Raw genomic sequence first — 288,358 nt, 5'->3', positions numbered from 1 at the left:
AGCAGTATATGAATGACTAACCTCGTATTGTGGATGGATTATCTCAGTTGTTCTCCTGGCTGAAGTTTGGTCCTTTTACAGCATCCTGCCACGCGATTACATTTGTTCCTGACCACTGAGAACACTCACGTTAACTTTTATCGAGTGGAAAAAAAGTTAGCTTGTTTATATTATGCTAACATAGCTGTGTCGCTAGCGGTCACGTAGCACATCATTATACACCAGCTAGCCAAACTTCAGTAACCCTACAAACGTCACTGCTGTTTAGTTTTCTGTCTTAATTTATGTTGGAAATGATAACAGAGCTGTACGTTTTAATTTGTTTCCAAAAGGACATGCTATATTGTATTTAGATAGAAGCTAGCGAGCTAACTTCCTGCTAACTTCTAACGCCGTTAAATGTCATAAATTCCGTTTTCATGGATGCCTGGATGTTAAACTCAATTGTTACACCTGGTAGAGCAGAACGCTGATCATTTTATTAAAGATGAAAGACTTTAGACAGTTTTTCAACTCTCAGTAATGCCATAGTGATCGTTTGATATATGGACCTACAGCGGAGTTTAGGCCCACACACGGCTAGTGACGTCAGACTTAACGACCGGATTATGTAATTTCTTCTTCGTCTTCTTCTGTTTTACTGGCAGTTGGCAACCCAGTTAATTGGAGCAGGTAGTTGTACTGCCCTCCAGTGGAAGAGAATGCAGTTGTTCTGCCCATTACTAACACCAGTCGCTTAGAGTACTAATCAGGTCCACGGCACACCTGATCATTTCTCACCACATCTGTTAGTTTAATGTGTAGATAAATGCCCTGAGCAAGTGACTAAATACATAATTACAATACTAAATACAATACATAATTAAACAATGTTGGAATAAATGAAATGTAGCATTACACTGACATATTACAGAATACACGTACAACTACTGTGTTAGTGCTTGGTTGGAACTCCGTTTTACCTTCAGAACTACCTTCATTCTTCATTCAGAAAAAGGCTGAAAATATTTCTCAGAGATCCAAATTCATATCACATAGTTTGTCTGCTGCATGTCCATGATGTGAATATCCTGTTCCACCACATCCATAAGGTATTTTATTGGATTGACATCTAGTGACTATTGAGGCCATATAAGTACAGTGACTTGAACCTCACTGTGATAATTATTACATTATATGCTTAAAACAACCATCAAAATATGTTAAAAGGGATATGATCAGCAAAAATATTCTGCCCGTTTTTCTCTGATCTCCGGCATCAATAAGGCATTTTCAAACAATTTTCTGTAAACCCCAGAGATGGTTGTGTAGGAAAATCCTAGTAGAATCAGCAGTTTCTCAAATACTAGCATTCTGATGAATATTGAGTGTCAGCAGGGTGTGTATGTATGAATATATTAAGCTGCTGCTTAATGAAGTATTCAGTTAATTATGTCAGTTTTTTTTTAAATTTTGCCCTTTTTTTGTCATTGTTTGTTTTTGTCTGTTGGCTAGTTTGCTAGTGATTTAGAATTATCAACTGCATAGGAAACATGTATCTGTCAACATCACAGCTAAACGATACTTTTGCATACAGCATTTTGAAGCCTGAAAGTTAGTGTTTTGGACTTTGATTTTTTTGTTTGTTTGTTTATTTGACGTATTTGAACAACAGGGTGAAGTGCTAACTTCTAAGCTAATGCTAGGTAGCTTGGTTAGCAAGCTACATCTATAAAATCTATGGAATGCAACATACAGACATCTAAACTAGACACACCTGCTAGTGTTACTAGTGTTAGTGCTATGTGATTCACTAATAAAATACAATTTATCTTTACCAGAAACTCTTATTGTGTATTTTTAATCCATTTTAAAATAGAGATTCATCAGTTCAGTTATCTCAAGTTCTGACTGACAGCAATACCAGTACCTCGGCTTCTTTATATTTAAATGAACATCCTGTCTAAATGATAAATAGCTTCCTAACTTGATCAAATTAATTGTGACAAATAAACACATTTAATAATAAATAATAATATATTTTTACCCAATTCATATTTATTGGTAAAATAATAATTGGTATATTAAATAACTGCCCCAAGATAGATGCAGTGAAAATTCAAAACTGTGTGGCATCTAATTTATTTTCATTAGTGTCATAAAGGACATAAAGGAGGTGTTTTATGACTCTATAAGGTGAACTGTATCATTCATGCATTAAAATAGGCTAGGTTCCTAGTTTTTCCATAGGTAGGTTTGTTGAAACACTGATAAGCTTAAACATTTACTTCAAACTGTTTTCATAGAGAAAGTAGTTTTAAAGTGTTTTCCCTGTTAGTGTGTCATTTTAGTGTAGACCACAAAATATTAATGCTTTTCATGTTTCTGCATCAGTCTTTTTTGCGCACTGTACATATTTGTGCCTTTTCCCCCAGACACATTACTGACTCAGGAAATGTATTGATTGTGATTACCCAGTCAACAGTGCTTTGATATTTCTGCACACCGTGGTGTCCTGCAGGACTTCTTTGTTTCCTCTGCACAAAGATGTCCTCATCAGCTCCATTGTGTTGTGAGATTATCTTCCAGCAGGTTTCACTTTTTATCCTATCACACAGACAAATCGGTTCCTGAGTTAAGCAACATGTGGGACCTGTGATGCTGAGAGGCAGCTTATGCTTTCTGCTGCTATTCATCATAAAACCTGCACCATCAGTTTTAGGGAACTGTATTCATAATATTAGATAAAAACAGAATACCCCGAAGAAATTGTTCACGGTATCAGCCAGTTTAAAAAGATATTAATCAAGAAACAAAACATTTTTAATTTAGGAAATTTTGGTTTAAGTTATCAAAATTAATATGGTTAATGCATCTAGACAATTTATTCTGTTTAAAGGTGTTGAAGGTGAACATTACATTTAAATTTATTGATGAATGTCTTTCAGTAAATCAACAGTAAGTATGATCATGGCTGAAAATCTTCTCAGCTGCCTTGGTGCTGGTGGTGCTGGTGTCATCCCCAGTTGTTTTATGCCTGGGCCTAGATTGAGTTTTGTTGGTGAGCCTTGATTACAACTGCAGCACTGCTCATTTCACAAATGAACAGCTCAGCAGACGCCACACCCCGTTGTCTTACAGATGACGCGCTACTACTACTCCCGCTGCCAAAAGGTCCCACTGTGTAAAACGGCACCAGCTGCTCTGTAAATCTCCTCTGGATTATTGTGAAATTAAGTCAAAAACACATATTGTATCTGAAAAAGTATCTTAAAGATAAGAATATGGCACAATATGCTATTTTTATATGATATAAATGTAGTGTTCAACATTTCAATCCAGTAGCAGGTCCATTTTTTGGAGTCACACTTATCCAGAAAGTTCAAAATATTGCCTCAGGAGTCCTGTACTTCTCAAGTACAATAGCCATTGGACATGTCACCTGCTGCCTATGTTTATTTGCTTCAGTATAAATGGTATGAACAGTCTGTTATGAGCTCCCTCATCTAATCCACTGCTGGAGTTATTCATACTGCTGTATTGTCACCGTGGATCCAATCTCACCAGGAGTCTGAGCACCAAAAGAGTTGTCATTGTCATGTGTCATTGTCAGCCTGGCTTTACATGCTGTGCATTGGCACATTTCTCAGCAGTAGAAATCCTCCCACCCCCCACTTTCACACAGGGTTACAAGTATAAAAAATACTGCATTTTTTAAAAAAAATATAAAGATAAATCTGATATAGGTTTGACCTTTCAACCTGGTATCAAGGTGGCAAGTGATGCATAGCAAAAGATAAAGAGAGGCTGTTGGAACTGGCTAGTGCTGCGGCACATAAGCATCCTAGCTTAGACCCAGATAGGATGTCTGGGGAATACAGGCCTCCATTTTTGTCATTAGTCTCCTCCCCTGGCACATCCTATTCCTTCGGGGAATTAGCCTGTTGATAAGAAAGCGTCAAACCCGCTGCAATTGATAGAATCCATTTAACCAGCCTTTTGTTTCCGACATTTTTCAGCCGCCATCTGGAAAATGTCATGGCAACCTTATCACAAAAGTCACATGCTGTAGTGTAGACAGTCAGCATCTGACAGATAAAAGGGTGTTGGAAATTATGTGGCCTGTCAGTTCATATATGGTCCAATCAAGCTGTTGCCATTGTGCTGAGTTGGCCCTAACAAGCTATGAGGTCTATGAGTCTCAGCAGGGCTGGGAAGGTTATTGATGTGCTTTGTGTGTGCATTTTCTATGATTTTAGTATTCATTTTTCATGCTGTGTTAGGGTTCTCTTGCAAAACATATGAGTGGTATTTCTCAGGTATGTTAAGCAAGCTAAACCATAGCACAGCCCATGATATCTCTATTTCAAGACACAAGCCTTAAGTCCTCCTTTCAGCAATTGTACTATGCCACAGTGCAGCAGACAAGCAATTAGTCCACAAAAGGCCAGACAATTACGGAGATTGCAGCAAGACTTCAAAGAGACTGGGGCATAAATCCTTAAGGGCACAGTGTGCATCCCGTTACACATCCTCAGTAGTTGGCAGTTTATATTGTCTGCGGTGAGTGCAGAAAAGCAGCTGGAATGTGTCAGTCTGAGTATCCGCTGAGGCTCAGGCAAGATAAAGAGGCAGAATTGTCCTGAAAACACACCAACCAGACAGTTATTTTGGAGGAAGCCTGCCTCCTCTGTGTACTTAGCGTTTGCTTTCCTGCTATGATCCTGCAGTGAAGCCTGTGCCAGGTCAGGCCTCTATTAATGTGGCACTCTGAATATACATTTGCATATGGATAAACTGACTCAACGTAACATTTTATCTGCTGCAATGGGCTGTTGTTTGACCTTCAAGTCAATCATGCAGCCTCTAACATGCTTTTCAGAACCACGTTGTGGTGTTAATATGTAGTGCAAATTTTAAAAAGTTAAAAAGCATTAGGAGGATGTACTTCCTGAGACAACTGGGGAAGTACAGTCTTCCACAGGAGCTGCTGATCCAGTTCTACTCTGCGGTCATTGAGTCTGGTATGGTGCAGCCACTAAATAGGACAGGAGCAGACTGCAGCGGACTGTACGGGCAGCAGAAAGGATCATCGGCGCCCCCCTGCCCTCCATCCAGGATCTGTACCTCTCAAGAACCAGGAAACGGGCAGGGAAAATCATCGCAGACCCCTCACACCCTGGTCACAGACTTTTTGATCTGCTGCCCTCTGGCAGACTGTACAGAAGCCTGCAGACCAGGACCACCCGACATAGGAACAGTTTCTTTCCCCTCGCCATCTCCCTTCTTAACAGTTGACCTGTCACACTGCTCCCACTGCCAGACTGCAACTGCACCTTATGTACATTCTGTAGTATTCATTCTACCTCATTTCGTTTCTGTATTTTATGTATATAAGTTTAGATTAGTTATTTATAGTTGGTTTACACAGCGTTGTGTATGTATGTGTATGTATGTGTAATGTGTATATATAGACACGTGTGTGCGTGTGTGTGTGTGATTTACATTGCTGTGCTTGAGAGCCACCATCTACCGGAACCAAATTCCTTGTATGTGTCTGCACATATACTTGGCCAATAAACACGATTCTGATTCTGATTCTGATTCTGAAAGGTGACAGAACTTAAAGATAATTGTTTTCCTATTGTAAAAACATTCAGTAACATCTTGCATGAAAGTAGGAAGTTGCATGCTGCTTTGTGTTGTTTTTCTCTCACTTTGCGGAAGAATTTTGAGGATCAGAAGACCTGCCAAGCTGCGGTGCTCAGCTTCTTTCCAATTGCTTGATTATACTGTTGTTGATTGAATGAAAAACACTATCATTAGATCAAATTACAATGATTTGTTAAAATTGCACTCTGATATATTTTCGAGTATGTGCTTTGAATCATGCAGTATGAATATGGCGGTTGGTAGGCAAAAACTGGAACTTAATATTTAAGTTGACAGAAATTTTGTAATATTTTGAAATATGAGTAACAGAGCAAATACTATTACTACTCCTTTAAACACTGTATAGATTTTAGAACTGCTTGTTGTTTTTGTCAAGGCGCTTATGAAGCGCTTTGAGGTGACTTTTGTTGTGATTTGGCGCTATATACCGTATTTCCCGGACTACAAAGCGCACCTGAATATTAGCCGCACAAGCTAAAATCAGGGGAAAATCCTGTTTTGTACATACATTAGCCGCACCTGACTAAAAGCCGCAGGTGTTTCAATGTTGACTTATCATATGTAAGAGAATATGCACAAAGGGAATTGTCAGGAAAGAGATGGCTGTTTGGAGACATCACTTTTATTAATATTTTGAAAAACAAGTTATGGGTACATATTTGCACAACTTTTTAGGTATATGTACAAGTAGCAGTAATTACAAGTACGAAACATGTATTGTGCTTCATAAATGAGTAACAAATGTAGTACATAACAATAACCTACAGCACACTAGATTCGGACTACCTTTTAGGCTCAGGTGCAGTGACAAGAAGAAAAGTCAGTCATTCACCACCATCTTCCTGCGCACTAAAACCACCAAAGTCCTCTTCTCCAGTGTCGGATACGAACAGGCTCAGGGTGGCTTCATCATCCACTCTCCGCTTCTCTCCTTCGTTGTCACTTTCAAAACCAAAGAAATCCTCGTTGTCAGTGTCAGAGTCGAACACCCTCAGAAGGGCCGTGGCGGTGTCCTCCTCTTCATCATGCAGCAGTCCAACCCTTCGAAATCCGTTAGTGATCGTGGATGTTTTCACACTTTTCCACGCTGTCAGAATCCACCGGTGGAGTTGGGCATAACTTGCTTTTCGCAAGTTTATCGCCGCTCATCATCCACGCCTCCCTCTGAACGCGTAGCGCTACTTTGAAGTTTGTTTTTTGCGCTACTTCGTACGGCACCACGTTGCCTGGCGGACGGACATGTGACCAACATACCACTCTTGAACCCCGATCCTTCCGCCAGGCAACGTAGTGCCGTACAACAGCGGAACAAACAAAACAAATCCTCTTACGATATGACAAAAATCCTGGACAACCCATAGAAAAGCCGCACCTGACTAAAAGCCGCAGGGTTCAAAGCTTGTGCAAAAAGTAGCGGCTTATAGCCCGACAATTACGGTAAATAAAATTGAATTGAATTGAAAGTTAAAGATGCATCTTCAGACACCTTTATTTGTGTAACCTGTTCCATGGCAGTATTTGGAGTCAAATGCAATTTATTATAGAGTATCTGTATGTGCACACACTCATTAACATTTCTAAAAGCCCCATCTGTGACAGCACTGAGCAGCTCCTTCAGTGGGAGACTGCGGCACCCACGGTGTGGGACGGAGAGATTTCGCAGGTCTTTCCTCCCCACTGCTGTCAGACTCCACAACAAAGACTTTAACTGAACAAACACACACATCCACACATGTGCAATAACACTAAGTGCAATAATCTTTTCTGGCATCGTTGTATTTTTACTCAGTTGTATATAGCATTCGTATTCTATTTTTATCTTATTGTATATTTTTATTCTATTTTATTCTACTGTATATAGTATATTATTTTATTCTATTCTGTACAGCTGTGTACTGTATTTATTCTTATTGTATTCTAATTTTTGCGTCATAACTTTTGCACTGTCCACTTCCTGCTGTGACAAAACAAATTTCCCACGTGTGGGACTAATAAAGGTTATCTTATCTTATCTTATCTTGCCACCATGGCAAGCACGTTTTCAAAAGCATGGCTATAATCATCCATTTTCTGCCACTTGTTAGTGTTAGGGTAGTGGGCGAAGCAGTCTGAGGAGAGAAACCCGAACTTCCCTCACCCTAACCACCTCCTCCAGCTTATCCAGAGGGACACCGAGATGTTCCCAAGCCAGCCGAGAGATAAAATCTCTCCAGTGAGTGCTGGGTCTGCTCCTGGTAGGAGGTATGCCTGGAATACTTCACAGACGAGGCACCCAGGAGGCATTCTAGTCAGATGCCTGAACCATGTCAACTGGCTCCTTTTCTAGTTGGACCTCCTGTTGGCCCACCACCCACAGGAGGGACCATAGGGGTTTGGTACTTAGTAGATCAGGATTTTTAAAAAAAATGTCTACTCCTAACTAGAGATGGCACGATACCACTTTTTTATGTCCGATACCGATATCATAAATTTGGATATCTGCCGATACCGATATGAATCCGATATAGTGTTTTTTAATCAACAAAACTGTTTTTTAAATATCTTGCTGCATTTTGTATAAGTTCATACTCAAGTTTAAAACAACAACTACACTAAAGCTATTCTGTTATACCTGTATGCAAAAAAAAATATTCAGCAATTTCATTTTCATTTCATAGTTCAGCAATACTGATCAATCTAATAAACTTAAACCTACACCATCCTCCCTATTCTGGTATTTTAAAGAGTACTTAGCATAAATATTAAGCAACCTAACTAATAGGGTTCCAACTCCCAGCAACAACAAAAATAAATAAATAAAAAATAGGGAACCACCCCTCACGCTCCACCTCATGATGCTTAATCGACGTAATCAACCTTAATTTGATGCAGTGTGAAAAAAAATGCACAGAAATCAATTATTTTTCAAGAAATATTAAATAGATTCAACATCTTTCTTCAACAAAATTGCAGACTGCACAGATGGTACCTTCCCAAAGGAAAAAGTACTATAGCTTACTAGGGTATATACATTAGACTTAATAGTTACTATATACAGTAATTGACTTCTATTCATTTTACATCAGATTAAAACTTTGGGTGTAAGATTCAGATAATTATTTATTAAAAGCTAGACATTTTAAATGAGAATAAGAAAGAAAAGTATGTCTTTGTGCCCCCTTTTCCCTGTTAATGCCCTATCGGCCCCCCTGGCTAAACTTTGCTAGATCCGCCCCTGCACAGTTACCAGCCGTCAGCTACGTAGAAAAAGATCCTCGAGTAGAAAGTAATAATAAATAAATTCTAACAACAGCTGATCAAGCTTAAACGTGCTGCTTTTGTTCAGCCGCTGGTTTCCTCTTTCTGGTGCGAAGTGGGCCAAAAGCAAACTAGAGAGACAGGGACTCGCGACAGAAAAGCCGATCAGCTGATCATTAAGCAGTTTCATGATTGAAGTAGCAGCAAGAAGAGGCAGTCGCTCCATATATCGCTTGTTAAGCTTAACGCAGGAATGCTTTACAAACATTCAGAGATGGACTTACACACTTGCTGTACTTCTCTCGGGGATAACTTTGTCGGAGATGAAATGCCGGGTTGCTAGCGAAGCTCCAAATGCTATCCAGACCACCGACAGGTCCCGCATGCCACAGCCACTCTATCACGTGATGCATACTGCTCCGACGTGCTAACGTTCTGAGGCGAGTTATGGCGTGTTGCAAGTTTTGTGAGCTGCTTTTGTGATATTTAATGGATCGGATTACATTTTTTATTTTTCTCCGATAACCGATCCAGTAATTTAGGTCAGTATCGGACCGATACCGATACGTAATATCGGATCGGTCCATCTCTACTCCTAACAATATATTTGTAATAAATAGCATATTTACAGACAGACAAATGGTGTGTGAAAATCTGTGATGAGTATAAACTTGGACATTTGGCATGGATGTTGATATTCGTTGATATTCCACTCATCCAACTACTAAATATTGACTTTTTTGTCTTTTAATTATTGGATATGATAGCAGCCCGATTAAAAGTTGTGTTCAGAGACATTGAATAAAGTTGGGAAACTCACGTTGTGGAACACACACGCATGCACGAACGCACACAGGAAAGAAAATTCATGTTCTACAGTACAAATCAATAGATTATAGGTCAAGACTATTTCAGGAACTCCCGTGAGACCAGGTAGTACTCCAGGATGAGTTATAAAAAAAATCCTCCCTAGCAGAGTTTTCATAAATGGGTGAAGCTCTCCATACAGGCCATAACCAGATTTGGAACCAGCCTGTAATCCCCCATCTATGGGAATTGACTCACTTTTTGAGCCAACCTCAAGTGGCCATAAGGGGGAATGGCAATTTTCTGCACTTCTGTATTGGCTTCATGGAGGTTGCTGCTTGGTTTGGACTCATTCATGTTGGTAGTTAGCTTTTATTCATAAAATATGCCTCTTGATCTTTTTAGTCCTTGGACTCATAGAATTGTTTAAAGTTAAATCTGTGTGCAGTTCTGCAGATATTCTTCCATACAAACACTACAATTATTGAAAAAAACAAAAAAAACAAAAACAAAAACAAAGACCCAGAAAAAATGCCATCATGTCTCATATACAGCCTTTTCTGTTAGATTTTGTTCATATAAGATTTTTTTTCAGTTTTCATGTAATAATACATATTGGAAACAGTACTGTAGTAATTTTTATTGGATTTCTTCCATGTTAAGGTATGAAGATGCCTGTGTTGTTAGAATCAGTTAGACATGTATCATGAGATGTAATGTATCCCTAATACTAAGTAAAAATACAGTGTTGTGTGAGGTGTGGAGCCTACCCTGCTGTCATAGGGAGAGAGAGGGTACACTATGGACAGGCCACCAGTCCATCACAGGGCTAATGCACAGAGACAGACAATCATTCACACTTGCATTCACACCTACACTCAATTTAGACTGACCAATTTGCCTAACAAGCATGTCTTTAGACTGTAGGAGGAAAGTACAGTGCCCAGAGAGAACCCACACAAGCAGTCTTCTATCTGTGAAACAGGTAAGGTAAGAAAGTTTGTAGATGCTGAATTTTCCACCAATGGTACCTATTTATGTAAACTGGTGGAAACACACTCTCCATTACTGTTAAGCATGATTGAGCGAATGCAATTATATGAGGTGATAATTACCTACAGCCATGATTGCTGGGAAGGTCATAGTAAGTCAGTACTTTCATTAAACAATTCTAACCAGCTAAATAACACGTGGACATACTCTAAACAGAAGGACACCAGCTGACCAGAAGGCTGAAATCTGGAAACTTCTCATTGTGTAGTGATTAACTACTAAATCACAATGCCGTCAGCTGATTCGGATTATGTATGTGTGCAGTTAGTTGACTAAAAAAAGACATAAAGTATAAAGTAAGACAGATGACAGCTGTGACTGTTGTTTTGAATTGGAACTATGTAAAAAAATTAACTTATCTGAATTCAATTAATTGAACTGCACTCTGTTTTCAGTCCATGGAGATTCTTGCCTGACCTCATTTGTCAAATTTTCTATCATCACAGCAAACAAGTATGGGCTCTCACTCCCACCTCAAACCCATCTGTCACTCCAGCTGACATCACCACAGTCTTTCTGCCATCATACATGCACCAGCCTCACATACTTCTACACAGTGCAACACTCTCAAATCAAGCATTGCATCTATAGTGCTCTTTCTCGGCATGAAGCCATGATGCTGCTCACTGATCATTACCTCTCTCCTTAACCTAGCTTCAACAACTCTTTCCCACAGCTTCATGGTGTGGCTCATCAGCTTTAATCAAAGTCTCTCTGTAGATAACTCAAGTTAAGATGATGAAAAGTTAATGCCAATGTTTGCACACTTGTAGTTTCTCTTCCTATGTTCTGCACCAGCCTCACATTATCTCCTATAACAATGTCTACTTTCTGTTACTACGTTCTGATACTTGCTCTTACAAAGTCCAGTGAAAAATGTTGAATGATATATTGAATTACAGAAGCTGACCTTGGCCTGTCTATCTTTTGAATATAGTTTAACACAAAGCATTTCAGTGATGATGAAAATGTTTTTATCAGCCCAAGTGGCAACAACAATAGTCGTATTAAACAATACGGCTAAAGAATCAGGTAAATAATGAAGGGCAGTAATGCAGTGATTCATAAGCAAAATGTTGTTGTAAACAGCCATTGTTTTCCATTAAAATGTTGAAAATGACAGTTGTTAAATCTGTTTTTCTTTACGGCAGATATCTTTGCTTAAATATTTCTATTTTTTTTAAACTTTTGGATAACAGCATGCACAAATGTTATCAACAAATTAAGGCCCATTTTCTGTCTTTCTTTTGTTCTCTTCTGACTGCTTGATTATCACAGTGGAGTTGTCATGTGAAGGAGCTGCATCCCAGAATGAGAGTATTCAGCACAAAGTATTGTATTAGAAATTACTGCAATTAATTCAGCTCCCTCGGGGCTGAGAACTTGGCAGGAAATGGAGCCACTCTAGAACAGAAATCTCATCCGTCACTCTGTGTAGCCTTATTGTTGACATTTGGGTGGTCCCATTTTTTTGACCTTAGCTTGTATGTAATTTATCATAAAATGTTCCTGCTGATCAGATAAGCTGTCTGTTTTAGCTTTGAAACATATATATCAAATGGCTTTTCTGAAATCACCGGAGCGAAAAATTACAGCTCCAGTTACCTGACAGAGTCCTATCAAGTTTGTGATTAGGTGCCCAACCTGAATGTGAACCAATATCCAGCCGCAATTGTTCTCGCAGCTGCCAGAAGGACCTTGGTTGATGATGATGTGCCTCCTTGAAATCCAGATGAGTCATGTGTGTCACTAATCATCTGCAGCATTTCCATCTTACTCTGAGCTGATTCAAGGGTAAGGGCACCTGGAAAAAAGCCAGCATCGTTTCTATTTTGTTTAAACGGCTTTGCATTTATAATTGTTGACAAAGATTTCTGAGATATATATTTGTGCTTCTAAAAACAGCACAAATCACTTTTCTGCTGCGATAACATCTTTTTCATCACCCTGATACTCCCCTCATTTTGAAACCCTGTACAAAACTGACCAGAGTAGCAGAAAAGGAGAGACTATTTCCCTTGACTTGCTCCTGTTAAAACGAATGGTCTCACATCTGAGCACCATGTTCTGCTTGACTGGGTTTGTCTGCCAGCTTGCTTTTGTCAGGACCCGAAAGAAACCAATAGAGAGAATGAAAGAAATATGGAAGGGGAGACCTGGAGAGCTCACTTGCCACCAAGAAGAGACAAAAGAACGAGCCAGAGGGTTCACAGCAGCTGAATCATTCCTCCTTTCTATTCCCCTCATCTTTCTTTGCTCTCCTTCTCACCTACATGGCAGATGGGCAGTTTCAGAAGTGGGGAAAGTGAACTTGCTGTGTTTTGTTGATCCCCAGGCTCAGTGGACAACAGCTCAAATAAATCAATTTTTTTCAGCAAATGGAGACCAGGCACCCAATCTTTTACTAAAAGGAGGTGTTAGACTTTGTGGGTGGTGCTTTTGTTTTATTTTTTTAAATCAAGCTCTGATTTTCCAGTGTTTTTCCAGTGCTTTCAACACCATCAGGCCGACCCTCCTGGGTGATAAGTTAGCAGCGATGCAGGTGGATGCTTCTCTGGTGTCCTGGATTGTTGATTACCTGACAGGAAGACCACAATATGTACGTCTCCCACAGTGTGTGTCTGACAAGGTGATTAGCAACACAGGGGCACCACAGGGGACTGTCCTCTCCCCCTTCCTCTTCACCCTCTACACCACAGACTTCAGCCACTGCACAGAGACCTGCCATCTTCAGAAGTTTTCTGATGACTCTGCGGTGGTTGGATGCATCAGCAGGGATGATGAGACAGAGTACCGGGCTGTGGTCGACTCCTTTGTCACGTGGTGTGAGCAGAATCATCTGCAGCTCAACGTGGCAAAGACCAAGGAACTGATCGTGGACTTCAGGAAGACCAGGAAACACTTGACCCCTGTTTCAATCCAGGGGGTCAGTGTTGACATTGTGGAGGACTATAAATACCTTGGAGTACACATTGACAATAAACTGGACTGGGCTAAAAACACCACAGCACTTTACAGGAAGGGCCAGAGTCGTCTCTATTTTTTGAGGCGACTGAGGTCCTTCAACATCTGCCAGAAAATGCTGAGGATTTTCTATGAGTCTGTTGTGGCCAGTGCGATCCTCTATGCTGTTGCATGCTGGGGGAGCAGGCTGAGGGTCGCAGATGCCAACAGACTTAATAAACTGGTCCGTAAGGCCAGCAATGTTGTGGGGATGGAGCTGGACTCCCTCAAGGTGGTGTCGGAGAGGCGGATGCTGTCCAAGATAAAGACAATGTTGGATAACACCTCCCACCCACTCCATGACATGTTGGTCAGTCACAGGAGCTCGTTCAGTGAGAGACTGAGATTACCGAAAAGCACCACTGAACGACACAGGAAATCATTCCTGCCTGTGGCCATCTCCCTGTACAACGCATCCACTTAACACACTGTTTGCTGCTACAGCTACACATGTTTCTTTTCCAAATATTTATTTATAAGTGACTTATGTATGTATGTATGTATGTATGTATGTATGTATGTATATATATGTATATATTGTACTATTCTTAGTTAGCGTATTGTCTGTCTTGTCTTAATGTTGGTTTAAAATGGAGCACTGTAACAAAAAATAATTTCCCCCAGGGATCAATAAAGTATTCTGATTCTGATTCTGATTACCACATGTGCAGCCTTTTAAGCAAAGCAAGGTTTCAATTATTTAGTTAGAAAACCATGTATATTAATTTAGCTGAAAGCTGTAGTGTCAACAGAGCATTCTGTGGAGTGGCATAAGGACAACATTAATAATCAGTTGGCTTTGCTCTCAAATAGCTTTCACTGAAAATGAAATGGGAAAAACAACAAAAACCCGTTAAAAATGGTTCATTTGAAAACTGTAGGTGTAAAGCATCATTTGTGAGTCACCATGTGATCAACGAAGCTGGATCTCGTCTGCTGTAAAGTGAATTTAGGGTTCCAGTGCCCAGCCCTTTGCCAAGTCAAGAAGCACGAGTTTAGAGGGGAGAAAAGGTAGAAAATGGGACAATATGAGACACGTATAGAAGAAATTGGATTGGAGATGAGAAAAAAAGAAAAACAGTTCAGTTTTCTGATGATTCCAATTAATTACATTAACTCAAACCTGACCTTAACTAGTCTTTTAATCATTTACTGATGCAAACAGTGAAATAAACACATCTGTGTGCACTTACTGTTTTTCTTTCTTGGTAATCATCATAATATAATTCATGTTTCAAGTTATTTCTATTCAGTTGTCATGACAGACTGGTCAACTCAAGTCTTGATTAGAGGAGACAGGAGGAGATGTAATAAAAGAAGAGAAAGTAAAGTGGAGTTGGGAGTAAAGGACAGTCAGATTTGGGTGGGGAGAGGAGGAGCTAAAGTGAAGGTTTAGAGAATTTGGATGTCTGCCCTGTGGTTGTAATGCTGCCAAATCCTGTCTTGGACCTGGGAGCTGCACACGCAGCTGAGACAACTGTGGGAGGTTCTGGGATGCTGAGATCCATCTCAACTAAAGGCAGAGAAGCATCTGTAACAGTGATGAAGAGGAAGGTTATTATTTTCATCTGGATGGTATTCGAAGTGATGCGTTTTACAAAGCACATGGCTCATTTTTATCAGATTGTATTTTATTTATTTATTTACTAATTCACTTGTGTGGAAACCACAGCTGCAAAATACAGGCAAACTGTTTCCTTTTTTAACTCTGTGCCGTGACAATCACACACTTGACTGCTTTATTGAAGTTTCAGGCAAACATGTATTCACACCTAAATTATTGTCATACAGAGATTAAAGACCCTGAGAAAGTTTCCTTATATAAAGGACAAGGTCATAGACAGTGATGTTTCCTGTATATCACAGTATCATTATACATTTATGGTAAGTCCTTCAGACAAATGAATTTTTTAATTGAATATGCTTGCAGAATGGATGGACTCGGTGGAGGTTTATCAGTTACCATTTCCTCCTCTCTGTGTAATGAGTTTGGGTGATAGAGTGGATTCCAGATCGGCCAATTGAAAAACAGATGTGCAGCCATCAGATTTACTGACTTCAGCTATTCCATCTGCCCAGAAAATGTGATCAGATGTCTCACATGCCTGTAATATACCTTCAGACAAACACAAAAGGCATTGGCGATTAGATTTTATCACTAAACGTCTCACACGACTCTTTAGATATTCCCATTAGCTTCAGAAATATAAAAGTTTGTGCAACTCGAGTTTGGAGATAGTCTTGGGGAAAATGAAGTGAAGTTCACTTTGTGTTTTGTTCTGTTTTATGATGAGGTAAAGTACTTTACAGCGATATGACTCCAATTTCTGCTGATTTATTTTGGGTAGATGATTATAATGAAACACAGAGACCACCTGTCCTCCAGTTACTTTAACAAAATGCCTCTGCTTGTTAGTGAAACATATACACTTGAAAATATGTAAATCTGACTTGTTACATCTTATTTGTCTACAATAAAGCATAATTAAATGAATTCTTCTGGGCTCACTTTATTCACTGTGGGCTTTAAATTATAACAAAGAGTAAAGTTATCATTTAGGTAAAGGTGATTTGAATGCATGCTGAGCACCACAAATTATGTGCTTTCCTGTGAAAACAAAGCATTGATGAGGAAAAGGCATTGTTGTGTAAAATAAAAATAAAAAATATTGCAATTTGTGATCCCTGGAAACTAAAGCAACGTGACATCAAAAATCAATCACACGGCTTTTTAGCACTTACATTACAAGCATAACAACAAATGAAAATTATAACAACTCATTTCCAGGTTTAAATCGTAATTTATTCAGCAAAAAGCTTGACTTACAGCTAATTTTCAGGTTTTTTTCTCAGAGGCTGTGGAAGTGAAAGTTGATTATGGCTATGAACAGTATATGCAATTAGACCACGCATACGCTTGGAGTAATTTGTTTTGATCGGAAGCCCGGTAAGACTTTGAACTGAAAATTGATCTAAAGTAAAAGTTTTATGTTATATACAACTGTTATTTTTAATTATATCGTATTTTTGCATAAATCTTTCCTGCAGAGTTTTGTTTAAATGACTGAAAGTTGTGAGATCAAGTTTTATTCAGTAACATGCTAAATGCATTATATTTTTAATTTCTTGTTTCAGATTAAGGAAAAATCTGCATAATTATGACGTAGCATGGTTTTTGGTGGCAGATGGGCTGGTCTGAGTCTGTTAGAAACTTCTGATCTACTGGGATTTTCTCATGCAACCATCTCTAGGATTTTCAGAGAATGGTCAGAAAAGAGAAACTATTGGCAAGCGAGCAAAAATGCCTTCTCCATGCCAGAGGAGAATGGCCAGCCTGCTTTAAGTCGATAGAAAGTCAGCAGTAATTCAAATGATAACTTCTTACAACCAAGGTATGCAGAAGAGCCTCTCTGAACACGCAGCTTAAAGTAGATGGGCTACAGCAGTGAAAGATCACGCTAGGTGCCACTCCTGTTAACTGAGAACAGGAAACAGAGACTAAAAATTCACATAAGCTCACAAAAAATTGGACAAGAGAACTTTGGAAAAATGTTACCTGGTCTGATGAGTGATCAAAGCTACATGAAAGCATGAATCTAGCAGTGTTCCAGTTATGTAAAGGATACTTTGGTGGCACATTTTGGGCCCCTTTGTACCAATTTACTGTATTATTGTTGAAATGCCACAGCCTATCTCAGTATTATTGCTGACCACATCCATCCGTTTAATACCACAGTGTACCCACTTTCTGATTGAAGCATACTATTTCACAAAGCTCAAACGAGCTCAAACTGGTTTCTTGAACTTGAACGTAAATTCACTGTGTTCGAATCACCTTCACAGTCACAAGATCTCAGTCCATTAGGTGTGGTGGAATGGGAAATTTACATCAAGAATGTGCAGCTGACAAATCTGCAGTAATGCCAAGTGGTACAAAGTCTCTGAGGAATGTTTTCAGCATCTTTTTGAATCTGTTGCATAAAGAATGAAGGAATTTCAGAATGCAAAATCAGGCCCAAAGCAATACTAGTAGTCTGTAATGTAAAGATGCTGGATTTATCAATATCTGTTCATTTTCATCTGGATTCTGTGACAGTTCAATGGTATTGTTGGGTCTGTGTTTCCACAAGCCCCACTAATTCATGAAGAAAACAAGACAGTCGATCGATCAAACACTTGCGCAAGGGAGGCCTGTGTCCACCACGAAAATGACCTCTACCACGACCTCCCTTCCTGCCCTTTTTATTGAGACACAGTTCACACAAAACACGTCAGAACAAAGCCACGCCCACATGGTCCTAAGGCAAGGCATTTGTATGTATATGTGTGAACTTCTGTATTTAAGTAAGATTATGTGTGTGTGTGTGTGTGTGTGTGTGTGTGTGTGTGTGGTCCTGTTGATCAAAGGGTCTCCTCCACACCCTAGATGGTTCACCCTAGATAACACAGTGAAGCCATACAAAGGGGAGGAAGTTTGCCAACATCAAACAAGGTGTTCCTGTGATAAAAACACTACCGCCCCCCTCCCAGAATCTTAAGGATCTGGGGAGGGAAGGACAGAAAGAATTCTTTAAAACTATGTACAAATGGTAAACATAAAAATGACAAACATTTAATATTTCAACTTAACAGGTATAAATACATTTTAGAAGGAATCCAACAGCAAAACAACGACATAACCATGTGACATATTAGACAAATTACAAAGGTGATAAGATAATCAACCAAAATAAATTTTCTCTAGAAAGTGTTCTGTGATTTGTTGTTCGCTAAAATATTTATTTTGTTTAATAATATTTCGTTTTCATTGAGAAGAGGCAGAAAAGGACATTACATCCATCTATATCTATCAGTTGTATCTAATGTTCTGCTAATGTAGTTTTTCTGTTGATTGTAATGTGGTTCAGTCTAACTGCGTTCAACTGGAAAAAGAAGTCCACCATTAAACAGTCCCCAACCTAGGCATGCATATAAAAATAAAACATTAATGTGATTATGGTATATTAGTCTGCATTTCTCAATTTTGGGTGATCCTCATCGTGAATGCAATCTTCAGCTTCTTTCTACTCAGAGAAAAGCGACTACTTCAGTTCATTAGATCCCTGCAGGCATCTGATTGCAGAAAGTAATCTGAAAATGATTGCGTCAAAGCACAAAGCACATTACATTCAGCCATCTATTGCATTTAATTTCATTAAATCAAATTTAAACAATACAAAGCTGTTACAAAATAGCCCCATGCACCTCTATACATTTCAGATGGTTTGTTTAGTATTTGTATGTATTACCCATTACTGTAAATCACGTCCTCCTTTGCAAATGAAAATCATGTTTATTGTGGAAATGTAATATTAATCAACAATATGTTAAATTTTAAGATGTTAATAAACCACGATGTAAAATGCTGTCCAGTACACGGCTTCATCAGATTCTGTTTTTTCTGTTTGTTCGTTCAGCTGTTTCGTAACTTGCTAATCTGCTTCTCTCTGCACATCTGCATCATTCAGACAAACCTTTGATTTCATGAAAGTCTCTAAGCTGTTGTTGTCATACATCACTGTGATTAGCACTGCTGTTTTTAACCTCAGTCATGTGAGCTGTTGTTTTGGATTTTTTTAACATCATTAATCACTACAGCTCTGGATTTATACTGAACTTTACACCTTGTGGCATCATCTACTTGAGCAAAATAGCAGGTTGCAAAACAGGTGGATGAAGGCACATGTAGCACTTTCCAACCACCTGTGCTATTTAGAGAGCCCTCTAATTACGGGCATCAATGTGTGAACATACAGTAGGTTAAAGTAGGTCTAAGCATTTGGCAAAATGACTAATGCTGACATTTTTTTTTTCTTTTACAAGCAATCTCCAGATAGTGTGCCACAGAACAAAAGCCTTCGACAATAGTGCTACTTAAGCTCATCAAATTCATCCTGAACACTTTTTAAAATTATTTGCAATGCAGATATAAATACGCATGAGTCTATGGCCTATTTCTCATCTGATTTAAGAGAACTGCTACCGTTTCTCAAACAGCGTACAAAGAGTGTGTTCATACAGTAACGTTTATAGAGGGTACTTGCTCATGTCTCATTAAAGAGTGCACAGCAACTACCCACTGAGCCTGGTGAGGTCACAATACCAAAAAGTGAATGATATTATAAACATAACAGGAAGTCACTGTATAATTAATCCTCAGTTGCAATGTACGCAAGAAAGGTTTGAAGAATTTGTGTGTGTGTAATACAGCCCTCTCTTCTCATTTGCATACAGTCCAGTATATCTGTTTCTGCAGTTATCTGTTAATGAATGAGGTCGACCATCCTCTGCTGCCTTTTTGCTTCCTCTGAGGTTCATTTTATCTGCAGTCAGATCCAGTTGCACTAACATACAGAGACATGATCAGGCACTGCACTCAGAGCTACAGAAAAAGAAGAAAATGGAGTTCACGCCCAAGTTGTCAAGTGAATTTAGGATTATAATGTACATGGCTCCTCTTTAATTCATAAACCTCAAATTCAATTAATTCAGCAAATACCATTCAGTTAATGTGGTGTAATTTTCTTCCTAACTTATTGATGAGGCTGCAAATGTTCTTATGTGGTTACAGAATTGGCATGATTTTTTTTTTAATGTGATACAAGCGTGATTACCAATTCACTTTTCTTCTGTGACAAGAATTTTGTAAAAAGGAGACACCAGCTTGAAGCGAACGGATTATAGTTGCATCCCTTCCCGAGTCGTTTGGTATTCTCAGGTTGTACATTGTCATGATTTATTCATCTCTCTGGCATTCTTACTGGCCATTCTCATATATGAAAAGGTACCGTATGAAGTACAGATATTAGTGTCCCACTGAGCAAAGGATTCGTTTTTCTCTTTCCTTTTTATCAGGTCAGCAGATTGAATTGTGAGAAAGGTGCTATAACTAACAACAGAAGACCTTCTGATGTTTTCAAAGGCTAAACACAAAGAGAAGTAATACCTGTAATTATTGGTATTATTTCTCTTTATATGGTATGGTTTTCTGGGTTGAGAAGAAATTGATAAATGTCTAAACTTTCTGTTTTCTGTGGTAATATAGTTTGCACTGTCTGTCAAAGACAAAGCTTTTGTGTTTACTTTGCATGAGTAATCTTCCAGAGAACTCGACGGGTAACTCAGCATTACTCCATTTGATTGGCACATCTTACAAAAAAAAATTAAACCCCAATCAGGACAAGCACAATATCTTTTTTGTCTTTAACAAAACATTTCAGCTACATGACTCTGTTCTGTCTTATGAAACAATGAAAGATATAAAAAGCCATTTGACTTCCACAGATGCTGAAATGTAACTTGTTCTTACAAATCTTAAGCTAGAGCAAACCTTCCCAAAGTGTGGGGCCCGCCCCCTAGGGGGGGCGCAGAGCCATTGCAGGGGGGGCGCGGCAGGAAAAGGGAAAAAACAAAACAACGCCTGGCCACTGCTAGCACGGGGCGCCCACACAAACGCAAAGCAGGAGATGAAGCATCTCTGAATATGTTCCCAAACCAACTTCATTCTAAGCCAAAGACTAGAAAATATGGTGAAGCAAATCTTCCCTTTGGCTTCACCTGCACAAGTGCCGAGGTAGGTCTCCCCGCAGAATTGGTTTTCCCTTCGTCGGGAGCAGCGCTGGGCTGTTTAAATCACGGACAAACAGTATCCCACATTCTTGATTTTTAGTTCACAAACACGTGTTTTCTTGTAAAATAAAGGGGGGCCCAGCAAGGCTGGACTGGGACAAAAAATCGGCCCGGGCATTTTGACTAGAGACCGGCCCACCAGGATAAAGATTGAAAATGTGACGTCATTCAGGGGTAAAACTGCAAAGGATTCTGGGAACTTGTGGCAAGAGGTACTAGCGCACGCAGGCGTTCAATTGAACTCCGTTACACAGCGATAAAAAGAAACCCAAAAAATGACAAGAAGCTGTTGTATTATTAACTGCAATAGCCGGTCGCATGACAGCCACGGGAAGCCGACGGGTAAAGAGATCGTTTTTTTTAATCGGATTACGTCGTTGAAGAGAAATTTTTAAGCCATGTTTCCGAAGTAAGAGCCGACGGATGGTCTGGATATACCAAATATAACGTCCCAGAACACTCCAGCTCACAGGTTAGTCTTCTCCAAGCATTTCCACAGAGGTCAGTCTTCTGTTGTAGTTAATACGTAATTTTTCTTAACATAATTGGTGATATAGGTTACAAGCAAGTCTGGCGCTGAACATAAATTGTCGCGCTATGCTCCTTTGTTTATTGTGCATAAATAGTGAATTGTCCTGACACAATATTGCGTTTTGCTTCTGTTATTATGGTACATTGACAAAAACATATACTTTTATTCACAGGATAAAACAGTTGCTTTGTATCACTAATTGTCCAGTGCGATTACAACATACAATATTATTGTCACTGCTACATTTCTGTGATGCTACCAGAAATTATTTCCACTGCTAATTAATTACCGTTGAGCTCAAAGGTCCTATTAATAAACGGTTAACGAATGTGTATTTATGACGACGATTTGTGAGACTGGTAAACTTACCTTTGTTCGTACGATGGTCTTTCGTTCTACATGGTGCATTTCAAGGTCCTGTACCCATCCGTCGGTAAACTGTACCTGGGCTTGTTGCAGTGACCTGAAGTTACTAAACTTCACGAGTGTATGCACTCACTCCAAGAACCGTGTAATTATAAATCTGCGCGTGGTGAAAGTTGGGCAGCACGCTAACGTCTTTGGTCCACTCTGTGTGCTCATAAGGGTCTGACCCTTTCACTCCTTTGATTTTTTCCACGTATCTTTTCTTTGTCTTTTCGTCGAGTCTGTCTTTGTACGGACCGGCATTGTTCTCCTTTTGTTTTGTACATTCCTTTTTTGTGCGGCAAAGAAAAAACAAGAAGGCATTGTAACCGGAGAATGAATGTTTTGCGGTGCTGTAAATGCTTGCATTTGATGCGGTACTTGGATTGTTTTGCCACGAGTTCCCGGCATGCAATGCGCGAAAATCACGTGATTGCTAAACAAGGGGGGGGGGGGGGGGGGTGCATCCGGCCTCCTCGGCTGTAATTGGTCCAGCCCAGAGTTGATCATGACCAATTGGCCAATCCAACACCTTTCATTATATATACCCTTCCTAAAAAAAAAATATCCATCGGCCCATAAAAACAAAAACTCGCCAGCGGCCCACCGGGCAAATGCCCGGTATGCCCGATGGCCAGTCCAGCTATGGGGCCCAGCAAAAAAAGTTTGGGAACCACTGACTTGCAGCCTGTCCAGGTGTTCATCCCCATTCTCACCCTATGACAGTTAGGATAGGCTCCAGCTACTTCACAACCCTGAAGTGGATGGATGGATGCATGCATCTTGGTCTACAGTGAGATAGATGAAATAATGTTATATTCCAGTTAACTAGCTGAAAAGATGCCCTTGCTTTAGTCAAGATATACTAGAACAGTATCCGACTTACCATACATCTTCTCACCTAAAATAAGAGGCGTCTTCTTTACCTCCATGGTTTCTAATCAACATCTGCTGGACTTATATATTTGAAAACTCAGATATTCATTTGATTATATATTCAACATGTATATCATCCAATTTACATGGAAATAACCCTATTTTAGCCTGAGAGTCTACCATGCTTCTGCAGTGAGCATCACTTTTTTAAGTCTTTTCTTTTCATTCTCCTCCTAACTGATCCTTACAAATGACTGCTTCTCCGCGAGTCTGGTTCTACTGGAGCTCTGCTCCAGTTAAAAGGGATTTCTTCCTCCCCACCTTTTCCAAGTTAGATTTCCGGTAGTTCCTTTGATATTGTAGGGTCATTACCTTACAAAAATCTTACCTTCTTAAGTGTTTTGAGATGGCTGTTGTTGTTAACCAGTACTATGTGAAATCCGAATGTCAGCAATGTAATACATCATCCGTCACAATTCATGATCCATAATAATTCAGAGGTTTATGTTGCTGTAAAAAACAAACATTACCTTTACTTTGAGCATGCTTTCAGTGAAGATCCATTAGGTCATTGTGTCCAAGTTTCACTAAAAACTTCTCAATACTCTACGAGGAGTAACGGTTCTTGTAAAAATAGAAATACAATCTTTTTGGCCAATTCCCAGTTCTTGATCACCTCTTCCAGAAGGGGGACTGCTGTTCTAAACATGTGTGTCTCTGTTCTTTCATCATGGATCTCAAATTTCCACTGAGAACAAACAAGGTCAAGCTGACCCACCTTTCATGTTGAGGATCTTTACTGGTGATATCAACTGGGGTTCTGACCAAATCACCGAAGCTCCAAACACCAGAAATACTTTTTGCAGTCTTCGAGAGGCTGACATTTTACCTGTTTATATGAACTGTTAAGGTTCAAAATATTGGGGATGGAGACAAGAGAAAAAACCACAATAACAACACTGGTCCGGCCGGGTTGAGTCAAACGATGATTTAATGATCACACACGTGGGAGATGGACACTGATGCAGACAGCCTCAAAATCTCAAAATGGTGGAGCATTGCTCAAACTTTTATAGCCTCTGGTGCCTCCACCTTATCATAAAAAGCCTAAACATTCACATGCTCTCTCTCACACAGCGCCTGAGCTACGACCTTGGCTCCCTGTTTATCTGCTCCTGCTGAAATGGGGCAGAAAACTCCAGCACACTCTGTTCTCTTCTACTCAGACAAATTAGACAATAACCTTCTGCGAACAGTATTTCTTATAACTCAGCAATATAATGCATCATAAAACAATATCATTCATTCACAACAAGTCAGCAATTTAATGTAATGCAAATCAGTTTAACTAATGCAATAGTTATCAGCTTCTTCTAATTCAGGAGAATAATGCAAACTAAAACTACATAATAATTCACAATCTTTGATTAGGGGTATAACATGGCATAAAATAATATCATAATTTTACAGAACCTTTAGCATCAGTCTTCTATACCTTTATGTCAGTAACTAATGAATTAGGACTTAAGAAACCAATCATTAAGCATTTTTTTCAAATAAGTAACGTTAGCTTGGTTAGTTTGATCGCAAGAAGCATGGTTATAATTTGTAGTGAGAACAGCTAGAAACAAGGAGTCTGAGTTATCTACCTTTGGTATTTTCCCCCCTGTTTTTTCGGACAATCTTGAACTTTTTTCCAGCTGCTTTATCTGTCTCCAGGCTTAACTCAGGGACAAATGTCATACAATTCATGTCCGTTACACTGTGTGACAAGTAAAGATATGCAGTGTTTGCATGCAAATTCCCTGACACAGCGAATGGCTGAAATTGGCTGAGGAAATAGAAAGAGCCAACATAGCAGCAGAATCTCATGCCTCAGTACACTGTAAGGTGTCAAGAGAGTTGGCAAAGCCCTGCTTTACATTCAAGGCTGAGGAGGGCCGTTCCAACCAAAGGTTATACACTTCATATTAGTTGAATGAAGTGAACAAGTCTAGATGAATGCCAAGAAAAAATTGGTGCCAAGACATGTTCTTTTTGTTTTTGTTTATTTCATCACATACTGGCAGGAGTTTTGCCGCCGTCTGGTATCGATTCATCTGTGTCTTCATATGCTGGAGGGAAGGAACGACTTCACTTCAGTTAGATTATTTGAATGATTATGACAAATTATCAATACTAAGACATTTTTTCTTGTATCTCTAACTAAGTGATTTCCTTACTTTATAAAATCCTTCCTTTTTAAGATATTTTGAAATGAAATTTCAAGATTTGCACTTTGGATTTAGATGCTTCACAGAGAATTCAGTGTCTTTATGTAGTCTAGAAAAACTTTTACATTCATTATATCCCTTAATAACTCATATAGATTGTGATAATTGGAGTGGGTGTAAAATTGATTCAGTTGTAGCATGTCAGTGTCCTCTATTTGTGAAGTGATGAGAAAAAAATATTGGAAATTAGGAAAACAGAAAGTCTACTAAATGAAATAAGATTATTGTATAAATTAGGTGGGTTGAATTAGGAGGCACTGATTGAGTTTTCACAGAATGACCTAAACTGCTGAAATGTGTTGTTTTTAAGATAAATAGACAAACAGGAAAAAAAAACCCAAAAAAACTAACCAAGATAGTTACTCACATATTATCCCTTTCTATTTATTGTTACTGTCAAACAGCTACAGCAATAAAAGTGTTTACACTTGTGGTGTAGCAGCTGTAGTAAAATCACAGAATGATGTACCCATTATTAAAACTCATCCATCTTATTATTTACTATATTTTGGCTCCCTCAAACTAATTGTTTGCATGAATCAAGCTCTCTATTCAAACGTAACTAGTTTACTATGACACAGTTAAGTGTCTCACAGGTTTGTGAAATAAAATATCTACTGTGAGGACCGAGGAAAGGTGATTGAAGCAAGTTTTTACAGTGCAGACCCAAAACGAATACATCTGACTTGATACAGCTTTCAGACTGTAATTTCTTCTGTTGTCACTGTTTCTTTCTATGGGAAAATGATATCTGATATACTTCAGAAGATCTTTCAAGGAATGGAGCCTGAAATATAACTTTAATTTAGCCAGATCTCTTTATATCCCCTCATTAATCCATGTCTGTGCTCTGCAATGTCCAATAAAGGCTTCTAGTGCTCAAGCAAAGAGTAATATGTGACTGTTGAGGCTTTATCTTTCTTTTTGGAGAACATATGGAAGAAAACTGAATGCGCATACTGCAGGATTTGTTTTTTATTGTATATAGTCTTTAATTCTGGAATGGGAAGCTTTCCTTGCTTTTGGTCTTCCTCTCATTATCTCTGTAAATGGGCACTCTGTGTGATAATTAAATGCAGTAGAAAAATGCAAATGAATGGGACAAACAGAGCTACAAGTCTTGGTAGCTCCCAGTGGACAAGCCAAGCCAAGAAGTGATTCAGAGGCAACAAAGGAAACAGCCCTCATTGTGATAGCAGAGGAGCATTTAATTTTTTTAGTCAGTGGAACATAATGAATTGGTTCACTTTGTTTTATACAGTGTGAGCCTTTGACATTCATGCTCTTGTTAAAAACAAAACAGACCATGCTGTTCTGCTGACAGAACACATCTGTGAATGTGACTACATGATTTAAAAAATGGCGTACATTTTAGTTTCTCAAGTGTAAATCTGTGTTGGTTTTTAATCTGACTGATTTTTAGTATCCATTGCACACTTTGCGCAGTAGGTATTATTTTTTCATATTTCGCTAACGAGCAAAGTCAAAGTAATAAAACATAAATACAGACACATCAGTGTGCATGCAAATAATAGAAATCCATCACAGTAAATATTTTTAGCTTTAGCTGGGCCTCCCTGGTGTTTGCATTTTCCCAAAAAATTCATTTAGACAGCTCAGCATGTGGAGTATGAGATGGACAGATTTTGACAGATGACTCCCATCAAGCAGACATGTCGGTTAAAGTAAGTTAGAAATGACACAGCTCATCTTCATCAAAGATCAACTGTCTACTTTGCTTTGTAAGGGTGAGACGGGGTGACATCCTACTCATCTGTTGAAGAAATTAATCATGCCATTTCTATTACTGATAATACCTTAACAAAAATAATCATGCTTTGTATGATTATTTTTGGTACTGTTCTAGTCATAAAAAAAAATCCATGGTGATGAAGAGCATTTAACCAGTAGGCTACTACCTTCTTTGATCAAGAAAAAACATGGGGTCCTCTGGTGTCAGCAGCTCCTTTCAGTTTGAGTATGCTACGATCACACTGGCTGGAAATCATCGGAAAACCAAAATTATTCTATGTGCAGTGATTTTGGCGTCTTTGATCAGGTGACCGGGTCAGCGACCACTTTTCAGAGCAACGATAGTGCTTGAAGACCGCAATAAAATGGCAACATGATAGAGATGGTCTATGATTCTGTCAACTCTGATAAATTGGAGAAAACCTCAAATATGTGCTGTCTACATGCACAATAATTCAGTCCAGGCAGAACGTTATCAATGTGAAACAAAATTTCAGAAATTCCTCCCCAACCAGTGATGGAGTTGCTGCAGAACAGTGATTCAACTACAAATTAACACAGGATCTCAACAAGCTAACTTTTATATATAAATATAACAAGCATGCAACTGGTTGGTAACCACTTAAGTTCTTTCTTGCAAAGAAATGCATCGTAGATGTGTTGCACTCATCGGCACAGACTTATACTGATTGGCTGATCAACCAGTGCAATCAATCTGTGTGTTTCTAAACTACCTGGCACTTATTTGCAAGCCTTCACCAATCTGTCTGACAGTGACAGCAGTCAGTCAAAGTCAGACTGTGACTGTAGTGACAGGCTGTACAGTTGCCTTGTGACTGACAATGGTTGGCCAGAACTTGGTGTGCTGCACCAGTCACTTCAAGGTTGGTAAAATTCAGCCAATGCAATGCAAACCTTTACATCTACTTTATATCTAAAGGCCACCAGACAAACTGTGGATTATCTGAAATTGCGTTACAAGTAATGCATTACTGTAATCGGATTACTTTTTTCAAGTAATGAGTAAAGTAAGGGATTACTGTTGCAAAAAAGGTAATTAGATTACTGTTACTTTCCCATAAGCACGCTGCGTTACTGCATTACTAAAACTTCTTTTTGCGAGTGTGTCTCACGACAATGACGTAAGTGAGTGCGACATTCATGGCAACAGCTGTGTGCAGATCAACTATCGAGTGCAGGAGAGCATATGACCGTGCAGCGTTTAAAGCGTGGAAGTACTGACCTTACTTTGAGTTTGATTCCGTAAAAAGTGACAAAAACATTAGTGTCCGCTGTTCACTGCGTGAGAAGAAACCTTCTTTTCACAGCGAAAAAAAACCCCCTTAACTTCTGAGTAAGCACCGAGTACGCTGCCTGTCTTTCCTCTGGTGACAGGAACGGCAGGGTTTTAAAGCGTGGGTCGAGAGCTGATGCTGTGTAGAGGGTGTTCCTCTCAACTGTGCTGGCATATCTCTTCTTAAGATCTTGACTGATACTTTGCTTGATGTTTCTGACCAGTGCTGTGTCACCAATGTTGTCTTGGGTGTCATGCAACAGATGCGCTACGAGAGACAGAGTAGGATTCTTTTCCTCAGACATCACAGTAGTCGCGACTTGCATTGACTCAAGGCCCGGACAATTTCTTGAGTGTTCCCAGTATCTGTCTCATTTAGAGTAAAGATATCTGTGCTACTCTTTTTGACTTCGGGAGACAGCAGCGCCGCACAAATTGCAGGTTGTTGTTCAAGGAAATGCTGGAGCATGTCATAAGCACTGTTCCATCTCGTGCAGACATCAGTCTTAAGCTTGTGAGTTGGGAGCTGTAATATTTTCTGTTTTTGCTCCAGAGCGTGGTTTGCCACTGTGCTTCTATTGAAAAACCCAGTTATGCGCCGCACTCTTCCCAAGACTTTGGCTATTGCAGGCAGGTTTAAGGCTCATTGTGATGCCAGATTGAGCGTATGGGCGAAACACTTCACATGCAGGTATCCCGCTAGCTGAGTGGCAATTGTCATATTAGAAGCATTGTCGGTAACAACCACCAGATTTTTGTCGGTAATCCCCCATTCCCGTGCTGGATTTTGCAGGCAATGTTCGCTCCGGTGTGACTTTCATGTAATGTTCGAGTTTGGAGAACGTAAGACAGCAGTCACCAGTCCGCTGTGAGATAATGAGCTCACATATGAATCCACAGCCCGTGAGGTCCATGCGTTGCAAGTTAATGCAACCCTTTCTGCTGTGCTCAAACTTTCCTCAACTTTACGTTTCACGTCTATGTAGAGATTGGGTACGGCTGCGTCAGCGAAAAAACGTTGTGATGGTATCATATACTTGGGTTCCAGCATCTTGAGCATGTAAGAAAAGCCCTCGTTTTCCACAATGTTGTAAGGACACAGGTCTTTGCAGATGAAGTACATGATAGATTGTGTTATTTTCTTAGCTCGCTCTGAATTGGAAGATAGCTTTGCTAAGCTAAGAGTGTCCAGCGTTGGTTGATTTTTCAGTTGCTTTTTCAGTGCTAGCTTTGCCATCCTCGGTTAATGCTATTTTTGGATGGTGCCGTGCAGTCATTGCTTTTTCACTTCCCTGTAAAACAAAATCATTAATTACATTCCATTAGAGATGTCTATTGGCCTGTCTTATGGCTGCAGTTGGAAACTTATGTATGACTGGTGCTGAACCAAAATGTAAATTAATGGACTGGAAAATCAAAACAATGAGCTGAAAGCTTTTAAAACTGTAGTACGTCACTCTTTATATATATATGTGTGTGTGTGTGTGTGTGTGTGTGTGTGTGTGTGTGTGTGTGTGTGTGTTTGTATTGCATGTGTATTAATGGAATTCAAACAATAAAAATCCTTTTTTTTTACTGTCTCATGCATGTCTTTACATATTGTGAAGAGAAATACATGTAATCATGTACTCACCTTTCTTTGTATTGATCTGTAAAACCACTCACATAAAACATTGCAGCTTTTTAGTATAGCTCTATAAAATCGCCAAGACCTTTAAAATAATTTCCTCAAGTCTGGTCAGAACTGAAGGACTTTGCAGTAATAAATAAGCAATAAAAGTACTTCTGTGTTCAATATATTCCCAAGAAAAACTTTAAATTCCCAATTGAGGTAACTGCAGTGGGGGGCAGGCAGGCTGCTGAGAAATGCTGCTAGTGTTGGTTGGCTCTATATTATTTTGGGAAATATAAGCCTGCTTGCTCCATTGCATTTGAATTGCCTTCAACTCACCTGCACATGGCATTCTCCTGGTGGGAATAACTGTTTATACTTGTGCCATATGTGTGTGCTTTTTTTCCTCAAGTCCTAACAAAAACAAATATATATTGAGCACTAAAAAAGTCATGCTGTTCTCTTTCTAGTATAGGAACTATAACATTGGTCAAGGGGTGTGAGAGAAAGAAGATTAAAACCTTGTTACAGTGTCAAACACCAGTGATAGATCTGACAGCTTTGGGGCAGGTAATGTAATTCAGATGTCCCCACAGATTCGAATGCCAAAGACACTCAGTTTCACCACTTTAGCATGCAGTGGATTGTTACTCTCTTTGCACTGCCAGGACTTTACTTCAGCTTAGAAGTGTTAAAAAAAGAAAATCAAATCATCAAGATCGCAATATCTAAAGCTGAGATGTGTGAGCCAAATAAAGCTCAACACACATAGAATTTTAAACACTATTTCAACATTTTGCATAGGTGGGAACCATTGTTACAGCCATTTATTATGGCTAAATAATACATTCATTTGCAGAGAGAAGCAGTTTTTTATTTTAGAGAGGACAATAAGAAATTTACATTTAGCACTTTAGTCACATATATTGCCAATGATCTGTTGCTCTCAGTTTCTGCTCTTCTAGAAGAACAACTGTTTTCTTTAATAATTAATTATACTTGTATCACTTTGTTGCATATTAGAGAGTATATGGTGGAGACACATAACCATAAGAATAGAACAGCAAACAGCATAGGCCTTTTATAAGGTGAAAGTACTACAACAGTAGTAACTCACCCTTAATAGCTCTAAATAAATATGGTTGGAGTCTTCTAAAAATACAAATATTAACAGTGTGTCGTTTTTTTTTCAAAGTTTAAGTCTGTGTTTCCTTTTTTTAAGTTATCTAAACAATTTATTCGCTCTTGATAAAACGTTAGGCATATTAACATAAGGTCAGGAGATTGCTGTGGGGCTAAGACTGACTTGAATGATGCTGAATTTTCTGAAATCATTAATAAAATACCTACAGTATAAAGTCTGGTCCCTTTATGAATAATTCCAACATTGACTGTAATAAAAAAAGGGGGGCAAACTCAAAGTGAGTGTACTATTTTTCTAAGCATCAAAAATTCACATAATTGGACTCTTCTTTAGTTTCAGAGTCTGATCTGTTTTGTCAAGTTCATTGTTTTAGCAGTCCAGAGGGCAAAATGGTGCCCTCCCACCTGAGTTTTTTTTTTTGTTGTTTAGTTTTTTTAAAACCAGGTTTGTTAAGCTGAAATATTTTACAGCTGTTCAAATGCACTGATGACTAGCTGCTACAAAAGTAGCTTGTATACTACTGCATAGGACCGCACAAGCACATTGGCCAAATGGGAAACATCGCCCACTGGCTCAATCTAACCAAAATATTAGTCATGTTACTACTGCCCCGAAGCACTTACAGTAACCCTGAATCTAATGATCCACAGGTCAATGTTAGATAGCTAGCCCTTTGGCTAATTAGCATTCACCTTTGCTTTGACAATGAAGAATTTCTTACCTTTCACCAGCCAAACTGCAGCACTATTGATCCATTCAGATATAGCTGTCTGCAGCTTTTGTTGTTTCAGCCAGGCAGCAATAAAATAGAGGTGGAAGGTTTCTCCATAATTTCTTTGTAATACCTCACCAAAGTAGAGTTCAACAAGGGCTCTTTTAAGTGGTCTGAACACGGTTGCAGCTGCAATGTGTAATTCACAAGTGGTGGATCAAACTTGCATTTTGGTTATGATGTTATTATTTATCTGCTTTTGAGAGGTGATTAAAATATTCGTGGCGTGAATCAGATGGAGATTTGACAGGTGTGTGCTGCAGTTCGTGGGGGAAGGAAACTAAGCAAGGGTGCCCAGTACTCCCTCTCCCCAGTCACCTCTTCTAGCTTATACAGAGGAACACCAGAGTGTTCGCAGACTATCCAAAAGATATACTGTGATCTCTCCAGCCTATGCTGGGTCTGCCCCAGGCGCCCTTCCTGGTGTGACATGCCCAAAACACTTCGCCCAGGAGGCACCCTTACGAAATGCCCAAATGACCTTAGTTGGCTCTTTTCAGATAGCGATTCCAAGTGGGTGGATTCAAGGTTAAAATTTTGCCAACTTTGAGATGGATGATTGAAGCATCTGTCAATGGAAGTGACGGATAATACTAATTGACATATGAGAGGATGTTAAATGGGTCAATTAATCAGTTATCTGTCCTTTATGTAGACCAACAATCAGCACTAAAGTAATGCGCACAGAGTGAATAACTTTTTGGCCATTTAGTTTTTATTACACATCCTCCAACAGCTTGACTAATTCATAGTCAAGCTGGTAGAGGATAATTCATCTGTGCAAGAAATTTCAGAAGCTGTGTGTAGCTTCCACAACTGGGCAGCTTTCAATCAAATGAACCAGGTAAAATATTTTCAAGCCAGTAATCCATCGTTTGATTCCTCCTCACTCAGTGGTATTCACAGAGAGCTGATGGTATCATTCCTGCTCTTCTGTCAGTATGTGGTCCTTTCTGGTTTCAAATATATTTTTCTCTGACAGCTGACACTTAATGTCTCACACTCTTTTTGTATTTAATTATATCATATGGTGTTAAATGCTATTAACTTAATTGCTTGTTCCTTTAACATTGTTTACACACTATATTAATATTTGTAGTGTAGTGTCAGCCAATGTGTAGCAACAGCTGCTGCTGTAACCATCAGATATAGTAAACAAGTCAAGGGAAGACTGGGGGGAGGAGGGGATTCTTTAACTAATGGATTGAATTCATCTGTTTTTGAAAAGTGGGGAGACTTTTAAAGAAATAACTGAAAATCACAGTGGGGTGCAAGCTCAGGTCTAGGCTAATTAGAGCTAACCCACCACTGTCTCTGCCACAAATAGTCTGCTGGTCATATACAACTGCCAAGAGACGTATTCACTGTGTCTATATGAAATCAAATGAGTGACTTCACTCAAAGTATATACTATGAACAATGTATTAGACCACACCTTTTAATCTTTGAATTCATGTATTTTCATGCTTTACACCATGCTTTCATCCTTTTCATTGTGCTTCTTGATAAAAGGCTTGGCCCATGACAACCTATTCCATGAAGCTGTCTACACACTGTTCTTGAATTAGTCCAAAGGCCACATGAAGTTTTTAGATCTACATCAGCATCCTCTGACCCCACTCTGTGATTTCACGTGACCTATCACTTCATGACTGAGTTGCCGTCATTCCCAGTTGCTTCTACCTTCTGAGTAATCCTGGCAACAAAAAGAACAACAAACAAATGAGCAGATATGCCAAACAAATCACATAAAATCACAAAAGCTAATTTATTGGCTGTTCAGGAGCTTTTCATCACTTCACATCATTCTTCCTTTGCTCATCATGTTTTGCAGCATGTTAAATTGCAGATGGTAAGATTGATGTTTTGTTTTCTTTTTTCTTCTCAAGTGCACTTGGGAATTTTCATAAAATGTCTTTTTTTTCCATTACAGACTTTTGTAAAAGTGGACTTATCTGCTGTGACTTCACCTACTGGTTTGTTAACTACTATTTTGAAGCCTCAAATGTGTCATTTTAGCCATCACCGCCATTGCTTTTTTGAAGTCAGAAGTGTCCATATTTGAAAATTAGCCTGTTTTGTTGAGAGATACTTGGAACCTGACTGGGGAAACATACCTCTCTTGGAGACCTAAAATCTACTTAGTAATGTAGATACTGTTTAAAGCCCCAAAGGCACATTTAGCTGAATGACTTAATGACAGAAATCATAATTCAAACATTTCATGATTTCTGTCATTATTGTTACAATCTATAAACATGTTCAAAAAATCATTCGAATAAAAGGTCAACATTAGTACAATGCATTCCTATATGCCAAAAGCTCAGACTTTGGAAGCTCTGTTTTAGACAGTTTTTTCAATCCTTTGTTCTCCATGACATTATTGAGACCAGTTATCTCAAAAATGGTCATCTCAGACATACAGCTGCACACCAAAATGCAGTCCAGACCTCTTGTTTGGCAGCTAAATTAAAATTTTCATAAACGAAGGGGCAAGGGAGCTAAAATAATTTGCTTTAGAAAGAGGGTGAATGGAAGTGTTGCACCAAGGCCAAATAAGCACTATTTTGAATGTTCTATGGGCTTAGCAGAAGTTGATAAAATAATTTCACTCCAAGGTCTATTTTTCTATCTGCCTGACTCTTTTCTGTACTTTTTTCACTTCTTCTTTATCTGGCTTCCTTCATTCTTCTGCTTCTTCTGTCCCTTCTTCACAGCTGTCAAGAATGAACAAGAAGTCCTTGAGGTGCTGAAAATTTCAAAGTTTACTTTTGCACAACTGCACAGAGTCCAATGGCTGATTATGCTGTGTGCCTGAAACCTTCACAGCATTGACAGATTTGACATCTAGTCTATTTGTTATGGCCATTTTAAAGAGTGAGAATAAACCTTGAACCACAGCCCCTTTTTTCTGCAGTACACAATCACTGCAAAGAAGACTAACAGCTTTGAATGACGTCTACAGTAAATTTCCAATTCTGTGCCACCAGGTCATCCCTAATAGGAAGGCTGCCATGTTACGTGTTGACAGTCTTTGTTTACTTAAACAGGACAGTAGGGTGATATTCTGATAAAGATAACAAACCTACGGTCTTTTTTATCAGTAGCTGAAGGCTGATGCAAAGTTCACCATCAGTGTGTTTGTCTTGTTCAGCTAAGTGAAACGGAGAGCCTTGAAAGGAAGTCTTGGGAAAGCAGAAATGTTATCATTTAAACAGGACTAATGACAGAGGGAAAATGTAATCAAAGACTACACTTCGCATGGGTGAGTTCTAATTGTACTGTCTTTGTCTCAGCCTTGATGATAAGTAAACCAAGGTAGAACAATTAAAAATACTCATAGTTCATGTTTGAGATTCTACTTGTATCCCAGAGGTACAGAACTGTGCAAAAGTATTGACGTCTTTATATTTTGCTTCCATCAAGCCAGATTTTGTGGTAATCTTTGAAAGTAGTCGTGTACATTAATTCTCCAGGCCAAGTCTTATAAAATTTGTGACACTGCCTGCTTTTTCACTTATTTTCTGTCCTTGTACCTGACCATTTTCAAATGAATTTTTAATTTCTTTATTTGTTAAGCCACGTAAACATGTAACTCTAACCTATGAATCACTCAAGCACAAAACTCTAGAAATGAACGATGTTGTCTACCCATAACAGACAACTAATAATCAGCAAATAATTAATTTTAAATTGTATCTTAAGGTAGTAGCAACCTGTGGCAAAACCACATAATTTCTTCCTGTTTCTTCAGGTGAATCATCAAAAATGCCAAAGATGGCACAGTTTCATGGGCATAGATGATTTCTAAAAATCAGTTAGCCAAAAGCTTGGCATATCTTGGAATGGTGTGCAGCATGCCCTTAAAAAAATTGAGGAAAATGGACAAATTGACAAATTCAGATATTTATTAGTATCTGAAATTCATGTTCTTAAGTACAAGAAAAAAATCCAGCAGACCTGACACAGAACCTAAGAGATCCATCTGAAACCTTAAGTTGTGCCATTTACTATTTGCCTCATCAGAAATGGTCTTAGTGGAAAGGAGAAGCATGGAGAAAAGGCTGAAGTAGGTCAGATTACATGAGAACTGTGCTGATAATAAGTGGTGAATCTAAAGTTCTGGTAAAATCTTTGTACAACAGCAGTCATTTGTATAACATGATGGAGGCTCTGTTATGGTTTGGAGCTGCATTTCAGCCGATGGTCTTGGGTCAAGGCTATCAAAATTGATGGAATTATGAACACAAAAACTGCAGTGAGATTTAGTTTCACCATGAAATACCATCTTTATGACATGCAGACCGATGATGTGAAACGATGCTAAAGATACATTGAGATGGAGGCACATGATTCGCTCTGTTGACCACTAAAGGAAGCCGCAAAAGAAGAAAAACACAATACCACCTGGAAAGTGTCTGATATACAAAGGCCTCAGTTTTTCAGCATGGCATGTTAAAAGCATACCTGGAACAAAAAAAACCACACAATACAATACTATCAGTCATGAATTGGCCTCCTCAGAGGCCAGACCTCTGCATTATTGAAGCAGTGTGGGGTCATCTTCACAGAGAATGGAACAAAAGGTAGCCAACATCCAAAGAAGAGCTTTGGGATGTCCTTAAAGAAGCCTGGAGAAATATTCCTGAACCCTACTTAAAGAAATACCAAGAAAGTTTGCCTCAGAAAATTCAGGCTATGTTGAAGATGTAGGTGGTCATACCAAATATAGATTTTCAAGCTTTTTGAATTGTAGAAATTGTTTGTGCCTTAAAAACTGTATTTCCATTTATGTCTGCAAATGTTTCAAGAAATTTCTGCACCTATTTCCCCTTTTCTTTGGAAAGTGTAAAGTAATGAGGGGTGGCTCAAAACTTTTGCACAGTACTTTATTTCAGTATTGTGATTTGCTAAATGTAATTAAATCAGGCAAGGATGAAATGCATCTCAGAGCAGACACAAGTTGAGTGTCGCACTAAAAATGTTTTTTTTTTTTTAGCTTAATGTGTCAGTGTGATAGACAAAGTTATTTATCATTTCTCCAGCAAGTGACATGCATTAAAAGGTCAGCGCCATACACATGTGTGTGTGTTTGATTGTGTGTGAGGTGACAAAATGAATTCAGTTTGAATTTCTGTGACAAATGGCAGCACATGCAGCTGCAGAGGGCAGAATGTGGCAGGCCTTTTGCCAGTTTATGACTTCCTGCTTTAGTTACACAATTATAGTGTCAGGCTAGAATTTTCCTATTTTGTTAATATTGGTGTGTCATCCATAATATGGGTATTATTTCATCAGCTGTCACTAGTAGGAAGGATGTAAATGGCGGCAACGGGGGCTCCATTCCAGATCTTAGTAATTCTGAAGGTTGAGAGTAAGACTTCAGTCATTTAGTTTGTGTATGCACATTCCCTTCATGATATGTTTGAAATATGAAAATTGTATTTAGTATGGCCATGACGTCTGTGCTTGAACCTTGTAGAACAATTAAATAGAGCAAAAAAGATCTCCAGAGACGGGCTGTGTTGTTGTCTGTCAGTAACAAGAATCTATAGCCAAGGAGCCTCAACATCACCATGCTAAAGTCATGACAGTGCTAAATGTTGTCAGTTTTGCAGGGTTTTTTTTTTTTCGTAAACAGATGATGGTCCATCATCTTCTTCTTATCCTTATCAGGGTATAGGGCAAGAGGTGGGGTACACCCTGGACAGATCGCCAGATGCAGGGTTAACACAGAGAAACAGACAACCCTTCGCACTTACATTCATACCTATGGGTGGAATTCTGTGGGTGAAAGCCGGTGTGCATGGAAAGAACCTGCAAAGAGCACTCCATACAGAAAAACACAAGGAAAGTGGTGGAATCAAACGCAGGACCTTCTTGTTGTTAGGCAACAGTGCTGCCCAACTGATAATGGTGCTGCATGAAAAGTTAAGGTATCATCTAAGTGACTAGACTTCACACTCTGGAAATTTTACAGACATTACAAACCCGTTCTGATCTGTCCTGTGGTGAAACTGGTGAATTAACAGACAGCCAGAGTAGCTTTGTTTAAGAACAGTGGGCAATGTTTTAGCTCAGTGGGATGTGCTCGCTGGCACTCAGGAGGTGGAGCGCAGGGTCAGCGTTGGGAACACCCAGTGCATCCAACTGTGTGTGGTGTGTGTGTGCAGAATGAATGTGAGTATGTTTGAATACGTGAACGTAGTCTGTAATTTAAAGGTCCTTTTAGTACTTGTTAAAACCAGAAAAGCACTATTAATGTTCACCATTTAACTTTTTTATCCAAATCAGTCTTAGCTGTATTTACCAGTGTAATCAAAGGACACCTGTAATTAGCTCAGCATGTTACAACCTTGTTTTTGCATTCTTATGTTCAGTATTGTTCTTTTTCCATATTTCCATAACAGAAAAATAAGAAATGATCCTACCTTGTTTCAGAGGCTTGCATATCCATTATAAAGCAAACTGTTCCTTTGCGGTCTGCCACCATAGCTCAGTTAGTAGAGCATGAAACCAACGAACTGTACAAGGGCAGAGACTTTACCCGCCCCCTTCTCTTTTCCTGCCTTCCTGTCCAATCATCAACAGTTATTTCTAATAAAGACAAAAATGAATGAAAAAGGAATGAGGGGAGGGGTGGGGTGGGTGAGGGGATACGGCCACTGAAAATGGTTCCAACCATAGGCTGTATATTCCAACAAGTGAAGTCCCCTCCTGCTGACCACAAAAAAGAATACAGGTTTAAGCCACTTATGAGCTGGCTTCAATTTATAAACCTGGAAGCTACGTCCATCTTTGCGTCTGCTGTGTCAGATCAAAGTGCCTCAGAGAAAAGCTTCCTGTAGGTGACACTGTTGTCAGGTCAAGGGCTGCATCGTTCCAAGGACTCGGCCGTGAAGAACACCATCTCACTTTGATGAGAACAATATTTTAGCTAAATATATATTCTGGATAAATTAAAGCATTATCAAGTTGTCTGTGGTTTCCTTTATTTGTCCTTCCCCCTGTCCTGTCCTGCAGGATAAACATCAGTGATTCACCACAAATTTATTTTTGTGATTCTCTATATGCAGCTGTTTTGTTTTGTGTTAGAGATACCTCTGCAAATACAAGAAACAAATATCTAGAAATTGTTTTAAATGATTCCACCAGTCCCTCAACTACAGAGAACAGATATCTGTTCTCCCCCTGTTCTCCTCTTCATCTCTAAGCTGCTGCTGGCTCCTCTTCCTAACACTGCCGAAATTGTCCAGGGGTGAAATGCCTCTGTCCCTTCACCTCTCAGCTCTCACCGGTGGGTTTCTCAGTCTCTCCTGACTCTACTCACAGAAGGAAAACAACCATGGCGATTAACAACAAAAGCTGAAAACTTTATCAAGTCTCTGTTAACAATCGGATGAAAACACAATTTGCTCTTAGAATCACCTGTATATATTTTTTATATTTTAATCATAATAATGGATTGCATTTATATAGCGCTTTTCGAGACCCTCAAAGCGCTTTACAATTCCACTATTCATTCATTCTCACATTCACACACTGGTGGAGGCTACAGTTGTAGCCACAGCTGCCCTGGGGCAGACTGACAGAAGCGAGTCTGCCATCGGCCCCTCTGGCCATCACCAGTAGGTGGTAGGTGAAGTGTCTTGCCCAAGGACACAACGACCAAGACAGACAGAGCTGGGGATCGAACCAGCAACCTTCCGGTTACAAGATGAGCTTCCCAACCCCCGGAAACACGGTCACCCCTCAATCAGAGACAAATTAGAGACAAAAATAAAATTAAAAAGGGGAAACGGAACATATAATCCTGCGGAAATGTTGGGCTTTACAACAAAGGCGACAGGCCCAGATTGTATGATATAAACATGCCAAAAATTGTGCATTTACTGCATGTCTTATTATTAGTTGCTCTATACAGCAGTGTTTCCCAACCACATAGATGTGCCGTGAGAAATGATCAGGTGTGCCGTGGAAGATTATCTGGTTCCACCTGATTAGTACTGTAAGTGACCGGCATGGCTGAACATTTACACTCTCTTCCACTAGAGAGCAGTACAACTACCTGCTCTAATTAAATGGGTTGCCAACTGCCAGTAAAACAGAAGAAGACAAGATGACATTACATAACAGTCATCTTTGGTGATGTACCCGTGATTTTTCCAACCTGAAATATGTGCCGTGGCTCCTAAAGGTCGAGAAACACTGCTATACAGGATGAGAGCTCATGTAAATATGACTTTAGCACATGATGGTTAAGTCAGTCTGTTTCCTTATCGCAGTTCATGGATCAAATGTTTGGCCCAGTAAACATACTTAGTTTAAAAAGTGAACTGTCTGCTTGTTTGTTTGTTTGTTTTTGCTAAAACGTTTAAGACAAACCGGCCCAACTTTGACAGAAAACTAAACTAAATAGCCAACCAGCCAAAGTATGTTAAGTGGCGATATCACTAATGTCACATAACTTGGCTGAAAGTTAGGTAAATTTAACTTCAATTTTCTTCCTTATGCTAATATTTGTTCCATTGGATATTTGAGATAGATAAAACTCAGTGCTTACTTTTAAAAGTTCATTTCTGGACCGCTTCACTTCAACCATCCACCATTTTTTCCAAAAAACTTCTTCAAGCTTAGGATTGGCAATGAATCCTGGAATAGGGTGGGTGTGAGGTAACTTCACGTGTGTGTGCCATTCCTCAATCCTCTCTTTTCAGTAATGAAGTAAACTTTCATTTTGCATTGATACCCATTACCTTTTAAAGGGCACAAAATGCACCACAAAGACACCCACAAACAAAAAAATCAAGTAAAAAAAAATAAGCAGAAACATTAATAGGTAGAGTGGCCATTTATGTTGTGAAGATACTTTTACTCACATTAAAGTTACCTGGATCACTAGAGTTTAAATATCAAAACACAAAGCACTGATGAGAACCTGCATGAGCTGCGAAACCCCAAATAGCCACAGTGGATATTAATATGTTAGCGTGTTGACCCAGAAGCATATGGCTGTATTTTTTTTTTTTTATGTAATTAAAATATAAACTGCCTTTGTGAGGTCAAAAGAAGCATCTCTTACTCTTAATCTTCTTATGAGTTTGATTCTAATTAACAAAGACAGAAACTGATTCTTCTAGAGGCACAAATTACCTGCTGCTCTGCTGTCAACATCTGCATCACGTAAAATCATGTAAAAGCCAGGATTAGTGCTCTGTGAGTAACATCCAGGTAAAATTAGACCATAACAAGTGAACCCGCAAAGGTTTCAGCTAACACGTCTGCCTTCAGTATACAAAGTGTCTCATTAACAACTCTGAGTAAACATCTGATCCAGAAAACCTCCATTCGCCAAAGTTGCTAGCATCATTTCAGCAAATTAAAAGTTATTTATAGTGTTTACTTTCATGATTTATGAAACCTGTATTTGTTAAAACTTGTTGTATAACTAAAAACAAGAAAAAAAAAACCAGATTCATGTGACACTTGTACATTGCTACATTCCTGAAAAATATCTCCCCTCTTGCAGCTCTGTCTTTTCCCCAGTAATGGTGATATATTCCTGTTGGCCAGCTGCCCAGAATATGAAGATGTTTACACCCAATTATGCCATTTCAAAACAAAGCCACACCGACTGAGACTTTTTATGCTTGTAATGACTACTATTATTTTGGCTTATCATCCTCAACAGGTTAAGAAGGACTAACTTGTCCCAAAGTGAAGGGACACATCTTAATTTCTGTACAGGCTCTATATAAATAATAGAAGTGGACAGACAGTAGTGGGTGTGGTGTTATAAGGAATATAGCAATGTGGCTAATCCTAGGCCAGAGAAATAAACCTGTTTTAATTTTCTTTCAAAGACTTACTTGGAGTTGCACATCCTAAAAATATGTATAAACATGATAACGAGCAATACAATGCACTTGTCACCGCTTCTATGCTAAAAATACTCCTATCAGTTCATAGGTGTCACTGTTAATTAAGTGGAAACAGAAGAAAAACTCAACTGCAAAGTGAGATTTCTGACATTTTTCTCCAACAATTTGCTGTAATAATGTGTGAAGTGTGAGTTTATAAATAACAACAGAAAGGCAGAAAATCTGTTTTTTTCCTTGTAGTTTTACTGAAGTAACTTTAAATTCATGAGCCAGATTGCAGTGAAGGTCCTCCTTCAGTTCTGTAGTCTAGCTCTTCAGTTGAGAGGTTTGCATTATGGAGGAGTCCCTCTTGGCCTAAAAACCACAGGACGACTTCTTCTTTCTGTGCACTCAGATTTTCTCTCTGAACAGCTGGCTTTTTGGCTAAGAGCTGTCGAGCTGGCAAGAGCTGGATGATGTTTCCTCCTGGCAGTGATAGAGCTGCTCTCTAGAATTATTTCCCCCCGTGCAGGATGCGTCTCGCTGTGTTTAGCAACCCAGGAGACGGGCATCACATCTGGTCCTGCACTCAACAGCGACAGGCAGTGAGAGCTAAATTCTCCTAATGACGGCTGGCTGGCCAACGGCCTGATCCACCAGGGCCTGGGTGTAAAGCTGGCATCCTGCTCTAGTAGAGAGAGAAATCCAAATATGGGGACCTATATGATTTGTGAAACATTGAACACATTTGGGGGGGTTCACTGGGTGCCTGAATGGAAATGAGAAAGGTTTGAGACTGAACCTGCTGCTGCATGTTTAGCTCTGCTAGTTTTCTCCAAGGTCACACTCTGTGGTCTGAAAGCTGTTGTGTCCAGATGGACGGTAGGTCAGCTACATGATGGATACTATATGTTCATATTGATTGATACAAGACAGCAGGGATTTAACTCAGGGCTGGTTCATACACTACAAGTATCTGCAAGGTTTTTAAGTGGAATAAAACTTAGAAATCAATGATTGTGTTGTTGCTGGATGTTCTAGTTTCTCTTTGGTCAAAGTTGTAGTAAATAATCATGCCTGCTGCATTAGCGTTCTCCACAGGGCGTAAATCTGTGTCTGACAATGTTGGAAACTGGTCATTTCATTGGTTAATTTTCTGTGAACACTGAAATCACAATTATAATAGCTCATAAACCTCCTAAGTCTCATCTCTGGTTCAAGCTCTGTTGTTGTTACTACTTCTTCAGTGACAGAAGTGATAAAGGCAGAAATACAGAGATAGAATGTAATGAAGTACAAATATTTTGTTACTGTACTTGAGTATTTATTTTTAACACATATCTGTACTTTCTACTGATTACATCAAACTGGTTTGAGCCTGAAAAGCAACACATAAAAGGCAATCCTAATGGTGTATCAATCACCAAAGATTATCATATCCAAAGACATGAAAGAGGTAATATAATTTATGCATTATTTATAGTGTCATAGGGGTTACAGTGGGCCGTTTTTTCATTGGTTTGTTTTGTTAATTTGTGATAAGTTGTGGTAGCGGCATTTCAGCTTTACAGAAGAGAAGAGAGCATAAAGGGAGTAACTTTTTTTAGTATCAGGAAATTTCAAATGCACTGTTTCTATCAGCTCATCAAATATCAGCAATATTAGTAAGTAGTGCATTTGATAAACTGGAAATTTAAAACTTATGCATAAGTCATCATTTGTTAAATAAGATATTGAATCTGTATACACTGCAAAGTTATGTTTTAGTTTTCTTCATATCATAAAATGTCCTACAAAACAACCTGAGGTATACTTACTTTGTGTTATTTAATGGCTGCATGAAAATGCTCATTTTTGTGAACGGGTTAGTTTGGCAGACTGTGTTGGATTTAATGTTGGACTGGTGCACAGTGGTGCTCATGGCCAGAGTTGGGTTACATTAAGGGTAACAGGAATGAAAATGAATTTAAGCTGATGATTCTGAGATTCAGTCATTTAATTCCACCTTCATACAAGCTTTATATCGTCTTAAAATGTGACGGTATACTACATAAACAGTATACTGTCATTGTAGAGGATGAACATCAGCCAAGAAAACTCATGAAACATCTGCTTACATCTTGTTGAATTCAGTTGTGTGTACTCCATAAAGAGCAGTAAACCTGCAGGTCAGCTGATCATAGCTTGTACACAAAGAAAATCCACTGGCGCTCACAACAGAACTGATTATTTGAAGGCAGACTCTAATAATAAAACAGAGAAAACCCCAACAATCATATGACCCCTTATGAGCAAGTGGTTGGCAACAGTGGGAAGGAAAAACTCAGTTTTAACAGGAAGAAACCTCCAGCAGAACCAGGCTTAGGGAGCAGCAGCCATCTTTTGTCTTCAAAAGAGTTTACTTTCTTACTTTGAGTACATTTCAGAGCCTGTACGTTTTCACTTTTACGTGAGTAAAGAAATTTAATCAATACTTCAACTTTTACTAGAGAATTTTTAGATAGTATATTATATCTACTGTATAGGCATATATCCTAAATATTTAAACCAAAATCCGTATCCGTATATTATCACATCTCACTTAGGAGTAAAAAGATACCTCTAAGCTGGACAGAAAATCAAATTTGATTTATATTTTGATGTATATATTAACATCACCGATATTAAAATATAGACAATTCTGATAAGATTATTTTTCTTTTAGCATTCCTCAGCCCTAAATCTTAAGCGCCATTTCAATTAATGTCCTCAAAAAATGTTTTCGTTTCCTTAAATTAGGGAATAATTAAAGACAGCAGCAATGACAATAAGTGTATATTTTCCAAAAACTGATAAGAAACCAAAAATTAACTTAATGTGTTTATCATTTGTAATAAATATCTGTTTTTCCTTTTTTTTTACTCTCACATTATCTTGTTTGCAATAACAGTAATTTAAAAAAAGAAAGATTAGATAATAAAAAAAATGATGATTAGCCTTACCAGCAATATCCTCTGCTGCTGAATGAAGAAAGAGTTGCCATCTGGGAAACTTAGATTTTCTGTTGAGGAAGTTCAAACATCAAAGACTTTGCCTAAAAACATCCAAACAAATACACCCAAAGAGATTGTTAGCAGTGTACCAACATATAGACAGTTAACACATATCAACCTCATTTCCTACAAACATCTCAGCTGGATATCACTGAGAGTGTTATAAAACTGCTGTAGTCAGAAGTCTGCTGTCATGAGATACAGAAGCACAATGAGCGCCTTGAATATACTCCAGAGTTTGCTTGCAGTAATGTGATGGTCATTTCATGCCTTTTTGGGGCTCACAGATACACACTCCTTTATCACTGTGAAGAGTTTGAAGAAATTTGTTTGGAGAAGTGCAGGGGCTGACTTGCTCTGTATGACAGTTCCGTTCAAAGATTCCTTGTTAAAAGAAGTTGGGACTGATCTTTTGAAACAGGAAATAACAGGCTTTTAATCTCCTTAAATGTCTGTGAGCCCGTCTGATGTACAGAAACAGTATGGAGACGAACATCCGACTCAGAATAGATTTTGGTAATCAAAGTTGCTTCTTCATGAGCACTGAAACAGAGTTTTACTTTTAAAAAACATAGTTGTGTGCGAGAGAGAGAGACCCAATACAATATCATCATTATACTCAGCTCACAAAGTGATATCATTGCAGCTTTAAACATTTTGCAATCTTCCAAGTGGTAAACTGAACAAAACTGAGTATGTCTAAGATATTTTTTTAGTCTTTTTGCTACAAATGGAACGACTGACCAACCCTGTGAATAAAACCCGTCAACAATATTGCATCCACATGATAAAATGACTGAGCCTTACACAGGAGTATCGTATCTTGTATCTTGTTTACTGAACCTTCTTTTCAATACATATTCAGAAAATCAGCGTCCGTTTCACTGCCTCCTACAGGACACTCTCTTCTTCCACTTTCTTACAAACATTAATGTGACACAGAGCCGATACTGCCTCTCCTGGCATTACCATTGTAACAACACACTCATTCTATCTGTTTCTTTCAGATGAATAACAGGAACTTAGGATGTATGTATCTATGAATAATAACTATTATGCATACCCATATATTTATATGAACAACTAAGTTCTTGCGATACCACAGTAGATTACTTTACTATTAAAGTATTTTGAATGTGGGACAGCAGTCGCCAGTTTTCTGTGATATAATGAGCTCTTTTGGTCTAATAATAACGTGATAGTGAAAATGTTGAAAAGTTGATGCAACCCTTTGTGCTGTACTCAAACTTTCCTCAATTATTCTTTCCTTCTACAGTATGCAGAGAGAAATCTTTAAAGGTGATAGATTTGCTGAAGTGTGATGTAGTTTTTCCATGATCAGCGTTTCTAGTGTTGGTGAGCTTTTCATTTGAGTAGACTTAATGTTAGCTTAATCGTCCTCAGCTGATGTTAATTGGAATTATGACCCATGAGATGAGCTTTCATATTGGTTGTATTCTCAGAATATTTTCCTTTTATACAACATTTGCAAATCCCTTGTGTCATATTCATTTCCTTTGTCTTATCCATCGTAAAATAAATAAATCCCAAATAAGTCCATATAAGTGATTTAAACAAAGACAGTGCTTTTTGTTCTCCAATCCCTCCATGTTTGTTTTAGCCACTTCCTCCCGATACTGACTGTTATCTCTGCTATTTTACTGGAACCTGTTCCTCTATTATTCATCCTCCACCCCGGTCGGCTCAAATGACTGCACAGTTGTGGAAACATGTGGCATGCTAGCTTTAACTAGTGCACTTGATGATCCCGTTTTTGTCTTTGCCTGTTTATCCTTCTTTTGTACATTACCAGCTAACCTCACCGCATCTGACACATTTTATCAATCTAATAATAATAATGGATTGGATTTATATAGCGCTTTTCAAGGCACCCAAAGCGCTTTACAATGCCACTATTCATTCACTCACTGGTGGAGGCAAGCTACGGTTGTAGCCACAGCTGCCCTGGGGCAGACTGACAGAAGCGAGACTGCCATATCGCGCCATCGGCCCCTCTAGCCAACACCAGTAGGCAAGTAGGGTAAAGTGTCTTGCCCAAGGACACAACGACCAGGACAGAGAGCCCGGGGATCGAACCGGCGACCTTCCGGTTACAGATACGCTTGTAATTGTAGTAAGCTAACAAACAAAAACAAAGAAACAAAAACCTAAACAGTAACAGCTGTCTCCACCCCTCTGTCAGCCTTGGTGCTGGTTTAATACCTTGTTTTCAACATGGATCCATTTTAGTGACTAGATAATAACCTTTTTTGATGGTTGAAGACTTTCAGTTGGGGAAATATTGGATCAGAGTAAACAATTCTAGATGATTTATTATCATTATGTAACACATGACTGAACAACAAAATTGTAGATGCAGTCCCTTTATGCAACTCAAAAACAACAAAAAATGAAGAAATTATTTAGTAATTTTAAAAAAATCTGTTTTTCATGTTAAGTGCGGAGGTTTCATTGTCTTACAGCCTGAGGAAAGAACCTGCTGTGAAGTCTTGTGGGATGACAGCAGATACGTCTGCTTGTCAGACAGCAGCAGGGTGAACAGGGGTGTTGCTTTTTTATTTTTTTTTTTGTTTTTTTCATGTGCTTTAGGCCCTGACACCTCACTGGTATCTCAGAAGCTTGGTACAACATTGGTGCTGGTGATATTCTGGGAGATTCTGATCACCAGCTGCAGAGTCTTCTCCTGGGGTGTATATGTCCATTATCAATTGATATTTTCAGTCCGAATACAGTGTAGTAGAAGTTAACAAGAACTGAAGTTTTAAGCCTGTTGCATTAATGTTTTGGCCTCCTTTTATTTTATTTATTTGTTTATTTACTATGTTTGAGAAATGATTAGTAAACCAACCATCTATAAAACCATCTATAAACTGACAAATACAGGTACCTGCTACATGGCAGCAGCAACCGCTAAAGGCAAGCTAAGTCTAAGCTTAGTTATGGCACCTCTGGTCAGTTTTTTGGGTTCTGATCATTTACTGATAATGCAAATGCACAAAAGGACCAGCCAATTACTCCCAGTATATATGGCTGCAGCACACAGACACATGCTATCTGCTAATTAGTGCAAGAAATAGGCTCTAAAACATTGTTTTAATGGCTGATGCTTTGTGTTTTAACATCAGGGATTGAATCCCTTGGAGCCAGCCTCAAGTGGTCATTAGTGGAACTGCAATTTGATGTGTCAGTGACCGCTAGGCTTTCTTTACTATGGTGGAGATGTTTGATGATCATGAAAAGTATCAAAGACAAAGAATCTGATTAAGCATACACCATACAACACCAATGGGAAAATCTCTCTCTCTTTTTTTTACTACTTTATATCAGAAGGTTTCAGTTTTATTTTATGGTTGAGGTGATGCAGTTAGAATAAGCTAGGAGAAACCTACCATGCTCGTTCATTTGAGAGCTAGCAGTACTCATATTTTACTCAGCAATATGACAAATATGTGTCAGAAAAGATGCAGAAACTGTTGAGGAATCCTGAGTTTGACTTTGGAGCCTTTTGCTGCTAGTTTTTCTTTTTGGGTCAACCTTGAGGAGCCCTCCCTCTGCTGCCTTTTCACAGCACACTGAACAGCAAAAGGACAGACAAGGTGCATGTTAAGTGAAGGTGGTGGCTCCTGTCATAGTCGACCTGGGTGCTATCAGGACGGGATCAGTCGTCTGTGTCTGGATGACAGAACTGCCTGCGTCTCCATCACTGCAGTGTCCACAGGCGTCTTTCGGCCTCGGTGTCATGACAGCCAGCTCAGCATGACAATAGGACAACTAAAGGGGACAAGCGTCTGCTGTCAGCAGTTAAAACCAAATCCTGGGCTCCTGCCATCAACATATGTCCAAAATCTGAACTATTAAAACTTCACCTCGACGCTGATATAAATTTACTTAAACAATGTTGAAATGCTTATACAAATATTCAACATCTCCTGTCAAAATTAGACATTTGGCAAAGATTTAGGAAATGACCTTTAAAAAGTTTTGCTATTTGCAGACTGGTGTGCAGATCCTCGAACTCCCCCGAAGGACTGCTGAACATTGGCTTAAGAAGCAAAACCCCTAAAACTCCCATCTGTTAAAAAGAAACGAGATGTCCTGATGATTACAAGAATCAGAATCAGAATACTTTAATAATTCATAAGGAAATTATGTACGAGGAGACAATATTTGGTTAATTTCCTAAGGAATATTATGGACTATTAAAAGGGAATATTAACAAAGCAGTTTTGCTAAATGTTGCAAACTGGCATAACATAAACATGTTGACCTGAAAAAGTGCTGATTTCGAACCACTCCAGAGATTTGATTGTTGCTGCTTCTCCAGTGTGGATTCTAGAAATTTGTATTTTGTAGACTGAACAACCATTTTTTAGCAATAAAAAAAATTATAATAATTTGTTTGCCTTACTTTAATCAGTCAGCAAATTACAAACTAAGCATTGACCATGATGGCCAACCATTCTGTAGGCCCGGCCTGTGTGACTTGGGTGGAAGTGTTTTATAGTGGAAATAGTGGATGTTAGTTCATTGGGTTCTGCAACATCTCTGACCACACTGTGATCATCACATCATATAAGAAAACATGCAGGCACATTTCTTATTTCTAACAGAGACCACAAAAAATGATATAACCCAATAGATCCTCACAATCATCACTTGCACCTTAAATCCATGTCGCAGAACTCCAGGTTTATTTTTCTGCTGGGAAGACAGCAGGGAGCCAGTGTTTGCTCAGCTAGTAAATAGACACACAGGACATGTGATGAGTGAAAGACCAGTTTTTTATAAACTTAGCCCAAATACACATCCATCCACCCATCCAAATCTGTTGTACAGTGTTTGCGCTATTTGTATGGATTTGTTGGACTGCACATATTTTGTGTTTGGTCAAAGTGCTACATTCATCCAGTTGTTTAGTGTGTACATTGTGTGATCACTAAAGTTAAGCATTAGTTTGAAGCACTAAGTGGAAATCTTATCAGCATAAACTTTGTGTTCAGTTTAAAATAAAAGCACACAAACTTGGTAGACTCTTATTGTACCTCTGTCACTATTCAAAGCTATCCTCCCAGCCTTAAGAATTTTTTTCTGCTCATTTTCTGCAACCCCACAGAAGAGAAATGTGTAATTTATTCAAAGTCCATGTTTGCTATAGTAATTAAATTCCTTCGTATGTTTACATTTTGTTTATTTCACCACTGTGACTAGTTCATTTAGCATTTTGGGAAGGCTTCTTTGTCTGAGAGAAAATCCATTTTCTAGCTCCTACCATTCACCGCCACACACAAGTACGCTGATTATTCCGGAGGCACAGAGCGGGAGCGCGGGCAGGAGAATGCAGGATGAGGACCTACAACTGACACAAGGTGCAAGCACCACCAGTGGCCTCAATCAGTCACGAGGTGCCTCAGCACGAATGGAGCAGAGAGGTTGTTGTGCTGGCAGCCCCCAGCAGCATGATTAAGGAGCCAGCGGTGTGATTACGCTGCTCGCCTTATGAATGGAGTAATAGAGGGAGGCATAGTCTGGTGCTAAATTCTCCTGATGGAGGTGAGACATGAGTATGCGGTGGGGAGGAGTCCGAGGCCCTCCCATGTGACCGAGAGAAGATAAAAGACTGACAATAGATAATTAAGGAACTGCCAGGACCTCTTTTCTATTCACATGGCTGTATTATTAAAGGGGATTCAGTCAGGAAGAATATTAATATAAACTACAGCCCGTGTGACTCAGATGAATATAAATTGGGGCCGGTGTATGGAGGAATGCATTAGGGAGTGTTTATCAGGAGCACAGTGGAGCACGGTGATCATGAGAATGGGCTCCACACTTTGCCAATGAAGCTGTGTCGAGCTCCGGTGAATTAACAAACGCATGTCATCAGCAACAAAGGTGCTTTTGAGCAGTTTGCATGTTCACATATTTAAATCGCTGCTGCAGAAAAAAGTCACACAGCTGCAGTTTTTTTGCATATTAGTCTTCGTTCATTCAAGCTTCATCACTTTCAATGATTCAAAAAAAGAAAGAAAAAGAGTTTAAATCCCCTGTTGAAGAAAATGTATTTTTCAAGCTACATAGTACTAAAGAACATTAGGCAGAAAAGCATTTCATTCGTTAAGCATCAGTATAATCAGTTCATCACAGAGTAAATATATTTCAGGCAGTGAAAAGGTGAGACTTTTCTGTGTCGTAGTTGTGGTTGAATTTGGTAAGTTTTTCATATCTGTGGACAAAAAAGGCTTATCTGCTGTAGGGGTTGTTGAGATGGAAGTACCTCTCCACATGGATTTCACAGATAAGTATTCAACCTTGTGCAATTTGGAGGATCCTTTTATCCAAAACACCCGACTGAACCTGCAGCTGTATACATTTTAAAGATGAATAAGCCCTGAGAGAAAAATATGACAGTGCCAGAAAACATTACCTGTGCTGAAACATGAATATACTGGCTATAATATATATTTTTTCTTCCATAACACATATCAGTGGGAAGGAAATTTCAATGATGAACCACTGAAAAAGTCAAGGATATGACTTTAATATAGAAAAAAAATCAGAAAAAAACAAAATTCTTAAAGTTTTCTTCATCTTCCTTTGAAGATAATGACAAGTTCCAAATTAGAGTTTAGATTTGCACCCAAAAACTTCAGTTTTTCCCCCTTCATTAATCAAATGGTTGTATCCCTCCAGATATGTCCCTTACAATCTCCTAAAGGCCAAGATGACTTCTTGAAACGAGCCAGTTTGTCCATCCAACAGTCCAAACATCAAAAAATAAATGTAATCTTTGTTTGATAGATTTCTCAGTGTTTTCAAAAATTATAACCCAAGTTTCCCTTTGCAGGAAAATCCTGCAGATTACCCAGGCAGTTTTGCCGATGTGGTGGTGTTAAAAAAAAAAAAATCAGGAAAAGCCTTTCATTCTTATAAATTAGAACACCATAATTTGCATAAGAATAGTTTGCCTCATCAGCGTTGATGGAGATTCACTCTGTTCTCAGGGACTTCTCAGTTTCATTTTCATTAAATGTCTTCTGCCTGCAGCACACTTTAAATGGCAGTATTTTTACCTTCACAGGTAGGTGATTCCCAAATGAAAAGCTGGCAAAACGTGACTTTATATGATTTTATAGATTAAGTTATAAAATCACCTGATACAAAATGAGCTCTAACTGGATCAACTTAAGTATGTAGTAAACACAAATACGAAGTTTTCAATAATACGTGATTTTGTAAAAAATACTAAAATGAATTTTAATGCCATTTTGAACAATTTTGAACATACTTACCCTCTATTAATCCATTGTTATTTGCTTATCTAAAGTCAGGTAATGGTGGCAATAGGCTAAGTGGGTTTTTCCAAATGTCCTTCTCCCTAGTCATACTTTCCAGTTACTCCTGGGGGATCCTGGGGCGCTTAAAGACCAGACGAGATATATAATCTCTCCAGTGGGTTCTAGGTCCAGGGTCTCCTCTGAGTTCAGCGTGCATGGAAAACCTCCAAAGGAAATTGTCCAGAAGGCATCCTAAGCAGACGCAGAAGTACCTCAATGAACATAGGTGAGGGTTGGGGTGCAGATTGACTCGTAAAATGAAAACTTTCCTTTGAGCTCCGCTCTCTTCTTACCACGATAGTCTGGTACGATGGCCACATTGCTGCTGAAGCCTCATCAATCCACTAGTCCAAATCACAGCCCACCTGCTCATCACTTGTTAACAAGATAATTGAAGTCCCCTGCTTGAAGTAATAATAATAATGGATTGCATTTATATAGCGCTTTTCGGGGCCCTCAAAGCGCTTTACAATTCCACTATTCATTCACTCTCACATTCACACACTGGTGGAGGCAAGCTACAGTTGTAGCCACAGCTGCCCTGGGGCAGACTGCCAGAAGCGAGGCTGCCATATCGCGCCATCGGCCCCTCACCAGTAGGTAGTAGGTGAAGTGTCTTGCCCAAGGACACAACAACCGAGACTGTCCGAGCCGGGGCTCGAACCGGCAACCTTCCAGTTACAAGACAAACACCCAACTCTTGAGCCACGATCGCCCAGCAGAGAACCATGGCCTCAGGCACTTGGAGGCAGTGACTTTCTTGTACAAATATTTTTTTTAAGCAAACGAGTACTTGAAAAGCAAATATTGGTGCTATATCACTAAAATACACAAAGAATATACTTTCTTTACCTTCAGTTAGTCAAATACATTTCACATTTTACCTGAGAGCTAAGATCCAGTCACACAGAGACCTGTTGGCAACCACTGCTCACTAGAAGACAGGGGTTGCAATTGCAATTCTTTCTAGCTGTAAGTGTCACATTCACTTGCAGTATTCATGAAAGATGCTAACTTGTCTGCAAAGACTGTTCGCTTTCATAGTAAAAGTCATGCATTTTCAATTGTTTTGGGGGGTTTCCCCCTCCGATTCTGGTTTGGGTCGCACTTTTTCAAGTTTCACTACTTCTCAGTAAGCAGCAGGCGAGTGTTTGCAGATAAATCGTTGTCTTCCATGCACACTATGGGCAACTGCGGTAATCTGTTAGTGACCAAAGCAATCACAAGGAGGTTTTTGGTGCAGGACGCTCTTGGTGACTGATTTCAGCTGACACAGCCAGTAACCTCCAGCAATCATTCACGAACCATGGGGGAATACACATTGTTTCCCAGCAGGCTTAGGGAAGCTGATTGGTCTCTGTGTGGCTGAGGCCTGCAATAACAAAAATACACACACATTTTTGCATGAAACTAAAAAGTCTTAATTTATGTATTTTTTTTCTGCTTCTTACAGTTATCTTAAGCATTCTTTGCTGCAAGATGAATGCACCCAAAGGGAAAACAGACTTGTGACCTTGTTCTTGTTGCAGAATAAATAACGGTCAGCTTGGCTCCTAAAGGAGCCTTTATTCCATAGCTGTAAAGCGGCCTCTATAGAAGGTCACTTTAACAACAAAAAGACACAACGATACACTTGGTTCATGATATATTTTTTATTGTTGGGTAAAATGACAAGCGTGTTTTCTCTATATAAATAACAATCACATGAAAGAACATACGAGACATGGCTATAGGGAAGTGGAATCAGTGTTTGTGATCACAATGTGCTGCTTGGGAACAGGATGTCCATAATGATAGCTGTGTGTTTTGTTTTTCATTCTTAAAAAGGAGTGTGCTGATTTTCTGAAATGAACAGAACCTGGCAGAATCTGTACACTGATGAGAAACGAATGGAGTCACAGCCAGCCGCTATGTACAGGACATTAACAGAGAGAAAGGTCAGAGGTCGTCATCAGCAGAGTCGGGGTTTAAAACAGGAAAATTTAAATCAAAGTATATACGCTTTAACTGGAAAGACAGAATGACTATATATAATCTGTACACATCAAAAGTTCATACTAAATTTGAGATACAGTTGCCCATTGTGATTCAGAGTCATAGAGTGCTAGGGTGAAAATGCATAGAAATGTGTCCAGCTAGGAAACGGTTTCATTGACTACTGCAGTAGCATCTAGAAAGAGCTGCTTCTCATGCTCAAAGACCCTCTACACGGCACAACCACATCTACCCCAGTCCCCAGTGTGCTAGTTCATCATTACTTCACATTAAAACATTCACTTGAAACATGCTGTCAAACAGAGCAGACTACGCATGTGCTCCACATTCAGCTACACTCTAAGATGCTTTTCTTTTATTTGGTCCAGGGATATTAAAATTATGACAGAATTTTCTTCACACACGAGTGCTCTATTGACTCTTAGCTAAGGAACATTTTTGAAATATTTTAAATTTCACAATGTGTAAAGCTGGCAATATTTACCTAACATCACCACTGACTTTCATTTTTCTGCTTTAGACTATAAATGAAAAGAAGAGGAAAAAAAAACCTATATCATTCAAAACCTTCCAAAGCTGGTTATAATTTCGGATCAAAGGTTACAGAGCACACAACCATAATGAACCACTCAGTCTCCACTTCAAACAGGATGGGATCACAGCAAGGGCGCGTTTTAATTAGACAGATTTGGCTGCATTCGATGGACGAGAGCTGTAGATTTGTGAGGAACCACTCACACTCACCATGAATGAAGGGGTCAAAGAAAGAGGTATTAGTCTGCAGTCACACTGGGAATAATTATGCTAATTCCTCTGATGGAGGGGAATTTTCCTTGAAGGCACAGGAAAAAAGTTGGGAATGGGAAAATTGAAATTATAAGATTTAATCTGGGTGTATACAATATATATGTATATATGCGTTTCTGCCGATTCACTTTAGTTTGTTTTTGTTAAGAGATTATCTACAGCATTCCCACACACTGAATACAACCGAATAATAATGCAAAGTTGCACATATTTATGATTTCATACCAATTTTCCTGAAAAAAATGTTACTAGCAAGCAACTTTGATGTAGAGGCAAACCCCCAGGTGAAAAGAAAACAAACAAACTTGGCTTCAAGACAATATCAATCAATTATGCCCTCACATATTTGTTCTTTTTTTTAGCATTTTTTATTTTATTTTATTTTTTTCATTTTCGGATGACAGTCCCTCATCCGTGTGATGAAGTCAATTTGGTTTCTGAATCTGTGGTTTTCATTATCGGACTCCCACAAAACTAAAGAATCTGCAACAGAATTCAGTGCATTAGTACCTTTGAAAGGAAAAAGCTCACTGGGTCTCATCGTCATGACCTAAGATTCTCCCACCCACACCACCACGTTGCCTTTGAGGACATCGGTGATCTCACAGTTGAGCTTGTTGAGCCGTCCATCCAGGATGAAGAGGGACTCTCTGGACGGTGTCATGAGGTACTGTCCGAACAGTCCGCTGCCCGCCATGATCCTGTTCTTGCTGCTCCACGGCCACTCAAAGGACTTGGTCGGCTCCTTCAAGCTCTTGATCATCTTGACTTTGCCGGTGCTCAGCTCCACAAACAGAGCGTCAGTTTGACGGCCGGAGCTGCCGAAAACGTTATACTGGTGGACTTCGGTGAAGGAGCGCTGGAAGGCCAGATCAGATAGGTGCAAGTTGGTGTGGATATCGAAGGGTTCCTGGATTTGCCCTCGCTCTGAGATCGTCTGGATTCTCATCAAGCCATCACTGTCATCGACAGTGACCAAGTAGTGGCCGTCTGGAGACACATAGGGAGTGCCAGTGATGTCACGGTTTTGTCCAATTACGCTGTCTGTCACGCTGTCTAAGATGAGCTGAGGCTGCGTGGCACCGGTAGAGTCTGGCCTGCAGTTAACAAAGTAATAGCCACCCAGATGGGTGTAGGCTACAGACTTGGGGATGCAGCTGTACTCCCATAAACTGATGTTTTTCACATATGAAGTCGTCTCCAGGTCAATCTTGTGTAGGACAGGCTCATTTCGATGAAGGATGAGGCCAAATCTGCAGAGAATTTAAAGAGAAAAACAAAGAAAAGATTTAATCAATATCACATTTTTCTTCTGAAATCCAAATTAAGAATCAAGAAACTGCCAACCCAGTTGACTGGTTGAGCACTTTGTACAAAAGTAGGGTCAGAACATATCCAAAATATTTTGGTTTACCTGAGCATGACTTTAGCGATACATTTTTCTCATTTAAGACTGTCCAAGCAGTAATGCACAACTGCCCAAATCTGCAGTTTGTTTAATAAACTCTTGAGGCTTCCTTCGAGATCAAATGAATCCCCACAGACCCCCGTGTTAAAACAAAACACAAACGTAAAAGCAAGTTTAAATGTTGTATATTATTTCTATATACAGTTTCTGATGCATAAACTGCAAATAATGCACAATGTATTCCCTATAATCCCCATCCAGCAAACATCTCGGCTATCTGACAAAATGCCGCAACTCAGCACGTCCACACATTGCTGAGAATGAGATTTAGCGAGTCAGCAGGTGAAATTTGCCTCCTTAGTGATGCTGCAAATTTTTAGCCTTTATGGATTGTAATTGGTCAATGCTTTCCTTTAAACCAAGTGGAGTGAGTACCTGGAGAAAACTCATTCAAACACAGGCAGAATATGCAAACTCCACAAAAAAAAGCTCAGCTGTCAGTCAATCCAAATCTAGGACCTTTTCACTGTAGGGCATGAGTGCTAGCCACTGCAACACTGTGTTGCTCTGCTAAGATTAGAAGACCATCAGGTACCATTGTAGTTCTGACCGCCGGTGGCATTTCTCCCATGACCTGCTTGGAACCAATGGGGGGGGGGGGTAAAGTAAATACATTTTGGGTTTAACTTGGTTTTCATTTGAAAACCAGTTGTAAAAGGGATTTCAATGGAAACTCATCCCCATATAAATAAACATACAGTCTCCTCAGTCTGGTTGTGCTGACAAATTTGACCAAAATTACACAAAAACAGTACATTAGAACTTTGAGGGGGTTTTTAAACACCTTTTCCTTGGATTGCTGCATGACTTTTTTGAATTTTGTTTCACAGACTTGAAGAGCTTCTGACTTTGCTAATCCAGAGTTTTACCTTTAACTCTAGCACTCATACTATTAGATAAAATATCTCAACAACTGCTGATGAAATTTGAAGTATATAGTCATCGCACCCCATGTTAATTATAATAATCTTGATGATTCTTAGTTTTTCCATCCTAGACCATCATCAAATTGCATTTTTAATTTTTTGTTTTATGACCAACTACATCATCCTATCAGCTGCAGCTGTGTTTAGTTCTACACTCTTTATAATTTGTGCTCTAATACAGACTGACTAGCAATTAGTGCTTGTAAGCTGAATTTGAGGGGCAAAATCATACGTTTCTAGGCTGTCTTCTCGAGCTTCCCGGCCTTTTTGGATGATTAATGCAGAAGGACATCTTGTTAGTTCAAAGCTCAAGTCATTTGCTTTGAACAGTCATGCACTGTATTTGAAAATGTTCTGTAATTTTTGCTTTTTTTTAAAGAAATCTGACAGTAAAATGCCCCCTAGAAGCTTAACCTGCAGGTGCAAAAAAAATCTTAAATCGACCAGCACAATGCAGATGATAAGGCAAGGTCAACCTGAAATAAGAAATTGATTTTTTTTACTAGGTAATTATGAAGATTGTTGGACTGTCATAATTTTAAATAAATTTTCAGGAGCAAAACTTTAACATATCTGAGAGGTCCATTTAAAACACTAAAACGGCCATCTTCTGCCCTCTGGCAATCTTCATATTGGCTGTCTAAAATCATCTACACTTTCCCCTTTAATAGAATCATAGCAGTGTTATATGTGGGCAACAATCAGTGAAAATGCTACTCATTAGAAAAACCCAAAGAACCTCCTAATGGCACATTACACTTTAACAGCTGAACAGTTGGAATATGCGGACAGGCCTCAATTAAATGCGAATACCAGGTGATTGATGCTGACAGGCGCTTCAATCTTGCCGTCATTCATCATCTTTTATGCCGTTTGAACACCACACTGTCTGTACCTGTGAACAGAAAATGGCTGTTTGAAAGCCACACAGCACATTATCATCACTGTGAAGGGAATCATTGATCCAGAGATCATTGTGTCCACTGGGGCCAGGCAGGAGATTGCACAGGGTCACAGAAACAACTAAAGCAGAGTTTTTGGTTTGTAACATGTGAGCATAAACTGATAACAACTATTTCTCACGTGTGCGAGGCTGGCTTTACTCCTTAATTAGTTATATTTCACTTATTATGTGATCAGCATTTAGTTTTGGGTTGTTTTTTTTACTTAAAAATTTCCTGCCGTTGGTTTGGAGCTGCTAACGATCGATGGCTTTTGGCATCTTAAATAGTCTTTAATTAGCTTGTCTTATTATTAATGGAGCAGTTTTTCATATTTTGTTGCCAAGTCTAGACTGTGCTACAAAACAGTTGTCTGCATTTAGCACAAAAATTGTGGAGCAGACCATTTATTTTCATTCATTTTCACAACTAAAAATCCTTTTTTTTTCCAATTTAATCAGGAAGACAGCAGATTTAATTGTTCCTTTTGTAACTCAGTGTTACTGTAAGAACTTGCAATATGAATTATTTGACCATTTTCTGTTCTGCACTCCACCCCCTTCATACAGTTAAAGAGCTACTCTCTACTCATTGTCATTTAATAAAAATACAAAAATCTATTATTATGATTTAGCCAAGTCTAAGACTGAAAGGAAACTGAGGACCACCACTGAAAAACAACTAGTTTAATCCCTGTAAGGGGAACCAAGGATTTCAGAATAAGTAAAGCAAAGACAAAGGAAACAGGTCAGAGTAGGCAGGTTGCTGCAGGGAAACGGTAAGAGACTTGGACAATCTAATCCAAATTAATTACCTGGACTGGACTTTTATTTAAGGTTAGAGTCTAACACTGGACCAGTTCACTCATCCTACCAAGTTGTTATTGCTCAGATATGTGAATGTGTTACTTCCATAAGAAGCAAGCAGTGATATCAGCAGCCTTTCAGAATTTCTCTCTTAATCATTAGTTAGGCTAGCAGAGTCAATGCTAGCCTAACTAATGATTATATACAATAAACTTTTATTTGGAGTTGACATCAAACTGAAATGAACCACACTTTGCTGTTTTTTCCTGGCTCCGAACTGGTCTATACTGGTGGCTGTGTGCGCAAACCTTCTTCACTTTGTCATTATGAGGTATTTGTAGAATTTTAAGGGTGAAAAATGAATTGAATCCTAAGATTCAATAAGAAACAACCACTGTAATACGACAAATTGTGGAATGAGCGAAGCGTTGTGAATACTGCACTGTATCCTAACAAGAAGCTCTAGCATCTCTCTCAGTAAGTGCTTGTGAATACAGCCAAATTCTCAGAACAGCCAAGAATTAAAATGCCCATTCAAATGAATTAATCAGACAAAGTTTTCATTATACAATCAGGACTTATGAGTAATTTAGACTGTAAAATTTGTTGGCAGTATACACTGGTTAACTTTCATAAGTTGTATTCGATTCACTGGAGTCTTACAAAGATTTATGATCATTCAATCAATTCTGTGAAACCACCAAAGCGGTTTTATGTCAATTAAAAAGCCCTCCGTCACTAAACATGTTGGTTCTTGATTCTACTATAGTGTCCCTCACCTATATTAAAAAATAAGCTCTGAAGAAAGATGGGGGAATCTAGAAGAAAATCATCAGAAAAATGTATTGTGCAGTTTAAATCTGAAAAACCATTTTCACCCACTGGCAGGCAGAGCTGGTGATTTACAGACCAATAATACAACTCTGCCTATCAAACAACACTGAAATTGTTTTGCCATGGATTATTATCAATATTGTGGCTGATCAATGACTAGTGCACAAATGCTGTGAAATATTGGTAACATGCTTGGAAGCAAAAGGTCGATGCGATGAAACAAATACTTTTCTCAATGGTTTGACTTTTTTTTCATGTATGAAAAATTGATAATCAGACATTGTTTGGCCTTGCTGTGATGTGAACACAGCTGGGGTGCTTCACTGGCAGACCCGGATTGCTCTGTGCCAAACTGACAGCTGCTGTTTGTCGTTTGTACCAATGACTAATGCATAAAAGATTTCCCCCAATTCTGCACAAGATGGCTATGTTCAACTAGCTGCTTTGCATGCTAACTCATCTCTGTGTCAGTGTTTTCACTTTAGAAATGGCTGAGTCTAAACACTTAACCCCAGAGTAATGTTTGCTATGCAGTTCAGTAAAAGATCCTCAGGGTAAAGCTCGTGAGCAGCGACAATGGATGCTGAACAGTAAAATATATCTAAAGCACAGCAATTCTTGTTCACCCATCCTCTAGCACAAAAAGAAACATCAAACCAACATCTCGCTCGACTTGTTTTGCCAAAAGGGAGTCTGTGCAATGATTAGAAATTTGTGGAGAAAAAAAAAAAAAGAAGTGTGGGTAGCTTGAGCTGCAGGGTGCTATAGATGTGGGCATAAATAAGAAACAACCACTTTTTTTCTTTCCTTTTGCTGACATGTAAATTTGCTTGGCTACAAGTCGATGGCTGTAATGAATGACAGCCCCTGGAAGTTCCTGTTTGCTTTATAGTAGCTGCCGAGGGAATCCCCAGTCATTAAACAATCCCTGGAAGTTGCTGAATATATGTTGGCCGTTCGCACACTGCTCATGTTGCTTAATCGACTAATCGATGCTGTGTTCCTGCCAGCAGATAAATACCTGTGTGAGTACCAGATATATAAAGAAAAATCACAGCCACGGGGTAGCAGTTAATTCCAACTTCTCTATTATCTGCAATAAAACAGTTGTCCAAATAAAAAATGTGTATAGATCCAAAGCTTTGTCCTGCTTCACATGTTGTCACACATTCTCCAGAAGAGTACTCGGCTTCAGCCTCAGGTACTGTCCGATTTTAGCCATATGAAAAACATTCATAATAGTTGCACCTCCAAAGAGAAAGCTTATTTTTAATTATGAGTAGCTGTTAAAGAGAGCACTTTTCACACAACATTGTGGGGGAAAAAAAGAAAGAAAACATGGTCACACTTTCCTGCAATCTTCCCTGCAGGTCTCAGTGGATCTAATTACAGCTGTGCCAGCAACCCCACCCACACTCCCACCACACAGACACACGCCGGACTGCGTGCTCCTCCTCGGCAGGAGACCGTTAACTTCCTGAAATCCTCCAGACCTCCTGCTTGTTCCTGGCCTCTCCGTGACATTAGCCAAGCGTTTGGGAAAAGCTTTTCTCTATCCGCGTTAAGCCTGGGTGTGACAGCTGCTCGTGACATGTGAAAACCGAAGCAGCGTTTCGATGCACTCTGCACTCAGCAGGTCTATGCTTTGTTGTTGATGAACTAAAGCGATAAAGAGCAGGTGAGGTGCCAAACTGCCCCCCCACTCTCTGACTTTGTTGGGTTGTTTTTTTTTATTTGATCTCGGTGAGAACAAAGAAAATACTAATGACTCCTGTAAGTAGTGGCATTTGATGATAATACTAATTGCTGATTCATTCTTAAAACCACTCTTTAACCGTTTGACACAAAGAGTTTGGGGATATCTTTATCAGTGTAAGAGGCAGCTGCATTTAATTGTTGTTATTCTGTTTTGGTCATGATGTTTCTGAAAGGAAAATTTCAACAGCTATAAACGGCATAGCTTATTTAATTGTTTTTAAAGTTAATGCACATTATGTGGACATCCTGTACAGAACTGGAAATAAACCTAAGCCTCAGGTATTGCTGCTGATTTATCAGGTAATCACCATTTACTGGTAATGTCTAGCACCAAGCTCGGAAATTTGTTACATTATTTCCTTAAAAGAAAAAGAAAAGAGTCCGAACGGTTGAAAGGTCTATTTCAATCAAATTAGTAAAGGTAGGGCCTAGCAGGCAGCCGTCAGCTGTAGCCACTTTCCTTTGTCCCATCTGTCAGTCAAAACCTCTATACCCCTAACAGGGAGTGGGTGTTTACTATTCATAAAGGCCACAATCTTTTAGTTTTTTTGTATCCGGTTACAAAAATGCTTCCTTCAGAGATGGACTCACTTTTGGAGCCAAAGTGGCCATTAAAGAAACAAATCCTCTTTGATGTTCATTTTCAGCTCCTTATTTTTGCTGCACGATTATTTGCTTACATGTCATTTTTAATATTCACCTTAATGTTGTGACCAAGTGACGAAAATCATAATAAACTCCTAAACTTAACTAACCACTGAGTAAAAAAGCAACGCTCTAAATGGGAGATTAACTGCAACCTGCCTTAGCATCTTCTATCCTAGACCTCCACCTCGCCCTTGTGTCTCCTTTATTTGAATTTGATACACAATACTTCTTAGAGTCTAATACTGCAGGAGCCCCTGCATCAGGGCACCGATGCCTAAACACCTTTGACATGTTTAAGTCTGTCACCCCAGCGACTTCTGACCAAGAGCAGTATTTGATGGCTTGGAATGTGAACCAGTTGGATGGGCTGAGCTTCTGCCTCCCAGACACTTTAAAGTAGGCATGAAGATGCCTTACAGCTTAACATGCCCTGAGGGGTAGATTCAGAATCTATTATGATGTATTATTAAATCTACAGAATTATAAAATTATAAAAAATGAATCGGATTATAAATTTACCAGTGTGCCTATCTCGCTAGTCACTTGCATTTGTCAGTCCTCTTATTTTTTGAGCATTTGAAAAGCACTGCGTACAAGATCTACCAGAGCTACTGTGTAATATTTACAGTCTTTGCACAGGAACCTGCACAGGAACACAGCCGACAAATACTTGATTTTAAACAACCTAGCAACATTTAAGATAAAATAATAATTGATGAAATTAATTCAGTATTTGCAACTGTACTGAAATCTGGTAACTGTTCAAAAAGTTTTCAAGAAGAATGCAGATCATTTTCTGCCACTTGCTGTTTATTACTGAAAACTGAATATTTTTGGTAATCTGTTGGTTGGAAAAATTAAGATTAAGATTATTTAGTTTTTCTTTGTTTTTGGAAGTTTTTATGACCGAGTGATTTGATTAAAAAAAAATCAGTAACTTTGGCCTTTTTCTTCGTGGCCAAACCAGAGTTTAAACAGTCAAAGGATATTTAACAGTTGTAAGGATTCTGCGACTTTCAGCAAGTGTCCTTTGAGATACTGCCAAGAAATGTAAAGCAAAGAGTACACTGACATATTTAAAATTTCTAATACTTATAATATGCTTATATTATTTATTGTTTTCTGCAACTCTTTTGTGATTTTTTATGCTGGTTCTTGTTAGTCTTTTGAATTTATTTAAAAAATAAGGAATTGTATAATCAGTTTCAGGGTGCCCAGTTCAGTTTCATCAGATAACTGTGTGGCCTTGATCCAAAAACCCACTCAAGTAGCGCAAAACAATGCTCATTCAAATTATTGTATTGAGTCTTGAAGAGATTTTAAGTAAAGTGAATTAAATGCCAAAGGGGTGAACCTAATTTGCAAATCAATTTACATTAGGAATGTTGCTGGATCATGCTGGATGTACCTGATGTGGTTAATGATGAGGCTGGAGGCGGGAATGAAGAAATCGTCCACTCTGTCGAAGCGCCTGCCGACCGGTTGTGTGTGAACGGTGTGGTGGGAGACTCTTCCGCTGGCCTGATTGATCACCTGGTGAAGACCAACAGAGAAGCAGGTGGGTGTTTAAAATGAGCTTGATGAATACACTCAGTGCTGCTGGTTTCTCCTCATTAAAGTCTTTAAATCATACTTACTTGGAGCTAACAATGAACCGAAAGGGACTAATATCAGAAAGCTGCAAAGGTTTCCAGCATTTTTTAACAGATAAAACTCTTCAGCCTCTCCTCGTGCTGTTGAGTAGCTGGAGCTTCTCAGTAGGAGGTGATGTGTGCTATATTCCTTGGTGTCTAAATAATCATCATGCATGCATGGAAGCGTGTAGACATGTGGTTGTGTGTAGGCAGGGTTTGCTTTGATTGTACCACAATGCTGAAGGCAAATTGCCACAGACCAAATCCCTGCATTACAAATCTCTGTGCTCCTGATGACAAACTAGAATTTCCAATGAAACCGCTCAATTTGACTCAAAGGAAACAATTAAAAAACACACTCATTAAATATTTGTTCCATTTATAGCAAAGGCCTCAAAATTGAACATATACAAAGAGTATTTATAAGGTGCAATCAATAAGTGTAGTGAATTCCAGAATTTAAAGAAAGAAAGAAACAGCAGATTTAGTTAATACTATAATAGCGCGAGTGCTATTTTCAGTGTGTTCCCCAGAGGTCCTGTTTTACCACTTGAAGTATGCAATATGTGCTACACTGGCTCAGCAACCCTTCATCTTGAGTATCATGTTAAAAATTATTACATGAAATTTGGGTCATTTTGATGTTGACCCAACAAGTTAATGTTTGCTGTTCGCAGAGACACAAGTGGTCAGAACAGGATATCTAAAGAGCAGTGTGAATGAGATGGACCAATCCTGATGTGCAATAAAAGCACCATCTTTTGATATATATATTTTAATTTAACTTTTTAATGATACAACACTCTACCTTTGTGGTCAGAAGTTTATGTGCCTGGATTTATGTGTAGTGGTTCAGAACCAAAAACTACTACAGCCTTAATGCCTGCTGCACTCAAAGTGCATTTAATTAACTTAAAATATACTCTAAGGGAGAAGCAATGAAAGTAAAGGTGGGATGCAGATGGAAATTAGCCCAAGGCTATAATCTGGCACTTGTTAAAATTTGTTAAAATGTTCATTAATATGTATTGCCCCTCTTTCTAAAAAATAAATAAATAAATAAAAATAAAATCTTTTTTTCAACTGTCAAATAATGCACAGCTGAAGTCACTGAATTTGTTGTAGGGAGAAAAGATCTGTTTGTTTGTTTTTATCACCTGTAGCTTTCTGGATTGGCTTTGTTGGTAATGTTATGCTAATAGTTATTCCTTATTGCTGATTTTACAGCTTACACATGCCTATCTTCACACAGGGTATTTAATATAATCAGCAGGAAGATATTAAGTTCCTCTATCAGCTCTTTTTATTTATAGAATCCTGAAAGGGTTCGTTGAGTAATAGAAAATTAATGACCAGATAATTTGGCACTGTTGGTAAAGGAAAAATGAGCAGCCTTGGACTCTGGGACAACATGATTGGTATTTTTCACAATTTTCTGACAGTTGGTGAACATAATACATTTTAAAGCATGTGAACTATCCAAACTTTGCCTTGATAGTCTGCATCTCTGTGCTTGTTTATATAACTCACTGCTTTCAACCGTTTTACAAGGATGAAAATGGACAAGGACTGCAGAGGAGAGAAAAACATTGAAATATAATTAACTAGTGAACCACGGACACACCTGCAGGGTAGGAAAGTTCTTCTCCATGTCTCCCCAGCTGAGCAGCCACACCTGGTCATGAGATTTGTCATAGTGGAGCTTCACTGGATACGGGTCAGTGCTGACCGTCTGAAAGAGAACACACAACCGATCAAAAACCAAATTGAGCCCAAAGACAGCAGGGCCAGGGTATAATACCGCAAGGCAAACTAGACTTGTGTTTGAAGAGATCCCTCTTTGATGTGCAATGGTAATGCTTTTGAAAGGTTTTCCTGCAGACTAATGCACCGCGGGTTGACAGGTCCAAGTCTTCTTTTAACAAGGTAGATTGGAGGTGTGCTTTTTATGTATAAGGTGTGTTTGGTGTTGAGCTGCATTTCAAATCAAGTGGTGACAGACACAATTTCTTTACCACACTGAAGTAATTGCTTTCAGTCTTTATCCGTTCTTTGACACACAGCGGCAATATTCCCAACCAGAACAATAGATGAGCCGTATGTGACAGAAAAGCGCTCCTCATGCATTATGTCCACCTGAGTGCAGAGAGACACCCGGCTCAAAGGGAATACGGAAATCTCAGGGGAAGCGAGAGCATGCAGTAGCTTTACTCCTCACAACAGCAAGAAAAAGCAATCATCTTTTTAAAAAGAATTATTGCAACCCTGTATTCCCACAACCCCCTTTGACTGCAGCTTTCCTTCTATAATATTTGTTTTGCCACAAAATCCTAATGGTATTGTTTACCTTGGCAAAATATATACTGTATTACTGAGAGAGTAAACCTCTCCTAAGAGAGTTATTGCAAATAAGATGAGAATATCTGTTGAATCCTAACTAATCTCCGAGCATGTAGTCATCAGAGAAAACAGGTGTTCGCGTTGTTCTTTTCCTCTCGACTGACAACTTCTTTCTGGCTGAGGAAGATTATAAAGATCCTCAGCCAATATGCTCTAGTAACTTCTACAGATCTGTCAGAGATGAAGCGCGGAGAACATTGCAGCTACTTGCACACAAGTATCCGCATGCACTCTGCAATTCATTAGTTATAATGCACAAAATACAGCTTGCTCATTAAAAACTGTTAACTAACAATTTAATTGGTTGCAAATTTCAAAACGCAAATCGCTTGTTATTGTTGCTTTCGGCATGTCAATCATATTAATAATCCAATGAGAACACGAAAATCTGGGAAACCAGAACTTGCGTGTATCTTACCATTCGAGACGAGTGACGGGTTCAGGTGGGTAATTAACAACTGGTAATATAATGCAATGAAGCTAAACCTCCAGGCGACTGAATAATGAGCTTGTGACAGACTCTGGGACACCAACCTGTTTACTGGCAGGTCCCTGAGAGGCTGGCAAGCTGTAAACAGCTATCACGGTGTCAGGAACATCTGCAGGCATCTGAACAGCCCGGAATTAGTCTGACACACCCAAAAAACCCACTGACACTGATGATTCAACTCCACCACTCACTGTTATTTCCTGAGGAAGCCTTGCATTAAAAAAAATCCACCAGGAAAAGAGACGGGTGCAGCAAGGAGTGTTAAAGGGGCGGCTTCCTCACACCATCTGTGAGGAAGATGGCAGGATTTGCCATTTTAAAGCACTTCTGAAGGGTTGCCAGGCGACAGTATCCTTGAAGAGGTGGGTCTCAGGGTCACTCGGTCATCACGTTGACGCTAAGGTTAACTGTGGGTCTTGACGGTTGCAGTTTGTATGAAATGGGTCAGGTCAGGGATTAGCAGTCAAACAAAAGCTGATCTTAAAGCTGAAAAAGCAGCACTTTAGCGGTTCAAGTGGAACAAGCAAGTAAGAAACAAAACAGACTTCATCAAGTAGAAAAATTCAACACATGCAGACAAAGCCCTGCACTCTGCTGTTGACACTGACGTTGCTTATCAGAATGATTTTATAATCTCTCTGTAGTGGTGACAGTAGTGGCTGGGAACCCCTGGTCAAAATTACTGCTACTGTGAATAGTTGTGTGTAAGTAGATAATAAACTGATGTCTAAAAAGACAAATATGAAACATTACTTTGAATATTTTAAGCAAGATTAGAGCACTTTCTGTTTTATATAATTTTGGTGCAAAATAAAAGTTTGGGCACCCCAGAAGATTTGACCTCTCACATAAGTTTTGCCAAGGTTTCCAACCTTGATTACAGTTGCTTGTTAGGCCTATTTTCGTATTAGGTCAGAATTATGGAAAGGCCTGGGGATGCACATTTCACATCTTAATAAACACTCAGACTCCTAAAACCTTGTCCCAACAACTAGCAGCTGCCTACTACTCTAAAGAACAGAGAATAATTGATGCCCACAAAGCTTGACTACAAGAAAATAGCTTTTTTTTAAGTAGAAGCTTTCTTACTTTGTAATGGAATTAAGACATGGTAAACAGAAAGTAGAGGTCAGGTTGAAAGAGCTGCTTGAATAATTGCTAGAAAACCAAATAAAAATAGTTTTTTCTTAAATAGACATTTGGAGTAGGTCTCCACGATTTCATAGAAATAACCTTAATGGAATCAGAAGTTTGGCATCCAAACAAACCAGATGAATGGCAGACTGCTTTTTAAAGATGTCGGCGATATCTTTCCTCAGCAAAGCCAGCAACTCGACCTTGAGCGCCTCAATATCAGGATTAGCTTGAGATGTGGGGGGCTTTGCAGGAGACGACGGCTCACTCGAGGGTGTGGTCGCGGTTTGCAAACCAGGCCTCAGATGTGTTTGAATAGTACTGCGGGTTTTAACATTTTTTGCTGCCATTTTACGCCGGCCCGAGTAAAACTTCTCAACAAGACAATCCACAAACCGAAACAGGACTGGAAATATGCCCAAAAAGCGCAAATAAATAACAATTTAATCGCGTCCTACTCCATCAAAGCTCAACCGGAAGTCCGAATGGCAGACTGCTACACTGAACAACGATATATTTGGAGCAAAAAAGTGCAGATTTTCATGAAAAGAACTCTCAAACTGCAGCACCATTTGTAGCACCATTTTAGATTGACCATGCTTTGGGTTCTTGTTGCAGGAAAATGACCTTAAACGCACCTCAAATTCCACAATGTGCAACCTCAAGAAATGCAAGCTAAATGTTTTATTATGGCTTTCAGATTGGGGACTGGGAACAGTACATCAATGTAAGCTTGTGGATAAATCTACTGTACATGCAAAAAAATCTCTGAGTATTTAGTAAACAGAATAGAACAAGTAGCAGTGATGATGTTTCACGCTGTTTTCAAGCAAGATAACAAATCATCCTCCCTGAAATATTAAAGAAACGTGTCTTCTTCTTTAACGTTTTCTTTTTTTTTGTGCCAGATGGGCACGATCATCTCTAGATTTTACAGAGGATGATCAGAAAAAGAGAAAAATACCAGGGAGAGGCAGTTTATAGCCAAAAATGTTTTGTTGGTGTCAGACATTGGGGAAGAAGACTGCTTCAGACAGCTTCAAGCTAATAGGAAGGCAACATTGACTCAAATAACTAGCTGTTCTGTATGCAGAACAGTATCTCTGAATGTGAAACATGTTGAACCTTGAAGCCGATGGGCTACAGTGGCAGGTGTCACTAATGCTGGCTGCTATAAACATGAACCTGAGGCTACGTTTTATGCAGGCTGAAAACCAAAGGTTGTCAAACCTGATACAGCACAGTATCAGACACAATGTACGTAATACAATGTCCATTACTACAGTTTGTTACTACACTAATTTATGTGCATTTAGTTAATGAATCAGAAAATGTATTTTTATGCTTGGTGGTGTTTTACTCAGATTAATAGACCATAAACTGGAAAATTATTTAGTCTACTGGTGTTTATTACCCAGAATACTAGGTTGAAGGAAGTGTGGGATAACAAAGAAAGCTGATAACCACCATTCTGATACCTTTCACTAATGATCTGTTTTGTTGAGCCAGATGACATAAAGAAAGCCTGGCAATATTGAATTTACATTGGACTACACTCCTCATACATCGTCACACCACAGCGCTCACTTATTTGTATTAATGCTCTACTAAATAGTTACTTAAGTACAATATTCCAACACCTCTGATACAAGCGTTTCCCAAATAACAGGATACAGGTCATTTTTAGTTTAGGCCCAAAGCATTCATATATTTGAACTTCATGAAGGAGGATGATGTATGGAACTGGAAAAAAAAACATGTGTGTCCTTCATTCAGCAAAATCAATCACAGAAAATACCCATATGGAGCAATGATGTATTGAAGGTTTTTGTGAAATATGTTGCGTTCAATCAACATGGGGACACCGAGCAACCTTGAAGTTTTTTGGCACAGATGGAGTCAATTACTGTAAACAACAACTTTTCACTTTTACAAAGATACAAACAGGAAAGATTATTCAATCTTTTTTTTTCTTGACCTGTGTTATCGTCAGACCCTCTCTCTGTGTTTCTGGCAAAACTGACGAGAACTTGTTTTTTCCAGTTTAGCCCGACAATTACCTGGACGGCCTTCTGAGACTGGATGTCAACTATGAGCACTCGATCCAAGGTTGGCTGTGTCACATAAATAAACTTGTCCTTGATGTTGACCGCTGATGTCCACACACACCTCTGAACCGCCTCTCCTGGTGAGGTGGGGCACACTTCCTCCTGCAAAAACAAAGGCGCGCACACACACAGACACACACACACAGACACACACACACAGACACACACCGACAGTGAGCATATTGTTTTTCATATTACAGGGAAATACGTCTCATTAAAAAACAATTACCTTCACCTCGTCATTTTTCTGTGTTGTTTACTACCTGCAGTCTTATCACCTATGCTGATGTGAGTCGTGCTATCTTGGCAACTTGGATAAATGAGCTTTACGTGGTCCAGCGAAATCTCTGTAATCGCTCCCACTTGTCCGCACATATTCTTCAACACAAAGCCCGCGGACAGTCTACGGCTGTTCAGCTTCCACTCCTGGCAGCTCTCGCCATCCTGGCTAACGGGCAACTCAACCAGCCTTATGGCTCAGGAGATTTCCACCTCTCACCCCCTTCCCTAGTCATCCAATCCTCCAGGCAGTGACCAGTCGTCCATTTCAGACTCTGTGGGACAATTTTGGGAGCTGCAAGGATGACTCCGGCATGTCGGGATGAACTCTTTCTCTCATATTTACAACCACAGAGGCAGCCCATGACAGGTCCCTTTTCACTGGCCAAAATTTCTTGGTTCGAGGGGCATTCTTTAATGTATGAACTTGACTCAACTTTATATTAAGAATGATGGGGAAAAACAGAGAGGAGGGATCTAAACTCTACTGCCGACCTCCCCAGTGATGTCGCCCATGTCTTCTCTGTAGGTTAATTTGCAAACAAAAACATCCAGCTAAGAGGTCATTTCAAGAAGCTAAATCACTAAATCAATGACACTGCTTTGAATTTTCTGGCTTGAAAGAGCCAGAAAGACAAGGATTTCAATTCTCTGTGACTACATTGTCCAGGTGCAGCGCCATCTATTGCTGTTTATTCCAAAACAGGTTGGAGGAGTCAGTTTTAAAAGTCAGAAATCCTTCCACTTTGTGAAGTAATCGTTGAGTCATTGTTATTGAACCCTGCGACACCCCTGCAGACCTACGCTGTGGTCATTTTGTTGCTAGGGGGGCTGCCAATATCCAACTTATTGCACCTTTAAGAAGTGAGAAATCGAACATCTGATGCCCAGCCGAGGGTGTGAATGGAGGCGGCTGTAATCCTCTCTGTATATGTGTGTTGCATATGTCAGTATATATGTGGGTGCAATCGATGTATGCAATTTATGTTGTAACTGACAGGTTTTAAAGACTGCAAACATTTGCTGTACTTCTTTATGATGGAAATGACTACAGTGTGATACAAAACAATATATATCTTTTCATCAAATACTGCAGTAGGACATTATGCTGCAGTGAATTCACACTGCGGTGTTGTATTTCTTTAAAAGATATTAAAAAAATACTAGTGTGAAGTTATATTTAGAGGATTTTTACTCTCTACACTTGTGAATGTGGATGATGACATTTAAAGAGCTGCTGTGAGAAATGTGAGGCATCTGATATTCTCCAGCTAAGCCGCCGGATGATTTGTAGAGCTAGTACATTTGTGACACATAAGTCGTCTGTGGGGAGGGAAAGTGCCGAAAACAGTGAAGCAGCAACATCCAAAAGTGTCAAAAAGAGAAACTTTGTGGTAAAGTCACGGCACAATCATGTCTAATCTCTTGAGGTGTTCCTCCAAGCTCTCAATCCAAACTTCTGTAGTCTTATAGTATGACGTGATGCAACTTTCACAATATTTTTTTTTAACATGTACTCATAACTTAGTTGGACCTAAAGCCTTTAGAGAATTCTCCAAGCAAATTTTTTCAAAAAGCTACAGGTGAGTTCCAGCTAGTACTACCCTAAAGTGTTTTGTTTTTTTCCTTTTGAACTAGCATGCTAATTATCACCCTTGAGAGTAAACAAGGTCCTCTTGGAATACATAAGACTTAGAAAACACTTCTGTTAAAATTAGAGAAATATGGAGAGAGTGTTCAAGCTGTTGACTGAGTCCCGTCAGTTTTCTAAAATAAATGTGGCGTTTCTAAAATTCCAATTACTATATTTTATTTACCCTTTGACTGTTTTATGATTAAAATTGTCATTACAAATGTGAGGTTTATATACATACAAAATGCATTTACATAAGTTAAGCATTTGGGTTCTCTATGCTCCTTCTACTCTGGAAACACCAACAGCTACTCTTCCACTCGTTGTTCAGTCCTCATGGTCACACCACACCCTCCTGGTCCAGTTCTATTACTCGGTTCTGTTACTCGGTCATCACGAGTAGGAATGAGTAAGGTGGAGTAGGAAAATAGTGGCGCAGTCTACTGCGTGGATATGGAAATTATTTGTATTGTACAAAAGACCGAGAGCATGATGGTAAAGTGCAAACTGCATCCATCTGAGCGCATCCATCCGTGTTTCTTTGATTTAACCTTTACCAACACCCAAAAATGTGGAACATTTAGTACGCATTTGAATTTTTCCTGCCTTTTTCTGTCTTAAATACTGTAACTCACTTATGGTGTGCATCCCACACTCAGCAATAGGCCATCTTTAACTGCTCTCGAATGCAGCAGCTAGGCTGCTAACAAAAACTAGCTATATTTTTGCCTTTACAAGCTTTCAGTTCCAGTGAAATTCAGAATTCATTTGAAATTTTTATTAAATAAAGCCCTACATGGCCCAAGTTCCATCTTATACAGGGACATGTGCTGAGACATTACTGTGGCAGTTGGCCTCTCCGATAATCTGTACACACTCTTTTAACTGTTCCATGCTCTTATTTTAAAACCAGAGGGGATCATTTTGAGGTTGTAGCTCCTACATATTGGAACAGGCTAAATCTGTCGTTTGTTTTAAACAAGTGCAGAGAAAACGTTTTCTGCAGTCATTAGTTTTTAACCTTTTGTCCTTTTTCATAACTATTCTTCTTCTAATGTGCAGGGGAAAATCTAAGGCTGTATCTTTAACTCACATTTGTATATTTAGACATGTATAACTATCTTTAATTTGTGGTCTTCACCAAACTGTGAAGCACTTTGTATGTTTTAAAAGGTGCTATAAAAAATAAGCTATTGTTATTGTTTACAGTAAACATTAAGACAACCACCGCACTTAACATAACCTTGTAGCATATGTAATAAAAAACAAAACAAAACTCATAACACATCTGATTGTCCTTTGTTCCACAGGAAACCAAATAAAGATGCTTCCTGAAGCAGAATTGGACGTTATTGTGTTTTCTTCCATACGACATGTATCGCAGTTGAGCAGTCTATCTGGTGGATTTGGATAATGGATTGGCTGTGCATAAGCAATCAATCCTCTGTGATGGAGAAAACGTGAGCACTGTGCTGGGAAACGGCCTCATGTGTTCACACCGCAATCCACCAAGACAAGAGTGGAGTGCTGCAGTGATTGATATCCTAATACAAACACCTCTCAGAGGAACGCTTGGCTGATTGTTGCGCGTTCATGGCATCGCTTTATGTATAACAGCCGTCCAATCAGTGCAGAGCTCCTGGATGAAAGGCAGCTCAGAGGAAAGCTGCTATTCGAGAACACGTGTAAATCTAACAGGTATCTATCAGCTGGGTGCTCTGAATGTTTTGCTGCTTGAAAGCTTCAGTGATAAACGGTGTCTCAGTAGGGGAGGCTTGGTGTAAACAGTCCACTGCCATCTGAAACTCACTCTGACTGCATGAGTTATGTTAGTGAATTAACACCATGGCTCAGTGGGTACCCTACGTGTCTAGTGGACATTGTTTTCTTCAACTGTCCATCCATTTGTCCATTTCTTACCACTTATCAGGATCCAGGTCGTAGGGCAGCAGTCCAAACACAGATGCTTAGACCAGTCACTGCTTCTAGCTCTTCTGGGGGGTAACTGAGACATTCCCAGGCCAAACAAGAGATGCATCTCTCCAGCTTTCTTGGGTATTCCCCTTGATCCCCACTTTGGTGATATGCCCAAAACACCTTACCTTGAAGGCATCTTAATTAGATGCCCTTTTCGGAGAAGCGGAGGCTTTACTCAAGAATGGCTCAACTCCTCACCCTCTGTTATGCCCAGACACCCTTTAAAAGAAGCCAATTTCTTGAATCTGCAACATTGATTTACTTTTTTCTGTCACTGAAGGTTGTAGACACAAGTGAAGCTAGGAACCCAGACTGACCAATAAATCGACAGCCTCATCTTCAAACTCAGCTCCTCAGATCAGTACTGCATCCACATCAGTACACTGCACCAGGCCTGCCTGTCAATCTCTTGCTTTACTCTTCCCCCATTAGTTATCTGACAGAAGGAAAAATAATGACATATTTATTTGAACAATGTTATAAAAATGACTGTTTGAGCCTGTTGTTTTTACAGGTTTACAGAACATGTTTGTTTTTCTTACTTCAGTGAAAACGGCTCTAATGAAATTATCTGGTAAATGGGGAGGAGATGATGGAGCGCATCATCTCATGGGTAAATTGGCTGCATGTCTCTACCTGTTAGCCCTGCCCCCATCACCCTAGCTGTTGGGATGGATTTTTCCACCATGGACGACTCTTCTTGTCTAGTCTGATCTTGATTCTCTTTGGGGTTTCTCTGAAACATGTTCAAATTAATCTATATTACAATGGCAAGCTTTAGGTCCATTCATTTGAAAATCAGGAGAAAAAGAAGAGCATTGCTGACATAAGATAATTACACTATCATTTATCAAGTGTGTGAGAAAATGCAGATCTACATTTAAATCATATTTGGAATCACTCATATCAATATTGGACAGTTTAGTGACTATCAACTGTTGAGCGTTCGGCAGCTTAGCTGACTCTGAACCTCAGATAAATCCAACTGCTCACAGAAGCTGTCACTCCGTTGGATAGCATGGCACTTGATGTGTAGGATATAAATAGTGAATAACACATTACATCTTTTTCAGAGACATTAACAAACACTCCTGTCTGTTCACAGGACTCCACTGTAAAACACTAAGATGCAAACACTGACATTTTTGATCTATGCAAGCCAAGGGCTTACAAGACTATTCAACCACCTCTTCTCTGCTTCCAATTCATTAAATTAACTGGTCATTGACAAGATCTTCCAAAGTTAAAATAAAACATTTCACAGTGTTGCGAATTCCTGGCAGGCACAAATCATAACAGTCTTTGGACTTTAGGAAAAGAAATGGGTTTTGCGGAGAGGCATGAATTCATATTAAATAATGTCATTAAAATTATTGCAATTAAACTTGACGTATACTAGGTTAGGTGCTATTAATTTTCAACATTGGAGATCTGACACTTATACAAAGGAAGAGGAAAATACCCTGTTAAATACACCATAGAGGTCTCCTTTTATGCTGCATGTCGGCAGAGAAAGCACAATAGGGCTCACACAAGTGTTTTTCTTTTTTTTACACTTTATACTTTTGGATACATTAACAGTGTTTCTAACCAGAAACCCACTGTTGGTTCAGGTCTTCTGTAAAAATGTTTTAAAAATTATTACAATTTACAGTATTCTACACACTGCTTTAGAAATGCATTATAAACTATAATCTGTTTTAACAGCAAGGCCCAAAACTGACACTAGATATTCATTGAGAACTATTTCACTGCTCTTTGAAGACGGCAACCTTCTCCAGTCTCCCACCTTGTGGCTACATATAGCTATGGTCGACTTCTGATATGCTAGCCTTGCCTGGTTGAGTTAGACGTCTTTACACATCTTGCTGTTTTACTGGTGGCTTACGAAACACCTCTGGCAGCATTACTACCACCTTCTGACTGGACTTGGGCTTTACGTACATTTTTAATGATGGAATATAAAAAAAAGTCACTGAATCGTAAATGTTTTCTGACGACTCACCTGCAGAGCCAGCAGCTTCTCACTGGGTTTAATATGCCGTTGGATCTCACATGCAACCGGCTGAATGACTTTGATCCCGTCTTCATAGAACACATAGAACATGTTGCCAATGCCGAGACCTGCGAGAGAGTAACAACAGCGCCGTTATATACGTGAAAAAGCTTATGAGACTGCACAGTATGAACATTTGGAACGGAAATAAGCATATAACATTGTTATCTACTCTCGAAGCATCAAATCACTTAATCCTTCTCATCACAGTTCAGTAACCCTATTACAGAAATTCAATTAACTCAGTTTAATGAATGCTATAGTGGAGCAGAAGCAGTCTAGACGTACCTTCTTCCCGCCACAAAATGTTTGCCACTGCAAGGAAGGAAAAAGAGGGAAGCACAGATGAAAATAAATGCAAGAATCAATAGTGTCCCTTTGTGAGAACTAACACCCAAATACTGACTCCTGTTGAGGCAAAGAGGAAAGTAGACCACATGAAAGTTTTATGGAAGCTGTCTGTCTGACACCAAGTGCAACAAACAATCGATGGAGCCCTCTGCTTGGAAATAATTTGATTCCAAACACTGGAAAATGGAGTGCAGGCAACAACAAGTACTGTAAAACAGCTTATGATTTTTGGATGCTGCAATCTTACGAAGAGAGAGGAGAAAAAACTTTAGACCTCAGATCATCATCTATCAATATGAGCGTTATGGGTAAGCTGCCTTAGACACCCATGAGTAGTCCACAGGTTTCAGGCTCAGATGATTATCATAAGTCATTAGGAAGGATTAATGTGCTGCTTCTTCAGTGGCATGAAACCTGTTTTGGCTGCTATAACAGGTAATTTCTCATTAAATTCACTTAGAAGTGACTAATGACATGAAATGTGGGATGAAAGCCACATAACACCCTGAATGTTCACTGGCGACCTAAGACACAGACTGACAGTGGGCTTTCAAAGCAGCCGCTGGATACTCTGAGAGAAAAGATGACATCATAAGACTAAATAGTGAGAAGAAAATCTAGAGCTATTATATACTTTCCATGTAAAGATAAGAGCAAATTCTTCCACTCAATCATTCTCATCCCCCAACCCGCCACCACCACCACCACTATCATCTCACACTGGCTTTTAACTGTGACCTTCTCTCATTGTTCATGTGTCCCCCAGTCTTCTCTCTGCTTCCATTCCATCTTCCATTTTCATGCATTTTCAGTCTACAAACCAATCTCCAGGCCAATTCACATCTGATTCTAATCTCGCCTCTAGTGCAGTGCTCATTCCCGCAGCCTCTTGCTCAGGTGGACGGATGCAGAGAAAGAAAAGAGAGCTGAGACAAAGCCAACCAGACACCACTGTGCTGTTAGTCAGCCTTAATCTTTCAAAAGTGCTTTGTCAAGTCTTTCCTGTGCACTCTTGCATACCTTTTAGCTCATTAAAAGTTCCACAAAAGGAGCGGGGTGTATAGCGTGGTCTGGAGGATCGAGGAAGGAAGGAAGGCAAGGACAAAACAAAAAGGAAAACAATACAATTTATTTGAGATCTGCCAAAAATGGAAAATGGAAAAGAGGAGCTGAGATGAGATCTTGTGTGCCCCGGTCTTTTCCAATAGTCCACAGTATTGATGCTATTCATCACTTGGCAGAAACACTGTGGCTGTTCTGCGCATACAAGGAGCCCATACATCAACTTCATCATCCATATAACAAAACAAGCTGGCTGCCACTGTAGGCAGTGAGTTCACTCTTTCTGGCCGTAATAACTATGTTTCCACTGGGCTACAAACATCGGGGACGCCACGCTCACCAGCCAGTCTGGCCTCCGCAGTTCCTAGCCGTCAGCAAGGTTACATAAATTCAATTTGTTTACAAGAGCACGCTGCTGCGACAGTGGGCCAAACAGCCCGTGGTGTTCACCACAGTGGCATGGCAGAAGACAGTATAATACAGCTAAAGTAATTGGGTCACAGTAGATGCAAATGTATAATGAAATTCAGGATGACTGCCTTAGGTGTTCAGCTTTTTATTGCTCTTTCCAGGTATTCTTTACGAAGTTTCTTGGAAAAACTGACCCAAGACTTATGCTTTAATTATAAGCTCTACACACATACACCTTCTCAACAGTTTGGAAGTACAAATCCTGCTCGCTGCTCTAGCATTATGTATTCAGAAAGTGAAAAAATAATGCTCGAGAAAACAGGCAGAAATATCATTCTTCCTCTTCTTTCTTTCATCATCTACACTGATACAAAAGTCTTTTGAGAACACTGATAGCATGCAGAGCAGGTACCCCACAAATCTGTGTAAAGCCAAAAAGATTTTTGCATGTGCCTGCCAACTCCCACTTGCAGTACATTGAGGCCTGGATCAAGATGTCTTAGGACTCTCTCCTTTGGCTCTTAGCCAAGCCCTGTAAACCTGGATATCAGCAGAAATTTGTCTTTAATGAACAGTGTCTAATACTACTTTTCAAATGCTCCTTAAAAAAAAAATGAATAGGTAAATGCATGTTCCTTTTACCTACAACCCCAAAATGTTCTCTTTTTAGAATTTTCTCTGTGCTGATTTTTAGAATTAGGTAGTTGATCAATTTTCTTGTAGGTGTTTTCAAGAAAGACTATTTTCTTAATTTGCTCTACACTATGAGTGACGCTGCCTACAAGTGAAGAATACAGTACTTTCAGCATGAATGTCTGTGAAGCTTCTCTGTCATCCAGGTCATCGTAGACGTTGAAGACGTTGAAGACGTTTCACCTCTCATCCAAGAAGCTTCTTCAGTTCAGAACTGAAGCTTCTTCTTGTATGAGAGGTGAAACGTCTTCAAGCAACTTGAAGAAGTCCAGACACTTTTCTTTCCAAGCTCCTTAGACTTTCAGCATGAATAAAAAACATCGGTTTTGCCACACGAGATATCTGGATTTTTGCCTAAATGTCTCTGATTTAAAGTGAAAAAAGCTCAGGAATTTACCTGAAACTTCGTTTAGAAGTCAATTATAAATCTAGGGAGGGAGTTCAGGAGGTAGAGCAAGTCATTTACTAATCAGAAGATTGGTGGTTTGATCCTTCGCCGTGCCAGTATGCATGCCAAATGTCCTTGGGTAAAATACTAAAACCAAGTTTCCATCTATTGGATTATTGACTGTTATTGTCTCATACTGCTGCAGTTTAAGTGAAAAAAAAAGAAAAACTCACAAAACTGCACACCATTACTGAGAACTGAGTAATTTCCAAAACGAATGCAACAACGTATGCCAAATATGTAACAATAAAGAAGAAAGTGTTCATCCACAACAAGGTGCTCATGGTAGTGACAGCCCAAAAGTATGTAAATATACACATAATATACAATATTAAATTGGATGGGATGTAATCCCAGATTTTTTTCCTTTACTTTCAAAGCACCAAAGAGTGAGTGCCATTTAGTTTCATTAAATAAAAGAGAAGGCAGATACCGCTGCAACTGGCAGCTCACACCATAGCTATCTGACTTTAGAGTGAACTGTCCCTTTAACCCTCAGTTTATCAGACAACGCTCTGGGCGCAGGGTGGGAATCAAAAAACAGTTTGAGTTGAGACCCGCTTCCAAACTGTCCAATCTATCTTGACTGTATGCCCCCAACTGCTTCTATCATCACTCGCACATTTTTCTGACAGATGAACATGTCAAACTGATGGAAGTGGAGCTTTGACACATGAGTCACACTGAGGCTTTTTTTCCCCCATACTCTGGTTCTAAATTGTGCTCAGACAAATAATTTAAAATTTTATGCTTATGCCGATCCCTACAGAAAACTAGTTAAATGCTTTTAAGTCAGCTTTCAGTATATACACGTTGGTCTTTCTACTGAGAGGTCTGACATCATTACCAATGTGCAGGCCCTTTAACACAATGAGAAGTACAGAGTATAATTTTTAGGGGGCAATTTTCATATCATGAGCCGTATGCTTTACAAAGAAAAGCCACAGCAGAAATCTTTATCCAGTTCTAGGAAATGAGAATTATAAAGCAATGCACCTTTGTGAGTCAAAGGTCAGAGAAAATGTCATGAAGCTGTAGCTCTCAGATGGTAAGCAGAGTATCTTTTTCCTGCGTGTTTTGCAAAATGTAAAAATGATGGTTGATACGGCTGAAGAAAAGTCATGAAGGGTCATTTTAAGCGCCAAGATATTTCATGTCTTATTTAAAGTGGCTATCAACTGATGGTGGCTCAGCCTCTCTGGCGTTAAAGTGAATACTGATGAAACAATATCATTTTCAGAGCCTTGTGCTTCTCACTTGGCTTCTTCTCTCTGCACTACAAACACTTATGAGTCACCTAGTGATCAAGTCCGACTTCATACAGAGAATGTCTTTTAGCTTTTATATTTAACCCATCCATTCTTCAGTCACGAAATTCTTTAGATTTCCTAACAGCTTTTTTTTTTCTTCTTCCCCCGTTGCTTTTAGCAGCTCTGTGCTTCAACAGCAAGTTCCCAGCAGTACTATTTAAAGTCAGGTAGAGCGAGGAAGCTTTCAAAATAACAGGTCTGACAGCACTTGAATTAGAGCTGGGAGCCCGTGGACGACCGAAGGCTGTATCATCTCTTTAGGATGAAAAGTATTCAAAAGACTTAATCCCTGAGAGTTTTCAGAAAGGAGAAAAAAAAAAAAACGAGTTACTGGAAAGCACTTCAAACATCCAAACTTGAAAAATAAAACTTGTTTTAACTGATTGTGCTTCATCACAAACACGGGCTGCTATGGGAGACATACACGGATGAATATCCGCTGTAGCAGTGCAGCCAATGTGATCCGTCTATAATTATGAACAAAAAAAACCCTTGTGGGTTCTTATTTTTATTACATCACTAAATGAATCATGCTCTATCACATTTATAATACTTTGCAAAGTCATGGCAACTAAATCCATTCAACCTTTCAGCCAGTTTAGTTCTACAAACCAGGTTTAATGTAATCACTATAATCATTCAAGTGTAAATAGATTTTAAGTGGTGTTCGTGTTGTGTCCTCTGCTGTTCATGATTTGTACTGATTATGATCATTATCCTCATGATTAGTATTATTACATTAGCATTCAAAAAAATCATCACAAATATTCATAAGCTGTCATGTTGTTGCTGGGGCTTAAAGGTGTTAAAACTTTCCACTGGATTTACGTTATTCATTTCGGAAAGCCTTCACCGTGAAACTCAGTCGACAGGCAGTAGGCTGCTGACACTGCAGATAGCGTCACTGCCTGGTTAGAGTTCCTTGTTGCTGACAGCGTGTCCAACGCTGTGTGAAAGCCTGCTGTGATGGGGAGGGACGCTACTGATGGAAACATGGACGCTAGTTTGGCTCGAGCTGATCTTCTGTGTTCAGAGGATATGAAGCAGACAGCACGGCGAACAGCATAGCATTAAAACAGCTTTGTGAAGACTTCGGTGTGCAGCGGTGGTTCTCATCTGTGTGGCGCCGAGGCCCAGGAGATTGCAGGGCTTTGTTCCAACCAATCACTTGAGCAGCAGATTTCACTGATTAGATCTTCCCCTTCATCTGAAACTGTAAAATCAAGCAGTGGCGTGTTTGATTGGAACAAAAGCTTACAAACTGCAAGATATGATAAAATGGCCAAGAAAACGTGACAGAATAAAAACAGCAAGGTGTGCAGACAAGTGTTGAGGGAGGAAAAAAGTGGCATAGAAGAGGACATAACATGGAGCAAAGACAACAGTCTAACATAATTATCGGTTTAATAACATTAAAAAAAAGTTATGGGGTTATTAAGAAATGCACATGACCAATGATCTCAGTTTTGAATTTACTTTGGACATGTCATAATTTTTTTTTTCATGAAGTTTTGCAGTGATAAATGTTTACCTACAGGTAGATATCAGCTGTGGGGCTGTAAAAATGTCTAGTGTTCTTTTCATGGTGTATATCTGAAAGTTTAAGTTACTTTAAACAAGAATTTGTTGGAGGACCACACTGAGATCTAACATGGACGATCCTAAGACCTCATCACTCGATGGCTTAGATACAGACATCAGATGAGGACCAGCAGTAAGTGACTGTGCGAGAAGTTTTAATGGTCTATTGTTGGTCACATACCTCTCTGCTTATCTTGCAGATCAGCAGGTATCTGTAGTTATTAGTCTGTTTACTTGCACAAAATTTAAATAGCCTCTATGCCAACTGTGGTTCGCACCAACACAACATTACTATTGAGGTGGAACAGGAAAGGTTGCCTGATTATTTCTGCGTATTAAAAAGCTGATAAGCATCACAAATTGCTCTATTATGTCTGACATTAATGATTCAATCTAGATACTTAGCTGGTTGAAAAACACACTACACTAGTGGGATGAAGAACACAAGAATAAAGGGAGCTGTGGGTGTCACTTTGCAAAAAATTAACAAAATGCATTAAAATTTCTCATTCTGGAATACAAGTGCTCTAAGCAATAAACCTCAGCATAGCATCAACCTCAGAATCACATCACACCTCCTACAGTTGCACACAGTGAGTCACTATCTTTATTTTCACACATGTACAAAATTAGGAAAATTAGGTTGTGATAATTTCCACATGTGGGACATACTACAAAAAAGGCTCTGTGTGGTTTAGATGAGGACACTGTTACAATAGAGTTTAAAGGAAGAAAAACATGTGACGCCCACTCACTAGTGGTGAATGTGCAGAACAATTAGATGCTCTGTTAAAACATCGAGACAGCCTGATATTACACTGACTTTGTAGCAGGGAGCTGGCAGGTTAAACACTGGCTCAGTGTTCAGTCTCACTGTGTTACCTGCACCTCCGCTGGTTGAGCCCTAGAAAAATTCATGGCTGCAGTGCTTATGTGGAAATGGCTCAAGATACCCAACTGCCAATTGAAGAAATAAGCACAAAATGTCACCAGTGCGAAATAAACATGAAAACAGAGCCCTAAAAATCTCAAGACTGGAGAATATCCAGACTGATTCAGACTGAAGACAGTCTGAATTTCTCCAAAACAATTTGTCTGTACCCTACAGGTGAAATAACTGTACCTTGTCTGCAGCTTTGCCACAAAATAATGGTTTTAGGACTCAATAGGTGAATCATATCTGAGTGGAGATGTTTCGCAGCGGAAATGCTTAACTCACTTTTCAGCCCACTCGAATTTCAAGACTCTCTGTTCCTGCTGGAGTATTTAAAGGTCATACATTAATTAATGAACCTTTACAGTGAGTCACGAAGCAACGAGTACAGAGGAAAGAATATAAAGCAGAGAAAATATAGTAATAATAAATAGATACTGGAATTGTGAGTCAAAACCAGAGTAAAGAGAAAAATGGGGATGTACCTGACCTGCCAGAACATTAAAAGCCATCTTTCTCTTGAGCTGCCAAAACAGCTATGACCCTTTCAGGACCTCTGTGGGTGTCATGCACTATCTGGTACCATGGTACTTGCACCAGATCTTTTGGGTCCTGTGAATGTGGGAAATGGGACTGGCTAATGTCAGATGATTAGATGTTTTTACAGTTTAGTGAGGTGCTGCTGGGGAGGCTAATATCTGTGAGTAGTACGAGTCAAAGTTACATGAATGCCAGGAGCCGATGTTTTCCCAGCAGAACACTGCACTGTTATGAAACCATCAATGTTATTCACCTCATCTGCTCTTAACCATGCCACAAACAGCCATAGTATTAAAACATGTGGCTTTAATGGGTTACCAGGGTGATATATATATATATATAAAGTATCAAAAACGTAAATGTAATTATTGTGCTAACAGAGAGACAAGTGAAAAATGCATGTTGCAATTAAACACTAAACATATCTGACAAAATACGTTATCCTGTAAGTGAGTTTAAAAATATTGTAACAGTAACAAACTTACTTGTAACTTTAATAAATTATATAAAATGAAAGATTCAGATACAAAAATATTTAATGGAGATTTTAAAAATTCCATCCACCTGTTAAACAGCTGCTTCTTTCTTTGCATTAAAAAAAACTTGAATGCTTCCTTTAGTTTCTTGTTTTTCTTAAATAGTCACATATTTTAGAGGGAGGCTATACACTAAGCACAGCCACCACAAAGTAAGACAGAAAAAAGGAAAGTCGGCACAAAAGGAAACAATTGTCTTGTTATAGTAAGCAAATATTTTCACTTGGCAAGGCAATGTAAGGTGACTCATTTATTAACGGTAAAACAGCTGAAAGTTGCCACTTTAAAAGGGTCAAGGCTACAGAAGACAACTACTACCACCACGCTGTGTTCTATATGTTAATTATCTTTCTAATTAAAACTCGTCAAAAATAGTAGAACTTTAGCTGCATCAAACCATAGCTGCTGAGCAGAGCAGCTACCTTGATTAACAACGTATACAAAAGCTATTCATGCACAGAAAACAGCACACCAAAACCAAACCTCTGTTCAACATTCCCACCACACTATCCAATAGTTCAGTCACTGGAGCCAAGTGGATACTTTGTGATATTTTCTTGAGAAAGCCAAGATCATGTTTCCCATTTTATTTTACTTTTCAATTTCATATTAATGAAGATATGACATGAATCGTCCAGTTTTGCTCCCAAAAATTCCTGGATCCAGATCGTGAATCACTCCAAAATCCACCTGCAAACCTTTAAGTAATTTCGCTAACAAATACACAGAGACACTGAATTAATCACATATACCCCTTGGTGGGCATAAAAATAAAGTTAATATGTGGCTTGCTTTAGACGATAACGATATGATCGGCCCTTGAAACGGTGCAAGGCAGATTTTCTCACAAGATTATTTCTAGTAATAACTGCATAATTAAAAGTTCTTTATTTGGTCCACGAGTGCACTTCAATGAAGGTAAAGAAGCAGTAACTCGGGCCACTAGATTCACTGTAGAGTATTGTAAGTCCCTGATATGAGGTATGAAGTGCAGCATAATGTGGAGACATAACAAAGTGGAGAGACCAAAGCAACAAACACTCGCTTTGAGTCTCGCAGATCCTCTGACACTGCAGAAATAATTGGCACATTGTGAAGGGCAGATATTTATGCCAGTTTAGCGGCAGACTGTCAGAGATGGATGGCGCTCTGCCTGCTGGTGACAGCTTCTGTTAAAGAGATCTCAGAATAGTGACTGCTCAGGTTTTCCCAAACAACAAAGTGCTTGGATAAATCTGAGAGAAAAACAATTCAGTGCTGCGCCTGTGAAGAGAAGGTTTTGACCTCCAAGCTCCTCTGGTGGATTCATCTAAAAAAGATCACTCATGCCTTGCTCATCAAATCATGTTTTTCAATTCATCTCCTGCTACCGTATTCAGCCCTTTGACAACTGCCTTAGTTAGTTATTCAGCTCTCCTCTCTCTTTTATTGAAGTGTTTGAATGAGAAGCCCAAGGCGGGTCATAAACAATGATTCCACAGAAAGAGATCATTACTTTCCACAAAAGTAATGTGGAAGGTTTCTAAAACATTTCCAAGTGTAATCTCAACGTGTCATTTAAATCTCTGTCTGTTTCAGATCAATGCTGGTAGATCAAGGGTAGTCTGCTGCCACAACATGCCCACAAGCATCTCATCCTGTGTAGGATCAGAGTATTGAGCTTTTGCTTGAAAGCGTCCTTGATTCTGGCACTTGAGGCAAATGTCGTCTGTTTTAATAATGTGCATATGTTGTCCCTGAGCATAAACACAATTAAGTCAGTACTTATGAGCATCGAAAAGTTAGAAAACCAGAAGTACTACAATTATATGTGAAAAAGTATTTTTATTTAGGGGTGTTTAAGTATTGTATGTAAATGATTCACAGTGTTTGCAGTTGGTTGTCCAATTTTTGATTAGTGAAAAATATGAATTATTACACACATATAGCAGGTGTTCCAAAACTTTTAATGCACATCTTCAGCTAACACAGCCCAGCTGTTATTAAATTCAGAGTCGGCGCCAGAGCCTAAAAATATGCTTTAAAAGGGTGAAAGGCTCGTCTTACTTTATTGTTTCATTTACAAAAAAAAAAAAATAAATCTGCAATCACATAATTCTATAAGTCACAAAACAGAGACTTTAAATTAACAACACAGTGGGAAATTTGGATATTCCCAAAGTCCACACATGAATAAATAGCCCCACTACACAATGTGACAGTTGGCGTTGCAGGATCTCCATTTGTTTAGCACTTTTCAAGTGAAATCATCCTTCCAAGCTAGCAGTACAAGCTAATGGATGAGCTCTTTTTAGTAACGATGAAACATGAGCGAGTAGTTTCTGAAGTCTGACTTGCATTCTTAAGGATATCCTCTCCAAAATCATCAGGGCAGAAGTAAATCTCCATCAGTAGGATCAGTGTCCTTACTCAGAGCAGTTAACTGTATCACTGCAGAAACACTAAGTTACTATGAACTGGATAATTAACTTGTTTCTGCAATGCGATCTTCCATTACCAAACAAATATGACTGAATGTCCTGCTCAAGACAGCACAAACTGATCTGGATCCAGAGACACCATTTATACACGGTATGGAGGGAATTTTCTATCTTGGCTTTGGCTTCCAGTATACTGTTTCATGCTTGTGTAGAATCACCGGTGAAGTTTTCCTCCCCATATCAAGAAGGCACTCAAAGTTCTTAACACTGCCTTCGGGTCTGGAATGTCTTCACCACGAAGCGGTCAGTGAATCTGTCTCTTACCTGCCAATGTCATTCTCTTTGTACAGTGAACTCTGATAACAGAGCAGTTAAAAGAGCCAACAATGAGTACATTTTATTAGAAATGACCATACTTCAAAGGTTATAGTTGTAATTCATTTGATAAATACATCAAAAAATGAAACAAACTACTTGCTTTTACTGTATTCAGACTACTTGTGCTTACTGACGTGTATGTCACCTCTGAAAACATATAATAAAGTCTACTTAAAATGAGAATAATTTGTGGCCTTTAAGAAATCCTCATCCTCGGTCTGTAAAAAAGTTGAGTTGTAAGTTTACTTTGTATATTTATGGATAGGCATTATTTTAAATGGCTTTAGGGAATTGAGAATGACTAAACCTGTATGCAAATTTAAATCACAGTAAGAATTAGGATTGGTTTTGTACAGAATACTTCTTCAGTAGTTATAAAATTTCCCTTTATATTTATCCCCATAGTGTCTCCCTGAAACTATCTTATGAAACCAGATGCTGTTTTTTGGATAGGTAATAACTGCCAATGACTTTAGAGAGCCTCTCTGGCCCAACATGATATCACATGGAGCTAATCTAGATTCACACTCCAAATGTACTACAGCATGTGGGTTTAAATGAGGAAAAAACTGAAAAGACTGTGATTTATGTGGCATAAGTGGGTGGCACAGATGGTCATTAATCATAACTTTATCTAAACAGTCTAAAATTACTTATTATTACAAACAGCTGCTGCAATTGAAAAGTAGTGAAAAGTTTGTGGCAGGTTTTTTTTGCTAATAGAGAGACTGGCAGGCTGCTGATGAAGATCAAGGTGGAGAATAAGCTCAGACTCAGAAGACAATGTGACAGACCAAAAGATCTTTGAGACAAAAAGATAAAAGGGGTGAACAGGTAAAGTCTAACCAACTTGTCTAATTGCCAGTGTCTCTGCTGGCTGGAAATGAAGGGGAAAGAATCAAACTGTGTTGCCTAAGGTGGAAAGTTCCATGCTTAAGAAGAAAAGGGTGACCATGCTCTTGTAAAACGGAGACAGAGATTAAATACTGGATGGCTGAGAAGGACACCGTCAAATGAAAAATTTAAAGTTTCCACCAAACTCTACATGGAGAAACTAAGCAGACCCTTGCTGCTTCTATAGGAATTAAGAGACTGATGCTGCTACTGATTTACTGATCATCAGTAACTGTGACCACCTATATAAAACTACAAGTTTTGGTACTTTGTTGGACTGGAGCATTCAGTTGTGTTTTAAAGGTCAGAGGAAGCAATCCTTAAAAAAATAGGCATTTTAAATTTAAAGTTAATGACAAAACAATTAGAAAAAGATTCTTCTCTGTAAAAAGAAAGTGGCAGGTTGGAAAAGTAGCATCTGAACAAACTCATAATTTCTGAAACAATGTCCTTTAGACGGACAAGACCAAAGTAGAGATATCCGGCCACACACCAACACCATAGCAACACTTTCATATCAACTGTCAACATGGTTGTGGTGGAAGTATGATGATTTGAGCCAAAGGACCCTGCAGATGTGAACTAGTCTGCATACCAAAGTATTCTGTTATTCAAAAGGGATACCCGTCTGTCTGACAAAACAGGAACTATTTTCTGGGAACTATTTCTGACAGCTGTCAAGCAGTCCCTTAGCTGCATCAATTAATAATAGAGAATTAATAGTGTATCAAAGTACTATATGCTTACATTCTAATCTAATAGCTACACAAATGTAAAATAGTATCAACCTGTATGGGTTAATAGACAAATATATGCTAAATAACTTCAACCTGAAGCCTGTCAACTGAGCACGTAAGCATGAAGTGGGACTGAGAACTGCACACGTACCGCCGTTTACACACACATTAGAAGTAAAATAGACAACCCTGCATGCTCCAAGCATGAATCCTGGGATTATCTGTTTGCACTAATCATTATAAATCAATGATGATATTTTTTAAATAACAGCTGCTTGACAAACATTTCAATATTTACTCAGACAATTTCTCAGGTAAAACCAGGTGCAGTGTACAACGACACTAGCTAAACCTGATTAAATTTGTTGTGTTAAAGTACAAGTACATTGTAGATTACAATACACATGAGCATCTTAGACTCCTCGGTGTCTGTGTTCTGGCCTTAAACACTGATGTATTGACAACAGCTGGTAGCTTTCCTCTGAAATATCACCCGTGGCAGCCTCTGATTGGAGAGCCCAATAGGAATATCTGTCCATCTGCAGAGGCTAATCAAATACCAAGATAATGCAAATGACAACAGGGGGTCAAAACTCAAACCTGCAACCCCCTCACAGATTTAATGAGTTTTGTGTTTGTCTCACCTTTTTACACAGCTGCACAGACACAAACAAGTCTGAACTTATACTAGTCAGCCTTTCTCCTCTATGCTCAGATATTAAATTATCTGAACACAGGGACGAATTCATTTATTATTTCTTAACAGGCTGCACGTGAAACATTAAATATAATAGTTTTTTTTCTGTTTTACGTGCATATATCTTACATTTGTTGTATCAGTGTATTCTCTTTTCTTGAGTTAGTTAATTTCAGTATGCGGCTGTTTTAAAAACACATTTTAAATCTGTTTAATTAGTCAACACCTTACACGCCTTTTCCCTCAAGCCAGGAAAACCTTTAGATGGAGTGGAAACAGCTTAATAGTTTACTTTGTTTTCCACAAACACACAGTTGTCAGCTGTAAAGCACCGTGTGATGGATCTGCGTTAAAAGCACTTTAGGAATAAATCTGACTTGACATGACCTCGTGTGACCATTAAACTAATTACACTTGTAAAGCTAAAGAATCCAATACCTCTTTGTCTTTCCCTTATACCAGACTACTTGTGTTTTCTCTGTGAAGAAGACAGCGTTTTATCTACAGTGTAAATTGATGAATGATGTCTGGTTTTGATTGGTCTGCTGTATTAAGTTATGAATGGAGGAATTACCAAGATCATAGTTTATTATTGTTTCATGCATAATTCTCATGATCAGCGCGTATATATTGTCCAGTTTGCACATGCCTGTATTGTTAACCTCTTGGATCTATCCCTGAATAATGCATGAAGGTTAGTTTCCATAATTGTCACTTTTCACACAGAAGGAAATTATCAGCTTCAGATGTATTTCCACTAGTATGCAATTTAGGCGAGGGAGCTCTCTTTATAGTTTCCATATGAAGCAACAAAGAGCATCTCCTTGCTACCAGTAAATCTACCGGACTATTAACTCCACTATTCTTACACTATTCTTTTGACTGTCAGATTTAAAATTGATTCATATCTGATCCTGCTGCATAAGACAGTTGCCCACTGTGCCCACTGGTCAGGTAAGGAAAAAAAAAAAGATGTGTCCTATCGCGATGTTTGTCCCTATGCAAAAAGAACCATCAAAAGCTGTTGTTGCTAAGAAAGCTGAGGTGATGTTTTAGTGTCGAACAGTCTGTATTTAATTATTTTTATTTAATGTTTTTTATATTAATTGAGTTGATTTAATTTTTTTGCAAAGATTTGTTGGCTTGACAACCTCAGCACGACTAACAAAAAAGCGGCTGGAATAAACTGTTAAACCATTAGTCATGTGAATGTGCCAGTGTTCATCACATTAGGGCCACTCAGAGAGCTTGCTGGTATTTTTATATTTGACATCATTTGTCCCCACAGTAGTGTTCTCACAGATATTAAGGTAAAACTACTACACACACACACACTTTTAAGAACTGGTGGATTTTTAGGGTTTTTACAGCTCATTGCAGCTTTTATAATGATGATATTTAACCTTTGTTTCATAAGCATTGTTGCTTAACAATTTATGGTGTGCTGACTACAATGTAAATACAACCAATAAAGTCTATCCCATAAAACTAACTTGGCCATAAATGTAAAATAACTTAAACAAAAGGTACAAATGATATTAAAGGGGAGTTATATCAGAGTTGACGCCAATTAGACACATTTTTCAGCTTCTGAAATATCAACTCTTTGATATCCAAGATTTCAAAGCAACATTAGACAACTTTCACATCTCTGCAGACACTAAATCACCTGTGATCAAAACTGGAGCTACAACTGTCCAAAAGAGAAAAAAAAAAGAAGCACAAAGATAATAATTTAATATAGTATGGCAATCAGTCTGGAAAATAATGGCTGCATATACTCCATAAAGCACACCATGGTGACAAAGGGAAGAGAAGCTATCAAGATGAATTTAACTAACAGGATTATGATAGGCTGTTAAAGACAAAAGGGTTGAAAAAAATCCAGTTTTACAGGTGATCTTTGAAGTTTTTGTAAGATAGTTACTTTATTTTAATGATCCTATAGTTTGCATGCATGAGGGATTTTTCTGACTTGACATGTTTCAACTGTTCTAATTACATCTGTAAGGCTGAATACCTACTATCAAGTGTTTTCTATACATTCAAAGTAATTCTGTCTTACAGTGTACATTTGTAGAATTGCCACCCCAGGATTGTATGCCTCTGTCAACTGAAGGCAAAGTTTACATCCTACCATTCCTGCGTTTTGGTGTTGAATAATAGCAAGAAAAGTATTTTTTCAGAAGTTCCTGAGAGATCACATTCAGAAGAACAGAAAGGACTTACAGTAAGCTCAGTCTTTAAACTTGAAAATCAACTCAGTTCATCCTTCAGTTGCAAGTTTCTCAATATCCGGCCTGCAGGCATGTGACAACACTTTGTAACTTCCCATATGGAAAAGATATATATAAATCTTATAAAGTTTGTATCTGTCTTGTGTGAAACTTGTATGAAAAGCATACAAGAATGAAAACAGATATAAGATCCCTTGAAAAATTATATAATGAAACTTGTATGTTTTGGATACTTACTAAAACAATATATGAAAGTAATGAGAAAGTGGCCACTTTCATGAGTAAATCATATAAGTTTTTACTATTTCTTTTCCATATGAGTTGTAACAAGACCAAGACAAAAAGCACAAGGAACAAGTAGATCCATAGGTTCAAGTTCCATTTTTTTTCTTGCAGTCTGTGGTGTCAATAAAATAATATTTGCAGGACAATGGGATGGATGGATAATTGCCAATGAGGGAAAATGCTACCTGCTGCCATACTGGATGCTAGTGCAAAGGAATAAAAACCTATTAAAACAAATGAATGACTCCCTCCATTGTAATGGCTGTATAGACCCTACATAATAGGCGGACATAAAACAAGAGGTTACTCTGAAGCCTCAGCTTGGCGTTTTCCCCATTTCCATCATTTTGTTTTCATACCAGACATGACAAGCAGGGAGTAGACCTGCCTGAGAATTCGAGAGATTTGCAGCACTTAGAATGCCATAATAGGACCATGACTGACAAAATAAGCATCATGTTAGATTTAATAACACTTGTAAATAGCCACCGAGCCCATAAACCTATTAGGAAAGTGTTTCCTGACGTCAGAATAGAAAAGGTAACAAATAGCTGAGTTCCAGCAAAACTTTACAGGTAAAAGCCACCAGTCTAAACTAGACAAGTTTTACAAACAGAAAGAGCATCTTCTTTTTAATATATTTAAAAAAAAAAAATCTTCTCTAGTTGTAAAAACAGGTTTGGTTATATAGAAGTGACACTTAGCAAAGATGCAGGTTTAAGGCTATTCTTTGTGGTCTTTGACTAAATAAATAGACCATTAATATGCTGAAATCACTGATATCAATAGAATGACATTTGTGTATTTGCCACACCTTAAGTGCCAATGAAAATTGACAATCATGCATTTTAAAGTTCCCTTGTGAATTTTAATTGGGTGTCCCCTTATGTGTGAAATGGATGTGTATTTGTTTTAGAAATAGAGGTTTGTGTTTGTGGAATGAAGGCTTTGTGAGCTGACACCTCACATTAGCCTCAGGCTCATAGAGGCAGCCAGTTCAGGAAAAATAGACAGTCAGCTTCTATTTGCTCACTTAACTGGTATCTAAATAAAGGGGACAATCTCATGGGAAAAGCAGAACAGGTCAAGAATGCAGTCTTCAGATATCCAAGACAGACAACAGCATGTTTAGTAAAGTCTGTCTTTTCCTGTCTTTCTCTTTCATAATGTAGTAGTGCAACCTTGTCTGCCTGTCAGCTGACATCCCTTTGAACTCACTCCAAAAGGGTCTGCTATATCTAACTCATAGCACCATTTTGCCCGCGGTAGAGCTTCAAAGGCTTCAAAGCATAGGAGTGACTTCTGACCTCACCAAGTATGATCCTCTGATGCGTGACAGGCGGGGCGGAGGAAGTGTCGTACTGTAGGGATCGCATCTAAACGCACCGGGTCTGGCAGGTGACGGTGTGGGACAGTTTGTGCGTGATGTGTGACCGGATTGCAAAGTTGAAGCGTGTGTTGTTTGGGAACTCTAATTACCCACAGGAAAATACAACACACTAACAACTGGTCATAGACCCCAAAGACAGATTTTGACATTTCTAAGAAGGTCAACGTTAATTAGAGTGTGTGATTCCATTCACGAAGAGGAATTAGAAGAGTTTGTTTAGACTGCAAAAGCTTCCAAATACGAATACGATGATTATCAGTGTCCTCAAGTTACATGCTGACAGTTGACAGTTACCTTATCAATTAATAAAGGTATTAAAACAAAAAACCTGGTGATGTGGATAATGGTTTTAGATGTTTTCCCCTCATCAAATGTCAGGATCAAAAATTATGTTTTACATTTACATAATTGCAAATGTAATGTATTTGGTTTACGTAGTGTTTTATAGAACAAAGATTTATTTTAAGATTTTCCCTTATGCTTGTGATTATAGAATAAACAGCAACTAATTTATTCATAAATACATTACAGCTGCACTTATTACTTTCATAACCGATTAATCTACCATTTCTTCTAAGATTAATCAACTATTTATTATGCAAATGTCTCAAAATGATGAAAAATGACTACACCCGAGGTGAAATTTATCTCTTCAGAAAAAAGTGCAAGTAGAAAAGGCATGTTTGTCACTTCTGGAACTAATAATTAATCAGTTAATTAAATTATTCTTGTCAGCACTAATAGAAATTATGATTGGTTTGAACCCTAGTGTATCAAGGCAGACGCAGATGCAATATGAGGAACAAAAATGGCATGATAGTGGATGAAAGGGTAAAAGAACAACTCTCCCTGCTTTCAAGCCAAGAGACAGAGAGTAAAGATAGTATCACCATTACTCCTCTTCCTTCATCGCAGCATCACAGGATATAAACTATTAAGAGCTGACAGGATAAATTATTAAGGGCTCCATTTGCATGGCTCCATTTTCCCCCTGAATAAAAAAGAAAAAGAAAAAAGCAGACACTGACATCATGACTTATACATACAAGTTTTGCGCGCAGAGTCCTCAACAAAGAGCGAAGAGATGTCCTCGTCCACGCCGGCCTCATTTTTGGCGATGCAGGTATAGGCGCCGGTGTCCTCAAAGTGTACGTTGCTGATGTGAACCTCGCTTCCATTAGCTGCGAGGGACAACAGAACAGGAGGGAAAGACAAAAATAAAAAGACAATTTTCCTTCAGGAAAGAGATAAAAGGTGACTTCAATGTTACCATCCTCTGCTACCATTATATAACAGTTATGTGTTTGGAAGAAGGGTGAAAGGTTTGTTTCGGGGAGATTTCAAAAAGGTGGGAGTTCAAAGTTAGAATGTGGCACATGCTGTGTTTCTGTGAGATCTGGGACAGTTTTCCGCTCTGTAGTTTTTGAAAGCAACTTGAGGGGAAAAGCAATCTTCACTATTTATTCTGAGAATCAAGTGACACTTGATAACTTTACTTCTGAGCGTTTGATATAGAATTTGGACAAAAGACTTTGACGTTGTGCATCTTTTGGTGACATCAATCTAACAATGCCTCCGGTTCAAACAAACAGCTTTACAGTAAAATTAGTCACAAGAACCAACCAAGCAGCCACTGAACTAACAGGACAAATGTGTGAGAATATCAGAAAAACATGTGATCATCTATGTCACCCAGTCCTCTTTGATACATGAAGTGATGGCAACCATGGTCAGATATTAGCATAAAAAGTGTGAGAGTGGTGGTAAAAACAATTACAGAAAAAGTAAATACACAGGTGCACTTGCAGTAAACTCATTACTCCTGTTTACCTTGCAGAGTGAGCTGTTTGGACAGCTTGGTTGTGATGTCCATGCCATTCTTGAGCCAGGACAGCTGGGGGCTGGGGATGCCCTCTGCATGGCAGCGGAGGCTGGCAGTGACACCCGGCTCCCTGGCTTGGCTCTCTGGATAAACTCGGATGACAGGAGGAACTGAAAGATGGTGTAAGAGAAAAGAGACAGACAGCATACAGAAATGAATTAATGCTTCTGCATCCCTTACTGCTGTTTACATTAGAATCAGTTGAGGAGCTGAATAACCTTATTGAACAAGACGTTTTCAAGAAGACAACAAGTTCTGAACTTATGGCTCAGAATTAGCATAAACTATCAATAGGATTGAGTGCATTTGCAGCATTACCGAATGCCTTTAGATAAGGTTAATGTGCTCCACAAAGCCAAACAAATCAGATAAATAAGGGAGGGAACCTCTGTTCACTTGGTAGCTATTGATTTTCTGTAACCTCCTTTCAGGAAGGAGATGAGGGGATAAAAGAAGAGAAAACAAAATGTGTACAGAAATAAAAAATAAATAAATAAAAAAAGGTAAAAGCTAAATGTCGCTCTCTTCTGCAAACTGTTCCAAAAGCTGACTTGGCACATTTCTGCACACAGTGCTACTGTCATGCTGCCGTTTCACTTGTTTACCCTACCCTGAAGCAAAGACAAACAAAAATATCTCTCCGACATATTGTACTTCCAAGAACCATAAATTAACATAAATGTATAAAACACACAAATATATTAATAATATGCATTTATGCATTGGCTGAGAATTATGTCACAAATTTTGCTCTACACCCGGGGGCCAACTTGTTAGAGCCCTGCTCCACAAAACATGGAAAATATCAGAAGAATGAATTTGAATAATCCTTTATAGACGGAAGACTTCTCTGAATAGCATAACAATGATAAATCCTTTCAGAGGCATAGCAGTATGTCTGAGGAGACTCTTTCACTGGAATGGTGACTCAAACTTGGACAGTGACAATGAACTGTTTACAGAGCATCCATAAAAATACAGCATGATTCATTCCACAACAGCCTGTCACATATAAGGATGACAACCTGGCAGCAGTTAAAGTAGAGACATCAAATCTCTCCATCTTGCCATCTTGTTTTGAGTGATCCTTTTTGAGCCTCTGTGGCCCAAATCAGCACCTCCTTTTTTCCCCTCTCTTTTCTGAAACAGACTTCAGAGATGTGAGCGGAGGATGGAAGCAAGACTCTTGGCAGAAGCAGAGAAGGCAGACGTGCTGTAGAGACCATTTCCTGTGGGCACTGGGTTAGAGGAAGTCTTTACTCAGCCAGGTGAGTGAAAGGACTGAAGATTACTGCCATGGCCATCTGGTAACCACAGCACTCCCGGGCTTTGGAGCTCCCGTCAACCCAACTGCCAACACACTGTCCACAGTGGGCCACAAAGGTTCTTATGGCACTCAGGTTACCTTACCAATCACAGCCACACAGACACACCACTTATGCCAATGCCTCTTAGCAGTTACAATGCTGATTGCATAGAACTCTGGGAGACAATTATTTTGTACAATCATTTGAATAAAGTTTATTACTCAGGCTTAATATCCTCACAGATGCGCACACAATCCCCCAAAAGATCTGTTTCTTTCTTTTGTGTGTGTGTGTGTGTGTGTGTGTGAGAGAGAAAGAGTTGGGGTGGGGTGAAGAGCATAAGTTTTACAATCCTCCTTGCTTATCTGTTTTTGTGCCATATGCTTACTGTAAATCACTCTGTGAGTGCCTTGTTTGGTGAAACAACTTTTTTACTCGGTAAATACAAGCTGTTTAAAAAGGAAGCTCAAATCTACACCTGTGTCCTTATATCAATCATCCTGAATACACCAACCATAAAAATCATTTTTTAAATATCACATTTTATGTGACTTTTATGTCAATTAGCACGTTACGATTGGAGTCTCACTACTACACCTCTAAAAAGCATAACAATCATATGTGATTCATATTTGGTCAGTGCTCTGGTTTATCTGACCGACGTAGGACAGTTTTCCAATTTCATTGTACTACTATACTATGTATGACTGTGCAATGACAATAAAGAGTTATCTTATCTTATCTTATCTCTTTTTGCAGCCATAAACTGTTCCTATAACTCCTGCTACATTCCAATTGCACCCTGAAAGTCCTGTTCTGACCATGTGCAGTTTTACCATGAACCTCAAAACTTGAACAAAGCACAAACATGTAAAATAGTCAGATGTCTATTCATATTAATGTACAGAATTCACCTGCTTGCTGCTACTACTGCACATTCACCCAGTGTATATACTATATGTATGTATATATATATATATATATATATATATATATATATATATATAGATAATGTTCTTCCTCTACACCCCCCCCCCAATTTTTGCACATGTCGAGGAGCGTGTCAGGCTACATTTCACTGTGTGTTATACTTGTATAACTATGCATGTGACAAATAAAGAACCTTGAACTTGAACATCAGATTTTGTATGAAACTGACCCCATTTTTAAAATCGTCCGTGGAGACGAGTCAGCTGCAGAAAGCGTGACCATGAACATGGTTGTTATTTGTTTTCAATGTTCACAGGGCTGTTCAACGTAACTATGTACCCCACAATCAAACAGTCAATGGCAAGCTCTACGGTAATGTCCAGAAGTGCAGGAAAACAAGCTTAACTGTGACACAAACCATCATCTCAATGTGGAGCTACACCTGCAACATGTGCATGTGATGCACCTGGCAAGGAGCAAGAACGAGATATCCAACAAGCAATCCAAACAGCAGAGAGTTTGTTTTTATATATATATATATATTTATTAGGGGTGCAACGATACTTGTATCGATATTGAACCTTTCGATACAGTGCTTTCGGTTCAGTACGCATATGTATCGAACAATACAAAATTTTTAATTTATTTTATCAACTTTTCTTCTGACGATGCTGTCTGTGTTGAGAGTTCAGTGGATCTGCGTTCAACTACTCCGCCTAGGCTGCACTGTCGAGCGCAGATCCACTGAGCGCAGTGCAAGCTAGCAAGACAGAAGCTAAGCTCGTTGCAACATGGCAAATTGAACCTCCCCCACCCTCATTCAGATCTGGCCTTTGGAACTATTTTGGTCTTCATGTGAAGTATGATCCTGAAGGTAAGCGCGTCATGGACAAAAGTAAAACAGTATGTCGGATGCAATGCTCAATTACATGGTGGGAACTATTGCGTTAGCGCAGTTAGCTCGTTAACGTGTTGACGCCGTCCAGCCCCATCCACGGGGCGATCCGCGGTAGCTCGTTAACGGAGATTTGCCGTGTTGTGGCGTTAACGTCATTTCAGGTTAACGCTGACAGCACTAGTGGGAACACAATGAATATGACTGCATATTTACTCCGACATCATCCTAGTGCAAAGACAAGCAGACAAAAACAACAAGCACACATGCTACAAACTTTACCCGAGTCATTTAGACCAGCGGCCCCCAACCCCCGATGTTTAATATGCTGCTGAGAATATAGCCCAGAAGAAGCGTATAGTATAGCTTTTATTTTGGAAAGAGACATTTCTGTAATAAACTCTCTTTTCCAAAGATGAGTGATTTCTCGATCAGATAGATTTATTATTTTATCCCTTTGTTGTTTCAGCAACATTAAATTTAAAAACTGTACGTTTGAGTTCAAATGTATATTTATAATCCCATCTAGCATCAATGTAGAATTTAAGAGTCCAGCTTTGTAATACTTTGTAAAGTGTGTACAAACACACCTGCAGTGAGATTATAATTGACATTTTGAAATACCAAGTCATGTCTGGCATCATATTAGGTTTCAGAAGTTTGCAACCTTTATCTTTCTGAGTTATAATACTTCAGGTGGCATTTATTAAAATTCTTTTGATAAATTAATAAATAATTTTAAAATAATCATATGAAGGGGGAATGCATTGCATAGCTAATACATCAAGCACACGAGAAGGATCTAATTAACCAGGTTTCTTTATGTACAGTGCTAATGTCATTGTCATATCATTGTCATTGCGAGTGTAAATTTAATCACTGTGAAGTATGAAATGATGATTTGAATAAATAGAATGGATTTTAGTATTGGAAAATGCAAATGAAGCCACTGTATTTCCTCACAGTGCTCTTGCTGTGTTTCTGACTGTTAACCTGAATTCATTGTAGTTAAATTATAAGATGTTAAATTTCTTTATAGATTTTTCTACTGGTGCATATTAGACTGAGTGGCGGGATGTATTTTTTGTGTGGAGGTGTTAAAGAAAGAGGGTCGTGACAAAAATGGCATGTTCCTGGCCCACAACAACAACCCATTAATCAACAGCTGTATAGCGCAAGCATGGATCAGCCAGGTTCCCCTGAGTATCCCATCATTAAAAACCTCTCAGGCAGTCTGACAAAGCTGTGTTAATTAGTGTGTTGGAATTAAAAGAAGAAAAAAAGGATCATCAAGGCTTTTAAAAACCTAAGAAAATAACAGCTAACAGGGCTGTGGAAGGGGGCAGGTATGGATGTCTGAGGCAGGAGTTGCTCTGTGACATCCCGAGGTCACAGAAAGATGGACGACTAGATAGAAAAGCAGCTTACTATGACACAGAGTGCTTTTTATAAGTGGAGGACTTGTCACCTACAGAATCCCAAGTAGACATTAAGACTAGGCCATGGTGGTCTGGAGCCATGTCAGTTAAAGCCTTTGCCTCCAGCATTGGTAGGTTCTCGAGGAAAAAGCAATGATAGATAGATACCATTCTCATCCTCCCATCTGCGACTACTGCAGAGAAATGCAAGGGTCTAAAATGAAAGGATAAAGTGTGTTGAGACCTCTGGAGCCATGAAAGGCACAAGTCCAAACCCTGGCAACAAAAATGAAAAGTAAGAGAGGGGTGAAGAATAAAATGTGTAAATGCCTGTGAATCACAAGGTCTACCAGCATAAATTTGAAAATGACTGAGGTTTCACAGACTCCCACTCATGCCAGGTTTGGGGAAGTGGATCCCACACCTCTGATTTGAAGGCATTAACGCTCAATTTCTTTTACTCATAGTGCAATAATATCACTTAGTTTCAAGCGTAAGCTCTTTAAAGTACATCATAGAAGTACAAATGCAAATGTATTCTAAATGCTGCTTGCTTGATGATGCTCTCTACTGGCCCAGACCCAACAGGATGTTTCTTGTTAATTACATTTGCAAAAGTTGGGGACTTGAAGAAAATTACATTAGGCACTTAGTGGTATTTTACTGATAGCTGAAAGTAGTGCTAAAGACTGTGAAGGAAAAAGGAAAAAAAAATACAGTAATGTAGCTCCATCAGCTGCTTCACAAAGGTTTAGTGATGGTTTAATAAACAAATCCACACGTTAATACTGTAATTTATGCTTTTGGAAAATTAACCAATACTATCATTATTTCTGTCTCAGCTGGTATAAAATATATATGCTTAAACAGGTCAATAAAGCTGCTATAAGACTACTCAAACCAATAAAGATGTAATTTACAATCTCCATATAGTTTAATTTTATAGTCTCTGATAGACAGACATTTATTAGATTTACAGCATAACAATACCTTTATAAGCCTTAATACACCCTGAGATGTCCAGCAGAGATATTTTTTGAAATTCAAAGGTGGAGGCTTTGAGCCTTTAGAGGCCAGGCGCTCCAACTCAGGAACGAGCTGTCTGAGGAGATCAGACACAGTCGCTCTTTGTCTTATTTTAGGTTTTAAGTTTTGAGTCATCAAAGTGTGTCATATGTTTTATCTCTTTTTTGATACAATAAAGCTTTAACTCCACTTTTTTTCAACTTTACAACTATTATTCCTTTATCATTATCATCATCTTTAAGAATTAAAATAGGATTATAAATAAATTTGCATTAAAAAATACTAGCAAAACTCGTTTTTGCTATTTTAATGTGATTTCAAAGATACCAAATATGATGTGATCACATTTTTTTAGTCTTCACTCTCAGTCTGAAACAGCTGTTGAAAAGTGGCAGCCAGGTTGTGATCAGGGTGGTCTTTTGCTAAGGCCAATACAGTATATAGAAATATCTTCTGATACTATTGAGACTGATGGAAAGTGGATAGGATGAGATTGCGCTCACATCTCATCCAATTTTTGAGTAAATTGCTTGTGTGATTTCAGAAGGTGGAACTGGTTGGCACTTTCAGCTGGAGGTCTCTGAACTACGATCTAATCATAGCTGGTAACAACACTACTGGAGTCCAGTAGGTTACAGTCAAAGCATACTTTCAGCATGTACAGGTGCTATTACACAGTAAGTAAGAGTGGGACTAATCAGTGCTGTGAATGGGTATACAGTGGCTTGTGCAGGCAGACCAGCAGTTCCATGTGAGTGGGTCCTCTGTTGGTTTCATGGACCTAGTTCAACTAAACATCTGCGATGGGAAGGAATCACTGCCTGCCAAAATCTTTGTAACCTAGCCTAGTTTTTCCAACTTTTTTATTCATGAAGGTGCTCAGCACAACATAAATACATAATTAACTATGTAAGAGCAGGTTGAGGTTACGTAAGGCTGAAAATTCCCCCCATGCATGAATTGTTAAGATTTGTATCCAAATTATTTTGGGATATTTTACTTGAGAACGTTGATACACTGTCTTCCAGTTTTCCTTATATTATTCCAATATGCATTTGTGAACATATGATGCAAAATGTTTCATTGTGCTATATCTAAAAATTCCCAAATCCTGAGCTGGATCAACTGCATCTGGGCTGCAGATGTTTAGGTTTTGTCTTTTCGAAAAGTCATCGTTTAAAAAGAGATTTAGTGTTTATTCTTGGTCGTGGAAACCTTGACTTTGTGGCAATGGTTTCAAATTCCAAACAGCTTCTAAAGGATGTTTGCAATAAAATTACACGTGCTGTAGTGCAGTACTTAAATAACATTTGAAAACACTGCATACTGTGACTTTGCAGCGTTGTGTCAGATTTCTAATACCAAAGTTTCTGAGGATATATCAGTATGAATAAGTATTAATAAAAATGGGATTTCTACCTGTCATAAGTCATATTTAGCAATGGGGGATATCAGCTCTCACCTCTTCTTTAGACCAGAAAAGCTATTCAAATAGCAGAGCAGTGCATTTCCTCTTGCAAATTACACTTTCAAATATACAGCTTATGCATCAAGACTGCAAAAATCTGACTGCTGTCTATCATTTACAGCCTACAGTTGTTACTCTGAGCTAAAAAGCAGGTGTGCGGGGCTAAAACCTGCGTAGGAGGTGCCAAGTTCTATCAATGTTGCCATAATTCCCAGTGGCTGCCCACAGAGCCCAATAAAGGTCACTGCTTAGTTAAAGGCCTATTATTTGAGAAAAAGCTCATGTCAGTGAATTCCCCATGTGACTGTACGAATGTGGGGGAGAAAGCCCATCCTGCCCTACGGTCACTGGTAGCGTTCGATAAGTCCACCAAGTTATTTAATTCCCACCTGAGGTAGAATGAATTAATTAAAATGTGGTGAGCCAACCGTGCACATCTATAGAAAAAAAGAGGGAAAGCTTTGTGCGGTGTTGGATAAGAGCAAATTGAAATGTTGAATTGTGGCACTGCAATAACTGAAAGTCATACTTAATGTATGTAATTAAGTTCAAAACAAATGTAGCTAATATTATCGGGAGAATTGGGATAATTGTTAGTTTAGGAGAAGCACTGTTTGCTACGAATAGCAATTAACTACAAAGTGTGTTTGTGCATGTGTGTATGTGTGTGTGGGTTTGTATGAGTTTAATGGGTGAAACTTTTAAACTAATATAATCATTTAAAGTAAAGTATTACAGCGCATTCCTTTACAGTTTAATAAGTGCCCAGGGGACTATTTTTGCATGTTGTACCCAGTTTTCTCCCAGTGTTACCATTCCAGCAAAACACCAAAGATACCTGAAAAGAGGAGTTCCCCTGATAAAAAGAGTAGAGGCATGAGAGCATATGTAGCTTCGAGCTTTTGGCTTTAAAATTGTCGTCAGGAATAATTGGATGTGCTTACAAAGCAACAGGCAATGATACCAGGTGTGCCATCTGATTGCTCAATTCCATCAATTAGGCTCTGTGTCCACACACATTGGATTTTGCATCGGACCCATTTTTTTAGAGCACTTCTACACACTTGAGTGTTTATTCTTTTCTGGTTACAAAACATTCACGTCTTGAGTATGGCCATGTTCCTAAAAAACACACTTTTCAACTCAGAGTGCCAAGAGTGCAGTGAGCTGTGCACTGGAAATGCTGAGCTTCCAAGGATTTGTACGGAACAGAAAAATAAATGCTGCCGATGCAAAAGATCGTTATGGTGACAATGTTACGTCTATTGTACTTATTATTTAAATGAATAGTTAAAACAGTGTTACAGTATCAATATCTTCTCTAGTGCAACAATTAATATTTGTTGACCGCCATCATTTCAATCTGGAGGACAAGATGAAGAAATTTATTCAGTAGGACTCAGAATCATTCTTGTGGAGCGTAAACAAAATTTCTGCTTAAGAAAGTCTCACTATACATTTGCTATATACTAGTAATGGTTAAAATGTCTCTTTTTTGTTTAAATTATGCGTGTAGAGTGATTTTCTCTCTTTCTTTAAAAAAAGAAAGAGAATATCAGAGTTGTATTTTGTTTTAAATGTAGTTTTAAATGAAATTAACACAACTTATTTGATGTTGAGAGCACTGGGTGTTTCTGAAGACACAACTTCCTGTTTGTTAGCTGTTACTTTCTGACACCTTTGTTTGTTGCCAATGATTATGTCAGCTGAAAGCCTGACAATATGCTTTGACAGTATAGCTACTCTGATAGAGTGATATTTAATGACACAAAATGTAACTTAAAGACTTTTGACAAAGCCTGCCTTCTCTCACAGTAAATCCAGCTCTTTCACCAGAGTCCCCAAAACAACAGAAAGTGTACACTCATCCTTTCGAAAATCCCTCTCTCACACAGTCCATCAATGCATATGCACGTACTTGATTCCTGCGTGCAAATCACCATTTTCTTTGCCCAGACATTCGTGAAAACGAAAAGAGCGAGGCAAGCAGGGGGATTTTTCCACTCAAAACTCAATTCAGACAAGATGTGAGAAAAGTTGCATTCTGATGTGTTTCTGAGAGTGTCAGGAGAGCCACTGCCAGGAGAATGCGACACAGCAGGGCTGACAGCTCCATCATAAAGCTCCCCAGCCAGTCGTCAATCACTCAGCAAGGCTCCCGTCGGCCATGGCGCTGCAGAAGGTGAGCAGGCGTGCAGAGACACACATACACAAACAAGCGTGGAGCACACAAACACCATGGCAGGAGACCACTTCACCATCACACGACTGGGAGATTTCCAACTAAGCCTGGCAGTCTTGGTACAGAACTTCAGTCAAATTGAACTTGTGGCTCATGCTATTAAATACACACAGACACACACACTCTTAATAGCACACATGAGCCTCTGTACATCTCCCTATGACACCGACTCATACACCACCTTGAAATACTGTCCACACACATCCACAGCCACACACCAGGACAAATATGCACACCACGATGAAAGCTTTCTCTCTCGGTTGTGATTACCCTTTCACCTGCATGCCTCCCATCGATATGTGGAAGTAATCATGCTCAGAAAACAGTTTGGTCCAGAGCCTGAATCCAGTGCACTATGTGAAAAATCACAAAGCGATTGAAAAAGTCCTTTCCAAGGGTAAAACAAAAGTAAGACTGCTAGGAGTGTTATTAAAAAAAAGATCTGGAATGGAAATTAAGTATAATGGATCTCTAAGGAATACCACGATGCTGTGTTTATATGCTTTTTCTTTTCTGTCTCAAAAACAGTAATGAGTGTACGTGTGCACAGGGGCTGGGCTACTTTTTTCTCATTCATTGTGTGTTTTCTATCTGATTCATTATTTACAACAAGGAATTTAAATAATACAATTTAAATGAGGGGAATTTGGTCCACAGGGCACCTGCTGAACATAACAATAGAAAGCAAAAACAAAGAAACTAAAAAAGAACAGATGTTTTGGGTTGTCTTTTTTTCTGTGGAAAGATACAACTAGAATTATAATAGTTGTAATAGTTCGTTGATTATAAATTCAGTTCTAGTAAAATGCAAATAGCTGATATGAATGACACCTGTTTTGCTATTTTATTTCTGTAATTTGTACCAGAAGCTTTTATTTTGAAACAAAAAATACTTAAAAGAAGCACTGAACAGTCATGTCTCAGCCCAAGATACTTAAAATTAGGCTCGTGGGAAATTTTAAACAGCCTTGGACCAGCTTGTTCCAGCCATCATTATCATAGATTTAGTGTTCAGAAATGTCACAGATAACTAAATGTGTAAGTTTATAACTTAACTTGTTCAGCGTGTGCATTTTTTCTGTACAGCTCTCATATGCTGTCTCACTAAGTTCACTAAAAGTTTGAGGTATGGCAACATCCATACATCCAGTGTCAGCTAAGAAACAAGCATATTTAAACTGTATATGGCTCAAAGTTATTGAATGCACCATAACAGTCTTACGCCTTTAAAAAGATGTCCACATATCAATTTGTTATATTACAGTAGCTATTTCCTTTTTGATTAAAGGTCTATGGTTTATGTGTTTAATGTCCACAATAAAAACATCCGTGTAATTATATAGATTTAAGAACTATGACTAAATGTCCAACATGTATAGTTCTTGGCCAAATTATTGCAGGAAAGACAAAAGACTCACACAACACGTGTATACACGAAATAGCTCATTTTTCCTAACTACACTCTCTCTCTGATATTTTGTGCATCTGGTTACTTGTGATGACAGCAGTTTCCTATGAACATCACCTAATGCTGTGTCACTATACTGTGCATACGATGACACTCTGAAGACTGCTGGGATCATAACAGCAGTAAGATAACTGGACCCAGCACCCTTTCCACAGAGGGGTTTTTCTGCAGAGCATGGACAATGGAGGAGTCATAAGTATCCCCCTCGCAGGACGAAGGCCTGAAGTGAGGTGATGGGGGTTGGTAGAGGCCATAAAACTAGAGTGCCGAAGAGGTCTGCAGCTTTGGAGATAACTGAGACCCAAACAACAAAACCAACTGGTATGTTTGAATGCTTATTCTACATTCTCTGGTCCTATGGACAATGATGGAAACAACTGGAAGGGACATTTATGACGCCCTGAAGAACTTAAACCACTCTGCAGAGAGACATGTGATTTGCACGCCCGGAGGAAGCACCACCAAGCTGGGATGTTTTTGAAAATGTTACTTTCTTATTTTAACTATTAGGTTTGTAGCTTGAACCTATTCGCTGGAACGTTGAAGACAATATAATTACACAGCAAGCAAGACACGAAGTAGGCAAAGTTCTTCATGTTTCTCGTGCACGGGAGAGAACCGGACAAACACCGTTCCTTCGCTTGACCCCAGTTGCTCTCGTCCGCTCCCCTGTAACACTGCTCTTTTATTGAGGTTACATGAATATGCATAAGTTCATTAACATACGACGTCTACATACAAACAAAGAGTACCTTGCCTGTGTGTGTGTGTGTGTGTGTGTGTGTGTTGGGGGGGGGGGGGTCCAGAGTGTGACCCCATAAATGACTTCCCTAAACCTGCTGGTCTGGAAGTCCAGCAGTTCATCTAAACAAAAGGCACTTAGCCTAAAACAGATATAGATACGTTTATCCTACCATAAAACAATAAGACAAGGTACAACCTCTTCCCATGCTCCCAGGATGTAGGTGTGCACACAAAGTTTGCAGACTATTAAGGATCAAACCTCTACCAATCTAAAACTAATTATAAAACTCTAAGCATATATAAGTAGATATTTCTAAGCATAAATGACAATCAACAATACAAAACCTAACAACTTGTATCCATTTGGCAGAACCATAACTTCTACAAGTAAACCCCCCCCTAAAACACCCAACCAGACACTCCAAATCTACACGTCTGTACACTCTTTCTGAACTGCTCTTCAGCACCTACGCACAGCAACACTCAGACCCTTTTCTCTCATCAAAATCCAGCAGTGTGTGGGCAACCCACTGGTTCTCTAGGAAAAACTCCAACACAGCAGCATTCAGCTAGGGGCTTGTAAGTATTCACACATCGAAAGAGCAACAGCGGAAAAACAGACAGTCCAGTTTCAGTCAAGGTTTATGCTTCCTGAGCTTCTACATAGGTAAGCTCCACCTCTAGCTCTATTTCTCAGAAATATGACTTCTTTCAGGCCCCGAGGGGCTATTTTGGAGCAAGGGATTAGCGCACCAAGATTCACACCACACCTACCACCTATAGCTAAACTCAGGGTTCATAACAAGACCCCATGGGTATATGTTAGGTTCAGCAGGTCTCTGAATCCCCATTAGTGCGCCCTCCCTTTCGTACCATACACCCTACCACGAGCTCTTAACCCCCAACAACATGACTTCCAGGGGTCACAGGGCACATAAACAACAATGTTAGATGGTATCATCAATTCATTCTTGGATAAAAGTAAAAACCATTCATACACAAAATGCACATGCCAACTTTTGACAAAAGATACTACCTTTCACATTTAACACTACATAGGTTTTGAAATTATTTTTTTTCCAGAATGAAAGCAGCTTTGTAGAGAGGGAAACAAAATGTATTTTTCCAGGAGGAAAATTGGTTGGTGTATTTGACGATTCAACCAAGACTTTCATTAATTTACCCCAAACAACAATTTGTTTTCTGCTTAAGTGCCTGGGAGAGTGGGCAAACTTTGCAGCCACAGTATAAATGAGATTCAGCTCTATTGATTCATGTGGGTAAAGTGGGGTCACCGCAAAACAGAAAGAAAGGAAGACAAAAAAAAGGGCCTGCAACAGAGTTCCAACAACAAATAATCACGACAAAATAAACACCTCGAGGATAATAGTGTACACTGAAGATAGCATTGCAGTATCTTCGTTAAGATGGGGTGAACAATAGGAGGCAGCTAGCTGTCAATAAAAGCATGCAGACAATAGATGAGATGCTTGTATAAAATCCATGAGGGACATTTTGATGAGTCAGTTTGTGTGGGTAAAAAGGGATCAAAACCAAAACGTCTTAATGATCTTCCACACTTTGCACTCAGCTTACAATATAGAAACCTCTCTGCTCTCAGACGTCTGGGAAATCAAAAAGTTCCCCTAAATGTGCGTCCAGTCTAAATTTCATTAGTTGCTCAGAATAAAACTCTAAATGTATATCTTGCCATTCTCTTGCGGCCCCAAGAGTGATGGACAGCATTCTGAATCCACTTCTCCAGGATTACCCTATTTCAGCTGTTTTTTAATTGAGTTTTAGAAAAGCTCAGTAGCCATGGCAGGATGATAGCAGGTCCTCTGAGGCTTCACCTAGACTAAGCATGTGAAACTCATAGTCTTCAGTAAAAAGGTCATGTGGAAGTTAGAGTATTAATTACAACCAAAAGTCACCAGCCTCACGAGGGTCCCCATTTTCCATATACACAATACTGGGTTTATTAGGGCCTGTGTTTCTTTGCAATTAACCTCAAAGTAATCTTTTAGAAGAATGATAATGAGCCGAGTGTCTGTCAAAAGTAATGAAGATCTTGAGCTTTCCACACTGACACATTGTGATTTTTTTTTTAATACATTCAGCTCATTAGGAGCAGTATGGAAGAAAAGTGTCTCATTCACACAAACTTGCCCTCTTCACCTTTGTCCTCTCTTTACTGCTCCCGTGTCAGTCTTTGCACTGTTATTCCCTGTACTGACTATCCCAAACCAATTAGTAAAAAGTAGATAATATACTGAACTGGTACTATTTCTAAATGAAAGTGAGGTCACATTGACTAGTGCACAAATAAAAGGAGAATACTCTGAAAAGGGTGGCAGTGCACAAAATAATAAAAAATAAATCTGTGAGAATGAAACGATCAGTTAGCCAAGCATGGCCCTACAGCCATTCCACTGGACCTGAACATGTAAATCCTCCACCGAGGTGGGGCAATCTATCAAGAGTAACGCTGCAGAGAGATATGTAGTGGAGCTCAGGACTCTACATAATGACACCTGCTGGACTGAACAATGATTTTATTGTAAAATGCTTTCTCTGAACAAGTTTAACCCTCTCGAGGCAGGCGTTGCCGATTTGCAACAGTTAAAAACTAACAACCTGATTACCCCACATACATATTTTATGAGTTTTTTTTACTCAGAAGTACCACTGCAGGACTTGGTTGTGCATTAGCAACAAAAAGTTTAATTTGAGCCCGAGAGGGTTAAAAACATAGCAACAGAGCGTACATAACAGAGCCTTGACCATCAGTAACTGTCATTAGAATTATACCACCTCGCTTCATTTTATCATTGTCACGATTCAAGAAGGCTGCTCTGTCTTTACTCATTTGTGTGGAATCCTGGGTACTGGGGCTTCTAGTCTGTTCTTTACTCAACTTCCACTTTCCCACACTGCCAAAATTAATTCCGTCATCACTCTGGTCCAGTTGTTTTTTTGTTTTTTGTTTTGTTTTTTTTTGGGGGGGGGGGGGTTGCCTGCCTTCTGTGAACCAATCAGCACTTTCTTTTATTTGCACCTGCAGCAATATGCAGCTGCTCTGACTTTGCATACAATATGCACCATCCTGGGTGGATCGTACTCAGTTAACATAGAAGTAGTCTGGTTTTGCATTCTCTGCCACTCGGGAGACTAATCAGCTGATGCGGATTTTTCTTCACAATCAATTGCTAATTTTCACATTCAAAAAGCTACACTTCTATTCTATTACATAATAATAATTTTTCTATCAGGATACTACGTGACACCTGCCAACATTTAGTACATAAATGACATGACCTTCATTTTCTTTAATTTATGATGAAGGCCACTTATTTGAAACATTAGCATGCTTATCAAAATCATGAGAATTCCTTGAAGGAATAAAAATGTGTCAACTTTTCCTTAAATTTTATGTACTACTTTTCTTGTTGACACAATATTTAAAAAACGTGACTTTAGTTTAGCACCATCAAAAAGCCAATACTATCATCACTACAGGGTTTCCCTGAATATGAAATATGGCTTTTATTTCGCTTTAAGTGGGGGTTAATTTACTCGAGCCCAAACACTTTTTTTCTGTATGAAATGACCAAAAGTTGCAGAAAAATACATAAACATTGAAAGACAGGAAACATAGACTCTTTGCCTTAAATATACTTGAACCAGTTGTGCTTAGGTGTACAGTCACCCCCAAAGGCCCATTGTGAGCCAAGAAAAGCCTTGTATGAGGAACACACCTGTTTCAAAGATTTATTTTTGAGAACAGACTTATAAGTCTAGCAGAGGCAGATAGAGATCTCACTAGAGTATAAACTGGATTTTAGCATTCAGTCTTTTGGACTTTTATTTGAGTGAAATGACAAAAGAAATTACAAATACACAATAACTGATTTGCATGGCCACTCGTGGCTGCAGGAAGAAGCTATAAATGCAACAGACATCTAATGAACTCATTACTGGATAAGGCAGACTTGTTTGCAAACAGTTGCTTATTTACTCATGTTAGGCATTACACCAAGAAGTAAGAAGTAAGAATGTCTTAGAATTGTAATTCTGATCAATAGTTAAATATTAATTCCAGCACTGTTTGCTGGACTGACTTCTCCTCTGGGAAGTGTCTGAATCTTTAGCTGTTCAATGCCGCCACCAGGTAGTTGCTGTTTGCTTTTTAGTCCTGAGCATATAGTGCAAACCAACTTTTAGAGAAATCGCTCAGGCTGCTAAACAATAAGATAAAAAGCTAGCTCTTTCAGTCTGCCACAGTTTTTTCCTATCAATTGGTATTAGTGTGACTACATCTTAAGACTACGTTTTACTTTTGGGATAATGCACTCATGCGGTATGAAAAACATCTGCCTTATGTTATCCTGCCATTAATTACGGAGCAAAAAGTTTTGAGATATTATAAATTTATAGAACCAGCTAAGAAAAAAAGCCCCACCACAGCAGAACCTGGCATGCAGTTTTAAGCAGTAGGTATGGTGACAACTATTCCTGAGTGCAGCATGATATTTTACCACTTACCCATTTACTTACAGTCTCCATTAATAAAGAGTGCCCTACACAATGATTGTCTTGAAGTGATTTTGCAGAGGGACATTTTTCTAAAGGATGACTGTTCCAGGAAGAAATACTTAGAAAAAAAAGACAATTTTCTCAGAAATGAATTTCTACTTTTCTACTCTTTAGAGGCTGTTTTAAAAGCCCATTATTGGCTCTAAATGCACCGCTACAGTCAAGTCCACAAGTCCATTTTTGGACAATGATTTTTGTAATTTTGATTTGTACAACACTGCAGTGGATTTTAACTCAAACAATGAACATGTGATTGAATAAGAGACTTTCAGTTTTAATTCAAGTTATTAAAAAAATTATTCCTCTAGGAATTATACTTATTTTTACACATAGCCTCCCATTTTCAGGGGCTCAAAAATAGTTAGACAACTGACTGACAATCAGATTCCTAGCCAGGTACAACCTGTTCCCTTGTTATTTCATTACAAATTAATCTCTCAACATAAAGAAATGTTGATGCAAGAAAAACGCCTTCACAAAATCGAATCAAGTCAAGAACACACTCAGGGAGGTGTATCATTGTCAAGGCCTTCATGAATGCAATTGCAGAGGGTTTACCAAGAGGTGCAAACCACTGGTTACACTCAACAAAAAGGCCAGATTAGAACAGCTCATGATCTAACCTACCCCTAAACCCAAACCCAAACCCTAACCTTCCCCAGCATAATAGAGGTAGTATTATGGCATAGCTTAATGCCATATGTCATGGCTGCAACTGGAACTGGATCACTAGTGTTTATTGATGATGCGACTGGTGACAGAAAAAGGATGATTAATTCTCAAGTGTGCAGGGCTCTTTGCTTAGATTCAGCCGAAAGCTGCAAAACTGATTAGACGGCACTTGACTGTGCAAATGAATAACGACCCAAAGCATACTGGAAAAGGAACCCAGGAGTTTTTCAAGGCAAATTCCCCTTGAGTTTGAGCTGAGAGTCTGCACTTGAATCACATCTCTGTTCTTTGATTTAAAACCCACGGTGGTCGTGTACAGAGAAAAAAAAACAAGACAAAAAACCCCCAAAAAACACAAAAATGTTTGACTGTTCAAATACTTATGGTCATGACTTTTTAAGAGCAATATAAACAAAGACTGGATACAACCACATATGTGACAAGGGACTGTGGGGACAAATACAAAGATTATAATGACCATTGTGAGATCATAACAAAACTCTAAATGTTAACAGTAAATGTAAATTTGCCTTAAACCTGGCAAGAATGTGTTTTTTCCACTTTGTTACTATTATTTACCAAATATCGATTTTCAGATGAAATCTTAGCATTAAACAGGGCTATTGTTTTACAAATAGTGTGACAAATGTATGTGTAAGCCTCTTACCGTTCACTTGAAGAGTGTGGGTCTGAAACAGTTTTTCATATCCATCAGCATAACAGGTGTAGTTGCCCATGTGGGTAGTGGTGACCTTGGTGAAGTACAGTGAACCGTCATCCCCAAAATCCTGCCACACATAGAAGGAAAATAAATAAATAACAGCTTTTATCACTTACAGAAAGCTACCAGAAGCAGCAGGTTTGGCTTTAGGCATTGAGAGCTTGAAATGAATCGTGTCAGTTGAAATGCAACAAGCCTGTGGCGTGCAGATGAGAATCGTTTATAGAACAGGAAATTAAAACTACCACATGACAACCAAAAAGGCACATTGCTGAGCTAATGGCCATCAATCTAAGTCAAAAGTTGAAGCCATTTTGTCCCACAGAACACAGTTAAGAAGAATTGTTTTCAGTTTTTCCAATCAGTGGAAGAAATCTGATGGAAAGGAGCTGAGGTGACAGATGATTACTGTAGAAATTACACATCCATCCATCGGTGGTGCGGCTATATCAGATGTCGTAGGGTAAGAAGTACACCCTGAACAGGTTATTCACGTTCACATCTACAGTCAATTTAGAATCACAAATTAACCTAACCTCGTGCATATCTGTGGACTGTGGGAGCTAGAGTACCTCCCACTGATAAACGCAATTTCCACACAGAGTGGATTCAAACCCACAAAAATTACAGTGTTTCACAAACAAAAAAACAATGAAATATTAAAAATAACAAAAGACACTCATTTGAAATGTAACTGACCTTGAAAAAGGCAAAACATTGACACTTTGTGTCCATGCATGTTCCACAAATACACAAAGCAATGCTCATGTGGTTTATTTCAAGCGAAACAAAACCAAAACCAATCTATGAAAGCCAACTGAAACATGATTAATTCATGCTGTGTTGTGGTTATTAAGCCAGAGAACAGGAAAAGAAAATGGTGCCGGACATGGAAGCAAAGCAGGCAGAGGAATAAATTGTTCAAGCTGCAGCACAGAAAGAAGCCCCCAAAGCTAATGAGCCCGTTGATGGTGTGCTGGCAAAGAGTGAATGTCTGCCCTCTTGGTAAGATCACACTGCAATAAAAAGTCATCTTCACAAGTTACTATAATACATTTTGGTACTACGTTGAGCCCTGGAGTAATATAATAATCTACTCCTAAAAATTAATTAAAGAGGTGCTCTTTTTCTGCATTGGATTCGTATAAAGTAATAAAAAGACTTCTTCTGCTTGAAAGAAAAGTAAAAGTGTTTTTCTCGTTTTTACAACCCTAAAGGAGAAAGAAATTTAATAGTTTACTTTTGACGTAAACATGCTAATAATGCTAATGCACAGGAAGTTACCTGGGATATTATGGTTGACTATTATTTATTTATTTCCTATTTATTGACTCATTCATTAGTATTAGTGTAACTATTTATTGTGTTTGGCAATTTCACTCTTGAATTCCAAGTTGTTGACACAGTTTTTTAAGGTAGTAACTATTAAAAAGAAGACATTAATATTTAGAATCTGCTTCTATATTTGAGAGGAAAAAATAAACGTACATTGAATTATATAACAACACTCCTTTAAGCGTATCATCTAAATCAAGCGAATACATTATAAATCTTCTGGGACTACTTAAATAAGTGCTTGTTCTTACAATAACACTGTGTTGCACAGTGGCTTTTCAGAAATGAGCGTGCTGCGGCACTTTGCCTTCATTAGAGTTTTCACCATTGCCATCTAACTTGATGAGGGCCAAATGCCAAAACGTGTTCACTTCTGATTGCTGCTACGCTTAAAAAAATCATTCAGATATCTTTTAGCAGTGTGAACATTTGCTCTTAAGGATATCCTTGATTCTGCTTCAGTGCTTCTGGTTTATTATACCTGTACACAGCATTGTCAAGACTCAGCCTTAATTACAACCCTCTATCAGAAGAGTTCATAAGAAGAAATGTACCTTTTCTCATTAAATAGCTTTTAACATTTTGATCACATCTCTGCCAGCTTTACATCTTGACATTCAGCTTACCCTTAAATGTCTGCAGATGAGCGAGGACAGGCAGTCCTCGTGTTTACAGGCAAACTGCGTGTTTATCGGTTCGTCCCGGTGTGCTCCGATCTAACGTACAAGCTTGGTAACGGGTCGGGCTGAGTGAAGCATCAGAGCTCCACAATATGAGGGGAAATCGATGGTGCGTTTTGGCCCCTTGGGCTCAGAGCATATTGTGTCACCTTCTTAAATGAAAAATGAATGGGGGGAGAAATGAAACTCACAGGGGTGGAACGAGCCACGGCGGAGGCTGTCGACAAGATTCCTCCACCTCACCTCACCACCCTAACCTCAGCTATCAGCAGCACCCAGCTCTGTGCACACGAAACAGGCAAGGGTAGGACTACTCGTAGGGAAAGGAGACAAGGGCAGGCAGAGGTGGCTTTACAAATAGGCCATAGTCCTCAAGAAACTATAATTAATAAAGCTGTCACTGCCCAGTCACCTCTGAAAGAACATTGAAGAGCCACCTCATTGAATAGCTAACCTGTGGTATGATGAGGCATTTCAGACAATGGCCTTTGAAGACGTTTCTAGCTCAGCCTCGTGAAACTTTGTTAGAAGAACACGACATTTTGAGTAAAAATACCCTCCAGTGTAAACAAAGACGGAAATGTTTTGCAATCCAGCTAAAAATAGGCTGTTCGCCATTAAAATGTCAGTTCAATTTTATACAAAGAACCATTTTATTACTTACCTCTTTGTATTTCTATCCATGCAAATATTTTCATTTTTATGTGCCTATGTTTATAAGATTTCAGCTGTTGTAATTACTCCTGCGCCCCAGCACAATGGAGGTGAATGGTACTAATCTGTTGAGCTAACAAAACTGACATTTAAAAAAGGTGCATCTTTTCCTAGAAACACTTTTTTGTTTCAACTCCTCCTTATATAAAGTTTTGTATTTTGATTGTTTTTATGTTTGTAGGTGACTTATCTATGAATGCTTCATTGCAGATTCACTGCTTCGAATTGCCTTTTGAGAGGAAAGGAAAATGTTGGAAATGGATTGACTTAATCCACAGAGCTCACTCTCTAACTTAAGAAGACAGTTCCTGGAGAGAAATACAGCTGCTGAAGTTAATTTGTTTTGATGTTGCACCCATTGCAAACAAAATTCAAGTCACCTCTATCATAGCGGGAAAAGCTGTAAATGTCAGAGAGACATATTTCTAAATGTGACATAAAATACCTATCTGCACGGCTGACCACTACCAGGTATTTATTGGAATATATTACCCTTTAAAATAGCAATAAGGTGAAAGTATAATAGGCATGTAAAATTTGCTTTCCAACCTTACTTATGCTAATAATCCTAGTATCTTCTACTAGCTTAACACCTTTATTTAGGCAAGGTTACTTCTTTAGATTTAACTGTCCCATAAAAGTTTGCATGACAGTTCATGTGTAATATTTTCAGACTTTTTTGTCCCATCCCTGAGCTGACAGACATGATTTGTTGTCAGCACTTTACAGCTTTGTGGGCTTTTTTTGAGATGAAATAACAGAAAACGTGAATTGATGTCAGTTTGGTGAAACCAAAAACCAAAAACACCGTACCTGAGACGGGATCTGCTGGAAGAAAAACAGAAGTCAAAGATTTAGAGGTTCATTTCTAATCAAAGCATTTATGAAAGAGATGGATTCCAAACCAAAAAAGGGAAGCAAATAATAAAGTACCAACGTTTTCTTAGCCACTTATCCAAATGGGGTCTATAGCCTACTACCAGCTGTCAAGGGGTGGAAGTTAGGTCACCAGTCACAGAGTAACAGACAGAGAAAAATGGCTAATTTAAAATCACCAATTAACCTAACAAGCATTCCTTTGCACTGTGTGAGAAAACCGGTGCAAATCGAAGAACCCCACACATTGACAGGGAGAATATATACACACAACCAGGAGATTTGTCTTGGCACGTGCTCAGTAATTTAGGTACATTTCATCTCTTATCCATGAGACTTTTTCAGTCTCAGCTGATTGCAGGTTTCCCCAGTCTTATAAACAGTACAACTGCATAATGATCAAAATTATCATCATTATGTATCAATGAGCCACAAGCTCGGTTTCCTGATCATTGACATGCAAATTGTCATGAGCATTAATCAGTGGCCATGAGCATTACTCACAGAGAACTGGAGAATGGCTGAAATCACAGACTGCTTGAACTCTGAGATGGTCATTCCTTTTTACATAAATATCCGCTCAAACCAGAATTCCTTCCTCATCCTTTCATTTAAAGAGTGATGATTGATTGCAACCACTTAGCAGTGGTTACTTGGTTTCCTCAGTGCTTTTGGCACTAGTAAGTAGTAATCCTGCTGTGAACCTGATGCTTGCTTGAGGTGGACCATTTCTTGTGCATTGCATTTCGGGTTTGAAAGCCACAGAGACACAAAGTTTTAAAAAATATGCATCTCAACTCTTCCAACACTCGTGACATATATGAGATCAACAATGCTTTTCACTTGGGCAGCGAGTGTCCTCCTTTTCTCTTGGATCTCGTAACTCATCGTTATGCAGTGGTGGTAGTTTTGATCGTTATGCAACTGTACTGTTGATAAGCCTGGGGAAACCTGCAATCAGCTGAGACTGAAGAAGTCACTTGGATGAGTGATGAAACATTTGTACCACTGAAAATGTTGCATCCAAATAAATTCGATCAACTTTCTGGAAATCGGGAGTTATTAACCTGCCCTAGTGCTAACTCTTGCATCATCAAGGCTTAGTAAAAAATGATAAATGCACTTGTCTCAAATATGAACATTTGCAGTTTTTGCAATTTGTTTCTTGTTTTATAGTGTTTAACTGTGGCATCACTTTAGGAGATATCAGCTATTCTCTCAGCAAACTGTCTGTTGAATGCACACTGACATGGCAGCAAGTCACCCAGTACAGACAGTACAGAATATGAGCTAAGCTTCCAGACCATATGATTGCTTTGCTAAATTACATGTTTTTGTAGCTATTTTAAAACAGGACACTGAGTTTCAGTTATTTCATGTATTATCTGAAATGTGTTATCACAAAACTTGATTGAATCATCTGTTAGAAACAGCACAGGAGTTGCATTCAATTTAAAAAAAAAACAGCTGCTTAAGAATTATATCAGATAAATACCGACTTCAATGCATGTGATCAGAAAGGAGAATAAGAAACATTCTGATAAGCTTGTGCTGTTTCCTGTGTTTCATCTTCTCCTATTGAAGCTTTAATGTCTGTCTTCAAAACATGTCTATTTTTAAACATATGCATGTTTTTTATGATTCAGATCAAAGATTTTGGTCCTAATGAGATATGTTTCTATTGTGAAAGCACTAATTTAAGTAGGACGTACTACTCTGAAAGCTGCTGAGAAATACTGTATACAAATCCCTTCTAAATACTCCTTTAAATAGATGGATTTTCAAACTTTTGAAAAATTACAAAAATGTCATCATCTGAACTTTTGCCAAAACCAAAGAGTCATCATCCCCAAAAGCAAATACGAAGGTACACGCACAAACTCTTGCACAGAGACATGCACAGTACACAACTGTGTCTTTGGCTTGGCCACTCAGGGAGGATTGAAATACTGACAGCCTTGGATGATGATGCAATAGCCAGCAACTGTCAACTTCACGGAATTACAGTAAGCTGCTTTGTCAGAATTCAGAGAGGCTCTATTGAACTCCAGGATACAAGCGCCCCGCTGGGATTAATGTGCAATTCACTAAGTCTGAGGGAAAAAAAATCTAAAATAACAACGTTCTAAAATTGGGAGGGCCTGCGAGATTACACAGCATAAATCTCCCATGTGTACTCACAGGAATATAACTCCAATTAAGGCTGGCATCAGATGCTCACAAATATTAACAGACAGCAATTATACAGAAATTGTCTGCAAGGCAATTTGGGAAAGGGCTTGTGGATGCCAAATGCAGGCAAAATCCATTCTCCTCTCTGGAAAGAACAACAATGATTGACTGGATGTCTGAGGGCCAAAAATAAATCTGGAATGAGCTGCGCCTGTTCCACTGGTAGTTCCTCTTGATGCTGCGTGGCTTTCACACAGTATTCTGTTAAAAAGCAAGAGGCTGTTAGCATTCATGCTGATTGTCTTGCTGACACTGTTTAGTGTAAGTGAAGAGGTAATCTGAGCAACAGCAGAGGTTGTAAACTTGGGCGTTTTTAGGTACCAACAAAAAAAATCTAATCTGACAATCGCATACCCCGAGGATCAGACTAGATCAAGTTCTCTCAGTATGAAGTGCCAGATTAGTCCCTGTAGTTGTCCAACTCAGTTTCACTTCATGAAGCTGCACTGGCATCAACCCAACAGGCTGTGTGCACCATAGAGCGAGAGGCATAGCGAGTATAATTTATGTGTCAACATTTACCACAAGTACTATGAAGCCCTGGGGGTACCAAAGTGGGTTAGGGTTAATTAAAATGCAAACTGTTAGCTGAAGCCTTCTTTCAACTCCGCTTTCTCCATGATGTGCAACTCAAACCTTGAGTTCTGTGGACGGACATCAAATTTTGATGCTTTCTCTAAGAGTAAGACGTTTGCAAACCACAAAAGGCAGAACTCTGATTACCAGCACAGCCTGTTCTCCTCCCTGCTCTCACAATAATGGGAAAAAAATGTATGAGTAGAAAAGGTGGAGAGATTTTTTTTTCATCTAAGTTCTGATGTAAAATCATAGCAATGCCCAACAGTTTTAAAATAGGTCATTTTTATTCCTTCGTCTATATGCTGTCATTTTTCCAAGCTATTGATGAACTCCAGAGAAAGCATTTCTTCATAATGAACCTCATTCAGTAGCAGAAGCTTTCATCCCTGAGCTGACATTTGAATTGAAACTACACCTGGGCAAGATCTGATACTGGTCACTGTGGAAACGGATGACAGTGCATGAAAAGCAGACAAAGACCACCTCTCGTTGAGATGCTGAACTCTGCCGTGTCTTCAGGCAAAATAAGAAGATGAAACAAAAAATGGTTTTGTTGAATCTTGCAAAACAAAAAACAAAGCAGTAAAACAGTTCTTGAAAAAGACATATGAAAAAGATCAAAGTCCAGGTTGACCTTACAAAAACTTGCATTTCACTTTTTTTCACTTCCATAAATCCTCTCAAGCGTTCTTGAGAAAAAAATCTGACTTACGTATGGGGTTGGCACAAGTTTCTATAATAGTTGCACATCACCTCCATCCAGCACCAGCACACTAGTTTAAAGCCAGTTGATGGTGCCAAGGATGACTGGCGACAGCTGGGCGCCTCTTACTCATTTTAAGGGTCATCAAGATTTAATGGTACATTAGTGGCTTCGCTGGGTTTCCCTTTATCTTCTTCGACAGTGTTGACTTAATTATGCACAGCAGTATCACACTCATCTTGGTCAGCCCAGACACATGGAGAGGAAAAGGGTAAAGCAAAGGAGCTGCCTCTGTACCTCTCTGTGTATCTCGCTACGTTAAGTATCCGTGCTCCTTTTGATGTGGATGAAAGTGACACAGAGGGCTGTCTGGGGCCGTGCATACAGATTAAAACGCCGACACATACGCACACGCAGTCTTTCACCAAGTTGTAAAAGTAGGTCCTTCCTCTAGGGCTGAACCCCTTCGGTATCCCCCTTCATCTTTTGTCTTTGTCTGAAATCCCAGCCCCTCCCAGCAGTCTCTAAACACAGACACCAGGAACACAAACTGACATTCCGGATTACTGTCAGGCCTACAATACAAAGCCAGTGCCAACAGTCAAATAAAATGCGCTGACAATCTGAGCCACTGCCAAAAGAATAAAGCTGAAATATGATGAGAAGAAAATATAGGAGGGATTTTTTTTGTGTAATTTTTTTTCCAAAAGGAAAAAAAAAGTGACAGCCCTGCAAAAACTGCAAATTGGTGAGACTTGCTGCTGTGAAAATGCAATAATTAGAACTATTCAAAGTTCTATGCACATCTAACTAGATTGCATCTATTTAGAAACAATAAATTAAAGGCAGTTTTGACAGGTAGCTCTTACATTGATGTCTTCCAGATTCAAGGAGTTCAGATACTGATGGTTTCTCTTCCACAATATAGGAGGTCTCCGTTCACCTGTGATGGCGCAAGTCAACACAGCACTCTGGCCCACGGTTACTGTTGTCACGCTGACTTTCTGGTCCTCTGGAAGGGTGAGCAGGTACGCATCTGTTGATGAGATAAACAGAAAAGTTTGAGTGACTGTCTTTGGCTCAATTTATGATTTTTGAAACATTTAACCTTCTGAGTAAAAGTAGCCTCTCTAAACTATGAACATGAAGGCTAACAGTAAAAAATATGATTCAACTCAGTCATCCTATATTTTTTCTGCATTGAGTACTCACGGGCTTTTCATTCTTCTAATGGCTCACAATTTACCCACTGAGATGTTTCAAAATTCATGGATTTCTCACATCTTTCTTGAAGCATAAAAACGAAGCATAAAAATAAGACACACAATACAAGCATGTCTCAATTAGTTGCTACCGTGCTATAGCGGGAGACACTTCTTTTTTTAAATATGCACCGAGGCAGCACAATTATTGCATTTTGCACAGTAATGAGAGGGAATTAAGTTTAACGTTCTGTAAACACTTTGCATAATTTATGTGAAGATACTTTAATGGAAGTTCTGCTTTATCAGCCTCTCTGCAGAGTCTGTGTCCACCACTATGTATTTCTTTTTTTAGCTAAAAGAACAAACCTGACACTCTTGGGAGGCACCAGTACTACTCGTCGGCTGACTACTAAAATCTCAACTGAAGCGTGGTGCTTTGTAACTTAAAGCTGGAATATTTTTAACATGCTCAGTGTTCTAAGAGTTTAAAACATCTCCATGCTGTTGTAAAAGCCCAGGAGTACACACTTTCTGATGAAAGTAACATTGAAATCAAAAAAGAAAAAGGAAAAGAAAAAAATTCTCTATGTTCACAAAGGTTCCCCACAGAAACACAACCCCTCACCTCAACCAGAGTTAGTTTTTTGCTCGCTTCAGTATTTCTGCAGTACACCAAAGTGTTTAAAACCTCATTCTGATGATGATGAGACCAACACAGAGAGAATACTGCACGTAAGTCAGATCGGGTAGCTTGGCGAGAGGTCACCATGGCTGAAGTTGTTTAATGCCTTGGTGCGTCCAGTATTTTGAAGAGACAACAAGTACAATTTACAGTCCAACTTTGCTGATATTATGTAATGTGGCCTGTGAAAGAATGCCTTTTAATCTTTCTCTTGGGTAATGAGCAATGGAGCAAAAGGAAACAGAGACTCAATTTGTTCTGCTCCTAAGGGCATGAAATACAAAACCTAATGAAAGAGCAGGTCCAACAGTGTTCACTTGCCACAGCCCAGAGAATGAGGATGAGAACACCTTCAATTACAGCATGACTCCTGTGGCCCTTTTACCAATGTCTGCTGATTGCTTTTTTTAACCTTCTCACTCATTTGCTGTGTTTGGTCCACTTGTTGTGTCTTTGAACTGTGAACTTGGCTAGCGTGTTAGATCCAAGCTAATCACACTGAGACCGCGTGAAAACTCATACTTCTTTTCAGTGGGAAGCTTTGAGTTAAGACTTCTAATCTCACATTTGGCCCAATGAAACCCTGTTTAAGCCCAGGCAAATCACTGCTAGGATTACATCAAAATTAGAGGATTAATGAGAGCCCTTTCTTCTGAGTGAAGAATAACTAAGTTTAAATGATTATACTGTTAGTGAAGTGTTGAACAAACTCTGCTGTAATTTATAAGGCTGCAGTTTCTTCTAGAAATTTTTTTCTTATTCAACTGCTGAAAAAGCGATTAAAAAAAACACTGACTACCACTATAGCTCATTGGAGTGAGTCAGTGACCCATATACCATTAGGCTATTGCATTAGTCTGTGCTTGAATAGATGCATTGGATAGATGAAAGAACAAAGACTCCTTAGCTACATCAGGAAGATGACCTATGTGCTTAGAGAATAACTCAGATAGCAAAAACCCAATAAATAAGAGCAAGAAAATGAACCATTATGGAAGGATGGATTTCTGCACGGCATGTACCACCAGCAGATGGAAGAAGTGGCTGATATCGTAAAATCCTATCAATGGCTGGACAAAACTGGGCTGAAAGACAGCACAGAGGCCCTAATGATGCCAGTACAGGAATGAGCTCTCAACGCAAGATCAATAGAGGCTAGGGTCCACCACAGCAGCCAAGACCCGAAGTGAAGGCTGTGCAAAGATGCCCCTGACACAATTCAGCACATAACAGCAAGATGCTCAAAGTCTATATATAACCAGAACACCATAAACAAGTGGCTGGCATAGTATACGGGAACATCTGTGCGGAGCATGGCCTGGAAATTCCTCGCACAAAATGGGATACACCCCATAGGGTGGTTGTGAATGACCAAGCTAAGAGCTGGTGGGCCTTCCAGATAAAGGTAAATAAACTGGTGATGGCTAACCAACCGGTAGTGGTGGACAAACAGGAGGCCATAGTGATACATGTAGCTATAATACCCAGCTGACATGGTCAGCTAAATCTGTCATAACAACTTCAGGAAGATGGAACTCGCAAACCTAGAGGTATACCAAGGGCTGAGAGAGGAGATAGTAAAGATGTAGAAGATAAAGGCAACAGTAGTTGCTATCTATCTTCAGTAGATAAACTTGAAGGATAAACTTTAGATTTCTTAATAGTTTTTTATTTTGTTATATTCCTATGTGTGTCAGCACGACAATCCCCTAGGAGATGAAAATTAAAGTGTTTCCTTCTTAATAACAAATGATCTTGAACACAAATATTGAAGTTGAAAAGAAAAGAAAACATTCAAACTAAAACCTAAAAAGCAAACATATTTGCTCATTAGTCAGTCTCTTTTGTTGGTTAATGATAAAATGTCATGTGATGCCCAGCACAGACAGTATTTTTTCGACGGAAATAAATAATAAACCTGCCACTTGTTTTGATTTAGAAAAAGCATGGTGTAAATGATATATGAAAAGCAATAACCAGCTTCATAAACGATTGGAACATCTCCCCTGTGGACACCGTAATATGACAGTCATTTGATGGAACACATTTGATTAATTAAGAACTGCTTCAATGTAATAAAGACATGACAACAGTTGTCAGCGGGGGTGATATGAGAGCTGTCATGGATGGAAATAAATAATAATGACTGAAGGGAAATGGAAAAACATTTAGGAGCAAAAACTAGTTTTATAACAGCTCATTAGACATGTTTTTTATGCAGTGTTGATGTACACGGACAACTTCAGGTCAACAAGGGAAACACTGTTTCAGGGCTTACAGATGCACTGCTCTCTTTAGCTCACCTCTTGAGTATTTTTTCATGTTTCAGCAAAGTGGATCCACTGCCACAGGTAGCATATAACGTCTGCTAACATAACAATTTATGTCGCCCCCTTTATTTTAGGATATAAGACAAAGTTGTAAGGACCCTAAGTATGGCGCAGGGTTGGTAGACAGTAAAGATTGTGTAGGAAGGCCAAAAAAACTGTTTCCATTGTGATGTTTGCAGGCACACAACGACCCAGTGGCACTGGTCGTGTTTGCCATATACTCTCTCTCAAGAGCCTGAGGACATTACAGCAGAACTCATAGTGCACAACCCTGTAAATAAGTGCTACTGATGCAACTGTTGACCTATTGCACCCTCATTGTGTTTTCTTAAGAACACTGCAGGCTATATCAATGAAAACTGAAGCAGCAGCTCCAGCTCGTGTCACTCGCCTTAAATACTTAGAAGTTGTCAAAATGGAAGAATTGCTTCTGCTTTTAAAGCTATTAGTATCTAAGAGACAAGGTGACATTTTGCCAGGTTCACCAATTATTACTTTTCAGATGTTCCACAAGAGGTTTTTTTGGGGGTGTGTGTGTCACTGTTTTTGCTTAAGAATCACACAATTTGTCCACTGGTTTTTTACCTTCCGTCATAAATTTCTTTCAAATGCTTGGCAGGCAAATTTAAGATGACTATATATGCTTAAAACAGACATTTATCAGTTCAAACATTTGATTTGTACTCTTTGTACTACTACCATTAATAATTTAAGAGATCCATCCATTCGCTTCCGCTTATCCTTTTCAGGGTCGCGGGGGGCGCTGGAGCCTATCCCAGCTGTCATAGGGCGAGAGGCAGGGTACACCCTGGACAGGTCGCCAGTCTGTCGCAGGGCTAACACACAGGGACAGACAACCATTCACACTCACATTCACACCTAGTGACAATTTGGATTAATCAATTAACCTATCCCCACAAGCTGCATGTCTTTGGACGGTGGGAGGAAGCCGGAGTACCCGGAGAGAACCCACGCAAACACGGGGAGAACATGCAAACTCCGCACAGAAAGACCCCGGCCTGATGTTGGAATTGAACTCAGGACCTTCTTGCTGTGCGGCAACAGTGCTAACCACCGTGCCACCGTGCTGCCCAATTTAAGAGATCATTGCATTCTATTTTTATTGACAATTTGGTAAGTCTGGTTTACGTTTATCCTTCCTGTAATAAATGGTTATTTATTTTACTTCAACTTTGTTTCAATCAAAGTTCATGAGAAAATAATGGGCTGAGTCTGAGTGTACTTTTACCAAATTCACGTTACATTAACTATAGTCATAGCAACCCAAAATGAAGCAATCAAGGTGTCAGGTAAAATTAACAATGTCCAGAAGAAAACATAATTGGGAAAGTAAGAAGAAAAACAAAGCAAGGAAAACAAAACACAATAACATGACCCTCATGCAGAAAGCAAAGATTTAAGGAAAGTGGATCCTCAGTCACTCGTGGCCACATACCTCCTCCTACCCTGACACTGATAACAATATAGCCAGCAGATCAAGGAGCTACTTGGTGCTCTACATGGTGCTGAGGTGGTGGTGGGTGGATACACTGACAAAAATCTCCTTTAATAATGTCCTCCCTAACCATTCAATTATAGCACCCTTGTATCGTAATGCTTTTGGAATACGCTGCAAGCAACAAACTCGATTTGCTGCTGATCCCCAGGGGGATAGAAATCTGTGAAGGTATAGGGAGAATTTTAAGAAGAAAGTGGGCAGGCAGACAGACAGGCAAGCTTTAGCTATTGGGTGGAGCAAGGGTGGGATGGAAGGGAAGGGATCCGACCCGAATGAGAAAATCCTCAGAGAAAGGGGAGTCTGGGCGGCCAGAGCCAGCTGAAAGCCTTCAGCGTGCAGGAGCTCCTGTGTTAAAGATTTATCAGTGGAGGAAGTGGCACCGGCTCCTCTTTTTGGTCTGATTTGAGGCCTGAGGGACTCAGCCCCCAGAGAAGGATCAACCTTCACCGTTCGACCTGTAATTAGTGATTAACGGTAAGGTCCAGACTTTTGATTTACTCTCCTCTGCTCTCAGAAGGGGATGTTGGTCAGTGGCACGGCACAAGGTAAATCACCTATTGCACTGGAGGCAACAAGCTTGTCAGGGAAAATAGGCTCTGCCTAGAGGACGCTGCAAAGGACCAGCTGCATGAAGACAAATTGCACCAAGGTTGCTTAGCCAACCCTCTTACTCCATCCTCTATCATGCTCTGTCGCCCTCTTTTTCAAATACATGCTCACTCGAGTTGTCTTTCTTCACCGAGTCTTTCATTCCTTTCTAACTTACTCTCTCGCTCAATCCTAATGACATTCAATATTACCAAAGCTGAACGTCTGTGTAGCCCCAATTGCTTTTGAGTTTGACATTTTGAAGAGGAGATAAAAGTATTTTTCCCTGATGCTCAGTATTCATAGATCATATGCATAGACTCAAAGGTAAAAAACACCCCCCCAAAAAACAGAATACACATTCATCTGAATGCTCTCTGATCTTGGATGGTTGACTTGATTTGTGCAAACTTTCTCCCAAAGCAAGAAGAATCGAGTCTCTGCTTCTGTGTTTTTGATATAGCGCATGAATGACTCTGTGGACTTGGATGTTTGGCAGAAACAGAAAATAGTTTGACTGGTGAAACATTCCCATGTCCTTTGTTTTCCCAAAGAAGATTTGTAGTTTTGCTTTTCATGTTGAACTGCTGTGGCTTATTGCGCTACTTAAAGAAAATAAATCGTTCCCTGTATAATAAGAAACAAAACACTAATCAGGTGACTTTTTATGCATTTATTAAGAGAAACCCACATTGCTGACAGGGAAACATTGCGCCTTTCCTTCATTCCTTACTTGGTAATGCAGAAACAACCTAGCTGTGAAGACCAAAAAGCAGTTTTTGACATCACTGGGAAAACTTGGTGAGAGAGTACAAATGAAAGGTTTAACATAACCATAATTGTTGTTCAGGGGAGAAAAAGATGTAGTCGGAAGAAATTTACAGCTTACAAGATTACCTACAAGAAGTTGACTGCATGTTATAAAAACCAATTATTCCAAAACAATCTTACGTAAGCTCAAAAAAGGCTGAGCTTACACAGAATATTTATATTATGACACTATGAAGCATTTTTTTACAGTTCTCTCACCAAACTGCCATAGATAGATTGGCGACCTGTCCCGAGAGTACGTTAAAACAGCTGGGATAGAGACTGCGACCCTGAATTGGATAAGTGGAAGAGAATGGATGGATGGATGGATGGATGTGAAGTAATAATGGCTCTCTTATTTCAGTATATTCTTTATATTAATAAGTATGTGTACACAGTAGCAGTGTCTTCTTATTCCACCAGAGCTGCTTTTCATTACTGTGTCTTATGCGATGCCTTGCTTTTTCCAAAATTGCTTTTCATTGTGTTTTGTCCTTAATTCTTTATGCAAAATGGGGAAATTATTTAATAATTTTTCAAAGAATGAATAAGCAGACAGGAAAATATAAACAGATGCAGACATGGGACTTGTTAACTCATCATCACGTACTTGTAATTAAGATCTTCTGAGCAGATCTTTTGAGCTTAGACGTTGATAACTGTAATCAATATTGTCAGAGGCAGCTGTACTTAACGTTTGCACAGGTGAATTCTGCAAAATAAATAATAAATTTGGGTTTGTTTACATGGAAAACACTGCAGCTCAACTTCAGGTCAAAGAACAACGAGCTGCCTTTTATGATGAATCTGTGCTTGTAAGAGATGATTATATAATGCACAGCTATAGGGGCGGCGTCTCAGCATCTCGTGTCACCTTTCACCATCTTGTGAAGGAGGATAAATAACTGTGCTTTTGCAGCTTGCTAAAACCATCTTAAATATGCAAAAAAAATTACAGGTATTAGGTAAAAGGTGAGAATATTATTATTATCACCTTCAACCCTCCTCCCACGAACATTCTAAACATCAGGATGGCTTTAAAACAGTCACAAATGGCCTTTGTGAGTGCATTACCTCTGGCTGATCAGCCTCTAGTCTGTTTCCAAGCTGCTGGTAGAGATCCTGAGGGACGGCCTGCATTAGTATGCTACAGAGTTTAAGAGGATGTCTAATTGGACTAATTTTATCACAGCTACCTTGTGGAAAACAAGTAATGAAAAAAATCCTCCATCTTCCTGCTATAAGTAAATCACACGGCACTTAAGCTACAGCATAAGAGAGGCTATATTTCAATGACTTCTTATTTCTTAAATATAAAAGCCACTAGGCCACTAATGCTGCTGACTCCAGTATGTGCTGATGCACTTTACTGACAAACATCAGGCACCAGTTTGTGTGTTAAAGGGGCAGTATACACTTCCACCCAACTGTCTTGGTTTCTGCTAGTTTTTCAGCAACATTACAGCCAGGCCTACACCTTCAAATAGATGACAGGAGATGTTAAATGCTGAGAGAAGCAAATGAATGCAGCAACCCGTTTATGCTGAAACATTCCTGACAGCCAGAAAAGCAAGTTGAACCTTTCTCACTCAGAGAGCTGTAGAACTTATTGTAAGAAATTTCTCCTCACTGGGAATTTAAACCTGACCCATCAGTGGCACATGAACAGTAGTGAAGAGTTAATTCATTGAAACCCCACTGTTTCCAACCTCGTTGTGCACAGGACTAGCTGCCATGGAGAAACATGTTTCACAAGTAAACTTACTGAGTACCTTGTGCCCACTGAATCAGCATAGTGAAACTGCAAAGCTCATACTGAAATTGGTAATGTATTGGGGTGGCAGGGGGGGCTGGTCTCGCTTGTCCCCCCACAGTGTTGGTTTGCAGGGTGATGAGTCATGTCAATGGGAGCGCATACATAGACAAATTATACCACACTATCCATCCATCCATTCGCTTCCGCTTATCCTTTTCAGGGTCGCGGGAGGCGCTGGAGCCTATCCCAGCTGTCATAGGGCGAGAGGCGGGGTACACCCTGGACAGGTCGCCAGTCTGTCGCAGGGCCAACACACAGGGACAGACAACCATTCGCACTCACATTCACTCGCACATTCACACCTAGTGGTAATTTGGATTATCCAATTAACCTATCCCCACAAGTTGCATGTCTTTGGACGGTGGGAGGAAGCCGGAGTACCCGGAGGGAACCCACGCAAACACGGGGAGAACATGCAAACTCCACACAGAAAGATCCCAGCCTGATGGTGGAATTGAACTCAGGACCTTCTTGCTGTGCGGCAACAGTGCTAACCACCGTGCCACCGTGCTGCCTTATACCACACTAATGGACTAAAAAGTACTTTACTCGAGGATTACTTCAAATTTAAAAAGTACATCAACTTCTTCTTTTAATAAATTCTGGAGATATAGCAGAAACATGTTTGAAAATGAGCCACAAGTTATGAAACCATTTTAGCACTTGAATGAAATACTCAGCAGGGGTTTTGACAAGCAACAGTCAGACTATCCATTAACTCTCACTCTACCATGGGTGCTGACTAACAGCAAACTTGACTTAATGGAAGCAGCTTTTCCTAGAAGAGGCCTGGCTGATGGTTTGGATGTCTAATTATAATCTTCAGAGAAGTAAAGGGTGTAAGTCAACTAATTTTCAAGCCTGGCAAAGTCTGTATTACACCACGCGTGGGATAACACATGATTAGAGGTGGACTAGGTTAAAAAGAAAAAGAATGTGAATAAAAACAATTATAATAAAAAAGAAACAAGAAAAGATAATTAATAAAAACCAAAAGGAAATCACAACTGTACAGCCAGAATTGTTATGCTCCTCCAAATCAATTTTAAAAAGGCTAATAAGTTTGAGCATTCACTCTAGCAGCTAATTGGAAATGGTTTCTCAAGTGAATCTAGTATTTGCTCAAACTTAGGTTAACTTTAATTGATTTATATTTTTTAAATTCACTGACAATATTTGGTTGGCAACATACAGCAAAGAAAAAAAAAGGAACATGGCATTGGGTCAAAAAAATAAAGGTATTACACAAGCAATGTTTCGTTATAACAATTAAGTGAGCGGCTTCACTGAAACACTCGTCCTTGTCACAACTATTTTTTTTAAACCAAGAAGTCCACTCTGCAATTTCCCTTTAGGTAACAAGCTTTTGGAATGCCACCAACACAACAACCAGCTTAGTTGGGTAAAGAGTTGGGTAAGGAGTAATACATGACTCAGTTAAAAAAAAAAACAAGATTATTTTTTAAATGACACTCATCTTATTAAGGATTCAAAAATAACTACACATAACAGATATTACGGAAGGCTATTCATGTTTTATGTGTCTAAAATAACAAAAATATGAGCCGATATATTTTTAAGTCACTAATTTTCTGCCTTAAAAATCTGATGTGGGTTGGACTCTACTAATGAAAGAAACACTCATCTCGATGTTTCAAACAGATAAATAAAATCCTTCTCCTCCCGCACAAAGCTTTGAATAATCAGGCCCCATCTTATCTAGACCTATTGATACTATATGACCGATATAGAGAATGTGCCTTTCACCTACTTGTGGTTCCTTTTAAAGTAGAAAGGGAGGCAGAGCTTTTAGCTTTCAGGTCCCTCTTCTGTGGAAACCGCTTTCAGTTTGGATTCAGGAGATAGACACACTCTATACTTTCAGGATTAGGTTTAAAACTTAACTCTTTGATAAATCATATAGCTAGGGCTGGATCAGGTGACCCTAAATCCTGCCTTAGGTATGCTGGAATAGACCTAGGCAGCCAGGTGCTTCCCATGATGCACTGTATATAAAGTACCTTTTGATTTGTTGTAATGTGATGCTATGTCGATAAAATTTAACTGAATTGAAAATTAGATTTCAGAAAAAAATATATAACATTATGTAATTACATCTTTTATAATGTCTACGGCTGGCAAAATATTACAGTATGTGAATGACCACGGCAGACCCGGTGACATATTTATGCTTTGCAGCACACTTTATTTCAAAAACGGTTGCTGTACATCCACACACTGAGCTGCAGCTCTCCCACTGCCAGCTCAACATAACAACAACCACTATAACAGGACCCGGTGCAATACTTAAGTCGGCGAGGCATGATTGCAGATGCCGTGCAGGTGCGTACGCCTTCCCTGCACGGCACTGCAGGCCACGCCCCGCCATATAGTACCACAGCATTATCTTAGAACACAACTGGATATTGCACTAATATAACAAAACGCACTCATAGCTTACTTCAGGTGTGTTAACATGTGTCTGGATTATTCTTGCACTCGAAAAATGTATTGTTAATTTTGACCATCCCCCAAAGCACAATAACCAGGCTTGGATTCTTTTTTTAATGTTTTTATAATATAAAACGCTTTTGTTTAACAAGTGGACAGAAATAGGCTTTTGTTAAAGTAACACAGATTTATTGCCTTAACTACATACTGATCAATCGTGCTAAAATGCAGTCAGCTGCCCAAGGCTCATTTTGAACCAGGAAAAATCATGCTGTAGGTAGTTGGATATGGTGGATAACCCCTACATGAATACACATCATGTGTTTTGATGCAGACAGTAGAAATTCTTTCTGTGTGAGGATCACAAGAGTAATATATGATAGCTCACGTTACAGTCCATCTTAGCTTCCCACCAATCCCTCAGGAGGCCAGCGGGCACTCCAAGGCTTTTTAGTCTCAGCAGAAATCAAAGAGGTGGTTATATTGGATATGTGTTCTGTCAGCAGGTGTCATGGTTCAGATCAATATGTTGATAACCAAGGAGACTGGAGTATGTCATTACTATGAATCAGTCAAATATTGTATATTCTATTAACTACATACTGCATCCCACATTCTTTAAATAAACCACCTATTTCTATCATGCTAACAGGATGTTTCTTTTCCAAATATTTATTTATAAGCGACTTATGTATGTATGTATGTATATATATGTATATATTGTACTATTCTTAGTTAGCGTATTGTCTGTCTTGTCTTAATGTTGGTTTAAAATGGAGCACTGTAACAAAAAATAATTTCCCCCAGGGATCAATAAAGTATTCTGATTCTGATTCTGATTCTGATAACCCAAAGTAGGGCAAATACAGTTTACAGTTGAAATGTAAGAAAGGGACTCAAATCTGTATAATGTCTATGGACCTGAGAGGGGGGTTTGTTAGAGATAGATTTTCAAACTAAAGTTTGCCTCAGGCTGCATTCATCCAGAGAGATCTTTCCAAATACTTTCAAATTCATTTTCACTGTTGTCTGCCAAGCAGTATGCCTCAAGATTGCATTCAGTAGGTGTTCCCAAACTAATAACATTTAAAGTGTGCGGTGCACAGGCAAAGCACATTGTGATTGTACAGCCAACTTCAAAGAGCTTAAAAAGCTCACTAACACAAGGATTCAGTCTCTGTGTGAATTGCACGCATCAGCTTTCAAAAGCCCTCAATCTAAAAGCACCCGACTTGGCTAATCTTAAACCACCCTTTAGACACTGTCCATTCTTTCAGCTTGTGGATTTGGTTCCTGAATTTAAATACAACAAAAGTTTATTTGCAAGTGCGCAAAAGAGTGTAAAAAGTCTACAGTAGTACTTTTTTCTATGTGCCTTTTGAATTGGCGTAGCACCTTCTGCTGTCCTCAGTTGCTTACTGAGGTTTTTTCTTTCTGGTAGTTGTTTAATTTGAGTAAAGCAAAGAAAGAGATGGATTTCCACAATACGGGGAATATTTATCTTCTGCTATTCCACAGAGGAAAGTATCAGACTTAGCATTAAAGCAGAAAGTATCCTACTAACTACATATATAGTAGCAAGCGTGATACATTTGCCACATGTGCAGGCAGCAGCGTCTTCTTTTAAAAATAAAATAATTCAAGTGCTGCTACTGTATACTGACTAAACATGGCATAAAATTTGCACTTTACAACAAATGCCATAGTGCAGGTATAACTACTGTATGTACTGTATTATAGATTTTGTTACAACACATTGATCTGTACATATGGTTTTTGACAATAAAGATGACTTTGACTTGACATTCGTATTTAGTGAGACATGTATATTTACCATAGTTGAGTTTATTTTCATGTTGTATTGCTATAAGATTCCTTATATATTTTGCTCTACTCTAATATGACAGATGTTACTGTATATATCATTTTGCACATGTAAAAGAGCACTGCCAATGCTAAACAGTCTTCTTCTCTCAAAGGAAACATTGCTGCTGGACTAAAACAGCTCATTTGTAGTTCAGGTCTTTTTCTGTCTCCATCACTATGTGAATGAAACTATTTGCTGCAGTTGCAGCATTTTAAAACAATCAAAAAGTTGAGTTTTTTTGTAATGCCAAAATGAATCAGAGCAGACTGGGCTTTTTGGAAGACAGATATTAAAGAAACAGACTCTAAAACTGAGTGCTGCAGATAAAGGATGGCAAGATGTGGTACAGTATGTAAAAGATAACTAACATAGTTTAAGCATGTAAAACTTTTCTATGAGACCCCAAAATAAAATCAAGGTGCCTGGTAATGAGCATGATGCGGGTGCTTCAGTGTCTGTGCAATGTATTTTGTCACTCGTGCGCCAAAAGTTAATGACACTTTGTGATAGATGACACCTTATCTATTTACCCATGATGCACTGAGCCATCATTCACCAAATTATTCAACGATGACATGGTACTCACTATCAGCAGCATGGCAGACATTCATATCTGTAACATCATCTAATTAAAAGACATCACTTCTGCCAGACAGTTTCCTTACTGCTAGCTGAAGCAAATTGATTCTCAACCCCCTTCCAGTGTATGCAAAGCAGGAATGAATAATGCATGGACATTAGAATCTTATCTTCTGTCCTGACAAACAATGTTGCAATACTTTGAATATTCCATAAAGGTGTGCAAAGGGTCCTTATTAGCGCAGCAGTCAGACAGGTGTCGTTTTCATGGAGAGTCATTCTGCCTTTACTGCTGTTCATTTCCAAGCCACACCATAGTTCTGGATACACTGAGCCAACGGATTTACTTTATGATCGTGCTCAGTTTACGATAGCGCTTAAGGTATTTGCATAAATATTATGTTGGCAATGAAGTGAGAAACTATAACTTTACAGTGTAGTTTTACCCCAAGCTCTGTGACCAGGCTCTATCAGGCTACAACCTACAAGTCACTGAAATAAATGTTAAGTGCTCTGACTCAGATTTATACTGGAGATGCCTGTTATTGCAGCATTATCAGCAGCTGCGCACCAGCCCACTCAGATTAAAAAAAGAAGAAGAAAAGAATTAAGTATGTTTCATTATATAGCTGCTTTCTACCTGTGCACAGACAGAACACTATCAGCAGTAATAAAATAGATTAGCCATGCTCAGTAAAACTGATTGATTTGTGTTTTTAGTAAGTTCAATATACTATAAAAAATAATGCTTTTCCAATTAGCGTTTATGTTGCATGATTGTGAGCATCAGGGCAAAATACAGTATGCAGCCTGGTGATCTACCTGAAATATATATTTTGGGGAGTCTGGGTTGTCTTCCCAGTTGAATGAACAGGTATCCCCCTCGTCTCAAGACACAGTATAATGGACATGTCCCACGTTTTGTTTTTCAAAAGTCAACAAGACTTTTTTTTTTTTTTTTTTACCTCAAATCTGGATTTTATTAAATGGTGAAAAAGGGTGACTACTGTCACCATGACAATCTTCTACCAATCAAAGCAATTGCAAGGAGCTTTTCAGAGCTAACTCTCCAGTTACACCGGTGTAACTGGCAAGTTAGCAATCAAACCTAACTCCAGCAATCACTTGCCAACCAGTCTGGTTTTACACATTTTTCTCTCTGGTGTGAAAAGAGAGATTCTGTTTTTCTGTGAGGTTGTTTAAATATCTTACTTGTTCAGTTTGAGATGAATTTTATTTAAATATACACTTATTTATACTTATATGTTGATCTCCCCAGTTTTACTGACGCTGACTGAAAGCTAGAAGGCCACGCAACATCACCTTGAAATTACTTAGCAAACTAACAAAGTCACATTTAAGCTTAAAGAAAAAAATCTGCTGTAGTAGATCACATGTTACTTGGTTTTACATTGCAAAAAAGATGGATGTAGGTTTTCAGGTTTGAAAAGTAAAGCGCAAATGGAAGTGACTTAAAAGACTCGCAAAAAGACCAGTTGTATAAAGATCAACGTGAAAATGACCCTTGGCTCCCTTGCTCTGTGAACTCTGTAAAAAATGAGAAAGGAGAATGTCCTCATTTACCAACCACTTGATATTCACAAGTCATTACCCAATAAGCGTAAGGTTCCATAGCCAGATCCATCCTTCACTTGTCAGATCCAGCTCCAAAAGATCAAAATACCAATGTCTGATGTCACGTTTGCTACATCTATCTTTTATACTGCCTATGGTTTTAAACCTTTACTCCCTAAACACCAACTAGGAGTAGCACTTGAAGCTCTTTTCTGAATTGAGCGGTTTTTGTCATGTTTCAGGCCTGCTTACAGAACAAAACGATGGGTTTGCATCAAATGTTTGTGATTAAATATTTTAATACTAGCTCCCCTTATTGATTCCTCCATAGTTAGAAAGATGTATTTCTATAAAATTAACTACTTCGCTGCTTCTCAACTTGAAGGAATGGCAGTGGATTGGGGTGTTGGCTTTCTGGTCAGTATCTAGAAGAAAGACACTTTATACTACACTAGAGTTACTATCACCTCTCTCTACTGACTATATGATAGATAAGTACATTTACATAGAAATTAGGAGAACTAAATTCTTCAGTCACGCTGTTAAGTCTCTAGAGATGTTGGTCTTTTTATCATCATTTCTTTCTGAGCTGTGGGCCTATCTTGAAAGGATGGAAGTATTTAGGAGAGAGAAACAGGTTTGGACATGAATAGAGTGAAGAAGCACAAGCTGAGTACTACCATGACCTCCAGGTATGTAATGCACGTCAGTAAACCAAGTATTCAATATTGAGTGTTCGGTGAAGAGAGTTGAATTCCTTTGAGCAATCTGATACTGCCCACATGGGATGGAATAAAAAAACAAAAATCTTTTTTGCTTTATATGTATTTCTATCTCACACTGAGATATACACAGGAAAATGAGTATGTTACATGAGAACTTTTACCACTGAAAGTATTGTGGATTTATTTCTGTTTGTTTTCTATATTAATATACTCAGAAATCCTGAGTTGTTGACAAAGACACATTACTTCAGCTGTGCTAAGCATATTGTTTATTGATTGCCTCTGTAACTATTAACATCAATATAGAAGCAATTTCCAGTAAAGCGTCTTAAAAAATAGCTTATCCAAAGATTAATTCTGCACTTGGATAATTACCCGCTGTCGCTAAATAGTAACATAAAGTGGCACGCAAGGATACAAAAAATGAAAAAGTCTAAAAGAGGAGTAAGGCAGGTTGAAAGAAACTCCATCACAGAGTTTATTTACTCACATTAAATATCCTATTTCCTTGTGAGCAGTTAAGTTGGAAACTTGAGAAAAAAAAGAATCCTCTGAAACCTAAAAAAGGAAGAGAGAGCAACTCAACTCTTCAAAGAATGGGGTTCTGTGTTTCTGTGACTTGCCAGAAGGGGTTTCTCTCCCACACATTCATGTATGATGTGGAATCCAGCAGACTAGATGAGACTCTTGCACTTTGTCATTTGCTCCTGTGACTTTTTTTCTTGGTCTCCTCTAGGAAATGCTTCAAATACAAAGGGCTGATAAGATGAAGGTTGATTATGAATTCTCTCCCTCTGCTAAATGTGTCAAGCCAGCCAAATGTCAGAAGATATTCTGTCAGAGGATATTGAGCTGACTGAAAATGTCAGACAGGGAGGAACCGTGAATAGGAAGGAAACAAGACAGAAACTGGTGCACATGTGTTAGTGTGACTCAGATATCACACAGCACCTGTTGTCTTTATGCTGCCTAATGATGGAGATTTGGATTGAACTACTGTTTCTAAGAAGTTGTGACCTGCTTTCTTTTGAACCATTTCCACTTTGAACTCCTTCAATAGTACAACACAGTTGGCAACAATCTGCAGGTCTCAGTGAGTAAACTTTGGCAAGACATCACATATTTCTCGAGGTTTACCACAATCCTAACTTTGTAATGGCCAAAAGAACAGAAACAGGCTGTCAGTTCAAATGTTAATAACAAGTTAGGTCCTTCTCAGATTTCAAAGAAAAACTCAAAGCCTAATTAACTGCATACATGAAACTGTTCAAAAAGAGTTATAAAAAATATGATCTTCTCGAACTATAAAGAAAAGGAAAATATTTAAATTAAGTGAATGTCTCCATTTAAAAAACAAACAAACAAAAAAAAAAAAACTCATGATGTGATATTATAGTATATCGGAAATCTGTTCACTATTTTTATTACAAATTATATCAGTAAGGAAGCTGACTAAATATTAACTGATAATTTATGGCAAAGGGGTGGGATTAAATAAGTGTTTACTTCTTCCCACTCCCTTTCAACATGTAAATTAATCAGAACATTTTTTTTGTATGTAATTTGTATAGCATTTTTTCTTTCTTATTTTCTTTTCTAAATGTACTTGTATATTGTTCACATGTTGAAATAAATTACTGTTACGACCCGGCTCAAAAGCCGCAACATAAAAAAAGGAGATGAATAACAGAGTGTGGGTGAGAAGAGGTTTCATCCTAAAATGGAAAACCAGGTTGGCTAAAATGGCTGGTGCCACCAAGGCAAAGACTAGTGCACTGCCGGAATGCTTGCCTCAGGTATGCTTTTATCCACACCTGACTAGGTGTGGCCAATTAGCACCAGCTGAAAACACTGAGACGATTAGAAGCTGCAGAGGGACGTAACACCTCCTCCCTTAAAAGGGTTCCTCTAGGACCCTTAAATTTATTAAAAGCCCCTCTGAAGCCTTCAGTTCCTTGACCCACAAACCTGGAATAAAAGTTAAAGCTAACAGAAGCACAGTGTTCACGTTATAGTTGGCATCTCTAAGCATGGATGGGCATGAGGATTTGAAGTTGCCACACTGAACAGACAAAAAGTAACATGTGACCAACACAAAGGAGCACAACAGTCAAACCCAAAATGATTACCTGATCTGCTACAACACAAAACCAAAAGTAGCAACAAATAATCACAACCAAGTGATCTGTTGTCTCCACCACACAGACAGTCACATACAAGTGGCCCTATACCACAACAAGTTACTTTAATCCAAAAAGTTCAGTAAATCAAGCACACCAGAGACCAACCGCAAACTGGAGAGCTATGGCCACACAATGACCACATCAAGGGTGGCTCAGCACCCCACAGTGTTATTGCCATCACCTGGCCAACAACACTCACAAGTGATCCAACAAAATAGCCATATTCCCCACAACACTAAAAGGTCACATCACAAAACACTCGCCTCACAAGGATCTCATTAGCATCCATCAACACTGACATATGCACACACATGGCGTACACACAATGCCAACTTAAAAACAGCCTACCTGCCTCAGCTACAGACCATGATCATGAATGGTCTCAAACCTCCTACCGAGTTTGGTGCCACTGATTTTCTATGTGCAACTCCCAGCCTAAAACACTAAAAACAACAAAACCCTTACTTTTCCTACCCTAGTCTTCAGTGGTGTACCAGGCTCGAGGCAACTTTAAACGCGAACTCGAGAGCAGGCAGCAGACCAGAGATACAGTCTCCTACCAAACTCTGAAGCGTACCCCCACCCAGGATAGCCACCAAACACAATAAACTAAAACAATAAAGCAAAACAACAAACAAGTGCTTCGATGGAAGGGCAGCACAGCCACCCAGCTGAAACACACTTACTAAAGGGAGTTTGCACAATTACAGTGACCACCATCACTCACCCACTTAAAAGCAAAACAAACTGACATTCAGTCTCCACTAAAATGTCCAAATATCCCGGACGAGCCCCCACTTATGTTACGACCCGGCTCAAAAGCCGCAACATAAAAAAAGGAGATGAATAACAGAGTGTGGGTGAGAAGAGGTTTCATCCTAAAATGGAAAACCAGGTTGGCTAAAATGGCTGGTGCCACCAAGGCAAAGACTAGTGCACTGCCGGAAAGCTTGCCTCAGGTATGCTTTTATCCACACCTGACTAGGTGTGGCCAATTAGCACCAGCTGAAAACACTGAGACGATTAGAAGCTGCAGAGGGACGTAACAATTACCAATCAATCATATTTCTTTTATGAAGACCAAAGGTTTTACACACGTTAAAAAAAATTGCTTATGTCCCAGGAAAACCAGAACCATCACAGGTGACCCCGTGCGCCCCGTTCACCACCTTTTTGACCCGTTGCCCTCTGGTCAATCAGGTCCCTCACCTCCAGACTCGTAAACAGGTTCTTCCCCTTGGCCATGCAGACTTTCAATAAACACTATCCCTGACAACCCACCCCTGCCCACCCACCTCAATAATCTAAGCCATGGTCTGAGAACCCTCATCACTCAGACCCCTCACACTAGAGCTGGGCGATAGAACGATAACGATATGTATCACGATAAAACTTTTACTCGATAGAGAAATTAAGCTATCGCGATAGACCTCGCCGCTCCTGTCCTCTTAAAAAAAAAAAAAAAAAAGGTCAGCCAATCCAAATCAAGTAGCGCAGAGCCGAACCAATCACAGCTGCAGCGTCACGTCGCGTGACTTGTTACGTACAGCACAAGTGCCAAGCCGCACGTGTGTTTGTTTGGGAAGCAGCCAGCGGGTAATGGAGCCAGCGCGTAATGGAGGAAATGAGTGTGCCGACTAGAAAAATCAACCGAGCGTGACCGAAGAGAAAACAGATGATGGTTCCAATGCCGGAGAGATTGTCGAACGGAAGAGCCATAGAAGTTCCATAGTGTGAAGGTATTTCGGCTATTTCAAGTCTGACAAAAAACAGAGTAGCGTGCACTGTAAATGTGCCGAAAGCAAGTCTGGAAATACAATAAACTGGTGCATGCGTCACACTGTGCGCCACGTTATTGTTTCGGTGAAATGAATTTCTACAATACTGTTACTGTTAATTCTACTCTCTGCAGTGTTTAAATGCTTACATATACACACAGTTACTGTCCCTCCACACATACGACTCGGTTCTGCTTCTATGCCCCAGCTTTGTTTACTTTTTCCCACCGAGGCTTCTAGACTTCTGATTGGCCAACATTTCTGCACGGTTAGGAATCTAGCGCCACCTGCTGCTTTGGCATGTTCATAGCAGCGTTTTCCTTCATTTCTGCCTTTATGTGTGGACGGGATTATTTTTTAAAACGAAAACGGAAAATCTCCGTTTTCAAAAATACCCGTGTACGTGTGGACGTAGCCTCAGTGTCTGACTGGAAGCGCTAATTCATCATTCGGCTTTTGTCAGACTAAAGTAACTGTTAAAACTGTTTGAAAAGCTCAGCTATACAACAAGGAGAGATTGAGAATTTCCTTTTAGTTCTCAGTTTATTTGATATTGACAAAAGTTAGTCAATTTTGTCTGTTCTTCTGTAAAACAAACTAAGATTTATTTTTAGAATTAATATTTTGTTTCTAAGTGGAATTGACAATTTAGTCTGTTTCGTTTGTTCTATTTTGAAACTTAAACGCTTTAGCAGCTGCCTTTTGTGTAGTTTGCAATATTTGCCTTTATTTATCTGAAAAAGTCTCATGTTCCTTAAGTACATCTACCCTGTTGAACTTATTATGGGAAATAAATATTTAAATAAAAACAAGCTGCTGATTATTTCACATTTTACTTGTGAGCAACGGCACAAGTATAGTTATTTGGCTTATATCGTGATAGATATCGTTATCGCCTGAAATGAAAAAAACATATCGTGATATGAAAAAATCTCATATCGCCCAGCTCTACCTCACACACAGACTCTATTCAGACTACGTTTTTGCTTTGCACTCATTGTTCTCTAATGTGTGCCTTTCTCCTATTTTTGTATATATTTCTTTTGTTTTGTATACACCCCTCTTGATTGTATATATTTCTCCTATTTGCCATTTATTCCTGCTGTCTACTATTTATTTTTTATTCCAGCACAGTTGTATGTGTACTTGTTGTAAGTGTGCAAGGACAAATAAAGGGCTATTCTATACTTTTATGCTATTAAAAGGAGAATAAAGAAGAAATGAGCATCAGTATCAATGAAATATGAGTATACACATTAATTATGTCGTGGCATCTGAGAGATTTTTTTTTCCAGGGTTTCAAGTTACTCTCTGTTTTCTCATAATACTCATAATTACTGCACTACTTTCCAAATCAATTAACTAACAACTGGGTAAAAAGAACGCCATTGTAAACATTGTCGTAATGTTTACACACTAGGACAATATGAACCATCAACTTTAAAATATAGTTTTTTTTTAAAGACAAGAGCTATTATTTAGTATTGACTAAAACTGCAAATTTAAAAATAAATTTCTGTCACATCTGATATATATTTTACTGAACAATGTAAACAGACGATGGGAGTAACAAAACTGTATCCTCACCAAAGGCTGTGTAGAACTCCTCTTTTGTAAGGTGCTCATCATCGTTCACGTCGTTGTACTTCAGCAAGTCAAACAATGTGCATTCAGAGATGTCCTTGGATAGACCTTCTTGCTTGATGACCTTCAATGAGAATACATCAATCGTTGGTTAAAGAAGGTTAAGAGCATTTTTTTTTAATTCTGTTTGTGTGTGTCTGTTGGTTTTTTTCAGTACTGTTCCAGAAATTATAATAAAACAAAACCTCTATGCAATTAATGTTGCCACTAAACAAATCAGCCAGATGTTGACTAATAACATTTTTCTTTTCCACCAAAGGATTTGATGTCTCTTAAAGTAAACCACAGCAGTGATGGCACTGCTTATTCAGTCTACAGTGAGTAATCAGCACAGTTAAACCTACACAGAGAAGTGTAGGTTTAACACATATCTGTGTAGGTTTAAACTTGCTTTCTGCTCTAAGCCCACCAGACATGTATATCCTAATAAGCTGAACACAGTAGAGGGACAGATGTCCAGTTGCCTTTAAGTCCATTTTAAGTGGGATGAGGCAAACAAAGGCTAATATGGATTGTCTGTGTAGGTTCTCAATCATCCAGGTCATGGTAATTTAAGAAGCTTGGAAAGAAAAGCGACTGGACCTCTTTAAGTGTCTTAAAGACGTTTCATCCGAGAAGCTTCTTCAGTTCTAAGACCAAATGGTGGAGAGTCCCAGGTATTTAAACCCTAGTGCGAGTTGTCCCTTAAGATGGTTGTTGACCCGCTATTGATCATGTGCCTCATCACATGAGCCAAGGACATCAGCAGAGGTCCGGGTGAAACATTGCGAGACCTTGTCTCACCCTATCATGTGACCTACTGAGATCAAGTGATGCAAGATGTGAGTAGGTGGTAAGATCATTATAGATCTTTTGTCCACTGATGCAAAAAAAATTTGTTTACCCCAGGTTTAAATCTAAGAAACAATAGGTGTTGCTTGGATTACACATGTCATTACAAAATGAAAATTTGAGTACCATATATCTAATTGCCAAGAAAACGGTTTCACTAAAACTGGAATGCACTGGCTGAAATGCAAAGTCGAAACCATCGGGTACTATCTCAGGTCAATTAAGTTTTTTACGTTAACCTTATTTGCATCTACTCTTTGACAAGTTGTGTGGCTAGCATTGTCACCTCACAGTAACAAGATGATGGGTTTGAATCCACCTCTGTGCTGGAATGATGACGTGACCAGCGTGTAATTATGCGCAAAAAAGGAAGTAATGGCCCAGATATCAACTATATTCTCCAATTCTCCACTCACTATACCGAAGCCCAAACATAGGATTGTTAAGGCCAATATTGATATTTTGGTGATTTTAAAATTTTGCGCATTTTAAAATTTTGCTAGCATTTCTTATACATAGTTATTTATTTAGTGATTTACACTGGCCAAATCTGCTTAGATCATGTAGTTTTTATGCTTGCTGTGTTTCAAACATGTGTGTTGCCAAAAGCCAAGTTGCAAAGTGCCCTCTGCTGGAAAAACTACGCAATGTCAGGCCATTTCCCCCATCTTGTTTACTCAGACAAAGCCAGTTAACAATTGAAAGTTTAAATTTGAAAAACAAATACAATGGTTTTAGTATTTGTAGAACCGTACAGTCACAAAACTACAAAATAGTAGACAGTTTTGTTAATCATTGGCTTTTCAGATTAATATTTAAAAGTTCTACAGTTCCTTCAGGTAAAGTGTCAGTCTATGAAGGCTGTGGTCATGTTCGGTAACATTTGCATTGTAGCCAAACTGAAAGTCAATGAAGTTCTGTCACAACAGTGGATGAACAGGTCCAAAATACTGCAGTTTTTGTCATCATCCTGATAAAAACATGATCCTATTCCACACCTTCTGCATGGCCCTGGCAGTAAAACATCCATCATACTAGATCAGCTGTCAAAATGCTGATCACAAGGGACGGCTTTATACATCATGCATTGTCCATCGGATCAGTGCACTTCCCTTTCCCAGATGACTTGCCCAAAATTTAAGAGTTACCTGTGATGCTATGTGAGCTACACCTAACTTTAATTTGAATGTTGAATCACTGAAAAAAAAGAATTCAATGTACAAATTTTCTATTTTAATTCTTTTCATTCTTGGGCTTAGAAATTTTTTTTAAAAAGAAGATGATTTTAACTCAAAAACAGTCTTTACTCATTGCTCCTTTCTTTGCTTGCTTTTTGGTCTTTTCATCACCTGGAGTGATGTGGCATTTAAGAGACTTTTATGCGTTGGAATTGCAGGCTTTGATGCATAAACTCCATTTCTGTTTCTACAGTGTTTTTCCAGTGACTCCTCTGGAGAAAAAGAGAACAACAAAGCAGTAACATATCCTGCACATGTTCAGTGGACCATGTGAGCTAAATGATCTGAGGCAAATCATCAATAGGTTAACCAGATATATGTGTATTGAGATTGCAGCTTCTGCCTGTTTTAAATTGAACCTTAATTTACAAAGCCAATGGAACATTGGCTGGTTACCCAGACAGAACATATGTCTTACAATTAGCAGTTACACTGAGTTTTCTTTTTTTTTTTTTTTTACTTACACGGAACCTATTCTTGCAATACAGACATTATGTACCATAACTATACGGTTCCTGCTAGAAAGGTTGTTCAGCTGGGATGCTTAAGTTAACCCCCTGTTGCGCCTCCAGGCTTGCAATACACTGGTGGAAACCTTGCTGTATGTGAACATTTTCCAGCATTCCAGACGTGCTTTCATCTCCTTCACTCTCGACTCTGCTCTTCCCTCATAACCATAACAATTTACACATCATCTCCCTTACAATTTCAAAAGTTTTAAAGTTGCATCTGTCTCCTCTTTATCCACCTTTACTATTTTTTTACACAAACAAAATAAGATTCTGTGTTATTCATGTGAAAAGAGGGTAGTTGTAAACCCTGCATGCATTAATCTGCAAAGAAAAAACAAAAAGAAAACCTTTTGTATTGTCAAGAGGATGAATTAGGTACTGCAGTACAAAACAATACTGCAGGACTCATACTAGGATGTGTGACTTATGAAGCAAGATCTTCAGTGACTGTGCTATGAATGTTTCAAAAGATTTGCAAATTCGTTATATCTATTTTTTGTATCTATTTTAGCCCCCCAAAATCCCAAAATAGGGATCAGAAGTCACCTGTTCGCACTCCTCTTAATTTGAATTCAGCTCTTTTAGAAATATTTGCAGACCTGATAACAACTCAGACTAGACTTCTGCAGAGATTTAAAATCAGAATCAGAATCAGAATACTTTATTGATCCCTGGGGGAAATTATTTTTTGTTACAGTGCTCCATTTTAAACCAACATTAAGACAAGACAGACAATACGCTAACTAAGAATAGTACAATATATACATATATATACATACATACATACATACATAAGTCACTTATAAATAAATATTTGGAAAAGAAACATGTGTAGCTGTAGCAGCAAACAGTGTGTTAAGTGGATGCGTTGTACAGGGAGATGGCCACAGGCAGGAATGATTTCCTGTGTCGTTCAGTGGTGCTTTTCGGTAATCTCAGTCTCTCACTGAACGAGCTCCTGTGACTGACCAACATGTCATGGAGTGGGTGGGAGGTGTTATCCAACATTGTCTTTATCTTGGACAGCATCCGCCTCTCCGACACCACCTTGAGGGAGTCCAGCTCCATCCCCACAACATTGCTGGCCTTACGGATCAGTTTATTAAGTCTGTTGGCATCTGCGACCCTCAGCCTGCTCCCCCAGCATGCAACAGCATAGAGGATCGCACTGGCCACCACAGACTCATAGAAAATCCTCAGCATTTTCTGGCAGATGTTGAAGGACCTCAGTCGCCTCAAAAAATAGAGACGACTCTGGCCCTTCCTGTAAAGTGCTGTGGTGTTTTTAGCCCAGTCCAGTTTATTGTCAATGTGTACTCCAAGGTATTTATAGTATAGTAAAAGTATAGTATAGTAAAAGAGCAATTTTCCATTAGTTAGAACCTTGAGATTTGTACTATATTTAAAAGTTTATAGATGCAAGTTGAAAAAAAAAACTTACATAATGTTTCTTCTTACAGCAAATTCTACAGCATCTTTTATCATGCTTTTTGTAGACAATAAACGGTATATCAGGATCAACACTGGACAAGAAGCAGTGTTTTATTTTTATTTTTTCTAGTAAAAGATAAATCTTCAAATATTATGTTTGGTACAGTGATAGATACGATGAATGCATGAAGAAAAAATATGTTTTGATTTGCCATTTTAAAAGGGCACTAAAAGGGCAGGAACAATTGCTCACTGTGTCACTTCATGTGCACACTCTAGCACATTGAGTAAGTCCAAGTGAGGGATTTCTGTCCTAGAATTTCAAATGAGATCAGAGAATGCTCCAATTATAAAGGGTGCTTTAGGCCATGGGGGTGGCAGCCATAATTTTGTAATTTTAAACTGATGAAAAATGTGTGAATTGCTTATGTAGTTCTTTTTGAAGGTTTGTTCAGGCCAAATTTGATTTGCATTAATCTCTTCTTTCAAAATTATAATTTCTTAATAAGATAGAACTCAGTGCCAGCTCAAGCAGATGAGGTTAAGAAAACATGCACGGCCCTGCCAGTACAAGTTAAGAGAGCCATAACCTTACTGTGTAACTTACATCATTTAAGTTGAGTTATGAATTACTCTGAAAAAAAATTCTGATCAATAAAGCAGAGAATCCATTTGAAAACAAATTATTAATTTGGTATAGGAGCCATGATGGTGAAGCGCTATTAACCCATGAGAGCCTTTGTTTGTTAACTGACTGATTAGATGGAGAAACCTATTTCGAAGCGATATTTGTCCTGCTGTCATTGTGTAGTTATTCTGATGTGAATTAAATTAATCAGAAACATTTTTATGCCTGTAAAGTAAACATGTAAATAGTCTTCACTTACTACAGGCAAACAAAGATACAGTTTGGACTGTTGCATTGATGGATTTTTTTGGACAATATTTTCTCCAAGGTAAATAACAAAACAAATGAAAAAAAGTTTCTTGGTTAACTACTGCATGCATACCCCAAAGTCAGGTAGGCTCATGAAAAAAAGCATATCTGTATGAACAAAAAAATAATAAATTCAGTTGAAACCCCCATAAGGGCCACCTGCAATTCACTGATATTTCAATTTCTGCCCTTCCCAAAAGTGCTCCCTTCTCTCCATTTTCCTGTGAATGAGGTTTATGTGGCTGGCTCTGCATGAAATATGCCAAATTTCCCATATATGTAAACAACAAAAATGGGAGGAGGGCTAAAAACAGACTTGGAGGAATCCCTGAAAACAGTTCCTCCATTTGGACGTATATTATTAGCCTGCATGATTCAAAACACCTGGTGGGGGTGGGGGTATCAACTCTGCAGAGGAAAAGATTACATCTCATTTACAAACAGGGTTAAAAACCAGGCCAAAGTAATATTCAATAGGTTGAAAGGGCATATTCAAATTAACACTTGGGGTATATTGGCAATGTTTTTCCATAAAACCCAGTCCAACACGGTCTAAGGAGCTTGGAAGGAAAAGTGTCTCTTTAAGTTGCTTGAAGATGTTTCACCTATCAACGAGAAGCTTCTTCAGCTCTAAGGTCAAATGGTAGAGAGTCCCAGATTGAAGTCCTAGGGGAGCGTCCCCCAAGAGGGTCATGAACCCCCTGGGGGGATGACTGAGAACCTTCACAGACATACCAGTCCAACATAGTTTGTTGACTATGTATTTTATTCACCGAGCATTGATTTCTCTCAAGCTGGCAAGGAGTACCATTTAATGTTAAAACATGTAAAAATATGTAAATAATATGAAAATATCACTATTTTGTGGCCATATGCCATAAACCTCCTGTGCTAAAATATTGATCTAATGAGTCAGAGGAAAGGGCACTGACAAAGCTTACCAAGGTGACCTCTGTACACGCAGGATTTCCTACTGGATCAGCAGGAAGATAACAGAAGAAAAGAAACTGATATGATGGTTTTGAAAACCACTGCGGGTTGCTTACCCCTTCAATTATTCAAATAAGCTCTATATTAACTCAATCCCGGGGTACTGGGAGACTTTATTTGATATGCACAGAATATCTTCCTTCCTTACGGCAGCCACAAAAAGGTCTTTTTTACAACATCCCTCTTGGTAGTGCTGGTCAAAGGCTGTAGCCTCCCTTAAGCTTCATGGCTCCTTTGACCCACATTGCTTTTCAAAAGATTTACCTTGAGCGATGCACAACAGCTACCAGAGGGAAGGGTAAAAGGAGTAAAACGGACACAATTCTGGCACACATGAAAGAGGACAGTTTAAACACCTGAGCGCACAGATGGTTTGTTCACTTTTTATCCCCCTTTGATGAGATATTTAAATGAAATGGCTCTCAAGTTTTGACAGACATGACAGATACTGTGAAGTCTCTTGAAATGGGAAGCAAATATTTTTATTCTGTACTTAAATGATGCTTTAAAAAATACCTTAAGACCAGTGTTAGCTTGTGAGTCGAGGTTAAGCAGTATGTTACCTTCATGCCAAACACACACTAATACCACATTCATTTTTGAAAGGGGGAATATGTAGTGGCATAGTCAAGCTCATTTTTACTCCCATATTCTTACCTGTGAGAGCTCGCTGGCATCTATTTGACCGTTATTGTCTGTATCAAAGCGTTTGAACATGACATCAACCAGTTGCTTCTTGGCCACCATGCTGTCCTTGTGTTTCCCATGGCTGGCAGGCCCCATGTATCGTTTCTCATGCAAATCCAGAATCTTGTTTTTCAGCCGTCGGTAGTCGCTCAGTCTACAGTTATCATCTGGGGGGGAAAAAGAAAAGGCAAACTGGTTGGATGATGGAGAGTTTATTTATTTATTTGTAGTAAAAAATGCAATAAGAGCTAAGGGGAAAGTACATGTTTATTTTATCCGATAACATGTTTCATAAATATCTAAATTATTCCCAAGTGCAGAACAAAGCACAATTAAAAACATTGAACTTATTATTTGTAACAATGGATGTAGTGTTTTCACATTTTTAGCCAATTAGTATCCAAGCAAAGTAGAATCCCCCTGAAGATTCACATTATTAAACATTAGCTCTTGTTTATATTCAGCAAAACCCAAATCTGTACAGGTCTCTGACTGTCTTCCTCATAATAACAAACGCTAAAGATTGTTTTCCCGAGGGGAGCACAAAGTGTGACAGACACGCTGCCTTCACTGCCTCAAACTAAGAAAGCGGGAGCCTCTTCAACACAAAGAAACTGATGAACAAATCCATCACACAGGTGTCAAACACTAACCCTGACAGCAACAGAAAACACGTTGGTTTTGTATTTACAATCCACCATCAAAGGCTCCAGATCAAAGACGTAAACTACATGAAAGATTCAGCAGAGTAGAGTGGAGCCAAAGAGAAAAATAAGGACTAAAACTAGAGGTTGACACATGTCAAATCAGCTTCTCCTTGCTAAATCTGGAAGTCTCTCTCTACTAATAACAGTTATATTAGCTGATGTCAACAAGCACATGGGAAAAACGTTGCTGTTCACTGGGAAGTCTTTTAAGTCTCTGGAGAGGACGCTGACATCTATACCACATCTTACTGCGTGATCAACATGGGACAAGTATGGAATAATAGCTTCGTTGCAGAATCTCATGTGAGACAAATGATCTTTGTTGGGGATGATCAAGCAGGAATGATTTAGTGAGTCTGGTAATGAGAATTTCACACAGTAGAACTGGGTTCTCACCGAAAGCTGATGACTAGCTAAGTAGAATCAGAGTGACCCCAGAAACCAATGACATGTCATTATGAGATACCTGGGATCTCATTTTTGTACTGTAAATGTCTTCAAGCATTCCTTTATAGAAACAAATTGAGCAATCAGTGAGCATTTAAATGAGATGATTGATGTAATCCCGACGCTCGCCATCATTTGGATATGACAGCCTTGAAGAAGTTCTCCTTAAACTCTGCCAGGGAAATAAACTGGCTTTCACCGAAACTATCATTTTCATCTCAGTTCTCTGTAACCTTGTAAAGTCCCCAAGGCGTAAAAACTCTATTCTTCGCATTCATATAATGTTTATTATTATCATGAAGAAAGTATAAAAATTAAGTATAAAAATATGGTAGCGTAAAGATTCAGTGTAAACAACAATGTACAACCGACACTTAACTTATTAGAAATGATTTACTGAGATTTGCAGTTTTCTGTGATAGCTGTTATTCTCTTGGTGGAAAAAGTGAAGAAATACCTTTATCTATGAATGAAAAGAGAAAAGCAAATAACAAGAAACACGACAAATATAGATTCTTCCATACAAGCTTGTTAGATAAGATTTTCTCTTTAATACAGATGTCAATATCATGGACAACAGGTGCTATTTGGATACTAGCGCTCTCCTTTTCAAATTTAAAAACTGCCACATTCTCTGCGCTGCAATGAAAAGGAAAAGTTAACGCCATTAGTGTCTGATCATTGCTATTCCATGCAGGGCAGAAGGGTTCAAGTGAATGTTTGATGAGTGTAAAACTGATGCGAATCGCATGCGATGACCTTTACAGTTACCAACTCCAACCACGAATGTTTACTGTGGGAGATATTGGATCAACATATTGAAGATCATGCTCTCTGCTGTAGTTATGAATATTAAAAAAACTGAAAAACAAGGTTTATATTTTGTAGGAACAGTTTGGTCCCAAGACGCATAAAAAAACACATCTACCGTAGATGCTTGTGGACATATTTCACTTTAAAGATTTTTTTCCCTGTAATCTATGTGTTGTGTTTTAAGACGGTCTCTTTTGTTTTGTTTATCCAAAGACATTGTCAGCAGTGTAATTCTACTCCTATAAATGCTTTATTTTCTGATGACCTCGTGTACCAAAATTAGGAAATCATAACCTAGCCAGGTGGAGAAAATTAGGTAAGAGAAAGAAGCACTGGAACATTGTCTCTCAGTGATGGTCTGGCTTCTATAACTATCAAACTGAGGTGTTGACAGATGTTTGAGCTGCACACTCAGTCAGAAGCACTCTGTAACTAGCAGGGTGTGAACAAAAACAGTGGTGGCTGCTAAGGACTTTCTAGCAGCCGCAGCAGGTAACAAAACAACAGGAAGCTCTTTTCAATGACAAAATTTGCTTTGGCTGTCAAAATAGTGATAATGGCTGGTGAATTCTAGGGAATCAAAAAAGTAACTTGCCCTCCAAAGTGTACCAACTGCAGAATGCTGCACCTCTTGGAGCGGGTTCTGCTTTAACAAGCATCAGTGGCAGAGAAGCTGCCCTGGTCACAGATGGCTGGTAAAATGAATAAAAGATAAATGGCTGCTGGCATACCCTCGGCTAAGGTCAGCTACATAAAAGAAGCATGAACTATCACATGCATGCAGGTCCACACGTGGATGTAAATGAAACTACTTATAGACAAACTGCTACCCAAAAACATGCATTTAAACACTCCAACATATCCAAACAGTACTTGTCTACACAGGGGAGTTTAAGCAATAATTTGGCAATGGCGACTATAATCTGTCAAATTAACTATGCCAACATGCCTTAGTCAAAACAGTACTTCAGGGAACAAGTAAAAACTCAGCAAAAAGCTGTTGTGTTATTCAGTCCAATCCACTTTGTCAAACTAAGATCTACTGAATGCTGAAAGAATAACTCTCCGTTTCGTGAAATCCAAAGTTTCCTGTAAATATGGAAATGTCTCAGGCACAGAAGTGGTTTTTGAGCTCAAAGGGATGCATCAATGGGGTCTGCTTTTCCTGTGCAATTGCTGGGGTTATCCTAAAAAAAAAAAGAAAAGAAAAGAAAAGAAAAGAAAAAAAAGAAAAGAAAAGAAAAAAAAACATTTCCCATTAAAACTTTGATCATTAAATTGATCATCACTAACTGATGAGTTCTCAGTTCCAACATTGTCTTGTTAATTGAATCATCTGCCTTTTTTCAGTCTTACTGTAGACAAAGACACAGGAAATCAGGATGGGTTATAAAACTGTGCAAACCTCGTCTGGACTCAAAATTACTTGTAATGGAAGAACAAGGGAAGAACAGAGGTGCTTGCTTTGTTTTGTTTTGGGTTTTTTTTGTTTTGTTTTTGATGGAGGATCATGTTAGATATCAGTAAAAGGCTTAAAATGGAGTTCTACTGTTCCATCAACATTACAATCTTATTTACAGTAATGATAATGATGTTAAATAATCCTTTAACCTTATCCTTTTATTTTTAAATAATTTGGTGGTAGGAGAGCAGGCTGCTTCAGTAGGAAGTTTAAGACCCTGACCATAACAGCAAGCATGCCTCCAATGACTTCCATGCCTTGGGAGACCAACACGGTAGCCACAGGGTAACTGACAGAGAGCCAACAGTCAACTGATACCGATTACTGTGAAAGTGGAGAGGCTGCAAGACTCAGAGAAATCCAGGGACAAGGACAGCTGCAGGCAACTAATAATCCTTCAACAGGTTCAACTATGAAACCCCGAGAGCTTCCTCTAGATTGATCTTACTGACCGAAGATTCTCTTTTGGTCATCTTGTGTGCGGCTGTAAACAGTGAGTCTGAGCATTTATAGCAGGGCAAATGGGTGTGCTTGATTTATAACACAACACTGTCAGCAGGCAAAGCAATGGGCAAAAAGGCAGAGTACATTCTGGACAAATACATAGTCAATAACAACACACAGAGAAAGGCAGCCATATACTCTCAGATTCACACCTTCGCCTATTTAGAATCACCAGTTAACCTAACATGCATATCTCTGGACTGTGGGAGGCAGCCAGAGCCCACGCAGGTACAGGGAGAACATGCAAATTCCACTAAATGGTCCATCTAGCTGTTACACAAGTATAGCTACTCGTGTGCATGGATAAGATGACACAAACAAAGGGACAAGGTTCAAGCAAAAGCTTAATGTGGTGTGCAAGCTTCCTGCCAGTTCAGAGTTATTCCAGCTGGTGCTGGTAATGGTCAAGTGACCTGTGCCAACAAAAAGAGCAAAGAAACAGCAAATATAAAAGAGGTAAACAACAGAGTATTGTACAATAGCTTCAAGACGAAGACCTCGAGGACACAGAGAGAGCAATTCTTGCAATAGTATCACATTAACCGAAGTTACGTTTGTTTACTAGGCGACTCACACCAAGGCCTTTAAACGATTGAGCCTTACCTACTGAATAGCAATGGCATCTTAAATGCTAAGTGTTAAAGATGAGCTGGAATGTAGTTTCATCTGTTCTTCTTATCTGTTTTATGTAAGTGGTATCGATGGACATTTTGCATTTGTGCAGCAAAAGTGATGGATGGTGATGAATAGTGATCTAACAACAAAATCTTTATGTCTAACCGCTTTATGCAGCCGACAGCTTTTTCTACATTTAGTGACATTCACAAACAAACTGAACAGCCAGTTACAGCCTTAGAAAGAACATCTAAAATTTAAACTAATGTTTGACACTGGGTTCTCCACGTGTTTGTTTTGATTTTAGTGCTTTATAATTTCATCTTCCCTTGTCCCCAGTGCAAGCTTAACTGTACCTTTCATTCACAGTCTCCTTATTAAGAACACACCCTGAAAACAACATATGATTAGTAAATAATATATTCAGGGACATGGAAAAGTGTTGTAATACAAAACTAAATATTATCCATGGATGGAATACATGACATTTTTCATGGACAGAGTTGCAGAGAAAGCAACAATTTAGTGAGAGTGACAAAAAAATTTAGCTTTTCACAGTGACTATTCATCTGTGTGCAATTGGTTAATAAGTGGCTTTTAGTCAAAATGTAGGCCATCCAGGTATTCATGGAAGCCAGTGTTAATTTTTGATAATTTGGCAATACCACGTGAAGGAAGACGCCCTTTTACTGTTTGCTGTTGACTCAATGACCCGGAGATTAGTGTATCCAAAGAACAACAACAAAACCCTACATTCAAACCATACAAAAGTGCCATTCTCATGGGTATAACAGCATGCAAGCACAGGGAAATGGTGGTACACTCTGTGGTGAGCAAATGTAATGAAGCATGAAGGCTAAAAGCAAAAAAAGTAGTTTCTGTTTTAAAGAACTTTTCCACATACAGATGACGTCAGTGTAGAAAACTTAAATATTGTACAGGTGAAAAACGTCTGCTTTCTAAGCACCTGAGAGGCACACTACTGTGCACAAGAAATTAAGAGTCTCAAACGTGTATTGTGCCAAACAGCATGGAGAAGCAGCTGCTGCATTAGCAACCAATATAAGTCCAGCTGGCACTAATGAAAAGTTACTTTTCGAGCTGAAAATACACACTAATCCTTTGCCGAACATGCAGTAGACTCAGAGAAAGAAAACAGAAATTCTACATGCTCTCCACAGAGACCGTAAAAGTGACTGAACCCCCCTCGCTACCTCAACCTGCCCCTTTAAAAGCCCTACTGTTTTATTTATAAAAAGAAAAAGGCGGCTCAGCGGAATAGCTAGAGTCAACTCCACTGAAACTGTCCCATCTTTGCCCGACTAAGCCTGCCCCCCACCAACCATCTCTTGCAGCTTTTCCATCTCCGTCTCCAGGGCCCTGGGTACTGCCGCTGCTCACAATACATCAAGACAGCACAGCATGACAACTGGGCTAACCAAATCAGAGGTCACTGATTGCAATCTTTAAGAGCAACTGGAGGTGTCAGTGCCGCAACACCTGACTGAATCTGAAATGGATATCTGGGCAGTAGAGCTGCAACCCCTCAAAGCTGCTCTGGCCAGGTCGATATGAATGCAAAACACTCACAGCAGACCTCAGGCACAGAGAAGAGACTCCTGCTAATATCTCGGAGTTCAAAATAAAAGATTTCAGTCACACTGAGGCTTTTTGCATCCATACTGAAAAGTAAAGAAATACAAAACTGAAGTTCATTCCTGCCCTTGGAAACAGCAAGTTGAAACACAGTCACACCGTAAGGTCCTTTTGTTAGATATTCTTGATCTTTTAATCACACTCCATGATCTTTATTAGCAGATTGAGTTTACCCAGCTGTCATGGAGCTGCTTTTCTTTTGTCACATGTGCCTATATGATTTGCTGCTCACATTGTGTACTGAAATTTTGTTTTCATGCTGTACTAAAAACCAATTCCATCTGTGGTCACATGGCAATTAAAGTAAAGAACAAATCTGGAAACAAGCCAGTCCAATTTCTACAGGGAATGGGTCTCTAAATTGTTAGACTTATGTCAAAGTGGCTGCTAGAGTTGATGAACAGATTTCTTGTGTTTGGCCCGATGGCTGAATGTTTTACAGTATCTAATAACATCTGTACAAAGAACAGGATTGATCTATTGAATTATCCTTTGGAGATAATGATTGGTTTGTTGTTTAATTATTAAAACCAGAAGCTAGTGAGAAAAAACCCACAAGCTTTCTGTTGAAGTCAATTATAGGAGCATTTTCTTATCAGTCACCTCTATTGATATTTTATTAAGTTCAGGCAATTAAAATAACGTAACAAATAACAAAAGGAAAACCGGAAAAAGTCTTGGTAAAAGACATGATATGTATTTGTTCAAATACATATCATGTAAAATTTGTTTCAAACCATTCACAGTCATCTGAAAACTAATGATTACTGATATATTTGTCAGCTACACACACACACACACACCATTTGGTTGGGATTAATAGACTACATATAAAATATGGAAGTAGGTTCTGGGTATGCAATGTAAAGTCAGTCCACAAGTACCATAAACCTGTTTTCTTGCTAATGGCCAGGGGCAGAGTGCTCAGTTTGTAAAACAAACTGCTAGTTGTACAGAAGAATATAGAAAAATAGCCCTTGGCTGCTTTGCTCTGTGACCTCAGTAAAGGCTTCTCTTATGGCTTAATAGGGTAAGTAGAATTTTGTAAATTATGGCTACGATTACAGTCATAAAGGACGATTATCACAGTCATTTGCTAATGAGCATGAAGTGTTCTGCAGTTTCTGGGCCACACACACACCCTTCGAAAGCTGAGATTCAAAGCACCGAGATTTTTGATAGCAAAAACACTCACCCTGAGGATGAGCATTTTTGCTGATATGACTTCATAACCCATGGGTGCCATCCCATTTTTGTACTGTCTACATGCTTAAAGACATAAAAGAAACAACCAAGTAATTGTGTTTATAGCTAATATATCAGTATATTAAAACAGTCACCAAAGGTGAACTCTGATGTCTTATATACCAAAAACCCACACTAGCCTCCTCCATGAGATGTTTTGCAAAAAATAAAAATAACAAAATGATAATAAAAATAATAAATAAGTAATTCCAACTCTGTCTTTACCAAATAACAATTGTGTATTTTTCATATAGAGGACAACTTCTATACAAAAGTTTCTTTGGAAACCTCACTTTGTTTCTTTACCACTTAGTAACTTTCTGAGCCTTTAGTAACAGCACAAGACAGATCCCCCCCTTTCATTCAGTCTCTGTCACTACTGTTTCCTCCCCAGATGCAGGTGTAATCCTCTCCTTCCAATCTTTCATCAAGACTGCTGCTCTTCCTCACGTCTTAATCTTTGATGTATTACCACCCCACCCCTCCTCTCTTACCTTGAATGGAATCATTATCATCTAGGAGACTTTACTCAAACATTACTCCATCCACCCAACTTAGCCTTACTGCTTTCCTTTTTTTTCACTCGACTGACAGAATCCCCAGGAGGTGTTCAGAGCTTCAATTCCCCTATTAAAAAAAAGCCCAACTTCTGTGCCACCTGCTACTATATACTCCAGTACACCCACACCTGAACACTCTGACTTTACTGGCCTTTTGTTCTAGCACTGCTGGATCCTGGCCATGATGGCTTTGTGGCATGTTCTGATGGATTATCTTAATTATTAATTTCAGTGAATGTGAAACATGTGACTCATCTTGACTCCTGCATTGTATAAAGCATTACAGGTTGGAGCGCCAATTTAATTAATCCAATACATGTATAAGTGAGAGACTGTAAATGGAAACTGGTCAAAAATGAATAAAGAATAAGTATAATTTAAATACTTTGAAATTGTTGGTTATTGTAGGTCTTTTTTTGTTGGAGGGGGGAGGGGGGGGGGGGGGGGGGGCAAAAGAACAGGCCTTTCTTTTCCCAAAAGAAATGTAGGTTGGCTTAGACTAATCTTCCAGACTGAGATGAAGCTAGACTGAAATACAAGACAAAGAAAAGAACGAGAAGAGAAGGAGATTGTGAGAACAGGAAGGCTTTGTTTTCCTCTCAAATATGATCCCAGAAGGCTTGATTACACAGAGCTTACTCCTTCAGTGGCAGGTCTTGTTGATGACATGATAGAAGGCAGTGACCCAGGGGCCAAGACATCAAATCAACACTGCTGCAGGTCTATATTTGGTCTACTGCAGACAGGCTGAGGAATATCATTTCTTCACAGTTGGGCCACAGTTTGATCAGCGAGCTTGAACAAGAATAGAAATATTTCTCAGATGTATAGCTGATGCATAAATGATGTCAATACCTGAGTTAATAATGTTAGACTGAAACCCAGTGGTGGAAGCAAAGAAATAAGGAGTAACCTCAGTAACATTTACAGTTTTAAATAGTCAGAAAGGCTTTTGGTGTTGCGAGGTTAACTATGTAGCCCCAAGTCAAGATGGATTTGGAATAGATGGGTAGATGTGTGCTGGTGTGAAAAGCCTTCTATTTGCTTCTATTTACCCTTTAGGCATGCTGACCTTACTTCAGTGGCTTTCTGCTTCAGAAAAAAGTGATCCCTGTGAGTGTCAACTACTCCAATCAGAGTTATCATATTATCAGATGAAGATGATAAATCCTTACATAACACAAACTATGACATTAAAATGCAACACTGTTGCAAATAAGGTGACTGCACCACATTAAATAATCTAGTCTAAAGGTATAGAGCTGTAAACACTAAACATTACTATCCCATAGCATAATAAAGAAGATGTGGACATTCCATTAATTTGTAGTAAGATCAAGTGAAATTATTTTGTTGACTGGGCAGGTATTTTTGGTCTGTGTTGTAGTACTGTAGCTGCGATTCCAGCAGTTTAAAGGAAACCTAGCAGCACATTATAATTTATCCGCTTCACCCGATGAATACATGCACATTCCTGTTACAATGTGATGCACTGTTTGTGCTTCATTCAGTTGTTTAAGATACGTCTTAACAACTTGCACATATCAAATATATCATCCCAGCAAATCATCTATATTGCACTTAAAACATGCTGCAACAAAAAAAACTAAATAAAAAAACAGTGAAAACATGGTGCTTCCATGCTGAACACAAGAGAGTTTTGATGTACTTAAGAGTACACCCTCTGTGTTGTCGTGCAGTATCCTAGTAGGTGGGGTTAATTAGTACAACTGGGAGGACCTGGCCAGTGTCCCTGGAGGACTTAACAGGTGTCTGTATCAGCTCTTTCTCCATCGACCCAGGACCATGTTTTTGATTTGGTTGACTACAGCCAGATTATTTTAGGTTTTACACTACACAACATCACAGACTTAACATTCATTCATCTAAATACTGACACACTGACAATGACTGACACACCTCACAAAGTTAATTATGTTTTTTTTTGGGGTTTTTTTGGTTAATAAATTGTGGTTCAAGTTGTGCATCTCCCATTACTTGCATGGCTCATAACTCATCGACCCTCCAACACTGTTTTCAGTATTTTTCCTAATTGTACTGTCATGAATGTTTACACTTAACATGCTAACTGAGGACTGCAGAGTCTGAGATGTAGCTCTCAGAGTTTCTGCTTTTTCTCTGAGCATTGCACGGTCTGACCTTGGGGTGAATCTGCTGGGATTCGGACCTGTGATGGCATGCCACACATGGTAAGCTCCACACCTCACCACCCGTTGATTCACTTTAGTTTAATTTACAGTCACTACTTTAAAATATTCTATTTATTGTTCAATATCGTTTCTTTATTAAATGTATTCATTTTTCCATCACACCTTCCAATGTTTATATGGCGTGCACACATATTAACCTTGCAAGGTCAAAGTTCTGTTTTATGTTATATTAATACAGCTTTCTTTGTTTGAGTTACCTGGGTGTTGGTGTCTCCTCCTGTCTGGCAAAAGGTGTGGCAAAGGGCTGGGAGACCTGAAGTACTGCTGACAGCCTAATTGGATTGCACCACATGCTTCATTGCCTGGGGGGTGTTTCATGTTTGTTTAAATGTTTTGTATTAGTTGGTTATATGGCAGCCATCTTGTTTTCCCCGTGTGTGTCATTTGGTTTAGCTAAACCAGTATTTAAGTCCCCCTGTGTGTCATTTCAGCAGGTCAGTTTACCATATGTTTGTTTGAGGTTTTGTTAATTATTATCTTGAGTTTAGTCTATTGAGTTGACCTCTTTTATTGGTCTGCCTGTTTAAGTTTTGGCTTTGTTAAATATATTTTCATATTTTTGGGTCAATAAAACCTGTTTTTTGAATTAAAACCACCTGTGTCCTTTATGCTTTACTGCTTGGTCCCTGACAGGACCCCTGGGATGACTGCAGCATTGTGTTAACATAGACCTAACTGATCCAGCCAAGAAAACTACCAAAACATCTCTCTTACATAGAGATGGTGACACTTGCTGATTATCAATTAATAAATGCATTTCATTAACAGCACCTGGTTGGTATTTACCCTGTTAATTCCTATGGAAGTAGTAAGGTTGTACTTGTTTTTCTTATTTATTTGGTTGATTATCTTGTTTGTTGGTTTGCTTCTTTTTGTGTTCTGTTGTGTTTTTACAGGACTGTATAAGATCTCTTTAAAAGCTTTCTTTTTCACATGACTGTCATTTTAAATGCATATGTTAGGACAGTGATGAATCCAATCCATCATCAAACAACTTTTGGCCTCCACAGGATATGTCACAGGGTGCAGCCAACACTGTTCCCAGTGTATTGGTGCTCACTGCTACTCTACTGCCAAGTTCCGTCTTACTCTGAACTTGGACTAGCAGGATGAAACACTACAGGCTAGGCACGAGTACATTGCAGTACTTTGACTAAGAGTCTAAGTCATTATACAGTGGGGCAAAAAAGTATTTAGTCAGCCACCGATTGTGCAAGTTCCCCCACCTAAAATGATGACAGAGGTCAGTAATTTGCACCAGAGGTACACTTCAACTGTGAGAGACAGAATGTGAAAAAAAAAATCCATGAATCCACATGGTAGGATTTGTAAAGAATTTATTCGTAAATCAGGGTGGAAAATAAGTATTTGGTCAATAACAAAAATACAACTCAATACTTTGTAACATAACCTTTGTTGGCAATAACAGAGGTCAAACGTTTACTATAGGTCTTTACCAGGTTTGCACACACAGTAGCTGGTATTTTGGCCCATTCCTCCATGCAGATCTTCTCGAGAGCAGTGATGTTTTGGGGCTGTCGCCGAGCAACACGGACTTTCAACTCCCGCCACAGATTTTCTATGGGGTTGAGGTCTGGAGACTGGCTAGGCCACTCCAGGACTTTCAAATGCTTCTTACGGAGCCACTCCTTTGTTGCCCGGGCGGTGTGTTTTGGATCATTGTCATGTTGGAAGACCCAGCCTCGTTTCATCTTCAAAGTTCTCACTGATGGAAGGAGGTTTTGGCTCAAAATCTCACGATACATGGCCCCATTCATTCTGTCCTTAACACGGATCAGTCGTCCTGTCCCCTTGGCAGAAAAACAGCCCCATAGCATGATGTTTCCACCCCCATGCTTCACAGTAGGTATGGTGTTCTTGGGATGCTACTCAGTATTCTTCTTCCTCCAAACACGACGAGTTGAGTTTATACCAAAAAGTTCTACTTTGGTTTCATCTGACCACATGACATTCTCCCAATCCTCTGCTGTATCATCCATGCGCTCTCTGGCAAACTTCAGACGGGCCTGGACATGCACTGGCTTCAGCAGCGGAACACGTCTGGCACTGCGGGATTTGATTCCCTGCCGTTGTAGTGTGTTACTGATGGTGACCTTTGTTACTTTGGTCCCAGCTCTCTGCAGGTCATTCACCAGGTCCCCCCGTGTGGTTCTGGGATCTTTGCTCACCGTTCTCATGATCATTTTGACCCCACGGGATGAGATCTTGCGTGGAGCCCCAGATCGAGGGAGCTTATCAGTGGTCTTGTATGTCTTCCATTTTCTGATGATTGCTCCCACAGTTGATTTTTTCACACCAAGCTGCTTGCCTATTGTAGATTCACTCTTCCCAGTCTGGTGCAGGTCTACAATACTTTTCCTGGTGTCCTTCGAAAGCTCTTTGGTCTTGGCCATGGCGGAGTTTGGAGTCTGACTGTTTGAGGCTGTGGACAGGTGTCTTTTATACAGATGATGAGTTCAAACAGGTGCCATTCATACAGGTAACGAGTGGGGGACAGAAAAGCTTCTTACAGAAGACGTTACAGGTCTGTGAGAGCCAGAGATTTTCCTTGTTTGAGGTGACCAAATACTTATTTTCCACCCTGATTTACGAATAAATTCTTTACAAATCCTACCATGTGAATTCATGGATTTTTTTTCACATTCTGTCTCTCACAGTTGAAGTGTACCTCTGGTGCAAATTACTGACCTCTGTCATCATTTTAAGTGGGGGAACTTGCACAATCGGTGGCTGACTAAATACTTTTTTGCCCCACTGTATTATAATCACTTCATTTAATTTAATTAAAAATATCTTAAGGTCAGTTATGACCTTGTATCTATTATGCCCAAGCATGAATCTGTCTTTGGTTAGCATCACTCAAATGTAATTAACTATAGTCTAAAACTCTTGAAAAAGTCCAGAAGCTGACCTCAATTTCAGATACTTTTTCGTTGTTTTCATTGTATGTAAAGCACATACCTAGAAACTCAATTTCTGACATCTAGAGACTAATGGCATTTACATTCCACCCAGCAAGAGACTTTGCACAAAGAAAATGTTTGGTTCTTTAACTCAGCATATCAGTGTTTACCTCAACCAATGAGTTTATTTTACTCTCCAGTGCAGCTCAGCCTCTGAGAAATGTTTGTGTTGCATGAATAAACTCTAGTCTGCCAGAAGTCTGCTTTGTGGTCTGAAGACATACAGTACTCTTTTCAGCTTTATGTACTGGCTTGTATTATAGTGCCGACATTAACACACACACACACACACACACACACACACACACACACACACACACACACACACACACACACACACACACACACACACACACAAACAAACAAACAAACAAACAATCTCTTACTCCTACACAGATTGTAAAGCAGCTTCTTATACTGACCTGCGGCCAACACTGATCACAATGTCTATAGATTCCTGTTTTTCATTGCACTGTGGGGTCAGCATTAGGTTAAAGGACTCTATTATCATCTATCTAGCCACTCAGCTCATAGCTGGGAACCATAAAGAGTTGAATTCCTATAGATCTGCTGCGCTGAGATACAGCGCTTTCTGTAGCCTTTATTGATCGGCTCATAAAACATTCAGTATGGATGGAAACAAGACGATTTTGTCACAACTATTCCAGCACCAACACAGATTATTTCTGAGTGAGTTATGACATCAAATGTTGTCTGATTATTTTCCATTGCACACCAGCTAAATACTAAGTAGCATTTAATAACAATAAATATTTGTGTGTTCCAACTACAGGGGGATCACACTCCTCAGCCTCCCTGGGAAAGTCTATGCCAGGGTGCTGGAAAGGAGAGTTCGTCCGTTAGTCGAACCTCGGATACAGGAGGAACAATGCGGTTTTCGTCCTGGTCGCGGAACACTGGACCAGCTCTTTATCCTCTCGAGGATACTTGAGGGTGCATGGGAGTTTGCCCAACCAGTCTACATGTGTTTTGTGGACTTGGAGAAGGCATTCGACCGTGTCCCTCGGGGTGTCCTGTGGGAGGTGTTGCGGGAGTATGGGGTGTCTGCCCCAATGTTAAGGGCCATTCAATCCCTATACAACCATTGTAAGAGCTTGGTTCGCATTGCCGGCAATAAGTCGGACTCGTTCCCGGTGGGTGATGGGCTCCGCCAGGGCTGCCCTTTGTCTCCGGTTCTGTTCATAATTTTTATGGACAGGATTTCTAGGCGCAGCCAAGTGGCAGAGGGCTTTCGCTTTGGTGGCCTCAGAATCTCATCTCTGATATTTGCGGATGATGTGGTTCTGTTGGCTTCATCGGGTGAGGGCCTCCAGCTCGCACTGGAATGGTTCACAGCCGAGTGTGAAGCAGCGGGAATGAGGATCAGCACCTCCAAATCTGAGGCCACGGTCCTCAGCCGGAAAAAGGTGGAGTGCCCACTCCGGGTCGGGGATGAGTTCCTGCCACAAGTGGAGGAGTTCAAGTATCTCGGGGTCTTGTTCGCGAGTGATGGGAGAAGGGAGCCGGAGATCGATAGACGGATTGGGGCTGCAGCTGCAGTAATGCGGACGCTGCACCGGTCCGTCATGGTGAAGAGGGATCTGAGTGTAAAAGCGAAGCTCTCAATTTACCGGTTGATCTACATCCCTACCCTCACCCATGGCCACGAGCTGTGGGTAGTGACCGAAAGAACAAGATTGCGGATACAAGCGGCAGAAATGAGCTTCCTCCGAAGGGTGGCTGGCCTCTCCCTTAGAGATAGGGAGAGAAGTTCGGCCATCCGGGAGGGGCTCAGAGTAGAGCAGCTGCTCCTCCACATCGAAAGGAGCCAGCTGAGGTGGTTCGGGCATCTGACAAGGATGCCCCCTGGGCGCCTCCTGGGTGAGGTGTTCCAGGCATGTTGGAGAGATTATATCTCTCGGCTGGCCTGGGAACGCCTTGGTGTTCCCCCGGATAAGCTGGAGGAGGTGGCTGGGGAGAGGGAGGTCTGGGCCTCTTTGCTTAGGCTGCTGCCCCCGCGACCCGGCCTTGGATAAAGCGGATGAAGATGGATGGATGGATGGATGGATGGATGGATAATGTATTCGATTTTATCTGTGGCATGGGGCACATGTATATGAGGGCCAGCATGCTTTCTTACAATAATCATAAAATATTACTTACATAGGACACTTCCCCCCCACACAGACACACACACAAAACATATTAAGGATTGTACATTAACAAAAAACTGTTGTACACACACACACACACACACACATGTGAAGACAGAGAGAGAGTATGCATAGTATGCAAACAGCTACCAAAACGGCATCATAATTCGTTATACAATTAGAACAGGGCAAATCAACAATTAACAATGACTAATTAATATTAAAATCTGTAATATAATGTATTGTTTGGAGTTTAGTCTGTTGCTGTTGCTATTTTTACCATTTCTTCTTGGAGCAACTGTAACTCACATAATTTCCTTAGGGATTAATAAAGTATTCTGAATCTGATTGTTTCAGGATGACCTGCCATTATCCAATGACACATCTGCTTACCTGTGTCTATTGCTTGTTTCTCCTCCTCTTCTTTTCTCTTTTTTCTAAACTGAGCACCTGATGGCTTTGAACTTTTCTTGTCCATCTTCCATTGGTTTTAATTTTGCACTCCAGTATGAACACAAATCCCCCATATCGAGGATCACCACAACATAATCTAACAGACCTAAACCTTAGTTCACAGATTCACTTTGTCTAGGGTTTATTTCAGGGATTTCACACAACCCAAGGTTCAAATCATGAATACATAATGGGCTCGGATTTATAACATTATAAATGAAATGTGCTCTATTTGGAAGCAGCAGGTCTCCCTCCCCTTTCGACGGGCTTTGTTTGAGACTTTAAATCATCAAACTGTAAATTTTAAATTTTAAATTGTTATTGATCCCTTTACCCCGAGTCCTAAAGTGTATATTTATTTTCTTACGCTTCTTATATATATTGTTTGTTTACTTGCACTGCTGTAACTAGAGCCTCGTCGTCTTGTCTCTTTATATACTGCACTGTATGTAGCGGACAATAAAGTTTACTTTGACTTCAGCAGCAAGCAGGCGCACCAAGGGCTCTCGCGCTCACTTTCCGTGCACAGAATTTCGAAAAAACATCAGTGCAAGTTATAAGTCTGTATTATAATGTCTGGTGTTTTCGTGTTTGTTGGTTTGTTTTTATTTTGTTTTATTTTGCGAGTTGATTATTATTAGATGCTGCTCCAGCCAGGCAGAGAATCCCCCGCCGCCACACCCTCTCCTCCCCGTGTCAGAAGCAGCAGGAGGGCGCCCTTACTCCCAGCAAATGGGCGATAGAAAACCGATCGGTGCCTGTGCCATTCCCTGGCTGACGTCGGGGCAGCATGAGTACAAGTTTTTTGAGTACATTTGTTTTTTCGCCAATGCCCGTGATGCCGCCCCCCACCACGATGCCGCCCCGGGCAACCACCCGTGTCGCCCGTATCTAAAACCGCTACAGACTGTACTCGATTGCAATGGAAAACGTCCAAAACCGAGTTGAGTCAAGCCGCCTTGAGTGGAGCTGAGTAGGTACTAGTGGAAAAGAATTATTATTCGTACTTACTGACCTTATATTAAATTTGTAAGGAGACGCCTACAACGAAAGTATGTTTTTATATTCATTTTCCACTCTCAGACCATTAAATGCTAACTGACTTATGCAGATCTAAATATTCCTTTAATGTAATAATAATAACCCAGAAGATACTCCTGAAGCTTAGTAGAGCTTTAATTTTGATAAATCTGTTAAGTTACACAGTCACAACTTGTCCATGTGTCTTGTCCTGCCTTACTGACCAAAGTGCTTAAAGCATAGGCTCATTCATACATCACTTTTAATACTAATACTGTACAGTGCTTTTGCAGTTAAATACACTCATTCCACTCATTTTTCTGCAGCAGCTGTGTCTCTTTCAGTCTGATTATTTGTTTAACCCTTTCATGTTTTTCTGAAAAGATAACATTATAGTTTTATCTTCCTGTGTAAAATCAGCTGCTCTGCTGTAGACTTATATCATCTTTGTGACTGAGCGAATGCTGCCAAACACCACCCCCTTTATGTAAATGTGCTTAAAGCTAGATTGACAAACCCTGTGTTAACCTTTCCACATACTGATATTAGGGTGCTTAAAGCCACATAACAAAAAGATAACTTGTTTTGTAGTACAAAACCCAGCCTTCCGCCTATCGCAGTTTCTGGATAGAGTGGCCATCTAACTCACATTGGATTCCCTAAGGAGATCAAGGATTTTCTGTCTGACTGCAAGATGAAAAACTCTGAAAAGAGGCAGCTAAACTGGCTAGCTCGAAGGCAAACACAGCACAGGAAGGACTGGTGGTAACTTATTAGCAGCAACTTTCAAAATACTACCCAGGATATTGTTGTCCTGTAACGTAAATACATCAGACTCTGAAGTAAGACTAAAACCGGTCTCCAAATATTACTTAGGCAGCTCTTAATATACCTGAGCAGTCAGTCTAAATAAAGTCTACATGTGGAAAACACCAGAATTTCAAATTTTAAAAATGATTTGTTTATTACACTATCCTATTGCAATTACAGTATACACTATCCCATAATAACTGTTTGGATCACTCTGTTTTGGTTATGCTAGTGAAAAAACAAGTCCTTACATTCGCATCACTTAGCAATTCTCTATTTCCTCTCTTCCTTTATAAAAAAGTAGCTTGTTCACTTTATACTGTCCAGCAGCTGAAAATCCAACACATTTGTCATGTCACTGGGTCACATGTTTTTCACTAAATATAGAATGAGGTCAATGCTTTGATATTAGAAAACACCCACAATGCTGTAACCCAGTCAACCTCCCCCCCACACTCCTCTTCTTCTGTACATCTCTGTATCTATGACTTACTCACAAACGCTGCTTCAAGCAATGTTGGCAGCTATTGTTCACTTTCATTTCAGCAAATTTTACAAAGGTCTGATATCCAGGAAGGACAAAGTAGGTGGAAACAAAAGAGGAATAAAATGCAGAGAGCAATAAAAAGAAAACTTTTCAGGATAATGGCTCATGCAGGAAAATGGCTTTTAACCAATACTTTAATGGAAAGCCATGTTGCGCAGACTGCAAAAATGGTTTTGGAACCCATTCACTTCAAGTAAACAAACCTGCAACGGGATTCAATTGGCCAATTGAATCCCGACTGAATCATCAACAGTCTGCAGAGCTTTTAAGGGGTTATTTAAGCTTGTGTTGTCATTGGAATATTTTAGAGGACAAGGGGGGGGGGGGGTAGAATGAAATTTAAATTAAAAACAAATGGAAACCAACAAAAAAGCTTAAAAGTTTATATTTATATTATAAAAGGATATTAATAAATTAATAAAACCTATAGTCCAAACTGTATCTCTTGAAAATGCACAATCTAGTAAACTGTTACTGAAAAACTCATAACCTCACTAAATTACAAATGTATAGCCCTTGTGTTTTCCCTGGTTAACTCAATTCTACTATTTATAGGTAGCTAAACTTATCTCTGAAAGTCCTCCTGTAAACATTAATGAAATTATTCTGCACTGACAACCTCTTATTCTGCACTACAGGGGAGAGTAACATCAAACATGTTTAATTGGCTAATTTGTCACATGATTGTTTGGGATCTGTGGCCTAGTCCTCAGCACACGCCTTTGATGGAATAATTGGCCATTTTGGGCACATAATGACATGCAAATGACTATAAGTTCCTTTGAAGCTGGCCAAGCTAGAAATAAAGCCATCGATCAAAGACACCAGTTTCTTGTCTTGAGGTTCACAAACCTGCAGTGGTGTGTGTGCTGTGTACAGGGGAGCCAACTGTACCAAAAATGGCACTAAACAGTGCTAATTAGTGCAGCATCTAAATAGATGTGCCGCTTCTGTAGGTTTCTATACGGCTGAAAAGTACCATGAAAAGAGAGATATAGTTTCATATTCTTCTCCGTTAGCAGGGGGTACTATAATTAAAACATTTTTTTCCAAAGGCTCATGGTTTGATATCAAAGACAAACTTGTCCTTCAAATCAATGCTGCACAATGTTTCCATCTAATATTTATAAATTGCTTGTTCTTTTGACTGTGGTGATGTTTCATCAGAAAGTACATTATATACTTTCCATTTTCACTCTAATAGTTAATAATTAATGAAAAAAGAAAACATATTTCCACCAACACCATGTTCTTTGTCTTCTATGCTCAGTTTCTTCCCAAGATCCTTGTTACTGTTCAATTTAAAATTCCAGCCTACACAGACATTGCTCTCAGACTAAGACCTTTTGGAGTGGCCTAAGACTTTTTACTTATAGAGTATGATTTTATTTTCTGTTAAAACTATAATAGACTACATGTTCTGCTTTTCTTAAATATGTTTTAGCTTTTTTCTCCCAGACCTGTCTGCAAAGAAGCACTATAAACAAACACACTGCAGCAAATCAGAATTGTCTATAGCATTGCTTTTTTTATACAGTCCATAGCAGATGGTGCTAATTGTTTGTATAAATAGGGTAAATCAAGCCTCAGGTGTCTAGACTGTGTGCCGCAGGAGAACACACACACAGAGGAGAAAAAATAAATAAATAGGAAGAAATACCACTCATAAATGAACACTGTATAAATTAGAAGTCTCTTTGTGGGGTAAATTCTCAAAGGCTTTTCCTTTCTGTGTCACTAAAATAGTACCCGTATAAATCATTATTTATAGATCAAGCATTAATCCAAATTAGAATTCATTTAATAACATGACATTCATGCCAACAAAATGCAAACACCTACTGTAAGTTTATTATGTTATTCACCAACACATGGCACCCTATCAGAGTTTTTCCTGGCTCAGAGTGAGCCTTTGGAGGAGGCTGACCATGCAAGTAACTACACATGCAGTAAAGGCACCAAGTATGTGCTTTTGTAGCTGACATAAATGGAGTTTGTATTATTATTCGAATACACAGTCAAAAGAAAGACAATTATGTTTAAATAAATCTTAAGGAAACTGTTTAAAAATATAATTTTAGAACAGTGCTGTTTCTTTGGATTTTATGCTGAGAAAAACTATGACTATGTATATAGCCACGACTGCAGTGAATACATATAACGAGGAATTTATTTGATCAGTGTTATATAAACACATGAAATATAGTGATGCATAGAAAAAGTACAGTGTGCATCACAGCTTCCAGCCATTGTTACATAATATATAATTTAATAGTCTAAGTAAAGTAAGTAGCTTATAACAAAGTAAGCTCGGTGTGATTCAATTACTGTGTTTATTGTTTGAGCTAGATTGGCTGTTAAGTTTCCAGACTAAAAACTCTGAAAGTCCATGCAGGTGTTATTGCTCTGTCATCAAATCAACACACTCTGCAAGTGGAAATGTTCTAATAAAGAGGAAAACAAAGTGCCTACATACAAAATAAAAGAAAAAAACAGATAAACACAATACAAGGACACTGAAAACCACAGATAAAGACAGGGAGTGTGTTTGCCCTATAAAATCAAAATCACATCACAGAAACTACTGCCAGTAAAGCCTATCATGTTTACTGGATTCAAGGGCACGCTGTCAGCTATGGATCAAATTAAAATATGAGATGACATCACTAATGTCCAGTGTACTACACAGCTCTCCATCACAGTGCTGTGTTATAATCATCATCATCATCATGGCTACGCTGCAGATCATTGCTTTACGGTTGATGGAGCCTTTACATAACCAAAGGGAGGAAGAGTAAAGTGACAGATTGCTGTGCAGAAACAACCCAGAGGAAAACAGATCAAGCAAATTATTAAAGAATTTCATTAAAGCTCCCCAAGTTTCTTTCATGTTCATCTATTTTTGTGTTTGGGAACTTACAAATCATCCCTTTCATTCTACAAAAATGCAATTTTACTATCATGAACCACATGCACCAAACTGTAAAACTGCAGGAAGAAAATGTATTCTTATGTTAACATGAGAAGTTTACTGTACATAGTACAAACTCTACAGGCTCCTGCCTTACTGGGCTGGGTACAAAAGTACTCCTGATATGAAATGTAAGGACACAGCAATGTAAGGCATGTGACTTTGCTTAAAGTACTGACTTAATAACAGTGTAAAAATGAATGTGTTAATGAATCATTCTTATTTAAAAATGTACTTATTATTATTTAAATAACATCAGTACACAGACATAGCACTGTGTTCTGCAGATGCAGAGTTTCTCTTCTCTCTTTCACCACGTACACCCTTCCGTACATGGACAGTCCAGAACAGACAAGAGACAGGTGACATTAATCAAGCTGACGATAACTCATAATTTTACCTAAAGTAAATAATGAGCTTTCAGCCTAGCATAGCAAAAGAGCCCAACAGTGAAAGCATAGTCACAAGTTGCTGTTTCCCATTAAATCACAATTAATTCACAGACTATTGAAAAAGAAAAAAAATCACAAACCAACAGCATTTCTGGGTGAAGTGAGCATGAAATGACTCCAGACTGTGGAGCATTTGTTGTTAAGTTCCTCCATGCTGTTTAGCTTTCCTTCTAGCAAAATATGTGAGTCTAGCATTGCACTAAAGTAGGATAACATAGCAGTATTAAATTGAATTGATACGACTTTCAAGGCCCCGCGATTGGCCGATTCTCACTGACACCTAGTCCAGGATATTTCGTCTGTATTGGACTGGTATCTCCTTTAAGTATCAGATTAACAGATCCTTTAATTAGGGGCTAAAGTGGAACATTTTTTTGCATTTAGATGAAGGGCTCATGACTTTCAGTTGCCCTTGGGGACACAGGCCTTCAACATGAGTGATTTGATCAGCTCAGGAAGCTGCTGTTGGACTGTTGATACAGCTTGTAGTGAAACCTACTTATGGCAGGAGCTGCCATCCCACCCAGCTAAATTAGCTGCTAAGTCTTAGGGTTCAATGTTTTATCACTTTGACAGGAGTCAGGGCTGTGTATAAACAAACTAAACTTGCAGCCTATAAAACTAGATCACTTCTCTTGACATGGAAGAACAGCTTTAGGTCCTGTAGCCTTCGGTAAATATTGACTGCCTTCGCCATCTCCAGTCACTCCATGCTCTTGTCTTCCCATCTTTCAGCCTTAACTGTACAAAATAACACCACAGATATTATGCCACTCAGTCCAAGACTGCAGATTTCAGTGATTGACAATGCCAGTAAAACAAATACAAGTTGATGCATTTTGCCAAACCGTACAAGGTAAGTGTTCAATATACAACCGGCGCCTTCACTCATAAAACAATACGTTTGCAGATTCCAATGTATTCTTGTTGAGGATGTTTGATTTACATTGAGGTAACATTTCTCCCTCAGCCCACTGTTTTTTAATTCTCTGCATCCAATTATTTAACATTTTTTCTACACTCCATCTTCAGTGGATCCTTCCCAACAAGTGCAGGAGAAAAGCTGTTCCTGCTAACCACAACAGAGTAATGAAACTATTGTACTCTAAATTTGCCCAATCAGTTTTCAGCAAATGGGCTAGTGCTAATCCCTACAGCTATATCATACAGCCACGCTTTTTTTCTACTGAATCTGTTTTCATTCAGTTATAATAAGGAAGGTCAGCGCTGCCATGTATTCAGTGATATGACTATCATTAGCAGATCACTGTGTCAGAGAAAAAGGCTGGGAAAAAATCAATAAAAAAGCTACATCTCTGTTTTGCTGTAATGCCTGAACTCTGATTTAGGATGACTATGTTCTGCTCTCCAAGTTGTCCAATAACAAAATTTTGTGCAGTGTCAATTTAGGGAAGTATGAATGGGCATTATCACGGCTCCAGACAGCAGACTTTCTCAGTGTCTCCTTTTAAAAGGTGGCAAAGTCATAGAGGCTACATTTATTCCTGTGGTAGAAAGTAATTTCAGTGCATTCTTTCAAGCATATTGCCTTCAACCTGGCCTTGTATTTCTCCATTCTCTGCATAATGTCAAACATTAATTCTCTTACTGACCATTTAAGAAGAAAAAGCCAGCTGCCACTGGTCTCATGCAAGGTGTGGATTGTTATGTCTCAGGATATGTTGCTCTCTTAGCTTCTTTATCTTTCAGATAATGACTTGTTTGCCCTTAATCTATATTTCTTTGACTGTGATAAGGTTTTTGTCATAAATATCCATTTTCAGTGTAAAAACTGCAGAGAAACTGTGTGACGGCACATAGACGTGTCATTTATTGTGTCAATTTACACACACAGAGGCCTTGTGGATGTGTATGTGTATATCTGTGTGTCTGTCTTCCTCTTTTTAGTGACTAAAAAGACAAATGTGATCCTGCATTGACTGATTTAATACACATCAGTTAAGCACATAATCGGGATAGATTGAACTTGAACATTAATCTCCTCTGCCCTGAGTATTGCAGAATACAACATACTGTCTCATCTATATGTCAAATATAGAATAATATGACAGAAAACTTTGAAAAGAGTATTTTTAAACATCTCAAAACTACATCCCTATGATAATTAAGTATTCCAGTGTTTTATTAAACGGAATATTCTTCTTTTGTTTTTTTGTGACTGACTTGAATGAGTCCGTCTTATTCCGAAAACAACCTTTAATCAACAAAGCATATCAAGATGTGGACAGACTAACTTTAGAGTTGACTGGCACCAAGACCCTGCAGCTGACAATGGTTTGGACGTCCTTGCGAACTTAATGATTCACAGGTCTAGATTTTAATGAGCAGCTTGTTCTTTGGCACTGCTGCCGATGACAGTGCCAGGTCCTGTAGAGAGGTCGCAGCATTAATGGCGCCACAGAGTCATTAAAAGAAAGCAAGAACACACAGGAGGTTCTGAAACCCTGTACACAAGCTGATCTCACTGGAGTGACTCTCCAGTGGGAAAGGCGCAGACACATCATTAAGGTAGGATGTCTCTAGAGGCCGGAAGCTATGATGCTTCATGAGCATGTTTTTCTTGGTGGAGCCCGCGGGAGTTGTCCACAAAGAGTTTGTTGTACTACGAATGCCAGGGAAGCAGCTAATAACAGAAGCACTTTACTTCTACAAGCCCTACTTTTATAGACATAACCTAATTACAGATGTTCACCATAGTTCTGCTGCCTTACATGATATTGCTGCAAAGGACAATATGTACCATTGCTCTACAATATTAAGAGTTGATTTAATGTCCTTAACAATTTAGGTTTGGGGGGGGGGGGGGGGGGGGGGATATTTGTTATTCACTGGAGTTTAAAAGCGAAAACTCTTTCTCACCTTTTGTTATAAGCCAAGCTATGCATGGATGCAAAAATACAAGGGACACCTAAAATCTTTTTGATGATCCAAATGGTGTGCTGCTCCTAATCACTCTTCTTTTTTCCTTACAAAGAAGCAGTAGATAAATTAGACCCAGTGGCAGCCAGTTTTCTCTGCTTGCACGTTCCAAGCAAGTCAGTAACATCTTCATTATCAGTGCCACGTATCAGTAACATCATACATTTCTCATCCATGCAACATTCCCCTATCCTAGTCTGTTTCTTTAAGACTGTCAATCACTGCAGGTGCCAAGTCATGTGATTTTGACATCACTTTTGGGGGGCAGCCTCATTCCCATTTTTTCATATACTGAAGCACAAATTATGCTAACGTAAACTTACAAACAGAGCCTAAGTGTAACTATTACAGTCCTGCATTAAATAAAATAGTAATAATAATAAAATATGATAGGATGAGTCTACTTTGGCACTCAGCAGGGCAGGAGAACAGAGTGGACATGGGAAAAAGACAGTCTTTGAGTGTCGTATCAAATTTGGCAAATGATTAATATCAAAATGCTTTTAAGGCTACACGAAACAAATATTTTTCAGACTGAATTACAAATCATTCTCATAAGCCAAGAATTTGCTTCAGAGACAAAAATTCTATCATCAGTCCCCTTACCCCAAATCTTCTTACTATCATGTATGCCTTCTGCTCTGACACATACAGTGTGCCCCTTATATATTTTATAGTTAAGATTACTCAGATCTAATTGGTTTAATTAATCTGAGCCCGTCTACCTTTCACGTTTTACTAACTGGTGACAAATATGTGCATATCACAAATCAGTCCCTCTGGGTGCTTCAAGAAGCTATTTTGTTTAACTGGGTCATGGATTTTTACAATCAGAATTTCCCATCTTTTAACAGATTTAGCGCAACGATATTTTAAACATGCAGCATTATGTCCATGTGTGTATGTATAACAATGTAGGTGCTAGAGATCAGTCAAATTTTAACCAATCTATGCACTGTATTGTCTGAAGTCTGAAGTCATGGTGTTTCAAAGTGGTCTCAAATTATACCGCAGCATGGAATCTGCTATTTCATGGCTTTTTAATGATGTTTTACGCATTGCTGATACTTTTTACTCCATTCTTGTATTGCTTGATCTCACTGCTATTGGCTGCAGACTCCCATCTCAGCACTTTTAATTCTTATTCTCATTTTTATTTTCATGTCTATTTAAGCTTAATTTATAACAGTATTTATAACAGTATGTTTGCACTGAAGCACCGCAGCAATTTCCTAATGTTGTAAACCCGCTCAACATTTGGCAATAAAACCCTTTCTTATTCTGATTCTGATTCTATGTTTTTAATCTGTGGACTATGAGACTGGGTATTATTGTCCATGGCCATGACCTAAATTGGTTCAACTTTCATGGAAGTCTTGTCCGACTAATGATCCTGCTTTCAGCCACTGGTTACTTCCCTTTTAAAACAGCCTCTCTGACATGGTAAATTCAGGCCTAATTCTTCTAATTCTGTTTTTATTATGTATGCCACCTCTTGGGTCTTCATTCAGAAAATATAACACAGCCTATTACTTGGTGATATACCAAATATTGAAACCTGAAACTGAAACTTGTGTGTAAAACCTTGAAGCTGACATTTTAGTCATTTTTAGACAGTTTCACTTCTGCCCGTATAAGAAGTCTCTAAAACCGTAAATCGTAAATCCTATTTAGAGAGCCTATGTTATATTAATCGTTTGGTAAAATTAAAGTTACACAAGAAATATCTGTTATAATTACTATATTACAGCAAGTTGCTTCAAAATTCAAGATTATCAGCAGAATAAAAACAATAATCACCAATCACAATACCATGGTAAGGCGATATAATAAAACAATATTAAACATCTAGAATATATTTCAATTAAAATATTTTGACACTAATTCTAGCATGAGAAGGAGTTGTGAAATTATAATGTATATCTTGTTCATTAACAAATACTGGAAAATTGTAACTCTGAAACATGGTCATGTATTTGTTCGGTTTATTTTTGTTTTGTTTTTTAATCCAGTAACCTTGAAAAAAACGCTGGACTGAACCACATGATCTTGCACATGATCACAGGAATGGAGAATTCATTTATATTCTGAGCCTATGGCAATAATTCTAACTCTATCAAATCACAGAGAAAAAATGTGTCTTCTTCCAAAATGCTCAAACCAATATGTTATGCAACTGCCAGAAGTCTCCAGCACACCATTTCACTTCATACAGGTATGATGTCAAGTAATAACATCAGTTCATCCCCAAAGCTGAAACACAGACAGGATCAAAGAGTAAAACTTCATCCATCTTGCAGCATGCAACAGCAAAGTAAGTGATGCAATGCAACAATACAGTTAGTAGTAAATAAAAAATTAAGAAGGACTGGTGCAGGAATTTTACTGGAAGCTGAATGTCTAAAGTTTTTCCTCAATGTATGATCTCCCACATAATTGGATGCACTTAATGCACTGTAACCACTTGCTTGATGTGGCGCAACCGTAGCCTTAATTGTCTCCACTTGTGGCAATTGCTCGCTGCAGAGATTGCTCGTCTTCATGCCCACATTGCCCTCCACAGATTGGACAGGCTTTTGTGCACCACTTAATTTTCAATCAGATTCGATCCTGGTTAAGTTGCCGTGCAGTGTGAGAGGAAAATGGGGGTCATGTGTTCTCCCCGGTGCTAACGAGAAGCTTCAGTCAACACATGGCTGTCATTTTTTATCCTGTCTTTCATAATAGATAAAAGGCTCAGCAAATGTTTGGCTGACAAGCCCTGTCCATTTCCAACATAGATCCATCCAGCTAGGACCAGAACCAAGAGTGACTCAACTTTTTATGCATATGGATGTCAGTTCAAAAGCAATCATTTTCATGGCTCTATGTTAAAGCTGGCCTAGAGGGCTAATTGTCTGTCTGTCAAATTAAAATGAAGCAAAATCTCTTCAGTGATCAAGAGATCCTGGGCTTGTCTGCTGATGATATGTGGTCTCATTAAGACATCACAATGACATTTAAATAACTGTACAGTTTAACAGCATCTATTAATAAATCAAGGCACCATGGCATCATGGGTAACGCTGATGAACATATTCAGATCAGCATTTAGATTTTTTTTTAATTCTCAACTATCATATACCATATACAGTACTCAAGGGAAAACTGAATATATAAGTAAGCGCTATATAAATGCAATCCATTATAATTATTATTATAAGTAATATAGATAGTTAGACTAACAAATGTGTGTTGGTATGTGATTGGCAGATGACTGTTTGACAGTCATCATTTTATCAGCATCTGTATAGCCAACAGAAACAAAAATATGAACCAATTTGTCCCAGCCAACAAAGCGTTAGTAGCTCTTGCATGTCATGACAGTTATAGCATTGTGTTTCGAAGTAAACAACCAATTGTCACCTAATACAGCAAGATTAATATGTTGAACAGTATACCGCACCTTATGCTGTATAAGATAAACCTTCTGTGTATTAATTCAATATTCAACAGTAATTCAATATAGCATATCTGAATAATACCTATGATTCGCATCCAAAGAAGGACAAGGGCAGCATCAGTTTTAAAAAAGCCTTTAGAAAAATATGCGCCAAACATGTTCATCATAAACCACCTCCTCAAATTCAACACTAAGATCCTAGCAGCATGAACCCAGTAAACTTAGTTTCAATTCATTGTTTATTGATCAAATATTGGAACTGTGAACTACTTACCTTGATTTTTTTCCTTTTCACTTTAGAATGACAGATTATGCTTGAAAGTGTTAACCAAGAAGCATGAAGGGAGTGCATATCTTTGCCAATATCTATAGTTAGTCATTATTCCTTGTCTATTCAGATTTATAATCAGATTTTTTCTAAATGACTTTCTATATACTGCTTATGGTAAAAAACAAACCGAATAGAGGAAAAATGTATATTGTTTCCGAGCACGGCAGGTTTATTAGCATTAGTCCCTCCAATTTTGTAAGAATTCTTTGGTTTAAACAGCTTTCTTCATTAGAGAAAAGAAGAAAAAGAAGCTTTTCACAAATGGCTTAGCTATCTTCCAAATCTAAATGAAAGCTTTATTGTATATAATAAGGTAACTTTAACTCTTTAGTCTAACATTAGATTTGTCAGATCTTCAGTCTTACATTGTGCACAATCAATAATGTCATGGGATAAGGGACTTGATTTTCCTTAGCCAAGCAATAAATATCAGCCTGAATTTATGCAATTTCAAAAAAAGAAGTACAATGTGCACCTTACTACAGTTTGCAGCACAGTGGTGCAAGTGATGCTTAAAAACTTAATTACCAATTCTAAATTTGCAATGCTGTGGTAAATAAAATGCCATATACACCAGTCCAATTCCATTCCCCAATTAACTGTTCAGTAACAATATCTGGGGATGTTTTGTTTTGTTTTTTTAAGTAAGAACTGGCCATTTAAATCATCCCTGTGACAGAGCACAACTTGACCCTCTACTAATGAAAGCTTTAATACAGCTTTAATCTCACTCATGGTTCTGATTGGTTAATTGTTAGTCAACCGACAAGTTGATGACTGTTCTTTTTTAGAAACTGCTGTTTTATGTCACAGCACCAAAAGAAACAGTCCACAGTCTCAAAGGTCTGGACCCAAGCAAGCGCTTTAGAGGCAGCTAATGCTGAAAGAAGGGAGGAAAAGTCATTATTATGCTATGATAATGAGTATATATCTTCCTGTTGCTACATAAATTGGACCCATTACCTGGAGGACAAATAATCAAGTAACATATTTAACATGCCATTGAGGGCACATTCTGCTTTACCCACTAATAATCCCTGGATCATAATTACATCTAGATCTGGCTGTAAGCCCTATTACATTTGCTCAATTATTCCTTTCCTCTCGCTGCTATGCTGCCTTTTGTACTTGCAACAAAGAACAAATTCCCTGAAGCTGTCTAACATTTAAGCAATCGCTTTGTTTTCCAATGTAAAGTTTAAAATCACAAACAATTTTTAAAAATATAATTTATGGTTTAATTTCTAAATATTTTAAAGTGCAGAGGAGAAAAATAATACTGTGATTACTAATCGCTCCAACAGGCTCCTGTGTCCTCTCCCTAGAGCTTTTATCCGATGAGAAATTGATTACATATCAGTCACAGCAGAAAGAAAAACTATCCGGACTGAACAAAGGATGCAATGTTTAAAAAAAAGAAGGAAAAAAAGAGCCTTTGTTTCCCCCCCTTCTTTTGGCTCTTGTTGATCTGATATTGATCACCTGACACTGGTCAAATATCCCACTCTGCATTCCGAACAGATGCTGATGAGTGGGGAGGGGATAGCCTGACAGGACAGGGCACATGTGGCAAGCTAGTTAGGACAGTCACTCACAGGAGGATCATTGATCTAGATGCCGTTTTGTGTTTTTAGGATAAAATGCATGCTCAAGTGTTAACACTGCCTTACCTGCATTGCTTTTTTGCTCCCTTAACGTATTCCAAGTCATGAGGCTGCAGTTTTAAGATGGTTTGTATGCCGGCTCTTGTATTGTAAAGGGAATTGATGTAAATGCTTGTTTTCCTACCTACACTTAGGCTTTGTTCATCTTTAAATTGAACATTTCAGTAGTGGAAGAAGGCATACTTGGGTAAGGAGGATGTGCTGTTTGTTTTTGTTTTGGTTTATTTTGGTTTTACATCCCGAGAATGTTGTCCTCAAAACTCTCTGTAAGGAGGACCGCAGAGAGTTTCATGTGCGACACTATATAGATCCAAGCACCATTCCTAGTCTCTTGTGAAGTTACTTTTCAAAGTTAACAAGTATGTGGAGAAACCCTGTCAAATCAATGCAGATGCAGTCTCTCATGAATATTATGCATATGCTGTATGTGAGGATTTTTCATCAATCCCCTTTGACCTGAAAGGAAAAGGTGCAGAGTGTCAGGAGCTTTTACTTCAGTGATGTCTAGCATTGTGAAGGGAGAAGAGCCTGTTTCCGGGGACTAAGAATAATTGGTATGTTTATACAATCAATGGTAGAATGCAGTCAGCCTTCTCTGGGGAAATATGAACACAACAGCACTACCACCTGCTCCTACCTCTAAAGTGTGCTTTGCAAACCAGAGAGAGCTATATGACTGGTTTCAGGTAGCGTCCTCTTTGTTAAGCTCCTTTCACTATGCGGTATTAATACGGTAGTGTAAATGTAAATAAAATGTCATGGATGTCTGCATGTTCAGTAATGTGTTAATTTTGATTTGGTTATTCAGGCAGATTTTTTTTAACATCATCTGCTTGAATTTTGACATGACATATCTAAATGTGAAGCAAAGCATGCATCTTTTTCACAACCATAACTGTTCTGCTGATATCTTGCTAATTACTATGCTGCTTTTGATGTTTGCTTGTATAAAACTCCCACATGAATTCAACAACATCATTATTTTCTCTATGACAAGATGAAAATGCAGATGCCATACTGGATAACTGCTTTACTGTGTAAATTTTTACCTACACCAACCATGGCTCGTTAAACAGGCTCTGACTCACAGTCAATTTTTGTGAGAAAGAACATATTAATGACAACAACAAATTTCTATATGTTGTAATACCCCATAAAATCATCAGTTGAAATCTATGTGGAAATTTCCACTCCGGATCTGGGATGAGAGAGCTGAGTGTAAAAGCGAAGCTCTCAATGAGCTGTGGGTCGTGACCGAAAGAATGAGATCATGAATACAAGCGGCGGAAATGGGTTTCCTCCAAAGGGTGGCTGGCCTCTCCCTTAGAGATAGGGTGAGAGGTTCAGCCATCCGGGAGGGGCTCAGAGTAAAGCCGCTGTTCCTCCACATCGAAAGGAGCCAGCTGAGGTGGTTCGGGCATCTGACAAGGATGCCCCCTGGGCGTCTCCTGGGCGAGGTTTTCTGGGCATGTCCCACCGGGAGGAGACCCAGCACACGCTGGACAGATTATATCTCTCGGCTGGCCTGGGAACACCTTGGTGTTCTGCCGGATAAGCTGGAGGAGATGGCTGGGGAGAGGGAGGTCTGGGCTTTACTGCTTGGGCTGCTGCCCCCGCGACCCGGCCCCGAATAAGCGGAAGAAAATGGATGGATGGAATTTCACAACAGCAAAGATAGAGACAAAATGTAAAGTTTTTCTAGACGTTTCCTACACATGCAATTTTTATCGCCAGGTAACCACCATATTTAAGCACTGCCTTTAAAAAAACATTGCCCAAATAACCTCTCAGAAGTATTACCAAGATGACTGTCAAGTGAACAGATTTGCTTAAAGAAGATTTGCTCAAATCAGGACTTTTTACTGATGTAAAACATTGTTACAATAAGCAGTGGGTGTATCCAAAGGTATTTCTAATGGCAACTTAAATATGTTAAATCCTGCAAGTGACGGGGCCATTTTGACTTCATATACTGTTCATTACTAAAGGTACAAGGTGGACTAGATAACACATCTGTCATGAGAAATATGTCACAAAGCTTCTTACCTTTGTAGAAGCACTCTTCACTGTGCATGATGGTAATCCTGTGTCCTCTGATGCACGAGGTTCGGTGGAGCTCACAATGGTTCTGGTAGAGTTTCCCATCTGAACCGCACACCGGCTTGTAGTGTGGTTTGCAGTGATCCAAGCACTTGCACTCCCCTTGGTCGGTCTCATGATTGACCACACAATGGCGTCCCAAGCCACAGTACTTGTGTTCACATGGACCCGGATAGCTGTTGTGCCCCATAAAGCCTAGAAAACACACAATGGGGCGTAGAGCATTACACTTCTGTCTGACTTTAACTCGTGATCTAAACAGGTTCCTGCCAGACACAAATCGAAAGCCTGGATTTAGGCTCCTGTCAAGGGCTGGATCTAATTCAGGCTTTTTCCCTGTCCCCTAGCCCCTCGGGGAATTCCCATCAATACAGGAAGGTGTTCTTCTCAACTCAAAGTGTCAGTGAGATCCATAAATTATGCAAGTCAAGTTCACTGTAAACCATTCACAGTAGGAAAAAGCAAAGAAATACATTTCTTTTTTTAAATTCATATTTACACCCATGTGTCCTGAAAACCTCCCACTGAGTGGACTGATGAAAGAAAATGATTAACTAGACAAGCATATTTACAATAACAATCAATCAGTCAATCAATCAATCAGTTAACTTTAGTAGTTCAAAGAATCCACCCTTATGGTGAATGGATCCAGCAGCTCTTTTATTCCACTTCTCTGCTTTGAGGTTTCAAATATTTTATAAGCCTAGGAATGTGACAAGAAAACAGTGCAGTTCTATAAATTTGGGATTCACCGTCTTTGCTTCACTAATGAATATTTTCATTGTCGTCAATACAAGCTACAGAATTTCTATGGTCTTTTGATGGTTTCTATGATCTTGGTCTACTACCTAGGCTAAACCTTTTTCAGCGTGGCCTATCTAAGTTAACATCTAACACTGGCAAAAGTGCAAGAGCTACCTGAAAAAGATCAATATCCTTTACACAAACTCGTTTCAAATTTTTGATTTAAGGTTATCATAATGGGAAATTTTCCCTGTGTGCTCCCTTCTTAGGCAAAACTCAACATACATGTGCACAGAGGTTCAAGAGAGAATGTAACTATAACTGTGCAAAAGAACAGGAACAGGAACAATGAGAGTCATTCACAGTATAGTATAGTATAATATGTGACACGGTATTATTATTTCATTTCTAAATATCATTTTGTTCTGTAGAACAAAACCATGGTAACCATGAGAACATCTTTTAAAAACCTGGTGTTTCATCTCAATCGTAGCGATTATTTCCTACAAGATATAGACTAGTGATAATGTCATAATTAATCAATATATAAACTTTTCCAGTATTATTTTTGTTGGTATTCATTATATTTTTCTAACCATTTGGATCTTTTAAAATAAATTATGAACTGTTTAAGAAAAGTCCCTAAATGAATTAACAGCTCCCTACCAATTAAGTTGACAAACAAGGTTAGAAACAAGGTCAGTATACTTAAAACTAAACTAAACTTAAATGGTAAAAAAAACCCAAAGAAAACTCGATTTTAAGAAAAAAGCACTGATACATTGTTGTGTTCCTAAAATGAACTAAAATGCAGACAAACTCTTGTTAGCTTTAGGTTTTGTCAGTTTGATCAAATGTGGCAACAGAACAAGGATGAGGAGGCTTTGGTCCAGATGTTTACTGGCACTTGACATGTTTACAGGACAGGTTTTTGTACTGTGAAAGCCATTACAGATGAGCATGTCAATGGCTGCATAAGAGGTGAGTCTGAAAATTATTTTTATGCACAAAATACAAGCATGACTTTTACAAGTCCAGTACGTTAAGGCATCAGTGTTTGTCTGAACGTAAAACATTTTGCCATGCCAAACACTAACCATATCATAATAAATTGAAAGCTTAAACTAAACGAACTAAAACTAAATATTTCAAACAATAAATATTAAATGGACCCACTCTTGAAACTAACAAATTAAAAATGGATGGAAAGAAAAAATTTGAAATTAAATATGAATAAAAACTCATGAAAAATACAAAACTCTAATAACTTTGATTGGAAACCACAAGGAGAGGGTTTGTTTACAAGGTCAATGTGCCCCTCAGTGTACATGTGCAGTACCTCCACCTTGCTGCAAGTGGGAACTGAATGACCAGAAGAGATGGAGCAGCTTGTATTTTGCAGTAACCAATGTATTTTCAAATAAAGTGACCCTTAAAATAGCAAGGGCTACAATGTCATTCAGTATTCATTGAATTCTAGGGTTAAGGAATTGAGGATTTAAAATGAAAAAATAACCAAAAACCGTATGTGTGAAAGGTGTCCTTGAGTAACAGATTTATTTCTGGAAGACTATAAGGTTGCAGTTCTGCAACAAACCCTGATCTCTGACCACTGTGTGGAGGAGGGGAAAAAAGGAGGAAAAGACGTAATAAGAGAGCCAAACATCACAGCTTATATGGTGATTCAGCAGCAAACATAAATAAAATCATGAAGCTGTGTGATTTGTGAGGATGACTTCATTTACAAGGGGTTTTATGAGTGCAAGATTAGTGTGATTTTCTCTGTGGTCTGCCTTTTCAACCAGTATGAACACTAACACGACTTGACAGGCCACAGATCAGTCCGTACAGTAACCCATGAACCATATCAAATATATTGGCTTTCTAATAGCAGCCTGCCCGCTCTTACATTGCCCTTTGGAATAGTCCACAAGAGGCGGAGGGGTATGTTGAGCGCAGAAGGAAAAAAAAATGAAAAAAATAACCTCAATCATACCTCTCAAGGCTGCACCCTGATGAACGTAAGGGAAGTCAGGCAATGACTACACGGAAAATGATTATAGCTTTGTCCACTACCTACTCCAATAGAGAAAAGGTCACTGTATTTATAGGCCTTAGTGTACCCTTATTTAAAAACTACCAAAGTAATAACACTACCCTGCAAATATAGTTCAACCTTTTTCTTTCACATGACAAAAGGGACATCATAAAGGCTGTAATAAAATATAAAATAAAAAAAACAAAATAAATAAAAAGAACACATACATATTTAAACACACACACACCTTCATACAGACCACCAACTGGTGTTAATGAATGAAAGCCCACCATGGCAAACAGCCTTATGGAGGAGTGTCATGAATTCTGTTTTAATGAACACAATCGCAACATGCCTTGTGCATATTAAAGAGGTGGAACTGGCTTTATGACTATGAAAACACACAAACACACACAATACAGAAGAGCCAATAGCGATACAGTTGTTTGATTGATGTACTTCCCTATCGAGGCCCTTACACTATAAGAGACTATGTGTCACAACAAGCTGTATCTTCCTTTTTTGTAGTTATTTATTTTCTATTTTCTCCAGCTTTATCAGAGAGCTGGAGAAATTCCTCAAATATTCAACATGAAATTAAATGGAAATTATTCTCATAACAGATGACATTTTTTAAAAATGTTTTATGTGATCGATAGAAACATTTTTCAATTCTGAGAATCTGCTCTTGTTCTGGGTTTTTAATCATAGTTTTTAAAACTACATCTAATTTTCATTTGAGACAATTTTGTTTTTTGGCTCAGTCCTACTCAAATACAAATAAGACAGTAATCTCACTGCAACTCATAGGAAACCCCACAAAAAGAATTTGCGGATGCAAAAAAAATTTCGCATTCAATGACCAAGTAGTTGCAGCGACCAACTCTTCCCCCAGATATTGAGACTGCAAGGTGATTGCACAGGTCGCTGCTGCAAAAGCAGGAGGCAACCTAAAAATTGCAGTTGAGCTAAAACTGATTGTGATCACTTAAAGTCTGATGAAAGTCTCCAAACAATTCCATCAAATTGATAAATGCGGACAGATGGCAGAATGCCAACATGCTGCAATCGATTTACGTCATTCTGCACCAATGAGTCCAACTTGACTTCACTAGTTGTCAACTGGTTGTACTCTGGTTTAATTGCTATATAAAAGCAAGGTTGTTGATCATCAATGTGATACTTTTATTAAATTCCCTAACAACTACGTTGCTATTTATGGAGATTTTTTTTCTGTTTCAGATCTATGAGGTTTTGGCTAGACTCTGAATCTATGTAGTTAATGAGAATTTCTGGATGCAGACAGTACAACAGGACCCCAATCATACACAGATGACTGATTACACCTTATTGTCATTATATCACCACCTATCATCAAAGTAACTTTTAATATGGCAACTCATGGCAAGTTGTCACAGACTCTGATGCCCATCTTCATAGCAACCATTTCTAAAAGGACAAGATCGTAAGTTCATTGCACAGAGTCATTATAATATTGGCCATGCAATGGTCTCCGGTTACTGTTTTGTGACTATAGCATTTGATAAAGTTTAAGTGGCTTACAACCAGCTGAAATGACTTAGCTGTGAAGCAGATTGGGGTTTCAGAAAAGATAAAACAGCATCCAAAGCATTTCTTTGCTGCCGAGAAAGACACTCACCCCCCTTACATACACTCTCTTCTGTATTGGGAATAATGAGAATGCATGATAGCTATCAAGAACAACGCAAAGAAAACAAAAATGTTGGTGTTTAGCAATACTACAGTCTTTACCACTTTAGTTCCAGTTCATGTTTAAGAGTAGATTTTAGTACATACCTATACTCGAACTGACTTCTAACCCATATTTAGCTATCAACTCTATTAATCTTCCAAAGCATTATTAAAAAAGTAGATTAAATATTAAAATAAGAGCTACATTTTGTCTACTTTGCCTGAGAATTATCGTAACAACTAGGCTTCTACTGGTAATGTTCACATAATGTAATTTCCTCTCCGACCACTGTCACTGCAGAGCACCGAATATCTAAAAAATATATAATGTCAATGCATTTTTGTTTTCCTTCCCATTATCCACTCCTAAAGCAAGATTATTTCTTACATAGCTATTTCGGCAAGTTGCCAGTGAACATACTGCATTAGGCATTTCATTTACTCAGAACCATATTACCCAATGCAAATTAGCTGCACACGATCACAACTCGTAGATCACAAAGTTTCACTTAATTTCCTCCACATAAGGATGCCCAACTTAACTGGAAAACTGTCATGTAAAATAGAAAAATAACAAAATAAGGTGTAAGCAGACCAGCATGCACAGATTTTACTCACGCTGCACACAAGCTGTTCACTACCAACCAATAAATATTGACTACAGAGAGGTGCTTCACTGCATTAATTACAATCTATGACATATTTAGCTTTGAGCGGGACAGTATAGTGCTCGATTCATTCACAGAGAAACCAAGATCAACACCATCTATTCACAGACAACCGCAGCAGATGGTTATAGAAATGCATTAAAGAAATAGCTTTGCTTCTGAGACCGGATCCATTACATTCTTTGTCGTTAGCATCACTTTATTCTTCCATTTATTAAAAACAACTTTTACTTTTGTAAAGTCTCCTTCTACAGAGATGGATATGAGCAGAAATCACAATAGTTTCAGGCTTTTGTTTTTATGATAATAGTTTGTATAATTATATGTATTTAAAGACAATGAGTCTAGAGATGTTTAAAAAAACATACTGCATAATTTCAAAACTTCCTAGAACATCAGAAGAATCAGCTGAAAGACTTCTACAGTTTCACTTTTGAGGCTTTCAATCAGAAGCCTTCATGAATATCTGCCTTCAGTTTTAGCAGTCACACGTCAGGGTAAACAAAATGACTTAAAGTGGTGCGCCTCATTCATATCCCAAACAATCCCCCCACACATAGCCCGCATTATGCTCTATCCGTCACAGAGGATTTAGACGGGATACAAGTGTGTACACTGTGACCTGATTGGAGCCAGTCAATTTGCTAGTTTATTAATTCCCCGCGGTGCACTGGCGTAATGATTATTCAGTGAATTTGCGTCGCACAGCGAGGCATCCTCCGTCACCAGCAGGGCCAGCGAAGGACAGAGTCATCTGTTATCAGTATGCACATCCAACTGTCTGGCCATCAGCTGACAACAGAGACAAATGAGGGATCGTACACAGCAATTCCTTTATTGATGACCTATTGTTTTTCAAAATGTGGACAGAAATCCATGATGCCAAATCTTCAATGGGACCCTTAGGGTAGAAATGTAACTTGTCTTGTATACACCCACTGAGATTATAGATCATGTTCTACCAGTGGCTGAATACAATCTGTTTACTTGAAATATAATGCATGAGTTTCGCTCTGTGAAACTTCATTGCAGCTGATGCTTCTTTTCAGAGCAGCCAGTCAATTTGTTTCTCCTCTGCTTATTGTTTTATCACGGAGTAGTACAATATTTTTATTGTAACGTGCTATGACATGAACTGTCATTTGTAAACACACCACAACTTCTGCTACAATACCTCAGCTTAGGTGGTATTCTTTTATTTCCATGCATCTACTACACTAAAAACAAGAAGAAAACAAGAGAAACTGAAAAAATCTGACCTAATGACAACAGACTCCCACACCATGCAAGTTTTGTTAAAGGACTCAATAACACTTTGAGACACTGTGGATACTGACATATGGGTGGACTTAATAGTCATGATATGTGAGTGGTGATAGCAGACTGTAAATTATATAAAAGTCACATGCTAATAAAAGTTTTTAGCAACAATTTTTGAGTTTGAAAGAGTCGTTCCTGTCAGCTGGCTCACCGGAATTTCCTTTTTTTTTTTAAACTGCAGTTAGAATGAGGCTGGATAGCAGAGAAATTAATATTTGTGAAGTCAACACAGCCAAGGCTGACTAAGCAAAACCAGTGAGCACAAATTCTTTAGCAGAAAGTAGAACAAAAAGGCCAAAGTCAGCAGGTCAGAACCCAGAAATTGTCATTAACATACTCCCCAACAGAGATCATTTTTGCATAGTTTCGAGAACTGAAAGTATATTTATGCAGACTGCAACAAAACAGTGCAGCAACATGAGGTTTATAAGAAAAAGCAAAGGGATCTTAGACGCCCTATATCAAGTAGCTTCCTTTGATGATCAGGTCAAACACGCTGGGAAACAATGCCTTTGTGAGATTTATAATATTTGTTAGCTGTCTTCATCATAAAGAAAGCAAGGTACAAAGAATTTTAGGAAAAATGTAAAACTAAAACACTGGGGGGGGGGTTTGCAAAATTTGTGATCGCCAAAGTTTTTTTCAACCCACGTTCTTGATCTAAAACATCTGACTCAGCTAAGCCTTATAATTAATCCATCTTTGTTCTCCACTAAAGGAGACCCATTATCCTCACTTTCAGTTCCATCTTTTTCATTGTTGCTTTCTACTTAAGCAGCTTTTCATGAGCCACAGCTCAACATAATTCCTATTTATCTTACATTGAGGCTTTAATGCAGCCCTCAAGTTTATCTTCTGTTTGAAACAAACCATTTAGCTCTTTTTGCACTCCATTTAAACTAGCTTTTGTCTGATTGGTTACCCATTATCAACAGACGGTTTGAAAATCATGTGGGTGGGGCTTCTGTGTTCACAGCCAGAGGTTAGAGTTACTAACACACACTCTGAACTGGCGATTATTAAAAAACAAACAAAAACCCTTTGGTAACATTTTTGGGTCAAAAGTTTACATTAGTTTACAAAAAGTTTCCAAACACTTAAATTTTTTCTTTGAATTGTTCTTTTGCCTGAACAGCAAAATCTTTAATGACTTTTATAAACAGGAATTGAGTGCACAATTTTACTTTATTTTGGATTTTCTCCAATCTACTTCAAAATCAGTTTTGATGAGTTTGGCTTCATTGACTTGTTAGTGAACCCAACTGTGTTCAAGTGTCAACAGTCTAGCCATTAATTTGAGTGAAGCTGAAGAATTTAGAAATAGTCCTCCTTCGTCACTGCATCAACTTTGGACAATTTCCCAGGACCACTGGGAGTAAAACAGCCCTGGATCATGTTACATCATCATGACTGACAGTGGTTTAAAAGCCTCACCTCCTCGAAACATCTGTCTGTTTTTGGGTTATTCCTGAACATCCAAACCAATTTCCTCTCATTTCAGAGTAACACCTTGGGACCTTGGCAGAGTGGTTAATCGTTCACAGCCAAATAACATATATTTAACCTCTTAAGCACCCACGCACCCACGCACCCACTTCTGCTACAACTCTGAATTATGCCATATTCAGAAGTTTGCAGATGACACGGCCATCATGGGGTGTATCTGGGATGATCAGGAAGAGGAGTACAGAAGTCTGGTGAGGAACTTTGTCGCATGGAGTCACACAAACCACCTGCAACTCAACACCTCAAAGACTAAGGAACTGGTTGTGGACTTCGGGAGGTCCAGAGAAGGTCCACTGCCGGTTCAGATAGAGGGGGAGGAGGTGGAGGTGGTCAACAAGTACAAGTACCTCGGGCTGTGGGTGGACAATAAACTGGACTGGTCATGCAACACAGAGCACCTGTATAAAAAAGCCCAAAGCCGACTGTACTTCCTCAGGAGGCTGAGGTCTTTTAACATCTGCAGGAAGCTCCTGAGGATGTTTTACCAGTCGGTGGTTGCTGGAGTACTTTTCTATGCTGTGGTGTGCTGGGGGAGCAGCACAGCAAAGAAGGACTCATCCAGGCTGGAGAAACTGATCAGGAGGGCTAGCTCTGTGGTCGGCATGAAGCTGGACACTCTGGTGACAGTGGCAGAGAAAAGGACACTAAAGAAACTGATGGACATTATGGACAATGCTGGGCATCCTCTGCACACGGCCATAAACAATCAGAAGAGTCTGTTCAGTGACAGGTTGCTTCTCCCCAAGACAAGAACTAACAGACTTAAAAACTCCTTTGTCCCACACGCCATCAGACTGTTTAACTCCTCTCTGGAGGGGAGAGGGAGGGGAAACAGGAGGACAAAGGAGGGGGGAACAACTAAGCTGCAGTGCCTCTGCACCTCACTGTACAATACCTTGTGCAATACTTGGACATTGTAATTGACTGAACTACTGTTTGCATCACAGACTGAAAGGACCCTGACTCTGACAGAAAGGACCCTGAAAGGAGTCTGACTGTTTAAAATGACAAGCTTTAATGTCACCTTGGAAATTACTTAACAGTTCACCAGCTGTATGCTTGCTATATGCTGAAAGAATGGCACTGACAACAGCTGTTTATGCAAAACTGCAGCTGAATATTGAAGTAATCAAAAATGTAAAAAAATGAAAAATGAAATAAAAAAATCCCTGATTCAACATTTACCTTTAAAATCTTTCCAGGAGCTAAATAAACTTTTGTTCTTAACCTTGTTTGATAGAGTTCTGTGTTTTGAAATCTCAGTGTGGCGAATGGCTTAAGATGCAAAGACAATTAGTCAGAATTATCTCATTAAAAACCAAATGAAAATATGCCCTGTGCAGGTAAAACATTAACCTTTAGTCAGAGCGTGTAAGCAACACCAAGGTCCTGACAGATGTGACTCCAGTGTGCAGTATTTGAAGGGCATCATCCCTCCATGCATGCATAACGAGGTGAACACTGTGTAAAGGGATAACAGACGTACTTGGACATGGCCAACATAATCAGATTGTCTTTGCAGATGGATCAAAGCATTGCTATGGCACCAAAAGACAAGCTTTAAAACCACAAAAAACCCAATAGTGTTATGGAAATTGTCTTCCCCAAAGTGTAACAACCTGCACTCTTTGTAAAGCCATTCAAGCTTCTGATAACTCTGGTCCTGATGCTGACTCAAACAAACAAACAAAAAACACACACACAGACATCCATTTAAGCAATATCATTTTGAAGCATATTTTTTCCTTGGACAGGCATCTCCGTACCTCTTTTTTTTTTTTTTTTTTGCGAATGCTTTCTATTCTCTTTGTAAACTCAAACTGTTGCTGTAGTACCTGTATCTGATGTTTTCCATTACAACAGCTCCGAGTCCTGAGGGAGAGAGCGAAGCGTGGTAAACAACAGTCAGGCGCTAAGCTCACACAGTGCAGAGTTTAGCTGGCCCACAAGGCCCATGAATAAGAAAAAGGAGATGCAAATTGGAATAAACAACAACTACAACAATCTTAAAACTTTACTTGCGCATAAACAACGTCACAGTCCCTCACACCAACTGACACTTCGTGCAAATAAGTTATCTGAAATCTCAGACGGTGAGCAAGTTCTTAAGTGGAGCGCTGCGAATACTGGAAGGCACAAGCGTGCACATTAGCAGCGGCAGCAGCAAAGTGTATTTTTAGCCAACCTGTTGTCATGCAAAGAAAAGGTGTAACATATTCACGGTTAAACATCTGACATCATCCAGTCTGCCATTACCTGCCGTTTTTTCTCAAACAATGGTTGCATGTAAGTCTGACCATTAGCAGCGTCTCAGGAACAGCAATTTCCTGAATGTCACCAATTTGTTGACAATGCATTATTTGTGACATATTTATGGAGAAGGACATTTAATGGCACTAAGCATGATTTATTTTCAGCCATCCTGAGCCGGAGGCATGCATAGTCTTGGAGATTTCATTTTAAAACAACTGGTGAATAATTTTCACCTAAAGACAGGAACCTTAACCAATAGAAAGAATTTTGAATCTTATAATGGATTGACTCCAGATAAATTCATTTCAGGCTCAATTTCCGATGTGTTTGTTAAGCTCGCAAACTTGTCTCTTTATTCAAAAATGAATCTTCTGCTTGGAAAAGGTGTTAAGTCTGGTCACGGCGACCCCCTTCACATTCAGTGCTAAATGATTTACTAAAGCAGCATGGTGGTGCAGTGGTTAGCACTGTTGCCTCACAACAAGGTCCTGAGTTCGACTTTGTCATCTGAGGATTCTGCATGTTCTCCTTGTGTTTGTGTGGGCTCTCTCTAGGTACTCCAGCTTCTCTCTCAGTCCAGTGACATGGACACCTGGGTTGGCTGGAAGACTGTTTACTTAGCCTGGCAGGGTGAAGGACACTGTCTCAGCTGAACTATGGACACGCACACTGATACTGATACTGATAAGCACTCACTGACGCATCACCCTCCCTACCCCGGATCCAACGCCACCTCCAACGCTTACCTCCCCTCTGATGTGGACATCGGGTCAGCTGAAGGCGCAGTCGAAGATTGCAGCGGTCCCAGATCAGATGTACACACTGGAACACTTTCCCATGTTGCTTGTCTGTGTTTATGGTGTGTTGACAACTGTGCATTATCCTTTTGTGTTACACATTTCGATGTTTTTTTTCCTCGCTACCTAGCCTGACCTGTCTCCCCAATGTGATGTTTGTGTATTGTATGTACGATCGGCAAGGTCTGTCATCTCGGTTGTGGGCAAAAGACCTGCAACTGACAAATAAAGGCAATTTCATCTCTCATCATCTCTCATTTGGTTAAATGGTGACTGCCCATAGGTGTAAATGTGAATGATAGTCTTTCAATCTGTGTTAGCCCCGCAGATTGGTGACCTGTCCAGGGTGTAACCTTCCCCTTGGTAGCTGGAATAGACTCCAGTGCTCCCGTGACCCTGACAAGGATGAGTAGATGAGAATGGATCGATGGATTATCTCCACATTTCATAAGTGAACAAACATCAGTTTAAAAGGTAAAAAGAACAGGCTGGTTACACTGGCAGTCTGGGCTTCTGACAACAGTTTGTTCCAGAACAATGGACTCCAGAAGGTCCACGAGAACAGACCATAACTCATTATATATCAAGAGGGTCTCCAGTTTAAACTTCCTCAGTGTCCAACTGTCAGAGGACCTGTCCTGCAATAGACACACCTATGCTCTCAGTGGCCAGGAGTTAGCTTCGTGAGGAAGCTAAGGAAGGCTGGGTAAATAAAAATTCCCAGTACTATAAAACACATGCAGCGCAAAAAGATGCACTCCATAAGAAAATAAAGCTTGAATTATATTTTCTCCCTTCTATATTTAGCTACTTAAGGGTTTACTTAAAATACACACTATATCAATATGTTTAAAATCAGCTCTTGCAGATAATGAACAGCTTATACAGCTCAAAATTGATATGAATGTAAATGTGCATAATTATCAATTTTTCACCAGAACACTGTCAATTTAGAAAGCTCCTGGGTTTTGAAATATCAGAATCAGATTTAAAGTTGTTCTCTTGTTTTTTGTCTTCCTTCTTCCACAAACTACAAATTTGTCTAGGTGTATAGAGACAGATGCATTAACTACACTGGAAGTACATTTGGCATGGTTTCCCATTCGTTTACAAATTGTTTTCTGGTGATAAAAGGTGTCAAAAAGGCAGGCTGTTACAGCATTGTTATCTTCGGCTTTACACATGGCACGTCAAAGACTTGTTTCTGTCAGCCCCAAAGGTAACGACCTGCTCAAAGACCTATATCCATCAGCGTCGTTAAGGTGTTGTGTTATCACTTGCTGAAATGCACTTCTTCCCCTACCAAATGCTAATTGCAACATTGTGACAACACTTTTACTCCTGGTGGCATAAACAACTCTTGAACTATTTATGAGTATCTATTTGAGGTATAAGAGCTTTTTCAAGCCTTTTAAGCAGAGCAACACACTATGTTTAAAACATTGATGACTTCCCTTCCACCTCGATGACTTCATTCCACAGCCCTTTCACTAAAATACAAAGACAAAGTCTTGGGGAAAGAAAAAAAAAACATTGTCACTTCTTATGTTTCCCTTTTTATCATTTTACTCACTGTGTGACTGCAGGTCAACATATAACTCTGTTTCATACTGTTACATGGTTGGACTATATATTCCTAAATTTAATTTCCCATGTTCTGTTTGATAAATTCAATCTAGTCTGACTCAACAAGGAACGGAGGACAAATCCTTAAAATCATTTATAAAGGGGAAAGCCTATTCCATTTTAATAAAAGCTGAGCTCTGCAACCTGCTGATCTGAAACCCTGCCAACCTCTGCATCTCTAAGTGTCGTATAAAAAATATATATATAACAGTTATGTTCAAGAGAAAGCGTTTGCATTCACATTTTCGACATTTAACTCTTATACGAGACAACCGAACAGTGAAATCCAATTTCCTCTTTAACAGTAAAAGCAGCCAGAGTAGAAAGTGCAAGGGTCAAAGCCACTACGTGCTGACAAGAATAACTGCAAAATACGCTCTAGTGTACCTTGAATTATCACATACTATGAAAACTTGTTAGATACAGAAATTCTGCAGGGGGGAAAAAGCATTACGTCTAAACAAGACAGGGACATTTTCAGTTCAGGTAAAAGGACGGAGATACAGACGGGGGTGTTTACTACTCAACATCTATCTTGTCGCCCTCTACAAACACAACTGACAGCACATGAATAGACTGTGCTTCGTGTTTATGAAATCTAAAAGAGCACCGAAGTCAACTCACGTTCAACTTATTCATAAAATGCTGTCTGACATATTCATCACAAACCACTATGCAGAGTACAAAGGACATAGTGTAAATACAAATTAAAACTATATGACTAAACTTCACATGAAATATTCCCCAGCTTGTCAACAGTGTACAAAGGTATACATCACAGCTGCTCAGCAGAGGCTAATCAAAGAATCCCCACCCCTACAATAGATTTTTTAAAAAGACTTTCACTGCTTTGAAGGAATGTAAATTAATCAAACCACACTATCAAAAGGAAAACAGACTCTTTATGAATGAAAACATCAAATCTCCTTTTTCCCCCCGGCATGGTTTTTAGTTAATACAGAAAAAAACTTGCACTGTTTATGTAGAAATTACACCAATTCATTTTGAGATTCAACACTTATAATAATTGCAAATGTTGTTCAAATATAGGGACAAATATTGTTTTATGAAAATTATGCTATTGTGCAAGATGTGCACATATTTTGTGTATAACATATCCAGTATTATCCGCAAGTATTTGGACAAATTACTCTGTCTCTGCAAACCACCACTGTGGATTTTAAAAAACTAACAGCAGTAGACTTTCAGCTTGAATCCAATCAGTTTAGCAAAATTATCGCATTAACTGTTTCAGAATCATATATTTTAGATCAGCAAATCTTCTACAAAACCTCTTTACTGACTTGCAAGGTTTCCTTGTGGATCTCTGGTCTCTTTTTCCTCAATTTTTATCCACCTTTATAGTTACTGAATGCAGCAACAGAGAGAACCAACAGACCTCCATGCTAATTGACTAGCTGCGATTACACAGCCTTTATCGAGAACCAAGACCTTTGTGATAGGTGGGTACTCTTACCAGCGGGAAATTTCAAAAATATCTGGAAAAAAATGGTCTGTTTGTTATTCCTTGTTCTTGTGCTGTTGTTGGTTATTTAGTTTAGCATGCAGAAAAGTCCTAATTCGCTATACACACAAAAGAAATCTTTGGATTGACATGTACTGGGTGTGAAAAACAATGCTTTTAATGCTGCTTATGTGACCACTGAATATTTTATCATGTTTCTCCTTTTTCATGGTAACCTCTGTTTTCACTCCCTTCCTGTCAACACCGAAGTAAGTGCTTCTGGCTTTTCGGTGGACCAGAGGCAAGCACGTTTGCATAGGCTGCATACCCAAAATCACTCTTTACAGCCAAATAGCTACACAAACACAGAGAGACACAAATGCAACCGGCATTTGGCAGGAGACTGAAAAGATTCGGCATGAGCCCCCGCATCCTCAGGACCTTCTATCACTGTGCCATTGAGAGCATCCTCACTGGATGCATCACCACCTGGTATGGCAACAGCACCGCCTACAACTGCAAAGCTCTCCAGCGAGTAGTGCGGTGCTCTGAACGGATAATTGGAGGTGAGCTTCCCTCCCTCCAAGACATCTACAGGAAGCGGTGCCTGAGGAAAGCGGGGAGGATCATCAAGGACTCCAGTCACCCCAGCCATAAACTGTTCAGACTGCTTCCATCAGGAAGGAGGTTCTGCAGCATCCGGTCCCGTACCAGCAGACTGAGAGACAGCTTTTTCCATCAGGCCATCAGACTGCTGAACACGTCATAGACACCTCAGCTTCACTACTGGAACTTCAACATTATGCACTCCACACTGTATATAAATGCCACTTGTTTTGCACATATTCAACTCTGTATATTTTATATATTTTATTATTATTATTTTTTATTTTATTTTATTTTTTTTTATTTTTTTTTTTTACTATTTAATTTGTAAAAATGTGTACACACACACACACACACACACACACACACACACACACACACACACGTAGGAAAATATTTAGTATACACATCCAGAAATGCATACACTATTATATATTGTACATATATTTATTAGTTTCAGGTTGGCCATTCTTGTATTTTGCTCGTTTGTGTTGTTGTGTTTGCACATCTCTGTTGCTTGTGGGGCTCGCACACAAGAATTTCACTCGCATGTGCTATGCCAGTGTGCCTGCACATGTGATGTGACAATAAAAGTGATTTGATTTGATTTGATGCAGCAACCCCAGTTCCACTTATGATGATGATGCACACTTAAAAGAATAAAAAAAAGAAAGAAAAGATAGATAGCCTAGATAGCCATCACTCTAATGTGCACCTGTTTTTATTCAGTGACCATACTCATTACATTTTCATTTTAGGATGTATACCTTCATCAATGTTATGCAAGTTGTGCTGTGAATGTGAAATGTGTGAAATGTGAAAAAGACCAAAAGAAAAAGCATTCAATTTCAGGGACAACACTAAGAGAAGTGTGTTACTTTTAGGCACTTATAGTATCTGTATGTGTGCTGGTTCCTGGCTGAGTGCACGTGTAAGAGTGGATGAGAGCACCTGGTAACCACTTGGCAACTTTCCGTCCCATTTCATCCCCTGGCCTAATGACTGAACGTGGGCCAGACTCCTCTCTCAGTCTGTCCACATCAGGATGCAGCACTGAGAGCGTTTCCACCAACAACCCCATTTATCAGAGATTGCCGCCTAATTGTAAGCACCCTGCGCTACTCCCATTACTACTTCACATTACAGTGGGCTGGATGGTGGGCAAACAAAAAGACAAGCAGCTTTCCTTTTCAGACCTCATTTCTCTCTCCCTCTTCCTCTCTCTCTCATGAACTTTGTATGGCTGATTCTGCATTACTATATCTCTGGGTGAAATATTGACATACAAAGATAAAAACTGTTTAAGTAAATTCAGTCCAATGTAAAATGTTCTTGCTCAAAGCATTACACGCACTCCTGACATTTAAGGTAATATTTTAGAGGAGAGAGATTAACACGTCTCTCTCATACAAAAAGAGATACAAAAAGAAATGTTTCTGTTTATATTGACTGTAATACAAACCTGACTCTTACTACTTGCACCAAATAATTTTGACATATTTTGTGAAGAAACTATCAAACCGAAAAGGCAAACTCTTCAAAATCAAGAAACAGCTTTCTATGCTGAACAATAAAACAGGAGTAAGAGTTCTTCTTTCCCAAAGCTGGATATTTCCAGCTTACTGTATGTACTACCATTCACCGAAGACCAGCGACCAGGGGGACTGAGTTGTATTTATTAGACCTAACTGTTAAGCTGAGTCTTCAGAATAGAATTTAGTTGATGTACCAACCAGAAGTAATCCTAGTCTAAACTAAAACAGGCTTTGTAATGTTAATGCATATGACTATGGCTGTTTTCTACCCCTGTCTAGCTCTGCCTTGCTAATTTATTTTGGATTTGCGGCAACAACTCACGATCAAAGGAAAGGAAAATGCAATTTCACAGACTCTGAAATAATAATAAAAGCATACAAAAAAAAATCAAGAGTTAAAACATTACTGCATGAGCACACCAATTGCCAACTATTGCACTTCAGTAACAAATACTAGGAACCACTGTAAGGAAAATATGGAAAGAGCACCTGATAAAGACAAAAACTTGTTTTTTTTAGTTTGTTTGTTTTTAATACAACGAAGCAGCAGGCATGCTCACTGCAAATCACTATACAGACTGATGACTTCATGTATTTTTAAAAATTCATCTGCTTTTTTACCAACCATCTGATGAGTTGTTGTCCAGCACAAACTCTGATGACAACTCCCTTAGAAGTTAAAACAGAAAAAGAAGGCCTTTCATTGCTTGCTTCTATTCTTAACTATTCTCTTCTGCTTATCTTAAAATCCATATATGACACAGTAGTAATATAAGCTGTAGAGAAACAGCAAAGACTTTGACTTTACATCAACTCTTAAAAAGCCCCAAGATTATGGCCATTTCTAGCAGACAGTTGGTCACTGTAACAAACGCTACAGCTTTCTAGTAGGTACCTCTCCTATTTACCATCTTTACCATCTTCTGGTATGCTATAAAAACAAAACTCACTGGATTTGAGTGAATTTGCATGCACTGTAATAAGGTGCAACAAGTCAGTTTGTGAAATTTCTAGAATCAGAAGAAAAACAAATGTGGGTGTTTTTGTCAAATAAACTGCAGCTAAATCGAACTAAAATCATACAAGTCCAGTGTACTCTCACTCACATCAACTTCTTATCTCAATCTGCATGTGATGAAATTAGCAGAGAAAGACAAAATAACACCTGAAAGCTAATTTGGGAACCGAGTGTGTTAGAAGACCTTAGCTGTTTAACACAAGCACACTGTTGCATATAAAGACTGCCTGTCACTGCTCTGAGATTATGTTGAGTACAATGGAACAAAGCTGGGTGAGAACTTAAAAAAAAAAACAATAAAAAAAAAAAAAGTTATACCTAAATGGGTCAAGTATATATATTTTTTTACATGTTTGGGCACTGTTGCAGTTATGCCATTCACATAAAAGGAACATTAAAGTTAATCTAGGCTGAAAGCCGGAACCGACCTTCAGGATAATATCTCTTCCTATGATTACTGTGTTGACCTTCAGATGGAAAAAGAAGCACCGCTATTGCCAAGCCTTCATCATTATCCGCTGTAAGTAGCATGGGTTCATGCAGATCACTAAGAATTATTGATGAATCTCAATTAGATTCGTCTCACTCCATTTAATTCTACATATTCAGGATATGGTTTGCCAAAAATTATGGGTATCAACATCCAGGGAGTCATTTATACACTCAAGATGACTTTTGATGGTAATATTGTTGATCTTGCTAAGTGTGCAGCACGTTATGCTTCCTTTGGCAGCAGCACTGATGATCGCCATGACACCCATCACTCTTTTTTTTTACCCTGTGTCTGTTATTATTTTCAAATAAGCAGTTTAACGTTCTTTGAAAGTTCATTTAGCAATTCAAAGACCAGAAAATAAATTACATGCCATAACAGTATACTAGGATATGGCTCATAAATGCTATTCTTATGGCCTAGAACAGCCAATGTGTTTTCATGGGTAGTAGCTCATTAGACGTCTGTACCTCAGCAGGAAACATTTGAGTGGTTCACACTATGCTGAGTCCTGCTGGTTTACATCTTAGTCATCTAATTAGGAACTAACTTACACCTGGAACGCCAGGTGAGCGCAATTAACAAGCATGTAAGGATGAAATACCAGGGTGCTGTAGAAAGCCATTTTAAAATCAAGCTAATTTCGGATATGTTTTTTCTCCCCATGACAAAATCGACCTTTCTCATATCACACAAGTAATGTGTTTGTTCCATTTAAGATGTTCCAGTATGCTAAGCAATTTGATATGTGTAGCACAAGACAAATGCGCTTTCACAGAAAAAAAACGACACAAAACAATTAAGAAACTTTAAGAAACCTCAACTTTTACCAGATTGTTTATTCTGAGTGTGCAGCATTTAAAGATAAATCATTTGAATTAAACAAGATACCAACATAAAATAGCACTAATTTAAAGTTAAATGCAATTTACCAAAGGGCTGGACTGAAAGAAGAGGGGGAAAACTGATACTAATCTGAACTCTGTTGGCAAGACTGTATAACGGTCTACAGGTTGCAGTAGTGTAAGCTGAGTAAACACACTGTAGTTTCTAGTTTGCTCATTTGTCCCTGGCAGGAAACAAAGTGAGACTGCTCTCTGAAGATATTAGAATAGTAGTACGTTAACACAAAAAGTATACAAGTACCAGCAAGCAAACTGAGTTTATGACTTCTTACTAATGTGGATGTCTGTACCTATTGCATCACATTATTTTGAAATAAGCAGTTTTAAATTAAGAGTACATTAAACTTCTTGAAAGATGGACAATCATGAAACGTTTTGAATGCTGTGGTTTGTCTTTGTTTTTTTCACCAGTTTGTTGTTTGAGGGTTTTTTTTTGGTTAGTTTTTTATTTTGTCTTTTGTTTTTTTACATGTAGGTCTAAAATAAATGGTCAGTTTTAGTGTTGTTGCTTTTGCCCACAAAAATACAACTTATCAAATGAAACAAAACAATATTGTTAAATTATTAAATTTGCTTTAGTGTGTTTTTTTTAAAATCTTGGATTGTGTGTGTGTTGGTTTAACAGTGTTGGTAAGCCCACCCTCTAAATGCTTGTGCTATAGCTTGTTTGATGCTCTTTAGCCTTTTCTGCCATCTTTGTTGTCAAGGGTCAGGACAGCAAAATTAATGTGACAAAAAAATGCAGCTTCCCCATTAATTTCACTGACATGTCTACACTGGGGTAGCAGGAGTCCTGACCCCAAGGAGGCACAGGAGGCCAGACATGCCTAGAAAAATCATTCAATATAACTTCAGCAGCCCTGGCCAATCAAACAAAACAATGACCCCATCTGATGTTAAGCACTCTGCGGCATACAAAATACTTTGACTGGTTTATAATAGGATAATCAAGTCAAATGCCACCATAACTTTACATAGTCTTTAAAAAGTCCTGCTTAATAGAAACAACTGTACAGTGATAAGCCTTCAAATGACCATATTACAGTTATTTTGTATTACACGTAATGCCAGAGGTGATGTAACTAAAGATTAGAAGGACAGGGATAATTGTTACTCAGCTGCTAAACACTATTCCTCAGAGTATTTAATACAGACTGTATACAACAGAACAACATACCCATTATGACATTACCCATTGTTTGGAAACTTGTATTTGAAGCCTTGATTTTAGTATTTTTGCCATTTCCGTCACGATATTCTGAAGCCATTGTGAGGATAAAATTATCAGCTAACAACACTAGAAAGCTAAGTAAGGTAGCATCACAAAGACACAAAGTTATATTAATAAAACAAAAGTTTCAGTCGCCAAATCTTAAGCACAGACTTCAGGGCCAGGCTGTTAGTACAATTAGCCAAACAGCAATCCATTATATTTGTCAGTTAACTGAATTAAAATCTTCAAAAAGGCCAAGAGGTCCAAATTAGTGACTTAAATTGGCAGAGGTAAAGTCGTACAGTCAACTAGGAGTGCAATTGTTGGCATCCACCTGGCACTGAAGGCAGTCATTTATTATTTTATTTGTTTTTAATGCAGTCGTTGTCATGACAGGGAAAATTTGTTGTAACGATCAGAAATAGCTGGGACTCTACAGGAACTGACTTAGGCGGCCATTAGATGAACCGCAGTGTTTGGCTTTGTGTTATACAAATTTTAAAAAGGATTCCTTATTCAGGATATCAGGCCTCAGCTTGTTAAGACTATAAACACAGGCTCATTAGCTACGTCACTGGTTCTATAACAGGATATTGTACATGGAAAACCCATTTCAGACACCCTTAAAGTTGTTTTTTTATAGTAGGATGATGAGCCTAAAAAAAAGAACTGAATAAAAGATCTCCACTTGTAATATCATGCATTTTTTTGATGAGTGTTTCACCTGTGCCTTTAAGGTCATATTGCTATCAGACAGTCTATGAGCTATATTGAAGGATCTGGGCATCAATTTAAAACAGAGCATGAAGACCTCCAGTGCAAACACAGTCTAACGCTTTCTGAAGTGCAACGTGACCAAGCAAGGTACAGCTGGCTTTTTCCCCTGAGAAGGTGAAAGTGTTGTACCATACAGTATTTAGGGCAGACACGAGTGTCCTCTAATGGCTTAGTGGGTCAAGGAGCATAAGTGGCCTGTAAATCTAGCCACAAGGTCCTGCGGGGATTCAAAAGGCAAATCCTATAGGGCCTGTTTTCTGTTTTTTTAAACCCAGCCACTCATCTAAGACTGACTGGGGTGCTCATAAGCAGATGGTGCAGTGTAGTCCCATAGCATCTCTTTAAAACTGCTTCCTTCCCTGCCCAGGAAAAGACAGCACTTCATGAATCTACAATAACTTGATTAAGACTTACTGTATGAAAGCCATTACAAATTCAATTGTGGCAAAACAGTGACGCTAGATGGAACAACAGGGAGTCTTCCAATAATTCTGTCTGAGAAAGGTGCAGAGGAACGCAGCATTCACCTCTCCTCAGTACAGCTGTGACGAGTTATTAAAAGTGCAACCCAGTCCCAGGGGGTGGTGTGTAATTTTAGAATTAATATACAATTTAGAGCTTGGTGTTTGCAGCTTTTGAATTATTCAAATGTACTGCTATGGGCTCGGGTTTGGTAGGAGTAAGCAGTAGGCAGTTGCCATGCATACAAATGAATAAATTACGCGAGACGACATAGATTAGAAGAACATAAACATTTGTGCCAGGAAACAAAACAAGATGTTTGCTCTTGTGCAGAGTTCAAATCTGAAAGGCTGTAACATACTAATAGGAATAGTCCACGTCTGTAAGGAAATCTTTCATCAGCAGCCAAATTCGCACGTCAGCACTTCACCTGTTCACTCAACAAAAATACATAAATCAACACATTTTCTGCAGGTATAAGATTTGACTCATCTGCTAAACTTCAATGGTATTACATGATTGGTTTTTTATTGTTTGATTTTTGTGTTTATATACATCAAGTAAGTAGCAATAACTATACAAAGTAAAGCACAAAAGTGTGGTTGTTTATATTGGACTCTGGTGACTACTCGTGTAAAATTAATATGAATAACAGAAAAGCACCGGAGAGATATTCATGATATACATTCATAGATATTCATAGTTGCTTTAAAATGCATTTATAATTAACCGGTGGGCCTGGGTTTGATTCAACTGAACTCCAAAGCTTTCCTCACAGAACAAGGCTATGGTGCCAAGTGAGAATACAGGTTCTAAACCTAGGATGTGCTCACTATAACTAGATCAATACTGACCTGTATTTTGTTTTGTGTGTTTGAGCACATGTAACGGAGTGTTCAACACAGCTGAAGGGGTGTTGATTGTGTCCGTCTGTCAGTCATCCATCTATCCATTTTCTTCTACTTATCTGGTGGGCCAGGTTGCATGGGCAATAACCTAAGCAGAGAAACCTAGACCTCCCTCTCCCCAGCCAACTCCCCGAGCTCACCTGTGGGAACACAGAGATGTTCCCGAACCAGTCGAGTGATATGTGTCCTGTGTCTACCCCAGGGCCTAATCCCTGTATGACATGACCAGAACTCCCGCAGGAGGTACCCAGGAGGCATCCTTGTCAGTTGCCCTAACCATCTCAGCTGGGTCCTTTCAAAATGGAGAAGCAACTCCACTCTACACTGACGCTCTCCCGAATGACTGAATCGAAGGAAGTGACAAGCCTCCAATCAGAGAAAGTTCATTTCTCCTGCTTGAATCCACAATCTTTCTTCAATCACTACCCAAAGCTCATGACCACAGGTAAGGGTAAGGATGTGGATCGAGAATCTGTACAGGGCTAAAAAATGTAATAAATATTTGATGTTGTGACCATTTCGCCAGCCTATACGACAGTAAACATGAAACTACAAATTGTAACCCTAAACTTATTAGGAAACGCTAAGTGAGAATTACAGTCGGGGCAGAGCATAAACAAGTAAATTAATAAATAACAACACATAACCAATTTCAGGAAAATCCATTTATGTTTTTGTGCCAGAAGGGAGGGAGGGAAAAAATTGGCTAACATAACAGAATATTAGGTTTTTATATCACCAAATATTTGTATTAGTTTTAAAACTCCTTTATTAGTCATGCTGTAAATTTAATCTTAGAGGTTCTCATTCCCATTCTGATGAGCACTCTGTTCACCATGTGGGGCAACTTGAGTTAAGCAACTTTCCCAAGGACACTTTGGGATGTGTTAGGTGGCAAATCTCGAGAAACAAAAATACCCCAATGCAAAACATTATTCCCCTCTCTCTGACCAAGCTTTTTAATATCGGAATCATACATCTTAATATGAAAGAAAATCAATTGTTGGCTAAATAAAACAAGGTTCTCTGAACACCAGCAAGTTTATTTTACTGTGTCTTGTTTATACACTACACCAGCAAAAGTCATTAATCTTAATAGTGCTGCTACCAATGACATTTCTTACATGTAATGAGAATGGGAAGACAATCTTAAAAAGCTCAATCACATTTTTCATATGACTAAATCAGCCCATTTATTTTGTAAAATTGCATTTCACCAGCAGCCCAAGGTCTTCCTGTAGTATGCATAACAAGCTCGCTTAGTGTGGTATGTGCTCGTTCTGGGACTCCAATTACCGAGCATCCTGGAATACGTTTGGCATTTGTCTCTTCCTTGCTGACATTCAGTTCGAGTTTATAAGGCGCTTCATTCATTCCATCTATGATTTTTTTGTTTTGCTTTGGCATCCACAGTAAATGCAGGAATGTAATTTTCATCCATCCATTTCACAAACTGCTCATCTTGTTCAGGGCTGGACAGGTCGCCAGTATATCACAGGGTAAAAAAATATAACAGTCTCAGACAAGAGAACACATTCAAGTATGTATGAACATGGAAAAAGACAGAGAGAATTTCTCAATAAACCACACAACAAAACTAGTTGTGAAACTGAGGGGGAAAGCATTTTAAAATAGGATTCTTGCACCTTTATAATTCTTCTTAAAATCAAAAAATGAGAATTCATATTGAACAATGATGAGATTGTATAATACATTTTGGACATTTTATAAAATATCAGTTTATATCAGTAACGTAGTAGTTACTGATATAAACTATGAGAGAAAAGCTGTTCATCAGTGCAATAATATCTACAGCAATATTTGACAATTTCTTTATCGCACATGACAGTAAAGTCTTGTATTTTGGACTGTTGCTCAGACAAACCAAGGATTTTGAAGACACTTTTACCACTTTGATCTGTGCTTTAACTATTTGCACTATTTAGAGCTTCTACTGGTATACCTACACCAAACTGTTCGGTTTTTAAGATAAAAGCTACAACTGCAAAAAAAGTCAAATTCAACTTCTGGATCTGTATTTTTTTGTATTCTTATGATTATATTCAACATATTTTCTATACATTACAATTTGTCAGATTTACTGTGCATTACCATGACTTTATGTATTAGAACAACATCAATCAGTACAACACATTAAAGAGTCACAATTAAAAAGCATGGGGTTTTTCCTGTTATAACCATGTTTGTGGATAATATTAGACTTTGTTGTTGTATTTCAGTGGATCTGTAGAAAACCCAGAGATAAACAGTGGCATCTTTAAAATACTCTACTCTAGCATATTTATTTTCTGTGAGGGTAAAGCTGAATAATAAACACACTTTTTCATCTGTTTTAGTATACAGGAAGAGTCGGTGTGGCTTCTGTTAATTAAAGTAAGAAATATCAAGTTATATTTGTGAAGGAAACATTAATTAGGTAAGTGCCCTGCTCCAGATGTCTGCCCTGTAACTACATCTTAAAACTAATAAATGTATGTGATTGCTGGTTACCTCAAAGTTGACCAAGTGACATGAAACCACAACAGCTTTATAAACTAAATTTGGTGGGGGGGACTTTTATTCTGATCTTGACTTGCTAGATGTCTATTCAATCCGTTAATTTTGACGTAGCTTCTAAAACTGGGCCTTTTAATGCTAAATCAACCTCAGTTTCACAATAACGAGAAGGCTCCAATGTACATGGTGATACTTGAATAATTTATGATTTTCCCTACAGTTTGCTTGCCTTCTCGTTATCGCGGCTGGAAATGAGTTTGCTGAAAACTGGCCAAAGTGAGAGCTCCCCTCTCGGCTTACAGAACATGGTGCATTAAAGTGAATCACAGCAGACAGCTGGGGCCGCCCTTTATGGTAATGCACCCTCTACAATTACTGCTTCGACCTTCCCTGGCAAGGAAAAATGGGGAGATGTCCATTTAGCGCCCCTTTCAAACACTTAGTGGCAGGCATGTTGGGCAGCAGGACCACCTTTTGCCTGACATTGACTCTTGTTTAGAGGAGAAAGAGAAGACATTAGAAAGGTGACGGGTTGACAGATGAGATGTATCTGTCAACCAGCAAGAAGAGCATGGTGCATTAATGCATCACCACTGTCCAGATCCACAGAGGTAGTTGAAGCTGGTTGGAGATAATAGTGCCAAGTACTGCTGCAACTATCAGTTTTTTCCTACCATTTTATAGAAACCCAGTTCCAAAAAAGGTTGGGACACGGTGGAAAATGTACGTAAAAACAGAATGCAATATGTACAGGTTGCACCTCCATCCCATCAGAGATGCAGGTTTTTTAAGTTAGCACTGATAACAACCTGGATGGTTCCTCTCCTCGTTGGTCTTGAGAATGCAACATGCATGTTTTTCCAAAGAGAATTTCAAATTTCGATTTGTCTGACCAAGAGAAAAGTTTTGCAAATGAACAGAGCCACACATTAAACTCAAATGAACATTATCGATGCAATAACTGGTTAATATACTGTGTGTGTGTCCTGAGTACATTTTTAAAAAATTACATTTAAAGTTAAGGTTATCCAACTTTTTTTAGGTTGCTGGACCTTCACGGCACAAATTTTTTTGTTAAAGCTGAGAACGACTGCATTTGGTGTTAAAGATAAATGGCTTATTGAAAACTCTGCGCTGCATTTTTAACTTGTTCACACGGCTCCTTGTTATGGAAATATAATTCAATCACTTTCATGGACTGAGCATATCAAGAGTAACATATCTCATTGCACAAAAACACCCAGCTGAAAGTAAAGTATGAGAAAACCTCCCATTATAGACGCTGAAGGGTATAACCATTTAGTGCTCACTTAATCTGCTTTCAAGCATGCAATGCAGCACTGAACTTTTATAGATATTACTCAGCTGAGCTGTATGTAACATGTCTGATTCAAACAGTCATCTTAGCTACCCGTTGATCTGCATTCCCTTCCTTGTATTTACTACTCACCACACCACCACTTCCCTAAACCCTTCCTGACTATATACATTTGTGGACTATCCTTTTTATGTGCTACATGTGTGAAAAGGTACCCTCAGACCTAATTCTCCTGGCATTGCAGGAGGTTAAATGAGTGAAAAATGTCTATAGTATAATGTGAAAAAACCCTCTATATACTGGTGAAAAAAAACTATTTTGAGCAGATACAAAACATGTTGGCGGAGGGTCTGCAAAATGTCTCCAAACAAAAACTTGAAAACATGTTTTCATGCAGCTGACGAAGTTTAGGTTGAGGTCTACTTTTTTTTTCAACATTTGTACAAGCTTAGTCACAATTCATAGTATTACAATTAGACACAGGCATTTCAAGCAAAAAAATACCAACCAGATTTCTTGCACACAGACCTGATAACTTCAGTTTTTGAAGGAATCCAAACAGAACTTTTTAATTGCTGTTGTCTTTGGATTTTCGTCTTTCCTGTTTGCGTTCAGAACGACGACTTTTATCAGTTTGGTGTCTGATGATAGTTTTGTTATTTAATGGCTGCTGGCTACTGTATATTTTAGTTTAGTAACATAAAATATTCATTTAGGGTTTAAATATATCTTGATAAGTGAAAAGTCAAGCTTTGTACAAGAATGTGACCATTGCATGAAATCTTTTTGGTGTAGGAGATAAAATTTTAGAAAGAGGAGATGAGAGAGTGTTATGCTCCCAGTAGGTTTCTTATTGTGGTGTTTTTGATCAAATGTGCTCTTTTTTTGTCTTTTAGTTTAAAAAAAAGGCTACATAAATATTTTATACTACAAAAAAGCAAAAGTGCTTCACTTAGGCTGTAGCTTCAACAACCCCTCCCCTTGTACACAACATGTTGACATACAGGAAGGAAGGAGGAAGAAGGAGGAATCAAAGGCAGAAACTCACCTTTTATTCTCAGGTTCTCTGGAACGCCATCCTGTTGGAAAAGCAAAAAAGAAAACAGAGATAAGATCTATGAGATCAAAACCTACAACATTAAGGTAAATGAGTGCAGTTACATGTCCTTGTATTAGATGAATGACATTCTGCAGTCCATTCAGTATATTAACATTCTTCTGAAAAATGGTGTTTCACATCTCAATCATCACACAAAGCCTAAGGACTTCATTCTGAATGCAAGAACTCTGAATGTCTGAATGTTAAATAATATTGCATAAACAACCCAAACAACAGTGTACCTTTACACGGCAATTTGACTCACTTACACGGATAACAGACAAACCTTAAGCTCTGAGATTTTATTTACTTACATATTATTTAATACATATTATTGACTTCTTCTTGCTTTTAGTCATTAGATATGTTTCTTTAGCTTCTGATATCTATTTACATCTATTTAGATCATTGTATCCAAGTGTTTTAACTTTCTTTTTTGAACAAGTTAACCAAATTAGTAGTCCAGATGCTTCTTCAATTGACAAATAAATGTATAAATGTAGTGTAACAGAAAAAAATATGCAGTAAAAAAAAAAGAAAAAGAAAAAACATATTACAAATATACCAAAGAGCAAACAACTAGGACCTTCTGAGTAGCCGCGCTTTAACAGATTTGCATGCTTATTGAGCATAGTTGTAGAAAATGCTGCTATCAGGACTACTATTCTAAGTAACTGCTCTCCAGAAACCATGAATGCGAAAGAAAGAGGCATAAATATTTGATTTCTCTACAGTGAAATCTGCATAGCTCATCCTTCTCGTTCTTGTACAGAAAAATCAGATTCTCTTTCTAGCAGCTCGAGCTGGGTGGCGTTATGAGGAAGATGCATTATGCAACGGGTCTACAGTCAATAATGAACTGTGGTCCCTGAATGCATGAAGAAAACAGCAGTTTACCCATTTTCTCAGTTTGCACAGAAATCGACCTACTGTGCATTTTCTTCCTAATGCGCTATTGATTACCTGTCAATTAAAAAACAGGATATTATGCACTTAATGTGTTTTAAAGATATATGGGTAAGCATATCCAAGAGATGTGACTTTAAATATCAATTCTGACTGAAGGAGTAGCACAGCTTATCTTGCTTCCTGGGTACCATGTGTATACATTTGACATTGTCATATTTTTATTTAGACTATACTGGGTCTGTACATACTGAGCCCTGCTGTTAATGAAATCCCTACCCCACACAAAAGAACATCCATATGATTGATAATCTAATAAATATTGATATAGTGATTTATTGTAAACAATATCTAAAAGAGGTTAACTGATTTTTATTAAAAAATAATAAACACATAATACAAAAGAGTGTGAAAAACAATTACATTTTCTTAGTTCTTAATTATAATGACAAAATATTAATGTATAAATATCAATCGGAACACATAACACATGTAACTGTACCAGTAATTACCAAAAATTAGTAACTTAGTGTTTAGTGGTTACTATTAACTGCACAGTTTCTTTACCATGTTTATTACAAAGCACTAGCAGTGGGTCCAAGTTTGATTTTACCCTGGTATGTTTCCAGAATTTGCAATCCATGCATTCCTAATGACAATGGTCTTCAAGACATACCACAAATGTCAGCCTTCTCTTTGTGAAAGTTGAGGATGAATACATAACTCTGACAGTCCCCAATGTGGCTATGACATTATATGGAAAATCCATCACGTGGTTTCTTCGATGCGCAGGCACATCACCCAGCAATCACTAAAGCTCAAGTTAAACATTGTGATGTGGTAACAGCTTTCTCTGCTCATCATCTTTCTGGATGTTTCAGGAAACACTGCTGACCATCAGATACAAATCAGAGAAAACACCTGTGGCTCTCTGACATTCTTTGTATAACCCTCCCACCAAACAGACACACACATACACACACACTAGAGGAGCTGACATTTAGAATTGCACTACAGTTAGGGAAGATATCAAATAGGGCTTATTTGCATATAGCAGACAATGTTCACACTTCATTCGTTTGAAGAGAGTGATTTCTCCTGAGCCACTGGCAGGCCTGTCTCTTCTGCCCCGAGACTCCGGGGACAGTGAAGCACCCAGCTGTACAACTTGTGCTTCATCTGCTCCTGTCACAGCTAGCTGGCTGACCGCCTACATCTATCTCTCTTTCTCCCCTTTTTGTGTTTCTCACTGTCTCTCAACCATCCTCACTCCACCAGCAACACCTCCCCCTTGTCTTTTCTTTCTCCCGCTTCAGATCTCACAAACCTCACTTCTCCAGACCACCAACTTCCAAATACACTCCATCTGGAAACATATGACAACAAATTGCAACATACCAGTATGACAAGTGACCAGAATACGGTACGCAGTACTATTCCTTATGAGCACGACTGGTTTATTTGTTTGACCAATAGAGAAGAGTGACAAAACAACAGAGCTGAATCCAATTTTTGCCAGGGCTGATGTAAGGTCATCCAACAACAATGTACACAGGTGAACAAAAACAGACATGTGCATATTCCAGTAGATTATTTTAAATTCCATGAATTGAGAGTCATTCTTTTTCCTTAATATGCTGTAATGTAATGCACAGATCCAGCACCTGTACCTTGCTAGAATTATGCACAGTATCTGTATCTGCAACAGCATGCCCAGACAAATAAATACTTAAATTTCTAACAAATGCTTCACACGGTCAAGAAGTTCAAGAAAACAAATGTGTAATTTTGCCTCTTTGCATCATAACACCGTTGCTGTCTTTTCATGGTTTATCCGTTTATAATTGTCTGTGGGTAGCTGTGTTCAAACTGTTTCTGACAAAGGATGGTGAGGCCAGTAGTTGTATTGCTAAGACTCATCATGTTGACAAGTAACAACTATTAATAAATAAACCAAAAGAACAGGGAAAATAACCATGTAGCAGAAAGACTTTGAAAACCACAGGTCAACACATTGTTATTGTTCTAGTAGACTGGCTCCGTACAGCATCTCTGCCTTTTCGGCCCCTGCGGAGACGATACAAAAGCTGGTTACCTCAGTTTCGGGCTGGCTGCCATTTGAAAGCAGACAGCTCATCAAGATGAGTGACAAGGGTTGGGGCTCAAACTGACCAGCTGAGGAGGAGAGGGAGGAGGAGGAAGACGAAGGGGGAAATAATACTGACAGAAGTCACGTTTAGGCCAAATGTTGCCTGTTGCAGCTTTAACTGACGCTACTGTACAACAAGCTGTTTCTTGTGAATTTTGCTGTTCAATCTTGTTGTTCCTCCCATTCCCCGTCTCTTTATCTCAATCTAATTTGCCCACCACCCCCACTCCCTCTCTCCCTCTCTCTCTCGCTCTGCTTATCCCCTGTTAATCTAGATTTGCCATGTGGCCAAGCCAGTGCAGGATGGATGGGGCTTTGCACACACAGTTGTCCTTGCTTCCATTTTGTTTGTCCTGACATAACAGCTTGATGTCAAAGCGACAAAAACTCACAGAAATTGCTGTAGTCCCTCATGCTGAGCAAGCCTGGCACTTCTACGTGATTTTCACAAATTGCACACTGAGCCCTCCATCATTCTTACAATTAAACTCTTCATGTAAGACCTTGGCTGAAAGATCTCAAAGTATCAGGAGATTAAGAGTAGCAACAACCACCACTTTAAATGGCGTATGCAATAAAACCCATAATAACTACAGGCAGGGATCCGTGTCCTATACCTGACCCCATGTAAAGGATTTCACAGTGAATTTCTGAAACAATGCCATGGGAATTACACATGGGAGTAGAACACATGACCAGCTGTTTATGACCACGTGGTGACTGAACTCTTTGTGAGGAAAGCTTATAAGGTTGTGTCCGATCACGTTACCCAAGCCAAATGCTGTCCTTCGAAGCACAGGAAAAGACATCGCATTAACCTTCCCAGCTTGAAGCAAAGCACAGTTCGCTATTTTCCATCCCTATATTTCACTGCTAGAGCTTTAGTTTTTTTTTTTTAAATGAGGCACATTAGAGAATATGAAATTGTTATTTTATCTCATTGACTTTATCATCTACTTTTAAACTGTACTTTTATTTTGAGCCGACTATGTTTTTCAACTTGATATTACTTCTCCACAATAATTCACTTTGAAACAACTGTTAACACAGCTCGCTCAGCTTTATTGACAAGAGCATGACCCGAGTCTCTCTGCAGTCCAGACAAGAGCTGAGAAATTCTCTAAGCAACAAAAAGGCCAATGACATAATTTGAAAAAGGGCTTACTTTTGGCTTTTTTTCCACCAAAGGGCTGTAAATTTCCACAGTCTCATTTGACAGGCAGATAGATGAGTGCAGTTTACCTCTGTCCTCTCGCAAGACGAATTGTAATGGTATGCAGATGCTGTAATGACATTCCTCTGAGATGTAATCACAGCGCCTGGCACATTAATTTCACTGGAGTGGAAAAGCACATATATCATTTTTGTGGCTTCTCGTCAGATTTCCGCTACATGTGGGTATACATTACCTTAATTATTAAAGTCACTGCAGTTCCAAACCACACTAGCGAAAAGAGACAAAGTCTAAACCAGTTAGTTTCAATAAGAGATAATGTACTGCTGAATACAATAAAGAAAAAAGCACCATGCGGCTTCAAAATGTACTGGTGGTTAGATTAAAAGTACTTAAAGAAAATATGTCTGCCTTATTCACATGGTGCTGCAAAACATTGGAAAGTACACTCTCTTCAGTACAAGAGAGAGTAATGGGAAAGTAGAAATACTGGACTGTGTTGCAGTGGAGAGATTAAAGAGACACTACAAGTGAAAAGGGTCATATTCATTACAACTAGATATCACTGAAACACTTGCATTTTATTACTTACATTAACATTTCTTAATATTTAAAGGAAGTGTTTACCACTGATTTATTATCTGCTTAAGACATGTGTAACTCTTTTTTTTTTTTAGCCAAAACTAGGAAAGAAACAAATTTCCAACAAGGCAAAGAAATTTGTTGTTTGCATATTGTTTTATCAGAATTAATGGAAGTGCTGAGGTAGAGCTAGATCACTATGTACATAGATTAATTCTTACTGCAGTGCTCTGGGTTGCTCTCCACCATGAGCCCTTTGCTGGCGTCATTCCTTCTTCCCTTTCCTTCCTGTCTCTCTCCTTTATTATCCAATGTTGTCAAAAAAAAAACAAAAACAGCCCAGTAGCACTGTTGGATTGAACTCCAGCAGATTAAATGCATCTTAACAGAGTGTATTTTTGTTTCCTCCACTCAAACTGAAAAATTATATTTTTAAAATGAAACAGCATCAAGCCATTCCCAAGGTAAGATGAGGTAACTCTGGATTATTCACAGGCCCGGATAGAAGTAAGCTCCACTTTTGGATTTTACATTCGCTGCAAAAAGAGGAATGGATTAGACAATATTTTTTATTTTTTTCATTTTATTCCAAATGTAACTAGTGCATAAAATAAGCATCTTATCAAGCCCTCAAAAGTAAATCTTATAGATTTAGGCGCCTGGAAGCCACTCTGCCTACTTGTTGATATTTTTGTTCTTAACAATGAGTCTGGGAATTCAGTTCAAAAATCACCAGCTATCCCTGAAATCCTTCCTTCCCAAGTGTAAATACAAGCTAAAGCAAATGACATTACATCTGCTTTCCTGGAAACTAGTTCTTCTTGCTCTGCCTCATCCTCGGATATGTAGGATATGGAAAGATACAAATCATATAACTCGCTAGAGAGGTACGTTTTTTGGGGGGATTTTTTTTAAAGTTGCCAGGTCGTGTTAGATGGAATCCATCCCTGTCCATGCAGAGGTGGATGATGGATCATTTGCTGCGCCTCCCTTTGGTATAAAGCACTGCAGTCTGGCAGAAGTGCCATCTCTGCAGTTTATTGGCACCATATTACAAGATGTTTGGGTATTGAAGTTTAAATCGCTTCACTTTCTTAAAATACTCAATTTTCAGATTAGATGTTGCTAGAAAGAATCACAAGTCCCAAATAGCTGATATGTGTAGTCTACATGTTTAGAAAGCATCGCTGTGAAAAAATGTTCTTCAAAGGTCAAAGTGATTTTGACCATTGTGTCGATTCAACAGCTTTGCATCGCTTCCAGCTCCCCACTCAACTATGATACAGCGCAATGACGTTCCTACCATCTGTTCACTCTGACTCCCGCTCTTTCTAACTACCTCTCACCCTACCCGCCCTTTAGTACCACTGTCTTTGCCATTCATTCCACACAGACGTGATTGTAACAGACCGACATAAACAAACATGAAATGTAGCCGGGAGACGAGAGATTTTCTTAAAGTAAAACAAAAAATACCCACAAAGGAAAACAACTTTTTTCTCCTATTGTTGTCACTGCTAATTCTTATCATGGACTGGACTGAAAGAAGTGTTTACTAGCAAACATAATTGCAAAAAGGGGGCTTAGGGGAAATGAGTACTGAAGGACCACAATCTGACTAATGCCTCTTGACAAAACAATTTGTTTTCCTCAACTCTCCATCTGCCAAAACAGTCAATTTCTTTCCTAGTCTGGTTCTAATTGATCCATGCCTGCTGTGTTTTGTAACTGGATCAGACGAGAAAAAATGAGCATGCTACTTATTTTAGAAACTTTTTAAAAAAATATCTTGTTCCTTAAGATGTAGCAAGAAATTAATAAAAGCGGCGGAATTTGCTTTTGGGGCCTGCCCTCTATTACTAAGTCAATAAGCGTTCAATTACATCTTTTACTTAAAACACTCAGCTAAAATGCCATGCCAGCATCTTCTTTCAAAGCTCGTCTTCATCTTTGCTCATCTGTTCCTCACATTAATCTGATGTTGTTTTTGAAATGACAGTCTTCTGGCTCAGAGGGAGGGATAATGATTCATCAAGTGGGCAGAAAAACAACAACCGCAGGAGAGTCATATGATGTAGGAAGACGGTGCCGGTGTAATGAGCTTCATACTTGGCCAAAGCACACAGACCTGTTACGGACAGCATGAAAAAACAGAAAGGCAATCAATACCTTGTGTCGAAATCTCACGACTGGTCGATAGGGCGGTGACCCAAATCCCTCCTTGCTGGGTCTCCCGTTGGTGCCAAGCGCAGCGAGCCCCAACAGCAAAATCGCAGCAGACCACCATCTGGTCGTCTTCATTGGTCTTTTCCTGTCAAAAACCAAACAAGAATGGTGAATGCGTACTCTCCTCCAACACTCTGCAGGTTCAATACTGGTTGGCCAAGACAATACATCAAGCCCACAATAATTAGTGAAGACAATGAGAACCGCAAAACTGTCGCTGATTTAAACTAAAGCTATCAATACGTGGCCCACACTCGGCAGGGAGATTAGATCTCCTTTCAAATCAATTACGGGGAAATAGACGTCATGAAAAAATCAAGATAAAGAAGACAAAGAGCCAATATATTAAGGCAATTAAAGTGAGGGCTTTGGATTAATTAGGCTGAGTGTCTAAGTCAAGCAACTGTGATGAAGTGGAGAGATTACATCTTAAAACAGATTCCTCACAGTTTTGCACAGATGCAGCCTGGAAATTTTTTTTTTTAAAAAGTGAGAATATTCACTTTTCACCTCCAATTCGACTGCATTTTCAATTATTCATTGGACTGTGTAAAAACAAGTTTGACCTTTGCATGACATGAATTAAACAAAATCACACTTGTGGAGGAAAGGAGGGGGGGAAAAGAAAAAACAAGCCCTGTGGAAATGTCTGTGTCAGTGAAACGGATAGGTTCGAGCAAGTAGCAAGGCACAGGACATCCCCAGAGAAGACGATACGTTAACCACTCCTCTTATACCGCCTTACACGCCTTACACGCTAAACAACTGTTATGTTGAAACCTGCAGTGCATTTGTTCCTTCATATTTTTATCCCTCATCTTTATCTGCATTTACACCCTCGGGTTTTTTTATGCACCTCACTGCAAAGATCTCCTCCATCAGAAGCACTTTATAAATAAATCTGACAAGACTTGACTTGTTTTTTTTCACAGTCAAACACTGAGCTGCACTTTCTAAGACATCCAAAACCATTCTCCAGTGAAGGGAGATGAGTGACAGCAGGATGGTGACCCCGCTTCCTTGTTCTTTGGGGCTGACACTAAGTCAGACAACAATGGTGCTGCTGTGGCAGCTCTGTGGGTCCACGCGCTTTTCACTGGAGGTCAGCAGGTTGCACCAGCAGAGCAGTGTGTCACTGTGATGTGCCGGACAGAGAGGAGATACTGAAACTTTCTTTTTGTGACTTTACATGTCTTCAAAAGCCTTCCTCTGTTGCCTGATGCCTGCAGGATTTCTGCTTTGAAATTACTTCCTTTTATTTCAAACCTACTTTTTTTTTGTCATGTGGAGGAGATATAAAGAACTTGGTCTTTTGGTGGAAAACACATTTAATTAAAAATATTTTCAACAGCTGTGTTGTATACTGTAATTCTCTGGCAGATTTTTCAGACTTTTTGTTTCATTGGCCTTTAGAAGAAAAAAAGATCAATGTTCTTTATCGAACTCTGAAACAGCCTTGAATCCTCCTACACAAATTACACCCATCGCCAGCGCCCCTACTAACCAATCCAGTTCTTTTCAAGGTTTGATATACACCTGCCCCCCACCCCACTCCCACCCCAAACAGAGACTTGTCTAACTACAAACAAAAAACTTCTAGACAACATATTCGTATAATCCTGTATGTTAAAGCCTTGGTCTTTAGTGTGGCTACCTTGTGAACAAAGCTTAAGCCTCTGTAAATGAAATGTCGTGCCAGGTCTTCTACCTCAGTGTGTGTCAGTGCAGTAGTGAGGGACAGACATTCAAAGTGCCTCGATAATCGAGTAGGAGGTTTTGTTCGGAACAATGAGTCTAGAAATTCAAAAGATCTATGAACCTGAAAAATAATTGTTAAAATGTTGGTAATGATCAACAGCCTTACTAACCCCCTGCGGACATATTATGGTCCTTTTATGCTATAGGGCATTAATAGTCGCACTCACTTTTTTAATGCGATCATATTCATATTCATTCTCTGTGCGTCGTAACTCTCCAGATCCAGGTAGGAACCCTGCCTGCAGCAGCTGCTGCTCCACTTCTCCGCTAACACAGTCTTTATGCCACACTAGGTGGATTACCATATTTGCTAGCACAATCAATCATCTTCTTTCCGGTATCCCAGTGTTAAATGGGTTATTAATGGACCAGCTTTTGCACAGTGCTGTGTCAGAGACAAAAACATATGCACAGTTTTAAGAAGTTTAACTGCACCATACAGCACAGTTCCTCAGAGACATTAAACTCATTATGATCAGTCACAACTGCGGCATAAGCAAGCACCTTTCCAGTCCTCCTTCTAGTGAATAATCAGTAATCTTTCTTGGAGCTCCAGACAGTTTTAAAACTGTGTTGTCCTATAATTCATTAAAATAACCAGATTTTCTTTTAAAGCCGCTATCACTACAATGAGTGCGTTGATTTGACCATTCACACACAAACAATAACAGCAGCTGAGCTATTAAACAAGTGGGGGAGCACATGTGTCCTTTTTTAAATTAATTTCAAAATAATGCAATTATAAGAACAATATATTCAGCTTCCAGTTCAGTTCAGCCTCCAGTGAGTACCAGACGAATGGGGTACACATCCATGCATTCATCCATCCAACCTGCAGTTGGCAATGTCCTTTTAATCCGTTCAGCTTTGGTGAGCTCGACATAGTGGCACACGAAGGGGTTCTCAACCTGCTGTGGGTTCTGCTTAGATTGGCCCTTCAAACTGCAGCAGCTCTCCAGAACAGAATAAGGACTACCACCATCAGTTCCACTCCAAACAGTAGTTGGAGCTTGCTCAAAGGAGGCATCTGAATAATACTGACCGACCTGGCCAACGAGCCAGGTGGTAAGAAAACCTTGAGCTTGAGAGAAAAGGGGGATTGTCCACATACAAATAGATCGCAGACTCTGTAATTCTTTGGGGAAAATGAAAAATAAATTATGCAGCCTTTAATATACCTGGCCTGAGGGGAAAGAGTAACTAAGTATTCAGTATCTTACCCACGAATGGACAGGAGGACCAGAGAGGAAAATATTATAACTCAAAGACGTTCAGTGTGCTAAAATTAAAAAAGCAGAACTTCCAAAACAGCCATAAGGTTGAACAAACTAACCCCTTAGAGAAATGAAAAAAGGATATTGAATAATGGTTGCAGAGGGATGACTGGAACCTCAATTTAATAAGCGGAAGATGGATGGATGGATGGATGAAGACAATGCCCTCAATGCAGGAAAATGGCTACTCCCTGCCTATATGCCTATAAGCCCTGCTCAACAAATGAGCCTTGAAGAAAGGAAAGTTCAAAGAAATTTTGAAGTATAAATCATTAATATCAGTTTAAAGATAAAATTACTAAAAACCTATTATATTCTTTATAATAAACTGATGAATTTCATTAATTTTCACTGTGCAATTTATATGTGCCTAAATTTTTCAGCTTACTCAACAATACATTAATGTGGGTTGGTCTTGGTTCAAAATGGGCCTCTGGGTGTAACGCTGCACATAAAAATGATTGTCTGGATGTAGCTCGAGGTAAAGCATCTTTATCACCTCACCTCACAGTTTCTGCATTTTCTTCTTAAAAACAAAACAAAAATCTGATTTAAGTTGGAGTAAATTAAATCTAAATTTTTCTAAATGGCAGGCATAATTTTTTTTTTGATGGAGGGCTAAAACATCTTTGGTATGTACCAATATGTTTTATGTGAAAAAAAAAAACCCAATTAAGAATAAATTAAGAATTTTAGCTCATTTTCAAAAATAAAAAAAATAAACAAATCTCAAAATATGGCAATGAAAATTTAGCAAAATCCCCCAAATATCCCAGGCACAGCAGGGCTGATCTACAACTGTAAGTCTTAGTATGTGAGGGAAAACATGCAATCTTGAGTAAATGCTGCACGTCTTATTTATTTCTCTTGAAAGCACAAGAGACAAAAACAGTCTCAATTCTTTTTCCCAGGATGCCCGAGAGGCTGCCATCATAACTTCGGCATGTGGTTTTAAATCCCCTAGAGCACACCTAAGCTTTGGCATTGACTTTGAAATGAAGTCTACCTATCTCCCACTATGTACACAATGAATCATGCCCTGCCAAGCTCACAGACACTTTCCATCTCATTCAGTAGATTTCTGCCATTCATGCACTGGGCAAGTTACCATAAGCGCCCATACAGCTCACCTTACAGATACTTGGCTCTATGTATGCATCACACTGACTGCACCACACTGGGCACTGGCTAGATTTTAATAATGCACATTTTGAAATTTACTGTCAACTGTCATGCATGTGTGGTAACCCATAACTCTGGAAAATAGGAATATATTATTAAAGCGTGCCATACATTTTCCTGACATTATGCATGGTTTCCCCCAAAAGACCTTTACTCAAAAACTCTCCCCATTATTATGAGTAATCTTGGACCAATTCTGACTTATTGCTGATAAGTCTTCAATTTACAGCTTTCTAATTACTGTCAGCTTGTCTCCAGTATAATTAAAGAAAGCCCTTGAGAAATGCAAAACTCTCAATATAGCTGAACATCTACTGTTACCATCCCCAACTTTCTTCTCTCACTGTTTTTAGTCAGACAGCGAAATATAAGCTGCAGTATAGCTCGTGTTACAAAACAAACAAAGAACACAAAGAACAACATAATGCAAAAGTTAAGAGTCTTTCAGTCTTTTGCAAAAGGGCACCAAACCCTGTAGCAGATTGTTTAAAATACTTTTGCACCAAAAGTCACAGCCAACGCTTCCTTCTAACATCTGTTTTGCCCTGCTAATTACAATTTCTTTTTCAATGTTTCTCAGAGCTGCTAAGATTTCTCTAAACCCACATAAAATAAGGTCTGGACCAGAATAACAACATAATGAAATACTGTACACTTGGAGACGTTTTAGGCTCAAATCTCTGAACCAACAACCACGGACAATTTCATCTTTCATCCCTCAATGTAGATCTCCACTTTATCTTTTCAAGCTGTTGTAGCATCTCCCTCTGTATGAGCTGGGATTTGCTGAGCTCTTGTACTGATATATCAGCGAAGTGGCTATAAAGATTGACCCGATATGTCTTTAACCCCATGTGCCTGGTTACAAAATTCAAGAGGTGGATGACAAGTTGAAACTACACCGAAGTGTGGTGCGTGCCAGTTCTGAAGTCACTTTTGGTTCACACAACTGTTCACTAGGGCAACAACAGAGAGAATAGCCAAGGCTTTAACCAGCCTTTACTTTAAAGACATTTTCCAGTCCTATTCTCCTCAAGGCCAAAGTCCTGATTTTATAAAAAATAACTCTGATAAAAACCCCGTTCACTCTGCTTAAAGTCTTGGCTGTTCTATGACGTTACCTTTATTCACATGTAAAAAGACCACTCAGAAAGAAAGTTGCAAATAACATCAGACTAAAGCTCCTTGTTAGCAGACATACTGATGGTAACTTTAACTTTGTATTCAAACTGCCAACTTTCTAGGCAGAGGAGACAGAAGTTAAAACAGACTGTTGCACACAGAGAAAGATAGGATATCATGTAGAGATACACATTTAAAAAATGCTTGTTTTTATCATTAAAGCACACAAGCCTTTTCTGTTAACGCCCACAAATAAAGTCAATGCAAAGGGCCACTTCACCAGATGCTAGAAAGCCCTCCATGTTCAGAAAACAAACTGAACTTGGTTGATAAGGAGGACTCACCAATTTTAATTTTTAAATACTATTGTACAGCTGTTTATTATTCCCCCATAACTTCTGTTTACTACCGACAATAATTCTTTTTTTTTTTTTGGTTAATGCTTTGTTTAGGGGTGGGTGTGACAAGGTAATAGCATCATAAACAGTTTAAGTGAAATCGCGGGGTGTGGGTTGCATTTTATTTGAATAATAGTCACAGATGCAATTCAAAGTAATAAGCAATAAAGTAACAAAAAACAAAGATTACATAAATGTCGGTAATAAATACACATTTGTTTTGATGAAAAATCCTATTCTGCTCTCTTCTCCTCCGGCTTAGTTTCCAAGCCTTCAGATTTATCTGTTCGCTCCTTGTTGGAAACCTGACATTCACAGGGAACCACAGTCTTAAAGCAGCAGCTGGATTCAGTGAATAGCACACAAACCTGAACTCCAGGATGTTTAATAACTTTTGGTTTCTGTTAAGAATGTGCACATGCTGTGAGCATTTTTGACATGACATGCTTTAAGGCTGTGGATTTTCAATTCATTGGTTTTCCTTTGCCATTTGAAACTTACAGCATGCATGGTTCTGAACCTTTCAACTCCCCTCAGTTACCCGTGAGCTCTCCAAGTGGGAAACAGTAACCCCCTGTTGCACTGCACAGCTCCCAATTGTGAGTGGAGCAAACATCTATGAATAAGGAACAGGGCGATGCTGAAAGAAACATGCATGCTAAGTCAATGGACCGTGGCCAAACAACCACTGAAACACTCCATGAGACTGCTTCAAGGTCAATGTGATGGCTGCTTTTCTCACATTGCATATAAAGACAGGGGGGCAACTCTTCCTGACATTTCAACACTAAATATAAAGATATTTTTAACAGAAGGAGACTTGATAATTCAACATTTTTTCATGGGCGCTAATCAATCAGGAAGACGTTAAAGAAAGAAAATGTTTAAGAAGTTGTTAAGCTTCATGGCGGCAACATCTTTGAAGTGCTAGATATCCAATTTACAAAATACAGCTTAAATCGCACTCTTGGTTTATTTTTACCATTTTGCTGCCACAGAACAAAATGATGACAGACACAAGTGGAAGAAACAACAGAAAAGGGTGTGAGCATGCCTGGCAGATAAAAAAAAAATCTAAATCTGTTGCTGTTATATCAATATTTAAATACCATTTTTTGCAAAACGTGTTTGAAACCTGCCAAGTTTTAAAATTATGATTGAAGTTTTTCATCTTTCTTTCTGTGGCAGATACATTTTGACAGCTATGTCTTTTCTTCTATCCAAGAAGGAAAAAAAAAACACTTTTTTGGACTCTTATTTTTCTACTTCGCTGGGCATGCGTGGGGTTTTTTTTGTTTTTTTTTGCTTTATATCAAAGTCATTAAATCATGAAAATTTTAACCACAGGATTCAATAAAATCCTAGCTAAAGCTCAAATGCTTAAAAAAGTCAAAAGTGCTTTTGAATTTTCATGATCACATTTTGATTTATTTAAATGACTTGAATGCAACGTGTCACATCCACTGAAAACAGGAAAAAACACTCCACCACAAAATCCACACTAATATGTTAAAACACAGACTACGAGTGTGCCAGCAGACAGAAAGACACTAATGGGCCACATCATAAAATCAATCTAATCTGAAACAGTTGCCACCTGAATCAACTCAGAATCAACTTTTTGTTTTTGTATAGTAATGAGTATATTTGATGTAGCCATGCAACATTTCTTTAATACTATGAATATTTACCATGCCTTTGAAGTACAAAGCATTGAGTTGATATTTGCCAGTTTTTAATTCAGGTAATTTTGAGGCCTTGTAACTTCAAGTAAACAGGGATAGTTACATGAAAACCACATCGGTTAAAAACTGCAACCAAATGAATTTTAAACTCCAAGTGTCATAATTTCAAGCCGAAACAACATTTTTGTTCAGCATAACTTTTACTGTAACTGCCTTCAACATTAATGCCATAGGAGAGAAAAAACATGGGTACCCTGGATGTTTTATCTCTTTTCTCATCATTCACTTGAGAAAATTTCAGAAAGTGAATTTTGGGTGAACTATTCAAGGTTCATATCAATTTATTTTTCAACTCTGAAAATTCCAGAGTATCGCCTGTACTGAATATCTAAAGGTTCAAAGATGCTAGAAAAAGAAAGCACCTGCTCCACATGTATCCAATAGCAAGCAGAAGTCTTGAGCCACCCCTCATTTCTTTATAATTTGCTAGGAAAATGGAAAACAGGTGTAGCAATTTATTGAAACATGTGCAAACAGTCAGGCAAATAGAGTATAAAGCAAAAAACATGGTTTCTTGTAACTAACTGGAAAGCCAATATTTGGTATGACTACCTTTATTCTCCAACACAGCCTGAACTTTCTTAGGCAAACTTGACTGACAGTGTTCCCCTGTGAGTTTTTCTATCCAGGTACGCTTTTGCTGTATGGCAGTGTGTTTAGTAACATTGTCTTGCTGAAAAATTAAAATCCTGCCAATCAGATGCTTTCCAGAACGTACTGGATAGTGGGTCATTGAGCCCATTTCTGATGAGGCTTTGGTGAACAGTAAATTGATCAACTTAAGTGCCAGACACATCTCTCAGCTCCTGTTTCAGGTCTTTGATGTTTTCCTATTTCTTAAGGACATGACGTTCAGATACTGTTCATCTGCTGTACACAGAACGACTGGAAAGCCTAAAATAACTTTCATCCTCCAGTTATTCCAAATTTTCTAAGCACAGACTCCACATCATGCAAAGATATGTCTGTTTTTTGGCTACCGGTAATATCTCTGAAATTACAAGAAAGGCACGCTCCTTGGAAGTAAAATATGCGAAATTGAGGTGTGGTTCAAAAATCAAGACTGTACTATATGCTCGCACAGAACTATCTTAAACATTAAGTAATTATTTATTTTTTTCGTTAAATTACAATCAACAGTAACATCTTTTAAGAAACACCAAATGCATTTAAGTTTAATACGTTTGAGTTGGTTACGTGTTAAGGCATTGCACAATTTCCACATATGTGGACCTCTACAGGCAGACCACAAGCTGTGTTTGCTGCACCGCTCTCACCATTAAGCATTTCAATAGAGGCAAGCTCGCCAAATCTACAAACACCTTGTACATGGGAAATGTAATGTTAAAGTTAATGCTTTGCCAAGTAATGCGAAGTATATAAGCTCAGTTCAACTTAAGTGTCCTCGGGCTGTTTTTATCAATGATAAGAACTCCGAGAGAATTAGTCTTGCACTCACAGACAGTAAGGACAAGTAGGTGAACTTCTGGGGACATGTGAAGACAGTTCACCGTCACGTTGACGCTTGCTAACAACCGCAGCGCAGTTACACCGACGTGGTTTTAATGTTATTGTGCTGTCACAGCTCAATGCTGCCTCTGCTGGTGGGAAGCAGATTAACAGCGGGCGTGGTGGGCATCGCTTCTTCTCAGAGCCCCATACTGACTGAGCCGAAGGGGCAAACATTCCACATTTATATTCAAATATGACACACATAGAGCTGAATTAATTTAAACTGTTTTAATTAGAAATGACAAGGCAGGTACTGTATGTGGCCCCATATATATGTAGACTATACTACTAGAATATGCCTGAAGAAAAATTAGGGAAATATAAATATTCACAGACACCAATTACAAATAAATGTATGGTCTTATTCATGAATATGGATTAACTCTAATTATTTTTTGTTCTATTTTTACCTGTGTATTTATCTGAAATTTTATTACCACTGCAGTACAGACCTGCCTTACTGAATTAAGACTGACTAAGAGACGGATTAGGATTAAAATAATATTTAGTATTTGTAAATAAGTTGTAAAAACCATCATTATACATGACTACTGAGACGGTCACCTCTCTGCATGATTTCAGTCATCTGATGTTAAAATATTCAGAACAAAGGACAGATGTTTAGCCATCAGCCAAATGCTGTAACATGCTGTAGTTAATAATGAAACAAGTTTTTTTTTCCCCATATTTAAGCAGATCTCAAACATTTGCCTTAAAGATTTCCTGAAATAATGTTTCCCTTTCATTGATTTCAATGAGGTGGTTTTCCTTTTGGAATATCAGGGGTCACACCAAACACTTTTAGAGTTTATAATGTGTCCACAGGTTTATAGTTTATGTTATGCTAATTTATTTTGTCTTTTTTTGTTTTGTTTTGAGGCTGTTTTCAATTGTACAGAATTCAAATGTGCTGTACTGGCTAGAAAAGAAGAGATTGATGAGAAATGCTTCCTTCCTTGTTAAGTACTGCTACAGTATGTAGTGAAACGTGAAATATGGATGACTGAAATTCACAGCACTCGATTCTTTTCTTGTTATATGTGAAGGCTGCATTGGCTGGCGGGCCACACTTTCAGAGGACTGGCTCTAAGTGAACAAGCTGACCAAATGGCAGCAAAATGCCCCCCACAGCAAAGCACAGTTACCGGATCCCCTTTCTATAGACTTCTAAAACTCTGTTATTTTAAATTGACAGGATAGCCCAAAGTTATATCCCAAGGTCAACAAACATCTTTTTAACTGGGGCAGCATATTGAGTGGAAAACTGGACATTTCTCAACCCCCATTCTTTTTTTTATAGTTAATTTGTAGCGTCTCCTTTCTTCTCCACACAGATAACATGTTATATAACAAGAATAATTCACAGTAAAAACACCTCAAGAGGAGAAGTTTGGCTTATTTAGTAATTTCAGGTCAAATTAAGGTCTCATGTCATTGAGTTTCATTACAAACTGTACATTTTATTCAATATCTTTAACTTTTCTCTGTGTAAAAATGCAAAGCAGATCTTTTTTTTTTAAATTTTATGTGTGTATTGTCTGCAGGGTCCTGCTCATATATTACACTCCCTAAATGATCCTATAAATGTGAAAAACAAATGCAAACAAATGTTCTCAATATGCTTGCATTGGAATAAGCACATACATCACCACTGCTTATATTGGCTTATTTTAATTTGGCTAAGAATTATTGTTGATGTAATAGAATTTTCTCATTGGGGTTTCATATTTTGGCTTTCAGGATATAAAATGCTGCATATTATAGACAAAAACACCAAAAAACGTTTTAGACTAGATGAGTAGACTTGCCAAAACATATTGATATTTTAAGCTCCTGAGGTGCATGTTCACAGGAAAATCATTATCTTCAGCAGGGCAATTTCTAGTCAAAATAAAACCCACCTATACAGAGGAGAAATTGGATGGCAGCAGAGGTACTTGCGCCTGATTCAGCTTGCAGCTGATTGCATACTGTATACTGGGACTTGGATGCTCCCACTTTGCTTGGCAAACCAAGGATTTCCTCCAGAGACTTGTTTGAAATTATTCAGATTGTCAGTGAGGTCACTGGAGTGTAACTTTAGTCAGCAGATAAACGGATTTTCTATCCCCCACACTACTAGACCACCAGCTCCCCTCTTCCACCATATGCTTCAGCTGACACATCCTTGACCCCTGTGAGCAGATCTCTTTAAGCACGCTCAGCAGTATTGCTATGTACAGTTCAGTTTAAGTGGAGCACTACAGTTTGTCTCTGAGATATCTGGAGAACGCTGGAGCATCTGTTGTGTGTTTGCTGCCCAAGCACATTGCCGAAGCATGTCTTATGTGGCAGAATTATCGTGCCACTTCTCATATACTCTATGCTCATACTCATACATTCCCAACACCACTGTCTACTGATAAAGGACTCCTTCAAGTTCAAAGCACGTCCAAAACCACAGGCAACACTCTTTGCCCAAGGGTAGTGCTTCTGTTTATTCCTTGTTCTTCCCTTACAAATACTGAAAATGCTCTGCCAATCTCTCAGATAGAGGACTTCCTACAACAAAGGAACAGAGGACTCATTCTGAATGTCATACATGCCTAAATGGGTATCTCATATGGTATTCATGCTATGCCCCTGCATGGTGTCTGTATGAATCTTTTTTTTTTTAAATTTCTTACATCTTTTGACTGCTTTGTTATTGTTTTGGTGCATCAAGAAAATGTTAGCCGCCTCTGTAGTCCATGCATTTATCATGTGCATGAAAATGAAACAGTTGGGGTTTGAAAGGGACATGCTGAAAATGTTTTGCATAGGGCAAAAACAAGCTTTTCACTTAGGTTTTCTAATGGTTATACGGGGGTATACTTGCCTAGAGGTTAGAGGAGCTGGCTGGTGAATATAAGTTTATATCCTGAGACGAACTTAAAGAAATGGGATTTTGAAGAAACAGGACAAAAATCTCCCCTCCAGAAAATATTGTTGAGATCCACCCCGGGCAATGTACTCAGTCCCAGCCAGGTATCTACTGTGAAACTACAAACTGGTCAGCAGAATCAACAAGAGAGTAATTTCCCTCTGTAAAAAGATGAAAATATTACATTTGACCTTTATTTTATTGGGAAAGGTTGAGATTTGTGCCTTCATATTAAGGTTTTTATTTCACAAGTCTCATATTTCCCAGCATAGGCTTGCATGCTATAACCTGAGCATGTATAGTATACTGGCTCCAAATCATAAATTAAAACTAAGATATGTGTCAATGGCAAAGCGTCGGGATTTGATTTTATATGAATCTTTCAAAAATGATAACATTGCCGAAAGCTTTAAACAATCCTCAGGTCACTTCCAGCAGTGATCCCAGGACTCTGTTCACTTCCAGCCAGTGCAAATCAAAGCCTTTAATTACCACACTGATAAGAGGCTTGCGCTGGAGTTTCATTTATGGAGCGGATAAATGTGGGATTGTTTATAATTAATTTCCAGAACAGTTGCCAACCTTTTCAGTGTATTTCCTGAAATTTCCACCGAGTCCACACTAGACAAATTTCCACTTTCTTTGCAAAACATAAGTGTTATCAGCCCCCTATGAATTAGAAGTCCACAGTCATGCGCTAACTTCTATTTATTATCATTTCATGCACAGGATTCAGTCTTCAAGGGTGCTTTCATTATGCATACCAAGACAGCAAGACAGTGCCTAGTGTTTGTTTGTTTTGTTCATTTGTTGTCAAATATTGCTAATTAAACGTTGACAGAATAAAGCCAATTCATGCATGGTCATCACCGTGAACATCACCATGCACATCGAGTTTGATTCATTTTCACTCAATTTTGACATCAACAGATGTTAAGATTTCCTCAACGCTAGTTTTAGGATTTTGATTTAGAAGCAGAGCTTCTTTTATTATTATTTTATTTTCATTATTATCATTAATATTTACTATTCGTTTTTAGAAAAGTGCTATGGAAAACTAAAGAAGGCAACTGAGCCTACAGGTGTAGATTTCACTGGGTACACAGGAGGAATATCTTCCTCAATGGCTACAGCACATATAACAAAAATATGGCAAAAGCAGCAACATTAGGAAATAAAAAACATAATGACATTTATCAGTGAGGCAAAAGTTAAAGGAGGAAGCTGAGAGCGCTGTGTGAGTTTGTAGTGTAGTTTGCCAAAATTGCTTGTTCTTGTTGTTGCAAATCAGCCTTAATAACATAGCTGACATGTACGTGATTCCTCAATAATCATCCCAAAACACAGACATGTGTGACATAATTGGAGTTTCGAACATCAGTGTAAATGTTGCTGGACTACAGGTGGCACATGCACATTAAAGCAAGTAGAAGCCTGATATCAAACAGAATACTCTGATGTTTGAAATCAGACAAACACAAAGGAGGACAGAAGAACAAATTATGTCTGTACGTGTGTTGACATAGAGAGGATAATAATATCAGAAAAAACAGTTATTACCAATGGGATAATGTCACCCTCATTTTCGTTAAGTCGGGGTACTAGACAAGGTTCACCTTTATCACCTCTCATTTTTGCTCTGTTTTTGGAGCCTTTAGCCATAGCTTTACGTGAATGTAAGAAAATTAGAGGGGTGGATTTGGGTCAAGAAGAACATAAAACTTTTTTGTATGCAGATGATATTTTACTGATTTCAACTAACCCAGAACAGGCCGTTCCTGCAATTTCCTCAATTATTGATTCTTTCTCTGTAATCTCTGGATACACTATAAATTGGTCTAAGTCTGAAGCTATGCCTATTTCTAAATTGTGTCCGCCTGTTATGAGGAGTTCATGGCATTTCAAGTGGATGCCCGAGGGTCTGACTTATTTGGGGATTAAATTGACCCCTGGTTTAGACAACTTAATGAAAGTAAATATTTCCCCAGTGATTCAAAACATCCGTTCGCTGTTGCAGAATTGGGTTAAAATAAATCTGTCCCTTTTGGGCAGAATTAATTTGGTGAAGATGATTATTGCCCCTAAACTTCAGTACTTTCTTCACATGTTACCGATAGCAGTCCCACATAATTTGCTAAAGCTTTATAATACATGTGTAGAGGGTTTTGTGTGGGCAGGTAAAAAGCCATTGTTCAATCGGTCTAAATTATATGCTGCTAAAGAGAGTGGTGGGTTGGCATTGTCTAAGATGGTCTGGTATCATTATGCTTTCTCCCTCTCTCAGTTAGTTAAGATACATAATTCCTCTACTGATAAGCCATCATGGGTTGGGATTGAGGAAAGTCTTGTGGCCCCTTCGTCTTTAGAGGCCTTCCTTACTCAGAAGGGAAGGCCAGTACCGTTTAAAGATCCAGTACTGTCTTTCATGCAAGAGACCTGGCTTAGAGCTCACCAATATACCAACAGCAGCCCTTATCTCACCGCTAGAGCCTCTATTTGGTATAATAAGAAAGTATTAATAGGTAAGAAACCGGTCTGGTGGGAGGCCTGGGCTAGGACAGGTATTAATCAGATGGGGGACCTATTTGGGCAGACTGGTATGAAATCGTTTGCAGAAATCAGACGAGAATTCAATTTGGATCCAAGGGAAATTTGGAGGTTTTTTCAAATAAGACATTGTATTAAAGCCATTTTGAAAAATAATCTAGACCCTCCATCTAGTGTTCAGAAGATGTTTGCAACCCCTGACAATAACAGAATCAGGGCATCTAAATTTTATGGGAGCTTCAGAGAGGCACACGCTCCCAGTTTGGGGGGACTGAGGCGGTGTTGGGAGAAAGATCTGGGTATCCAGATCTCAGAGGACAGTTGGAAGATGCTGATCTCATCATGGTATGTCTGCTCACCTGAAACACAGTCTCAACTTATCCAGTACAAGTTGCTTCACAGAAACTATTGGACACCCAGTAAATTAGTCAGGTTGAAGCTCGCAGATAAGGACATTTGTTGGAAATGTCAGCAGGAAGTCGGGACTCTAGTTCATATGTTGTATACATGTCGGAAAAATGATTATTTGTGGGATGGGATCATCAACTTGGTGAATGATATTTTTAAACTTAATCTTTCTAAATCTCCAGCTATATGCGTCCTGGGCCTACTACCTGACGATAACATTCTCTCAAAAAAACAGAGATTGTGGATGCGTCTGGCTTTTATAACTGGTTGCAGGGTAATTCTTAGGCATTGGAAGTCATCCAGCCCCTGTTCTTTCAAGGAATGGACCGAACAAATGTCTAGGATGGCATCATATGAACGGGTTATGTATAGAATGAAGGGAAGAGAAGATATTTTTGAGCAGGTCTGGGGTCCCTTTTTGCGGTACATTGACAATGTCTCTTAGACATTATGATAAATGGTCTCTTAGAGGGATATTTCATGTGTCATTGGTATTTTGGTTGTTGTTTTTTTTTTTTTTTTTTTTTTTTTTTTTTTTTTTTTTTTTTTTTTTTTTGCACCAGGGGGTTTTACCCTTATTCGTTTTTGTTTTTGCTGATGTTCTCCAGGAGGCGGTGTATTATTTTGTTTCTCCTGGGTTTTATTTATTTTATTTATTTATTTATTTATGTAATTTTTTTTTTTTTTTTTTTTTTTTTTTTTTTTTTTTTTTTTGGTGTGTTGTTTGTTTGCTTGTCTTAGTTTGTTTGTTTGTTTAGAAATGGACAGAGAACTGACAGTATGATTATTGCAGTTGTATATTTATTTATTAATGTTTCTGTCCATCCAAAAATATTAATAAAAAAAAAAAAAAAAAAAAATATCAGAAAAAACAAGCATAATTGAGCATAATTGTTTGAGAGCAATACAGAATGCCAGAGAACCTTATTGTAACGTATTCTGGTATATTTTGAATTGTTAGTAAGCTTTTCGTTGTTTTTTCCTTTGAAGACATTTTCACTACTAACTAAGGTTGAAAGGGTAGAAAAAATCCGCTAGTGTGGGAAATTATGTGTCTGAAGGTCAAAATGTCCTTGGGGAGGACCCCCCCCCCCCCAGAACACAGCATAATGCAGCATGAAAACCCATGCTCTTTATTGGATCTATATTAAGCTGGAATCGTTTTTCCAAACTACTTTTTCCAGCATTAAAGACCTAAAATTCCACTTTTTTTGGTTATTTTACATCTTTAGTCCTTGTAGTTGCTCACAGTCTTTTATCGCTGTGCAGTTAAACATAACTGCAGTGCTGATCTGCTTGCACAGTCTTTTGGCAGGAACCTGGAGAGCTACATAATCACAGTTGTAGAAATTTGGCACTGCAATGCCGGAGATCACTTGTCTTTTAAAATTTCTGGCCCATGCTGTTGCCTTTTTTTTATCTTTGACTTTCTCTTGATGAAGTTTTAGTTTTTGTACTTTTGTGCTCTTTTATCTATAAAGTCATGGTGAGATTTGCTGTTCATGATAACTGCTCTGCTTCTCTTTTTACTGCAAGCTGTTATAGCACCTGGAAACATAAGAGATAAGATAAGATAAGATAAGATAGAACTTTATTAATCCCTCGGGTGGGTTCCTCTGGGAAATTCGACTTCCAAAAAAAGCACAGCAACGACCGAAGTTACAGTTACAGAACTGTTATATATATATATATATATATAAAAAAACACCCAGCACGCCCCTGCGGGCGGTTTATCCTTCAAGCTCGGGTCCTCTACCAGAGGCCTGGGAGCTTGAGGGTCCTGCGCAGTATCTTAGCTGTTCCCAGGACTGCGCTCTTCTGGACAGAGATCTCCGATGTTATTCCCGGGATCTGCTGGAGCCACTCGCCTAGCTTGGGAGTCACCGCACCTAGTGCTCCGATTACCACGGGGACCACCGTTACCTTCACCCTCCACATCCTCTCGAGCTCTTCTCTGAGCCCTTGGTATTTCTCCAGCTTCTCGTGTTCCTTCTTCCTGATATTGCTGTCATTCGGAACCGCTACATCGATCACTACGGCCGTCTTCTTCTGTTTGTCTACCACCACTATGTCCGGTTGGTTAGCCACCACCATTTTGTCCGTCTGTATCTGGAAGTCCCACAGGATCTTAGCTCGGTCATTCTCCACCACCCTTGGGGGCATCTCCCATTTTGACCTCGGGACTTCCAGGTTATACTCAGCACAGATGTTCCTGTACACTATGCCGGCCACTTGGTTATGGCGTTCCATGTATGCCTTGCCTGCTAGCATCTTGCACCCTGCTGTTATGTGCTGGATTGTCTCTGGGGCATCTTTACACAGCCTGCACCTGGGGTCTTGCCTGGTGTGATAGACCCCAGCCTCTATGGATCTTGTGCTCAGAGCTTGTTCTTGTGCTGCCATGATTAGTGCCTCTGTGCTGTCTTTCAGTCCAGCTTTGTCCAGCCACTGGTAGGATTTCTGGATATCAGCCACCTCCTCTATCTGCCGGTGGTACATACCGTGCAGGGGCCTGTCCTTCCATGATGGTTCCTCGTCTCCCTCCTCTTTCTTGGGTTTCTGCTGCCTGAGGTATTCACTGAGCACTCGGTCAGTTGGGGCCATCTTCCCAATGTATTCTTGGATGTTCCTTGTCTCATCCTGGACTATATATACATATATATATATATATATATATATATATATATATATATATATATATATATATATATATATACACACACACACACATATATAAATACAGAGACAAATATAAATAAAATATACAAAGGGGTTAAATAGAATAAATAGGAATAAAAAATAAAAATACAAGTGAATTGCACATTTCAAGTATTGAGTCTATTGCACTGTTGACTATTTACAAAAAGTATTGCACAAGGTATTGTACAGTGAGGTGCAGAGGCACTACAGCTTAGTTGTTCCCCCCTCCTTTGTCCTCCTGTTTCCCCTCCCTCTCCCCTCCAGAGAGGAGTTAAACAGTCTGATGGCGTGTGGGACAAAGGAGTTTTTAAGTCTGTTAGTTCTTGTCTTGGGGAGAAGCAACCTGTCACTGAACAGACTCTTCTGATTGTTTATGGCCGTGTGCAGAGGATGCCCAGCATTGTCCATAATGTCCATCAGTTTCTTTAATGTCCTTTTCTCTGCCACTGTCACCAGAGTGTCCAGCTTCATGCCGACCACAGAGCTAGCCCTCCTGATCAGTTTCTCCAGCCTGGATGAGTCCCTCTTAAAGCATACTTCCTGTGAGCATTTTTTATACTTGAAGAAAAGTACTAAAACAAACAGATGTTTATAAAATCAAATATGAATATGAATGGAATATCTTTTCGAATCAGCCTTCTGTGATATTAATAAGCAGCACTGTGTTAAGGAGGATCCTGTCCAAGAGTAAGGAAAGTTTCTTGAAGTTGGTCCTTCCTGCAGAAATGTTGATGCCTCTAAGGTAATACTTAGAAGGTAGAACTGGCCACATGCAAGTCTAGGGTTACAAGCTGTGTATCATACTCAGTGCTCAAAAACCACTGAGCACAGGTGAGGCAAATTATTATTCCATTGTGCTGTCTCATGCTCTAAGGGGACTATTTACAAGTGTGTATATATATAAAAAAATAATATAAAATATCTGAATAATAATATCTGGAAAAGATTCCTTAAATATATATATTATTGATTTGACAACCCATCCATGCTGTCTTGTCTCAGAAGGATGTGGCAACAAGAACCCTCTTGTCATTTATCCAGAATTAGGTGGTTAGATGCCACCTCCTGACAAAACCATCATTGTGTAATCACTGGCCATTCATCTCAAATGACATGGTGACAGATGTGTTGGTGAGAGGATATGCAGCGTCTTTTTGCTATGAGAGCACTTCCTCTGCAGATTCCCAGCTGTGCTGGCAGCTGTATCTGCTGACAGCTAACATGGATTCTGGTTTGTGTGCAGCCTCTAATTTCCCTGTGATCTCCATATTTGGAAGATAATTTTGTATTCAATATATTTAACTCATGTTTCTACACAGAGCCGGTCATGCGTGACCTTTCGTTATGCTGATGTCACTAACACTTTTTTGACTGACTGAGACTTAAAGAGTGAAAAATATGTGTCGGTGGCACCTGAGGAGTTGTAATAAGGTCCTCTGGGCTTTCTTTGTGTTTAAATTCAGGAAGAAAGAGCATTTTATGACAGATTAACTAACCCAAGCTCACCTTTAAGCCACCTCTTTGACAGCAGCCTACTGTTTAAACGGGTAAAATGCCATTGGACTTCATTAACTGTATGGTGGTTTTTGCTATTCACAGCATGATAATGAGAAGAAATACTAGCCACAATGTGAGAAAATAGTTGAAAAGGGCTCTTTTTAAAAAAAAGAAAAGCATGCCTCTGCTTTATTTCTTTCATTTTATCTAAGGAGCAATTTTCAGAAAGGGGGGATTTCTTTGTGGAGCTTAAATTGAGTCCTACTAGTTGAGCCAAATCTAAAAAAGGCTGAGGCCCAAACCTGGCACAGCCTTAATAATCATCCCTCAGATATTCTGGATCACGTCCAAATAGGAGGCAATTTAGCTGCCGTAATCACCATGATATATTAAATATGACCAGTTATGCTAATGGACTAATTCATTAAGCTAATTAATGCAATAATTTGTGTACATTTCATGTTAGTGTTATTGTCATTTTATAATTTGTAGGTGTTAATATCAGCTCTGTAGGCAGTGAAGAATTGAACAAATTTGACAAAAATGCAGTTTTCTATATTAATATGCAAATGTATGCAGTTATGCACTCAAAAATTAATCACATCACTCACTGATCTGCAGTTTGAATATAAGGTATGACAAACAGAAACCATGTGCATGATTACGCACCATGTGTTGGCAGGAGGTCAAAATACCCTGACAGTGAAGAAATGCAGGATGGAGTAGAGGATGGGTCAGCTTACTCAACAATTAATTAACATCACCTAGAGGATCTTTACAAAAAGCTTTCATCTTCACACATTTGGCTCGGTTGTGTGCATCAGCCTGTTATAACCTTTTTTTGCAAGAAAGGAAAATCTTTTATAAAAGGACATCCAAGCCCATTTCAAACAACTGTAACATTTAAATATGAAGCAGAAGACAGATATTTATTTGTTAAATCTCCATATACAATATACGCTACAAATCTTTTTCTTGATTTTGGAGTTAAGTGTCATGGATAGAATATCATCAGCACAGCCTTCTCTCTTGATTTGCAAAACACTCAGCTCTTACCCACAACTAAAGTAAAAGTCTTCCATTTTGACTGTCCATGCTTAAGACATCCAGTGGCCTCTACTACATTGTTACGCAGCCTCCCACCTGGAAGGGGTCTAATACGACCACTACCAAACAGCATGGTGCTAACAACCAACAAGATGTGCTTAAAACAATATGTTGAATGCCCTTTAAATGTAGTTAGCATTGTCACCTCACAGCAAGATGGTCCTGGGTTCGAATGTTGCTGTAGAGAGGTGGAGTGGTCTTCCAGTGCATGCATGGGTGTTCTTTTGGTAGCCTACTTTGGCTTCCCTCCACAGTCCAAGGACATGGATATTAGGCTAATTAGTGATTCTTAACTGACATGAATATAAATGTGAATTGCTGCTTATCTTTCTGTGCACCCTCACAGGACTGGCAACCTGTCCAGGGTGTATCCTGCATGGATAACTTGTTAAGTAAATGGATGGATAATAGGGAAAACAAATCAATAATATAAGGCAAGTTGTAGCATGTAAGCCACTGAATGTGGTGTAGCATTATTGTTTTTAATAGATAGGAACCACAACATAACCTGTACACTGTAGAAAATTGATCATACATCATCAACACTGTGTGCAGTGGTTGCAAAGGTGATTACACCTTTAGGCATTTGCTGTGGTACTATCCTTGAGTTAAGCACCTTTAAATGGATATTACTGAAAAACTGTCATGTTTTCTCAATAGAGATATCAAACCTTGACCAGAGACATATAGTAGATATGAAAATGTCACTGATCCAAACATGGATTTATCACTGATATTTTTCTTTTATCAACTAAAAGGATAATTTTAATGAACTGCAAATAACATAAACACATTCTTTCAGTATGAATAACTGGCAAAATGACTTCATGGACTTGTAATCAAAGGAACAGGCAATTGCAATTCTGCAGGATGAAGAGGAGTAGGAAGAGTTTATTGGACCGTGGAACTTTATTAAATCTTGTTTGGGGTTTTTTTTTTTGTTTGTTTTGTAGATATCATATCAGTGTTGGTCAAGTTACTTGAAAAAAGTAATCAGTAACTAATTACTGATTACTTCCCCAAAAAAGTAATCCCGTTACTTTACTGATTACTTATTTTCAAAAGTAATTAATTACTTAGTTACTTAGTTACTTTTTAAAAACACGATTTACAACCTGAAGAGGTGATAAAGCGATAGATCTTTCAGCCCAATTCTACTTTTTCTACATAATCCATCATATAAAATGTAATCAAATGGAAAAGTATCTTTTTTTAAACTTGTTTTATCAGTTTTAATCTTTTAACTTTATGCATCAAGCAAAAATTTAATGATATGCAACATTCTCTGACTTGAATAAATTAGTTTAACATTTAAACCTATTTTCTACACATTCCAGCACATAAAATAAAATATTTTTTGTGTTTACACTCACTCTTTCAAATAGATGCAAGTAAAACACAGCAGAAAATAAATAAAGTCAAAGACTCAGCGGTCCTGTTGCTCTATTTTCACCTGTAAAGCAGGACTACGGTAGGCGGAGGTTTACCCTGGTGCAGGTGTGCCGCGGTCAGTTGAAGAATCCACGAGTTTCTCTGTGAATTTCTCATTACGTCGTTGCGCACTCGGTGCTTGCTTGGAAGTTTAGGGGTTTTTTCGCTGTAAAAAGAAGTTTTCTTCCCACGCACGATGGACACTAATGTTTTTGTCACTTTTTATGGAATCAAACTCAAAGTAAGGTCAGTACTTCCACGCTTTAAACGCTCCACGCTCATACTCTCTCCCACAATCGATATGTGATCCATTGTTGATCTGCACACAGCTGTTGTCACTAATGGCGCACTCGCTTACGTCACTGTCGTGAGACATTCTCGCAAAAAATCACGGTTTTAGTAACGCAGTAACACAGCTTTCCTACGGGAAAGTAACGGTAATCTAATTACCGTTTTTGCAATAGTAATCCCTTACTTTACTCGTTACTTGAAAAAAGTAATCAGATTACAGTAACGCGCCCATCTCTGTATCATATTGTTGAGTCTGTTTTATATTCCACTCTCATTCCTCATTTTTTTTTCTGTTATTGTAAAGGCTGTCTATTTTTTTACTAATACAAATCTTCCAGTTAAATATGTTCAACCACAAAAAAGGAAAGAAAAACAGAAAAAGACAAAACAAGATAAAGCAAAAAACACTACAGAGTATGACTGACTGAGTGACATAGTGAACTTAACTCCCATTTTGTGCTCGCTGGGCTGATGGTGAGTAGTAGATAAAAACTGCTTACTCAGGGCAGCTCTCAGGTGTGACTGTGTGTTATGAAGCATGCTGCTGATTTCATGCTCAGCTCAACCTAGCTTCAAGAAGTCTACTACCAGCCTCTGACTATATATACTTGATAGAATAATTATCGAACTGGCAAACAATGTTTACGTTTTGAGCACTTAACTGCTAATAATTCCAGATAGCATGACTTGTGAATGGAACGCGGGGTTGAAAAAGCACTCAGCCACCACTACGGCAGTCATGATGGTGCCAAATAGAAATTAAACTCCCAACCTACAATTAAAACTGACAGTTGAAATCTCCCGAACAGCTAGCTGAGTGCAGCTGAGATTGTTTTGTCAAGTGCTGCTTTCAAGGTCAACAAGTGATTTTGAATCTAAACTCTTGAGTCAATGTGGAAAAGAATTCCCTACAGAATAAAAAAAAAAAAAATTAAACATAACATCAGTCATGACACCTGATGAAGATTTGGTCACATGATCAAAAGCTCTGTGCTCTTGTAGCTTTTGCTAATCAGCAGTCCCCCCACCCCCCCCACCCCCAAATTAACTGACTAACAATCCAGAAAAAATATGCTACTCTTAGTTGCTACAGAGAATTTTAGCAATTTAATCTAAAAACAACTTTTCTGTTATATGATTTGGTAATTTCCAGCAGCAGCTGCACTCACTGCTTAGGGCCAAACAAGAGGCTGACAAATTTAGGCGGTGAACATGGTTTCTCTTTTCACACGGTAATATCGAGTGAATAGAGAAACCATGACATCAAAAGTTGCCCTTTTTTCACATGTACAGTAGCACGCAGCAGAGGAGAATGCTCTTCACATGTTTTCTCTACTGAAAATACTTTGGTTTAGGTGATGGCTCTGCCTGTATGAAGCATGCAGGAGGCCGTGACATCCACCCACTAACTGTGAATTTATTTTACACTTGTTCTGTTCTTACATACGCGCAATCAAAAAATTGCACAAGGGAGCCGGCAGGTTAAAGGTCATTTCAATCTGACTATTTGCATTTTCACATGTGCGACTGTTAGGTTTAGAAAAGCACATGTGTGAGAATAGCTACCCCTTGTTGCTTCTTGTATACATATGAATTATTCACTAACACATTAGGTATAGCAGCCCAAGTATATGATAATAACATTTCAATTTGTTACAGTGCCCTTGGGTGAACAAAAATGAATAAATGCAAGATTAAATGCATTAAACTGCAGCACAAAAAGACTTCAAAGAGACTTGTATCATCATTCAAAACCCCTCCATCAATCAAATCTCAGTCGCTACATTTACAAGCCTCTGAGTTCGCTGCCAAACTAAGTTCAAAGCGGCTTCAAAGAAGAAACTTCCCGTCTACAGCCTTCCTTCTCAACTCCGTAGGAAGCCACTGGTCCGATATCCCCGACTCATTAGACAGGGCAATGACTCCAAATGCCAAGCAGATAACAGGAGTGTGTTCCTGTGCCACCGGATGACAGATAAAGACGGAGATGGATCCTTGTGTAAATTTGTTGGCTGCATGTTGTGATGACATAATTCATCACCCACCATCCATTTTATGAGGCTGTTATCCATTTCATTCAGATATTATCCATACACATAAACTGTGATAACACTGTGCTTTGAACTTACGCTGGCGTATTGTGTCTTCTCACTAAATCCTCCAAGCACCACACGTTTACCACGGATGGAGGAATGTCAGAAATGCTTGCGGGCTATGCTTACATTGAGCTGTGTGCAAGCGATGAGATGAGTTGATTCCTCTGCAGACCTGCGTGTGAATGCATTTCCACGCCCAAATCTCTTATTAATATTAAACTTATACTCATCATTTCACTGTCACTGTCATACAAGCAATTCATATTTTGCATGTTTGGAGTATTTAGCGAATGTGAGAACATGTGAGCCAGAGAGGATGGAGATAGAGGATGAGAAAAAGTTATTTTTCTGCCCTGGTAGTGACTGCAGAGCCTGAGAGCTAAATCACTTTCAAAGTTAATCTGCTATAAATCCTGGCAGGCAGTCCAAATCTGGGCAGAGAAACTTTTGAAATCAAATGTGGAATTTCAATGATCCTCACACTCAGAAAGTAGGTACTTCAAGAGAAAATTCAAGAGAAACATAGCAGGTAGATTCCCTCCTTGAGAACACTGGCATCTCATTTGACTCTGCTTATGAGTCTTACTTTGCATTAGGCGTATGAAAAGAGTCCTGTTGGAATCACAGAGAAGCCAAATGTGTGATATTGGTACATAGGAGAACAGATTTACAGCAGTTAAAACATTAAGTTGTGAGGGTAAGTAGAGTTCAGCTGGTCAATCACTGGAACGCTAATGAGCCTCTCATGTGCTTCTTACTTGGCTGCCTGCTTTGTTCTCTGCAGGACTGTAAATGTTTTGTGTGGGCTGTGGGCTTCCAGTGATCGCTGAGACTGACTGAGTGATCCTGCAGGCACTCAAACTGTTTTTTTTCCTTTCCTCAAACAGGGTGTGCAATTTTGCTGTCCAGATAGAGACACAAAGATTTTTCATAGATATAAAATACAGTACAAATGTATGGGAAACACTTCAATTTTCCTCTCGCTTATTCCAAAAACAGAAAACACTGGACACAAATGAACTAAGCTCACTCAATATTTTCTAAAATGTATTGTTGGGTGTTTTCACATTAAAACAAAAAACAAAAACAAGCAAACAAAAAATTGCAACTATTTTCCTCAGAAAAATGTATTATTATAAAACAGTGTTATCAGAAAGGTTGGTGGGACTGTGCAAGTAGTTCCACTAACATCCTCAGTATAAAAAGTAGTTGAGTAATTGCAGAGTAACTTGTCTAATTTCTTTAACTTAAATATTAACAATCCCATGAGTCCTTGCTCTCTCCACGTTCATATTGCCAACAGGCACTCAGGGATAAAAAGTGAAGTCATTGAGAAAGAGTTAAATACTGCATTTCTTCTAATGGCCACTTGAGGCAGTCTCTCAAAAATGTCAAACTTTACACACACACACAACCCCGTTCAGCTATCATAGTGAGGACCTTCATTGACATAATGCTTTCCCTAGCCCCTTACCCTAACCAAAAATGAATGCCTAACCCTAAACCTAAACATAACCCTGATACTAAAACCACATTTTGAGCCTCAAAAATGACTTCAAATTTGTGAGGACCGGGTTTGTGTGTCCTCACAAGTGACTGTTGGTTCTCACAAGTACAGTAGAATGCAGATTTCGGTCCTCACAAAGATAGCTAGACAGGAACACACACACACACACAGACATACACACACACATAAAAAAAAAAACCTGAATATATAGCTTCACAAATCGGTGGTGGACATCAAAGGCTACGTCCATCATTTATATATAGTTTAATTTAATATGTTTCATTAATCATAAATTAATCAAACAGAATTAAAGGCAAGAAGAACAACCTCAGTGCAATTTGCATTTACATTGCTGTCTGCCTATGCAAGCAGTTTATAGCTGTCTAACCTGATCTAACCAGATACTAGGGAGGCATTTATGATACAGACCTGGGAGTTTGGCAAAAAGTAAATAAATGTAATTCCCTAAATATCAAATAGTCCTCATTTATATTTCTTGTAATAGTAAATATTTTAATGTTTATGACTTCATCTGAAGTAGGCAAACGTTATCTGTTGATGAAGAAGAATCAAAGCCCCCTCTACTTTATAGGGAAGAAACTAAAAAACAAAACTTTTTAAATTTCTGTCAGGGCTCTGTGTGCAGGCGGATGGAGAGGAGGATCCAAATGCGAGACTTGGACACTGAATACAACTCAAAACCTCAGCTTTATTGCTGGCATGAAGACAAAACATGAAGTGAACACTGAATACTGAGAACAGAAACACACAGGCATAATCTGATGGTACGACGCAACAATGAGCAAGGACAAACACAGGGCTAAAATACACAGGGACGTAATCAGGGAATGGAAAACAGGAGGGAGAAATTAGACTAACGAGACAGGGGAGCAGTAAAACTGAACACACTGACAACAGACAGAAACATGAACCTTCAAAGTAAAACAGGAAACACGACACACTTTCCTAGGACACTGACTTGACGGAGTGAGACAGACTAGACACTGAACTAAACCGGCGATAATAACAAAATACAACCCGAACCTTAATCATAATGCAGAAACATACCAGAATAACTGATTCATCATAAAAACCAACAAAGCACCAGAGAAACATAAATAAACCAAACATAACAACTCAAAATACTGGGTCAAACTGACCCAGAACCGTGACAGTAGCGCCTCTCTAAGGGCTGGCTCCCGACAGTCCTAAACGAAAAAAAAAACAGAACAAAACCAGAGCACCAGGCCAGGACGGGCGGAGGGGGTCCAGGATGGAGGGACAGAAACCAAACAAAAGACAAGGAGCAAGAGTCCAGAACAGTCCATAAACACAAGAAAAACAGTTCAACACACGGGAGGTCAGGAAAATAGTTCAAAAACCAAAAACACTGGAGACCTAGAAACAGTCCGAGAAATCAGAAGTCCAGGAATACAGTAATGATCCAAACAAAACTAGACCGGATCCCAACCACTGATTGTCCAGAGGAAGCGGAGCGACGGCTGCGTGAGCGTCGCTCACTCTGGGAAGAGGGAGGTAAGCCAGACTGCAAATCCTCCTGCAGACCGGACCGAAAGTCTTTCGGTGGGCCGGGCTGGGATGAAGAAGCGGGACGTTTGTGTAGCTCCGAACGTGGAAGTCCCAAAAACAAAGCAAAGGATTGCAGTGGAGTAAGCCCAGTGTCTTCCACCACATAATCCTTCTTTCCGTGACAATTTCAATTTCTATCATAAAATTTAAAAAAAAAAACTGAAGCTCAAACATAAACTCCAAGTGATAAGAAATGCACTTCAAGTTTTTGGAGTTTCACTCTCTCAAGATGTATGAATTAAGAAATTATAGTAATTAAAAAAGATAATAAAACCCTACAAAAATAATTTTATGTAAAAAAACAGGACTTGGTGACATTTGAAGGGGAATCGAAAGACTCTATTCTTGGTTCCTGCTAAAGAAGCTTGAGAATTTCTCAGAGTATATCGTGTGTCTTTGATCCACACAGCCAGTCCTTTAAGAAATGCCAGATAGCACACTGTGACCAGTCCCAGACTGCCAGTTTATACTATATGAAAATTTGAACTAATTCATCCACAGAGTGTGTGTCCATTATTCATCGCAGCACTGAAAAAAACCACCCAAAGCTAAAATGAAGGGGATTCTAATATATGTTTTGCACAGGCTTTCTGTTGAGTTTGGCACAGCATCTGAGAATTATAAACAGTGTAGTGTGTACTATTAGCTTCAGTTGTACCTTCCAATTAATCCAAAAACCACAGTTATTAACAATCAAGAGCACCAGGAAGCACAACAAAAATACTCCCAACGCAGCAACTCCTGAGAAAGATTTGACAAAGATTTCAACCTTATATGGCTGACATCACAATCATTTATGGTCTTGGGAGTCTTTCCATATGAGACAGAGGCAACAAAGACCTTGACTTTTCTTTTATAGCTCTTTAATTTATAGACCATTTCAAATGTCAGGAAGTACAGGCTGCCACTACAAGACTGCAGGAAAAACCGCCTGGCAGAGGCACATGGCTCTCCCATTGTTAATAATCATTACATAATCAGACCGATCTGATCTACTGTACTGTGCCCTGAACAATGTTCTCACACTTGGCCACAGAAGCAGCGAACAGCGAACTGTGACTTGTGATATCATTAAAATGCAGCGCATGGCCAGACCACCCTTACTCCCAGAGCATCAGATGCTTCCAACAACCAGCAAACAACAGCATTATTATTTCAGAGACAGACTGTTATGTCTCTGGCTTTGACCAAAGCCGCCAGGTTCCTAACAGACCCACTGAAACATACAGTATTTTACAATGCCTCAAACCACACTTGTCATCACTGTGCTCGACGGGATTAGAGCCGAAACCTACAGCCTGTTGGCCTTTGCCTTGAAGGTTTGTTCTACTTCTGTTATGGTCTGGCCATCTGCAAAGAGCCTTCTCAATATATCCCCAAGCCTTGGCCTTAAAAGTAGTCACGGAACCCTTGTTCTGCCATACTGCATGAAATAGGTTATGACAATAACAATTTAACAATCCACTTGGAGTTCAATCAAGACATGGAATGTAGGAGGTCATGCTTCAGAAATCTAGAGCTGTTTGAAAAGTCAGGAGACACGGCCTCATACTGTTAGCTTATATTGATCTTCGAAGCAAGGAAAAAGAAAAATGATCCAGTGGAAATGCTGCCAGCTTGATTTCACTGCACACAGAGCAGGGATCCTCTCACATCATTACAGCAAGCTAAATGCAAATAGTAATCAAAATTACATTATAGCCGTTTTCATCTGTAAAAGCTACATGTGATAATAATAGGTTTTCTATTTGTTTGTATCTTTTCATGCAATGGTGAAGTCCTATAAAAGAGAGAGGCAACGTGCACAACGGAGGGGGAAAAAATATTTTTCACATCATCAAACAAACCGCTGCTTGCCAGGAGAAAAGAATGTCAGGAGCAGGTTGCGTCTCCTAAACATGTTAGCAGAATAACATACGTCAGTCTGTGTGGGTCTTCTGCACAATAAAGATCCCACGTATTAAAGAGGGGAACAACAAAGACAGACACAGAGACACAGATGGGAGTTGGCAGCGGTTAAAGCTTAGCTCAGAGTGGGAAGAAAAGAGATGGAAAAGGGGGGGGAGCAGTGTTACAAGTGTCATTGTTGAGATAGGTTGGGCTATTAAGTCATGAAACATAAAAACAAACAATTTTTATATGAAAATATACACTGAAAACACTTGAAATGTAGATTTAATCTCAGTTTTTTTCACCATCTTTAGTCAGTTTTTTCTCAACTGCCGCCCCTTGTATTTAAAATAGCCCACATTATGATTGTTAAAAACAGGTAGGCAGACAATACCCATACTGCTGGTCAAACCCAGACTAACAAGGGAAAAACTACTAAAGGTGATTTCTGGAAATAAACACCCTATTAACACCCAATTTAAAAGTGCTTTTACTCTCCAAACTGCTCCAGTGGAGTCACTGTGCCCGTAAAGGGTAACTCTCAGGTGAGAATCTTTAGTGCGCATGCGCCAACCAGCGTGCAGCCTGTTACATTCGCTCCTGCTTTTCTCTTAGTTTAGCTTTTTTTTTTCTACGTATTCTTTTTTTTCCTGACTTGTATTTTCCTCCGTTTTCTATCTCTTACTCAATCATGTGGATTGAGAGAGTTTTTGTTCTTCTGGTGGCCGTGGAACTGTTACTTTTATCAAGGAACGGGACCGCGGCACATCTCCTACACGCACGGACTGTTTACTCCAGAGATCAGCTGATCGCCCTGATGCCGGCCGGTTCGCTGGCCAGGCCCGCAGAAGTACCAGCTGAAATTTGGAGGAAAACACATCGGGGATGCAGAGGTCAAGGACAGAAGAGAAGAAAAAAGGTGACGGTGAGACAGCGGAGGCTCGAAGCGAGGAGGAGGTTTAAACCGTGTCTGCCGTCTATCGTGATGGGTAATGTGCGATCGTTGGCAATTAAAATCGACGAGCTCTCAGCACTGGTACGGAGTCAGAGGGAATACCGAGAGTGTAGCCTGATGTGTTTCACCGAATCATGGATGCACCAGGACATTCCCGATGAGAATGCTTCCGTGGAAGGCTTCCACACTGTTCGGGCGGACAGGGACAGCATCGCTAGCGGTAAGCGGAAAGGAGGTGGGCTTGCTGTTTTAGTTAACAACCGGTGGTGTAACCCTGCCAACATAACAATCAAAGAAAGGATTTGTTGCCCGGACACTGAACTGTGTGCTGTTGGACTCAGGCCGTATTATTTACCCAGGGAATTCTCTCACGTCATCTTGGTGGCTGTTTATGTACCCCCCTCTGCTAACCCCACAGCTGCATGTGACACTATCCACTCTGCCATAGCTCGGCTACAGACTCAGCCCCCGAGTGCCTTTATTGTGATCTCGGGTGACTTCAACCATGTATCACTGGACAATACACTACCAACATTCAAACAATATGTGGACTGTCCCACCAGGGGAGAGAAAACTTTAGACTTACTGTATGCTAACGTCAAGGATGCATACAGCTCCTCCTCCCTCCCCCCACTTGGTAGGTCAGATCATAACCTGATTCACCTCACCCCCCGCTATGTGCCAATTGTGAGGAGGGAACCTGTGACCACCAGGACTGTCAGGAGGTGGTCAGAGGAGGCCTTAGCTGAACTACAGGGCTGTTTCGAGGTGACCGACTGGGAAACACTCTGTGAGCCTCACGCCGAGGACATCAATGGGCTTACTGAGTGTATCACAGACTACATAACTTTCTGCACCGACTCCATTGTTCCAGCTCAGACTGTTCATTGTTACCCAAATAACAAGCCATGGGTGACTAAGGACATCAAAGCCCTCCTCAACAACAAGAAGAGGGCTTTCAGAGGGGGCAACAAAGAGGAGGTGAGGAAGATCCAGGTGTTACTAAAGGACAAGATCAGAGAGGCTAAGGACAATTACAGGAGGAAGCTGGAGTGGAAACTCCAGCAGAACAGCATGAGAGAGGTGTGGAGGGGCATGAAGACCATCACTGGATTCAGGCCAACCAACAGCAGGGGAACTGAGGGAGGTGAGAATAGAGCCAATGAGTTGAATCTGTTTTTCAATAGATTCGACACCACAGTGTCTGCTCCTACGCCCACAACCTCACCTGTAGTCAGCCTGGAATCCAGAGCCACACCACTGTGCCAGCCTCTCTCTTCACATGGCGCTGTTGCCTCCTGTGAGATTCCTGACACCCCTCCCCCACCCATCACCTTCACTCAATACCAGGTTGAGATGCAAATGAGGAGACTTCACTCAGGCAAGTCTGCTGGACCAGACGGAGTGAGTCCCCTTGTCCTCAAGACCTGTGCCCCCCAGCTGTGTGGAGTCTTTCATAAACTGTTTATGCTGAGTCTGAGTCTGCAGAGGGTCCCGGTGATGTGGAAGACATCATGCCTCGTCCCTGTACCAAAGACGCCACGTCCCAGTGGCCCCCAGGATTACAGGCCCGTGGCATTGACCTCCCACATCATGAAGACCCTGGAAAGGCTCATCCTGGACCAGCTGCGACCCATAGTAAGACCACACCTGGATCCCCTTCAGTTCGCTTATCAGCCTCGTCTCGGAACTGAGGACGCCATCATCTACCTGCTCAATCGTGTCTACACCCATCTGGACCAGCCGGCAAGCACTGTGAGGGTCATGTTTTTTGACTTTTCCAGTGCTTTCAACACCATCAGGCCGACCCTCCTGGGTGATAAGTTAGCAGCGATGCAGGTGGATGCTTCTCTGGTGTCCTGGATTGTTGATTACCTGACAGGAAGACCACAATATGTACGTCTCCCACAGTGTGTGTCTGACAAGGTGATCAGCAACACAGGGGCACCACAGGGGACTGTCCTCTCCCCCTTCCTCTTCACCCTCTACACCACAGACTTCAGCCACTGCACAGAGACCTGCCATCTTCAGAAGTTTTCTGATGACTCTGCGGTGGTTGGATGCATCAGCAGGGATGATGAGACAGAGTACCGGGCTGTGGTCGACTCCTTTGTCACGTGGTGTGAGCAGAATCATCTGCAGCTCAACGTGGCAAAGACCAAGGAACTGATCGTGGACTTCAGGAAGACCAGGAAACACTTGACCCCTGTTTCAATTCAGGGGGTCAGTGTTGACATTGTGGAGGACTATAAATACCTTGGAGTACACATTGACAATAAACTGGACTGGGCTAAAAACACCACAGCACTTTACAGGAAGGGCCAGAGTCGTCTCTATTTTTTGAGGCGACTGAGGTCCTTCAACATCTGCCAGAAAATGCTGAGGATTTTCTATGAGTCTGTTGTGGCCAGTGCGATCCTCTATGCTGTTGCATGCTGGGGGAGCAGGCTGAGGGTCGCAGATGCCAACAGACTTAATAAACTAATCCGTAAGGCCAGCAATGTTGTGGGGATGGAGCTGGACTCCCTCAAGGTGGTGTCGGAGAGGCGGATGCTGTCCAAGATAAAGACAATGTTGGATAACACCTCCCACCCACTCCATGACATGCTGGTCAGTCACAGGAGCACGTTCAGTGAGAGACTGAGATTACCGAAAAGCACCACTGAACGACACAGGAAATCATTCCTGCCTGTGGCCATCTCCCTGTACAACGCATCCACTTAACACACTGTTTGCTGCTACAACTACACATGTTTCTTTTCCAACTATTTATTTATGAGTGACTTATGTATGTATGTATGTATATATATGTATATATTGTACTATTCTTAGTTAGTGTATTGTCTGTCTTGTCTTAATGTTGGTTTAAAATGGAGCACTGTAACAAAAAATAATTTCCCCCAGGGATCAATAAAGTATTCTGATTCTGATTCTGATTCTGATTCAGAATATACACAGTGTCATTATGACTGTGAAACCAGGCATTACTTAGGAACAGTCTGTTGCTGATAAATTCAGTCAGTACAGGTGGCATCTTTCAACAAATAACAGAATTCAAACTGAAGGAATAGAGAGATATTTTGGGATTGTGCTTATTTTCTTGCCAAGAGTGAAATTTGAAGACTGATGCCACTATTATGTCTGCACTGTAAACATTGAGCTTGGCAGGCAGGAAGAAGCTGCTAGCTCTTTTCAAAGTTCAAAATTGCATCTGCTAGTATTGCTAAACCTCGCTAACTATCTGGCTATACTAAAATAACTCTGCAAATACTGAAAAACTAAATGAATTTTTGGTGTTGCACAGGATGTGCTAGAGACATTTCTTGGCCATCAACAGCTGTTTGCAGTGACTTCCTAGTCTTGTTGTCACAATGTGGCTGCCATTTCAGGAGTGAAGATGCACTGATAGTGACAGGCAAAATGTTGCTTCGTATATTAGATGGAAAGCCAAGGATCAGATGAACAAATTAGCTAAGAAATCTGCTGATTTGTGTTAGCAGGTACATTTTTAAGCTTTGAAAAACATCTGCTTCATGTTTTCCCTCACCTCCCGACTTTATGGTTGACTAAATTAATTTAGTCAACCATAAATTTGGTTCCACAGTCAAAACATTTCTTCAAATGGTTGTAAAAACAAAAAAGTATGAGAGTATATCTTGAGCACTGAACTTTCTTTATCTGGTTCAGCTAATTCTAAAATATATTTTCTCATTTACTTTAGCTCCACTGATTCATTTCTGTTTGCCCAAGGTGAATTAGAGTTATTTTGCAAAGCTTATGGAACTAAAATGTTTAAAGGGGATCTTTTATTCTCATTTTAAGCTCCTTAATTTTATTCTTCAACTCTGTTTAGGTAGTGTTGCTAGATTCACAGTTCAAGATCCCTGTCAGTTCGCTCTTTATCTCAGACTAGCTCATTTTTATTTTTATTGGCTGCCCCTCGTAAACATGAGATGTGAACAGCAGGTGGGCGGGGCTTCTGTGCTTACAGAAAGAGCTGACCGTTTAGGGATATCCTCTCAAATTGACACCATACAGGACCAAGAGCAGAAGAAACTGTCTGCGAGGCAGCGTTTAGAGCAGCTTTTGGCTTCACTTGGTAAAGCGTAAAAGCTCCCCTTTAAATCAACATAAACATGTACTTCTAAGAATAATGTTCTGCCCTTTAGATGAACCAGTTTCTGCCAAAAACCAGAAACAGTCCATATAAGAGTTATAGAATGGGCTCAAACTAGCACAGATACATTCATATTTATTTATATTCATTATATTTGGGCAGAGGCAGAAGTTTAAGAGGCATTTATCTCTTAAACCTTTTCAAAAGCAAAGAAAACAATCTGCATGACTGGATACCAAGAACATTTCTTTTGATGTCTTTTGGGTGAACAGACCTTTTAGATATCAAACGGAGCTTTGAAAAAGTGTTTATCAAGCATGGTGTTAAATTCTGAGAGTTGAAAGGTTGTGTGTACACCTCCATCTGCAAGGGACTCGAACACATCGTTCACTGTATAAACCCATTAAAGCAGCTTTACCGGCACAGCAAGTATGTTGTCTTGTGACACATGCTCAGGTCACATGTTAGAAACCTCAACACGGGAAACTGGTAGTGTTACAGTTTTTATCCCCCACATTTGATCAGTGGTCTTGTACAGTTTTCAAAAGAGGCCAGAGCAGACCATTATTGGTTTAATGGGAAAACCTACTCGAACTGACCTGGCTGCAGCATGAACAGTTGTATCTGACATGTGCACAGAAAGACACAAGAGTACTTCTCTCAGAATAAAATCTGCTTTCAAAGACCATTTACCTCTCTAAAATAGCCCATAAAGACATCTCAGAGGATAATTGCTAAAGATTTTTGAACCTGCTGCGACGCCTGGACACCTGAGATCACGGTGAAAACTCTAAAATGGTACCATTTTCAGTGGCAGCGCAATTTTCCTTCCCAACATACAGCTTTATTGTCATATCACCCCAAATCTGCCCCCTGCAACTAGCCACCATCAGTGGGTGCTCACACCTTCAGATTGTGTGCTTTTCCTCTCAAAGCTGAAATGCCTTGATCAGTTTCCTAGCATTTTATTCTTCCTTCTAGTCAAAAGCATTATTGACTCAAAAGCCTTTGCCTCCCTACTGTGCCCAAAAGAAAGTCGTTTTAATGAAAAGCAGAGCAGCTCCATTAACACTATACCTGCTCAGCTGCCACCTACAGTATATCTTTTGTTAAATGGCTTAATTGGAGTCCAAAGAAGAAATAGAAAGGCTTTTCTGGTCTTAGTGTGGTGGAGAAAAAGAATGTTTTATACGGCTATTTAGCTTTGTCATCTTGAACATTATTGTGCACTGATATTATTGGCATCATTCAGTGCACAAAGTCTACAGAGTCATTCTAAAAATGAGCATTGTCTTATCTCACTATCCGCTTCCCTCTACAGCTGACTCTTATTTATTAAGACTGGTTTATCAAATATCCTCACTTCATTCTGCACAGTATATATAATATATAACTTACATAAATGATACATTACTTGGTTCCTGGCTTGTATTCAAGTGGAGAATCAATTAGTGAGTGCAGCCTTGAAAACCAGATTCACAGATCCATCTAATGCACCATTGGAAATAGATTCTATCTTGCGGTTTCAAAGAGCTTCGAAAGATAAAGTGGATGCATTGCGGGAATGGAGTGTTTGAAGTTTGATCGTAGAGGCCTGCAGATGGCTGAACGTTCAAACTGCATGGCTTCTGTAGCATTTGTACTTTCTACACAAGATTTTTACTTGATGGTGCAATTAGTCAAGGAATGTGCTGGGATTGGCATCATCTGTGCACCTTATGAATTACAAAGTATGTCAACATTGTGTGGGAAGGACCAAACACCAAGAATGTAAAGTATTTATGAAGACATCCTCTGTCTTGTCCCTTTGATGTGCATACTGCACTTACTGTAACCAAGTAAAGTTGTCACTGGGTGAATCAGGATTCAGTCTTGTCCACAAATCAAAAAAGAAAAGAATAATAAAGGTAAAAATTGAAGAGTTAGCCTAGTTTTTGTATGATCTGTGCAGATAGAGGTATTTGGATCATTTAAAGGCAAGAAAACACTAAGAAAAAAACACTAAAACTAAAACTCTTATTAAAGTGTCGAATGATGATGCATAAATGTGTTTAAAACATAAGTAAACCTGTAAGATTTCCAATTATATTGTCATCTGAAACATGAACTTCAAAAGAATGTGCTTTTATCCACAGAATATATTATTAAATTAATTTGAAACATGACAAATTCTGTTGTATATTAATGTGCACGAGTCCTACTTTTCCACACAAAAAACAAAAAAATAATGATGACGCTCCCACGTCCTGCAACAGTAACCTCGTGTAGTGGATTTAACATGTAAAATCTAAGTCGTATCGATTGAAGAACTTAATCTGGTTTTCTGCTGGGCTACTTTTAAGTCCGTCTGATGCACCGCAGCAGAGATTAAAACAATGACCCCCAAATATTTTCTTTCGCAAATCGACAGACAACACAGTTAACGGCCATCCCCGGCAGAGCCCGTAATATAGTACTGCCAAATGAGTCAGGCGCAAAGCAGAGGATGAAAAACAAAAGTATAATCCCTTCGCTGCTAACGGTGTCACTCAAGGATTAGCGTGCCAAGGGGGAAAAAAATAACACGCTAAGTACTACGCGGATAAATTAAAAGCTCTGGGCAAGGCGGCGTGCCTGCAATCGTTTCAGAAACATTGATTGTGTTACAATGGGGAATGTTTGTGCTTCAGTGCTCTCACCCTGACAGCATAACAGCAACTATAATCTCAACTTCAGATATCCGGATATCAGCTGATTTGAGTCTCCGGGACCTGGCTGAAAGTAAATTGAAAATGGTAAAAGCTTAAGGCAGTAGATTGAGAGATATTTTCTGAGTCGGGGAGACTGACCCGGTGGATTATTAGAAAAGAGTTGTGGCGCCTCACCGATGATGGGGGTTAAGCTGTGTGTCTGATAGCGAGTCACTCAGAGATGAATGAGGACTTCCTCGGGAAGGCGCTCAGATCGGATGGGCTTTAACAATTAGTCCACAACAGCATATAAAACACACAAACACACATTTTCTTACCTGTGAATCCAGACGTTAACCATCCAGGAGGGTAATCCGAACAACAGTTGCGGTGAACGGATTTAAGCAACACTTCTCAACAAAGTAAGGACCAATTAATGATAATCTCGAGGTCGGGTCAAATCCACGGACGGTCTGGGGGTAATTTCCGATGTGGGCAGAGAGCTATGCTCCGTAGAAGTTTGCACCTCTAAGCAGCCAAAGGGCAGATTGTTAATCCTTTCCCAAAATAACACCAAGTACAGTAGAGCCGACGGAGGAAGGAGAAGGCGAGAGGAGGGTGTAGAGTTCAGCACCACGACAGAGTGGACAGCTCCGACGGCGCAGCGATCTCACCTCGGCCGCTTTCGGGTCTCGTGTGCGCCACTGAGGTAGGAGCCACCAGCCCCAACCTCACCTACTGGCTCAGTCCTGACCGGATTTACATACAATCACAGGGGAGGGAGGGAGGAGAGGAGGGGGTGAACCAATCACAAGTATCCCGTAGTAGGCAGTATAGGCAAGAGAACGAGCGCACACCGACAGAGTGGATGTGGAGCGGTTTAGTGCCTCCGTGCCAAGCGAAACTGTCCTTGACTAAAACGGGAGAGAAAGCGAAGCGCGAGAAAGAGAGCGAGAGAGGGGGGGGGGCAGAGAGAGTGCGAGAGAAAGAGAGCGAGAGAGACGGGTCTTATGGCTGCCCCGCTCTCTCACTTACTCACACAGAGACACACACACGTATGTGTATTTATATTTATACACACGCAGACTCATATATCAACCATAAAGTAATGCATTAACGGTGCTACATATTCCATTAATTAAACTCCATTCATTATCACCTTATTGCTGCTCCATAAAATTCTGTTTATACTGAATTAAATGTGACAAACCGCAAATGAGCAGATTTGGTTATTTCTTAGTTCTTTATTTCCTTTTTTGTTTCAGACCATGTAAAGTGGGAAACAGAAAAAACATTATTATTATTTTTTTCTTTTAGATACTTAGGTTTTAAACTAAAGTGGTTTTAAACTAAAGGGGTTTACGACACCAACTCTCTGCCATCTATAATCCAGTTTTGAGATCCCTTCCCAGACGCCTTAACGCCCACTCACATCCTGGGCCATCTGACCTCAGGAATTCGCATGATAAGGTGGGGCCAGGTTTCACAATGAACACACCCGAAACTCTGGCTGATTGGGACCCACGCCCAGTTTCCCACCTTGGCTCAGGCGATTAGAGGATCATCAGGGGGTCCTTTTGTCCCTCTGTGGGGGGTCACTCCCACTAGGTTTATATCTGGGACTCTCCACCATTTGACCTTAGAACTGAAGAAGCTTCTCGGATGAGAGGTGAAACGTCTTCAAGCAACTTAAAGAAGTCCAGACGCTTTTCTTTGCAAGCTCCTTTGACTACGATAACCTGGATGACTGAGAACCTTCACAGACATAAAGTGAAAATGTAAAGAACATGCATTCAAGTATGTATATGTGTAAAAGTCTAAACTATCCTACAATGCTTTAAATTGGTGGCACAGTAAAGAAAAGCATATATTATTACTACTAATAATGGTGATGTTCATAATATTTTAGTACATTTTTGAATTTTATATCTTGCCCTCCTACTTAAAGAACTAGTGTACATCCTTCACAACTGTCCACATTCAGTCTGTGGTGTCATGTCCTGCATCAGCTTATAAGTGAAGACACAACAATGTCAAGAGGGTTTGCCTTTGGGGTCTTATGCCAAGCCTTTCTGGCTTTAAATAACTTGATGTTGTACTGCAACTATGATACCTATATGTGTGCTATGTTTATAGGATATCAGTAGATATACAAATGCAGTGATTTGAGCTTTTCCTTGATTTGTTATTCTTATATTTTTTCTGTTTAGTCTATTGTTTAGCTTACTTTCTAGATGTTTTAAATTCCCCCTTTTTGATGCACGCTTAAAGTGAGACGACATTCCATTCTTACTTCATGTGTGTGCCACACTGCAGGCTGCTGCTGGTATATTATGATCCTAGCATACCACACCACCGTTTTTTATCCTTTTTGTGCATCAGTGGCTACTTTTAAAATGCACTGTAGCTCATTGTGAAAGATTTTCAATGGACAGCATCTCTGCAAAATAATGTTGCAGGTAGCAATCTATGCCACTTCTACATACTCACATATCAGAGAAGCGCAACAGAAATGCAAACAATAAACAAATGTTTCCGCATTTGGCAATGTAAACATCTGGTGCATGTTTGGTGCTTCGCACACAAAAGGACTGGTGCACATTTCCTTGATACAGCAGTGGGAACAGTCAGGGAAGGAACTGTGCAGCGCTGTAACATTAGTCTTCATGACTGAACAGACAAAGAAAGAAACAGCACCAGTAGAAACCTTGGCTGTGTCTCAGACCAGTCTACAGTTCAGCACATTAGAAACTGTCCAGGGAATAAGATATTTTCTGGGTTGTTTCAGTGCAAGAAAAGTTCAGTTCTGTGGAGAAAAAATGATCTCAGGAAATGGAATGATGGCTCTCTGTCATCAGTGCCTGGAATTGCAACACTTCTATTTCACTTGAGTTTGTCTTTTCTTGTAGTAGGGAAGGACAGCTGGACCTAATAAGCAAATTATTGTTCCAGCATGTTCTTTTTGTTGGAATATTTCCATTATTAAATTGTCAGTAAACTTGCAAAGTGAACGTCATGGGTTTAAAGTTCTATTGATTTATCATCTAGCCACCTGACTACTGTATTTATTTATTCTGTTTGGCAAGCACATATTTCTGACGTATCCATGCTATTATGAGAACTGCACGTGCCTTTGAGTCACCAAACCTTCAGTCTTCAGTGAATAAGTAAGCTTATAATAAGCTAGTGATTACTTATTGAACTGAAGAATGATTTGAAATTACGGATGTACTGTAAAACACAGAAAAGAAGTCGGCACTTGCTGGTTTATTGATTTTAGTGACATCTGCTCACCCAGCATGCACACAAAAACTTTCTCACTTCCTGCTTGGGTGTTAAAAAAAATACATGGCCAGTGTCTCTCCGGTAAACTATCCTCACACATAAGTGACACATGGTCTGTTTCTGGGAGGAGGGAAAGGAATAATAATAGATTTCAATGAATAAGTCTGGTGCTACAAAACAAAACAAAAAATCAGCAGCAATTTATTAGGTTGTGACTCAGGACCAGCTATCATGTATTAAAATGAAATGTTTAATGGGCTTATCAGAGAAAGTGTACTGCATTACAAAGCAGCAGGAGACAGAAATCAATCAAAATGAAATGAAAAATGACAACAAAACGATAGCAAAGACACAAAAAGGAAGTGAAATGAGTTGCAGAAGGACCACAAGAAGAAGCAAAAACTACAAGAAACACAGGCTACAGAGTAAAACAAAGTAATAAAAAAGTAATAAGAAATAGATGATAAATTGCCGTCCTGTCCATGGTGTAAGACGTCTTTCACCCCGTGACCCAGAATTTTGTAAGTTGGAGAAAAAGCATAGATGGATTGTAGACAGAGGTGCAAAACAGCTACAAAAAACGAAATCGACATAAAATACCCACAAACACACATAATATTACTCAAAATAGCTCAGGGGGTGTAATTCTGGAGACAGACCATGATAGGTGCATAGTTTGTGGTCTGTCTCTTTTTTGGTCTGTAGGTCTTGCATTGCTGCAGAAAGAGGGTCTTATACATCTTTGCACAGGGACTCACCCATGCTAATATGTAAAGAAAAAAAAAGTTTTACTTTAAAAATAGTACTTTGACAAAAAACATTCAAAATCAACATTTACTTACCAGATTTTGCCCAGAAGTTCACCTGTAGAGTTTATTTTACCTGACTATAGCTCCAAACGTCCCGTGATTACAACTGAGATGTTTCTATGATATCTGAACAAAGAGAGCACATTTTGTGGAAACCTAAAAAATAAAATAAAATAAAATAAGAAACAGCTGTGACTGTTTTTTGTGACTGTATGCATGATAGGAGTGTTTTCAGATCTGCCATCTGGTTTAAGGTATAGGAATTAAATAGTGTTAATGTTAGGGAATGAGTATGTTTGCTGGCTAAAAAACTTGCAAGAATCAAAAGAAAAAAAACAAAAGCATGCTGACTGTTTGGAGTAAACAATGCAAGTCAAAGTCTGCCACTTTGTATTCAGAACTACCTCCCTCCTAAGTGTTGTGACATTATCAAACCTCCCATCCTTCCACTGTTGCTTGTGGCAGAGGTGAGTCACTCAAGACACAAAAGGTCACTTGTTCGGAAAATGTAAACACAGGTCATTTGAAGCATTTGAACAAAAACAATGGTGACGTTTTGTCATGAAGGCAGAGTTCTTGTGAGTGACTATCACATAGACTAAGCCTCAATATTCTTAGCTTCTTGATTACAGTGGGGCAAAAAAGTATTTAGTCAGCCACCGATTGTGCAAGTTCCCCCACCTAAAATGATGACAGAGGTCAGTAATTTGCACCACAGGTACACGTCAACTGTGAGAGACAGAATGTGAAAAAGAAATCCATGAATCCACATGGTAGGATTTGTAAAGAATTTATTCGTAAATCAGGGTGGAAAATAAGTATTTGGTCAATAACAAAAAATACAACTCAATACTTTGTAACATAACCTTTGTTGGCAATAACAGAGGTCAAACGTTTACTATAGGTCTTTACCAGGTTTGCACACACAGTAGCTGGTACTTTGGCCCATTCCTCCATGCAGATCTTCTCGAGAGCAGTGATGTTTTGGGGCTGTCGCCGAGCAACACGGACTTTCAACTCCCGCCACAGATTTTCTATGGGGTTGAGGTCTGGAGACTGGCTAGGCCACTCCAGGACTTTCAAATGCTTCTTACGGAGCCACTCCTTTGTTGCCCGGGCGGTGTGTTTTGGATCATTGTCATGTTGGGAGACCCAGCCTCGTTTCATCTTCAAAGTTCTCACTGATGGAAGGAGGTTTTGGCTCAAAATCTCACGATACATGGCCCCATTCATTCTGTCCTTAACACGGATCAGTCGTCCTGTCCCCTTGGCAGAAAAACAGCCCCATAGCATGATGTTTCCACCCCCATGCTTCACAGTAGGTATGGTGTTCTTGGGATGCAACTCAGTATTCTTCTTCCTCCAAACACGACGAGTTGAGTTTATACCAAAAAGTTCTACTTTGGTTTCATCTGACCACATGACATTCTCCCAATCCTCTGCTGTATCATCCATGTGCTCTCTGGCAAACTTCAGACGGGCCTGGACATGCACTGGCTTCAGCAGCGGAACACGTCTGGCACTGCGGGATTTGATTCCCTGCCGTTGTAGTGTGTTACTGATGGTGACCTTTGTTACTTTGGTCCCAGCTCTCTGCAGGTCATTCACCAGGTCCCCCCGTGTGGTTCTGGGATCTTTGCTCACCGTTCTCATGATCATTTTGACCCCACGGGATGAGATCTTGCGTGGAGCCCCATATCGAGGGAGATTATCAGTGGTCTTGTATGTCTTCCATTTTCTGATGATTGCTCCCACAGTTGATTTTTTCACACCAAGCTGCTTGCCTATTGTAGATTCACTCTTCCCAGTCAAGTCTGGTGCAGGTCTACAATACTTTTCCTGGTGTCCTTCGAAAGCTCTTTGGTCTTGGCCATGGCGGAGTTTGGAGTCTGACTGTTTGAGGCTGTGGACAGGTGTCTTTTATACAGATGATGAGTTCAAACAGGTGCCATTCATACAGGTAACGAGTGGGGGACAGAAAAGCTTCTTACAGAAGACGTTACAGGTCTGTGAGAGCCAGAGATTTTCCTTGTTTGAGGTGACCAAATACTTATTTTCCACCCTAATTTACGAATAAATTCTTTACAAATCCTACCATGTGGATTCATGGATGTTTTTTTCACATTCTGTCTCTCACAGTTGAAGTGTACCTCTGGTGCAAATTACTGACCTCTGTCATCATTTTAAGTGGGGGAACTTGCACAATCGGTGGCTGACTAAATACTTTTTTGCCCCACTGTATCTGTTTCCTCAGTTCAACAACCTGATGGCTTCCTCTGCACACACAAAATACCTCACGTGCATCTATCTTCAGCATTCATTATCAAACTTTAAATCGTTTAATCACATGTTGTTTGTCCTGCATGCTACAGAAATGATAGAAACAAAGATGGACATAAAAACTGAAGCATATTAAACAGTAAATCTGCACAGAACATGTATTAAAATGAAAACCTTTTAAAAATCAACAAATGCTCACTTTTTGAAAAAATCTAGTTAATGTAAAGTGAGTTATTCTAATTAACTGATGGAAAAATTGTAACTGCAGTGATCTGAATATTGAGTTAAACCATAGACCTTATATAAAAGATGGATTTAGCACAGTTGTTTGTCTCAAACAACTGATAAACACTGAAAAAATAGCTATATAAAATAAATCCCCAAACCCACATACAAAAGATAAAGTAGTAAAGTATATGTAAAATAATGACTTTACTGTGAAATTTAACAGAAATTAACAATTTGAATTTATCCATACATTAGCTTCACTTGTGAAGTGTATCCACTTCACGTCAGCAGCACGTGGCACGTAGTTGCTTAAGTGACAGAATTTAATCCACTTTCTACGGTCTCTGGTCACCAGGTTGCTTAGATGAAGTTTTAGTGATGTGAAGTTGGCAGGGCATGGGTTAAACTTTTCTCAGCTTCAGGGTAAGGGATTCACATGGCTGCCAGTGAAGGATATTGGGGATTGACATAAGACAGGGTGGTAAATACAGCAGTATGGGTAAAAAGAGGGTTACCAAGAAGTGAAGCCTGGAATGTCTGCTAATGACCAACCATCACAAAATGATGCATAATGCGCAATTCCTGTGTGGACGCTCCTAAAGCACAGAGAAATGGTTATTCAAAGTGATTATTCAGTTTTGAATTTTCTTTATGTACTTACCATCACAAAAAATAAATAAGCGCCCGACATCATAACAATGTCTGAAAAGAGTTCTTGGAATTTTTCACACACACACACACACACAGGCCAGAGAGTTTTCTGGAGCCAGCACCTGCTGACTCTCACTGGTAGCAAATTTAAGGTACATTTATACTGGCAGTAATGTCATGAGGCTGTTTTAATTGGTAGATTCCACATGAAAGAGACACACTTTGCCTGAAACCGAAAGTCTAAATCTAAAAGACTAAAAAAAGCCCATTAAAAACTGCCAAAATGTGAAAATAGCCAGCCCTCCTCTGGCATCTTGGCCCCTGCGTTCAGATGAGGCATAGGTATAGAATAATTGGTCTCGCACAAATTCATTCCCCACTCATCAGGTAAAAGGCTAACTCAATGCTCCACCACCGCTTAATTCATGTGCACACTTTTTTTTTTTTTGCTCTTTATACTTCACGAAAAAATAAAACAGCCCACATAAGGTGGAGGAGTCAAGTTCCCTCTCAGACCACTTGAATTAAAGCATGCTGAAAGGTTATTATGGATTTATTTGTCCACTGATGCCCAAAACACGCCAGCATTAAACCGCTGAAATGTTTGCCTTCATGTAAATCCCCAAAACATGTCACAGGCTTCACATCACATGTGTAAACAGTCACATCACCATAATCAAACATGATGTACGTGCTGACGCTCACTCAGCACATATGCCAAAAGTGTTGAAGATGAAGTTACAGCATGATTCATTAAGGCATATAAGACGGAGCTCTCCCTTGACATTCTCCACACAAATCCAGAGATTATGTTGCCACATCTGTGCTTATAAACTACCCGTGTGTATATGTCACATGGGCGCAGCTGAGATGGCTGTAATTTATCATGCAGACAATTAATGCCCTGCATGTTAAATAAGAAAGTCGAGGAAGGACTTGTCTCCACGGGTGCAATAAAGCATGCTGCTGTGCTCAAGCTGCAAATTCATTGTGTGTGTTCAGGCTTTTGCGTTGAGAGGTTGTGGGTATGTTGTGCGTAAGCCTGGTTTTGAAAGAGCCTGTATACATACACACACACGCACGCACACACACTGAAGTGTTAGAAACTCCACTTCTGTATCTGTTCATATGTGAGCAGGCTTTTCTTTTGAAAATAATGGATGCGAGAGAATAATCAGAGAGTGTGTGTGCGCGCGTGTGTGTAGGCGTGTGGTGGAGACTGTAATAGATTGTGACACATTGTATGGGCAGCGTCAGCAAGAGCATGCGCACACAGATGTGATATGTGACCAGTTTCGCATCCCATTATCTGTTAAACTGCGCGCTGTCGTGCACGACTCCAGATTGCGATGTCAACTTGATGTACATTCACTGTGCTCGCTGCATTAGGACTGAGCATATGGCTCCCACTCGCCACTCTCTGGGCCTCTGCTCGAACCGAGGGACGTTAGCTGGGATCCATCTTTCTGAGCCGAGGCTTTGTATTCAACCTCGGTGAATTTGCAGCTGCTGTGCTGGAAGCTAAAACAAAGAATACTTATAGATCTATGCTTTAGTCAAAGTGAGAGTTCAAACACTTGAAAAGAGAGAGTGCAGTTGCCACAGTTTATAAGTAAATTTCTTTACGGAGTGATTTGTGCGATGTGGTGGAAAGGACATTCTCTGTGGGGATCTCGAAGGAAAATGCTTCTGAAGCACAAAAAAAATTGAAAGCCAGTTTGCATGCTTCAGCCTCTCACCTGTGTGGATTTGTTGATTTTCTCTGCTTTGAACTGAGTTCTGAAGTGTGTGTCAAAAAAAGGTGTCACTTTTTACCTTGAGAAAGTATGATGGACACTTTTCACCATTTTACAACATATTTCAGAGGCCATGTTTGGATTCACAATAGCTCTTCATCAAAGAAGTTTAGCCCGAGCATTCATTTCAAGGAGACCTCTGCTTCAGTACAGCGCAATTACTGACAAAGATGACTAAAAAAGGCTCAACTTTTTAGAGCCAGTCGCTGCTTTGTGGAGTGGAATGTGTGCTTTTACCGCAAATCTTTCCATTATCTGAGAAATCATTGTACTATAAATGTTTTTTTGTCTTTTAAGAACCCTTCAGACTTGATCTAATCCAACTGGACCTCAATCATATTTCTTCTTTTCTCTGATTCCTGCACTATGTGCACAGCTCCTTGATTTGAATGTCCATTAAATAATCTATCGATTTACATCTGTTGTTTTTATAAGCATTTTTACCTGAATGCACTTACAAATGCTTTAAACATTTGTCCACAAGGTGATGACTTTATGTACAAAGTAATACTAGCCTACTGTTCAAACACCTTTGAGATCATTATCTGAAAATGCATCTGCCTTTTAGTTTAGTGTTTTGGGCTACAGACTTTTTTTCCCACGCTCCTCGAGGCTTTCAAGAGCCTTTTCACACAGTTGTTTTGCTCTTTTCATTTATGCACAAAGTAATTCTTAGAAAATGAGTGGACGTTGTTGCTAAGTCATTCCTAATGGAACATTCGACAGCTACATTCATAATGCATGCAGCAGTCACGGCACTTTGACTGAAAGCTTTTGTGTCTGGCTGGAGGTCAGAGTCCAAACATTGCTCTGATATTTGAGACTAGAAACCCAAACAGACCTCAAACAAAGACACGGCACCATGCTGCTTTCAGGCCACTGCAACTTCAATTTGTGACTAGTGTTTGTAGCACTCAAATGATTGCATCTTGGCAAAGAATTCAGCCCAGAATTTATGTAAAACAATCTGTGCTTAACACATATTTGAATTACAAAGACTGTACTCTGATGGGAAAGACAGTTTGGATGCTGCTCAGTTATTAAGGTTATTATTTATGCATATTTTATTACTTTTGGACGTATTCATGATTGCAGAAACATTTAACAGTAGTTGCTGGATCTCTCAGTACCTACTACCGCCTAATGGATGTGAACTAAAAAGTGGATCACCGCTAATCAAAATTTTGTGCACATGCTACAACCGAGTGTTGTAGCCTTTTGATGTGCTTCTTAGCTAAACATTGTTCCCCAAAGGATGTGGTATGAAATCAATCTCAGCAGGACGAAAAACATAAAACACTTCTTTTGACCTAAAGAGACATGGTCCACTTTTAAAGCAGGTCTATGAATGAGTTCAAAAAAGCTTTGATTATAATTTTTCAGTGCAAGTTTATCTTCTGGGAGATAAATTTGACTGAGATTACATGCTCAAATTCATACTTGCATTTTGACTTGACAGTAAATATACTGTGTGTGTGTGTGTGTGTGTGTGTGTGTGTGTGTGTGTGTGTGTGTGTGTGTGTGTGTGTGTGTGTGTACTATGTGTACACCTGCAAGAAACATATGCCAGACTTGATAAGGAATGCTGGATATACACATATGCAAAGATGAAATTTGCCTTTGACATTTTTCAAAATTATCTGCTAATGGATGCGGTGTGATTGGCAAACGCATAGCCTGTATATAAAGAGCATAAACCCATAAAATCCACAAGTAAATACCCCTCGTGATGCTATCAGTTAAGCCACATTAACATCAAGGTGTAAATCCAGCAAGCTTGAAAGCTCATCATGTGCAGCAGAAAATATAATAATAAATATACATCCTGAATTATGCAGAATGGTAAATGGTAAATGGCCTGCATTTGTATAGCGCTTTTCTAGTCCCTAAGGACCCCAAAGCGCTTTACACTACATTCAGTCATCCACCCATTCACACACACATTCACACACTGGCGATAGCAAGCTACATTGAACGAACAGGTAACAGGCTGTCAGATTGATTGAAGATGGTGAAGCAAAGCAAGCTGTTAAATTTAATGAAGACAGGTAAGCATTTAATTCAGACAGAAGTTTTTCCAGTAGGTGCAAATCATAAAAAGCACAGAGAGGGGGGGATAAAGTATTGCTTAATCCATGTAAAAATAATCCAAGCAAAGACACAGTATGTGCCTAAAGTGTTTGTAGTTCCCAGCTGAGGGGGTCACAGCTCTGCACACGGGTTCAAGATAACTCTGAGTCCAGGAATAAGAATATTATGCCCAACAGATCTGTTTTGTTATTTAGACTTTTGTCTAATCGTTGCTGCTTTTATGAAATACTTTTATCCATTAGTGCTTCAAACAGTTGTTTAAATAACACCACTGAATCTATTTAGAGGGGAAGTGCCTCTTTGCTTTAAATCTGAAATATGACAGGGGAATCCAACCACACACTGTTGCCTTCAAACTGCAAAGATCCACTTCTTAAATCTTCAACATACCATTGTATTTTAAAAACATATGCGCACGCAACTTTCATACAGATATATCGTATATGTGCAAAGTCCAACATTTGTCTGTGAAATATAACAAAGTCAAGTCTGATCGGTGTTCTTCTGTTCTTGTTCTTTAGACCCTTCCATGAAAAGCTTTCATGCAGTCCTGTGAAAAACTAAGACCACCCCATGATTAAATAGCTTGAAGAACCACCTTTAGAAGCAACAACTGTTACACCCCAGCCCAGGGAAAACTGCCTCCCTAACCAAAAACAGGAGAAAAGGTTCCCAAAGAAAAATGGCTTCTTACCCCTACAGCTACCGAGTAAGAAAAAGTATCGACAACTATTTACATCTATATACTACAACTATTTACAACACGGGGGGAGATCGCGACCATGACAAACTGAAACACAGGGCTTAAATACATGGAGGGAGCAATCAGGGAATGGACAACAGGAGGGAAACACAGCTGGGGCAAATCAGAACTGACGAGACAAGCAAGCGTAAACTGAACACACTGAGATAAGACAGACCTTCGAAGTAAAACAGGAAACGCATAACAGTCATGCCTAACACAAAACACTAACATTGGATCGTAACATTTCCCCCCACCCAAAAATCAAACATTTAACCCCAAGTGAAATGTTTGATTCATACAGACGAAGGCCGGATGGGCCCCATGGACCCTCCAGCGAAGACAGACGAAGGCCAGACAGGCCCCTTGGACCCTCCAGCGAAGACGGAAGGCTGAAGCGGACCCTCGGACCCTCCAGCGAAGACAGATGAAGGCTGAAGCGGTCCCTCGGACCCTCCAGCGAAGACGGACGAAGGCCGGACAGGCCCCTCGGACCCTCCAGCGAAGACGGAAGAACCAACCAAGAACACAGGTAATCCCGGACGAGCCCCCATTTATGTTACACCCCAGCCCAGGGAAAACTGCCTCGCTAACCAAAAACAGGAGAAAAGGTTCCCAAAGAAAAATGGCTTCTCACTAGTGATGTGACGTTCTGTATCGAGGCTTCGAAGCTTGTGTCGAGTAATGGAGGGGGCGTTTCCGCGATGCGCGTATCGAGGCTTGCTTCATTTATGGGAGGAGCTGAAAATGATGACGTCCGAAGCCTCGCTGCCCGGCTGTACCACGTGACTGGTTCATGAAGTGGTTCGAACTTTGCCGCGAGATATGACAGCGATATAAACCCCTCAGACTTCCTTCAAAATGTAGGTGTTTGATGGAGAGTTGCGGTTAGTGAGAGTTTGGAGGTTTATGAGAGTGAGGAGAGAAAGTCAGGAGAGAATGGAGCCAGCTAAGAAGAGGAGGATGTCCTCCCCTGTGTGGGAAGATTTTGATCTTATTCCTCCCAACAAGGTATGTAAATTTCTACAGAAGATGTATTTTCATAATACTGATGGTGCAATAGGACAAAGGATTCAAAAGATTTGTTAAATCATTAAATCCTAGCTATGTTCTCCCCACTAAAAAGGTCATAAAAGCAGTGAAAATTTAGTTTTTACAGAATAAAATGTGAACAGGCAGGACAAAGCCTCAGTGTGTAGCTGTCCATACCTCAACGTTACAAAAGCACAACTACTGTCCACACCCCAGCCACACCTCACCTCACAGTAAATGATCATTTCCATTTTAAGCATTTCCAAATAATCATTTTCCATACTGACAGTATAAATATACACAGTGTACTGCCATCACTACAATATACATGTTTTACACACTCCTTTTGTTGTTGACATTTACAGGCTGTGTGCAAAAGGCCACACTCTTCAAATTCATGCCAACTAATATTTTTACGTCCAGTAGGTGTCCTACTAGAGCAAATGAAGCTTCAAGAAGCTTTGCGCTGGGGTGAACCAATTGGATGAAAAGCTTCAGTGCTTCATGAAGCTTCATCTGCCCATCACTACTTCTCACCCCTACAGCTACCGAGTAAGAAAAAGTATCGACAACTATTTACATCTATATACAACAACTATTTACAACACGGGGGGGAGATCGCGACCATGACAAACTGAAACACAGGGCTTAAATACATGGAGGGAGCAATCAGGGAATGGACAACAGGAGGGAAACACAGCTGGGGCAAATCAGAACTGACAAGACAAGGAAGCGTAAACTGAACACACTGAGATAAGACAGACCTTCGAAGTAAAACAGGAAACACATAAAAGTCATGCCTAACACAAAACACTGACGACATTGGATCGTAACACAACCCAAAGTAACTGTTTTTTGTACGAGTGTATCAGTCTCACACTCATTGTGGTTTGTTGGCATCTATTTATGAACACCTCTCTCAAGGTCGCATCACAACATCTGAACTGGATTGCAGTCTGGATGTTGAGTGAGCCATTCCAACAACATTGTTTTCTTTTTCAGCCATTCTGTTGTAGGCTTGACTTGTGGGTTTGCTTGGGATAATTTCTGAAACATTTCTTCTTTAGATGTAGCTTTGAGAGCCATGCAATCAAAAGCTTTTTAGAGAGTAGAAGATTTTTCTAATTCTACTACCATTTACTTTAACCTTAAACATGTTAAATGAGTTCTGTAGAGCCTGAGATGTAGTTCTTGGGTTTTTTGCAGTTTCTGTGAACGCCGCATGGTCTGACCTCATGGTGAATTTGTCCAAACATCCACTCCTGGGAAGATTATGGCACAACTGAATGCTCCAGATCAGACAACTGCCAAAATTTCTCATCACACTTGCCGATGATCAGTTAATCAATGCACTTGATTTGCAGCACCTGGCTGCTGCTTGCCCTCTTAATTCCCATGGAAGTAGAAGGGTAGACTTAGTTTTTCCACAGGACTGCATTGAGTCCTATGATAATGTTCTTTTTCAAATGACTGACAGTCATTCATATAATCTTTTATACTGTTTATGACCTCAAAGTCATTCTTAATTAAATTGCCACAACTATCAAAAGGTGATTGACAGTCCAGACACTGAATGAATATCAAAGTCAAAGCTGGGAACCAGAGAATGAGATAAACTGAGGTTAGAGAAAAGAGATTTGTATCAATGCTAATTGCTGGCATGAAGGGGAAAAAGAATTAAGCATTATACATGTATATAAGATGTAGAAGTTCTTCTCTGTAGTCCACAAATAAATAAAACCAGTGAGATGGACTGAAACTCTGTATAAAAACAGACATGATGGTGTGAATGTAAAGTATAGCTTGATTAAAGTTATTTTATAACTGCGTGGATGTTAAGCTGCATATTACAAGATCTCCACCCCCAGGTGTCAGGGCCTACACATATAACAACACAAAGACATTTAAAAGAACACATATTTTAAAAGCAAAGGTTAGAAACTTCTGCCTAGTGCCAACTTATAACTGATATAGGAGCAAGGTTTAGAGTGTATTCAAAAAGACTTTGAGTCTTATGCTTCAAGGACAGCTCTTAAATTCATTCCAAAGTTTGATTTTCTGTTATTAATGAGGTTATATTGCTGTGTTTGACATGAGATTATCTTTGTGACCTGAAGGCCTGATTTTCATCTTGAATTACCGTGCAATATGTCTGGATGTGCTGTGTGGCTTATGAACACTCCAAATCACAGCCTTATACTTACATCTATGATTTATATGCGCGCCTGCATTCTGTCCATATTGTGATCAGATCTCATTATGCAAAGCAAGCGAACATGGCAGCTCTTGCTCTACAGCTTGGACTTAATTTTGCTTTTGCTGCAGAGGTAGGTCCTCTGTCACAGCAAATGGCTTTCTGTTAAGAAGAGATAGAAGTGGCAAAAGGAAAGACTGTGTTGATAAAGGGTTTACCTGCTTATGGGAGGTTTCTCGACTGAACAATTACATTTTAAAGAATAATGTCATACCACTTATACCCCAACAAAAGACACACTGGTTTCTTTTGTTGAAGTAACCATACATTTTTCATTTTTGTGGCAAGTTTATAAGTTAAAAACACCAGAAGTAAGTGACAACAAGATTTCAGTGAGTGTTACATTTCTCTTTAGCCCATTATTGTGTTGCTTTTGCCAGTTTGTAGAGTTTTTCTCTCCTGGTATCTGGCCCAAGATTTCATTGTGCAAAATTAAACATATATTATGTACTTTCATCTGACATATTCCCAAAAATATTAAATTAGTACTGTAAAGTAGGATAAAATGTGGGACAGGTGCTGAATTTGGATCTATGGAGGCTCATGTGGCAGAAGTCCATTTTTCTGCTGTAATCCAGGAATGCTATAATTCAGAAATTTTGCTATGGTTCCACCGTTAAATGAACCTGGAAATGGTAGGCAACTGGTTTTGATGCATGTGGGAGTGACAGAAATGCTACCCCATCAACAGCAATATGTATATTGCAAAAGGCAGTGCACACAGTGGATTAGCTGCTAGGTACAAATCTGTTTAAATAAATATATGTTTTTGAGGGGCTGACAGCTCTGAGACCACTGACAGTTTTCTGACATATCTAAACAAACTATCAACAAAGTCAAGAACATCAAAAATGTCTCAGAACTCCAAATATGTACATTTACCTTACAGTGGGGCAAAAAAGTATTTAGTCAGCCACCGATTGTGCAAGTTCCCCCACCTAAAATGATGACAGAGGTCAGTAATTTGCACCAGAGGTACACTTCAACTGTGAGAGACAGAATGTGAAAAAAAAAATCCATGAATCCACATGGTAGGATTTGTAAAGAATTTATTCGTAAATCAGGGTGGAAAATAAGTATTTGGTCAATAACAAAAATACAACTCAATACTTTGTAACATAACCTTTGTTGGCAATAACAGAGGTCAAACGTTTACTATAGGTCTTTACCAGGTTTGCACACACAGTAGCTGGTATTTTGGCCCATTCCTCCATGCAGATCTTCTCGAGAGCAGTGATGTTTTGGGGCTGTCGCCGAGCAACACGGACTTTCAACTCCCGCCACAGATTTTCTATGGGGTTGAGGTCTGGAGACTGGCTAGGCCACTCCAGGACTTTCAAATGCTTCTTACGGAGCCACTCCTTTGTTGCCCGGGCGGTGTGTTTTGGATCATTGTCATGTTGGAAGACCCAGCCTCGTTTCATCTTCAAAGTTCTCACTGATGGAAGGAGGTTTTGGCTCAAAATCTCACGATACATGGCCCCATTCATTCTGTCCTTAACACGGATCAGTCGTCCTGTCCCCTTGGCAGAAAAACAGCCCCATAGCATGATGTTTACACCCCCATGCTTCACAGTAGGTATGGTGTTCTTGGGATGCAACTCAGTATTCTTCTTCCTCCAAACACGACGAGTTGAGTTTATACCAAAAAGTTCTACTTTGGTTTCATCTGACCACATGACATTCTCCCAATCCTCTGCTGTATCATCCATGTGCTCTCTGGCAAACTTCAGACGGGCCTGGACATGCACTGGCTTCAGCAGCGGAACACGTCTGGCACTGCGGGATTTGATTCCCTGCCGTTGTAGTGTGTTACTGATGGTGACCTTTGTTACTTTGGTCCCAGCTCTCTGCAGGTCATTCACCAGGTCCCCCCGTGTGGTTCTGGGATCTTTGCTCACCATTCTCATGATCATTTTGACCCCACGGGATGAGATCTTGCGTGGAGCCCCAGATGGAGGGAGATTATCAGTGGTCTTGTATGTCTTCCATTTTCTGATGATTGCTCCCACAGTTGATTTTTTCACACCAAGCTGCTTGCCTATTGTAGATTCACTCTTCCCAGTCTGGTGCAGGTCTACAGTTGAAGTGTACCTCTGGTGCAAATTACTGACCTCTGTCATCATTTTAAGTGGGGGAACTTGCACAATCGGTGGCTGACTAAATACTTTCTTGCCCCACTGTATATTTCACTCAGTAGTACCTCTATGTTTTTTCTTCTTTCGTTTAACTTTAGTGCTCAATATCCAGACACTCAAAAAAATCCACTTATCCCATGTGCTGCTTTCAACATTTTCATACTAAAATAATTTAGCATAAATTGATTTTTAAGATTACAGCAATAGTGCAACGTGTAAAGGAAAAAAAACTTAATTAACACGATACAAATAAATTTGAGTTCACATACAGTACGGGAAGTCTTCTTATGCTGTAATTAACACAACCAGAAACTGGTTTTTTTTCTTAATTGGAGAGTCGTGTGACTGAACATGTTCATTGCCTCATCTGTCACGTTCAGGGATTTGGCTCTGGCTGAGTTTCAGCTGCTAGTGAAAAATTACTGAAAAGATAAATAATGAAGTGAACGCTACACTGAAGGGGTAAAGTGCAAATGCTGAACCTTTAATCATTTCGTCCTCACCGTCCTTATGCCCATCTGTTGTTTCATTGCAGTTAAGTACTGCAACAACTTGTTAATTAAAGACTTTTTTCTAAAGAGAAACTACGGCTTTTGTTTTGACCTCACTAATGAGACTTGCAGTATCCTTTTCAGAAAAGAAGAAGTTGCACTTTGTAACTTTGCTATAAATTATTGTCAGTTATCAGCTCTACTTGGATTTTGCTGATTTTTAACAAACACTACTACCAAGTTCAGATATTAAATATTACCACCATTCATTCTATATTTATTGAATGGTGCTTTTTCTTTTCTTTACTATTGTATGTTTTGCATCTTATCTTACCATACCTTATTTGTTATTTTTTCTGTATTTTTAGTTTAAATCTGTTTTTATCTATTTTATATTTTTTCTTAATTTGTACTTAGTGTACTCTTATCCTGCTTTCATTTTCAAGTTTTACTTTACAGTTTGATTTGATTTTATTACTCCTTGTTTTATGTCTTATTATTGGCTTATTAATCTGCATTATAGCTGTGTTATAGGTGCTATGCAAATCAAGTCTGTCTGACTGACTGCACCCAGGTTTGTTATATTTAGTCGCAGTGTGGCTTAGTGTGGCTTGGAATGACATTATATATGCGTGTGAGTACCCACAGAGACAATGGGTTTGACAAGGTAAAAAGAACATTAATATAGAACTCTTGTTTGAAATCACATTGGTTTAGAAAGTAGAAAGAGCAGAAGAAGCAGTTTAGTCCCGACAACCTCTGATTTTTAAACAAATGGTGCTAACTGGTAAGTCATCATTACTGTGATATGTACAGTAAACACATTGCAAATGACTGCCTGAAGTGGAATCAAAACAGAAAGTTATTTTGTTTACATGCACAAAGCAGTCACACTTAGCAAACTCGGATGTTTGACCTTGAAAAGAATTATTTCTTTTCTTTTTTCCCACTGGGCACAGCATATTAAATGTGTAATGCCTGTCATCAGAATACTAATTAAAGCAGAAGGACACATGGTCTGTATAGCTATTATGAACATGTCATTACTTGCTTATTAATCACGAGTCATAAAGTCCATAAAGTCTTTGTGATTGCCACAGTGAACACTGTTATCACACATTTTTCTCATATAGCGCAGACATATTACCAACATATTAGTGACAAATGTCTTTGTGTGGCTTAAACTTAACATTAAATGTATAATGTTAATGTTTCCTATAAGAGGGAATTCAGTTTTTTTAAGCATTACTGTTTGATGTTGCTGTATGCAGCTACATCTCTTTTCTACTGCTCCAATTGTAGGCTGCCACAGTAAAGTCATTTTACCCTGTCCACAGCATCCTCTTGTATCAAACTAACCTCTCTATATGTCACATAATGACATATAATCAGCCTACGTATGTGAAGATAAAACCCTTGATTTATACATCTAGCAAACAAATTACAGAGATATTATACAGTCTCCAGCATTAAGGGAATTATCCATCCAGCTAGTGACTTTTGTCCTCCAGGGACCAGCATGGGAGTTTGTGGTTGTGAACTTGTCCTATGCAGACCCTTGCAAACCACTGCCCCTTCCACCAGGGGGCAGTGTGCAAGACTGTTTTTTCTGTTGCTCATTTAGCTTAACACTAGTCATGTGAAGCAAAGTGAAGTGTCGTGAAAGTGAAACTGTGATTTGGGAGAAGTATTCAACCCATACCTCCTATGCAAAGTGGGTTTTAGATGTCTACAAGCAAGGTATGCTGTGGTTGCAAAAACCTTCACTCATTGTAGGCAAAGTGAAGTGCAAATCCTATGCATTGCTAGTAAAATGCATAGACTGTATCTGAAAGATGGACTGAGCTACAGTGATGCCACACCTTTTTGGTTATTGTCCAGAGCTGTTAAATCAAGCTAAAATACTTGATTGGCAGAGTGCATCACATAGACCAATGCGCTGATTAGTGCTAATTAGCATAGCAACAAGACAGACTTCTTAAATGGTCTGCTAGCACACTTGGCTGCGCATGAAGACTATTTAGCATTAAGTGTTCCAAAAGGCGCCAGCAATGCTACAAAATCAATGTGAGTGCAGTTCCCTGTTCAACTTGAATTTACGTTGAAGCCAAGCAGGTAGGTAAGTAGTAGCTACAGCTACCAGTGTTAGAACCTGTCTTTCAGTCAAAGTGGCAATAACGCCAACTTTAAGCTTTAATTAAATGAATGAGTTATATTAAAATCCAGTTCCTGTTCAGTGTTTTATTAGCTACAGAGACAAAGATATTCATATGAACATATCTGTTGTTAAGTTTGATATTTTAAAATAAGAGTTGAGCTTAATTAGCTTAATTATTTTAACCTTGAACATTTGCTAAAAACTACCAAAAACTCTTGAGCTCAGGGGAAATACAATGATAGAGGGAGATTTGTCTCCAAGTATGACTTTTTTCTTTTTATGTCATTTATTTTCTTTCTACTGTACTTTGTGTGTGTGTTGGTTTACATACATGACACTCAACTGTACAATTAAACTAGTGATAGCTGGATTTTAACGTTTTAATGAACATTAAGGTTGCATCTTGAAAAGAAGTCTGAATCTGCAGCACACGGCACATCTGAGTCATCAAAGATGATTTCTTGTGATATCTGACCATAAATGTCAAACATCAACCAAAAGCTAGGTTTTCATCTTTTTACTGTTTCTGACTCTGAAGAGAAATAAATATAAAACTTATATTTATCAGCCAGGAAACCTTTGCGAGATGCGTCTTTTATCTTTTGTATGATAAAACTCATATCAGTGTTTACTTTCCGGTTGCGTTGTGTGGCGTCCCCATCAACACAGACACCTTTATTTCTATCCTTTCTTGCATGCTGAAATTTTAAATGCTAAATGAAAAGACAACACATGCAAACATTAGCTTTCCAAAATGAATCTGAGATGAATGGAAATAGGATGTAGAAAAATGGTGACATTTGTTACTCTCGCAAAAGACTTTTCTCTGCATGACTGAACTATACCTCTGAAAATGTCGCCTTTATCATCATATTTCCTTTTTTTCAATTCTATCTCCTATAAGCATTTAGAAAATAAGCATTTATTTGTTGTTTACATCTCAGTGCCCCCATGACTACTGGTGTGTGCAGTCACTTTGCTAATACATTTTGAAATTATCAGCGTGCAAACTTCAATTAGAGAAGTCTTTTCTTAACGTGATTATTTCAAATTAAATGAGCTTCATCAACCAGCAGACAGTGGATAAAAAAAATCTGCATTTCTGCCTTGGAAAACTTTTGAAAGTTTAAGTCTGCTTTTTTTTTCTGCTTTCTAAGTTAATCAGAAGATTCAGATAAGCAGAATAATAGATGGTGATGGGATTTTTGTGATTTAAAAAATCATAACTACTTTGGACAAGAAGAAGCAGCTGCTGGTGATTTTACACTACGCTTTCCTTCCAAGCGTATTTCCTCCATCTTTAAGCCCAAAGTCCCTGGCACAGATGTATCAATCCCCTTCCTGATTCTCCCCAACTCCATTTTGATTGTTTCCCTCACACCCATAAAAGTAAGACTTCAATAAGCACCTGGACAGACACAGGAGATTCCCTGGGATTTTAACTCCAATCTCTCTCTAATCACAGCTTCACCTTGGTGTGAAAGCTCTCTTCCAGCTCTCCCCCTCACCAGTCGCTAACAGTATCACACTATCACTTTATTGCTTCTCCATGCTGATCTTACTCGAGGCAAGCTGTACTTTTATCCAGCATCAGTAGCAGATGTCTCTTTGTCTGTCTACCAACAGATTACCCTGGACCTGCTTTTCCTTCCATCTCTCACCCTCCAGTAAACTTCTGACACCAATATCAGCTTCATAATCCACTTTAGGGTGAGTTGCTGGGAGATCTGAGCCATTACACCCCTCAAGCTTCACTATCTAATCCTCCCCGTTTGGATCACCTGGTCTACAATGCACAGGGTTTTGTTTTCTGAGCTCATGCTTTGTCTGCAGGCCGCAGTGATGCTACAGACTGCCCTGCATTTAGCCAAGTTGCTTTGTCTTTTACTCTCCATTAGCACTGTCTGTACACTTGCTTCTTTGCATAATCTCTGTGTAATCTCTTAATTTGCATCTATATTACATGGTCTTGATAGAAAAAATATGTATTTATGATCCCCCAAACAGTGCTTTTTCACAGGCCGAGAGAAACACCAAGAGCTTGGGCTGAGTTTCATTTTTATTAAAGACTCATGGGGACATCTAGTGTTCACAGAGAAAAGGAAACGAAGTCTTTCTGAAATGTTTTATTTCTCATAAAAGAGAAAGAGATCTCACAACCTTATAATTCATTTTAAAAAGATTAAAATTGTTTTAAAAAAGATACACATGTTAAGAAATGTGAAGGTGGAAAAGTAATTCCATCATAACAGATTAATCTTTAATGAGTTAAACCAGAGACAGAATGTATTACCAGATGTCAAAGAATTCATCGAGCTTTGCTTTGTCAGGCTCATAGATGTTTAAATTTTAATACTTGGGTTTAAATTTTTACTTGTGAGGCTGCAGAAACATAATGATCTAATTTCCAATGTTAGAAGCATTATCCACCATGTAACCTATTTATATTTGTTTAGGTCAGTACAGATTGTTACTATTGTCTTTTTGGGATACTGGCTCAATCTAAGGCAGTCAGTTCTCTTTGCTTCTATTCTTGCATCTTTTCTTCAGTCATATATTTCTGTTTCCTTGTTGAAATTAATTCATCTTTTTGAATGGCATTGGTTATTTTGTGTGTCTCTGTAGGCAATCTATCTACATGTCTCTTTGTGGTCATTTCCCATCACATTTGAATCAGTTTGCAGTACTTTGCAGGCAATGTGCAGATATTTTGTGGTCATTGTAAAATGAGGATTCTGGCTTAGGATCCCAAATATGCTCATGTCAGCCATCCAGCCAGCCAGCCATCTGCCTATCCTGCTTCTCCCTGTTTGATTAGATCCCATTAATAAAACCACTCCAAGCAGCTCAGCTACCCAACACATTTTCAAGTCATGAATCACTGCAATCAAAAAACTCACAGCAGACCAAAACTCTCCAAGCACCTATTTACAAACCGCCAACAGTGAAGCTTGGAATTCAAATGGCCACAAAGTGGTGTTTGACACAGCCTGGGGATGACTGAAAAAGCTGGATTTATGTCTCAAAAGAATCAAAGTCCATGAGGGAGACACCCCGGTGAGAGGATGTATCTATGTTCTCTGTCAAGAGTGGCAGAATCACTGCAAACAATTTGGCTAGATGGTGCTGGCTGTCAAATTTTCAGTGGCAAAGAGGTCTACAGAAAACTGATTTTACATAGTTTCGTCCACAGCTACAAGACATTATGAGAATTGGATGCAATTTAACAAAAAACCCCAAAACAAAACACTTACCTTTTATCTGCTACAGAAGAAACTTGAAATTTGATTTCAACAAACAATTTGAGTCCTCCTCTTCAATGCACTGTGTAAGCAAGGACTTGCAGTATTATTGCTTTGTGAAGGAAGTGTTTTTAAGAAAAGGGGAAGAGATACAGACAGGTTATCAAATTAAATGGATTACATGAATAAATTGATAGAGATAACAATGCCACACCATTGCTACTGGAGTATACTTGTTGCTATAATTTGGGACTTCTTGACGGCTCAGACAGACAAGTTAGATAATTACTGTGCTTTTATTTTATGTAGATCACTTTACTATAACTCCCTTTCACTTGGCTTTAGGCTGGGTACCAATTAGCGAGCATTTCGAGATTCTTCCTCACTTTCTGTGTTTTGACAGGCCAGGCACCTGTCTAGATTAGAGATGGACCGATCCGATATTACGTATCGGTATCGGTCCGATACTGACCTAAATTACTGGATCGGATATCGGAGAAAAATAAAAAATGTAATCCGATCCATTAAATATCACGAAAGCACCTCACAAAACTTGCAACACGCCGTAACTCGCCTCAGAACGTTAGCACGTCGGAGCAGTAGGCATCACGTGATAGAGCGGCTGTGGCATGCGGGACCTGTCGGTGGTCTGGATAGCATTTGGAGCTTCGCTAGCAACCCGGCATTTCATCTCTGACAAAGTTATCCCCGAGAGAAGTAAAGCAAGTGTGTAAGTCCATCTCTGAATGTTTGTAAAGCATTCCTGCGTTAAGCTTAACAAGCGATATATGGAGCGACTGCCTCTTCTTGCTGCTACTTCAGTCATGAAACTGCTTAACGATCAGCTGATCGGCTTTTCTGTCGCGAGTCCATCTCTCTGGTTTGTTTTTGGCCCACTTTGCACCAGAAAGAGGAAACCAGCGGCTAAACAACAGCAGCACGTTTAAGCTTGATCAGCTGTTGTTAGAATTTATTTATTATTACTTTCTACTCGAGGATCTTTTTCTACGTAGCTGACGGCTGGTAACTGTGCAGGGGCGGATCTAGCAAAGTTTAGCCAGGGGGGCCGATAGGGCATTAACAGGGAAAAGGGGGCACAAAGACATACTTTTCTTTCTTATTCTCATTTAAAATGTCGAGCTTTTAATAAATAATTATCCGAATCTTACACCCAAAGTTTTAATTTGATGTAAAATGAATAGAAGTCAATTACTGTATATAGTGACTATTAAGTCTAATATATATACCCTAGTAAGCTATAGTACTTTTTCCTTTGGGAAGGTACCATCTGTACAGTCTGCAATTTTGTTGAAGAAAGATGTTGAATCTATTTAATATTTCTTGAAAAATAATTGATTTCTGTGCATTTTTTTTTCACACTGCATCAAATTAAGGTTGATTACGTTGATTAAGCATCATGAGGTGGAGCGTGAGGGGTGGTTCCCTATTTTTTATTTATTTATTTTTGTTGTTGCTGGGAGTTGGAACCCTATTAGTTAGGTTGCTTAATATTTACGCTAAGTACTCTTTAAAATACCAGAATAGGGAGGATGGTGTAGGTTTAAGTTTATTAGATTGATCAGTATTGCTGAACTATAAATATTTTTTTTTTGCATATAGGTATAACAGAATAGCTTTAGTGTAGTTGTTGTTTTAAACTTGAGTATGAACTTATACAAAATGCAGCAAGATATTTAAAAAAAAACAGTTTTATTGATTAAAACACACTATATCGGATTCATATCGGTATCGGCAGATATCCAAATTTATGATATCGGTATCGGACATAAAAAAGTGGTATCGTGCCATCTCTAGTCTAGATTAGAGAATTAGCGCAGCTCTGTGTCACCAGCAAGTCTCTAAGATTTTCTGATCAGAGTATCTGAGGTGTTTCTTGCTCCGGGCTCAAAAGAAGACTTTGAAGCAGTAACTTGTAGAAACTTGGGAAGTATTATACTTCACTTCACATTTGTGGATGGATTTTATGTAATACTTGTATTTCATTACCATTCCAGTATTTTGTTATTTTTTTTACGTTACTTACATAATGACAGTGAGTCACTGAACAGACTGGTAAGCGTGAAGATGATGTGAATCCCGTATAACACCATTTGCTTTCACTGGCAATGTGTTTCAGATTCTGTATTTCCACAGTATGCTTGCTATGTTGATGACGTAGGTGCATTTACACAAATAAGTCAGCACATTCACATTTCAACTGATGTACGGTCATTTTTGTCATAGCTGCTAAAACAAACCTTATTTGCCGTCTGTGGTCTGATCCAACACCGTAGTTGGTGGTAATAGTAAGAAGGTTCTGTCACTCCTATCCAGTGTTGGGGAGTAACGGAATACATGTACCGCCGTTACGTATTTAAAATACAAAATATCAGTAACTGTATTCTGTTACAGTTACCGTTTAAAAAGGTGGTATTTAGAATACAGTTACATTGTTTAAATAAATGGATTACACGGTGGTATTTCCCTGTTTCATATTGTCGCGGGTCAGGACTGTTTGGGTTTTGTTTGACAGCTATGTTCTGTTGTAACATGTAACAAACAAAAACTGTTGTGAGCTGCCACCCTTATAGCGCCTTTGGGCTTTTTGAGCCTTGACCTGACTTTTAAAAAAATAATTGGAAAAAAGCACTATGCTGCTAAAAAAAAAAAAAAAGTACTCAATTTTCCTCTACAAGGGCCTGATATCCACTTACAAGGACATTATGCTGCTACTGTTCTATCAAAATTTTAAATGAATATCCTCATATGTGGCTTAGTTTTCCTAAAAACAAAAATAAGGTAAAAAAATAAAATAAAATCTGGTAATTCTTTGTTTTTACATTCATCGGGTCCCAATATGCCCAAATATCAAAGAGAAATTTAAAATGCATGCCGTGGAAGAGTTCAGGTCTTAGGAGGTTGAAACTCTTGAGGAAATTGGATAAGGTGCTAACAAAAGAAGTGGCAGATCCCCAAAAATATCTACACCTGAGCAGTATCTTAAGTCTTGGCCTCAAACACCATGAAAAAAAGCCTGTTTGCAGAAGCCTCAGCAGGAATGGTCTCAGTGGAAGAGTAGCTGTCAAACTTTTGAAGGAATGGAAACTGGGAGAAAAGGCAGAAGCATTCAAAGTTATACAAGAAATTGACAGAAAATCACTGGTAACGAATTATATGGACTGAATCCAAATGTGAAACTTTTGATTCAAATTGTCATATATGTATGAAAATCAGAGCCCTGACCTCAAAACTATGGAAGCAGTGTGGGATCATCTTGACAGAGAATGGAACAAAAGACAGCTGACATCCAAAGAGCAGCTTTGAATGCCCTTGGACTTTCAACTACTCCTGAAGACTACTTGAAGAGGTTAAAGGCAAGCTTGAATAAGTGAAGTGTGCTGAAGAATAAAGGTGGTGATACCAAGAATTGACTTTCAAGCTTGTTAGAACTGTATAGATTTAGTTTTTAACTTACATAATATATTTCTTTGTACGTTTGCATGTTTCAATAAGCAACCACCCCCATTAGCAAAATAATGAGGGGTGGGTCAAGACTGCACTCTATTTTATTTGTGGTATCCTGTTTTCACTAAGGAGAGCTGAGCATTACTACTGTGCATAAAATGTTGTGGTTACTGAGGTAGATGAAGTGCTATAACTGTATTTAAGTGCTGTATGACCAAAATGTGGCTTGTAGTCTAAAGCACTTTGAGTGCTGGGTAATGCTGGAAAAGCACACTGCAAATTTTGGCATTTGATTTGAGACAATGTCACCTTTTAAATTACTCTGTTATGCAAGGAATGTACAGTGTATAACATCAGTGTCCAGACCCACAGAGATTACAGCACTTCAACACAGTTTTAAAAACACAAAAATTTAACAAAAAAGTTAAACAAATGCTGCAGCAATTTAAAAATTGCATCCAAATGCTGTAGAAACCATATTTTAGTGTAAAATGCTCAATTGTTCTGACGACTGAACGTACGACTCTCTAACATGGAAAACGGGTGTCAGATTAAGAACACCAGTCTTGCTATAAGCAGCCCTTTAACACACCTGTTGTTAAATCAATAGATTGAGGTGGGCAATTCAACTTGTCACTGCAAGAAAAGCACAGGTGTTCTGTTATAACAGTCGATAGAGCCCTGCTCTATTCAAGTATCTCAGTACGATGTGACAGTGTAACAATAAGCCAAAACACCAGTAGCTTTATTGTCTGCACCTACACTTGTTTTATCTTCACGTGTCTTCACAAGTATTTCATGTGTGTGTTTAACTTATTCAGAATTACTATCACATGCTGAAGAATAGCAAAGGCATTCAAACATTATATCGCTCTGTACTGAACATACATCAAACAACATTTTTCTTCTTTAACAAACTAACCTTCCCAAATAGAAGGTACAAGAATATATTTTCTATAACTGATTTTGCTGCATGTATAAATACTCATATTTGTACAAATTTAGCCTGCATTAGACCAATGTTTCACTCAGACAATCTAACCTTTCCTTTAAGCTCTGTTTTTTAACACGGCAGAACACGTAGGGTGTCAAGTCAAAGTATAAAATAGTTCAGCAAGAAATGTATGCATTAAAATGCATGAGTAATGGCTTTATGCATAACCACAGAATTTATATACAGTATTAATCCTCTTCTGAAGGCATCGGTGTGCTCAAACACGCACAGAATACATTCCAGAAGGTAACAGCACAGCCACTTATGAATGTGATCCTGTATTTTTACAGGTAGCTTCAAAAGCAAATTTCACAAAGTGCTGCACTACAACGACAAACGCACGCAATCAACATTACTCGACAAAACATGGCACGGGGATGACAAAAGACATCACAAAGTCTGAGCTTAATGTGTGAGGTTAGGAAGGTTAAAAGAGGCCAGCAGAGCTGAGCAATATTGGAAATGAAAATAAAATCACTTCTCTAAAGCAAACATGTAAATTGAGTAAAACGAAGTTAAAAAGGTAAAGACCCTGAGCTTTTTTTCACACTGTTTTTCTGTTGGTTGAACTGTGAATTGCATCCCCTTTAGGCTGTTTTGTACCGGGTTAACTTAATGGAAGATTCATGTAGTGAGAAGAATCGCTACATCAGAGACCGTAAGGACACATTTCATATATCCCGCTACGTTAGGACCAGTATATGTCTGTGGAAATTATTTTTCTTTTTATGGTCATAGAAAAAACAACCTCACCTGCTGCTTCAATCCACAGTTTAGATGTGAGGAAATCTTTAGGAACAGAGCTGTGGATTGTTGCAGAAAGTAATGCACATTGTCACGCACAGTGGGGATTGTTTTATTTCCACTGCGGACTTTTCAGAGCACTACAAGTTGATTAAGTTATCTATACAGAATAGATCAAATGAAATATTAAGCAGTACTGGGCACAGCTGAAAACACGAGAATGAAGCAGCATGATTAAAATCTTCTACTGCCGCTAACGTTATTTTCCCCCTAAAACAATGGTACTGTATAATACAAACATTAGAGGCTTGTACAATGAGGCTTAGAATTAGTTTAATTCCAGGTTTTTCCCATCAAAAAGGTATTTTGCTGCATATTTGGCATAGATGATAAAAATAAAAGTAGCTACTATGATGTCACATATTGCTTACTGAAATCCTGCTGTGAAACAGATGTGAAGAGGGAAGAGTGGAGCTCACTGAGAACGTAGAGACAATTCACGCCCATCTGGCAGTTACTTATCAATCACAAGGTAGGCCCACCCTGAAGCATGATCTCCTTTATTGTCATTCTGGATTCTAATGGAGACCATAATGCACATAATTAACATCATGCTGTATTTAAAAAGTCTCAGGAAAATGAGCTGAGTGCTGTTTTTTTCTATAGACTTCTACACAATCAGACTTCTTTTTAAAACATAGAGGTCTCATCCAGGTTTAAGGCAGCGGTGATGTCACTCCTGAGACCTGGATGTTAAGTCTATCTGTTATGTACAGCCTGCTCCAGAACAGTTTACATCCAAGATGGTGGATCAAAGAGTATAAATGAAGTGTCTCCTGAGGAGTAGAAAGTGCTATACAGACATTAAAGTGCTTTATAATTTTAGCACACTGCCTAAACATTTAGAATTTCTCTAGCCAACATCAATGGGGGATGCAGATTCTAAGCAGGGGGAACCTTATTCCTTACTTATTTTTTTCCTGCTGACTCCAAGCTATGTCAGAGCTATTTCTTTGCTCTCTAACGCTCTATGACATAAATCTAAAAATGGGGGCATAAAGCCTGGTATGCAACTTGCTGACCCTATGTTAGATTTGCAAGAAAGCTTGTTTATTTTTTTTGAGTTATTTCTGATGATATATTTGTTCTGTTCTTAAAACCAACAGGATTGTGGCTGACTGAATGGTGCTAAAATGAACGTATACACCATAACAGAGCATCTAAGTAATATAACAGGCACTGGAAAAGAATCAAAAGGTAAACATTAAAGATTATGTTACTTACACATTGTTGCCAGCTTTGGCCAATTACCATATGTTGCTAACGCAGGACTTTAACACCACTGTGTTAAGGCAATTACAACACCTACTGTGTTGTAATTGCCTGGTAGTCATTAAGTTAAGGCAGATAACATAAAAGACACTGTGGGTATATTAAACTTGCTTAGTAGTTCAGGCCCAAGGACAGACATCATTAAAGTTTAAAAGAAAAAGTTGCCATTTCATTCATTTTGGAGTTCAATTCTTATTCAGTTTTATTTATACAGCGCCCAATCACAACACCAGTCGCCTCAAGGCACAAGAGTTCTGGTCTTATTTGTCTTCCCAGTGCCGTAGTTTTTCCCCAACTCCTGTCCTTGCTCTGAAACTAGCAGCCTATCAGTTATCATCTCTCCTCTCTGGACAAGCACCACCACTGCCCCAATAAACCCCATTCTGCAACAGCAGTTGCTGCTGTTGTCATTACTGTGTCCACTTCATGCCATGAGATACCAAGCTGCTGACAAATACTCAACCTGGCACAGGTTCCTTTGATGCAGCTCTAATTCTGTTTGTTTGTCGAATGTTGGGAAGCTGCAGGATTTCTTTTTCAGGTCTGAACTAACCAGATACTGGGTCATAATTATCATGTGTTCTTTTGTATCAGCCAGCTATTGAACTTGGTCAGCCTCACTGACTCCCATCACCCACACAGTTTCTCCTCATCTCACATTGGAGGAGATGTGTGGGTGTGCATGTTTGTTTTAATATATTTTCTCTGGAGAGAGGAAGACAGGCAGGAAAGGAAGGTGTAATTCGTTTGTTTGCAACACTGGAAAGGTGTGTATTTGCTTCTCTAACCCTCTTTTTCCTGTGTGTGTGTGTGTGTGTGTGTGTGTGTGTGTGTGTGTGTGTGTGTGTGTGTGTGTGTGTGTGTGTGTCTTCACACACACACCTATGTCAGACTAGACAAACCAAGCACTTATTCCCAGTAGCAGAGGTGTGTGTCATATCCAGGTGAAGTGACAGATCGGGGCTTCACTAGGGCCATCTTGTTTGTATAATTCATGAGAGGCAGGGATGTCTCGTTGGCATGCCACTTTGGCTCAGCACAGGCAGCACAGCAGCAACTAATGGAAAGACAGAGCTCAGTCCTATGTTGTAAACCTTGTAGCCTTATAGCAGCACCTAGTGCTCACTATATAAAATTAAATGGTTTAAGAGATCTGCAACATTTGCAAGTTTTTTTCTATTATACAATTTAGTGAAAATGATGCTATTTTTTTTTCAAATGCAAAATATAAAAACATCATCCTTTAATTGTTTCTCCCCCTTGTAACGTATCTGAAATTACTGCATTAATTTTATACAGAAAATGGAAATTACCAAAATTTTAGCATTATAGGTGAATTCACGCAGAACTGCATTACTGCACACTAGGCTTGCCTGTAATATATTCATGTATGATAAAACTCAGTAGACATTTACTTTTCCTTAATGAAAACCTATTCTCAGAGCAGCCTGGGCTATTAGATTACTTAAGCACTTGTCATTTAAAAACATCTTTGTGTCCATTATAGCTTTTGGGCACTGACATTTTCAAGCTTCAGACAAGATGAATCACTCTGTCCAACTAAGATTTTGCTATGAAGATAAAGATTAAGATGTGTATTTTTTTTCTTTTTTTTTTTTTTTACAAATAATCCAAACCATCTAACAACATTTTCACTTTTAACCTTGTGTGATAGACAAACTGTAGAAAAGACTTTTAAAAGTGGTTTTTGAAGCCTTGGGTTTGGTATTTTGGCCATCTACTTTTTTCAAACCAGACGTGAACATTTTTCTACAATAAAACTCAAACAATGAGACTTGAAAGTAAAATCCCATTCATATTCTCCATAGGGATTTTGGTTAAGGGCACCAATGTTGCGACTATCTAGCGTAGACTCACTATGAGCTATGAAATTTTGAAATAATGCTATGTGTGCCTGTATAGTAAAAAAACAAAGTCTTTATGTTTTTACCCTTTTCTGAACAAAAACATGTTTTATTTACACACAATGTCAAGGACAACAGCTATTCTGTTCTACCTTTTATGGCTTGCCATGTACATGTAAATAGTTTTATTGGTTACTAAGAACAGAGCTTTTGAAAATCATCTTTTTCTCTTTTTTGACACCAGAATCTCTGCTGTTGCATGCACTCTGTTGTTACTGGCTGCTGATTGGCTAACATTTCTTTACAGTTAAGGTTATATCACCACCTTTTTCCTTCTTTTTCTTTCCTTTTCTTTTCTTTTTTGCATCTTCATTGAGACAGAGATTTTTCAAATTCTAAAGAGAAAATCTCCATTTAAAACTCCCATGTGAATGTGAATGTAGTCTTTTTACAAGCAACTGCTTCATTTGGTGCAGCTATACAGTTAACCTTTTAGCATTTAAATAAGCGAGCTTTTAAAAATTCAGCCACACTCTTCTGTAATTATAAAACATGTAGCATTTGTTAATTTCCCAAAAAACAAAACAAACCTCCCAAACACAGTATTTGATTGTAGACTCACTGTAAAATAAACAAAGAACAAAAAAACAAAACAGAAAAAACCCAATGTCTATAGCTATAGTAGATAGCGGAAAAACAGCCACTTTTCTTTCACTTAATAGTTTAAGTGATAGTTAATTACTTTGGTGTCGTATATATGGTAACAGGGTTGGGGAAAGAAGTCTGTCTCAACTGGAAAAGCTATAAATCTTGTGAAAATATAGTTAAAAGATCAAAATCTACACACTTAGTGGGCCAGATTAGAGTCTTTAATAGGCCATTTATGTCCCCCGGGCCTTGTGTTTGACACTTGTCCTCTAGAACGTCACCTGCTGGGTTCTGGACTAACATTTTGAACTCTCAGTGTTAGCTTTTTGTCCATAAAAAGGAACCACATTTGAAGACAGGGAGATTTAGCAAGGTGCATCCAGAAACTGTATGTTTTCATCCAGAGTCACTGGGTTCAATGGTAAGACACACACTTGCTAATTATTGCCAAATGACAAAGTCATATGATGATGCATGTACCCGCTGTGGTGTGACCCATCGAGTTTTCAAGTCCCTGATATGAAGCCACATGTTCATTCACTAACGTTTTTCCAGCGAGTAAGCCTAAAAAGTGTTTTGTAAAGTGTTTGATTAGGTAAAAGAACAACAAGTCAGACAACAACAAGGCCATTTTTTCATAGAGTTCAAACAGAATCCTTTTAGCAGCCTTTCACCTGCCGTCGGCCGTTAAAACAGCTCAGGTTTAAGGCACTTCTGCCTTGAATTCAATTTTAAAACCTAAATCTAAATCCATCGTTCATAATAATAATATTTTTAAAAGACTTTTGCTCACAAAAATGCACCAACAGCAGATGGTCAGGTTCTGTTCAGTAACTCAAATTAGCAGAGAGTTACCAGGTACAGCTTCCTATCCTTGGAGGACAAACTTTTACCTGTAACATAAGCATGTTATTTTTTAAAGTCATTATTATTATTAAGTTTTCTATACTCCTTTTCAGTGTATTGGCATTGACCACGTGCTTTTTATTGCTGTAAAGTTTGGCTGTGGGAATTGACTCGCTCTCCAGTGCCTATTTCAAGAACTGCAATTTTTGGTTTCAGCTCTCAGCTTGTTTCGCTTCAGGATTCACTTTGGAGTGGGTGATTTCCTACAGTCGTTGAACGCAGCATTAGTTCAACCAACTTGTTGCTCATTCAGAGAAACGCCTCCTATTCCTCCTCCTTCTGCTCTTCTAAGCTCAATCCCTGCAGCTCTCTCGCTCTCACTCCTGACGGGTAACTGGAGCGTGAACATGGCTGCTAACCGGGTGATCATTTACGGTGGAAGAGGCGCTCTGGGCTCAAAGTGTGTCGAGTATTTCAAATCTAAAGGATGGGTGAGTGGTGACAGCTAACGCTAGCATGCTAGCACTGATAAACGGTGAGCTAACTATATTTCTCTTTCTCTGTGCACTAAATAGTGGGTCGCCAGCATCGACATGGTTGCAAATGAAGAGGCTAATGAAAACGTGATCGTGAAGATGACGGAGTCTTTCACCGAGCAAGCAGGACAGGTGCTCTGCAGATCTTTCTGTGCAAAAACTGAAGCGTTAACAGACAGGAGTAGGGCTGTTACTGCGACAGCTAAAGTCAGACTTTTCATATGACTTTGGTATAACTCTAATGACATTTGTTTGTTGTTTTTTAAATTTATTATTGTTATTTTTATTATTATTACAACTATTTGCATTGTTCAGTAATAGTAGAGTTGCTAAAATGTGTGTAAGCTAATGCTGCGTTCAGGTCAACTGAGAAAGTGGGGATTTCGGTTTTTGTAGTAGAGAGGTTATGATAGAGTCAGATTACTGTGATGATTTTTTTTTTCTTATTTGTTTAGGCAGCATTAATGGTTATCTAAACTGTACTTCTTTTTCTTGAACCCCTTAGTAGCTTTTATAGTTCAAATCTGTTCATTGAGAGCGTCTAAGGGTAGAGAGGTATAAAAACCCAAGGTAGGTAAAACTATTAAAGCTGATCTGAGCGGTCTTATTTGACACACAGAAATATATTTATCATTTGATGCATCTCTTTTTGCCCATTTTATGTGACCTTGATAAAAATCGGTAGCATCCTTTCTCTCTGTATAATTGCTTTTGGTAAGATATTTTTTGCACTTTATAAAATGAAAAGTGTGTTTTTAGAAATCTAACAGTACACTGACTGAGTGAGGATAATTTCTACAGCTATCCTCCTTTGTTTGTTTACCAGAACAAACACTCTCCAGCTGATGCTTAGTTGACATTTAAATGCCATTCAGCTCGTGCGTCTGCCCAGTGGCTTTATGTCATTGTGTTAGCAGTTAGCTCTCATTTTGTGCAGGTGACGGCAGATGTGGCCCAGTTGCTAGGGGAACAGAAAGTGGATGCCATCTTGTGCGCGGCGGGAGGATGGGCGGGAGGAAACTGTAGTTCCAAAGGTCAGAGTTCAACCTTTTTTTTTTATTATTATTTGTTTTGGTGTTAATAATCAGCCAGCTTTCCTGCAGTCTCCCATGCATAATTGTGAACTTGAAAACAATTTGCTTTGTAATTAAATAAAGTCTAAGGGATATTTGTGATTAGACTTTTTCTTGAATCTCATTTACTTAGAAGTGTTTAAATCTTGTTCTGCGGGGCCAAAAGCTTGCCAGATTTTTGTTCTGCCAGTTAGCTTTTTGGTATTTATTCCATAGCTGTACCTGGCAGCAAAGGGAAAGCAGCAGTTCTCTTGAAGTGCCAGAATTGATGTGCACTGTGCAGCTAATAAGAATTTTGTGGTTGCCGCAAATTCAGCCATTTCAAACATTTGGAGGACAAGGCACTCGCTTTCTGGCAAAGATGAAAAGGCTGGCATTATTGAAGCTACTCAAAACAGCTGGTCTACCCGGCTCAGATTAACAATTTAGTGTATTAAATCTTTACAAATACCAGTGTTTATAAACAGCAATTCGCCATTTAATAGATGAGTTACGTGCCAGCAATGATTTTTGGCAATGAAGGGTTATCAGGCAGTCTGGTAAGACTTCAGGATGTTTCTGGTCCAAGTCAAGAAATAATCTGACACAGTAATCCTGTAAAAATGGTAATTTGATCTTTTTTAATCAAGTTTTTGTACAGATCAAACAAACCTTTTCGAGGTACTCTTAGCTTTCGGCACTGCTTTGAAGAGCCAGTCTAAGATGTTGTTCTCTGTATTCTCCTACAGACTTTTACAAAAATAGTGATTTGATGTGGAAACAGAGCGTGTGGACCTCAACCATCTCCAGCCACCTTGCTGCCTTGCACCTAAAAACAGGTGGACTGCTGACTCTGGCTGGAGCTAAAGCAGCCCAGTCAGGCACTGGAGGTGAGGCACACAGTTTTTGTTGCGTGTTTACTGTTCTCATCATAGCGAACTGATGGCCCGCTCCTCAGGGTTACAGACTTTGACCAGGGTAATTGACACACTGATCAGAGGCGCACCTGCTCACAGCAGTGTGTGCGATTGGGGGCGAAATGTGTCGATAACATTGATCCAAGAAGCAAGACAGAATCGCTGATGAGCTCTGCGGCAGCAGTGGTGCTCACTGGTTAGTGAGTCTGTTTCACAAACAAAAAGTAATTGGTTTGATTGCCAAAACAGCATGTTTGTCTACTACAAACCTTCCCCTGTATTGTTGAGCAATCGACTCAACCGTGACCTGCTTAATCGTTTTAAGATATCTGGGGCAAGAGTGAATAAATAAAAAAATTAGGTTAATGAAAATAGATAAATTAGACCAAAAGTAAATTTAAATTTAATTTTTTCTTAAAACAAAAAAAAAAAAGGGAAATGGGTGTAGCGATTTATTGAAATGTGCAAATTTGGATTAATCGCTCCATACAACATGTTTTCACTGCAGGTTTTTTTGTAATCTGGCAAACCTTGGCTGGTTCTCGCCATTTGCCTTCCTTCACGAATAATATCTTCTTGACATCCAGCCTTCTACTGAAACAATTTCTCATGAGGCTTCAGTGAGGAGTAGATGGATTCATTGAAGGGCTAGATGCATTCTTCAGTTCCTGTGTCAGGTTTTTCAGGGATTTTTTTTTTCCTGCTTCTTAACGATATGACTGTCAGACCCTGTTCAGATGCTGTAGGTAGTATTTAAGATGTACCACTCCTGTGTTTTGTTTAATAGTTCTTCAGCATTCATCTTGTTGGTGCAAAATCACATTTTATATCTGTGAAACTGTGATATCTTTGGCTTTGTTTTTGTATATTAAATTAATGAAATTAGAACAAATTAAGTTTGTTTTTTGCGACAGGGTGCTAGGAACAAAGTGTCTAAAATTAACGATTTTATGCCTAAGTGTTTATTTACATACTAGAACAGGCCGTCCATGGGGTTGTTTAATACTCAGCCACTTAAACAACCAATTAAGACAGAGTCCAAAGAAATCACTTTATTCAACTTAATTAATTAAAGTCTACATCTATGATTAATTGGTATAGTCAAATACTTTGTTAGTTGCAGCCTTGTTACCATGTGATACTGGTCCAGCTCTTCAGCTCATGTAGTGTCCATAAAGGCTTAAATCCAGGGCCATGTGATTTGTAAAAACCCCTCCTGTGACCAAGCTGGCCATGTGATGGGCTATGATCCAATTCTACAGCTACACAAAGCCCTGGCTCAGCAGCCCACACAGAGCCGAAGAGCTCATTGGCTGCCGGCTTAGGAAGACAGTGACTCAGCAGTTGTTGGTCCTCACACAATGTCCCCATGCAGTGTTCTAACTTATCAGACTAAAGCATTTTAGTTGTTCTCTGTAGTGCAAGCACTTAGGTAGAGCTCTGCATAGTAAACATGTGGGGAAAAAAATCTTCAAATTCTAAATAAACACAAGGCAATAACAAGTACCAAATGTTAAGAAATGTAACAAACTGGTTTAAGAGGCACCTACACTCATCCTTTTTTTTTTTTTTTTTTTTTTTTTTTGAGTGCTTTGATCAAACAAGATGAGTGGAGAGTTAATAAGCCAAATCCAGATCATCTATGAAGAGGAAACAGGAAAGGATATTAGGATGAGTAATTGTACTGACTTTGACTTTGTTGTTGTTCATCAAAGTTTAATGGATGAAAAGGCTGTTAAATGCTGCAGGTGTGTGAGCTAACAGACCAAATGAAGGGAATCGTTTAATACACTGAAAATGTACGTTGATTTTGGGTTGGCCAAATGTTTAAAGTAGTTAAAAGTTTTTGTCATACTCGTTGTCTTTCAGAGGGATTTACGATGCAGCAGATTTTACAAACCCAGGCTTTCTTTGTGTTTGCTGTCTTGACAAAACCTAAAACCCAGTC

The 288,358-nt window shown here is 39.0% G+C and overlaps 2 protein-coding genes across 2 annotated transcripts in view; one reads left to right on the top strand and one right to left on the bottom strand.

Annotated features, from left to right (window-relative positions):
• Positions 1-53,964: 53,964 nt before the first annotated feature.
• On the bottom strand, positions 53,965-251,695 carry fstl5 (follistatin-like 5). Its single transcript, XM_086259763.1, has 16 exons — positions 251,153-251,695; positions 214,060-214,201; positions 207,029-207,059; positions 180,045-180,293; positions 147,962-148,158; positions 141,309-141,429; positions 120,483-120,649; positions 112,441-112,561; positions 94,956-95,117; positions 94,172-94,306; positions 76,510-76,536; positions 76,171-76,289; positions 70,229-70,378; positions 65,769-65,876; positions 63,919-64,043; positions 53,965-56,382 (listed from the first exon to the last, which is right to left on the bottom strand). Exons 1-16 carry the CDS (start codon positions 251,173-251,175, stop codon positions 55,680-55,682), a joined length of 2,580 nt encoding a protein of 859 aa, XP_086115889.1. The 5' UTR covers positions 251,176-251,695; the 3' UTR covers positions 53,965-55,679.
• Positions 251,696-284,204: 32,509 nt separating this feature from the next.
• Positions 284,205-288,358, top strand: part of qdpra (quinoid dihydropteridine reductase a) — a 10,906-nt gene continuing 6,752 nt past the window's right edge. Inside the window, exons 1-4 of the mRNA XM_086259601.1 lie at positions 284,205-284,396; positions 284,481-284,573; positions 285,379-285,475; positions 286,243-286,383. Coding sequence (XP_086115727.1) covers positions 284,313-284,396; positions 284,481-284,573; positions 285,379-285,475; positions 286,243-286,383 — 415 coding nt within the window. The 5' untranslated portion in view covers positions 284,205-284,312. The remainder of the gene's footprint in view (positions 284,397-284,480; positions 284,574-285,378; positions 285,476-286,242; positions 286,384-288,358) is intronic.

This window comes from Aulonocara sp. 'chitande type north' Nkhata Bay, linkage group LG2, assembly GCF_057382095.1.
Source record: "Aulonocara sp. 'chitande type north' Nkhata Bay isolate Kocher_YH1m ecotype deep benthic linkage group LG2, A_spYH_male_GT1.1, whole genome shotgun sequence".
In the NCBI taxonomy this organism is placed as follows: domain Eukaryota; kingdom Metazoa; phylum Chordata; class Actinopteri; order Cichliformes; family Cichlidae; genus Aulonocara; species Aulonocara sp. 'chitande type north' Nkhata Bay.
This window is presented reverse-complemented; position numbering and strand designations above follow the sequence as displayed.

Bases quoted from the DNA above. Each gene is read 5' to 3' on its own strand.
- fstl5 (XM_086259763.1), bottom strand. From the start codon at position 251,175: ATGGTTAACGTCTGGATTCACAG. The intron at 180,294-207,028 runs GTGAGTTTCTGC...TGTGTTTTCTAG, and splicing joins AGAGAACCTGAGAATAAAAG to GCTTTATGGGGCACAACAGC. The intron at 76,537-94,171 runs GTATGTATAAGT...CCTTCCTTGCAG, and splicing joins GGACTCTGCGCGCAAAACTT to TGGCAAACATTTTGTGGCGG.